This window comes from Lepidochelys kempii, chromosome 1, assembly GCF_965140285.1.
Source record: "Lepidochelys kempii isolate rLepKem1 chromosome 1, rLepKem1.hap1, whole genome shotgun sequence".
NCBI classification, from domain to species: Eukaryota; Metazoa; Chordata; order Testudines; family Cheloniidae; genus Lepidochelys; species Lepidochelys kempii.
The window spans coordinates 251100814-251309690 of record NC_136380.1 but is presented as its reverse complement, the minus strand read 5'-3'; the positions used below and the strand labels follow the sequence as shown (position 1 = coordinate 251309690).

Sequence of the window (208877 nt, the reverse complement as noted above, 5' to 3'; positions counted from 1 at the left end):
AGGCAATGGGGTGCCCACCCCCTCAGCGATAACTAAATTAGGGTGACCAGATGTCCCGATTTTACAGGGACAGTCCCAATATTTTGGGTTTTTTTTAATATGGGCTCCTATTACCCTACCCCCCCCCCACCCCCTGTCCCGATTTTTCACACTTTCTGTCTGGTTGCATCCGATGAAGTGAGCTGTAGCTCACGAAAGCTTATGCTCAAATAAATTGGTTAGTCTCTAAGGTGCCACAAGTCCTCCTTTTCTTTTTGTCTGGTCACCCTAAACTAGATGGAGACAGGTCACCTGTGATAATCAGATCAGGTGCTACACCTGTCACATCATCCCTTGCTAAGGCCTGGTCTCCACAGATCACGCTTTCCACTAGGGTGACAACTTGCCCTGTGTTTTAAGTGACATCCCTCTCTTCCGTGCTTAATATCCTGCAACCTATATATATGTTTAGGCACTACCACTTCTTAGCCCTTATGCTACCTAAGCACAGATCTGAAAGCACTTTACAAAGGAATGTAGGTATCATTATCCCCATTTTACAGATGGGGACTGAGGCACAAAGAGGTGAAGGGTCTTGTCAATAGTCATGCAGCAGTTAAGTGGCAGAACCAGGAACAGAACCAGGTCTCTTGACTCCAAGTCAAGTGCCCGACTGCATGAAAGAAACAGTTGATCAACTAACAGTGAAAAGGATCATACTGTGGTATAAAGGTATGATTCTGTGCTGTGTGAGATTTTTGTGTCTTGTCATGTTTTATCTGACTTGGAGGTTCTCAGACTATGGTATCTGAACAATTGATGGTCCATGAAGCAGTTGCTTGTTGTCTGCTGAGAGCTAGCTGTTCACAAAGTATAGGTTTCTTCTCCTTATTTCCAGTAACTAAATTGCATTAAGAGACAGATACAAATACATTCAGTATCTTCCTAATATTTTTTCATGTAAACAATTGCCTTGCTTGCCAGAGGGCTGTTATACAATTGCAAATAGGAGGAAGTTGTCTGTTTAATTGCAAATGGGAGGGGATTCGCATTGTCATGAATAAGAGGGGAGGAGTGTCACAAGATAACCGCTGTATTAAACTGTGGTACACTGTGAAAAAGTTTGAGGCTCCCTATATTGTAAGTTCCTCAGGGCAAAGGTCTACCTTTTTTATTTGAATTCACAGTGCCATTCAGAGGGACATTGTTGTATGAATAATAATATTGTTGGGTCACCAATGTATAGAAAGGATGTAGAGAAATCGGAAAGGATCCAGAGGTGAGCAACGAAGATGATCAAAGGAATGGAATGCAAGCCATATGAGCAAAGGCTGAAGGAACTGGGTATGTTTAGTTTGGAAAAGAGGAGATTATGATAGTGATTTTCAGATACTTGAAAGGCTGCCATAAAATAAGATTGAGAAAAGTTGTTCTCTTTTGCCACAGAGGCCAGGACAAGAAACAATGGGTTCAAATTACAGCATAGATAGCAGATTTAGATAAAATCTCAGGAAAAACTTCCTAACTGTAAGAACAGTAGGACAATGGAACAGATTGCCTTGGGAGGTTGTGGAAGCTTCTTCACTGGAGGTTTTCAAAAGGAGGCTGGATAGCCATCTGTCTTGGGTGGTTTTAGACACAACAAATCTTGCATCTTGGCAGGGGGTTAGACTAGTTTCTGAGTTTCTTTTAACCCTATGATTCTATGATATTGAAAGTAACCATGGGCCCCGTGTTGCAAAACTATGTAGGCTGTGCTTGAGTCACATTACTGTAGGTAATGTAGGTTGAATCCCTGCTGTAAATTATCCTGGTCATTTTCTCACAAACTTTATTTTATCTTAATATGATTTTCCTTGTGTACATTTCCTTCTGTATAATCCCTTTGAGAGCCATAGCTGAAGCCCAGGTGATTGGCTAAGTCACTGCTTACTATGCCGTGTCAAACTTTGAGCAAATATGAAATCACACAGTACGCATACAAGTGATGCTGACTATGAAGTGTCTGGAGGAAATAGTAGTTAAGTAATGGGTGTTTCTATTGGAAAATAGCCAAGATTATGGCATCATCAGATCCTCAGTGCAGTTGGTAAATAAGAATATTTTTCAGAGTGTCTGGACATATTTTCTTACTCAGAATGGAACTTGCATGGTGTGTCCTGTAATACTTCAAAATTTTAATTATTAGAGCTGTCAAGGGATTAAAAAAATTAATTGCAATTAATCACTTGATTGATCGCACTGTTAAACAATAATAGAATATCATTTATTTAAATATTTTTGGCTGCTTTCTACATTTTCAAATATATTGATTCAATTCCAACACAGAATACAAAGTGTACAGTGCTCACTTTTGATTACAAATATTTGCACTGTAAAAAAACAAAAGAAATAGTATTTTTCAATTCACCTAATACAAGTAATGTAGTGCAATCTCTTTATCATGAATATTGAACTGACAAATGTAGAATTATGTACAAAAAAACCCCTGCATTCAAAAATAAAACAATGTAAAACTTTAAAGCCTACAAGTCCGCTTAGTCCTACTACAGCCAATCACTCAGACAAACAAGTTTGGTTACAATTTGCAGGAGATAATGTTGCCCGCTTCTTGTTTACAGTGTCACCTGAAAGTGAGAACAGGCATTCACATGGCACTGTTGTAGCCAGCATTGCAAGATATTTATGCCAGATGTGCTAAAGATTCATATGTCCCTTCATGCTTCAACTACCATTCCAGAGGACGTGTGTCCATGCTGGTGACAGGTTCTGCTCAATAACAATCCAAAGTAGTGCGGGCTGACACATGTTCATTTTCATCATCTGAGTCAGATGCCACCAGCAGAAGGTTGATTTTCTTTTTTGGTGGTTCAGGTTCTATAATTTCCGCATCTGAGTGCTACTCTTTTAAGACTTCTGAAAGCAAGCTCCACACCTCGTCCCTCTCAGATTTTGGACGGCACTTCAGATTCTTAAACTTTGGGTCCAGTGCTGTAGCTATTTTTAGAACTCTCACATTGGTACCTTCTTTGCGTTTTCTCAGATCTGCAGGGAAAGTGTTCTTAAAATGACCAACATGTGTTGGGTCATCATTCAAGACTGCTATGACATGAAATATATGGCAGAATGCGGGTAAAACAGAACAGGAGACATACAATTCTCCCCCAAGGAGTTCAGTCACAAATTTAATTAACACATTTTTTTTAACAAGCATCATCAGTATGGAAGCATGTTCTCTGGAATGGTGGCCGAAGCAAGAAGGGGCATACGAATATTTAGTATATCTGGCACGTAAATACCTTGCAACGCCGGCTACAAAAGTGCCATGCGAACACCCATTCTCACTTTCAGGTGACATTGTAAGTAAGAAGCAGGCAGCAGTATCTCCCATAAATGTATACACACTTGTTTGTCTCAATGGTTGACTGAACAAGAACTAGGACTGAGTGGACTTGTAGACGCTAAAGTTTTACATTGGTTTTGTTTTTGAGTGCAGTTATGTCACAAAAAATCTACATTTGTAAGTTACAGTTTCACGATAAAGAGATTGCACTTCAGGACTTGTATGAGGTGAATTGAAAAATACTATTTCTTTTGTTTATCATTTTTACAGTGCAAATATTTATAATCAATAATAATATAAAGTGAGCACTGTACACTTTGTATTCTGTGTTGTAATAGAAATCAATATATTTGAAAATGTAGAAAAACATCCAGAAATATTTAATAAATTTCAATGGGTATTCTATTGTTTAACAGTGCAATTAATTGCAATTAATTTTTTTGAGTTTATCGTGTGAGTTAACTGCAATTAATCAACAGCCCTACTAATTATTAATATCTTTTAGCTCTCTAAACATTTAGAATCTGAGCTTTGAAATGTGTTGTCTTTACTGAAAAATAAAGAGAAAATATTTTTCCACTAACTTCTTTGTTATATTATTAATCTTTGGTGTTAGTTGTAACTACTGTAGGTACATTTTCAGACAAAAATGTGATTGTCAAGTTCACAGTTTTCTTTTAAATGAAGTAATTTGACTAAGATCACAGAATGGCAGTGTTGGGATACAACCCATCAGTGTGGCACTCTGACCAGAAGGCCATATTTCCACAGTGTGATATTTTGGGGATCACCCAGACCAGTATGGGGTCCTGTCCCCACCTGCCCCATACCCAGGGAGTGCTTTAAAGTTGTGCTGCTCTGGCTCAGATCTCTGCCCACAAACACAAAGTCTCGCCCTGTCTTCCACCAACCTAGTTACTCCTTTCAGGGTAACGCCAACAGCCACTCCGATCCCAAGTAACCCCAAATCCATCCTTCCTAAATTTTTAACTACCAGACATTCAAACATTTCCCCTCTGGTTCATCATCCCCCAATGATGTGAAACCAGCCTTTAGTTATCAGCCCACTTTGGCGCACACACTGAATGCAGTTTGCACAACAGAGACCTATTTAGGGTAAAAATAAACAAAATACTTATTTACTAGTAAAACCACACAGATTCAAAGATGACATAGAAAGGGAAAGCAAACATATACAAGTTACACAGGAAATAAAGATGAAGACATAGTTTCAGGCTTTACACTTCTATAGTAGATAAGATCTCTTTTCTAATATAAGTTACTCATTACCTTTGAAGAATTTCCCAGTGTATCACAGGCCATGGGGGATCTAACGTTCACAGACAGCTCCTGCCTTTGAGACTGTCCCTCAAGTTCTGAATGAAAACTTCAGATTCAAACCTCCTTTTTAAAAGGCTTTTTTTCCTACTTCTTGTTCAGCCAATCGCTAAGACATATACATTTGTTTACATTTACAGGAGATACTGCTGCCTGCTTCTTATTTACAATGTCACCTGAAAGTGAGAACAGGTGTTCGCATGGCACTTTTGTAGCCGGCACTGCAAGGTATTTACGTCCCAGGTATGCAAAACATTCATGTGCCCCTCCATGCTTTGGCCACCATTCCAAAGGACATGGTTCCATGCTGATGATGATCGTTAAAAAAATAATGCATTAATTAAAATTGAGACTGAACTCCTTGGGGGAGAACTGTATGTCTCCTGTTCTGTTTTACCCGCATTCTGCCATATATTTCATATTATAGCAGTCTTGAATGATGACCCAACACATGTTGTTCATTTTAAGAACACTTTCACAGCAGATTTGACAAAACGCAAAGAAGGTTCTAATGTGAGAGTTCTAAAAATAGCTACAGCACTGGACCCAAGGTTTAAGAATCTGAAGTGCCGTCCAAAATCTGAGAGGGACGAGGTGTGGAGCTTGGTTTCAGAAGTCTTAAAAGAGCAACACTTAGATGTGGAAACTACAGAATCCAAACCACCAAAAAAAGAAAATCAACCTTCTGCTCGTGGTATCTGACTCAGATATTGAAAATGAACATGGTTCAACCCATTCTGCTTTGGATCATTATCGAGCAGAACCCGTCATCAGCATGGACACATGTCCTCTGGAATGGTGGTTGAAGCATGAAGAGACATATGAATCTTTAGCATATCTGGCACGTAAATGTCTTGCGAAGCCAGCTACAACAGTGCCATGCAAACTCCTATTCTCACTTTCACCAACCTATGAGAAGCAGCGAGAAACTCTTCTGTTTCTTCAAAACTAATCTAGAATCATTGCTCTCATATCCTGAGCTGTATTCATATGGGCCTAGTTCCACCTCTTAATTAACAATCTCTTCCCTCATAGAATGAGGAGGAACTCATTCTATGAATGTCCGGGTCACCATTTTGGATTTCTTTCAGACATCGCTACCATTGCAGAGGGCACTCAGAAGCTGTTGAGTTTTTGATTTAAGAAAGAAAAGGAGTACTTGTGGCACCTTAGAGACTAACAAATTTATTTGAGCATAAGCATTCGTGAGCTACAGCTCACGGATGAAGTGAGCTGTAGCTCACGAAAGCTTATGCTCAAATAAATTTGTTAGTCTCTAAGGTGCCACAAGTACTCCTTTTTGCGAATACAGACTAACACGGCTGCTACTCTGAAACCTGATTAAAGAAAGAAATCAGAGAAAGAATAGGAGAGTGGTTTATTACTGGGACAAAGTAATGAATCATGTGTGGGGTTTGTTCGCTCTCACGTTTGGAAGGAAACAAAACATTTACTTTTTGGAGTTCAGTGGGATACTGGGCATTTCAGATTTGTTGCATGTTCTTCTCAGAATGTCCATTCCACCAAGTGCCCACAATTTAATGTAATACTTCATTCAGGTATGCATTAAATCAGTTTTGCCAACTCTTGTGGTTTTAGGTGTTTTTTTGTGAAGCCCGAGCTCTTGGAGTAATATGATTCTGTGAGAATCTCAACTTTCTAGGTTTTCTTTTAGAATTTATAGAATATCAGGGTTGGAAGGGACCTCAGGAGGTCATCTAGTCCAACCCCCTGCTCAAAGCAGGATCAATCCCCAATTTTTGCCCCCGATCCCTAAATGGCCCCCTCAAGGATTGAACTCACAACCCTGGGTTTAGCAGGCCAATGCTCAAACCACTGAGCTATCTCTCCCTGCCTCCCTGTTTTTTAAAGTAAATTTCTAGCCTTTATGGTTGTGAAGAAAGCTTGAAAACATGAATCCTGAAGGTTAAAAAAGCAGAAGGTAAATAAATAGAACCCTAAATTTATTATTATTTTTTAAAATCCTATTACCTTAAAGTCAGTTGTATTTGTTTGAGGCCTGGCTTACGGTTACCTAGGGTTGGCAAATCTGCCATATCCATAGAGATAGATACAGTTGCCTCTATGCTTCATAGTGCAATGTCCCTGTGGTGCGGTTTACAATTGCATTGGCTTTTTTCCCCCCTGCTGTATTGCATTACTCACTTGGTTCTGATTTGCTGTCCACTGTCACGTCTAGGTCTCTTTCAACTGTACTGCTTTTCCAGTCTTTCCGTTTGAATATCTGTTCTGGAATATTTCCATGCTAGATGTATTAGATTGCATTTTTTTCCAAGTTGGATCTCCTCCTGATTCTACTTTCCAAGTTTCTTTGTATAATTTCTTTGTCATCATTAGTATTTGCAGCTAGTATTAATTACAAATATCATTAGCATTCTGTTTACTCCCTGTTATAAAATCATTAATTAAGGCTGTTAAATTAGGCTGAGCTGAACACTAGTCCTTGCAGCATCTGACCAGATAACTGCTCCTAAATTAAAATGGTGGTGTTTATCTTTCATTACCCTTTGTTTGTGGTCCTCCAGCCAGTTTTTAATCCACTTGAAATTCCTTTCCTATCTAGTTCAATCTTATAATTCCTCTTCAAGTCAATTTCAATTAATTTTGAGACTAAAATATGAGGCCCCTGTATACATTCGCTATTCTATTACATATCTGCATAGGTAAGTACAATTAAATATAAAGCAGTAAATCTAAGCTTTTTTTCACTATTGCTGTTCCAATATTCTACTTTTCCCTTTTGAACTTTATGCACACCAGTATTCGCATTCACTTCAATGGGGTCTATTGTGTGTATAGTTAAGTACATGCTTAAGTCTTTGCAGGATCAGGGCTTGTATTGCCTGATCAATCCATGAAGGGCTGCCTATTTGGTATTGTCTACACTTGGGTTATTGGGAGTAAAAAATGTGTACTGGTCCTAACATCATGTTGGCTCTACTCCTGGTAAACAAGGCACCTGAGGCCTTCAGGTTTTTTTTGGTACCATGATGTTTATTAGATGTGCTTTGAGTATGGTCATGTTTTTATGACTGTTAATCTTCAGTGGTGCACTCTAAAATACTTGAGACGCTTCTCTGTGTTGTCTTGAGAGCCATGCTAATTTCTGTAGATGGAATCAAATGACTATTAGCTGTACGGAGTATGGAGTTCCTTTATAGGGAGAGTAGGAGTCACTGTCTCCATGGACACTGGGTGAAATTTCTCTTAGCAAGATTCCTTAATGTAAGAAGATGCATCTTGTATTTTTAACTTTATTTGAGAAAATGTTAACCAGCAGGGAGACTTGTGTGAGTTGGAGAAATAGGTTTAGTTAAACAGAAATGTGGTTTGGAGTAACAGATTTTTTAAAAGAAACTAACAATAACTTTGAAGCAGCATAGGTGTGGCTAGGTCATACAAATTAAACTAGGTGCTAATATGAGCCCCAGTCATAGAATCATAGAATCATAGAATGTCAGGGTTGGAAGGGACCTCAGGAGGTCATCTAGTCCAACCCCCTGCTCAAAGCAGGACCAGTCCCCAATTAAATCATCCCAGCCAGGGCTTTGTCAAGCCTGACCTTAAAAACTTCTAGGGAAGGAGATACTACCACCTCCTTAGGTAACGCATTCCAGTGTTTTACCACCCTCCTAGTGAAAAAGTTTTTCCTAATATCCAAACTAAATCTCCCCCACTGCAACTTGAGACCATTACTCCTTGCCCTGTCCTCTTCTACCACTGAGAATAGTCTAGAACCATCCTCTTTGGAACCACCTCTCAGGTAGTTGAAAGCAGCTATCAAATCCCCCCTCATTCTTCTCTTCTGCAGACTAAACAATCCCAGTTCCCTCAGCCCCTCCTCATAAGTCATGTGTTCCAGACCGCTAATAATTTTTTTTGTCCTTCGCTGGACTCTCTCCAATTTATCCACATTCTTTTTGTAGTGTGGGGCCCAAAACTGGACACAGTACTCCAGATGAGGCCTCACCAATGTTGAATAGAAGGGAATGATCACATCCCTCGATCTGCTGGCTATGCCCCTACTTATACAACCCAAAATGCCATTGGCTTTCTTGGCAACAAGGGCACACTGCTGACTCATATCCAGCTTCTCGTCCACTGTCACCCCTAGGTCCTTTTCCGCAGAACTGCTGCCTAGCCATTCGGTTCCTAGTCTGTAACGGTGCATTGGGTTCTTCCGTCCTAAGTGCAGGACCCTGCACTTATCCGTGTTGAACCTCATCAGATTTCTTTTGGCCCAATCCTCCAATTTGTCTAGGTCCCTCTGTATCCTATCCCTGCCCTCCAGCATATCTACCACTCCTCCTAGTTTAGTATCATCCGCAAATTTGCTGAGAGTGCAATCCATACCATCCTCCAGATCATTTATGAAAATATTGAACAAAACCGGCCCCAGGACTGACCCCTGGGGCACTCCACTTGATACCGGCCGCCAACTAGACATGGAGCCATTGATCACTACCCGTTGAGCCCGACAATCTAGCCAACTTTCAACCCACCTTATAGTGCATTCATCCAGCCCATACTTCTTTAACTTGCTGACAAGAATACTGTGGGAGACCGTGTCAAAAGCTTTGCTAAAGTCAAGAAACAATACATCCACTGCTTTCCCTTCATCCACAGAACCAGTAATCTCATCATAGAAGGCGATTAGATTAGTCAGGCATGACCTTCCCTTGGTGAATCCATGCTGACTGTTCCTGATCACTTTCCTCTCGTGTAAGTGCTTCAGAATTGATTCCTTGAGGACCTGCTCCATGATTTTTCCGGGGACTGAGGTGAGGCTGACTGGCCTGTAGTTCCCAGGATCCCCCTTCTTCCCTTTTTTAAAGACTGGCACTACATTAGCCTTTTTCCAGTCATCCAGGACTTCCCCCGTTCGCCACGAGTTTTCAAAGATAATGGCCAATGGCTCTGCAATCACAGCCGCCAATTCCTTTAGCACTCTCGGATGCAACGCGTCCGGCCCCATGGACTTGTGCACGTCCAGCTTTTCTAAATAGTCCCTAACCACCTCTTTCTCCACAGAGGGCTGGCCACCTACTCCCCATGCTGTGATGCCCAGCGCAGCAGTCTGGGAGCTGACCTTGTTCGTGAAGACAGAGGCAAAAAAAGCATTGAGTACATTAGCTTTTTCCACATCCTCTGTCACTAGGTTGCCTCCCTCATTCAGTAAGGGGCCCACACTTTCCTTGGCTTTCTTCTTGTTGCCAACATACCTGAAGAAACCCTTCTTGTTACTCTTAATATCTCTTGCTATCTGCAACTCCAGGTGTGATTTGGCCTTCCTGATTTCATTCCTACATGCCCGAGCAATAATATTATACTCTTCCCTGGTCAGTTGTCCTATCTTCCACTTCTTGTAAGCTTCTTTTTTATGTTTAAGATCCACAAGGATTTCACCGTTAAGCCAAGCTGGTCACCTGACATATTTACTATTCTTTCGACACATCGGGATGGTTCGTCCCTGTAACCTCAATAGGGATTCCTTGAAATACAACCAGCTCTCCTGGACTCCTTTCCCCTTCATGTTAATCCCCCAGGGGATCCTACCCATCAATTCCCTGAGGGAGTTGAAGTCTGCTTTCCTGAAGTCCAGGGTCCGTATCCTGCTGCTTACCTTTCTTCCCTTTGTCAGGATCCTGAACTCAACCAACTCATGGTCACTGCCTCCCAAATTCCCATCCACTTTTGCTTCCCCCACTAATTCTTCCCGGTTTGTGAGCAGCAGGCCAAGAAAAGCTCCCCCCCTAGTTGGTTCCTCTAGCACTTGCACCAGGAAATTGTCCCCTACATCATCCAAAAACTTCCTGGATTGTCTATGCACCGCTGTAGTGCTCTCCCAGCAGATATCAGGAAGATTAAAGTCGCCCATGAGAACCAGGGCATGCGATCTAGTAGCTTCTGCGAGTTGCCGGTAGAAAGCCTCATCCACCTCATCCCCCTGGTCCGGTGGTCTATAGCAGACTCCCACCACTACATCACTCTTGTTGCTCACACTTCTAAACTTAATCCAGAGACACTCAGCTTTTTCTGCAGTTTCATACTGGAGCTCTGAACTCCTGCAATGAGTGCCATGTGGGTGGACGCCTCTGCCCACATGGAGCCCAATGGCTTCAAAGAGGACCATTTATGACTGTACCTCATTGATACAAATGTCAAGATTACCCAATTTACCCCTTATTTTCCATTCTTATTTCCTCCCTTCTCTTTTGCACATCTTGGTCTGTCATTGTTATGTTCTCCACTTTATTTAGGCCCCAACCCTGCAATTTATAATGCATGGGCAGATTGCTACACCCATGTGGAGTCCCACTGAAGTCAATGGGGCTTGGGGTGATCACCCATCCCTTATTTTAAGGATTGTCCCTTGACCATTCTAGACATTAAATTGAAGCTTATGCTAATTGCATTGTATACTTAAGGGCAGGAGAAATGTACACTTGAGAGAAAAATACACGATGTGCTAAGGAACATGGTGTTTCCCTAAAATGTCCCTTAAAATACAGTACTGTCCCTTATTTTTCATGTGGTTTTCTCTTTTTTCCATCCAACAAAAGGGGTCTTCCTAGTGGGGCTCCTTGGTGGGTACATTATTCCGTCCACAAGTTGTCAATTGCTGGACTAGGGCCTTGGGTTGTAAGTTCCCCAGGCCAAGGTCTCACTTGTCTGTAAAGTGTCATGTACACCAGTGGCACACTATAAATTATCTGTTTAACTGGTTCAATTTGAGCTTTATATTTAACATACTCAAGTTGGCTGGGCCTAATTCGGGGCTTCAAAGAAAGTAAAAGGTGCATCTGCATTTATCAGAAGGAACAACTGTGGTAAGAGTCTGTGGGGCTGAAGCTCAGATTCCTGAAACATGAAGAAGCAGCTCTGTGCCTCTTTGGATCTGCAAAACTGCCCTCAAGCAAGTGGATCTAGTCACCAGAGGATCCTGGTACCGTACACATTGTGTGATGGTACACATTGGTGATGTAGAGCTGGTACCTGGTACCTGGTACACATTGTGTGATGTAGAGCTGATGTAGTAGCTCCGATGCTATCTCCACGCAGTTACCAATGCAAAGAGCATAACTGGGATTTCTTTACACCCCAGCAATTTCCAGCTGCTGGAATGACTCTTTGTTGACACTTGGCATAAACAAGAGCAGGCTTCAGGAGCAGAGGGCCTAAGGCACCTCAAATTTATGCTAGTCAGTAGATTGACAAATGCATGGTCCTAGAGAAAGCATAAAGTGGGCATAAAGCTGTGCACATAAACACATGCACATCACATAGGAGGCTATGCACACAAATTCTCCCCGCCACCGAAGAGCACTGAACACTTCTAGCCACAGCTCAGAGTCTGGTCCTAATAACCAATCTATTGTTGTGTATTATATAAATGAAGACAAAGTGCTTGGTGCTGCATTAGACACAAAGATCAAGAAAGCCCCTGCCTCAAAGGCCTTAGTCTAGAAGATATAGAAAGACAAGATTAATTGGGGGAATGCAGAGGAACGAGCTATCTTTAGTGTTTTATTCCATTTCCCCCTCATTTGAATTTGATATTTTACATGGTTTTATTTGTTGAGCTCCAAGCAGAGGTGGGTCTTTTAGTGAGATCTGAAATGCAAGGTTGGTGCCTGGAGCACTAGTAGTGGGAGTGCCTGTCATGCACAGAAAGCATGAAAACGGGGGGTGGGAGGAGAAGGAAATGAAAAGGGTATCAAGACTGGGAAGCTTAGCAGAGCAAAGGGCATGAGGATATTCAAGTTGCCACAGTGAAGGAGGAAGTGGTAACTAGATGCTTAAAAAGTAGTGCAGAAACACTAGCTCAGCAGTGACTTGCCAGTGACAATAAAAATGCCTGCGGCAAAGAATGTCTTAATTATAATAGCCCATTTAGTTTCATAATTTTTATCTAATGGTTATTTTCATGTTAATGCTTCTTTCAACATCAGACAGCTGCTGTGTTGCAATTTCTGTATGTTTTCTCTATTATTGCATCAACCAGTTATTCCAACTACATGATAAACCTTTGAACAAGACTGCACTTCATAACCTAGCCTATGTATGGCGTTGGAGTAACGATCGGTAAATAAATGACAGGACAGAACATAACTGAGAACCCAGCCAAATTATTTGTTACCCCATGTTTTGTGTGTTTCACAGAGTTCAATGGAGAGCTAAAGAAAAATACCACATTCATTAAATGCCACCACCTGCTTCTCTTGGAGGTTAATGTTCTTAGTACTAAGAAATTAGTGTAACTGTTTTACCTAATCTAAAAATTTCTATACAAGTCTTATCCTTAATTTTCATCTTTCATGATGAGGAAAGAAACTCAATAGCAGTACGGTTAAGAATTACACATCTGCTGTGGTGTGTATAACAGATCAGTGAATTAGGGACAGGTTGGTGAAAAGATAAGGAGAGTTGTCACTATTCCTAGTATAATTAAAAACACTGAAAATATAAAATAGTATACATGTTCCCCCACTTTTGTATGCCCCTTGTCCTAGACTGTAAGCTCTTTGGGTCAAAGATCATGTTTTCATATGTACTTGTGCGACACCTAGCACAATGGCATCCTGGTTACCACTGGCATGTCTGCAATGTGGAAATTAAATGCTAAAAGAAAGCAAAAGAAGCAGTGAGAGACAAAAAGGCATCCTTTAAAAAGTGGAAGTTAAATCTTAGTGAGGAAAATAGAAAGAAGCATAAACCCTGGCAAATGAAGTGTAAAAATATAATTAGGAAGGCCAAAAAAAGAATTTGAAGAACAGCCTAGCCAAAGACTCAAAAAGTAATAGCAAACATTTTTTTAAGTACATCAGAAGCAGGAAACCTGCTAAACAACCAGTGGGACCATTGGATGATAAAGCTGCTAAAGGACGCACTCAAGGACGATAAGGCCATTGAAGAGAAACTAAATTAATTCTTTGCAGTAGGCTTCACGGCTGAGGATGTGAGGGAGATTCCCAAACCTAAGCCATTCGTTTTAGGTGACAAATCTGAGGAACTGTCTCAGATTGAGGTGTCATTAGAGGAGGTTTTGGAACAAATGGATAAATTAAACAGTAATAAGTCACCAGGACCAGATGGTATTCACCCAAGAATTCTGAAGGAACTCAAATGTGAAATTGCAGACCTACTAACTGTAGTTTGTGACCTATCATTTAAATCCGCTCCTGTACCAAATGACTGGAGGATAGATAATGTGATGCCAATTTTTAAAAAGGGCTCCAGAGGTGACCCCGACAATTACAGGCCGGTAAACCTGACTTCAGTACTGGGCAAACTGGTTGAAACTATAGTAAAGAACAAAATTGTCAGACACATAGATGAACATAATTTGTTGGGGAAGAGTCAACATGTTTTTTTGTAAATGGAAATCAAGCCTCACCAATCTATTAGAATTCTTTGAGGGGGTAAACAAGCATGTGGACAAGGGGGATCCAGTGGATATAGTTTACTTAGATTTCCAGAAAGCCTTTGACAAGGTCCCTCACCAAAGGCTCTGAAGCAAAATAAGCAGTCATGGGGTAAGAGGGAAAGTCCTCTCATGGTTTGGTAACTGGTTAAAAGATAAGAAACAAAAGCTAGGAATAAATGCTCAGTTTTCAGAATGGAGAAAGGTAAGTAGTGGTGTCCCCCAGGGGTCTGTACTGGGACCAGTCCTATTCAACATATTCATAAATGATCTGGAAAAAGGGGTAAATAGCGAGGTGGCAAAATTTGCAGATGATACAAAACTACGCAAGATAGTTAAGTCCCAAGCAGACTGCGAAGAGCTACAAAAGGATCTCCCAAAACTGGGTGACTGAGCAACAAAATGGCAAATTAAATTTAATGTTGATAAATGCAAAGTAATGCACACTGGAAAACATAATCCCAATATACATATAAAATGATGGGTCTAAATTAGCTGTTACCACGCAAGAAAGAGATCTTGGAGTCATTGTGGATAGTTCTCTGAAAACATCCACTCAATGTACAGCGGGAGTCAAAAAAGCTAACAGAATGTTGGGAATCATTAAGAAAGGGATAGATAATATCATATTGCCTCTATATAAATCCAAGGTATGCCCATATCTTGAGTACTGTGTGCAGATGTGGTTGCCCCATCTCAAAAAAGATATATTGGAATTGGAAAAGGTTCAGAAAAGGGCAACAAAAATGATTAGGGGTATGGAACAGCTTCCATATGAGGAGAGATTAATAAGACTGGGACTTTTCAACTTGGAAAAGAGATGACTAAGGGGGGATATGATAGAGGTGTATAAAATCATGACTGGTGTGGAGAAAGTAAATAAGGAAGTGTTATTTACTCCTTCTCATAACATAAGAACTAGGTTTCAGAGTAGCAGCCGCATTATTCTGTATTCGCAAAAAGAAATGGAGGACTTGTGGCACCTTAGAGACTAACAAATTTATTTGAGCATAAGCTTTCGTGAGCTACAGCTCACTTCATCGAATGCATCCGATGAAGTGAGCTGTAGCTCACGAAAGCTTATGCTCAAATAAATTTGTTAGTCTCTAAGGTGCCACAAGTCCTCCTTTTCTTTATAAGAACTAGGGGTTACCAAATGAAATTAATAGGTGGCAGGTTTAAAACAAACAAAAGGAAGTATTTTTTCACACAGCACACAGTCAACCTGTGGAATTCTTTGCCAGAGGATGCTGTGAAGGCCAAGACTATAACAGGGTTCAAAAATGAACTAGATAAGTTCATGGAGGATAGATCCATCAATGGCTGTTGGCCAGGATGGGCAGGGATGGTGTCCCTAGCCTCTGTTTTCCAGAATCTGAGAATGGGTGACTTGATGATTACCTGTTCTGTTCATTCCCTCTGGGGCACCTGGCATTGGCCACTGTCAGAAGATAGGATACTGGGCAAGGTGGACCTTTGGTCTGACCCAGTATGGCTGTTCTTATGTTCTTAAATAATCACATGGTGAGATAATGTAAAATAACAATCAAACAGTATTTTGGTAGGTCTTAAACACTTCATGTTTATTGTACATTAAATAAAACACTTTAATTTCAGTTGAAAGAAACTTGATTTGTGGGTGAGTCATAAGAAATATAAATCTTCTAGATGAAGAAATATTCAACTGAAATGACCATTAAATGCACGTGTATTAAATAGTCAGTTTATAGCAAAACCGTATTCTTTTGAACTGCTGTTAGATTAATAAGATCCATTATCAAAAGAGGTATGTATGTCAAGGCCCTACTGGATTGCAACTGGTTGATCAGTCTACTTTCACTCTGACAAAAATATGCCTAACCCTACAAAGTACAAAGAAGAAGATTGTCTTCTCATGCTTATTACACAGCTTCTTCTTCTTTCTCATTAAAAAACAAACAAAACACATTATCAAACAGAAAACAATGCTGAACGTTACAAAATGTGTCTTGGCTTAAATTTCAACCCCAAAACAATCCATGCGTAACTTTTATTTTCAGCAGCAGGAAGGGGGGAAAAAAGCAGGGAGGCACACTGTTGTGATGCTATTGCAAGAATTAAAACGCTGGCTATCAGTTTCCAGTGCAGTGGCGGGAAAGCACTGTGGATGAGCTCTCACTTTCCCTCAGGGTTGCCTGCTTGCATTTCTTGCATATATGAATGAATGATATGTGGAGGCACCCCTTGCATTAAGAGTCTGAAGAATGAAAGTCCACCTATGGACAAGAAACAAGACAATCGAATGGTTAAAATTACCAAGAGAAGCAGATTTTTAAAAATATTTTTCTGGCTCTCTGTGAAAAATATTGACCCAGTTAAGTGACAGAGATCTAGTCAGTCCCTATGTTATATTTTCTCTTAACACACAGTGAAATTTACCCCTGTGCAACGGGCCAGCACAAAGGTTACTCATAATTTAAGTCCTATGTTGGCATTTTAAGTGGTGCATAGAACTTGTGCTGGCCCCTTGCAAAGGGGCGTATTTCACCTGTAATGGGCCAGAGTCGGTCATCAGTTGCACCCAGTGCAACCCCACCGATATACAATGCATAGCTTCATCCCAAACAACCCTGTTCATTTCAATGGAGTTGCACGAAGTGTATCTAAGAGTAGAATTTGACTAAGAAAGTCCAGTGCAGAGAACACTTGACAGGCAGAAAAAAGACAAGAAGTACAGATTCACATTATTAGTGCTGGATTTTATAATAAACATTTAGCAAAATATTTACTATACCTCTTGGAATTTGACTGAAGTATGTGTAACTTATTTATGTGTATGAAAGAATTGCACAAAAAGACCAGGATTCTCAAAAATAGATGCCTGAATTTAGGCTCTGAAGCCCATATTTAGGCTTGATAAGTAGCCTGATTTTCAAAAAGTTCTTTGAAAATTTGACCATAAATTCTCAAATAAATGAAGTAGAATTGGCATGAGTATTATTCCTGTTTCTATAGTAAAAAATCTCCTCTCCTAAGATTCAGCAGTGAGCTTTCATTTTAGTTTCAACACCTTCAAATGGCACTGGCCCTTATTATAGTTTGAGCACAGGAGTGGGGGCCAACAAGTCCTGAAAGAGACATCTTTTTCTGATACCGTGACCTTAAGGAAATCACTAAGGCCAGATGCTCCTCTTCTGCATTGTGTGGAGGGGAGTTAATGTGCGTGGAAAGACTGCAGGGCCAATATTTGGAGGGGAGCCATGGGTACACTGCATATGCTCCTTCCAAACTGGCAATAGGCACGCCACACAATGAATACTGTCAAATACTGCTGTCAGAGCTCATCTTTGAGAGCTGTGAAGCCTGAGGATGTGCTTCCCCCATTTCCTCACTTCCTTGATTCTGAGGAAAAACAGAATTGTCAAGACATATCTCGGTAGTTGTGGGTTGTTTTTTTAAGGTGATACATTTTGCTTTCTTGCAGAAGTTGTTCCTGACGTTATGTGGGAAGAAATTGAATATGCAGTTTGTAACATAAAGAAAGGGAGAAGTCCGGGAGTGGATGATGTTTGGCTGGGAATATCTCAAAGTAGGGGAAGATACCCTCTTCAAAGTGTTAGCGCAGCAGTTCACCATCTACATCAATAGCAAGCGTGTTCCAGATGCATGGAAAAAATCAAAAACAATACTATTGATGAAAAAACGTGATCCAGAAGAACTGAGCAACTACTGTCTGATCAAACTCCTCTCACAAGTGTATAAAGTCTTCATATGCGTCATACTCAATCAGATTAAGAAGGATCTTGAAATGCACAAAAACAAAGAACAAGCTGGTTTCTGCTTAGGGTATTTGACAATTGATCACATTCACTCAGTTCGGCAGCTCATCGAAAAATGCAAGGAATACAAAGAACCATTGTGTCTTGCATTTGTCCATGACAAAAAGGCATTCGACTCGGTAGAGGTCAATGCTGTACTCAACACACTTGGAATTGACCGGAAATACATTGACCTGCTGGAAGAAATTAACCGCAATTGCTCAACAGAGATAACATTATTCAATGTCCCCTGCATTATTACTATATGCAGAGGATTCAGACAAGGTGACACAATCTCACTGAAGCTGTTTGCAGCAGTACCGGAGTCGCTGTTCAAGAAACTGAACGGGGAAGAAGGAATCAGAATTGACGGAGAACAGTTAACGCATCTTCTCTTCGCTGATGACTGTGTAATACTGGCAAAGGACATGGCAAAACTGGAGAACAAATTGCAGAAACTGCAAACGCTTTCGCATGATATCGCATTGGAAGTGAACATGTCAAAGATGAAGTGGATATGGAACGAGCATTGTGCAGAAGAAATCGTCACTGTAAATGGGAAAGAAATCGAGGAGGTTGACAAATATATTTACCTGGGTCAGCAGCTGAGCAGAGACAACTCATTCGAAGGGGAATGCAGTAGGAGGCAAAAGGCAGGGTGGGCAAGTTTCAACAAAATAAAGACATGTCTAATGGATGATGAACTGCCCATAAAGAAAAGGAAAGAACTGTTTAACTCCACTGTTCTGCCAGCAATGATATACGGAATGGAAAGCTGGTCAATGATGAAAGCAGAGGAAGAAAAATTCGCTGTCACTCAGAGAGCAATGGAAAGGCAAATGTGTAAGATATCATTCCGTGATCACATACCGAATGAGAAAATCAGAAGGCGTACAGAGGTGACCGATGTAGTGCAAGCGATGTATGATGCAAAGCAAAGATGGGTGGGTCATGTAGTCTGCAGACAAGACAATAGGTGGACAATCCTCATCAGTGACTGGATCACCAGAGACCACAAGCGACCGCTGGCAGACCGAAAACGCGTTGGGCCAATCCCATGACAAAACTCTTTGGCCAGAAATGGAAAGAACGTGCTTGCAACAAAATAGAATGGTGTGGCATTGACTTGCATTCATGGAGGGATGGACGAGGACAAGCTGGACAAAGATGACAGGTCCCAATAAGAGCTGGGGGGGTCTCACCATGCTGTGTGTTGCTTTGTCCCTTCCAATCCTCTGGAAAGCTCTGTTTCTTGTCTCTGGGGAGTTGGGCTTGCTTTGGAACTTTGACAGGCCGTGGTGTCTACTAAATAAGCATCCTACAGCACAGTCAACAGCCACAGCCTCTCAGGCCTTCCAGGGTTTGGAAAGCATATTGCTTTGGATCTGGCACCATATGGGTAAAGAGATAGGGCCAAACCTGTTTTTAGTTACACTGGCACAATGTAAACCTGGGGCTATCATGAAGACAATGGAGTTATTCAGAATTTAGCCTGGTGTGAGGAAGGGCACAGGTCGGCCTGAGACCTTTAAAATAGATTTTAATATATTTAGAAACATGAGAAAATTTTACTTTTTTCACTGTGTGCAGGACAATACCAGGTCTGTTTTAGACCCAGCTTTGCATTTTATGATTTTGTTTTGTATTGTACCACTACTCTCTCTTGTTTTTAGTTAATTCTCCTTTTTTAAATAAACCAAATCTTGTTTTGTTGTAAGTGCTCACACATACTGCGTGATTTTACAGGAGCAGTGGTTTAAGGTAAAACTAGTCAACTGGGGTACACTGCTCCTCTAAGAGCAGAGGACCTGGGATTTCTGTGAGTAGCCAATGTCAGGAGCTGGATATCACAGGAGAATGATTCAAAGGGACTTGGGGACGAGGGTGCACCTAATGATAACCTACAAGATGATGACAGCACTGGATTAGCCCAGAGGAGAGTGCCTGAGTGGCTAACAGGCTGGTGATGTTAGAGAGCTAACACTGAACCACCAGAGACAAGGCTACCTCTCATTAGAGGCAGGGGGTAAAAAGGTGTATCTCAGTCTTGGGTACCCCATGAACCGGCAGAGAGGGACAGTGGGAAAATGGCAAATATTTTGCTAAAAATATTAAAGCTCACCCCTCCTCGATAGGGAAGGTAGGTATGTGTGATAAGGAAACTGCATTACTACTGTACCTTTTATAAGTCTGCATGGATGTTCACTTCTGCAAGATGCAAACACAACCAACCCCAATAACACTTACCTTCTGAGGCATTTCTGTAGCACACCAAAAGTTTTAAAGCAAAAGTACATTTTCAAGATGAACACATCATTCTCTTTACCCGAGCAAACTGTATATTTCAGCTAGATTAAACGGACTGATCCAATATGGATATAATTTTATTCTACTTACACAATTTAGAACAAGCCAATATATCCATTAACAACATTCTCCTACTAAAGAGACATTATTTAATTGTAACTCTAAGTAAGTGAGCTACATCATTTAACCTTTTCACTCTTTCGGAGTTGTGCTTTCCCAGTCTTAGGTAAATGTTTAATACAGACAAAAAATGGCATGCTTTATAGCATTCTTTAAAACTTGTGTAATGCAAATTTTCATAAGAATCATTCATTTTTAAATAAAATTAACTGATGTAAAAATGGTCTCATTTATTTAGAAGTCTATCCTTAGATGCAAATAATTGACTGGAGATGAAAAATGCTCTTATGTTACTTGTATTTTCTCTATGGTAAGTAATTAACCTAACTCATGCTCTGTTAAATTCAGTTGAAGCATTTTCACTAGCAGAAAGTAAGTGGATGTACCACTAAAGGGAGTTACTATAACAAGCAATTATTGGAAAGATTAAGAGTTAATTGTTAGTTTAAGGATAGTGTAATATAAATTCAAATGATTAAATTATTGATTTTAAAACATTTTCATTAAATGACATAATGAAAATCATGCCATACTTGGCAGGCTTTGTATGACGTGAAAACAGACATAAGCTTCATATGCAAGAATCATATGAAAGCTTACCTTAGATGGCAATATACATTCAAAAATCCTTACTGTGCAACTAAGGGAGAGAGAGAAAGAGAAGTAAGCACTTAATTGCTAACACCAAAGTAGAGAACTTGTTGGGTGAAATTATGTTCATAATGATGACAAGATGATGTTTTAATCCTTAGTCATGTAAAATATGTAAGAAATAGAAGCACATGGAAAGTAAATGGCAGGGATCCAGTACCACTTCAAAATTATAATTAATGTGTGATGTTAATATGCACAAACAAATATGACTGGCTTCTGTCATTAGTCTAGGGTACATAGTGGAGCTAGTCAAATTGTGCAATTGACTTTTAGAATAAAAGTTTCCAAACTTAGCTTCAGAAGAAGCTAAAACATATATATATATATTTGTGTTTTTCAACACAGGGAAAAACCCACCCACATAGCATTATATATATATACATATGTTGAAACTCTAAAAGGCAAAATTATCAAGTATAGACTAGTTACGCACCAGTGCCTTATTATGTTTTATTATGTATTATTACGCACCAGTGCCTTTACACAAATACCTATTGACATTAGCTAAGGCATGCCATTTACTCTATAGGAACCATTATTTTTAATAAAGTATTTTACGTATGTAGTGCTATGTCTGGGCACTAAACTGTAGCAGCCATTTAAAAAAAGTATTCAAAAATATCTAAAATGGTTGCAGTACATTCTAGCTTAATTGCATCACAAGAGTAAGTTTTTAAATTGCGCATCTGAAAGCCTCCAGTACTGGAAATATCAGTGTTTGGGAATTTCTGCAATTTAAAAATGGCCACCTTTATATTTTTGAATTTTGGTAATGTTAAAAACGTCATTTCTATTTAAAGGGGTAAATTCTCTGCTGGTGTAACTCAGCTGAAGCTGAATTTAAAGTCAACAGGGTTATGCTCATAGATAATTTATTTGGTTCTAAGGGTGAAATCCTGGCCCCACTGCGTGGGTATGTCTACACTGAAATTAAACAACTGCAGCTGGCCTGTGCCAGCTGACTTGGGCTTGCAGGACTGTTCAATTGCGGTGTAGACATTCGGACTTGGACTGGAGTCTGGGCTGTAGGACCCTGTGCGGTAGAAGGGTCCCAGAGCTCGAACTGCAGCTTGAGCCTGGGAGTCTACATGGCAATTAAACAGTCCCTTAGCCCAAGCCCTGCAAGCCCGAGTCAACTGCATGGGCCAGCTGTAGGTGTTTAATTGCATGTAGACATACCCACTGACATCAATGGAAAGGTCCCATTGACTTCAACAGAGTTAGTATTTCCCCCTTAGACTTTGCATGCCAAGTGTCAGCCTGTATTGAAGTTCTAAGTACCAATTCAGAATAGAAATCTAGTTTACAATAAGGTATACATTTTAAAATAAAATGGATAACACGGTGATACCTCTGTTCTTTCAATAAGTCTCCAGGTTATATCAAACTAACCTAAACCTGATCCTCTGAGATGCAGATCACCTCTTGAGAGGAATTGAGTCACCTTGACAAAGGGAGTTGCATACATTTAAGGTTTTATTTATTTATTTATTTATTTTACACATATATGCATGGTTTTATGTCTAATGAGAAAGTTTTAATTCTTGCCTCGACTTTGCATAACTCTGATGTTAGCTCCTACATTCTTGATTAATTTGGCCTTCTTTGCTCATGTGACATAGCCAATGTATGTCATGAGACACTAGCTAGTACAATCTAAAAGCAACTAAGGAATACACACTTTACATGCAAATACATTTTAATGTAAAAAGAGAGGAATGGAGTGGAAGGTAATGTCCAGTGGAATATGCTTTTTATAAACCTGTTTCTTCCCCGCCAAGAAGAATGGTTCTCCTGGGGTAATTATTCCATGATACAACACTGCAGAATTGGAATATTCGTACTGGTATTTATTCTTGTTTGAAATTGTTCCCAATTAATTTATTTAACAACTTATTTTTTTTAATATGATTAATACCAATTGCAACTTTTCTCAGAATGCATTACTATCATTGTGTTATTGAAGTGATAAGTAACCTTGGCTTCACTCTTAAGGCTGATCACTCTCTCCAAAGTAGTCAATTATTTCATGACAACAGGATTATGATTATAAAAACGTGTTGTGGACCATGAAATCTGGTCTCCCTCTGTGAAATCTGGCCTTTTGTGTGCTTTTACATTATACTATATAGATTTCACAGGGGAGACCAGCACTTGTTAAATTGGGAGTCCTGACCCAAAAGGGAGTTGCAGGGGGGGGGTCACAAGGTTATTTTAGGTGGGGGGGTCACAGTATTGCCACCCTTACTGCTGCGCTGCTGCCTTCAGAGCTGGGCAGCTGCTGACTGGGCCCAGCTCTGCAGGCAGGAGCACAAAAGTAAGGGTGGCAATACCACACCAGGCTATCCTTACTTCTGTGCTGCTGCTGGCAGTGGCTCTCTCTGCCTTCAGAGCTGGGCTCCCGGCCAGCAGCCCCCAATCTCCAGCTGCTCAGCTCTGAAGGCAGGCTGTTGCCAGCAGGTGACCTGTGGGGGAGAGGGTGAAGGGTCACATGACCCTCCCCAAACCACTGAGGGGGGCAACACCAGCAGGTGGGGAGATGAAGGGGCAGGGCCAGAGCCGGAAGGGAAAAGGCAGGGCCAGAGCCTCTCCTCTTCCGGCCTCCTCTTCTGGCCACGCTGCCTGGTGCAGCTCGCAGCTCTCTCAAGCAGGCTCCAGCAGGCAGCGTGGCCAGAGGCTGCCTGGGACAGTGCATTAGTGGCTCCACACATTCCAGGGGGACTGGAGCAGAGCCCTCACCCCCGGCCAGATAACGTGGGATGGGGAGGGGACGGGGAGAGCGCAGGGTCCCTAGGCTGGAGGCGGGGACGAGTCACATGGGGGGGTCATGTGGGGAGCAGGGCAGGGAGGAGTCGTGTGAGGGGGTCACGTTGGGGGTGGTGTCACATGCCTCCCTTTAGCTGGTGCCTCCTTTTTGTCCCTCCCACTAGTTACCAACCCCCCTCACAACTCCTCTATGGGGCAGGACCCCTAAAATTACAACACCGTGACATTTCAGATCTAAATAGCTGAAATAATGAAATTTACATTTTTAAAAAGTCTATGACTGTGAAATTGAACAAAATGGACCGTGAATTTGGTAGGGCCCTATTCATCATGAATTCTCTTAGGGCCTGATCCAAAGTCAACTGAAGTCAAAGGGAGTCTTTCTATTGATATCAATGGGTTTTGGAACAGGTTCTATCTACAAAACAAGACAATGTTTACGAATTCTTATGACAAACCAGCCACGATTAGGAATCTAGCCCAAGGAACTGTAAAAAATATTTTAAAATTTTTCTTTGGGGGAGCGGGTGTGTGAAAAATACAATAATAGTTTTAATGGCATTCTGTGTTTATATAGTTTGTCATCTTCCAAAACATAGTTCAGATAGAACTTTTTTTCTTAACTAAGATCTTTTACAAAGTGCAGCTTGAACTTTTTCAGCACCCTTGTAGACAAATAAACTTGTCATGCTATTGTAGTAAATAGCTCAACTGTTTGCCATTTTAAGTACATCTAATAGACCTGAAAAAGATTAAGCAAATGCTGTGGTTTATCAGAAATAAATAACATTTATGAACAGAAAACATTTCACTGATGGTAAAATGAAATACTTGTTATTCTATTTGTCTATTATAGTCAATAAAATGTTTAAAGAAATGAGGTAAAATTTGTAACTCCTGATAGTCTAGATTTGAAGCCTAAGGTGATATATGCAAAGTGATAAACGAATAAAATTGTAATGCACTACCGGTATACCGTGCTATTACCATAACTTTTCATTTATTTAGATACCATATAAAATATGAGTAGTACACTGTATCCATGATATTTTTGTGACATTCCTAGGAATAGGTCTACGTGTTAAAACAGAGATGACTAACAGCTCAGAAACAGATGAAAGAAATTCTGGACTATTTAGAAAGCCGAGAGTTAGTGCAACATATAGCCTAGTATAGTGTATATCTGTCTCACCTGATGTGCTACCCAGAAAGAAAAGTAGAGACACTACTGTAGCTGTTACACTCACCAACCATGTAACATCCCTTAAATTACAACTCTGACCCTGCAGTCCTTGCCCAGGGAAAATTCACTTTGAAATCAATAATGTTTTGCCTGAAAAATGACTGTAGACTCAGGCCCTAATGTTTTACTTCCTGGAGTAAAGCAGAAGTTACATTTTAAAAAAATATACACACGAAGGTCTGTTTCCATTGACTTAGAACGCCTTTCCTCCAGAGATCACTTTTCTTTGTGTGGTTGTGCTGCGCAAGCATCTGATGGCTCTTGCTGAGGTAGCAGACGGGCTGGGAAGGGTAACAGAGCGCACAACCATCATATAAGCGGATGGATGGGGGAACACTGGTAAAGTTACATTTTTACAGTCTGGCTATGTGTGATACCCACTGCGTTTGTCTCTCTTTCACATAGCAAACCCAGACTGTTTACTAATGCACAGATGCCAGAAGCTGGGACTGGACAACAAGGGATGATGGATCATTGAAAATATTGCACTGTCCTGTTCATTCCCTCTGAAGTATCCAGCCCTGGCCATGGTTGGAAGAGAGGATACTGGACTAGATGGGCCACTGGTCTGACCCAGTCTGGCCGTTCTTATGTTCAGTACAATTGCTGATTATGGGCTTGATCCTACTCCTGTTGAATGCCGTGGTTAAACTCTCCCTGACTTTAATAGCAGCAGACTGAAACCTCACAACAGATGTACTGTATTTGAGTCTAACAACATGCTTCTTTTGAAAGGTGATGAAATTAATGGCAAAATATGCTACCTGAAAGGAAGGAATATAAACAAGAGAGATGATTCGTGGTCCCTAATTGGGGATTAGGAAGGGGAAAAGGATTTGCATGCCTCATGAGTTGGGGAGGGGGGGTGCGCTGGACTGCCCAACGGTTAATATGAGTTTGGATTTAAAAACCATAACCATTTAAAACCATTTAAAAACCTGTCAATCAACAAGAGAGGTGTGACGTGGAATAACAAAAAGAGAGTGAGAACCTACAGCCCAGGATGGGACACTGACAAAACACACTATTTCTAGGACTCTTTCCAGATCTGATGCAGAAAATGGATACGTGCTTTGAACATTAAGACTTTCAGCTTTTGCATAGTCTCTAGGGTCTGTCAAGATCATTCACTTTACTTTTTTAAAGTAAATATTGAGTTCTTTAAGAAAAAAAGGAGGCATGGAAGCTATAAATAAGGATCCAACAATGATCATGCTTTAAAGCTCTTGAGGACAAAGGCAGGGGTGGGGGGGGGGAAGGTTTTGTTTAAAAGTGGGGAAGGATGGACTGAGGCACCACCATGGGGAGTGAGTTTCACACCCTTCTTCCCATCACAGCACATGCATGATTGTTTGCTAATCTAGGATGTGATACCATAGCAACTGAGGTCATTTGAGGCACTTGAGCTAGCTGTCCCCTGGCAGTATGAATAGGACAGGGCTGCTAGTTTGACATTCTTGCTGAATGATTCTTTGGCTTTGGAACTTGCTTCCTGAGTTGGTCTGCTGAAAACTTGATAGTGTGACCTTCAGGACGTGCTGCAAGACCTGCTTGTTTACTGAGGATTCTCCTTGGGATGGATGATTGGGGGATGAAGAGATCTAACTGAGGGGCTGGGGCATGGGCAATGTTAGGAGCTGAGTTGTGAAGAATTTTTTCCCTTTGATACAACAAGCTGTTGAAGTAGACAGTCATGGATGGGGGTAGGTCAGTGGCAGTATTTTGGATTGTTTGCAATTTTTTGTGCAATGTCCAGCGCACCGGACTAGAGTCTTATAAATTCATTTTTTAAAAAACTAGTAAGAGGTGGGTGGTGTCAGATCAAATTCCCATCAGGGAAAGGCTCAAAGAGGTCATCTCAAATGTAGCTGGTAATTACTTTTTGCATCATAGACATTAAACTTCTACCTAGCTACATTACTGAGCATAACAGACCCATTGAAAAATGATCTAAGCCTTTTTACACTTCAAACATCAGTTTGTAAATGCCAAATGTAAAGAAACGAAAAGTAACCTGTGGCTTAGATACCAGGGAAAGCCTGAATAAAGAGGTGGGTCTTGCATCATATACTAAAAGTGGCAAGACTATAATTCATCCTGATGTCCAGTAGCAAAGAATTCCAGAGTATAGGGTTTCACACTCAACAAAAGCACCATACTGGATCTTTTCCCTTGTACAGTTATTATCAACACTCTTGTTGGGTTTACTGAAGAATGCTACACAGTCTTCGGCAACAGTAACATCTATGGATGCTTAAGACTCCTAAATTTGACAAATATTAACCAACATTGTTTCTTCTGTTTGAACATGTTTGATATGATCTATTTTAATTTAATTAAAAGCTATTCTATAGGGAAAAAGTGCCCTGTTAAGTCATTGGACACACAGAGAGACAGAGAGATCTTACAGAGAGATCCGATGAAGTGAGCTGTAGCTCACAAAAGCTTATGCTCAAATAAATTGGTTAGTCTCTAAGGTGCCACAAGTCCTCCTTTTCTTTTTGCGAATACAGACTAACACGGCTGTTGCTCTGAAAAGAGATCTTACTGTGATCATAGAATTGTGTTATTTTGACCATTTTATTATGAGCAGAACATTAAAGATTCAAAAGTTGAAGGTAACTACTGGTAAGGTATTTAGGGTTTGGGGGCTTATGAGTTATAATGAAAGATTAGTCTAACTTGGCCTCTAGATTTTAGTGATCAATGGCTGTCTTTGTTAGGCCGTATAATCTTCTGCTGTGCTGTGAAACAGGGAGCCTTGCTTGGTATTAAGAAACAGACTGTATACATCTAGAATGGAGGACATCACTTTCACCTGCCAGAATATAGTAAAAAGGTAGCAGGACAGTCAAGAAATGTGGCTTTACTACCACTCTCATTAGATGAACACACCACTTTATGAACAGACCAGTTATGTCATTACTTCCTTGCTACCATATTGGAGCTGTGTGACAAGATATATCAGAAATGAGAGACAATGTTAATCATAATCCAAAAGAAACAGAAAGCAAACAATATAGAAAAGCTAAATATATTGGCTTTCACTGCATACAAAATAATGGCTACAGAGTAAGTCTTTTATGAACTGGTAATCCTATGAAAATATGCTTTTTAGACCATTTACTGCATGTCTGATCCAAATCCCATTGACTTCAGGTGTTGGATTGGGCCTTAGGACCATTCACAATACCTGCAGTCAATACTAAAACATCTTGAATTCATAAAATATATTCATTTAATGGATTTAAAGGGATATTCTCAAGGTTGCAGAAATCTGACCAACTTTTTCCCCTTCATATCTGTTTGCAAAATCAGTATGATTCTCTATATGTATTTTACCTAAAAACAAATACAATAATAAGATCTATAAGCCAGTGAAAGATTCTCCTTAGGAAACTAGTGGACGTGCCATTACATGAGGCATTTAAAAGTACATTGGGCAAAACACTAGGAAAATATACTGTAGGGAATAACCCTGCACTGGACAGTGGAAGAACTATCTAGATCAGTGGTGTAACAAAGCTTCAAAGTACCCTGGGGCAAGAATAGGTTAGGGATCCCTTTTCTGATTTTGAAATCTGCCCTTCTCCAGGTCCCCCACAGACCCAATCCAGCCCCCATCCCCTACCTCCTTTCCAGCCCTCCTGTCCCTCCAGACCACTAGCTCCCTCACAGCCCCAGTCGAGCCATCCCACCCCCCAGCTCCTGAAAGATTCCCTCCAGCTCCCTCGAGGCCCGCTACATGTCCTGAGTACCTGCCACAGTTCCCCCCCCCGCCTGCGCACCCTGCTCCATTTCTGATCTGGCCCCAGCCCAGCTCTTCCTCAACCATCCTCCAGAGTCCTTCAGTTCAGCCCCCAGCTCCCCCAGTCCCTATGCAGTCACCCCCGCAGGCTCTTTTAGTTCCCCTCCTGCCTCCTATTTTCCTGATCCCACTCCAGCCCCATTTCAGGCCTGTACAAGCCCTCCCCCAGCTCTGCTCCAACCCCCTGTAACCCCCATTCTCCCATCTGTGATCCACACCCTCTGAGCTCCACCCCAAGCCCCTTCCCCCACCTTCAACAGCTCTGATCCAGCCCCCCAGTTCTACCCAGTTCTGCTCCAACCTCCTCTTCCACCTCCTTTTATTTTCTTTTGTTTAAGGCTGACAAACTTTATTGCCGTATTTAGTTTGCCTCCTTTTGGCATCCTTTACAGATTCTCCTCCCATCCAAAACTGTTCCTTGCCTAATGCTTGTGACATGTGCTGTACATCGGAGAGTCGTGCTAAAGTTTGTCACATAAGCAGTACACCTGGTCCCTAAGGGTCATGTCCACTCACGAAACAACCCGTGAAGTCAATGGATATTTGAATAAAAATGGTGGTAGGATATACCCCCTGGCATTTGCTTACTGCACTCTTGACTCTAATATATACTGTATCTAAACAAAGAGTGGATTAGCTCTGATCTTCGAAACCTTACCTTTCACTTCCAGTTTGCATTCAACCGCTGCCTCGCCAAGCTCATTGACTGCTTTGCAGGTGTAAGTACCTCCGTCATAAGGGCTGGGTTTGCGGATCTCCAAGGTACAGACACCTTGGTTACCAAACATCCTGTATCTTGGGTCATTTAATATAGTCACTTTGTTTTTCATCCAGCTTATTTTGGGCTGTGATAAAAAGTGCACACAAATATAGGGAATTCAATGTTAATCTCTTTCTGTGGCCTTGTATCAAAGTTGAATGATAGATTAGTGGTATGCAATGAAAAAAATATTGACAAAAGGGAAGTTGTAGTCCATCCATAAAAATAAGTTTGGGCTATATCATGCCATTGTTTTTTTAAGCACAGCTCCCTGTGGCCCTTATAATTTAGCTGAATTCAATCAAGGTAATATTTTTGGGTGGGCAAAAATGTAGATCAGTTACATTACAAAGGGTGTACCGTATAATATTAAACGACTAATAATTTTCAAGATCTAAATATTCTAGGTTGGTCAATAAAGCTGTTTTTTTTTACTAGTAACCAATGCGTAGACCTTAATCAAAAACCTTGGAAGTGAATGGTGGATCAGAGAATGCTTTTAAATAAAAATTCTGAATTCTGGTTTTACTGGGTCAGTTCAATTTTCTACTCTGGAAAAATTCGTCAAAGAGAGAGATAAACTCAGTTGGACCATGTGTTTGTACAGTGCCTAGCACAATGTGACTCAGATCCTGACTGGGCCTTTGGGTGGTACTATAATATAAATATGAATATTTATAATTATAAAGAGTATTTTGTTTTAAACCAAAATCCTTATTGATGTATTGACCATGCAGCTCTTGTGAGTTACTGAAGTAGCAACCCTACATTTGCCTTATCAGTTTGGAAAAATCCACATTTTCATTAGGATAATCTGTGGATTTAGTAAATCTCATAATACTCACATTGTAGAGGGGTAAACTGAGACAGAAGGAGATGTGATTTGTCCATTGCGGTACAACAAATCAATGGCAGAACGGAGAAGAGTACTTAGGAATCCTGACTCTTGCTCTATTCTTTAGCCCACTGATTCTCCTTAGAGCATGTGTGTGAATTATAAGAACAGGAACAGTACTAGAAAATATCAGTGTCTGATTAAACTCTCCTTTCCCTTCACTGATGTTATTAAGTGGTATGCCATACCTTTGGATTTCCTCGAACACTGCAGTTCAAAGTAGCATTGTAACCAGCTACAGCATATGTGTTAATTAAAGGTTGAGTAAACATTGGTGCTTCGGTGAAATTAAAGTCTTCATAAATTGGATTTTTGTAGATTTTACCTGTGAAATAAATACAAGACGTTCAGAGCTGTTAGAACAAAGTTAAGCATTTCATACTGTTTTCAACAGTATTCAACTGTAAAGAGTGAGTCTGCTCTAGTTTGCACTGTTTTATATACCAATGTAACTCCATTTATTGCACTCATTCTCACTAGCAGCAGTGAGCAGATTTGAGCCTGGAAAGTTACTGTAGTCCAGGGGTGGGCAAACTTTTTGGCCCGAGGGCCACATTGGGGTTGCGAAACTGTATGGAGGGCCGGGTAGGAAAGGCTGTGCCTCCCCAAACAGCCTGGCCCCCACCCCCATCTGCCCACTCCCACTTCCCGCCCCCTGACAACCTCCTTCAGAACTCCCGACCCATCCAACGCCCCCTGCTCCTTGTCCCCTGACCGTCCCCTCCTGGGATCCCCCCGCCCCTAACCACACACCCCCGGGACCCCACCCCCTATCCAACGCCCCCTGCTCCCTGTCCCCTGACTGTCCCGACCCCATCCACATCCCAGCCCCCTGACAGCCCCCCCGGAATTCCCATGCCTATCCAACTACCCCCTGCTCCCTGTCCCCTGACTGCCCTGCCCCAGAAGCTCTGCCCCATCCAACCGCCCCCTGCTCCCTGTCCCCTGACTGCCCCCCGGGATCCTCCTGCCCCTTATCCAACCCCTCCCCCACTCCCTGCCCCCTTACCATGCTGCCTAGAGCAACAGGAGCTCGCAGCCCTGCCGCAGCCAGCCACGCTGCCCGTGCAGCCCGGCAGGAGCGGTGGGCTAGAGCGCTGGTGAAACGGCACACTGAGGCTGCGGTAGAGGGGGGACAACAGGGGAGGGGCTGGGGGCTAGCCTCCCCAGCCAGGAGCTTAAAGGCCAGGCAGAACGGTCCCGCAGGCTGGATGTGGCCCACGGGCCGTAGTTTACCCATCTCTGCTGTAGTCTCTGATCATACTGTACAGAGGATTTAAAATCTTCCCTTGTTGTATAAATACATGGTATATTAAGTATAATGTATATACTCTGTGTGCACGCCTGCAATTACACACACACACTTTGTACAACGATATGAATGCTGATTAGCGGGCTGGTAAGAATGATCAGAGCAGTGACTATAAAATGTCACTTAATGTTCCACATTTATTCTTGTCATTGATTTCTTTTCCTAATTTGTTCCATCTACAACTAGTATTTCCTAACTGCCAGTACAGTAAACTTGGGCTGGCCCAGTCTCTGAAAAGCCAGACGTAATTCTGCTTTATACTGCACAAGCACCATCAATAAAGACAGCAGAAAATGTGTTGATTCTGTATCAAACAAAATCTAGTCGAGCTGGCTTTCTCACTGATAATGTATCTGCCCTTGTGGTGCTGACAGTAGTAAATACATTATTTTTCTCTGTTAATTACGCTGATGCATAGAATGGACATATGGGGTGAAATTCACCCAGTACCAAGGGCCAGCACCAAGGGCTACGCACCACTTACACCTTACTTAGGCTCTCCAACAGGTGTTCATAGGTGCATCGGCCTTGTGCTGGCCCTTGGCACAGGGGTGAATTTTCAGTGACAAGAAACAATTTCTACAGCCCCCTCTTCTGACCACCACCACCCCACTTTTAAATAGAAAACTATTTCAGCTCTGAGCGATCTCACGGAGAAATGCCAGCTTTGTGAACTCACTGTTTTTAGTTTTCTTAGGCAGTCCCCATTTTTGATGGGCAGAATGGAGACGCTTTTCTTTCGAGTGAGAGAACAAAGTTCTGCGTTGCCAGCAGGAATGCCATTAGCACTGGCTCATACAGCAAGCGACTGTTGTCACTCATCTCTCTAAACTTAAGCCAACTGCCTTCACTGTACGTACTGTATGGAAGAGACTGAGCATTCCTGAACTCAGGTCATGCTCACTGCCATTCTACTTTATAACAGTTAATGTACAGATTACAACAACACCTTCGTTTCTACTTTAAACTGTTTGAAAGCTCAGATACATAATTCAGAATTGAGAGGGGAACTGATGTTACCCTTTAAAATCAAGCGTCATCCTCCCCTGGTTTGTTGCTTGTCCCATAATTTGTAGTTGTGCGCAGTGAATGCCATACACTACCAAACTGGAATGGCAGCAATTTACACTCACTTTGCACTGGTGTAAGTGGCTACACCAGGTACAAACAGTGGAGACTCAAATCTTTTTGTCTCTTACTCTCTTCCCCACTCTGAAACCCACCCTTCCCCCTTCAGAACATAATGGACAGCTAACCATCCTTTGCGATCACAGCACTCTCCGTGGTCATTGTCGCGTCCTCACTGAGGCCACACATGTTTTCAGCGAAGATCCGGAAGTAATACTCATTTCCTATGATGAGTTCAGTAATGGTGGCACTGGTTCGGTGGTAGTGCTCAATTACAGTGAACCATTCCTGCAAGACACAAACACAGACTGAGTTTGCCTGCAACACACTTCATTTATCAACAGCTAGGGTTTAGAATAGCCACGGTGCATATGAAAGCATGAGAACAAATTTTAAGGAATTTATATAACCAGTAAGGCATAACACAATAACTGAGTTAATGGCAATGAATTCTAAGCCAATCACTACAGAATAACTTGGTGATGATGGAAGAGTCACAAGCAATTCACCACTGTGCTATGAAGGGTGAATGGAAAGTGAACCCTATTAAATTGTCACATACTGATGGTTAGTCAGGTGGGATAATTATAGGAAGTGCAATATTACAAAGGTCCTATTGTGCAAGAGAAGAAAGGCAGGCTCTGCCACTCAGATTTCATATTGCTGACAGAGAAAGTACTGCTGCAGATAAGAAAGCAAGTGACTGCAAAACAACAACAAAACTAACAACTAGAAGTTCTAATGTGTCAACCTCCAAGAGCCCAGTACGTCCCAGTACGAATCTGCCTCCTCTGGCACTAGGCTAAATGAACAATATGATTATGGGAAGTATGATTCCATTCCGGTGATTTCTCGTGATTTAAGAAGAGTTGATAGGGTAGGAGGAGCAGTGCATACTGCCCAAACTACAGACACTCGATCAGCACGGTGACTGGATCTTAGAGGCTCTTTTCTTTAGCAGTAGCAACAGTACAGTCTAAGGAGAGCAGTGTGTAAAGCTCACCCAGCCAGACTCATGCGACTGGAAGAGGCCAGGTCTCCCATGGCAGTAGCCACGAGGTAATTTATTTGATAAAAATATGACTTCCTATTCATTCTTGATTTAATTTTGAGAAATCATGTGTAAATAAGGGACACTGACACAGTGCAACAAACAGCTAAAAAACCCTGTTTGTTAAATTAGTTTTTGAGGCAGTTCCTGGGACAAAGTTACAGGACAGAAATAAGCATTCAATGTATGGCATGTGGGTTGTTGTTTTTTCTGTAACAAAGTCCTGTGGATGTGATTTCATCAGCTCCGAATTCCTGTGATTTCTGGCACAACACTCATCTCTTGGGCAGTATTATATACTCCAGTGCATACTGCTTCAGGCATCTATCTGCATAGCTCTCAAGAGACCCATGTTTAGATGAAAGGCATCTCTTTAAATACCAAATTTAAATTTGATCTTGGTACACAATATCCACCTAGTGAGATCAGCAAGTCTAATGCTAAAAATATTATTCACGTACAGCAGAATCTGACCATGAAAATGCTCTCTCTTTTATTTATGCCACCCCTTCCAGATGTCTTCCTTTCTCACAGTATATATTTGTGTAAGTATCTTGTGCCAGAGTTTGTACTGATATGTATTAAACCTGCAGAGCCACATTATTTTAGACTTCCCAGTAATATAGCTCATAGCGCTCAGAAAGGGTCATCCACTTGAAAGAACTTGGGACTCCCTTTCTTCAGAGGCAACTGTTTTCAGAAAATATCCCTTTGGAAACAATCATTAACTAAAATCCCACTTGGTACTATTACAGGAAAATTCTTGTCACAGACAGCGTGGAGATAACATGGAATCACTGCCCTATGAGCAAAGAGTACACTTTGGACACTAGTTATTATTTTATTTTTTATTGCAGTAGCACCTAGAAGTCTGAACTAAGATGGGCCCCCATTGTGCTGGGCACTGTGTATGGATATAATCAGAGACAGGTCCTGGCCTGAACAGCTTATGATCTAAAGAAAGATGAAGGGTGGGAGGGGGAATAAAGTCACAGGGAGGTGAACTGACTGGTAAAAGGTCACACAGCAGGTCAGGATATTAGTATTCTTCTAATGCAAACTGGTTCATATCTCTTAGATTCACAATGTCCAAACTTGCAGTATCTATTAAATGTAGAAATCCAACCACTGTCTCTTACAGAGCTATAAAACAGGGGCTTGGTTGTGATATAATTACAATAATTAGCTCTCATATAGCACTTTTCATCTGTAAATCTTAAAGCACTTTACATATTGGGTAAGTATCAGTATCCCAATCTGTAAAATAGGGTTAATGATACTTACCTAATTTGTGAAGTGTAGTACAGAGAAGTGAAGGGATTTGCCCCAGGTCACCAAGCAGGCCAGTGACAGCTGGGAATAGAACTCAGATCTCCTAACCATCTAGTGGACTACCTGCGGGGCCACACTGCCTCCAAAATGAGCATTTGGGATTTTGATTCTCTATTTCCAGAGGGAACAAAACAGAATTATTATTTCTCTGAGCTCCCTGCAAACTCTGAGGGGTTTAGACAAATGAGATTCCGAGCTACTCCCACCCGTCCCCCTCACTTGCACCATCTCTAATCTGTGCTTTGCATAATGACAGGTTTCAGAGTAGCAGCTGTGTTAGTTTGTATTCGCAAAAAGAAAAGGAGGACTTGTGGCACCTTAGAGACTAACCAATTTATTTGAGCATAAGCTGCTGTAGCTCACAGAAGCTTATGCTCAAATAAATTTGTTAGTGCCTAAGGTGCCACAAGTCCTCCTTTTCTTATCTCTAATCTGAACACAGATTTGTAAATACACGTTTTCATTTATAAACTTCGAGTACTGTGGACACTGGGATTTTCTGATGAACTTTTGAGATTTTCTGAGTAGTGTTGTGGTTCTGTAATGATCCAATGCCTCAATCATTGACATTTGTCCATGTAAATAGGGCTTTCTATATTTAAAAGAAAGAACGTGGTGACTGTTGGATTTAAACTGAGTCAAGCATATTTTATAACTTACCATGCTCTTCTTGTCCGCTTTTTGAATCGTGTACCCAGTAATGGCAGCGTTACCATCATCCTTTGGTGGCTGCCAGGCTAAAGCAACATTCTCTCCCCAAACATCCTCAATCTTTACAACATGTGGTGGGCCAGGGCGATCTGTAATGATGATATGGCACGGTCATCTTTCCATTATGCCTGCTCTCTGTTTCTCTCTCTCTCAGATATGATATATCTCTATCTCTATCTATATCTAGATAGCTGTAGATATATATCTTACACATACAAAACAATGCTAAAAGAAGACTACAAAGTCAAGCACCCAAAATTTAGGAAATGCCAGAATTTAAGTTGCCTGTGCAACCTTTAATTTGACTCCACTGTGCACATGTGTTATGATACAGTTTTCAGTTACACAATCACCTACTATTTTTGCAAAGATATAAGCAAATGAAAACTTGATCTTATAATGGGAAGTCTCAGGCAAGCTTAAGTATAGACTGTGTTACCAGCTTCACCTAAAAGATATAGATAGATAGTGTATGAGATTTCCCAGGTGTCTCTCTTTTTTCCATCATAAGGCTTTTTTGGGGGGAGAGATAGCTCAGTGGTTTGAGCATTGGCCTGCTAAACCCAGGGTTGTGAGTTCAATCCTTGAGGGGGCCATTTAGGGATCTGGGGCAAAAATTGGGGATCAGTCCTGCTTTGAGCAGGAGGTTGGACTAGATGACCTCCTGAGGTCCCTTCCAACCCTGATATTCTATGATTCTAACACTGATGGTCTCTTCCAAGTCATGTTTGTGAGAAACTAACTCTTGCTGCAACAGAGCTGTATCAGATCTGACTGAGTGCCATCTTAACAGTAAAAAGCTTCAGTTTTTCTGACAAATATGGAACATAAAAATCCATTACAAACAGTGAAGTAGTGTAGGATTCTAGGGTGGGACTGGAATGTTCAGGCTGGTACGGACGTTTTGTACAGAGGTCCCCAATTACACTATCTGAGGACCTCATTCAGAATCTCTGGCCAAGTGAGCTGAAGTAGAGATGTACCATGGTACAGAGGAGGCTGTAACTGGAAATCTCATGTTTTCCAGCACACTGGTAACAAGTTTTTGGAGTCTGCTTTGCCAAAATACATTTTCTTATTTTTTTAAACATACCAACTACTTGAATATCTATTGTAGCTTTGTCCACCAGGTTTTCTACTTTCACTTTCAGGTCGTATTTTCCAGAGTGGCTCCTCTCTGCCTTTCGGATAAAGATGATGGTATCATTTTCACTGTTGCGGATGTTAATTTGATTCTTGTCTACGGAAGCGCCATTTTTCTTCCAAGATACCTTTGGCCTTGGTCTTCCCTGTAAAAAGCCATGGAACAACTGAAGTATGCTTCTGGGAGGAGAAAGAGGTGTTAGGCTGTCGCAAAGACAAAATAAAAGTCTTCTTGAACCAGAATGGTGGAAACTCTTTAAAGAAAAAGCAGATAACTCTAAACACAAGGCAATTCAGAGGCAGTCACATGTTCATATACTTGTTTTTTTCTGAACTTAATGGGCAATATTATTTTGTTTTCAGTGGTTCTCAGAAGCAGATGCCCTAAGAGAATCACAGTGTGATATCAATAGACACTAACTTGTTGATCATGCAATGTCACTACTGGGAGTTTGCTCTTCTAGAAACGAGAATTTCAGGAGTGCTGTCCAAATATGTTAACTTCAGTCCTTTCAGAGTATTTTGGCTGAGTGTATACACCACACAGTCGTACTTTTATTTACCAGGAGTAGCATTTCCTGTAGCATATATTGTGCCCGGCATCTGTCTATGTGCACAAAGGAAGGAGAAAGCATAAGGTCTGGACACAGTAGGGGTCCTTGCACTCAGCAGAACAAAGACTCTGCAGACAAGTGTTACTGGAACAGCTAGCCTCTGCAGAGGGTGTCAGATAAGGTCAGGCTATGGCCCTGCCTCCAGCCAGCAGAGCTAACCGGCTGGAGTAGAAAGTGCATGTTGCATCCTTGAAAGTTCTGGTTCAACAACTGTGCTTCCTAGGGGCTCTATGAGGCATTGTTGCACAAAGATTCTGCTGGGTTAGTGAAACTTCACATCACCCCCAAAGCAAGACAGAGAATAAATGTCACATTTCAGCTCTAGGCACCATATCTTATAATTGTCCGCCTATTGCAACTGCTCTGTGCTGTGCTAGTGATTATCTTGTGTGTAATGGCAGGTCTACATTGGAGATTATGGGTATTCTGTGGATAACAGACAACAGATCAGCACTGTTTGCTAGTTACAAAATTCAGTTTTCAGCTGAGCACAATCTGATTTCAGAAGGCACAGAAAGAGCCATCTGGCAGGTGTCCTGGCTGTCCAGGATTTAATTCTGCTTAAATTAGCTTCATGCCCCACCACAGTTGTATAACATGCAGTTCTAACAATCACAATATAAGAAAAATAAGCATTAATAACTGTGTCTTTGTTTCTTACCTGGAAAGGAACAACAAGATTCACAGCTTCTCCAACCCTTCGAATGTAGGTTTGTTTTAAGTGTCTTGGTAGACGAATCTTTGGAGGTTCTAAAAAAAAAAAAAAAAAAAGGCGTGTTTTTGTTTTTAACTGTGATATTGAATTTAACAATGTTGGTGAGCACCAACATTAGTAACATTAAAACCTATGGCCTACATTCCTCTGAAGTGAGATGTGAACTGGATGCCTCCACTTTTGGGTTCCCAACTTAAGACACCTTAAAGGGGCCCTATTTTTTAGAAAGTGCTGAGCGCACTGATAGGCTAATGGGTCGGTAGTGATGGACACCGTTAAAAATGATCAAACTATAAAAAAAGACGAAGGGCCAGACACAGCTCCTGCTAAAGCCCTTCTGTGCTACTCCAGTGGTTCAGAAGGTCTTTAAAACTGCACTACCTGGCCAGCTGAGGAGTCTCCCACCACAGGAAAGGGCCGTGGGAGTGTGTCAAATGTTCAGAGTGCTGCTACACTTTCATGATCCCTGCTTGATATATTGGCCCCATGCTAAACTGCTCTGATTTATGCTAAGACAAACCAGCCTCTGGCAGCCCCCTGGATTGGACACTTGCAAAGGCAATGTACAACTAACTACCTTTGGTCCCAGCTGGCTACAAAGATATTGGGGGGTAAATCACTTCACATGGTGCCAGGGCAGTTGTACAGATCCAATAGTGGACAACAAAGTGTGTATGAACGGACGGTCAAATTCAGCTTTATTAATAGCTCTCAAATTTCAAATCTTGCCCATGTGATCACTGGTCAGCAGCACAAGAAGGGAATGAGACTGAATGTAAGTGTAACCATGTCTTTCTGCATTACTGTTCTTTCCACTTTTTGAGGTGATGAAAAAGCAAATTGAAGTGATAGATGTGGCCTACTTTCACTACTGAGCCTGCAGCTTGTTCTATCCAGCATCAGTGTTGCCAATTCTTGCAATTTTATCAAGAGTCTCATCAGATTTGGTGTGCTATTTATTATTTTTTAAGCCCCAGCTCCTGGAGTCCTGTGAGTACATGAGAATCTCAACTTTCATTAAAAGAAAAAAGCAAACTTCTAGCCTTCTTGGCTGTAGAAAGAAGCTTAAAAACATGAAGCCTAAAGCTTCAAAAAAACGCAAACAAACCAGAAGGCAAAGAAAAACAACCCAAAATGTATTATTTCTAAGGCAATCTCATGATTTTTGAATGCTTGGAGTTTGCAGTATTGCATTGGCATGGTTTCAGCATGTGACTGTATGGCAGTGTTTCTGCAGTTTCCAACTGCAGGTGCTAGTCACAAGAAAGAGGAAGCATGAACGCTGAAAGTGTGTGTGTATTGGGGAGAGAAGAGAGAAACAGTGGTGTAGCTCACCTATCACTTCCTTGACTAGAATAGGTTGTGGGTGCAATCTAGGTTCACTGGGACCAGCAGCATTCACAGCTTTTACTCTCACGAAAATTCTGGAACCAGCTGGCAGGTCAGTGATGGTGTACCTTGTTTTGTCTGTCAGTTCGGGGTTAGCCACTAGCCATTCTTCCGCTGGGTTAGGAAAAAGAAAAAAGAGGGGGCAAAATTACAGAATTATACACATAATCACTTCTCCATCAAGAAAACTTATAGTATAGCCAAAAACTGCACAGAGACTGTTGCTGAGTAACGATTTTATTCTCTAATAATGCTATTATATGACATTGATTTGGATTAATACAGAGATAATAAGGAGGGAAATGTTTCTAAGGATACTCAGCATTATCTTTTTTAAAAAGTAAATACATGTGAACAGTAATTACAGGATGTAATTAAAGAAATCCATTAAAAGTCTGTTGATAAAAAACAAGGGCCTATAGAGTGTGGTTTTCAAAAGCACTCAGCATTGGCCTAACTCTGCTTCTGTTGAAGTCAATGAAGAATTTACCATTGACTTCAGTGGGAGCACAGTTAGACCAGCACTGAGTACTTTTTAAAATCACACCGGTCGTGTATAGAGGATAGTAGCACATAATTAGCTATTTATGAAATGTCAGTTTTCCTATGGCTATTGCTTCATTTGGGAGACAGCATGGTTCATGGACAGGGCCTAGGATTAGCAATCTGAGTTCTATCCCCCAGCTCTGCCACTGACTGGCCATAGGTAGGACACCAAAGCTCTCTGTACCTCAGTCGTCCCATTTGTAAGATGAAGTTAGTGATATTTACTTACAATTGTAGAGTGTTCTGAGGTCTAAGTATGGACAGAAATGTTTTATATGATCTAACTGCATTCTATTGTTCGCTCTAATGCTAATTAATGAAGTATTTGTTATTTAGCTGCTTTAGAATTTTAACAAATAGGGCTGCCATGAAAAACAGACTCTCTGCTTATCACTTTACGAAATAAGGACAAGACTGATCAGAGTTCTTCAAATGATTCCAGTGTTCTCAGTTTTTTCATCTTGCTGTAATACGGTCACATATAATTCGTGGATCCATTGCAAAATTACATATTTTTAGAAAAGCCCAGGTTACATATGACACAGTTTCCCTCATCCCTCCCCTCCTGCCCTCCAAATTTGGATCACTTTAAGATCCCTAGCATTTTGACTAACAAGTCAGGAGTTTAACTTTGCTTATAAAGAAAAAAACACACCACTGTGGTATTGGCCGTCAAGACAAGTAAGTGCACTATTATAAGCTTTAGTGCACTGGACAATAACTGAAGAATATTGGATACATTTTTATAAGGATGGGACCCGCTCTTAGGAAGAGATTAAACACAGTTCTGTTTAAAAGAATTTCTTCCAACTAAACACAAGAGGGTTGGAGTTAGGGATTCAGTTTCCTGATCCTTTCCCCATCATCTGAATGCTCCTAGATATTTCTGTTGGTAAGTAAAGCTGCAGGTTCTGGAGGTTCATGGCCCCCAAAGTCAGTTAGGCTCTCAGAAATCTGTCTTGGTATGCGTAAGAAAGTTTTATAACCTTCATTGAATACTGTACCTTCCAGGTCATGAGTTGCCTCCACCAATTCATCACACAGATCTGCCGATATACCTTGTGAGAGTCCATCATTAAAATTAATCAGACACCCACTTTCACACAGGAGTATTGTCAGTGGTTAGCATTCCCTGTTAGTAGTTATGCATAGAGCTGTACTGCTCCCTGAAGATTCAGAGGAGGAACCTGTAGGGTGATCAGGGAGTTTGCAGGCAAAGTGCATGTGGGGTGAGGGACAGTCACCAGAATAAAGCTTGTATAAGTAGTACTCTTCCAGGTAAGCAGAGTAGTTTAATTGGTTTTGTCCATGGTTTACTAAGGCCAAGGCTCAATCCATAATGTGAGGTTGAAGAAGAATGAACCACACCTGACCCAAATAGGATAACTCAAGGAAGTTTTCGTTGTACTATCTTCTCTCTGCATCAGGTCCCCATTCTTCTTCATACCACTGCTTTGCTGTCTTCAGCCCTATCCCCTGGCCTGGGTGCTTTGTGCCTGAATCTCTCAATGAACTGGGAAGTGCATCCAGGTATTTAAACCCATGAGCATCAGGGCATTTGCCTCACTCCATTTGAGCATCCCTACAGTAAAACCTCTAGTGGCTCCAGAATGCGTTTTGGTCCCAGTTTGTGCTCAGGTGGGAACAGAAATGAGGCCCAATCATATCTGGATAAACAACTTGTCCCTCAAACTACATGTGGCACAACAGGACCTCTTCTTTGGGCCAGTTTTAACTTTGAAGGTGCGTGGGAGCTACTATTCAGGGTGATTATGGCCCTAGAGATGGCTAATGGGGAAGAAGAGATGCTCTTGAGGTGAGACAGAAGCAATTTTTTTTTGGATTGATCAGTCATGAAAAGGGGAAAGGAAAGAGAAAAAAGGAGAGTTTGAGGAGAGAAATGCAGAAAAAAGAGAGAAGGAAATATAGTACAAAAGGAGGGAATGGCAAGAAAGAGTATTGAGAGAGGGAGGACAAAGAAAAAGGGAAGGAATGAAAAAGACGTTTGAGAGAGGACAAATTTAACTAATGGGAAGGAAAGAAAGAAGAATAGCAGAGTGCAGGAATAAAAGTTAATTTAAAGTAACCCCTAAGGTTACAGCTGTCATGGCCATAGAATCATGGGCTCTGTAATTTCCACAATTTTAAAAAATCCATTATTTTGGTTCTGGTGCATGCTGGTGGGTGGATGTGATGGCAAGAATCTGAGCCAATTCCACTGAAAACCTTGTAAGCTGCCAAATTGCTAGCTTTCAAAATAGACCCAGGTCTAAGTGGTTGTACAGGTCCTGGGCAGGCCCTTTGTACAGGGATGAATTTCACCTGTAGTCAGCAAAAGCTCATTAACTAACCCTGAGATGACACAAAGAACTAGGTCAGTCCCTATATTACTGAGGTTTAATTCCTCCAGGAATTCCTCCCCACCAAGGAATAAAGGGGGAAAAAAGACCTTCCACCCCCTTTTTAAAGAAGAATCAAGTTGGATATTAAAGACTGGCTCTGGGGTAGGATCTCCTGGATTGAAACGTATTCCCTGTTATCACAGTGCAAGCCCAGTTCTAGATATTCATCCCAATGCTCCAATTCTGCGATAGATGTGGATGCAACCTTACAGCTACATGGGACCCACTGAAGCCAGTGAGTCTCTGAATGGCTACAGAGATCCATCTGTGTGGATCCAATTGCAGGATCAGGCCCTACACTTGGGAAATAAAGGTTTCTAGGGTACAAACCAATGCCTGTGACACCTGACACTTGTAATCTATATATTTCTATGATTTTCCCCCTTCTCCCTATTACCACCCTATGATTTTTTGTAAAAAATTTGATGATTAAAAATACTCTAATAATCACACATTCAAGGGCAAGAAAGAGACAACATACTATTGAAGGGATAAAGAAGCGGGCTAGAAAGGCAGAATCAGACAGATGAAAGATACAGTCATAAAGGACCCTGACATTCAAAAGAATTATTAAACATTATAGAAAAATTAGTCCGAGGGACAACAGACGCTGGAAAAGACTGAAGAGAACAGTGTAAGAAAGAAAAAGGGATACACAGTAAGTTAAATATCTATTTATTTGTATTTTCTATAAAGCTTGCTTCCTAAATGTTATGATAAAATATATACATACATAATTTTGATTGTGTATATATAAATGTATATGTATATATGTGAGGCATATATAGATATATACAAACACACACAAAAATCTATGTAAAATACATTGTAATCATTGTATTTTATCTGAGGTGGGTAACACCAAAATGACAGATTCAACAGTCATTTTGTTGTATCTTCTTATGTTTTAAACCTATCTGAAAGAAAAAAAGTAAAGAATTTGCTCTGTTCGACAGGTATACAAGGATCTTTGGTCTCCTACCACTTTAAATGTATATTTGGAAAATCCCTCTCAATACTATCCCTGGTATTATCATAAATAGTATATTTAGCCTCTTATCTGATTAGAGAAAATTCCTCGTGCTGTTCTGCAATGAGCTACATAGTACTGAGACCTTATGGCCATATTATATCCCTGATTTTTCTCTTTTTGCCCAACACTTCTATTGACTTCAGTGGGAACTATGTGTGCAGAACAAGGGCATAATGTACGGCAGCTCTTAGATTCATTAAGTCGTCAGTTGCCTTCTTAGTACAGTGTTTTCTACAGGGTTTATTAATAACATCCATGCCTGTGCATTTGAAATATCATAGGAAAATATGAATGTATCATGTATGTGCTTCATTTGGATCTAGTACTTCATGTTTCCTCTTTCCAGACCTTCTCCCATCTCCCTCCCTCCATACATGAAGGAAAACCCTTCCTACCGTTCCAGTTGTGTTTACCTTTATGTCAACTGCTCAGTACCTCTGAGCTTCTTCAATTTTCTTTCCTGCTCCTTAAGGATTTTCAGCCCACTCCTACAAGGTGCTGAGGGCTTCCTCAGAGATGCTGACAACCCTTTGCTCCCATTGACTTGACTGAGATTTAAAGGCACTCAGTACCATGCAGGATCTGGCTGATTTTCTGCTCTATTTTTTCCACTGGGGTGTTTAAATCCCAAAAAGCTTTCCTGTTGTGGGTCATATGTTCTATCCTGTACAGCTCTTGCCTTCAGGCTGAATCCTACAGACTTTCCCCATGAAAAACTCCTGTTGATTTAAATGCACAAACTGGCGTTCATTTGTAGAGAATTGTGTAATATGGTTATACTAGTCCTTAGATGTACAGCATAGATAACATCGCAAGTGGTTAAAATGAACTAAACTGCACCACTGTTCATCAAAATTTGCATTTCTCTGGCAGACTCATTCCCCTGGATGCCCCAGAAATAGTCATCTTGGACGCCCACAATGACTGGAGTTTGCTTATTCCACTGTGTCAAGTTTTGCTTACCCATTCCAGATGTCACCAGCCTTCGTTGCTTTCTGCCCCCAGATTCCATTTCTATGTCCACTCAGAAGAAAGTTTCTGCTAAGTATGTAACTGGGAAACACTGAGGTTTTGCTATTTGATCACTTTACACAGTGAAACTGCCGGTTGTATGATATATATTGTTTGCACTTCTCTGTCTCCCTTTATTTTCCTCCGCTCATTTAATTTTCTCTCCCCCTTTTCCACCTTTACATTCCTCCTATCCTCCTATATGCCTCTAAATCGGAATGAAAAATCCTGTACGTGAACTCTCCCAAATACAAGGGGCATTCAAATCCAAATCTGAATTTTGTGGCTTGGACCACTTCTATTTGATATCATACCACAGCCACAGGGCTGTCTGTCCTCTGTATGTGAAACTGGTACTCGAGGAAGCCACTATTGATTCCAAACACAGAGAAAGCCTTTTGTTAGTATTTTGAACAGATTTAAGATACCAGATGTAGACTCTCCAAGCTCCTATGTGACTGGACTTTAATCCAAAACACGTCAAAATGTGGTTCTCCAGTTTTCTCCAACTGCCAATTAGGAAGTTCATTTGTCCTGCTTTTCCTTTTCCCCCATCCATCCAAATATTTAATCTCTCTGATATAGCCAGATTTCATGTCCTCAGGGAGCAAGCTGTGGAAGCCCCTGAACAATGAACTCTTGCACATCAGCACAGTGCACTGCCCCCCAAGTCACTAGACTAACCGGATGTTGTTTTGCAATGCCAGATCAAATGTAGGAACGGATAGGTGTGCAGTAGCTAGAAAGGAGCCTGGATGAAACCCCATAGCTTGAGAATTCTGGCTGGCTAACTTTTACCTCAAAGCAACAGTCAGCTCTCATGGAGAAAACGTGGGGCAAGTCTCACCTAGTTTAAGCACTAGGAGCATGCTATAGTTGTTGTCACTTACTTCCTTCAAAGCAGTACTCTATAACATAGCCGTCTAAACCTGCTGCTCCAATGTGATCTGGTGGCCGCCATTTCATTGTAACAGTGCTATCAGTTACTCCATCAACTGCCAGGAGAGTTGGTGGACTGGTGACAGCTAAAAATAAAGAAAACATTTGTATTAGCATTAAAGTGTGCACTTATGATATACAGCAAGCGGGAATCTTCTAATTGCTGCCCAAAGTGGCAAAACAGATTCTAGGGCATAGATACTGGAGAATTTAAGGCTTTATTTCTCACCTTTATGAAAGGTGTATGTTTTATTCTGTCCCATTAGAAATTAAGAAACACCTGCTCAGTAAATAAAATACTGGCCCTCCAGTAACTGCTCCCAGAACTTCCATTTACCAGGCTCTTCAGCACTGATGTATATTTGGATAGATGAGAAGATCCTCAGACCACAGTATTGTTACTCTCAGAAGAGGAGAGGTCACTCTTTCCCTATGCTCCCTAGGACTATGAGTGTCCTCTGTAAAAGGCAGCAAAACCCTACTGACTGAGGCGGATTAAGATTTATTGGGATCCTGGGCACAAAGAACATTTGGGCCCCCCACACCCTGGGGGCCTAGGGGTGCTGGAACTGGGGAAGGGGGTCAAGGCCTTCCACTTTTAACAGTGGGAGGGCTATGCCTGCCCACCTTTTAACATGGGCATAGTAGCATTGGGCAGGCACGAAGCAGTGCTGGAAGGGGCTGTGCTTCAAGGCAGGGGAGCTGATAAGTTGATAAGTGCTCCTGCTATGATGCGCAGACCCTTCTAGTGGAGCTAGACTCTTCCCAGTGCAAGGCTGAGGTGGGCCTTAGCCCCCCCCCCCTCCATAGGGCCTCCTCTTCCCCCTGGGCAGGGACAGGGACATGGACAGGGTCTGCTCTTGCCACGCTGGCCCTCACCCAGGGCAGGTGGAGGGTCTGAGGCTCCCCACTGTGTCCTGGCTCCCTGGGCAGTTCTTACCATGGCCCAGCTCTGGCTCTGGCCTGGCCAGGGGGTGGGCCCTTGGGGGGAAGTGAGGGAGCAGGGAGGAGCCACAGTTCCAGTGCCACTGGCCCCCCCATTTCTACAGAGGTTCCAGCATTCCTGCAAGGGCCCTCAAATTGGCTGGAGCCCCTGGGAATGGGCCCTGAGGGGGCCACCACTGCCTACTGACCTAGAGAATAAGGTACTGTGTGTACTACAGGGAAACTGTGTTTATCAGAATCATTTAAAAACATGTGTGTTTTCACAAAGGTGCCAGCATGGCTTTCTGGGACACTGTCCATCAGGTTTAACCAGGTTGGGGCTTACTAGGGTCGTGGTCCATGAATAGGGCTCTTAGGTGCTACAACATTACAGATAATACATAGTCGGGTATGCAAAACTATTTACAATGTGGTTAGTTTACCCTGGCTAAGAAAAGGTGTTGAAACCACGTTAGCTGTTCTGGGGAAAAGAAATGTGATTTCACTAACATGGTATGGTCAATGGAGCACAGGGCTGGAACCCAGGACCCCCTTAAGTCTGAATCCTAGCTCTGCTACCTAACTTACTGGATGATTTTGGCCAACTTAACTACTTTTCCCCAATTTTGCCATCTGTATAATGGAGTTGATACCAGTCAACTTACAATAGGTTGAGAGGATAATTTACTGTTTGCACAGGCTTTGGAAATGGCAAAGCACTACGCAAGTGCTAAGCATTATTACTAAAGGAGTAAGTGTGAAAGAAACTCAGATCTCCATATGGAGTTCATAGCACATGACACTGAGCCACTCAACGTGAAAATATTGACGTTTGATTTTTGGCCAATTTTAAAGATTAATTTCCAGGGCTTGGTTGCTTCCAGAATGGGAGATTCTTATAAGGAATACACAGAGGGACCAAGACTGTCACTGATCCTATTCTCTCATGAATTCTGTCTACTGTATGCCACTCGTGTGCTCTTCTGCGTAAAACATCCCCTTGCTTCACAAAAAGAAGACATTACAAGCAGAAAGTTAGGACTGTTGGATGTGGCTCTTTAAAATTTTATACACAAGCCAATGTTTTAAATGTGCAGATACTTCTATATTCTGGTTTACTCACCCAAGGGAACAAAAGCCTTTGAGGGCATACTTGGTTTGGAAATTCCTACTGCATTAACAGCAAATACACGGACCTCATAAGCAACACCTTCAATCATCTTCTTTGGTTCAAATGTTGTTTCTTTACACAGGTCAAAATTCAGTCTCATCCACCTGGAACTTTGTTTCTTTTTCCTTTCAATGAAATATCCTATTGAATAAACATAATTATGTAAACTTAAATAAAGGACCAGCATTTGTACAATCAGATACAAAGCCAAAATGAATGCCATCTTTTTGGCTGGCCAGTACCCTTTTCTGGCTACCACTCTACATTCCTTTCTGATCCTTGGGGTTTTGCTAACAGTTGCAAGTTAGGCTTTCTCCTCCAATTGCAACCATTTTTAAACGTAATATTATAACATCACAGTATTTAGCCCACGGTGATTAAGAGCCCAGGTCTACCAGCTTCTGAGCACCCCTGATGTCCATTTATTGTTGTATATTGGAAGCTGCTCAGCTAGACATGGATCTGTTCCCTAAGTCTGCTAACTCACAAAAAGAACAAAGTTTCAGAGTTTGGTGGTTTATGATAATACGCAAATTACTCACCCAACTCAGCCCTGTCAAAATAGTGATAATTTAATAACATTACAAGATGGTGAGGATAGTCTTCATGTCTCCAAGGATCTGTAACCCAGATATCCAAGAGAACACCTCTTATAGAGATTAACAGCCATATGATGCTTTTCCTGTGGATTTCCAAGAATTGAACTTTCCAGGACCAGAGGCTGAGCCATTTCAATTCAGGGTCCATTTCTTTGGAGTTCACTTCCCTTGACCGTACTCTGATATCACCAAACAAAAGAAAGGCACTTACCTAAAAGAGGAGACCCGCCATCAGAGGCTGGAGGTTCCCAGTTCATAAAACACCAGTCTTCACCCACCTCAGTCACGTTTGGTGCAAGAGGAGGGTCAGGAACATCTGTTGCAAACACAATAAACATATCTTAATTAGAAGAAAATGAACCTTAAAAAGTTTTTCTAAAATGAAGTAAAGGAGGACACAGAATACTGTAAAATAAACAAAATAAAAATAAAAATTCTTAAAGTGGAATCAGGCTTTTCCATGAGAGCGAGACTAAGAGCAGCTTTCAAAGACAGAATACATATGTCACAATAACCAAGTCTGGAGGTCAAGAAGGTGTAGTTACTGTGACTAGATACATGGCGGGAAGAAAACGTCAGAATATGCTGGAAATGAAATCCTGTCCTGAGCACTATAGGAATGTGGGCTTCAATGTTTAGCTCAGGCGGTCAAAAAGAGCTCCCACTTTGTGAACCCTTTTGACTAATTTGGAGCAAACCTCTTCATAGAGAGGAAGGATGATCTGGTGGCTAGGGTACTATGCTGTGGCTTCTGAGACCCCAGTTCAGTTCCCTCCTCTGCCACAGGCTTTGTGTGTGAACTTGGGTGAGTCACTTATTTCTCTGTGCCTCAGTTCCCTCTCTGTAAAATGGTGATAAAACCTCACAGGGGAGTTGTGAAGATAAATACAGCAAAGGTAGTGAGGTGTGTGCCAAAACGCTATGGAAATGGGAGCCACATAAGTACCTTAAACAGATCATGAGGGTAGACAGCCACTGGACATAAGGTACTTCAGATGTTTCTTTCACCCTACAGCTGATAAGTCTATCTATAAGGCTCCAAAAAGGGTCCCTCTAGAAGGATGGGATCTGGAATGCCAAACACTGGAGTGGGTCACAAAACAGAGGAGCCCTAGGGCACCATAAGAGATATGAAAAACTCATATGGGAAAAAGAAACTGATTCTAGGGGGGGATTTCTTTAACAAGTATTTATTGAAAGTGAAGTAGATATGATAAAATCTGCCAGTTTGGTGTTGTGGCCTAGTGCATGAGAATGACTTACCAACCACCTTGATGTTGATATTAGCTGTGTCTTCTCCAGCCTCATTCTTTAGCATTATTTTGTAGACACCTGAGTCATCCCTCTCAGCTATATCAATTACCAAACAGCTGCTATCCGGATAAGTTTCTGCCCGTATTCTGCCACCAGTCTCTGTGATCCACTAGGAATCAAAATAAGGGGAGGGGAAACGTAGCATTTTCTGACTTGAGAACCAGAATGAACAAAAATCAAAACTAAAGTACACTACAGTACATTTAAAGGAAAGAAATCTGCAAAACAACTACAGGAACCATCTTGAGCTTTAAATGTAAAGCTCAAAGTTTCAACCACTTACTATAAATAAAATGACAACACAAATAAGGGATGGGTCAATCATGACTGGATCCTTTCAGAGACTCTTAGCTTTGACAGTACCATTAAAATTTACTAAGGAATACATAAGGATTTGACCATGTGGTTCTTACAGAAGTCAATGAGAACCATAGGTCCCTACCTCTGCATGCTGCATTGAAAATATGGAGGTGATAAATTTGGCTTCTTGGAACTATGTGGCCAGAGACAGATCTATGTGAAGTTTTGCATTGCATCACCATAAGGAGTTTGCCTGGCTCGTTGTTTCACTACAAACTTGAAACTCCAATAGTTGTCAAGAGGGTCATTAACATTTGCAAACATGGGCTAAGTTATGGCTTTTTGTCAAAACCTTGCAGTTTTACATAAATTATGCAAAAACCAGGTAAAGCATTGGTGGTTTGGACTGTTATGTTTAAATTTTCCGACTGCGTGAACCCCTGTGAAGCGGATGGCTTGAATCTGTGAACCAAAACCCATCAAAATAGAAACTGAAAGCATCAGAAGAGTAGGTTAATAAGGCAACTCACTTTAGAAATGCAATTCAAGTGCTATTTAAAATGTACTGAGTAGCTGCAGTTCAGCTAGTTTACAGGAAGAACAATTTCCTCAACTGCAGGAATTTGTAGGCCTGTGTTATGCAAACTAGACAATCATAATGGTTCCTTTTAGCCTTTTCCAGGAATCTATGAGAAGAGCAGTCTACATTCCAATAATAGCACATCTGATATGTTTGGCTCAGTTCTCCAAAGGAGCATGGAGATTGGGTTTTTCTGTCCAACAGAAACATGCACTTCAGCAGAGGAGAGGATTGCGCAGGCTACTCTACGCTGTGTCCGATTCATCCCTGCCCTTTATATTGTATGTACAGCAAGACCATTTCATCCAGCTGCATGATTTTAGCTATCCAACCCTTGTTTCAAAATAACACCAAATGGAAAACAACAACAATCCATAAATATATATAAAGCTTACTCTTCTCCTTGGAATCAGAATTATGGAGATACAATGTAGTTGAGCAAGTGTCTCCTCATTATCTTTTGCCAGGGTAAGGGCCATACAACTATTAAAACAGATTGACTCACTATGCTGAAAACTATTTTTGGTGAAAAAGGCCCTTCCCCAGATTACAGAAATACGCATATAGTAGCACCAGCTGTTATACCTTATCCCCTTTACTCCACATAACTTTTGGAGTCGGCTCTCCAGAGATTGGGATCTCCAGTCGTAGTTTGTTTCCTGCTACTACTGTCACCGTGTTATTGTCACCAAGACCTTCCAGGTGGAGCCTAGGAGGATCTGAAAATTCAGACATTGCCAAATTCATTATAGTCCTGCCACATTGAGAAGCACATTTGGGTAAGTACAATGACCTGGGCATAATTGTGCAATATAATGCAGAGAAACGTGGTCCAAAACACTCTAAGTTGGGTGCTTCCCTGATATTTTTAATATAGTTGAACCATCTTTTTTTTTTGGGGGGGGGGAAGACAACCAATCCTATTACCTTTCTTACACCACCCACCTCCAAACATTCTCCAAAGGCCCACAGCAAAGCCATTGATAGGTCACTGCCATTCTCTGTTGTTCTTAGCCTGTCTCCTCTCTCTCTGATACCTGTATTTTGTTATATATGGCTCTTGTAACATAACATTATATTAAAGATGTACAGTTTGACAAAGCCACCCCTAATATTCAATGGTTACTATTAATATTAGGATTCATAACCCAGCTAATAGGGCATTATTGAGGGGACAGTCACTGTGATGTTTTACTTTTCTTTGAAAAATTGGGTTCATTAACAAACCACGTATTTAACTGATTTAACATATCTTGGTGAATAAAATTAACCATAGATTGCTTAATGCACTTGGTATGTGGGGCAAAGTGCACCTGTACCACTATTCCTGTATCAAATCAGTTGACAAAACGTGTCAGAATTCAAATGGGATTGAAAGTCAAAACTTTGAAGAACATAACGCTGCATTCTGCTGTTGTAACGCACGCTACCTAGAGGCCCAGCAGCTAGTGTTTGAAGAAAACTCTTAAAACTTGCTTATTTTTAGGCTTAGAAATTCAGCAGGGGAATCTTTCTTGTGGCTTCAATGGTCTTTGGATCAGGCCCTCAAATCATAACCAGATCATGATTTCTAACTATTTCCCTTGTATTTTGCCTAAGTAAAAACTCAGGTTTGCTAATGGGAGATTGCATTTGTGTTCTGAAGAATTTCTGACCAAAATCTTGGATCTCTCACACAGCACTCACTTTCCACAGGTCAAAGAAAACTTTATAAACTATAGATGCGTCATGCACTTACCTATGACATGTACTCTGCATGGTATGTTAATTTTATAGGCATCTGGTACAAACATGTAATCACCTTCATCATCAACAATGGAGCTTCCTATAACCAACCTGTGGATTCTGTGAAAAATTAAAAAAGAAACCCATTTAAGTTATATTTTGTAGACTTTATGCAGATAAAAGGAAGAATTATTGTTACATCTCAAGTTATAAGTTCACCAGGTCTGCTCATTTGTGTCAGATTGCTGACTCTAAAAAAATCTTTGCTACTGTATGCTAAATAGTGTTTTAGCTGATTAAACTGTTGGTGATTAGAATTTGATTTTCTTGAGAAGGGCATCAAGGAAAGTAGGAATAGTTAGGGCTCTTAATGTTTTCCGTTTGATCATGGAAATGGAAAACTACAGGGAGTGTAATCTGTTTTACTCAGGTGTGTTGAGCCACTGCCTATAGGTTGCAATTAGATCTCTATGAAAAAATTTGATGCCCCTTTCCCAGGAACTAGGCCTTATTTTTGTTGGTCCTTCCTTGTGACTCTACTGTTTCTGTCCCTGGAACAGAGTGGCAGGGGAGTAAGCAAGGCACGCTGCTCTCTATCCTATGCCTGGGTGAACTCTCCAGAAATACACAGATTTTTTTGGGCTCCTGTCTTCTGGTTCGGCTAAGCTATGCTCAGGGCAGGACCCAACTTGAGAGGTGCAGGAAAAGTGGCTTTATACCACCTTTATGGCTCCCGTACCCGAGCCCAGGGTGCCAGGGGCCACAGGTTAGAGCAACGGCAAGGCTATTCTACTGTATGCCAACATAAGGGTCTATTATGCAGCTGGGATTTGTCCCAAGGTGCTCCTTACATTGGGGTGGTGGAAGAATGAGTAGAGCCAACATGGTAGCATTATACCACCCAAGAATTCTCCTACACATGTGGAATTCCCAGATACCCGGTTTAGTATGTTGGTGCAGGGCAAAGGAAAAGTATTGTGGTCGAGGATCTGGCTCTTAGTTTTTTTTAAAATGGAGAAAATAGTAAATGAATTCCATTCTGAACATTTGACTAATTCTCCAGAGATTTTAAATGCAAAGGAACCTGATAAATGCACATAACTTGTATTGGCAGAGATGTGAATTCTGTGCGCAATACATGGAAATGGAATAGAAACAGACAGTAAAACAGAAATCTTAAAATGGAATTTCTCTATCATTTCTAATAATTGTTTTAATAATTGTTTTAATCTTGCTACTTAATGTCCCACAAGGAGTGCAATACAGAAACTTCAGGCAAAATGCATCCCTTGAATGTAGGTACATCATGAAATATTCCATTATGGCTAATCAACAGTCTGAGTAAACTGACTGAAACAGAGAAGCAGCAGTGAAGATGGTAGCTGACAAATATTGCTCTTATTGTGAGGTCAAATATCTCTGAGGGGGTTGAATGGGAGGGGTGGAAAAATATCAATGGGGCAATTCACACTCTGGCATCGCCTGAGGTCAGTCACTATTACAATTCATGTTTCAGGATGCCTACCTTCCTTTGTGATATAACTTTACATGGTCACTAGCTGAAAGAAGTTGCCCATTTTTGTACCACTTCCCTTCTATGTTCTCAGATATCTCACACTTCAGGGTGATTTCTTTCCCAAGCCTCACCGTCTGGTCTGCTAGTGGCTGCATTATCTTCAGTGGTCTCACTTCAGAAAAGAGAACCATGGAAATTAGTGCTGATATTGTATAACCATTCATGATTTTATTTGGGAGCTGCTACTAGCAGCCATAATCTGAAAATCAGATAAGCGCCCCTATGATTATTAACCAAAAAACCCTCTCATGGCTAAATACTAGTAATATATACAAATCCGATATGCATTCTTTACTTAAGCTGTGAAACATTTAGCTTTTGATTGTTTCATGTAACAGTGACTGAAGTTCTTTAATTGTGTGTATTCTTGAAAAGTGCCATATTGACTGGGTGACGGTACAAGAGACATAATTCCTTCTCTGGTCCACAAAACAGGCAAGGAATGGGCAAACACTGTGCATGCTTTCCTTAACAACGTGTCAATGAGGGACCACCTTCATAGGACAGATGGTACATCTCTTCCACTAGTAATTGTAGTGAGACCACAAATTTAAATTTATATATACCAGTGATCACTTATAAGATGGTAGTGGCTTTCTCTCACTTGCAACATGGACCAGATTCAGACTGGTGAACCAGAGATGAAAATTTGTGTATATTAATAATTTTCACAGCCAGCCATACTCCTGATAGCTATTATCTTGACCTATTGAAATAGATTAACCAAAAATGGGACATGTTCGCAAACATTGCAGGACTTAATAGGTCTAGAAGAAAGAGAATGAACTCTGCTAAATTATATTCTGTCATAAACACACACACACTTACAAAATGATTAAAAGTATGTTACAATAATTTCCAACACTTGCCCTAAAGTAAAAAAGCAGTAAACTGCAAATGTGCATATGCTTGGCTAGAAAACGTATATTCTAGCCACTTTTAAAGATATATTGCCAAAACTCCAGTGTGGGAGGTTAATTGCATGTATTTCTACGTCGTATTTTCAATATTGTTTCTATTCTTTTTTCTGATGACAAGTCTAAGGGTTGGGGATTAGGGAACTAGTTCCTAGTAGCACTACTCATACTTACAGAGCTAGTTGGAAAAGGTTTATTCTCCCCATGGAAAATGTTGACCCTTCATAAAAAAACGCTGGTTTTTTTTCTGGTTTTGGGTGAAAAAAATTGCCTTTTGGTTTTCTAATGAAAAAGTTAAAAATGTTGAGAAAAGCAGACACTTTCTGTGAAAAATTTAAGTTTGTCAAAAACCCAATTTTTCATCAAAAATGCTTTGACTGAAATTTTTCAACCAGCCCTACTTAATTGTCTGTTAACCCCCATAATAGCCAAAGGAAAAGAATGCAATGCACTGATCCTGGAGATTAGCACTAGAAAAATCACTATGAGAAAAATCAGTTGGAATCACTATCTATCATGATGAGCAATACTCATTGTATCGTTATGCTCCTCCTTGTGCCTGTTTTCAACTGTTGTCCGGTGTCTTATAATTAGATTGTAAGCACCTTGGGACAAGGACTGTCTTTTTGTTCGGTGTTTCTAAAACACACAGCACAATGGGGTCTTGGTCAAGGACTAGGACTCCTACGCACTACGGTAATACAAATAATAAATAAATAAATATGTTGGTCAGGTTTCCCAGTAGACTCGTAGAAATAGGCTAATTGCAATAGTGTACTAGTTCTGTTACAGGAGTAAAATTTCAAGCACAAATAGAAAGATGTACAGTACTTACAATCAACTGCAAGCTTAGCAGCTGACTGCCCTCCCGTTGTCATCACTGAATAGGTTGCATTGTCTGCTTTTGTAGCTTCATCTATGATCAGAATGTGTTTTTTACCATCAACCTTAAGTCGGTATCGAGATCTAGGTTCATTGGTCAGCTCCACACCATTCTTAAACCTGATAGAGGATAATAAATATTACTTCCTTAATGAAATTTACCATTGCTAATACTATATCAAGCAAGTTCTGCATGAATAAGTATCCTGAAGAGATTAAGAGAAGCTTTTGTAGAACATAGGGCAAGAGAAAAGATTTAAATGAACTAATTCATTAAAAAGAAAAGGAGTACTTGTGCACCTTAGAGACTAACAAATTTATTTGAGCATAAGCTTTCGTGGGTTACCGCCCACTTCATCGGATGCATGCAATGGAAAATACACTAGGATGATTTTATATACACAGAGAACATGAAACAGCAGATCGAGGGACGTGATCATTCCCCTCTATTCGACATTAGTGAGGCCTCATCTGGAGTACTGTGTCCAGTTTTGAGCCCCACACTACAAGAAGGATGTGGAAAAATTGGAGAGAGTCCAGCGAAGGGCAACAAAAATGATTAGGGGTCTGGAACACATGACTTATGAGGAGAGGCTGAGGGAACTGGGATTGTTTGTTCTACAGAAGAGAAGAATGAGGGGGGATTTGTTAGCTGCTTTTAACTACCTGAAAGGTGGATCCAAAGAGGATGGATCTAGACTATTCTCAGTGATAGCAGATGACAGGACAAGGAGTAATGGTCTCAAGTTGCAGTGGGGGAGATTTAGGTTGGATATTAGGAAAAACTTTTTCACTAGGAGGGTGGTGAAACACTGGAATGTGTTACCTAGGGAGGTGGTGGAATCCCCTTCCTTAGAAGTTTTTAAGGTCAGGCTTGACAAAGCCCTGGCTGGGATGATTTAGTTGGGGATTAGTCCTGCTCTGGGCAGGGGGTTGGACTAGATGACCTCCAGAGGTCCCTTCCAACCCTGATATTCTATGATTCTATGAAACAATGGGTGTTAGCATACATGCTATAATGAGAGTAATCAGTTAAGGTGAGCTATTACCAGCAGGAGAGAGGGGGAAAAAAACCCAAAAAACCTTTTGTAGTGATAATCAAGATGGGCCATTTCCAGCAGTTGATAAGAACGTGTCTTTGTTGGGCCTGTCCTGTAGTAGGTGACTTCTGGGTACTCTTCTGGCTCTGTCAATCTGTTTCTTCACTTCAGCAGGTGGGTATTGTAGTTGTAAGAATGCTTGACAGAGATCTTGTAGGTGTTTGTCTCTGTCTGAGGGGTTGGAGCAAATGCGGTTGTATCATAGAGCTTGGCTGTAGACAATGGATCGTGTGGTGTGGTCTGGATGAAAGCTGGAGGCATGTAGGTAAGTATAGCGGTCAGTAGGTTTCTGGTATAGGGTGGTGTTTATGTGACCATCACTTATTAGCACCATAGTGTCCAGGAAGTGGATCTCTTGTGTGGACTGGTCCAGGCTGAGGTTGATGGAGGGAGGGAAGTTGTTGAAATCATGGTGGAATTCCTCAATGGCTTCTTTTCCATGGGTCCAGATAATGAAGATGTCATCAGTGTAGCGCAAGTAGAGTAGGGGCATTAGGGGACGAGAGCTGAGGAAGCGTTGTTCTAAGTCAGTCATAAAAATGTTGGCATACTGTGGGGCCACGCGGGTACCCATAGCAGTGCCGCTGATTTGTCCCCAAATGTGAAATAGTTATGGGTGAGGAAAAAGTCACAAAGTTCAGCCACCAGGTTTGCCATGACATTATCGGGGATACTGTTCCTGACGGCTTGTAGTCCATCTTTGTGTGGAACGTTAGTGTAGAGGGCTTCTATATCCATAGTGGCTAGGATGGTGTTTTCAGGAAGATCACCGATGGACTGTAGTTTCCTCAGGATGTCAGTGGTGTCTAAAGATAGCGGGGAGTGCTGGTAGCGTAGGGCCTGAGGAGGGAGTCTACATAGCCAGACAATCCTGCTGTCAGGGTGCCAATGCCTGAGATGATGGGGCGTCCAGGATTTCCAGGTTTATGGATCTTGGGTAGCAGATAGAATACCCCTGTTTGGGGTTCTAGGGGTGTGTCTGTGTGGATTTGCTCTTGTGCTTTTTCAGGGAGTTTAATTCTTATTATTAGTTTAATTCATTAAGGAATTCATTAAACTAAAAACATACTATTGCTGTCACAGTATTTTTAAAAACAATATTTTCTGATCTTTTCTAGTCACATTTCACATTATATACACAGAAGATTAAATGGTCCTTAAGACACTGCACTTTCCATTCTTGGAGAAAACAGCATCTACTCTGAGGTGGATGAAAGTGGTTTACCATTTCACATTTGCATCCTCTTCAGATACTTCACAGGATAATTCTACTCTTTCACCAACATAGGTATTCAGGTCTTCCAGGGCCTTGGTCACCACCACTGGGGGCTCTATGATGAGAAAAAAATATGGTTTTATGTTTCGGAAACAGAACTAACCAAAATAGAAAAAATGTATTGTAACAGTACAGAAAATAATTATATTTTAAAAATTCTAATGTCAATCATCTTCTTAAGATATTGGCTAAGACTTCAGCTTTTTTCTACTTGAAATCAGTAAGAAGATGGCCCATGTACAAATAGCAGGTATAGTTATTGCAAGATCTGGAGTCAGTTAAAAGAAAAACCTACCTCTTAATCCATTTTACAAACAGTGTGTTAACCTAAATGGATTAAGTGCAGATCCACATTCCTACTTTCCTAGAAGACCTCCATCCCCCAGAGTACAATGTTCTCATCATACGCTGCGATGGAAATGGCATAGTATTGAATCTTCATAGGCTAGATGCATCCCTGCTTGTTAAAACTCAAGTCAACTTAATAAGCAAGAAAGAATACATCCCTTGTACTACATTAATTTAAAAGGACACAGACAACTATTTGATAGGGTTTTTAGTCACTATTGTTTTAAATAACTTTTTGATATATATGAAATGGCTTTTCTTTTCCTGTAATTTTTCTTCCTACAAACAGGAGTTTCCCTTCAATTTTCTAATGCAGCTTTAACCAAAAGGCTTGCCTTTTATTCAGTTCCCTGCTTGTGCACCATTAGCACCATCAGTGATTCCAATAAGAATTTTAACAGCACAAATGCAGGGAGACTTGGAGAGCCAGCCACCAATCCATGCTCTTGAGAGAAAGTAGAGTTTTCTCTGAAGGTCAGTGGCCTAAATCTACAGCTGGAAAGATTGGTTTGTGATGATTTTCAAAAGTTCAGTTGGCTTGAGTCTATTGAGTATCATCAAATCTCTGTGCTGCTAGGAAGGCTAACACTGTAGTCAGTGGATCCCCAAAATAGGTTGCAATCTACAGAGGATCACAGCTTCACAAAACTTCTATGCGCTGAAGTTACCACTAAAACACTAAGAGGTGGAGGAAAGAAGAATCAGTAAGGTTGTCAAAGAGATAGAGAGAGATCGTAGGGGATGGGGAGGATAGGACATACCGACACACCCTGGGCCAGAGCCTCACCTGATGTAAATCACCATTGTTCCAATAGATTGAGCCATGCTGATTTACAACAGTTAAGGATCTGGCCTGCTGTATTAAAACTAAAAAGCAAGATGATGTACGCTACCTCTTACAAACAGTTCTGTGGAGCATTTCTCATCACCAGTCGTCACATGATAGCGGGCGTCATCTGCCATTGTGCAGTTATTGATGAACAAAATTCGCTGGTTACCTTTGTGCTCAAAAATGTACCTGTTTGAATTTGCACAGAGCAACCCAGAGTTAGAAAAACTTGGTCTCTTTTGTTCTCCTTTTAACTACAAAACGTTCAAGGGATTATTGTGGGGGGAAAGCCTGTTTTGTGCATGGCTTTGGAGTGGGTGGCCTGACAGGTCTTCTCCAGCCTTAACAAGGATGGAGATGTGGTAGTAAATATCCAGTAGCAAGAAAAGCTATAGGTTTGTTTGGCACCTAACTCCTTTGGCTCATTTGAAAATCCCAGCCACAATTATTTGGAAAAATAATTGTAAACTGGCTCTTGAAGATAGCAGAACAAAGTGGGTATCTGAAGTCCTAGACCAGTAAAAGTAAAAATAACCAGTAACAGGAGCCTAGGCTTCATTCTGACACTCTTAACAGGTTTTTGAGGTACAATAACAGCTGAGGTGAAGAAGTTACCATTATCGGTAGGCCAGATGGCTCAGGGGAGTTGTAACAGGATATGGAGCATTTCACCTTTATGTCACTGGTTCAGATTTGCTTCACCTCAGTAATGACCAAAACTTATTAGCATTTGACAGAGGTTCTGCAGCCTGTGTGAAATGAGTTGGTGGTTTCAGTTCAGCATCTGCAGGATGGGTGTCCACAAATCAGCCTGTGGTGGAACCCTGAATTGGTCAAGGCAGATTAAGGGATTAAAGAAAAAACGCCTAGACTTTCTGCATGATGGCGGTCATTTAATACTGGGCCAAATCCTGCACCGGCTAATACTGAGAAGGGAAAGCTACTCACTGAGTCCTCTGTACAGGGGCCTTGCTGGTAAGGATGTTCTTGGCAGGCTAATGCAAGCAGTGTACTGGGATTTTGAGTGGAGTACATTTTGCTGTTCCTGGGAGCAGGGTCACCTTGACCTTATCCATTGATAGATAATAAGTGGTGCTGACCTTAGCATAAGCGATAATTGATTCAAGGAGCATTGGCCATACCTGCTCCCTCCCCTATCTTCCCAACCACCACTCCCCTAATTTATAGACTCCTCTCCACCCTCCCGGTGACATGACGCATGGTCTGGTATATAAAGCCAGCCATCTCTCCTTCAAGTCACGCTGCAGAACCGCTATAGAGTAATTCTGACCATACCATTTCCCAATCCCTTACAGATTAGAGGGCAGAGTATAGTTCAGTATGTTTTGTTGTGGGAATATATTTTACATTCCTCTCTATTCCTGGGGATGCAGAGAACACTCTATATTAATACTGAAGCATACTGTGGATTGTTCTTTGAACTGTAGTTCACTGGCACCTTTACAGCGTGCATATAACTTATATGTAGTTTGATTATGATAAACAGTCTGCAAAAGAAGTTGGTGTGAGCTTGGTCACCAAGAGGGGTAAATCTACACAAAACAAATCCAGCATTAAGGGAAGATGCAATGTGTTAGTTCAGCAAGAAAGTGTGTGGAATTTATTTAACGTGTTTAGTAAAAATCACTTACTTTGTACTTGGTCGTATTTCTTGGCCATTTTTATACCACTTGAGCTCTACCGTTGGATCTGCCAACTCCACCACAAACCTTACTTTACCTCCTTTATCCACCTGATATGCAGGATCCAGAATTTTGGAAAAAGCTGTTGCAGGGTGTATGAAAAGAAGAGGAGAAACAAATGAAAATTTGCATGTTATAAGGACATTGCATAATGCAAAACCCAACTGGGACTGATACAGTACATAACATGGAACCATTTATAATGAACTTAACTACAATGGAACTCTCTGTTGTTGTTGTTATTGCTACTTAGGCCAACCCTGAAGTCCTTACTTAGGTAAAATTCCCACTGAATTTCGTGTTGTCAGAGTGAGCACTTTGTGGTTTGCCTAAGAGTGAATGAAAGTCCCAAATTGTTTCAACGGATTGGAATATGCAAACTGCAGTTCCTTTTATAGTGGAACTGTGCAAAGCATTATAAAAATACCTGAAACCAGGCAAAAGTAGTCCAGTTTCAAATTTCATTACAAGCTCAAAACTCTAATGAGGTTTGCCAAAGGATTCATTCAGGTTTGCAAATCTGCTTAAGCAAAACCTGGTCTGAGTTATAATTTTGGGCCAATTTGTGGCTTTGTATAAAAATCATATAAAATGTATGGTTTCACTTCATTTAAACATAAGGCTAGGTAAAGCCTAGAGGTTTCAAGAGAATTTCACTTTGGGTTTTTATTTATATTCAGGCGCAGAAGTGAGACTCAGAGGAACATGTCCCCAGTGGATTGAAAGTGAAGAAAATGTTCCCACAGATAAATTGTTCATAACTAATTTCAGTGTAGTCAGTCTCGGTGTGACAGCAATTGCAACCTCATGCAGTATCTTTGGGGGGAGCAGATTGTATTAAATTTATGTATCACTGTGGGTCAGGGATTATATGTATGATTGTGTTTCTACTCCAGGAGGGAGGGTTACCACAGCTCCTTCAGGAACTAGAACTGTGTATGTATGCGGGAGGGGGTGAGTAAGGTAAATCACTCATGTTGTAAACACCTCCAGAAAGGTATCTTCCCTTGGGGAGGTTTACATATTCCAGTTCAAACTGAGTTTCTAGAGACTATGAAAACAAAGAAAACAAACATTTTGGCTTAAAAGCGGTGTGTTTAAGCTGACTCAGGACCTTCTTTTTAAGGGGGAAAGGGTGGCTTCTCCCTTGCAAAAGGATTGGAGAGACTTTGGCTTACTAGGGCCTCATAAAACTGATGGGTAACCTCTGATAAGCTTTTAGCATACGCATAGGAACTTCCATTGTTTTTTATGTTTTCTCTGTAATGCTTTTACCTTAAGAATAAATGTGCTTGCTTAGCAAGAGCTGTGTGGTAACTTGTAATTGTTTTCTATACATTGTTCATAGCCCACAGAGAGAAAAAACAATGCACAGGCACTGACTGTAAGGCAAACTGGCTTGCTGGGAATATCACAGAGTAAGGCAGGAAGTTGTGCAGCCTTAAAACCCCCTCTCAGAAGGGAGTGGCAGCAGGGTTCCTTCCCAGAGACAGGTGGCAGCTGAACACCTGAAACTTGACTGGGATCTCCTGGAGTGGACCATGGAGGTGGGGATACAGGTGCAGTTACCCTGAAACTGATACTCAGTTTATAGTGCAATTAGTGGGGGGTGAGAAGAAAGGTCTCTACAGATCTGCCAAAGCTAAAGATTTTCCCCAAGGTCTATAGGTTTTCAGACTCTCCTACAGGTCTGCAAGGAAAACCCCAGCAGCAGAAAAAACCTCATTGGTTAGGCAGCCTCTCCCCAGAGAGTGGGAGAATAGAAAAGGCAGCTAATCAGAGTTGCTGCAGGTGCTGAGGGACATCCTGGTCCTTCACCCCTTGGAGCAGTTTGTATTCCTTTCCCATTCTTCCTGCTAAAAGATTCAAATGTCCTTATGTGTAGCTGGGGTGAAGCTGTTCCTGCCAACTCTGCAGTTCCTGCTTTGATTCCCAGCACTGCTCCTGCACCAGGACTGGGAGGGGAGCTGAAGATTCTCCCTGCATGGCTCCCCCTGCCTCTCCCCCTTTAGATAGAGTTCCACCGAACAGAGGAACTGCCATAGTGGTACAGATCAAAGGCCCATTTAGTCCAATACTCTCTCCTTCAACACTGGCCAGTGCCAGATGCTTCATCAGATGAGAAACAGTACCCATAAAAGTCAATTGTGCAATAACATGGCTATGGTGATGGAGATGGGTAACTTCTCCCTGACCTCAGGAATTTGGTGGCTGACTTCTATCCAGAAGCAGAGATTTGATGTTGTATGTAAATTTTTGTGCCAGTTTAGAGCAAGTTTATTCAGACATATGCTTAATCCCTTTTTGAATCACACTAAGTTCATCACTTCAATAATATCTTTTGGCAATAAATTCTACAAATTAATTAAATGCTATTTTTAAAAAAATACCATAAGTATTTCTTTTTATTAACTGTAAATATGTTGCTCTTCATTTACATGGACTGTCCCCTTGTTTATGTTGTATGAAAAGGTAAATAGGAGTGAGAGAATGACCTTTTCTATTACATTCATTATGAGTTTGTATGTTAGAAGAGTTGAACCATATTATAGTACGAAGGGACAGTTTAAATCCAATTGCTTTTAACAGTCAAGGAAAAAAAATGGATCTCTGATTGTGTAAATGACAGTAGATAATTTTAAATTTCCAAGCAAGACTGAAGCAGCAGAACCATTTATTTTACTTCTGGTAGTACTCGACATAGTTAAATAAATGTACATTATTTCTGGATTTATTGGCCTAGAATATCTGGTGTGGCCAAACTGTGCTCAATGCAGAACCAGAGAGATTGAGCAAAGGTGGCCCTTATATCATCTTTATGGTCCCTCAATACTGTTACTGGCCAGGGGTTTCTCCAGTCTCTGGCATAAGTTAGAGCACTTTAAAGACTGCTCTAACTTACATCCATCTGCCAGTGGCCCCAGTGGACTGATCCAATAGATAGGGATCACTGGGATACAATAAGGCCTTGGCCATGCTCCCTTTTCTCTGGGAATGCTTCCTGACCTGTGTTCTGGGAGAGAGACATCTTTGACACAAGGGGAATTCTCTGAGGAACCAATGGAGCAACACAAGTATCTGGAATTAACCTGAGAAGTGCCCCGGTATACAAGCACCTGCCAGACAGTTACCTTGGACAGAATTGTGTGAATGTACATATGTTGCACTATTTGCATTACTAAGCATCTTGGGTGGGGAAGGACAGTCCTGAATCAGCCTACCCCTGCACCCAAAGGAATGTTTGCGCACTAGCCAGGATCTCAGTGAAGCTGAGCGAAGTTTCAAAATTAAGTACAAAAATAAATGACGAAGAGCAAATAAGATGTTTAGATTATTAAAGTTGAGGAATACTAAAGTGTTACTCCTAACATAGAGTCTAAATTACGCAGTCCTTAACCAAGCAAAACTCCCTTGCAAGTCAATGGGAGTTGTGCTCAATTAAGAACCGCAATTTGGCACACAGGACATTAGTGATAAATACCGAATGGTATGTGGCTTTTATGTTAAGCACTGTGAACCAAAACCTGCCTCTGGTTTACTCCCTGTACAACTTGAGTGGGGTTTCACTGTGTGTAAATCAGGTTAGAGCTTTGTCCCCATATATTTCACAGACTTTGCCTCACCCTCTCTCGCAAGAAGTCATACCTGCACTCTTCTTCTCTTCTCTGCGCATGCGTTTCAGACGTTTTAACATGCCTCTCAGATCAGTGATACCATACTGAAATGCAATCTTCTCATATTCATTGGGATTAGCATTCTTCAGGAGCTCCCACACATCTATATCTGGCTCTTCCTCTTGTTTAATCTCCCTAACAGTAGTAAAAAAATAATTTTTTTATGTAGTATAGTTAATGAGACTTCAGTGCACTAGAAAAGAAAGGGACAAGTGGGTATTAAATCTATGGTGAGATTAGAAAAGTTTTGGTTAAGATTTGAAGATTTAAATCAAAGTTTTGATTCACTTAAGGATGGACCGGAGCTGGGTTCTGGATTCAAACCTAACCTGAGGTTAGTTCTGGATTCAAACTTTTTCACAGAACATGAGGTAACTAAATCAAGGGTTCTGGTTTTGTCTCTTATAGACGGATGGCTAACTATGAAATTCAGATCCTGATCCAAACTTCTCCTGTATTTTGGAGAAGTTTGAATCCAAGGTTCTTTTTTGGGATGTCCAATATCATCAATCTGTGGGAAATTTTACATCCTAAGGAAAAAATATTTGAAAATACAGTAGTATAATAAGGCTTGATTCTGATCTCACATAAACCAGTTTCTCATACTGCTGTAACTTCATTGACTTCAGTGAAGTCACTTGTGATTTACACCTACATAACTGAGATCACAGTGTAGTGTATAAATTCTATAGTTATAAAAGAGGCCTTTATTCTTTGGATGTAGACCACAATTCTGCAATTGTTTCTGGTAGCAGGGACACACACAGAACCTCACTGAAGTCATCGGCATAAGGGCACACCTGTTGTCAGGAATTAGTGCTTGCAGCTGAGCCTGGGACAGACTAGCTTCACCTCCCTAGTGAGCAACAGAGGACTTGTAGCTGAATCACACTTGGCTTGCAAGAGAATTACCTGATTGGCCAGACTGCCTGAAGGAACCAACGGTGTGCTCTTAAACATAGGAGCAGCATTAGGCCAATGGCTGCTCAACGCATTCGCCCACAGCTGCATTAGTTCCTGCTCCTGGCTTGGCCCCAGCCCTGCTTCTGCCTTGCCTCAATTCAGGTAAGCCAGCTCTGGCCCTCAGCTCCAATTCCTGACTTTTGACTCTAGGTTCCTATTCCAGACTACTGACTCCAGGTCCTTCACTAGGCTGGACTCCTGCTCTAATTACTAGGTATGACCACCCACATTCTGGTCTCTGACAGTTTGCACAGCCCAAAACCAAAATTGGGGTAGCTTCCTCTTCCAGGATGGATGCCACAGAAACTAACATCCCTTTGTTGGTGTTGGTCGCTGCCTTGCAGAATTTACAAACCCAGATTAGCACTATGCAGGAGCAGACACTGCCTTTACATACTCAAGCCTGGCACAAGGACCTTAAAAAATTGAAGATTCATTTACCAGGCAAGTTTGATGGACACCATGGAAAGTTCTGTGACTTCCTGAACCATTGTCGGCTCCTGTTTCTATTATGCCTGCGAATTTACCCCATGGATTGGTCCAGAGTGGGGCTCATCATCAGTTTGCTGACCAGGGAGGTGCAGGTCTGGGCCTCTCCACTATGGGAAAAATACAGCCCTTTTTTGGGCCAATTCAAGAATTCTGTCTACGTCATGGAAATAATTTTGATGACTCAAATTGAACATTCATGGCACAAGCTATGCTCCAGACCCTGAGACTGGGATGCCAACCAATCAGCTACGGAGTTTCAGCACCTGGTGACGGACACCAAGTGGTACAAAGCTGCACAGTGCTACCATTTCTGGCTCCATCTGAACAACAAGATCAAAGGCAAGCTTGTGTGCGCGGAAGCTCCGACCAACTTGGATGCCTTTTTCGCATTAAGATAGACAACTGCCTGTGGGCATGCCAACAAGAAAAGAAGTGGCTCCTTGGCATCGGTCAGAAAACCTTCCATACCCACCCACAGCCTGAGTCCATGCAACTGGACACAGCCTGACTCCATCTCTCTGATGCAGAGAAAGATCAACATGGGACATCAGGGCTATGCCTCTACTGCAGAGGACCAAGACACTTTGCCTTGAGTTGTATGGCAAAGGGATGGTAGAGAAAATGCCAGGTTCCAGCACCAGTAGAGGGATCTGGGTGAGGCTAGCACTTCCCCTTTGCTCCCATTCATGGCTCCTACAGTGGTCCTCAGGCACCTTGATGGCATCTAATCAATGCTCAACACACCTTCAGCTCCTGCTCTGTCTATGACATCCCCAATGACAGAGCTCAGCCTGGAATCACTGGTGCCTCCAGGAATTTTATGGACCTAGAATTTTCCCTAAAACACAAGATTCTGACACTGCATAAGGCCATGACTGCATGGAGACCATCAACAGTTCTCCCCTACGTTTAGGCCCAGTCACACAGGAGGTCACCCTTGGAGGTCACCACCCATCAGGGTCATCATAAGTCCTTTCAGTTTGGTTTGGTACATTTCCCACACTTTCCAATCATTCTTAGCATCACATGGCTTGTGACACACAATCCCCACATCATTTGGGGATCAAGCATGGTGCATTTTAATTCCCTGTACTTCCAGCAGTCCTGCTTTCCTGAGCCCAGTTGTAGATTAGAGTTTCTCCCTCTGAGTGAGTCCAGCCCCACCCTAAAGACTTTGGAACAGGGGGACCCAGCTTGAAGGTGTCCCTGCTGGCCCCAACAGCAAGAAGGCTGATGTCCTGCCTTCTCGTTGGTGCTATGATTGTCCTATAAACCTTCAGCCCAGAGCCGAGGCTCCCTTTGGGTGTGTCTACTCTCTTGCTGAACCAGAACTACAGACACTCAGAGTCTATCTCTGAGGGAACCTGGAAAAGGGGATCATCTGTCCTTCTATGTCCCATCTTTTTTTTGTGGCCAAGAAAGATGACTCTCTGTGGTACTGTGCGGACAACTGGGAGTTGAATAAAATAACCATCCAGAATCAGTACTCCCTGTTGCTTATCAACAAATACTTTGAGCAACTTCGCTCTGCCAGGGTTTTTACCAAACTAGACCTCCATGGAGACTAAAACCTGGTTCTGGTTTTGGAAGGGGATGAGTGGAATGCTGCCTTTCACACCCAGTATGGACACTGGAATATCTGGTGATGCCCTTCATACTGTGCAATGCCCCAGTGACCTTCCAACATTTTATCAATGATATAAATATAGAGGTGCTGTATCAGTTTCTTGTTGTATAACTCAATGATAGCCTCATGTTTTCTGAAGACCAGACTCTTCATGATCAACATGCGTGCCACGTCATGGAGAGGCTTCATCTGAATCATCTCTATGAAAAATTAGAAAAGCGTGAATTTGATCAGAATATGATCGAGTTCCTAGGTAATATTATTTCCCATGGGGAACTAACCATGGCCCTGCAAGGTATCCACTATCTCTAACTGGACAGACCAAGGGACACATGGTGGGGTGCAGCAGTTCTGAGGCTTTGCCAGCCTTCACTAGAAGTACATTTGAAACTTTTCTGATAGCTCCACTGATGGCACTCTTCTGGAAAGGAGCTCAGTCCTTCTGGTCCCCAAAGGCTCAACTCATCTTTGACCACTTGAAGAGGGCTTTTACATCAGCACCCATCCTGGTCCACTCCAACTCCACCTGGTCCATTTATAGTAGAAACCAGCGCATCCAACTTTGCCATTGGAGACAAACTATCTGAGCAAAGGGGCATGTATAATCAACTTCATCCTCATGTTTTCTACTCCTGTAAACTAACCCCAGAAGAAAAGAACCACAATATCTGGGGTAGAGAACTACTAGCAATCAAGACAGCCTTTAAGGAATGGCACCATCTCCTGTAAGAAGCTGAGTTTCTGGTGTAGGTTCTTACAGACCACAAGAACTTGGAATTCCTCTGCCATGGCCAGGTGCCTTAACCAACACTAGATTTGCTGATTCCTATTCTTTTCCAGGTTCAACTTCATGGTGTTCTACTGCTCAAGGGTAAGAAATGGGAAGGTGTATGCCCTATCCTGCGAAGATGAATACCTCGTAACGGACTCAGAACCCCCTTCCATGGTCCTTAAATCATCTAATTTTATTAGTGGTATTGTGGACAGTAGCCTGATGTCCTCCATCCAATCTCTCTTGTCTCATGACCTGTTTGGCACCCACCTCTGTCAGATCTTAAATACCACTGTTTCCCCACCAACTCAGAATTTCAACTGAGGGACGGGACAGTCGGTTACAAGGAACAGGTCTATGTTCCAGAAGGACACTTTATCCTCTTAATTCTAAAATTATGTCACGATACACCACTCACCAGCTACTTTGACCAAGCTAAAACCCTGAACCTTATTTCATGAAGCTTCTTGTGGCCAGGCCTATGCATTGATGTCCAGAATTACATAAACTCCTGAACTCTTTACTCCTGGACCAAGAAGCCATGCTCCAAGCCACTCAAACTCTTCCAGCTCTTGCCCATTCTGCCACAACCCTGGTCCACTGTATCACTGAACTTTATACTAGAATTACTATGGGTGCAAGGTGATATTGGTTGTGGTTGATCTTCTAACCAAGATGGAGCATTTCATTCCTTCTCGCCCTAGCTTCTTCTTGGAAACTGTTTTCTGATTTCATGGTTTGCCCTCTGGTGTCGTGTAAGTCCAAGCTCCACAATTTTTTCCTGGTTTTCTTCAAGATCCTTGGTGTGGAGTCCCTTATATCACCCTCACCCCAATGGGCAGACAGAACATGTTAACCAGATCTTGGAAAAATGATTCCACTGATGCTTAAATTACCAACACTACGATTGTCTTCCCTTGTTACCATACACAGAGTTCGTTTATAACATTTCCACCCATGCCTCCACTCAGCAAAACCTGTTTTATGCTAGTTACAGATTCCATCCTCGCTTCCATGCCCACAGTCTCCCTGGTATCCACAGCAGTGGACCTGGTCACCCATCTGCATCAGATACAACAAGAGCTCCAAGAGCACCTAAGCACCTCTAAGGAAGCCTATAAATGCCATGCCAATGAGGGCCATCCAGACGTTCCCAACCTTGCAATAGGAGACAAGATCTGGGTGTCCATTCCAGAACCTTAAATCCATCCACCCCTCAGCTAAACTGGATCACTGATGCATAGGGCTCTTCATGATCATAGAACAGAACAACTTGGTCTCTTTCAAGCTACAGCTTACCAAGTCACTGGAAATTAATCCATGTTCCATACCTCCCTTCTCAAGCCACGCACAGAGAACCTGTTCCCTGCCTGTCCAATCCCCTGCCCACACCCATATCCATTAAGGGGCAAGATGAGTATGTAGTTCAAAAAATCCCTGACTCCAGGTGAGTTTGAGGGAAAGTCTAATACTTGGTTATTGGGAAGGTTATGGTCTGGAAGACCCATCCTGGGAACCAGAAGAGAATATCCATATGGTAGATATACTAGGAACTTTTCACTGGTCCCAGGCGAGCTGTCAGGAATTAGGGTTCGCAGCTGAACCTGGGACCAGCGAGCTACACCTCCCTACTGAGCAACAGAGGATTTGTAAATGAATCAGTTAGCTGAAGGAACCAACAGGTATGCTCTTAAGCACAGCAGCAGCATTTGTCCAATGGCTGCTCAAAGTATTTGCCCACAGCTGCATTAGCTCCTGTACCTGCTTGTTTTCAGCCCTGCTCCTGCCTTGGCCCCAGCCTTGCCCCTGCAATGCCTCACTCCAGGTCACCTGGCTCTGACCCTCTACTCCGATTCCTGACTTTGGCTCTGACCCTTGACTCTGGTTTTCTGGTCTCTGAGTCCAGCTCTGATCCTGGGCTCCTATTCCTGGCTACTGACTCCTGTTCTAACCACTAGGTTGACTCCTGCTCCAGCCAGTAGGCATGACCACCCATGTCCCCATCGCTGACATCTGTATTTATCAGACTGCAGGACTGGGGTTAAATTTGGTACAAGGCTGGTATTATGCGTCCACTGACATCTGTACTCATGACACAAATATGTTGACCTCTGTACCTACCGTGATTTTTAGTAATGGGAAGCATTTTCTTAGATCTCTAGAGTTAGTTCTGTTTGTTCAAGCTTATCAGATTTCATATTAAACAAGCTAGAGTATCATATTTATTGTAGTTAGCTTCAAAGTCTGTATTTGAGTCAACAGAGTCAGCTGATAAAAAAACTAGTTAACCATTTTGAAACTGGCAAGCATTAAATGCAGGAATAATGGGGCAGTCTGGATAAGATTATAATTTTGATGAGATCCACTGATTATCTCAGAAAAAGAAAGCTGCTAGTATAATTTAGGGGCATAGGAAAGAGAGAGCAAAGGTCTTGACCCTTCTTTTCCAGAAGCACATCCTGGCTGAGACCAATCCTGGCTGATAAAATTTGACAGGTTCTGGTGGAATCAGCACTTTTGGCAACAGAGCAAGAACACAAATGTATGGAAAAATAAAAGAAACTTCAGCTTTTATTGCCTTATGGTATAGAGAAATCATGGGATCTCTGAGAAGTCTAGCAGGGTTGGGCCAGTGACTAGGGAACAGTACTATACCGTTATATAATCCAGAAAGTTTACAAGCTTTTATAGGTTTCAGAGTAGCAGCCGTGTTAGTCTGTATTCGCAAAAAGAAAAGGAGTACTTGTGGCACCTTAGAGACTAACAAATTTATTTGAGCATAAGCTTTCGTGAGCTACAGCTCACTTCATCAGATGCATCCAATGAAGTGAGCTTTAGTTCACGAAAGCTTATGGTCAAATAAATTTGTTAGTTTCTAAAGCTTTTATAGTAGTTCAGTGGTATTTTTAAGAAATAACTAAAGATGGTTCAAAATGTTCATGGTGGGTAGTATTACTCATAAGATAATATAAAGACTGGCATTGCACGGTATTTTATATCTTAAATTTTAGTTTTGTGCTTATGATTTATGGAGGCTGACTACTTACTGAAAACAGTCGTGTTTCAATGAGATTCCTCCTGCATGAGGTCAGGTCAAACCCAGTTTGCAAACATATGTAAAAGCTGACACGCGCTAAGGGATAGAATTCTCATCTCATTGCGCTGGCCATTAGCTGTGCAACTCCTATCAATGCTAATGAGAGTTACACACACACATCCACATGAACTGAGATGATAATGTGCCCCGTTAAAATCAGGCAGTGGTTGACAATTAGGATGAGCATGTCCAGATTTTCAAATAATTAAACAATTATTCCAGCCTCTCTATTCATAACTAAGAACATAACTTGCATAACTAAGAACAAATTTTGACACTTTGAACAACCACACTCTGTTCTGAGACTATAATATTTGTACCTGTGGATAGTGGGCAAACAACATTTATTACTTTCCAGGCAGATCCATTGTAAATTATCTAGACCACAATCTCATCCAATTTCCCCCACCCGAGAGATGTGCATTTCGTTGAAAAATGTATTATAAAAAAGTATAAATGTTTGAATCTCTTTGAGATCTGGCACCTTTTGGAATTTCGTGGCATTATTGACCCATTGCTATGATGAGACATACCACCTCACACAGTATGTCAATAAGATGGCTTCCTGGTTTGACTTCCTATGAGAGTGTCACAAAATAATTTTTAAAAGCAGCATTAAGACTCTATGCATTTAGACTTTTGTTAAAATATATATTGAATTTCAGAAGCTTAAATGTGGAGGCAAAATACTGGTCTTATCAATATAAAATTTATTCTGTTTAAAAACAGGTTGGTTTGGTTTCCCCATTAACCACACAAGAGTTATACTGTTTCTATTAATATATATTTTTATCATATAAAACAATGAATTATTTATGTTAGTGACGTGATAGTCACAATTTCACATTACCACAAAAACAATGAAGCCTCCCCATATGCAATCCATATATTAGTACCCCAAGACAGTCAATCAGAATGGTCATGTTACGTGTTGTTTCAGTAGGATAGTTAAATGAACACACATCAAATTGAAGTTCCTAGTTAGGAATGAAGAGAGGATAAAAAATGGAGACCTGGTGGATATGAATCAATTCAAACAATTCTTCCACATCCTGCTTCTACTATACACTGAAAGTTGGTCCCATGGAAGCTCTGCCACTGGTTAAGCTGGAAACTGCTCTTGGTTTTATTGTGTATTTTTATTTTTCTTGTAGGACAAAGTTTAGCTATTCAGATATCTAAGTTATTTATATGGCCCCTGTTATCATACTATCTAAGACCGTCACAATCTTTAATGTATTTAATGGCATGTGTTTTTTTCTTAGTCAGAGGTGAGTGCTAGCAGAGATTAAAGAAAATTCTCCCTTCAATTATGCATGTGTAGGAAATTATGCATCCCACAGTGTAGGAAAGATGGGAAGTATGGCTTAACCAGGATATCTTCAATGATCTAAAAATCAAAAGAGTCCTACAAAAAGTGGAAACTAGGTCAAATTACAAAGGATGAATACAAACAAATAACACAAGTATGTAGGGACAAAATTAGAAAGGCCAAGGCACAAAACAAGGCACAAAACAACTAGCTAGGGAAATAAAGGGTAACAAGAAAACATTCTACAAATACATTAGATGCAAGAGGAAGACCAAGGACAGGGTAGGCCCATTACTCAATGTGGAGATGGGAATAATAACAGAAAATGTGGAAATGGCAGAGGTGCTTAATGACTTCTTTGTTTCAGTTTTCACCAAGAAGGTTGGTTGTGACTGGACATCTAATAGAGTGAATGTCAGTGAAAATGAGGTAGGATCAGAGACTGAAATAGGAAAAGAACAAGTTTAAAATGACTTAGACAAATTAGATGTCTTTAAGTCATCATAGGATGAAATGCATCCTATAATACTCAAGGAGCTGACTGAGGAGATATCTGAGCCATTAGTGATTATCTTTGAAAATTCATGGAAGATGGGAGAGATTCCAGAAGACTGGAAAAGGGCAAATATAGTGCCAATCTATAAAGAAGAAAATAAGGACAACCCAGGGAATTACAGATCAGTCAGCTTAACTTCTGTACCGGTAAAAATAATGGAGCAAATAATAAAGCAATCAATTTGCAAAGATCTAGAAGATAATAAGGTGATAAGTAACAGTCAGCATGGATTTGTCAAGAACAAATCATGTCAAACCAACCTGATAGCTTTCTTGGACAGGGTAACAAGTCTTGTGAGGAAGTGGTAGACGTGGTATATCTGGTCTTCAGTAAAGCTTTTGATACTGTCTTGCATGACCTTCTCATAAACAAACTAGGGAAATGCAACCTACATGGAGCTACTATAAGGTGGGTGCATAACTGGTTGGAAAACCGTTCCCAAAGAGTATTTATCAGTGGTTTACAGACATGCTGGAAGGGCATAATGAATGGGGTCCCGCAGGGATCAGTTCTGGGTCTGGTTCTGTTCAATATCTTCATCAATTATTTAGATAATGGTGTAGAGAGTACACTTATAAAGTTTGCGGATGATACCAAGTTGGGAGGGTTGCAAGTGCTTTGGAGGATAGGATTAAAATTCAAAATAATCTGGACAAACTGGAGAAATGGTCCGAGATAAATAGGATGAAATTCAATAAGGACAAATGCAAAGTACTCCATTTAGGAAGGAACAATCAGTTGCACACGTACAAAATGAGAAAGGAGTACTGTGGGAAGGGATCTGGGGTCATAGTGGATCACAAGCTAAATATGAGTCAACAGTGTAATGCTGTTGCAAAAAAAAAAAAGCAAACATAATTCTGGGATGTATTAGCAGGAGTGTTGTAAGCAAGACACAAGAAGTTATTCTTCCACTCTATTCTGTGCTGATTACACCTCAACTGGAGGTGTCCAGTTCTGGGCACCACATTTCGGAAAAGATGTGGACAAATTGGAGAAAGTCCACAGAAGAGCAACAAAAGATTATTAAAGGTCTAGAAAACATGACCTAAGAGCGAAGATTGAAAAAATTGATTTTGTTTAGTCTGGAGAAGAGAAGACTAAGAGGGACATAATGACAGTTTTCAAGTATGTAAATGTTACAAGGAGGAAGGAGATAAATTGTTCTTCTTAACCTCTGAGGATAGGACAAGAAGCAATGGGCTTAAATTGCAGCAAGGCAGTTTTAGGTTGGAAATTAGGAAAAACTTCCTATCTGTCAGGGTGGTTAAGCACTGGAATAAATTGCCTAGAGAGGTTGTGGAATCTCCATCATTGGAGATTTTAAGAGCAGGTTAGACAAACACCTGTCAGGGACGGTCTAGATAATACTTAGTCCTGCCATGAGTGCAAGGGACTGGACTAGATGACCTCTTGAGGTCCCTTCCAGTCCTATGATTCTATGCTCTCCTCTCATTTACATCTCTCATTGACATCAATGGAAGTTGCACTATACTATATCCAAGGGCAAAACTGGGTCCAAGGTCTAGAAACCTGGAGGGATGGGACTGTCCTATTAGCATCCAAACTTTAAATGGGGTCTTGAGGAGCAGATGCCTAATATTTTTAGCTGCCATCTCGTGAAGGAAAATCAAATTAACATTGAACACTTGTTGTTCATATACCTAAAGGTTTGGTGTGCATGTACGAACAGTTTGATGTTAGCTCCTTTTTGGGTATTAGAACTGCAAAGTCATGCTGCATATCATCTGAAAGCTAATTTTCCCTCATTTTTGTAAGAGGCTATCAAGTTTTCCTTAGGACCTCACTGTCTCAATAACATACCTGCCTGTTCTTTGAACAACCTGCTTGTTGCTCTTTGGTCAGATGATGAAAGAGCACATAATTCTGAATAAATAATAAGTTTACAGCATTCTCTAGCTGGGGCATGGAGAAGGAAAGAGCAGAAGAGTCAGTGATCATCTAAAAAAAAAATCCTTCTTCCCTGATTTGCACATCTTGAACTAGAAAACCCCTTGGAAATAACAGAAATGCCTACATTTTGAAAGTATTGTATGTAATTTCCAGTCTGAGGATATTTGCTAAAGTTAATTTAAAGTGTGCCCCAAAGGGCCAGCTTAACCCCTATAGTTTCTTACTTTCCCACCAGACTCAATTTTCCAACCTGCTCATCCCTGCATAGGAAAAAAACTCCATGCAAACACAAAGAAATAGCATGTAGACTTAATACTATTGATTTGTTCCATTAAGAAAGTGCACCACAACCTAAAATCTTTGACACCACTCATATCTGAGGCTTCTTTCCTGCCTACTATGTTTACATGATATGATTAGTTGAACTTTTGCATTTCAGACTCAAATAATAAAAGGTTAGGAATATCAGAAGAAAGTAAGATAATAAAATTCTTGAGAAATGATTAATGCTAAACCTGACTCTTTCTGTGTATGAACCTAATGGTTTCCAATCCACACCTGCTCACTTCATCACTTGGTTCTCACCTACGTTTCAGGAGACCACTAAAGTCAAGTTCTCCTGCATCCTCTTGTCCTTCACCGCTGTTGTTAATAAAAAAAAGATCAAATCTTTGTTTAATACAGAGGGACTTGGACAACACACATTGCAAACACTCTAGATGTCCTGTATATGCAATACTGTCTAGGCACACAAATAATGGTATAAAATCAACACAAACTTGTATTCGTTTCCACACAAGTTATGGTTCCATAACAAGCACTTGTGAAAAATAAACACAAAGGTTTGTATTGCTTGCTGTTATACTTTTAAGGCAAATTTTTGTAGATTGCATACATTAATTTGCTAAGATTTGTGTTATATTTTAGAACACAAATTCACTTAAGCCAATCAACACAAAGGGCTTTGTTTTTGGGTTTGAGTAATATGTATGTGTAAAAAACAAAGGGCTTGTGCTGATCTCTGTTATAAATATAAAACAAAGATTTGCATTGTTGAGTGTGCTGCATTTAACAATGCATAGCTGTGTCAGATACCAGCTAGCAAAGCATTACACTTAAGTTTAACCTCTGTGTGTCAGCAAAGGGAGAAGTCAGACAGAAAAAAAGAAAAAATACTTTGTACACTTTTAAAATGTGATTGTAGCCTTTTTAAAGATGCAGTCCCTTCTAGAAGGTCTTCTTAACACAAGAAAATTTTATTACAATATACAGTACATAGAAGAAAATGCTCTATTGTTGGGGTGATGACAGTAAACATTAGGGGCGAAATCCTGGCACTATTGAAGTCAATGGCAGTTAATTCAATGACACTTGGATTTCACCTTAGAATTTGCATACACTTTACCCTTAAAAGTTTTCAGAAGTATTTTTTTTTCTGTTCGCATTGTGGTTGCTGTTGAGTCATAGTACAATGTGCAAAAATGCACCCCTAGGAAAGAATTAACCTTGAAATTAATATCCTTCTGAGAGTGAATTTATCTCAATAGCGCATCATTTAATAAAAGTTACTACTTAAGCACAATTATAAAGGTTGTTTGCTTATTTCTTTAAGTTAACAAATGACACTGGTTTTCTGTCCACAGACTGTGTTCCCAATATTTTTATTTCTGTTCTGGTAAGAAAAATGTGTGCAGATTTAGAAAGTGTAAAGACTATATCATAACAGTGGTTTTAATGGCTAGTTTATCTCAAAATTCCAATAATCTGAGAGAAGGTTTAGGATATAATGCTGTATACTAAGACTTCTGGAATGCATATATTTCAATGTTATTATCAAGATAAATTTGGCATGCATTTTTCTTTTTATTAGAAAATAATCCTATCACATTGAAGTCAACTGGAATTTTGCCATTGATTTCAATGAGTGCAGGACTGGGGCCACAGTAACTTTCACATCATAGATGATTACTATCAGGGAGCATATAGTAGGATATTTTAATGAATCACAAAATAAAATTTTAAAAATTATTGTAAAGAAATAGATAATATTTAATGGCATCTTACAAATAAGATGGAAAATGTATTGGGAAACACACATAAAAGAGTTTAAAACACAAATTTTGTCTTATGAAGTAATGATCTTAAGTGTCAATATCAATTTTTAAAAGTTGGGATGTTTTCTGTCTCTGATGTTATCTATCCGCTGTCTGCTAAAACCTTCTTTTGCAATGTGCTGGCTAAATCCCACTTGTGTAATTATTTTCTGCCTATTTAAAGTTCCTGTCTATTTTTAAATGAATGAGAGAAACAAGGTGGGTGGGTAATACACATTTTTCATTTTCTGCCCTGAACTACTGTGTAGTGTTAGTATATGATGTTTAAAGGCACTGCTTGCAAAAAGACAGAGTCTTTGGAATCTTCACAAACTAATTGCTACATAAATGTTAGTAATTGGTGTGGTTATTTAACTCTAGAGTAGAGCTAGGTGAAATTTTCAGATGAATAGTTTATTCACCTAAAAATACCGTTCTGGTCAACCTGAAACAATTTGTGAATGTGACATGAATTCACTGAATAGTTTCAGCCAGAAAATTTTTTGGCTAGATTCACAAAATGGCTGAGGGTAGAGAAGATGATGTGGTACTCACCTGGGATGTGGGAGACACAAGTTCAAAGCCCTGCTCTACATCTGACAGAGGAGGAAACTGAATCCATGTCTCCCACATCCCAAGTACCTGTAAATCACTGGGCTAATTAGTAAAAGGGGCGCCTCCATCTCCTCCTCCTTCATCTGGTTATTATGTGACTCTAGCTCTTTTGAAATGCCTAGAAACAAAACATTTCAGGTTGAATGGCATATTTTGTTTGAACCAAAACAGACTTCTTTAATTCACCTAAATTTGGGGGAATGTTTTGATTTAGTTTGACCCGGACCAAAATTTTTTTTTCTTTTTGTTTTTAATCTGCCAGTGAACCAAAATCAATTATTTTCCCAGCTCTACTCTGGAGTTACTTAAAGGAAATGATATATAAGCTTTTATCTCTTAAAAATGGAATTTCATAAATGCAATCCTATAACTTTATTTAGCCTTTGCTGTGCTTGCTGTATGATTATCTGACTCCATCAACACTTCCCGTTATAGCAATTACACTCAACTCTCATTTTAAAGTCTATTATACTGTATATGCAGTTTCTGATGTAAGGCTACTTCATCCCACCCACTTTCAATTATCTTACATCCTACTTTTTTCATCCTTATTTGCAACACCACCTTTTTATAACACTTGATATGCTTGGCTAGGAGAGATGATATGAGGTGATTGTATGCTATATGTGTCCATTATTGAGTAACTTCACAGGATCACCAGTCAAAGTTACCTTCTTTTGAAAGCAGATCGGATGTCAATAGATGGAGCAGCCTGAGAAGATTCTATGAAAGAAAAAAAAGTTAAAGAAATATTTTTACCTTGGTGCTTTAAACTACTTCAGTTTCATTGCTAAGTGACCACCATGTATATGCCCTTCTGGCATCAAGATCTGCCAAGTGCAAGTCTCATCAGTGCAGAGGTAATCTTTCTTAGTACATTTCTCTAAACTACATTATACATTTCTGTATACAAGATTAAACGGTGTGATGTTTCTCTCACATTCCCTCCTGACCCCACACATCCTGCGTCTCTCTCACTTTTTTTCTCTCTCACGGACATCTTCCAGTTTTCAAAGTAAATTCCCTCCTGCCCAACACTTTACAGGAAAAAAGAAGTCCTGCATAATCTTATTGGGGGCCCAAATCATCATCAGTTGTTTTTTGCCACCCAGAATAGACTTTGTCTTTCTCCCGCTGTGTGGTCAGCAAGAAAGATACAAGAGCTTGGTCTGATGGAGAGTGGAAGATTCTGGGGGAAATTCATCCCTGTATCAAGGGCCAGCACAGGATCTCTGCACCACATAAACCCTATTTGGAGAGTATATGTGCGATATAACTGATGGATAGACCTCTGTACTGGGCCTTGGCACAAGGATGAATTTCCCCCTGCATGAATTAGACATCTGAATAGATGAAACAACTCTGTCCTATAGAAAGTTTATAGATGCGGATAGATGAGTCCTTCACCTAGCAGCCTAATGAATACATACAGATTCCTAGCAATCCCTGGCTGATGACCAAGCTGATGACCTTGGTAATTTGGTAGGCTTGTTTTGCTAGGATGAACAAATACTCGACTAGGCTGCTTGGAATGTTGCTGCCCTCTGGGTATTTGGAAAGCTAGACTGGATCTGCCTACCAGCTGAAATTACAGAATCAGGTGAACGTTTGCAGGTTTTAAGATTTGAACAGTAGCCTTTATGCAGCAGACAAGATTGTTCGCTCTTGTTTGCTCATTGCTTCCTATCTCTCTTTAGCTCTGCAAATATGCATGTGCTAAACTTTGTTCATGTGAGAAGTCCCATGAGTAAAGTTAAGCATGTGTGTAAGAGGGTCTTTATCATGCATAAGTTGACAAATAATTTGGCCCTGAGTCTCCACTACATTATGCAGTCATTTATACCTGGGCAAAGTAGATGTATAATGCTATCACTGACTGGGTACCATTTTACACTCTCTCTGCACAGTTGGGGATTCAGAAGCATTCCATATCAGAACCTCTCTTGGATGTAACTGCATACATAATCTCTCTCATGTGGTATCTCTTGACAGATTTATGACAGGCATTCTTTTTGTTTAGGAGAGGCCTGATCTAAATTCAATAGAAGTCTTTCTATTGACCTCCGTGGGCTCTGGCTCAAACCCATGCTTGCCAGCCACCCCCCTCTATCATATATTTCATTCCAAAAAGAAATCACAGTTGCTCAGGAGGCATTGTGTTCAAAAAGTTAACATTAAAACTTCCTTCACTGTGGCCTTGAGAATACAGTTATACCATATTTGTTGTAAAGGGGGGAAAATCTATAAATGGACTTTATTTATAAATTTATAAATCTATAAAAGGCAAATCTTACCGTGGACTTCAAGATCGAAAGAACAGCTATCGAACTTATCCTTATATGTTACTTCACAGCGGTAGTTCCCTCCGTAGTTTTCCTTAGCTTTAATGATTTGCATCTCAAATGTATAAACCTGAAATTCAAATGCAAAGTATAATAATTTTAATTTAGGATACATTTGTACAAAGAGGAAGTTAAAAGCTATGGCCTAGATGGAGAGTTTACTCTCTCCGCCTGTGTCAGGAGTGATGCAGAGCTGTGCTGCCCAGGAGAAACTCTGGACAGGAACTGTGACTCGGAGACCCCCTTTCAAAGTTATTACTCATAGGAGCTCCTGTTTTATGCCAGTGGACATGATGCATCAGATCCTTACCAGACACAACATCCTAGGGAAATGTGTGGTGCAGCCAGAAATTGAACCCAGTTCTCCTGAGTCTCTATCCAATGCCTGAACCACAATGCCCTCCATCCTTAGATGAATGACTGGTTAAGAATGGTTTTTAAGGCTTCAAGTTTTGTCTCTTTAAAAAAGAAAAATATAAGTGTACCTTGCTATGACGCTCAAATGTCTCCTTCAGCTGAAGGTGTTTGCCTGCTTTACTGGCCAGGTCCATCCATTTACCTTTGAACCACTTTACAGTTGGCTTTCGAAGAAGATCTTTGGCTTCTACTTTGGCTATAAATGTAATATTTCCTCCTTTAAAAAAGAAAAAAAATTCAGTCATTACTGAAAATGTGGTTGCCTGTCACATTTATACAAGTTTCTTTTATAGAAAGATTTGTGTGGATGGTAGAGGGGTTTGGACTCAAATCTGAGTCTGAACCGAGGTTTACAATGCAGTGTAGCTATGCTGTTAGAAGGAGACTTGACAGGGAGGTTGTATAGCAACCCCAAATGGCTGTCTGAAAGAGCAGTATTGATGGGCTTCAGAGAGGGACATGTCTAGTTCCTATTTCTCCAGTCCGTAAGTTTTGTTTATGCTCTACAGACTCCCACAAAATCCTTTCTTCTAGTTAAATACTGAGAAAGTGTAAGAGCATACGAACAACAATCTCTGAAACTCTCCCACTGTGTCAGCTGTTGTACGGCTAACAGCAGTACAGGCAATCACCTGTCCTATCCAAGTGACCAGCTTTCACCCTGACTAAATTATTAGATCTAAATTTGGTCTTGATATTAACCAGTTGAATAGTCTCTTCACAGACAGGCCAAATTCGTTCTTCAAAGAGGAGTGTGTGATTCCCATTGAAGTTAATGGGAGTTGCATGTGCCTGAGGGCAGAATTTAAATCTTATGTGAAATGCACCTCTTGTCAGACTTGATCTGTATCGTATGACCCCTCATACTTAATGTGTTTCTAGCCACTTACCAACATTCACTGAACCACCCTGTGGTTTTTCAATAAATAAAGTGGATCGCTGGGAATTGTCAAGCTTCTCTGGTTCTTCTGGCGCTCCATCTCCAAGAGACCATACTAATATGCAGAGAGAGGGAGAAATATCATTTGTCTGAGCATGGTTCACTCCCACCAAAGTTCACTTACCTGAGTTCGTTAATTTCGCTAACCCATTAGGCATCGTCAGTGGTATGCAAGTCTTCTGTTCCCTTACTCCCAGTGACACCCACTGTCAGGGATGGGGCTGTCACATGCTCTACAGTTCCTATTGAAATATCATCTTTGTGATGATGGAAAACGGAACTACTCAGGAAAGGAATTTGGGCAGATGGACGGTATAAGTGTCTTTTGTAACTTGGACTGCAATAATGTTCAGCCATGAGTGCTTTATAGGTATAGTCCATGAAAGTGCTTTGTAGAAACAGAAACCACAGATCAAAGGTCCAAAGGCACAGCCAGTCTTAGGCACAAGCAAGATAAGTGTGACCACTTGGTGCATGATTTTTGTGGATCTACCTCAATCCTGCACTCGCTCAGCAACTTATACAAACTAATCTTTCCCCTTTGCCAGTGAGACAATGATGGGAAGAGGTTCACTGTTCAATCCCAATCTCTCCCTTCCATGATAGAACCAGTGAGATAGCAACTTGCAGCCTGATTTCCAACCCCCGCCACCACTGCCACCAGCCTCTCCCTACATGTACCCTCTTGAGAGTTTGGGTCCAGCAAATCCCCAGGCCAGCCCTGTGCATAGATTGATGTTTATAGGTGAATAACTAGCCAGACACAAATGATTAAGTCACACACTCAGGTACAGATACTTCTCCTGTTGAAGTCAATGGGCATTCTGAGCCAAAAGTGGGCCGCAATGGTGAGAAAGGATGTATATACTGAGTCTCCAGACTATCTGCTCTCTGACAACTCCTTCAGAGCCCTGGCAGGAATCAAAGTTGACTCCCAGTGGAAAACCCCATGGAGAGCAATAAAGAAAACATTTGTGGGCCACAGCCTCTCCTCCTACAGACACGGTACAACGTGTCCCATATTCTGAGTTAGAATGTGTGCAGTAAAAATGATATATACTTTTCTTTAGACTGAGGAGTGTGGACTAGCACAGAGTGGGGGAAATGAATGTAGCTAGTAAACTAGGGCCACCCAGCAATATATGTCAGAAAGTACAATCTGTTCAGAAGAACATGAATACTGGTCTATCCCCACAAAAGGCCATTTCTTTGCTCTCTTTGGGTCAGAAATGCCTCCTTATTGTTCTTGAATGGAAAAAAACCATGACACTGTGATTTGGATCAGTGTGTTCAAAGGCTGTCGGTCTCTGATCTTACGATTAACAAACAGGCAAAACAAATTGCAATATAATTGATATCTTGTTATGCCTCGTTGCTAATATAAAAAGGTTCTTTTCATGTACAGTACCTGTTTTATTATTCAGTAACAGGTTTATTACAGAATGAAGACTTTTCAAATAATATGATTTAAGTTAGGGGTTTCTGCTTCCTATCTCATTAACCTAATAGAGACATAGACCCTTTTGGAACTGTTGTAAAAGTTCACACCAGATGTCAGCAGGGTTTTTACACTGTATAAAGGATTATTACAGAAGGAATCATGCTGGCTGGTGAAAGTTAACATTGCACAGATATGTAATATTAACTACATTGGCCACCGCTCATTAGCCAACTGTGGAAAAAGGTAACCAAATGTTTTTGTTTTATTAAAGGCTATAACACATTTCAGGAGGTACAGAAATACTAAATAACTCCACTTCTAGGATGGTTAAAAGAACTAGGCTTTTAGCCTTGTCTCTTAATGCACTCCATGTATGCAGTATCCAGTTCTACTGCACATGTAATTGTGTTATTGCTCACATGTAAACACACATATACACATGCACATAGCCACACAAATGTATAGGGAGAGATGTATCTATCAATATGCTGTATATATAGTATACTGGTACACATACAAAAACACAACATAAATACAAGTGGGAAAGGGTCACTAGTGAAAATTCTTCAAATGGCAGTGTCTGGTACTGGAATTTTTAGTGTGAAACCAGCTACAATCCTAATAAACCACAACGTGATCCTGAAAAAAAGTTATAAAAAATTTCTTTATGCAAGAAGATCACATAAAGTCATCATGTGTTTGGTTTTTATTAAAAAGATTCACAGATTTCGGCTATTCCAGGTAACTAACTGGGGTTGAAGTCCCATCTGCACATTTCATTTAAGAGAGATGTCTATTTCTAAATTTCCAAGTAGATTTTCCCAAGTAACCCCTTTTCTTTTACATTTAAAACCAACTGAAAAGTTAAGATTTAATGGCATATGAATGACTGTAATATAAAATAAAGGTAAATTAGAGCCAAGAAATAATTAATTAATAATAATTGCACTATGTTAGAGTTGGAATGTTTCTATTTTTTTTTCAGGAGGTCTCACCTGAATCTTTTCTCTCCACTGACCGAGTACTCCCATCTGAAAGGAAAGAGTAACCTGGATGATCCCAGTTTAGAGATCACAGGGTAATTGACCTTAGAGTTTACTGGTTTTTTAAAAAAATTGACTGTACACAAGTAGAAGAGGTAGAACAGAAAGTTAGGAGCATAATCATGTGGAGATATCTCAATACAGGAATATGAAGAGTGTATAACTGAGTCTAAACTTCAATTGTCTTTCTTCTGTTTCTGTGTTTAACACAGGAAGACGCATCTCTGTGCAAGGCTTCCTTTCCAAAGGCTCACGTTTTAGCAGGACGCCACAAGGCCAATACTTCCCTCAAAATTCAGGGTAGTTCAAGATAACAGAAGACATTTCAGTCCATTATTCATCCCAAAGGACCGTATCTCCAAGTTTAACAATATAATGACTCAGATTGAAAAAAAAATCCAGAGAAATAATGGAAAAGAAATTTTGAGGGTTCTTTTTAGAAGTGGTTAAAATAATAGTTTTCTTTTTAGAATTAAGGGCCAGATCCTCAGCTGGTACAAATCAGTGTAACTCCACTGATTTCAGCTGAGGATCTGGCCCCCGTAATATTTCATTTTCAGGGGGTTTGTGTAAGAGTTGATAATTTCTTAAGGGAATTAAAATAATTCACAGCATTTCTTACTTTAACAAGTTGACGTGCATCATTAGGCATTCCATTATTGTGTTTCATTAAGGGTTTGCACGCCTTTTAAAACAAATTAACATAAAACATGGTTGGAAAGCATGTGTGTGGGCAGGATGAGGTTTCAGCAACACCCCAAAGTTGGTGGCACTAGGACCTTATGCAGCATCTGTTACTGCTGCTTTTCATTCAGTGGTTGTGGTTTGAAGGCCTTTTATTTGTCAGCTGACTGGTGGTCAGCACTGAAAAATTCAAGCCACCTAACTTCTGATTGACTGGTAGAGCAGTGGCATCAGTAAACAGCCCAAGTAAGGTGACATCCAACCAGGTGGAGATAATTAGTTTTAAATCATAAGGATTTAGTTTAATTATAATTCTGAAATTTGGGTTCAGCTTTAACCTTAAAAATGCAGTCTGTATTCATCCAGATGAATGCATACAGAGCCTGACTTTCAGAGCAGCTGAGCATTTCACCTGCTCTGAAATAGTGACATCTCACTTAAGTCCTTAAAAGAAGATACAAGTGGGATTTCAGTGCTGTAAAAGCCTTGTACTGGCCCACTGCATGGGGAGGTGAATTTTACCTAAAGTATCTAAAGAAGTTTCTGTGTTGATGGAAATTATGCTTAAGTGCAAACTGCAGAATCAGGACCTACTTTTTTCTAGTCTAGCTTTTTCTAAGAAGGAAGAGGAAAAGCACTGTAATAATCCTAACCTGCTTGTGAAGTATTAACTGAAGCGGTGTCATCTTCATCTGTAAAAAGAAATATGAATAAAAAAAACATACAAGGAAAAAGAGTGCACTGTAGATTATCCTTTTTAGTACAAACAAACGAAAATGTGAAACCTGCAAAAAAAAAAGGGGGGAGGGGAGAGGGAAATCATGATAGTTGGAAACACTCGTAATGGAAACTTCAAACTGATGAATAAAGCGTTGAGTAATTCAGTAGCTGAAATGGTAAACCTTAATGCTCCAGGCAAGTAAAATAAATAAATAAATAAAATAATGGGATGTGAACTGTGATCTATTATTAAAATATGGATTTATATGAGAGTTTTTTAAGTGGTTCTGTTTGTTAGAGATGTAATCCACAGTGAATACAAAAGAACAAAAAATGAAATCAAGGTCAACCACATATCTGACCTTCTGAAGAGGATGTCGATTCGCTGACGTTCATGTCTGCAAGTAAAATGCGTACCACATATACATTCAACATAACTAAACCATTTCAGACACGCAAGACATACCACAGTTTAATAAACCACCACTATACACACACTCCTGCATTAGAAGATTAATCCAAAATGAAGGGATTAAGCAACTCAGGTTTTTTCCATATACAGGTAACACTTCAAGTACTGAATCATTATCAGTTCACTTGGTTTTCATTTGATAAACCCTAAATAACGGCCCCACTCTTTGGTATTAATACTTCATTTCCTAAGAATTATAATCTATTTTAGCAATTGCACTGTTATTTTAAAATGTTAATTTATATACTATGCCATGAATAAATAAATAATAATAATAAAACCTGGAAAAGTATGAAAGTGCCATTAAAATATTGATATTAAGGGCTAGTGACAATATTCATGATTGTGAGGAGACCCTAGTGGCAAGATAAAAGGCACTTTCTACAACAGTACAGTATTTTTCGTTAGCTAATAACTGTATTTGAATTTTAGTTGTTGAATAGAAGACACACAGAGCTCAGTCTCTGGTGAAAATAGACCATACGTATTAGTGTTTTAAATGGGTTTTAGTAGAAAAATATAATTTTTACCTGTGTACTTGTTGAGAGGCTATAACAAACTAGATATAATTATGGCTTCAAGATATACAGACATACAGTAGACCCTCAGAGTTATAAGCACCAGAGTTACGAACTGACCAGTCAACCACACACCTCATTTGGAACTGTAAGTACACAATCAGGCAGCAGGAGAGACCAAAAAAAAAAGACAAATACAGTACAGTACTATTTTAAATAAACTACTAAAAAAAAGAAAGCAGCATTTTTCATCTGTACAGTAAAGTTTCAAAGCTGTATTAAGTCAATATTCATTTGTAAACTTTTGAAAGAACCACTATAATGTTTTGTTCAGAGTTAACGAACATTTGAGAGTTACAAACAACCTCCATTCCCGAAGGGTTTATAACTGAGGTTCTACTGTACCCTATACATGTTAAATAAAATGTGCATCTTTAACTTTATAAAATTTTATTTAACTTTATAAAGTTAAATACAATTTGCATCTTTTTCTAAATTGGCCCAAAATAACAACCTGTTTCCTCCTCTTCAGGAACTATTATAAATGGTTTTATGGTAACTAACAGCTCATTTAACTATATAGCATGGCACTTTAATGAAGGTAGATAGATGTGACTTCTCTGTTATCGGGAAATATTGAAACTGGCTCATTTGATTTTGTAAAGAAATTCACTAAGCTAACAGAGCTACAGAAAGCAAATGATGCAATATATTTCCCAATAAAACACTAATAACTTGGATGAAAGGTTGCTGAAGTCATTAATATAATTCTTCCACAAAACAGATAATACAGGATCAACAGCAGAACAACTTCAAACATTACAAAGTGGGGGAATGAACATGAAAGGTAATAAATATTGCCTTCAGATTCAGTTTCTGACAGTATTCACATGTGAAAATGTGACCACCTTAACTTTGGCCTACAAGTCATATTCATGCATACATACTCTTTCAATGGTACACATACATTAGCAATGCCTATTTAAATATATAATCCTTGATCTTCTACAGCTAGACTGTACCTTTATGCAGAGTCCTGTGTAATGAGGTGGTCTGTAGGTGTGCAGCTCCCGGAGGAGCCCCAGAGGGCTTAGAATTGGTTCTGGGGTAAATAATTTGTTACAAGATGCATGGAGGTTGCTCAGAGGTGGGTGGATGTGGTCTTACTCTTTCCTCCTTACATCCTGTGCACACAAGAGAGGGTCTTCCACAATCTGCCCCTTAATTCTTAAGGTTTTTTTTAAAATGGTAACATTGCAGTTCTGTATTTTACTGAAAAATTATAATTATTACTTTAGCAACCTTAATGTTAAGTTAATAAAGGTTTCTGTGTTGGTATTTTCTTCTTTTTTAAAAGAAGAAATACCACATAGGGAGCTCTGAAAGTTTTAGAATTGGATAGGCACGGATAATTTTATGTGCCATATGTATTACATTTTCTATGATGCTGGGTTCCACATGGCTTCCACAGTATGCCGATGGGATAGCAGAAAAGCTGTGCAGCTCCCAAGATGTACAGGAGGGGAGTCTCATTACAGATCTCAGAACCCCCATTCTGTACACCTTAGGAGGTGTGCTTCTGGAGAAGGTGTATCCACTGAGCTATATTGGAGCACCTACCCTGCTTCTGCGGCACCTGGACCTCTACTAGGGAGCCACATCCTCTCTAACAACCTACTTTCACCTGTGCCTATCTGAAACTAGGAGTGTTTTCTTGTGTAAAATTTGTACATTAGCTCTTGACATCTAATCTTTTCTATATTAATTTTCATGACAAATAAATATATATCTCATAAAGTAGACCTATATTATTTAGAGATAAAGATAGCTATTAGCCGATTTGAGATTTTGTTTCGATCTACATCTCTAGAAAGTTTGAACTGTTACAATTTAATAATTTCTAAACAAGAATGCTTCACAAAAACAACTCTAAACTGATTTTTTAAAAGTCATTCAGTCTCCTAACTACTGAAGGAATTCATATCAGACTTCCTCCAAAATTCAACCTACACATATAGTGATTTTAGTTCTGTTCAATATAGTCTCATGTCTAACAAACAAATGTACGCTCTACTTTAACTGAAAACTGAACGCTATTTTAAATCTGGAGTCACTATTGTCACTTTTGTAAAACAGCAGAAAAGGTTAATTGAATAGAGAGCAGATACAAAACAGCACAGTTAAAATACATGATACTTTTGTTAATTGTGGGCATGGAAACATTTGACTTCTGAGTTGTGCAGGAAGTTTGGTAATGTAAGCAAATGATTTGGATATTTGCTGCTACAGATTAAGCAAGCGAAGAATAGGAATTGGAATTTGAGAAAGCTAAAGACCCATACACACAGCAGGCCTAATTTTCCTCTCAGTCATACCCATGCAACCTCAGGTACTTTTGCTTAGGTTAATGGAGAGCTATATTTTACCCAGTCTGTGATATGGAAGAAACTTTTTGACCTTACCATGATTTAAGAATAATAATATGAACAGAACTATATTTAAAGATGCTAGCTTTTACAAAAAGGGAGGGAGTAAAGCAAGATGAAATAGATGAGAATGTGCATTCTTATACTAACACAATACATGAAAATCATAAAGCATTTGGTCAATTATATATATATATATATATATATATATATATTGTATGTACTGATTATCTGTAACATTTAGTGGGGATAAAATAAATTATAGATCTATTCATAAATTAGAGATTATGAGGGAGTTGAGGCTATCCTTACAATTTTAGGTATCCAAATTAATGTACATAAATTAACATAAATTTACTATAAAGTCACAATGAAACTGGGCTAAATTCTCTTCTCACTTTGACCAGGATAAACCTAGAGTAACTCCAATTAAACTCACTGAATCAATCTAGATTTACACTGCTATAACTGAAAGCACAATTTAGTCCTAACAATGACCAAGGTTTTCAAAATTCTGTACCTAAAATTAAGCTTATTAAATAGATTGTTTAGCTTTTCAAAGTGCTGAGAACTCAGCAGCTCCCATTAAACTGTACAGGAACTGTTGGCTGCTCAGCACCGTGAGTACCTAAGTGAAAGAACTGAAGTTTTAGTAGACAGATGAAAGGCTTAGTGAAACCTAAAGAAAATACAGAGATGAAACATGCAGACATTTTAGTAGATGGCTGGATAGAGCCTAGAGAAAGCACATCAGTGAAATACGCAGAAGTTTATTAGTAGACACCTGAATGGCTGGATGGTACCTAAAGAAAGGTGGTACCTAAAGAAAGGAATAAGCAAACTGTTTTTAGATTGAGAAAACCGTGATAACAATACTTTGTATACAAGATGATGCTAAATTTAAAAAGAAAAAAAATGGAAAATGGGATCAGTATAAGATGACATGGCTATAAAATTGGTGGAACTTCTGCTGATTCACTTCTTGTTCTGCAAATAAAATGAATACTTAGTAGCTATATCTGAGTTCTGAATTTTCCAGTTACACAACTCAGATGTCTATGAAAGTGGCAAAATTACACAGAAGCAGGCAAATTTTCTTTTCACGGCCCTGAACTAATCATTTCCAGTGAAAAACCTAGAAAGAGAACAAAGAATTTTTCACATACTGTGACCCATTTTCTCAACTCTACTAGGCCTACTAATAACATAATAGGTAGACAAATGTTTTACCATGGACAGACAGTAACTACTAACAAGTAACAGAATAGTAGAGCAGACACACAGCTGGGTATACGTCTTCTGCCTAACTGCTGGCTCTGTGCCACAAAAATCATCTGGAATTTGTGAAGAACATGGCCTAGGTTTTCTTGCACGGCTGTAGGATTCATGCATAACCTGACCTCTCAGCAGACAGACAACTTCCTATGTACCCAGGTGGGTGGCTCATATGAATTATCATAGATATCTTAGAATTTGTTTGATCTGTCAAGCACCCATTCATTATGCTATCTAGATGTGAAACCCTTCATCATCCCACATAATTCAGAGAAGACCCAAAAACTGGCACCTGCAAAGTTATGGATGCAGTTTTTAGCTCCATACTGAACTAAGTAGTACAAAAGCCAGTTGTTGGCTGGATCCGTCCTTGTTGGTAAACAACCCTTTAAAATATATTTTTTCTAATATAACATGACTTTCAGCAAATGGGGAAGAGAGAGGCCTTTTCTTCTGATATTCAGAAACTATGCTCGTTATTATAAAGAATACCATATACAAAATTCTTCGTAACAGATGAGCATAAGAGTCTTAAAGACTCTCTTCCCTTATGCACAATGGACTCCTAGCCCTGGACTGGGGTTCACAGGAGCTGGGGTTCAGACTGCAATGTAAATAATAATAAATTTAATTAATAATATCAGCTAACTCATTCCGCATGCTCAGAGTCTTACTGACAATGATGTCTGTGCTGCTATGTAAAGGAACAGATCCACTAGACCATGAAGAATGAAAAGAGAATCTTTTCTACTTATCAGTACCACAATCCTTCTGACATTTCACTATTCAGTTTCTTATTGGAATTCTTACTTCAGCAGTCATTGCCAGTTGAAATATGATTAAAAATGGAAACAATTCAACTTTTACTTTGTGTAGTAGGATCTCAAACAGTTTTTTAAAATTTAAAAACCATTCCAAGCACTAGAAGTAAATGGCTCTTTATTCTTTATCCGCAAATCTCTTTATTCTTTGCTAGTGTGAAGCTTCAAAAACCACAAGACAGATTGTATATAAAAAAAAGAACAGTAGTGTTTGATGAGATACTTACCAAGGTGTCTTTTTAATTCAGCAAAATGTCAGCTTGTAGAGTTAGAGGGAAAGATATTATAGATGTTCAATTCAGGAGCAAAATGTTTTTCCCAGATCAAAATTCAAGCAGTCATAACAAACAACTGCTAGACTATTATGAGGCAAAAATCTTCACTTCTGTTTCTACCGATTTGGAGTGCAAAATGCTCCTGAATAGAACTGTTGCCAAGAATGACAGATTTAAGTCCTTCCCAAAATATTTTTGTGACAAAAGAGAAGCACTATTGGAAGACAGTTAGCATCATGCACTGACACTAAGTTCAGCATGTTTATTCTGCCAGTGAAGTTTGGTTCATTCATTCTCAATATTGGCATTCTGATTTTCTTGACACAAATGGCCACCCACTGCTCCATATCTTTTTCAAATTAAACTGTAAACAAGTCTTAGATGCCACATCATATCTATTCTTTAAAAAAGGCAAATCTATAAACTCCCAGCTAGGTGAGATCAAAGTCAGAGTAGATATTCAAGGCCTATTCCAAATAATGAAAAAATGTTGGATTAACTATAAACAGGTCTTAGTCTGATTGTGATTCTTTTTTTATCAGAATCAGAAACCTCATACTTGAATCAATAAACTATTCAAAGTGAACTCATGAGCTGTTCTAATTCTACTCAGGTAGAGAGTACAGAATAATGCGCAGTATGTGCCATATTTGATCTTTCTTTTCATACAAAAGGGTAGAATTTGACCCAATCCCACCAAATGTGTGTTCCTAAATGGAAGAATTGCCAGTTGAGGGCCAGATTCTAATTTCAGCTAAGTAGCAGGAATAGCTATGTATCTTGAAAATGTAGCTGTTTGTTGGATGCATATATAATATGTGTATGTTTGTGTGTGTTCACAGCAGATGATTTTTCCAGTAAGGCAGTAACACAGAACATGTATTGAGGTTTACCATTGGGCCCAAAATGAAGAAAAATTAATGAAGTGAGAAGATTCCTTTACAGAAGAACATGTGGAAGTTAGATGTCTTGGTTGATCAGATGTCTGCTGAAAATGTAAAATGTGAAATACCAAGCTTCTGAGGTAGAATAGAAACAGCCTTGGATGATAAAATGAGATTGCCCACCTCATGCAAGAGCTACTGGTATTAGGGTGACCAGACAGCAACTGTGAAAAATTGGGACAGGGAGGGTGGGGTAATAGGAGGCTATATAAGACAAAGCCCCAAATATCTGGACTGTCCCTATAAAATTGGGATATTTGGTCATGTAAGTGGCGTGCACTGATCTGAGTTTCGTTGAATTCTCTCAATGTTACCATTCATGCTCATTTGAAGAAGGCTGTTTGCTCATGCAAATAATTTGAAATCTGATCCAGGAAGATGGACCATTTTATCTAACTAATCATGGTTACTACACAGTATAGCTCAACAAAGGCTAGTGAGCTTCATACTTGTTTTATGGAACTTTTGAAGGAAACACAAACAGCATAATTTCCTTCTGCTCAATGAGTCATGCAAAAAAAAAAAAATCCAGGAAGCTTCAAACCACATTACTGTAATATAATGCACCAAAATTCTGAAAAAAGCTCAAACAATCTAGCATCAGTACAACATTTATGGATGCTCTGCCTGCTTCCAGCTTCTGGGATATGACTGTCCACTCACCTTTAGCTTGTTCGGTTCCATCCTCTTTTGGTTTCTTTTGTTCTGTGTAGGAAGTAAAAGTGCATTTTTGAGAGAATCTTAAAGTAAAAAGAAAAACTTACACAGCATTATAAAGAATATAACAAAGCTTTAGGTCATGTAAATATGTAAACCCCACTCCACCCCCGCAAAAAGGCTATTTCTTATTGGTAATTGTATAATGTGTAGCTATAATTCACCACACCAAATGTTACATATTAGAATAATATACATGCATTTTGTGTTTGATATGTTACCGGATTATGTACTATTGAAGAGGATTGTTGCGGCTTCCCTCACAGGAAGCAAAGTGACACCTTCTTTGAAAGCAACAATTGTTAGACCCTTGTTCTCTTGGGAACTGTTCTGAAGCCCATTGTAGCCAATTGAAAGACTCCAATTGATGTCAATGGGCTTTGGATCAGACATTTGATCCTGTCATATTCTGATAGTACTTAAATGCCTCAGATCTCCTGGGCTCCAGTCAATTTGTTTTTAGGTCTGTGTACAGTACAGACAGATTGTGCTGGAGATATGGTCTGACATCTCTTCCTGGGGAGGGTTTAAGATCCAATAGCCTAAAAGAATCAGTATGGCTATCTGCTTTCATTACTGTTGGCAATGAGGTTCTATTGTAGATCATAGCAGGCATAGATAGGGTCACTCCTGAGTGACTCATCTTTTCTGTCTGAGACAACCCAGAGGTTAGTTTTTGTAAATTCTTAATTGCCAAAAGGGTTCTCTATTCCAGGGTTTTACTGGATTCTATTTTGTTAACTATCTTGCTCAATTTGTTTATAGAGCCATTTGGAGGTGTTGCAAGGATGTATGGATTGTAGTGTCTTCAATAGACAGAGGACACAACTCTATTTCCCATCAAATCTGACCTCCTCACTGTGGTTGAATGATTTACGTAGTGCCCAACAGGGTATGGTGGTTGGATGAGAGTTAACTAGCTGAAGTGCAGTCCAAGATGGGACTAGAAACTAGAATTGATCCAATAATAAACCAAACAAATATATGGGGTATATAGTTATACCACTGTATGAGTGTTAATGTAGATCAGGTGAGCATGCAGATCAAACTATAAGGGCTTGGGCTTCTACGTTTCACTTTCTCACAAGAGAAAAGGGGCCAGCTATGTTCAAAGCTTCATATTTACCTGAAGCCTTATTCACTAAGGGTTTGATTCTGACAACTTTATCCACACTGAGTAGTACCTTCAATGGAAATGAATGGGACGGTTTGTTTAGAAACAATGTGAATGTGGGCAACATAATCAAGTCTCCAATTTTACTATGACTGTGTCCAGAAAGATATTTTCAGTGTCATATTTACCAGCTCTCTTCTAAACAACACCAAGCTTGAGAAATTAGCAATTCTTAGGCAAACCTATATGAATGGTAAGTGAAGACAGCACCTTACTAAATCAAGCTCACTTCCTGTTGTTCAGCAGCTGTTTATTTACAGTCAGACAATAAAAATAGACACCACAGTATTGTAGCACAGTCCAGACTCACGCAATTCTGTTCATGCTACAGACCAAATCAGGAAATGAAGGCAATTCCTTTACTAACCTGCAGGGGGCGTGGTTCCTGCAGGTGGCAAAATTTCTGCTTCAGTTTCATTCTCTGAAAATAAAGAAAGAAAAAAGATGAATTTGAAGTAAAAAAAAACCTTATTTTTCATACATTTAATTGTACAATTGTTGAAACCAGAAACATTCAGGGTTAGTTTAAGGCTTCAAACCAAACCTCAAAAATCAGCTTATATTTTGATACATAGAGCAAAACATCTTTCCTATTCCCTATGTCATTCATAATTTCTCTATACTGTGTCTTCATAATGACACCAGTTATTCTAGAGAGACTTATATTTAAATGGGTTTTATTTTTTCCAAAAAGGACAGAAATTATAACAGGGCCCATTTGCTACTACACAGAATCTCATTAGCAGTTCTATACACTTTTTCTACAACTAATACCACCAGCAGCCTTAAGAACATAAGAATGATCATGCTGGGTCAAACCAATGGTCCATCTAGCGCTGTATCCTGTCTTGTGACAATGGCCAACGTCAGGTGCTTCAGACCGAATGAACAGAACAGGCAATCACGGAGTGATCCATTGCCTGTCATCCACTTCCAGCTTCTGGCAGTCAGAGGCTAGGAACACTCAGAGCATGGGGTTACATCCCTGGCCATTTTAGCTAAAAGCCATTGATGGACCTATCTTTCATGAACTTACCTAATTCTGATAGTTTTGGCCTTCAGAACATTGCCTGGCAAAGAGTTCCACAGATTGACTGTGAGTTGTGTGAAATACTTCCCTTTGTTTTACACCTGCTGCCTATTAATTTCATTGGGTGACCCCTGGCTCTTGTGCTATGTGAAGGAGTAAATAACATTTCTTTATTCACTTTCTCTACACCATTCATAATTTTAATAGACCTCTATCATATCCTCCCATAGTTGCCTCTTTTCCAAGCTGGAAACTCCTTGTCTTTTTAATCTCTCCTTATACAGAAGCTGTTCCATACCCCTAATCATTTTTGTTGCCCTTCTCTGTACCTTTCCAATTCCAATATATCTTTTTTGAGATGTGGTGACCAGAACTGCACCCAGTAATCAAGGTGTGGGCATACCATAGTGGCATTATGAAACTTTCTGTCTTATTATTAAGGCTGCGAGTCTTTCATGGAGGTCATGGAAGTCACGGATTCTGTGACTTTCTGGGACCTCCGTGACTTCTGCAGCTGCAGCAACTGGTGCGGCTGACCCCAGGGCTGCCCAAGAAGCTGGGATGGCCTTGGGGTCAGCAGTGGTCCAGGAGCAGCAGCGGCACCCCAGGCTGCCCCTGCCTGGAGTGGAGGCGGCGGGGCCCCGGGCTTCCCCCTCCCCAGCACCTAAGATTTAGTTAAGGGTATTTATTTTTAGTAAAAGTCACAGACAAGTCACTGGCCATGATTTTTTGGTTATTGCCCATGACCTGTCTGTGACTTTTACCAAAAATACTCATGACTAAATCATAGCCTTACTGATTAACTATCCCTTTCCTAATGGTACCTAACATTCTGTTAGCTTTTTTGACTGCCTCTGCACATAGAGTGGATATTTTCAAAGAACAAGCCACAATGACTCCAAGATCTCTTTCTTGAGTGGTAACAGCTAATTTAGATCCCATAATTTTGTATATATAGCTGGGATTATGTTTTCCAATGTGCATTACTTTGCATTTATCAGCATTGAATTTCATCTGCCATTTTTTTGCTCAGTCATCTAGTTTAGTGAGATCCCTTTGTAACTCTTCACAGTCTGCTTTGGACTTAACAATCTTGAGTAATTTTGTATCGTCTGCCACCTCACTGTTTACCCCTTTTTCCAGATCATTTATGAATATGTCGAATGGCATTGGTCCCACTACAGATCCCTGGGGGATACCACTATTTACTTCTCTTCATTCTGAAAACTGACCATTTATTCTTTGTTTCCTGTCTTTTAACCAGCTACTGATCCATGAGAGGACTTTCCCTCTTATCCCATGACAGCTTACTTTGCTTAAGAACCTTTAGTGAGGGACCTCTTCAAAGGCTTTCTGAAAGTCCAGACACACTATATCCACTGGATCACCCTTGTCCACATGTTTGTTGACCTTCTCAAAGAATTCTAGTAGATTGGTGAGGCATGATTTCCCTTTACAAAAACCATATTGACTCTTCCTCCACAAATCATGTCAATCTATGTGTCTGATAATTCTGTCCTTTACTAGCCTTAAATAAATAGATTTGACCTACCGCTTTTTTAAATTCTGGATCAAAGTACACTAGTTTTTGTGGTTCGACTTCCTATCTGCATAACTCAGCATGGTAAATAAATGGTTACCACGTGCTATACTAATATTTATAACCCATTTTTTTTCAAACTAGATTTTAACTGCTTTGGGACAGGGATCATACCTACTTGTGTGTTTGTATAACACCTTGTCCAGTGGGACCCTGACTGAGGAATTTGGGCAGTACTGCAATAGAAGGGCCTTATTCAGGAAAGCAAGCCATTTCAGAACAGCAATTAAGCATGCCCCCTAGATGTCCCACTGAAGTAAAAATGCATTCTGAGGTTTGGTGTGAGTTCTTCAAGTCAATGGGACTTAAGCACACACAGTCCTGAATATGGATGCTTTCCTGAATCAGGGCCTAAACCACCACCTTCATCATGATGCTTTTGTCAGGTGCTTCCCCCCTTTTTTAATATAGCAAAGATATCTCATGTTCCAGCAAAATTTCCTTCAACTGGAGGAATACGGAGTATGAGCTTTGATAGTGAGCTGCGATCAGTATGCTAGCTGAAATACCAGAAGCACTTTAAACTGACTTAGTGGAGGAACACTCCTGGCAGCACTAGTGCCACAGTTAGTGTTATTGTTTTAGGGTGAAATTCTTCTCTCAGAGCCATGTAGTGGATCTTGATTCTGTTATGCCGTTCTCCCAACACGATCAGATTTTCCATTAGTGCTTGTGGAAGTTCTGTGCAAGTAGAACGCACAAAATATCAGAATAAAGATCCACCATCTGGATCTTAGGGGAGAAATTTGCCCTTATTCCTTTCCTGCATTGCCTAAAATAATTTTATCTTAAAGTATCCCTGTCACATATGCTGAAAACACACCTATTTCCCAACACCTTTCTGTGCCATGTGCCCACTTTGTTACACTGTTGGATGTAATGTAAGACTGCTAACTAGGCTTGACAGAATTTGACATTTAAAAAAAATAATTTTGACAGATAATATAGATGTTCATTTTAAAGCATTTTTTAAATTTATCGATTTAAACTTTCACCATTGTGGGAAATTAAGGGAGGGGGTCAGACAACAGCAGAGGTCAGACAATAATTATTTAATGACAGTAGATGTTGAGATTCAAAAAGTTAAAGCTTTATAACTATTAAAAGACAAATTATACAAACTTCACATACAAAATATACAAAGGGGAATATCCTTAAATAAAAGGCTAATAAGCTTCCAGGCATCTTTTCTTTTTCTCTTTTTAACTTTGCTTGTCTGTACATTTCTATTGTCAATGGAAATATTTTTTGTTCGTTTGTGTGTAAAAACACAAATCTAATCCTTCTACGCCTACCTATAAAATAGCTCATGTTGAGCACACAGGTGATGCTATCCCTGGTTCTTTTCCATAGTGTCTCTCCCACTACAACTCTTTCGGGTTAAAAACTGAGAGATCATTTCTACATTTTCTCCATGTTATTTAATGTTAAATCTACAGAATAAATTTTGCCCTTACCATATTTATGAGATAGCATCAAATTTTCTAACTCAATTAAGACCTATTTCGGGGATCATATATTGTCCAACCTGAACGTATTATGATGAAAGAACTTCAGGTTTGGGGTACTTTTTATTTGTTCCCTTGTCATTAGAAAACCTTTAAAGAGCTTATTATTAAAGCAGAATAAGATAACTTGTTTCCAGGCTATAATGATATTAGGATTGTATACTGGATCAAAAAGCAAAAATACTTATTGTACCTATTGTATCAAATTCTAGTTTGAATCTTTTTAACAAGAGTAAATTTAAAAGGCTGAACTCTTCTAACTGTAAAAGTAGACACTGAAGTCAATGGATATTGACCCCTGTCATGTGACAGGATATTAACCTATTAACCTTTGGAACCATGACCCTGGTGGTATCCAGGGAATAAAGTTTCAGTTTCTGACATATAGGAATGCTAGTAAGACTACTCCCCTGCCCTTAGATATAAATATAACTAGATTCATACTTACCATTCTTAATAAATTCATTTAATGTTTAAAAGAGAAAAATACTTTTAGTACACAGAAGATTTGGGATGATTCAGGAATTTTCAATCACAGAAGTGGTTTGAAGTCAGATATTAAGCTACACACTACAGTGAATCAGTGTAATGAATACATACAGATATTATGGCCACTAGTTATAGGGACAGAGTCCAGGATCATAAGCTCCCAAGTCACAGACCTCTACCATCTAACATGTCAGTACATATGCAGTATGATTACCATGATGCATGGGTTCATATCAACCTTTTTATCTGGACTTGGGTCTCACTACTTGGCTTTGCTTTGAGTTTTGGCTTTAAAAATATCCCTCAGCTGAAAGCAAAGCTTCCAAATTTTCCTGCATTTGGGTTCAAAACCACACAGTGTCGGATGGTTTTTACCTAAAGCTGTAAACTTGCCTGGGTCAGGGTTTCTCAAATATTTTCATAATGTGGATCACATCTTAATAGAGAAATTATCTCCTGGAACATCTCCCTTCCCATTCATGCAGATTCTCTCCCCTATCACTGACAATCAAATAACATCTCGGTGACAATTACAACCACAGCAATTCCTTACCCAGAAAAGTAGCATTAGGAAATTATTAAATGTATGTTTAACAGTTTAAAATATGATTTAGCAACTGGAAACAAGGAAGAGTGCCAGCTCTATGTGACCAGTCAGCTCTCCATGGGTCTTTACCAAGAACCAAACACTGATAAGCTATGGACCACAATTTGTATGTCTAGGCTAATCTTTCTAAACTCAGTCCAGGCTCAGCTGAAAGGCTCACCTTTCAATGAGCTCTGGGGTTTGCGTTTTGGATTTTGTTTGGAAAGTTCTGAATGGCTCTACCGATTAGGTGCACCTCATATTGGACTGTATTGGTTAACTGATTTTTACTCCCATTGTTTCACTTCTTGAATGTTAATGTAAAATACTTCATATTTGTGCTATTACTAATTATTAGCAAATAACTTTTTTAACCATGGCCTCTTTCAGTACAAACCCTGGAATATCTCAGGTCCTTGTTAGTGCAGAAATGGTACTGTGTCATCAGAAAAGGCCTGATGTAGAAGGCCATTACACTGAAAAATAAGTTGCAAATCCACCAGAGAAAGTTTATATGCATTATCTCACTATGGTTGAATTTTACATAAGAACGGCCAGACTGGTTCAGACCAAAGATCCATCTAGCCCAGAATCCTGTCTTCTGACAGTGGCTAATGCCAGGTGCCCCAGAGGGAATGAACAGAACAGGAAATCATCAAGTGATCCATCCCGTCACCCATTCCCAGCTTCTGGCAAAAATTTCCCCCCACCCCTTAAAGAAGGCTCTTGTCTGAAGTACAGCTCTTGTCTCCTATATAACTGTCACTCAAGGGTAATGGGCCAATGGCCTATATTCATATGGGAAACAGTTTTGATTAGTATTAATGGTTTCTTAAATGCCAGCAGTCTGCCTGATGCTGTGTAGATCTCAGAAGCAGACATAGTCCCTGCCTCAAGAAGCTTATATTATAAATAAGACATTGTCAGTCCAAACAAAATCTCCTACATTCAAATATACAAGAGATGCTGGTTGACGCCTGAATCTCTATTCAGTCAGTTTTGGTTTTTTTTTTCTTAAATACTTGTTCAAAGCTCCAAAGGTTGTTGCTGAGAGAAGTTCACAGAACTGTTCACAGAAGAAGTGAGCTTGATTAAATTAAATATAGGAGGGATTAAATATATAGAGAGGAAGGAATAGGGAGAAAGGAAGCTCCAGGCATAAGTGGTGGCAAAGAAGATGCGATTTTAAGAAAATATTTTGGCTATGTGTGACAACTTGGGAACCTATCTGTATTAATTCTGGTGATATTATGAAGTTGTTATGAAATGTTACTACGAAAACTGCTGTATCATGAATGCCTCTCTGTATATATTTTTATAAAGCTGCAAGCTCCATTTTGAATGTATGGCCATACAGTCTCTATTATTGTTTTGCTTCCATATTGGGCTAAAATTCCAAAGACTGGTGAAAAAAGAGTAACAAAAATGAGTTGTTGATGATAAGTGCTCTTCCATGAAAAGGTAGGAGCTCTAAACAACAGATTGGCTCCCATGCAGGAGAACTGATTTAGCAGGGGAGAGGTCGCCTTGGCAACGAAGTCACGTGGCAGAGGTTTCTGGTCACCTAGGGGAGGCCAAGTGGGATGTCACCTGACGAAGGGGGTGAAAAGTTACAAAAAGGGAGGAGCTGATCTATCTGGGGTCTTTGCCCATTTTGCCTCCAACTCAGAAGGAGAAAGAAGCATCCCAGCAGGGAGGGGCCCTGCCCTGCCTCCCTCCCTAAACCCAGATGGCCCTCCAAGGACTCCCACGGGAAGGGTGAGCTCATAAAGGCAATTGCGGTTAGGATATTTGTTATGTTTTATATCTTCTGTACTCTCTTGTGCTTTATAGGATTAAGTAAATGAGCAAATGTGTTAGACTTCTATGCAAAGTGTCTCTGTGTAGTATCTGCTTCACAATTACCACATGCCTCCTGGGAGCGTTCAACCATTAACGAGAAGGCTCAGTGTCTTTCGGTGGGATTTTGGGATAGGGCGTGTTTAAGTACAGAGGAGTCTGAAGGGTCAGCACTGTTCTCAGGAGAGCTAGGCAACTGGACTGATGGTTCCAATTGTCAGGATGGGATGCTCAAAGTGTCTGTGTCTCCTGCATGGGCCTAGGGACCCCAAGACTGGGGCAGTGATGAACTCTGTTCAGGCTATAGAAGCTTAAAACCCTCTGTGGGTCCAGGGACCTAAAGGCTTGGATTCCCCTCACAGCAGTCTGGTGGGTGGCCTGAAATGGGCATCTACCTGGATCTGCGACTCCATGTGTGGCCCCTTTAATGATCATACTTGACTGACAGCTTCATTCCTGAGGCCAGCCAGGAAAAAAACCATTAACAGGAGGACTCAGTAGCTTCCACTTCTCTTTCCCGGCTGATCTCAGAAACGGACTTGTTAGCTAGGAAAGAACCCAGCAAATTCAGCCAACAGCTACCATTGTGTTCTTTTCTTCATGTTCACTGGAATCCCCAAATGCCATTCTTAAGAGCCCAATTGACTTATACATCCCTCTAGGCAGGTGTTGTCAGAGACTTTACTATGGAGAAAGTGTTGGTACCAAAATGCCCAATGAGGCATTCTACAGCTACTGGAGAGAAGAAATTTTCCATTGAATCATCATGAACCTCCTGGGCTGCAGAGCACAGAAGACTGGTGAAGCTTCAGCTGAGCAGGAGTGAAGAAAGCTAATTCCAGCTGGATGGCTATGCTAAGATTTTAGTAGAAAAATACTTAATAGTAAATAAAATAATAGAAAGGTCTGTCCTGTACTTAATATAATGCCAATAAATTGCAATATAATATAATGCCAATACTTAATATAATGCCAATTAAACTACTTAATATAATGCCAATAAATTGCAATGGAGTTGTACGATGGCTACAATAGATTTGACAATCTGTCTCCTGCTAGGGCAGCTAAAGTGAGTTTTGCCTTGCTGGAGTATATGGGGCAAAACTAATGCACTGAAACTGAGAATTGAATCCCCTTTTCTGAAGCTATTTCAGCAAAGCAATTCTTACGCATCTGTAGCAGCACAGTACATGGTTGATGCGTTTCATTTGTTAATTTTGTGCTCCATAAAGAGCCTACTTTATCAGATGTGAAACACCAAGAGAAGTTGGTCCAATAAAAGATATTACCTCACCAAACTTGTCTCTCTAGTGAAACTTCTAAGACAGCTGATTGTAAATAACTATACAGGAAGAAATGGAATTAACCTAGCATTGGCTTACATAAGGCTACAAGGAAAGGATAGTATGTCAAGAAGTATAATTAGCAAATACAGTGAAAGCACAACTGTCACTTAGGCCTGGTCTACAGTACGCGGTTATTTTGGAATTAGCCAAGTTACTTCTAAAACTGATTCCGTCCACACGACCAAACCAGTTTTTTCAATTTAAAGGGCTCTTTAATCAGATTTCTGTACTCCACCTCGGCAAGTGGAATAGCGCTAAAATTGAGATTGCAGTTCCGGGTTACAGGTCCTGTGGATGCAATTCAACATTTTTGGCCTCCGGGAGCTATCCCAGAATGCTCCCTTGTGACCGCTCTGGACAACACTCTCAACTCCGATGCACTAGCCAGGTAGGCAGTAAAAGCCCCGGGAACTTTTGAATTTCCTGTTTGGTCACCATCAGCACAGGTGACCATCAGCACAGTCCACCATCACAGGCGACCATGCAGAGTCCACCATCACAAGAGACCATGCAGTCCCGGATTCGCAGATGAGCTCCAGCCTGGTCTGAATGGAAAGTACTGGATCTCATTGCATGTTGAGGAGACAAATCTGTTATGGCAGAACTACGTTCCAAAAAAAGAAATGCAAATACATACGCTAAAGTCTCCAGGGCCATGATGGAAAGAGGCTATTCTAGGGACACAGAGCAGTGTTGTACAAAAATCAAGGAGCTCAGGCAAGCATACCAAAAAGCCAGGGAGGCAAACGGGCACTCTGGGTCACAGCCCCACACATGCCGCTTCTACCGTGAGCTGCATGAAATTATGGGGGGTGATGCCACGACTACCCCACCACTGTCCGTGGACACCTGCAAGGGGGTAGTAGCACTGTCATAAATATAAAGGGAAGGGTAAACACCTTTAAATCCCTCCTGGCCAGAGGAAAAACCCTTTCACCTGTAAAGGGTTAAGAAGCTAAGATAACCTCGCTGGCACCTGACCCAAATGACCAATGAGGAGACAAGATACTTTCAAAGCTGGAGGGGGGGAGGGGAGAAACAAAGGATCCTCTCTGTCTGTGTGATGCTTTTGCCAGAACCAGAGCAGGAATGCAGGTCAGAACTCCTGTAAAGGGTTAATAAGCAATTGAGTTAGATATGCGTTAGATTCGGTTTTGTTTAAATGGCTGACAAAATAAGCTGTGCTGAATGGAATGTATATTCCTGTTTTTGTGTCTTTTTGTAACTTAAGGTTTTGCCTAGAGGGATTCTCTATGTTTTGAATCTGAATACCCTGTAAGGTATTTACCATCCTGATTTTACAGAGGTGATTCTTTTACTTTTTCTTTAATTAAAATTCTTCTTTTAAGAACCTAATTGCTTTTTCATTGTTCTTAAGATCCAAGGGTTTGGGTCTGTGTTCAGCTATGCAAATTGGTGAGGATTTTTATCAAGCCTTCCCCAGGAAAGGGGGTGTAGTGCTTGGGGGGATATTTGGGGGGGGGGGGAAGACGTTTCCAAGTGGGCACTTCCTCTGTTATTTTTGTTAGACACTTTGGTGGTGGCAGCATAAAGGTTCAAGGACAAAAGGTAAAAGTTTGTACCTTGGGGAAGTTTTAACCTAAGCTGGTAAGAATAAGCTTAGGGGGTCTTTCATGCAGGTCCCCACCTCTGTACCCTAGAGTTCAGAGTGGGGAAGGAACCTCGACAAGCACGGAGCGAGGAGGATGAGTTTTTGGAGGACGAAGAGGAGAAGGAGGAGGAGGACTGTGCAAAGGCGGAAAGTGAGGAATCCGTTTTCCCCCTAGCCAGGAACTATTCTTAACGCTAGAGCCAATAGCCTCCCCACACTCCCAAGGCATGCTCCCGGACCATGACCCTGGAGAAGGCACTTCTGGTGAGTGAGAGCTTGATCAGAGTTATGCGGTGGGGTGTGGGAGGAAAACCCAGCTGCGCTGGGCTGTTCATGTTTAGTTTAAAGGGCTCATCCCTGCTCAGAGCCTCATCAGAGCCACGTGTTGGGGGGGGGAGGGTGTTGTGTGAAGTGATCATCCCAGAGAGCCCGCAGGCCCTCCTTTTATATGGCAAACCCACCAGGCATTGCTTGCTATAGAAAAGGGGGCCCGGCAGTTTGAAAGCATTGAAATGAATGCAGAAGAAGCAGAACCCCGCGTGCCCCTGGGGCTTACCATGGCTGCCTGCAAGCTGAATGCTGTTGCCCGGCCGCACGTGATGGCTTACTCACACCAAAACGGCAGGCACTTCAGTATAAGGTATTTGTGATAAGATTATGACTGTCAACAGATGGCTTAGGCAGTGGTGCTATAAGGAGGGCTTTGGGATGTATGGCCACTGGGAGGCATTCATGGACAGAGGACAGTTCTCTCGGGATGGACTTCATCTGAGTAGGGAAGGAAATAGACTTCTAGGATAGAGGCTGACACAACTGATTAAGAGAGCTTTACACTAGGAATTTGGGGGAGATGGTTGGGAGATGTCCAGGTAATCTCCACGCCGGATTTTAGCATTGAGAGGAAAGAAAACAAAGTAAGAGAGAATACAGCTATGGGTAGGAGGAAGGGCAGTGTAGATACCAGTCTAATAGGTCATACTGGCTGTAGAATGACCGCGCCTAATAGGGTACAGAATGTGAGTGAGGCCAAACAGCAAAAATTAAGATGTTTGTACACCAATGCGAGGAGCCTAGGTAACAAAATGGAGGAACTAGAGCTACTGGTGCAGGAAGTGAAACCAGATATTATAGGGATAACAGAAACATGGTGGAATAGTAGTCATGACTGGACTACAGGTATTGAAGGGTATGTGCTGTTTAGGAAAGACCGAAATAAAGGTAAAGGTGGTGGAGTAGCACTGTATATCAATGATGAGGTAGAATGTAAAGAAATAAGAAGCGATGGAATGGAGAAGACAGAGTCTGTCTGGGTAAAAATTACATTGGGGAAGAAAACTACTAGAGCCTCCCCTGGGATAGTGCTTGGGGTGAGCTATAGACCGCCGGGATCCAATTTGGATATGGATAGAGCCCTCTTTAATGTTTTTAATGAAGTAAATACTAATGGAAATTGCGTGATCATGGGAGACTTTAACTTCCCAGATATACACTGGAGGACGAGTGCTAGTAATAATAATAGGGCTCAGATTTTCCTAGATGCGATAGCTGATGGATTCCTTCATCAAGTAGTTGCTGAACCAACTAGAGGGGATGCCATTTTAGATTTGGTTTTGGTGAGTAGTGAGGATCTCATAGAATAAATGGTTGTAGGGGACAATCTTGGTTCAAGTGATCATGAGCTAATTCAGTTCAAACTGAACGGAAGGATTAACAAAAATAAATCTGCGACTAGGGTTTTTGATTTCAAAAGAGCTGACTTTCAAAAATTAAGGAAATTAGTTAGGGAAGTGGATTGGACTGAAGAATTTATGGATCTAAAGGCAGAGGAGGCCTGGGATTACTTTAAATCAAAGCTGCAGAAGCTATTGGAAACCTGCATCCCAAGAAAGGGGGAAAAATTCATAGGCAGGAGTTGTAGACCAAGCTGGATGAGCAAGCATCTCAGAGAGGTGATTAAGAAAAAGCAGAAAGCATACAGGGAGTGGAAGAAGGGAGGGATCAGCAAGGAAAGCTACCTTATTGAGGTCAGAACATGTAGGGACAAAGTGAGACAGGCTAAAAGTCAAGTAGAGTTGGACCTTGCAAAGGGAATTAAAACCAATAGCAAAAAGGTTCGATAGCCATATAAATAAGAAGAAAACAAAGAAAGAAGAAGTGGGACCACTAAACACTGAGAATGGAGTGGAGGTCAAGGATAATCTAGGCATGGCCCAATATCTAAACAAATACTTTACCTCAGTCTTTAATAATGCTAAAGAGGATCTTAGGGATAATGGTAGCATGACCAACGGGAATGAGGATACGGAAGTAGATATTACCATATCTGAGGTAGAAGCGAAACTCGAACAGCTTAATGGGACTAAATCGGGGGGCCCAAATAATCTTCATCCAAGAATATTAAAGAAATTGGCACATGAAATTGCAAGCCCATTAGCAAGAATTTTTAGTGAATCTGTAAACTCAGGGGTTGTACCGTATGATTGGAGAATTGCTAACATAGTTCCTATTTTTAAGAAAGGGAAAAAAAGTGATCCAGGTAACTATAGGCCTGTTAGTTTGACATCTGTAGTATGCAAGGACTTGGAAAAAATTTTGAAGGAGAAAGTAGTTAAGGACATTGAGGTCAGTGGTAAATGGGACAAAATACAACATGGTTTTACAAAAGGTAGATCGTGCCAAACCAACCTGATCTCCTTCTTTGAGAAAGTAACAGATTTTTTAGACAAAGGAAATGCAGTGGATCTAATTTACCTAGATTTCAGTAAGGCGTTTGATACTGTGCCACATAGGGAATTATTAGTTAAATTGGAAAAGATGGGAATCAGTATGAAAATTGAAAGGTGGATAAAGAATTGGTTAACAGAGAGACTACAGTGGGTCCTACTGAAAGGTGAATTGTCAGGCTGGAGGGAGGTTACCAGTGGAGTTCCTCAGGGATCAGTTTTAGGACCAATCTTATTTAATCTTTTTATTACTGACCTCGGCACAAAATGTGGGAGTGTGCGGATGATAAAAAGCTGGGAGGTATTGCCAATTTAGAGAAGGACCGGGAAATCATACAGGAAGATTTGGATGACCTTGTAAACTGGAGTAATAGTAATAGGATGAAATTTAATAGTAGGAAGTGTAAGGTTATGCATTTAGGGATTAATAACAAGAATTTTAGTTATAAGCTGGGGATGCATCAATTAGAAGTAACGGAGGAGGAGAAGGACCTTGGAGTATTGGTTGATCATAGGATGACTATGAGCCGCCAATGTGATATGGCTGTGAAAAAAGCTAATGCGGTCTTGGGATGCATCAGGCGAGGTATTTCCTGTAGAGATAAGGAGGTGTTAGTACCGTTATACAAGGCACTGGTGAGACCTCACCTGGAATACTGTGTGCAGTTATGGTCTCCCATGTTTAAGAAGGATGAATTCAAACTGGAACAGGTATAGAGAAGGGCTACTAGGATGATCTGAGAAATGGAAAACCTGTCTTATGAAAGGAGACTCAAGTTGTTTAGCCTAACTAAAAGAAGGTTGAGGGGAGATATGATTGCTCTCTATAAAAATATATCAGAGGGATAAATACCGGAGAGGGAGAGGAATTATTTAAAGCTCAGTACCAATGTGGACACAAGAACAAATGAATATAAACTGGTCATTGGGAAGTTTAGACTTGAAATTAGATGAAGATTTCTAACCATCAGAGGAGTGAAGTTCTGGAATAGCCTTCCAAGGGAAGCAGTGGGGGCAAAAGACCTATCTGGCTTTAAGATTAAACTCGATAAGTTTATGGAGGAGATAGTATGATGGAATAACATGATTTTGGTAATTAATTGATCTTTAAGTATTCATGGTAAATAGGCCCAATGGCCGTGATGGAATGTTAGATGGGGTGGGATCTGAGTTAGTACAGAGAATTCTTTCCTGGGTATCTGGCTGGTGAATCTTGCCCATAAGCTCAGGATTTAGCTGATCGCCATATTTGGGGTCAGGAAGGAATTTTCCTCCAGGGCAGATTGGAAGAGACCCTGGAGGTTTTTCGCCTTCCTCTGTAACATGGGGCACGGGTCACTTGCTGGAGGATTCTCTGTTCCTTGAAGTCTTTAAACCACGATTTGAGGACTTCAATAGCTCAGACATAGGTGAGAGGTTTCTCGCAGGAGTGGGTGGGTGAGATTCAGTGGCCTGCATTGTGCAGGAGGTCAGACTAGATGATCATAATGGTCCCTTCTGACCTTAGTATCTATAAGAGGCAAAATGCGACCTTGTACAGAAAGAACATGTGCTGTGTACTATGAATTGCCTGTTTCACTGAGAAAGAGTGTCCTCTTTGTTCTCTAAAATGTATCTTTTAAAATACTACCCTCCCTTTTTCTCCTCCCGCAGGTGCAAATGTTTCAATGTGGCCCCTATCTACTCTCTCCCAGAGGCTGGTCCAGATTAGAAGGTGGAAAAAACGAACTCGGGACAACATGTTTGCCGACCTCCTCCCGCACTGATATGGCCCAGCTGAATGCGTGGAGGCAAACAATTGCGGAGTCGCATAAAGTGTTACATGAATACGAAGAGAGGAGGGACGCACGCGATGAGAGCAGGCAGGATGCTATGGTCAAGCTCATGGGGGAGCAAACTGACATTCTCCACTGTATGGTGGATCTAATGCAGGAAAGGCAGCAAGACCACAGACTGCCACTGCAGTCCCTGTATAACCGCCCTCCCTCCTCCCCAAGTTCCATAGCCTCCTCACCCAGACGCCCAAGAACATGGGGGGAGAGGCTATGGGGACCCACACAGTCAACCCCAGAGGATTGTACAAGCTGCAGAAAGCTGGCATATCTGAAATTTTGATTTGGTTTCTGGACTTGTCCTTCCCTCCTCCTCCACCCCTCTAACCCAATACCCACCCCCTCCCCCCCATCTAGCTTCTGATTTCTCTCATTGTTTTGTGCAACAAATAATAAAGAACAGTTTTTAAACAATTGTGACTTTATTTCCTTTCATATATATATCTAATCTATATCTATATCTATATATATCTCTAGGGGGTGGGTAACTTTAAGAGAAACAAACACAACAATCACACCATACCCTGGCCAGTCATGAAACTGGCTTTCAAAGATTCTCTGATGTGTAGCGCCCCCTGCTGCGCTCTTCTAATCGCCCTGTTGTCTGGCTGTATGAAACTGGCTGCAAGGCGAGTTGCCTCAACCTCCCACCCTGCCATAAACGTCTTCACACTTACTCTCACAGATATTGTGGAGCACACAACAAGCAGCAATTACAATTGGAATATTGCTTGTTCTGAGATCTAATCAAGTCAGTAAACTGCACCAGCATGCTTTCAAACGTCCAAAAGTACATTCTACCACCATTCTGCATTTGCTCAGCCTATAGTTGAACTGCTCCTTACTTCTGTCCAGGGTGCCTGTGTACAGCTTCATGAGCCATGCCATTAAGGGGTAGGCTGGGTCCCCGAGGATAACTATATGCATTTCAACATCCCCAACAGTAATTTTCTGGTCTGGGAAATAAGTCCCTTCCTGCAGCTATTCAAACAGATCAGAGTTCCTGAAGGTGCAAGTATCATGCACCTTTCCTGGCCATCCCACGTGATGTCAATGAAATGTTCCTTGTGATCCACCAGTGCTTGCAGCACCATGGAAAAGTATCTCTTGCGGTTTATGTACTGGCCGCCCCGGTGTTCCAGGGCCAAGATAGGGATATGCGTTCTGTCTATCATCCCGCCGCAGTTAGGGAACCCCAGTGCATTAAAGCCATCCACAATGGTCTGCACATTTCCCAAAGTCACTACCCTTGAGAGCAGCTGGTCAATGATTGCGTTGGCTACTTGCAGCACAGCAGCCCCCACAGTAGATGTGCCCACTCCAAATTGATTCCCGACTGACCGGTAGCTGTCTGGCGTTGCAAGCTTCCACAGGGCTATGGCTGCTCGCTTCTCAACTGTGAGGGCTGCTCTCATTTTGGTGTCTTTGCGCTTCAGGGCAGGGGAAAGCAAATCACAAAGTTCCATTAAAGTGGACCTACGCATACGAAAGTTTCGCAGCCACTGGGAATCATCCCAGACCTGCAACACTATGCGGTCCCACCAGTCTGTGCTTGTTTCCCGGGCCCAGAATCGGCGTTCCACAGCATGAACCTGGCCCAACACCACCATGATCTCCCAATCGCCACATGCCGTGCTTCTAGGAACATCTGTGTCCATGTCCTCATCAGTATACTAATCGTGCTGTCATCACTTCCTCGGCTGGTTTTGCAGGTACTGCACATACTGCTGGATAATGCGCGAGGTATTTACAATGGTCAAAACTGCAGCGGAGATCTGAGCGGGCTCCATGGCTATGGCGCCTGCACGGGTAATCCTGGAAAAAGGGCGCGAAACGTAGGAGAGCAGAGTGGCAGCAGAAGAGGTGCTCTTTGGTTCACGATAGCTGAAAAAAGGTGGGAAATGGTTGTCTTCTGTAGCTTTCACAGAGGTGGGAGCCCAGGACAGACAACATGGAGAAGCTTGGTAGCGTGGCAAGAGCGGGAGAGCAGAGTTGGCTGTGGAAGCTGTGCTGCTCGGTTCACGATGGCCGAGCAGAGTTGGCAGTGGAAGCGTTCGATGAGGACGAGAAACAATAGATACTAGAGATTACATAGGAAGACGAGAGGAAATGCGAGGTGGATTCATAGTAGCAGGAGAGCAGCGGTGCACCGTCTGCTGAAAGCAGTATTGTCTGCCGTAGCTTTCACGAAGGGAGGAGCAACTGACGACACACGCCCAGAAACACCTGTGAGAATGTTTTTGCCCCATCATGCACTGGGAGCTTAACCCAGAATTCCAGTGGGTGGCGGGGACTGCAGGAACTGTGGGATAGCTACCCACAGTGCACCACTCTATATTCAATGCTAACCTCGGTACTGTGGACGCACTCTGCTGAATTCACGCGCATTAGTGGGGACACAGAAGACCGAATGTAAAAAATCGCTTCCGAAAATTCGAATAGAATAATTTTGAAATAATTTCGTACTGTAGACGTACCCTTAGATATCATCTCCGCAAATGCTTTTCATGTCTCAGTCATGTCATGAGGAGGATTACGGATCCAGTTTGGTACAAAGGCTAAGTACTGAGAGCCAAGACATTTTGATTTTCTGATTTATAATTATACACACACACCCAGCCTTGTAAAAACAGCAGGCATTGCCATTTGATTCATCACCAATGATTTTTCAATCAGCTAGCCATAATTTTTCAGTTAAAATGGGATTTTAAATCCCTTGCTCTGCATGTGATAAGTTGAAATAAATCCTATGATACTGCTCATGCTAAAGTTAGGGATGTGCTTAATAACCTTGCTAAATCCAGGCCTTCATAATTTAAAATTTCAATTTCACCTTAGGCCCTGTCTGCACTGGGATCAGAAGTGCATTATTTACAACCACTTTAAGCACTGTTGTGGCCAGAGGCTTAAATATGGTGACCAGGATTTTAAACAACGGATGCCTACAATTTGGCTCCTAAGTACATACAAAAGTACTACATAAGTGGCCTTATTTTCAAAAGGTCTTACATACATACATACAGCTTCCACTGATATCAACACCAGAGGCAGGTATAGAAGGCCCCCACAACAGTCTCATATACTTTATCCTATAATTTATATTTCATATCCCTTACCAGACTCCACAGGAGTGTACAGTAAATGTAATGAGATGTACTAGCCCCTTTAAAACAGGCCTCTGGTCCTGAACTACCCTGATCTTGGCAGCAAAGCATCCTGAGACTTGCAGTTTAAATGGATGCTTGGGAGTTGTTGGCCACCACAAGGCATGAGGGGAAAGAGGACTTGCCATGATTAATTTTTCTCTTGCTGATTCCATAGAGAGATTAGTACTTCAGGGTAGGTCTCTCCTGGCCAAAACCCCCTAAAAGGAGACTACAGGTGTCTTTAAAAGTATGGTTTTGTTTACAAAGTGTCCCCCCCCCCATTGATGAAGGAAGTGACCTTGTACATTGAAACAGAACTTGCACAAAGGCATTTTCATGCTTTCAGGGATCTAGAGTTGCAATATTGAGTAGAAGGAGGAGGAGGAAAATCCCTTACACTCATTTCTCACTGCCATTAGGTGGGAGTTTGCTGGACCAGCTGGTCAAGAATTGAGCCATGTTTTGGACTTGTTACTCCAAAAGGAGATGAACTCAATTTGTTGAGAGCATTAAGCCACCTTTATCCAAAAGGGAAACCAAGGCAGTGGCTGCATCAGCACGGAATCAGGTAAGAGATGTTTGGGATGTAGCAACATATTAAAGTGAATTAATTACACATGTTAAAGAAGAAGGGAGAGGATAATGACCCTATACGCTTCCATTATTCAGTCCTGCCAAGCTGCCTCAACCTTGAAAGAATGAATTAAGCTTGTGTTTATAGCCTCTATAGGTCAGACAAATATAACTATCACATAGGCATTCCTAAAATGTTAACTTCATTAGTGAGATGAAAATAAATAATTCATTCAGGGAGAGACTGTGGCTCCTCAAACCTTATGTGGCTGTGCTGTGTAAGAATCCTCCACCCACCCCCAGAAAGAATACATTGCTCATACAAGAGGTCAGAATTGCAGCCTCTTCCCTCAAGGATGTGCAAGGTCTACTCTTGGGAGTAGCTCAACGGAGAAGGAAAAAAGGAGGAGCCAGGGCTCCACAAGCCCCTTCCACTGGCCAGCTTCAGAGGAAAGGAGTATGCTGCGTGACCTCTTTAAAGAGGTGTTGCATACTTCCCCTTGCTCCCAAGCACCCAGGAAGCATTCTAAATGCCTCCAGTGTTTCCCTTGGGACAGTGCAGGGCCATAACAGACAATGCAGTCCAGCCCTTCGCAAGCCATCAACCATAGTTTGCTTAACAGAACCATAAAGGTTACCGGAGTATACTGGACAGAAGTCACAACTGGTTTTAAATTAAATGAACTCAGAGACAGGGCTTGATCCAGAGTCCTTTGCAGTCAATAGAAACACAATCATTACCTTCAATGGGACTTAATATACAAGTTAAACGTGTTTAAGTGTTTTGCGGAATTCTGCTTCCATGTCTCAGATTTAACTTGAGTAAACTGCCAAAGCATTCAGGGTTTCCTTCCTGATGATTCTCATCTCACAGCTGTGGAGAGAAGTTGTGTTTTTTTTTTTAAATGAAAGTACAGCTCTTGTATGTAATGTCAGCAATACACTCTTGCTCCAACAACCAGCCACATAATTACCCCAATTAATTTTTTTATGTAGGTGCATAGGAATTAGAGATTAAAAAATATGAGATCAAATCACCAGGTATACCACATATATATGGTCCCCTGACTTCAGAAGCATCAGATATTAAACCAATACTGCAAATGATCTTGGCCAAAACTCCACAATTAGTGACTTCTGTGCAGTATGGACCAAAGAAACCGGACATACATTTCCATTTCCACTAAGTTTACTTCATTATCCTGGGACACTCGCTTGTTTTCTTCTCCAGTCTCACTTACTCTATTCCATAGAGGATTCCCACAGTGCCTCCTGTTCATTAGTCTTACTTCCAGCAACCTGTTGTCTCAGCTGTGAGCAATGTATCAATTAACTGCAGGTTTCCATGGGGTCCCCAGCAGTTTCCTCTTTTCTCATAAGTATTGGGCTTCCTTCTGGGAGTTAATAATCAACATATTTACTTTGATCATCAAAGATAACCTACTCAGCCCACAAAGTACCAGAATGAGTTAACTAAATTCCTCTTTCCTTCCCTTCCCCCACCCACTTTTTTTTTTTTAAAAAAAATTAGTCCATAAAGAGAGATCAGCTTGTGGGCATCAGTACTACCAGGAGAAAAAGTTATGTTCACTTTTGAACCTAGCAGATTAGAGTGGAAGTAGAGTTCTATTTGAAGTCTATAGCTGGTTGAAATTTTTCCACTGAAATCTTCCCACTGGGGGGTCTTTTATACTTTCTCCTTCCAAACTGGCTCCAGCTGGGACAAAAATAGGAGAGAGAGGGGTGGAAAACCCCGAAGTGGGAAAATGAATATTTTTGGTTTCCAAAACCAAACACAAAGTAAAAATTAAAAAATTGTTTTGAGATTTTGAAACAAAAAACTTCCGTTTTCAAACATCATTACAAAACAACTGTTTAAAATTTCCTGTGCAAAATTTGAGATTTCAATGGAAAAAGTTCAAAAGGGTATTTTTCCTACAAAATGTTCTGTAGGGAAAAATATGGGTTTTCCACCTGCTCTAGCTTCAGCTGACTGGGAACAGTAGTACAGGGAATATTGCTCTAAGACTGAGGCTTTCAAACATTTCTCTATTATGAGTCCCTCTTCACTGGCCATATACTTATGACCTGTTCTCGCATTTAATTGTAACTATAAACTACAGTGTAAATTCTTGTGTTCCCCACCTACCCATTCCCATCTCCCTGTGCTCTGAGTGGTTCTAACGAAACGCTAAGAGCTTTCGGCTACTGTTAAAACAAAACATGTGATTGGGAGAAGAGATGGGTCATGGTTAGGTAAATCCAATGATCTAGCCTTTTGCTCATCTTCCAGGCCATAAGAGTGTCTATGTTCAACTAGGTGCTCTGTTTCTATATTGTAAAAATAGAAGGTGTCCCTTAATTTTAATCTGAATTTCTAAACCCTTACCAACCCACCACAAACCACACTTTATTTTCCTTCTTAAAGGACATGATTCCTAATATAGACTTTGTCTGACACTATGAAAAAAGAATCCTCAAGATGCCTAATCTATTTGTGGTGGTTGCTCCATAAAAATCACCTGCTATATAACAGCACAGGTATGCGATCAGTGACACAGCTGCATGGCATGTAAGTGAAATGGATGGAATTCTAGCTGATGCACTCCCTGGAGCTGTAAAATAGATGATACTGTACATGATCTTCCAAGTGCAAAAGTCTAAAGACAGAACCTTCACTTAGGTTCTGTGGTTCTGTGTCAGATACACATGGATCTCTCTTGCTGTTTTCACGGGGCAAAGCTATCAAAACAAAATCCACAAACTTTCTGTAGGGAGTTACCCATATGCAGGTTTATTTTTTAAGGATTATCACAGGACTGTATCAATTCTTTTCCCTACTCCATTCTAGTCTTTTTTTTCTCCAGTGCACTAAAGTAGTGAAATTAATGAAGTCAATCATGTCTATGCTTTATGATGACTACTTTCTTCAGAGCTAGTCAATTGCTTTTAACCAGCGACAGGGAGAATTCCCACTTAAAGCTCTGCTATACTTTCTTAATGAAATTTACAATCTGTTCAACATGTTTAGGTACAAACTTCGGATAGAATTTTTTTTTGCTAAAAGGATGAGATCCAGAGCATGTTTTGAGTGAACCTGGTTCAATTTATGTTTTCAAGGAGAACTATATAAAATATCAATGGTTTGGCCGACTTACACTTTTGAGTTTGAGTTCAAACCTGCAATCCAAAGGGATTGTGAACCACATGTAAAGGTTTGCATGAACCCCAGGAAGCAAAACTGCTGAAATTCACACAGCATTGGTCCTACCCTGCTCCTTCACACAAATTAAACCTACCTCAACCTGATTCCCTTTTCTGAGCAGGTACAAACTTAATATAACTTGGATGCATAAGAATCTTATTGTAACATGAATTGCACCTACAAATAATTTCAGGTAAAATCCTGCTCAAACAGTAACTTTCACCCTCAATCTGCAGATACCAAAAGGAAGTCAAGTTTTTTAAGTTCTGGATAAATGTGTTTTTTCTTCAGCTATTCTAGCCAAGGAAGCAGGATGCCAGGACCACTGTTAGCTGGTTTCTAGTCTAGCCCAATCAAATACTATTTTAAAATAAAATGGACCTAATTCGTCTCTGGTGTTCATCTACTAATATTAATGGAGGTACCCATGACAAAAATGTGACCCACTGTCAAATGGTCGGCATGTAATGTATTTTGATCTCAGTTTACTACCTTTCCATACTATTAGCTAGTCTGTTAGAGAAATAATTTCTCTCCAAGTAAATATTTTCTTTTCAAAATTAATGGCTATTTATTGAGAAATTCATTGGAGCTGAGTGATAGCAGAAGACAGCATGTTGTACTTGTCATGTATATTGCTATATAACTTATGAAATACAAAATAAAGTAAACTTGTCCAAAAGCTGTTGGAAAGAAATCATTAGCAAGTAAAGTACTGATGTTCGGGAGCTACAGAAATTTCTTCCCCTTTCTCATATTTAACCATATATTTTCCCTTAAAACATCTTTAGTACTGATTATAAGATAAAAGAACTGCAATAAAAGTTGAACAGTTATTTATTTTAGAAAACTCTAACCAGTGAATGGACTTATCCAAACTATCACACTGGTATATCAATGCTACATGGGTATGCCCTAGTGTAGTGGTTCCCAGACTTTACTGATCCATGCATCACCTTCTTTAAAAACTGATGTTTGAAGTGCTACATGCAAATGTCTCCTTTTCCTGCACATTTATTTTACGCTTAACGTAAGTATTTCTGGACTCTATAGTAAAATAAATGCCTAAAATGTTCACTTATAGCATCCTATTAAAATATCTGATTTTTAGACAATGCATCAAAGAAGAACACTGTGAAGCAGCCATTATTATGCTATCTTTTGTGTTACTATAATGGCAAGAAGCAGATAGAGCACAGCTGAACTGCATTCAGATTTGACTTTAACTTGTCTTTTAAGTTGGAAGCTCAACAATGATCTGGATATGAACTAGCAGGAACTTCCAACTTAAAAGACAAGTTAAAGTCAAATCTGAATGCAGTTCAGCTGTGCTCAGTCTGCTTTTTGCCACTGCTAGGGGTTCTCTGCTTGGTGTCCCCCAATGGATCCCTGATTCTTCACCTCTGACCTCATCCCCGCTTCTGTTTTTTTCATTTGTTGCCTCAAGAAATCAACTGAAGCCTGGACTTAGTGGTTCCTCCCTGTGGCAGGGCAGGGGTAAACCCCTTTAAGGCCCTGCCAAAATGCTGGCTGCAGCCTGTTCTCTGGCAAAGGATAGAGACACAGGTATTCAGCAGGGAGCCCAGCTGCAAGTCCTAATGAGGGTTGGCTCAGAGGAACATGCTGAGCTAAGTGCTGACAGCTGGGCAGAGGCATGAGAGGGCGATAAAAGCCCTGGGCAAACCTCAGTTGGGAGGCTAGCCTGGGAGGAGATAGAAGGTGGTATTGCTGTCTCCTTACCAAAGAAGGAAGCCTCAAGAGCTAGGAGACTCTGGGGAGAGTCTGTGGGGTACTAGCTGTTGGGGGATCTGGGAACTACATGAACACTGTAAATAAAGACACTTGGGTGATCCAGCAAAAGAAGGTGTGGGAGAGTCTTTATTATACTAGCCTAAACACAGGGTGCAGGCTCAAGAGGGAGAATGTCACAGGGTCTCTGCAGGCTCTCCCCCTTAGCTGAGGGGAAGGGCCTTTAGTTTTGGGCAGGCCTAGACCTGTCTGTACCAGTACTTCAAATAGTATAGCTGAGCAGCCATGCCAGGAAGGGAGTGGGGCATCATGTGGGGAGGGCCAAGCTTGTGTGTGGGTTTCCTGGCAGAGGGAGCTAGATTCCTCAGTTTCAGCATAGGGTGCTGGCACTTGGCTCTGAGCAGCACCTTCTGTGAAGGCTGAAGTTAGAAAAAGGCTGGTTGTAAGAGGCTCTGCCAGGCAGGAAGGCTTGAGAACCACAACTGGGGAAGAGGAGCTGTGGCACCCAGCAGGTGAGCGGCAGAGGTGTATCCAAGTGTGGATCTTGGGGGTTCCCAAGAGGAGGAGATGCGGATGGCATGGAATAGAGAGTAGAGACCCTGCACTGGGGATCTGGATGAGGCTCGCTGGGACAGGGTGAGAGGACCAGGGGACTCCAGAAAGGATTGGGGGGGAAGGATTGTCCAGGGAAAGGGGAGGGGGGAATCCTGAGGCCCTATGTCTCGTGGTACCAGGGCCTGGAAGAAGACAAGGTGGGGTGTTGCAGGGGAGAGCCTCACCTGCATGTGGACATGTGCCTCTAGTTGGCTCATCTGAATCTGGGAGCAGGGAGAGCGAACCAGCTGGAGCAGGGAGCCAGCGCAGGAGCCACTGGTGCAGGGGGGTCAGGCTCCCTTGCTCCCCAAAAGAAGTATTTGCACCACCCGCCTGTGCCAAAAGCTAATTTTTGTCCACTGAACCTGACTACCACCCACACTTGGCAACTTCTCTGAGGAGACCAGAGGGAGTTCCCCAGGCCTCCTGCCTCTGCAGTGACCAGGCTACACCCTCTGCAGGGAAAGGAGTGCAGAGAGAGCACCTGGTCTGCAGCAGCTTCCTGTGGCATGGGGCCCTTTGATTTTGGGGCCTCCTGCAGCTGCAGATTTTGCAGCTACCCTGAACCTGCACTGTATGCATATGTCTTTTCAGACAAGAGGAGCTCTGGCAGTGTGATATGGAACGTCACAAATTCACTCCAGTAGCCTGAGCTCTGCAGCTCAGCACAAGCTGAAAGCTGGGCCTAGTAGAAAGCCAGCCAGCTATGCGCCAGATGAGGACAGCACCCATCTGCTCCGCCATAGTACGCTATGCACCATTAAATAAAACTGATACCCCTGCAAAGTTGGTGACTATTACTCATTGTTATGGCTGAAAGTGGCCAGATGATTGCAGCCAGTCCTAATTGTGGATTTTCATCAAGTTTATAAAGTTCATTTGGGCAAATGCTCTCCACTATTCAAATGTAGCTCATTTTTCTGTCTCTTCCCAAGACCAAAAGGCAGGTTTCAGTCAGCAATAGACGACTCCTTTATAGATTGAAGCAAGAATGTCGGTGAGCTGTGAAACTTAAAATCTGGCCTCTTGCGAGTAGCAGCACTCCAACAAATTCAGAACAAAGGTAATTTGGAGGAGAAGGAATTGTTCTATAATTCATTTCAGAGACATGACTTACCACTGGGAAAACTGCAGAGATTATTGTCCTAGATGGACAGCCATGTTGCTTCTACTAACTGTTGTAACTGATGCACAGCTCACTGACATTCTTGCTTCAGCCCCAAATATTCAAAAATCAGGAGACTGCCTTATATCATGAGACTTTTTTTTAAAAAAAATACATTTTGGGTTCTCCGTCCTCTGGGTTCCTTGTGTCACATATTCAAGCTTTTTCTCTGCAGTCAGGAGGGTTAGAAACTTGCTAATTATGAGAATCTCAGCCTTTTAAAAAATGTAAAGTTAATTTAAAAGAATCACTTGTGATTTTCTTTAAAGCCCATCATGAGACTTGCGATAAAATTGTAAGAGCAGGCAAAACTGAGTGAGTAAAGTGATATGTGCATTAGAAATGTATATTCTGGATACTCATAGGCTTGCCAGGGAAAGGTATTTGAAAAGCTTTTGCAAATCACAATATTAGCTAAATTTACCTGCTGTTCAGCTGAAAATAATTTGTCAGATGAGTGAAATTCTCTTTGCAAGATATGGAAATGGAAAACAAGGGCAAAGGAGAAAGGACAGAGGTCAGATTTCCTCTTTAAAAATAGGGCAAAGGAAAGCTTAGACAGAAGCTTAGTAAGACTGGAGGGAATGCCATGGAAAAAATGTCATCAGGCATCCCTGGAGTCTGCACCTGTGCAGGAATAGCAGCCACAGCCCCTATTAGTGTTCAGATTCTTGTTTGGGTCTAGTCTTGTACATTTTTTTTCCCCTGCATGCTAGGTTCTTAGAAAAATAGGGGAAAGACGCCGTAAGCCAGGTGTGCTACAGTGAGTATGTGTGTATATATAAATTACACAGAAGCCATCAATCAACAGACACCTTCTATTTACATACCACTCCTTATGTGACTATCCCTAGATCTTCCTGGTTCTAGGCATTTCCCACATCTGCAGAGCAAAACTGGATTCTGGAGTTTCCACTAGAAACAGTGAATCTTCAGTTCTAGTGGAAACATTACTGGAACTCTTGAACGAAAAACAGAAGTATGGTGCTGTATCTATTCAGTAAATGCAAAGATCTGGACTGATTCGTTCCATGTGAGGAAAAAGGTTAAAAGTTTCACCACTTTGGCACAGCCACCTCAGAAATTGCTTGTAATGACTAATGTTGGTATGGGAGCACTGATAAAACTTGTGCGGAACAGTTGGAATTGTTAGTGGGAGCTGTAATATAGTCATTCTTTCTGGGATAGAAAAATCTCCTGGGAAAAGGAGATGATGAGAACTAACCTGGAAATGTTAAATACTGATACAGGTGTAGATGACTGTAAGGTCAGAGCTCATAATGTGGGGCTCTGTGGGGCTGCCCTGAGAGTATTCCAGGGAAGGAATTGTAGCCTCTCCCAGCCTGCCCTTGCCCAAGGGCATAATAATTTAGAACTTTCTTTTGGCGTAGGCCAACAGTAAATGACTAACACTCCCTTCCAACAGCACAAACTAAGGCTTTGTCTGTGCCCCACCTATCTGGTCAAGGAGCAGGGGGTAGAGTAAGTAAGCGCCTGTGCAATATCCTTTATGTCTGTGACCACAGACCCATGTTCCAGGTAGCTGACAGAAGGGCATAAGTGTGGAGGAAGAGAGAGGAGAATCTTTCTTCCCCTTACGCCCCTGCAAGAGAGCACAGCTTGAGCTACAATCTAATCCTCGTCACTCCTGGTTTAAATGGGGAACATTTTCTGGATTCTGCCAGTGTCCTGAAGGGGTTGTGTTTTTTACAACAGCACCTCTTCCGAATGCATCATAACATTATTGAATGGCCAGACCTCCTAAAGGGATACTTTCCACCTCCATGAATTACATTAGAACAAATACAGCTTTTTGTAGCAATCACGTGATCATAACTTTTACAATTATGTGTCACACATGAGGGGGACAGCAGCTTCAATTGACCACAGACTATCCTCTACTACACAGTGCAGACAGAAGGTAGCAAACTGCACAGGACACATCTCCAAACCCACAGTGAGGATAGAGCAGTGGTTCTTTTACAGACTCCCCGAGACACTGCAGGAGATCCTCGGTGTTGCAGGTGCTCCATAATTCTGAGAAGGCAGAGTTGAGGCAGACAGGGAGAGGAGCCAGGAAGCAGCCACTCTATGCAGCATGCTGGGCTCCTCGGGTCCAGGCAGGCCTCTGAGCAGAAATCCATCTGGAAGTTACTATAACTGGAATTAACAGTAACACCTCTTCCATGTCCGCAACATGGGGAGTGGACAGGTGTGTGTGGGGGGTCTGTTTCATTGCAGCCCTTGAGAGAACTGCTTGCTCGAATGGCTTCCTTGGGCGCTATGCTGCTAAATGTGGGTTTCTGCTAGAGAAAACCTCAGAGAAGAGAGCACGGATCAAAAGAAATCTGGGGTACAGTGGAGGCCTGGGCAGAGATGTAGTTTATTCAGTCAGGTGCCCAGAGATGAGGAAAGGATTTTAAAATGGCAAAAGGAAGTGAAGCTACACTAGGGATGAATTTGGACCACTATGTGTTAAATGTTCACAGGCTGCAAGAGGGTGATCAGTTGCAGATTGACACTGAATGAAAACTAAAACCACCAGCTCAGTGTCTGGTAAGCAAATGGAATACATCATTATAGAACTAATCAAACAGCATCATAATGGTACTCTTCCAAAAGTTAAATGGGCCAAATTCATCACTGGTGGAATTCCACTGACTTTACAGAAATTTAGAACTGAGCAAAATTTTTTGATTAATTGGTTTTTAATTGAAAAATGCATTTTAAAGGCCCCAAACTATTCACTGAATTCAGGTTGAATATGATGAATAGTTTTGCTTTGAATTTTTTTCCAAAAGCGTAAAAACATTTTGTTTCAACTTTTTTGTTTAGAAATGCTTTATTTCAACTTTTCAATTCAAAAGGGCCTTTCAATTTCAACTTTGGTCAATTAAAAACGAAACAAAACACAAAAAAAGTGAAAATACCCAAAATGACCAAATAGAAATGAAAAATGTAAAAAAAAAAATTATTTTCCAGGCAATTAAAAATGTTTTGGTTTGACACAAAACAAATTGAAAATCTGGGGGAAACCCCCCCCCCCCATGTTTTGCATCAATTTGAAATGTTCCAGTTGATTTAAAATGGCAATTTTTTTATTTGATGAAAAATTAAAAATCTTTTAAAATATTTCATTTTAGTTTGAAGATTTTTGTTTAATGGTGTGGCCCCCCCACATTGAAAATCACGTTATTTGGTCAGCTCAGTTAGAATTACTCCAGGCATAAATTGAGCCTGATAAGACCACTCATCATTTTGGAGACCACATTACTGGAGACTAATTGTTAAAGAACTGGTACAGAAAGTGGGTAACAATGTTGATATGGAAAAGTTGGGTGGGGAAAATGGATTTTATATTGATTAGAAAAGAAGTGAGTAAGATGGGACATAATGGAAGGGCATGGGAAGGAAAGTAGGTATATCCCAAAGCTTGGTTAAGAAGATCAAAAATAAGAGAGCACAAATTCAAGCAAAGAAAGGAACCAGCAGAAAAGATGCTGAGGAGGAAGGGAGGAGGCAGTCACACTATGGAGCTGAAACTATGCAATATTAAAAAAAACTGGAGGTGCCTAGTAGGGAAGTAAAACCGAGAATAATGCTGCTATACAGGATGGACAGGGTTATGGTACATGGACTGCAAGATGAATGATCTTCTTTCGCAGAGTTACTACACCGCCACAGTTTGCTCAGAAACTAATAGTGCAGTCACTGTAATATTCCTGTGGTTGCTAACCTGACAGAATTAATAGTGAACAAACATGGGAATTCCCATCCTTTCTTCCCCTACGCTTCAATTGAAAGAGTTGCTTAAAAAATGAGAGCTTTTGCAAAACCAATAAGAACTTCTTGGATTTAACATTAAAGTGCAACATGTTCCTATTATGATGCAGAAATAATTATTAATAACAGAAAATTAGCCTTGACTGTTACCATCTGTGGTTGCCTAACAGCAGTAACCACCCCTCTGCCCAAGAAAGCCCCTTTTCTGGACCTCTAGATGTTGATACTTCAGTGGTGCCTTGGAGTAAGGGTTGGGGTGGGAGGAGAACAATGAAAATGCTGCACGTTTCTCAGGAGCTCAACTCAATACCTTCAAGAGACTGAGGAAGTGGAGAAGTCATATAATAGGAGTTGGTGCTGCCGAAACTGGGAAAACTTTCAGATCACAGCAAAAATGGATAATCTTTCCCTCTTGCTCCTCCGCTCCATCGAACGTTCATAGGTGCAATGTAAATGCTTAGTGGTGTATAATAAATAATGCCTCTTAAGAATGCTACATAAATGTCATAGCATCGCTGACGACAGGTGAAGAGGCAGGTCTATTACTGTTCGCAGCATGGTTGAGAAACACTCTTCTGCCATCACTAAATTGTTCATTCATTTTACATTGGGATCACTACTAGGCTGGTGAAATCTGTGGAAGTTTTTCCTGAGTGAGGACCTCAAGATTTGGCCTATTCTGAGGGTACTTTCTCCATGCTCAGAATAGCTCTCTGTTCCAAGCTATATTTTGTTCTTTCAGTTCAAACAGTACTCTGGATGCCTCTCATACAACGGAATCCTTTGCATTGTACCATACACAGTTCTCTGTGGACCACTAGTTTATGCAGGGTGACTGCTACCAGTGCCTTACCAGATAGCTGTGCCATCTTGTTGCTGTTTGACCTAAGCCCCTGCCCTTCTTGTTAGGCTGGAGGCTTGAAAATAAAGGCAGTTACTTCATCCAGTTTGCTAGGGAAAGGGAGAAGGATAGTGTAGCATGTTTTTAAAAAGCTTTCTTTATGTGATATATTTAGGACTTATGAGGGGAAGGAATTGGACTGTCCTTTATTTATCTTCACAACAGGTGCAGCATGGAGAGGCATAAAGGCAGCATTTTGCAAATGACAATTCTGCCAAGTACAAAGCACCCTCTAGTGCACCAAAAAGAGAATTCCCTTTCATATGTTCCTTTCAGTTTTAGGGTTTGTTTGTTTGTTTATTTAGTGTACACCTGGTAAACGTGTCCTGTACATTGTTTTATGAGTAAGGCAGGTTGACTTTTGGACTGAAATAAGAACAGTGTCAGCCAAGGCTGATTTTGCTGTGTCAATTTATTGTTGTATCAATCGAGTTTAAAAAAAAGTATTGACTGAAAATTAAAAATTGACAAATTTCAGCTTTTCAGTGGAGAGGCAACAGCTTGTGCAACTTCTCCAGTTTTCACCATAATCAAGTTTGATGTGTTTTTGTTTTCTTGCCAATGAAAACTGCTTTTCAAACAGGTTAAGGAGATTAAGATTATAAAAGCAAACATCAGAGAGATGGAGGCTGAAGGTCAAAATATAAATTCAAGAGACAGACGGATATCTTGCGAGGAAGTGTGGGAGCAACACTTGGAAATAAATTATGAGGTGGCAAAGACAGCTCAAGAGTAATTCACGCCCCAGCCTGCAACTGAATCTATGCGGGCGGACCCCTGCTCAACAGAGCTCAGCAAGGGCACAGGGGCCCACCCATGAGGCTCCAGTTACACGTTCGAGGCCTTGCTTGGAAGCCTTCCCTTTACAAAATTGTACTTAGAAGTGATGAAAAAAGAACTTATGAAGAATTGACAGGGAAAGTAAAATAGGGTTCCCCCCTTCATTCCCCACATCCATACTGTAAAGATGCAGAAAATGCTAATGCCAGTGAAAATGTGCTAGCAAAGTTCATGTATCTACAGTGTTATTTGAGTATTTGTGAATGACCTGTATGCGACTAGATTTTACATGAATCTTGCCATCGGGACTGGTACTCAAACAAATAGAACTAAAAGGTGTGCGGGGCAGAGGGAGAGACAAGTGTTAATGCCAAGTACTGCAGAAGCAAAATGGTGATGGCAGCAGCAAAATATTTGCATGTTTGCCCCATGCTTTACTGGAGCATGTGTCTACACAGAAAGAACAGCAGCAGCTGCACCTCCCATTTGGGGGCTATATTAGGATGAGTGCCCAGGCTCAGCCTTAGGGTTTGAAGAGGGACTGAAACTGAGGTCTGCTTATTAGTAAAAGTATAACTGACGAAACAGTGAAGCATCATTCTTCAGAGGCAAGACTCTGCAGTAGTTTCCCGAAGGACTAGATCTGAGTGAAATGAAAAGTAGCAGTGGTAGTAAATGATACTTGGACTCTATATTGGGTAGAGATGGTCAACATTTTTCAAATTACGATTTTTCTAATAAATTTTCTTGTCAAAAACTTGAATTTCAACCAAGCAACCCTGAACATTTGAGTAAAATGTTCATTTATTTTTGTTTTGATGTTTGAAAAATTAGGAATTGAAGAATATTCATAATTTTTAGTGTTCTTTCAATCATCTCCAATATCGAAACTAAGGTTCAAGATACTACTGAGAAGTGCAATAAGAAATCTTACAAAAGGGATTCTTAAATCTGGCTAAAATGTTGCAAAGAGTTTTTAAATGGTTTATTTGACTGTATCTGTTATCAGAACAATTCTCAGTCTGGATGTAACTAAATCTGTGTTACTAAATAATTTGACCATTCTAACTAGTGTCAAGACTTTTGAAATAGCTCATTTGATTTTACTTTTAACTATAAAACGATCAAGTGAAGAAGTAAAATCACAGGTGGGGAAACACCAACAACAGAGGAACACTCCGTTCGGACTGGGCTGAGAACCAGATCTTCACTTCTCCAAAGAAGCCTGCTGTGCAGCTCCTTTTTCCCTTCTCTCTTCCGGCAGCCGTGGTTTGCATACTGCTTTCTCCAAACATGTACATTCCTGTGCTGCTTACAGTAGCTAAATGGGGTCAGTAAAAAGCCACATAAGGCAAAACATTCTGCTTCTGTAGAGTATTTCCATTCCTTGCCAGTATGGAGGAAAAATGGAAATATTCTACATGGCCAGACCTCTGATGGTCTTTGGAGAATCTTAGAAAATAAAGCTGGCAGACAACTGACAAATGCTTTTGATTGGGACTGCGAATGATCATCTACACCAACGTTTCCCAACCTTTTTGATACCAGAGACCCGCTTGCTGCTTTCCTAACCTGTGCCAGGGTGATCCCAGGGACAAATGCTGGTCCATGGACCGGTCATTGAGAAACACTGATCTATGCCGTGACCATGGCTTATTTCTTAGATTAGGAAGAATAAACAAACACAAGTTTATGGAGCTCTTTGCCACATACTTGTTGCACCTGTCCCATAGAATGGTGTCCATAGATAGTTTGAAATAGTCTGAGAGTTGGCAGTTTTACAAAAGCATGGCCAAGTATTTGTCCATGACAGTTTTTAAGAGGGTAGCTAATTAATGACCAGACGTGTCTAACATTGGTAAAAGGAAGTCATGATGGAAAGGCAAAGGTGGGGCAGAGTGAATGTTTGTTATATTTTCTTCAGATTTATTACATGAGTTAGACTTATTTTTGTTAGGGCAGGTCTACACTACCTGTTAAGTCGACCTAACTTATGTCGCTCAGGGGTAAGAAGCTTTTCCACCGACATAGCTCACACGTCTCGCTGACGTAATTATGCCGGTGGGAGAGTGCTCTCGCATCAGCACAGCGCCTCTTCACCCGATGAGGTACAGTGGCGTTGCTGCACCAATGCAGCTGCACCACTGTAGTGCGTCTGGTGAAGATGCAGCACTGTAGTGTAGACTTGCCGTTAGTCACCAGGAAAAGTGTAAAGGACCCTAAAATCAACTGTATCACTAAAAAGTTCTTTGGGATTGCCAATCCTAATAAGATCACCTCTTGACATAAATTGGCAGGATACCCACTGATGTTCTTCTCTTGTTAATCTAATGGGTGTGAAATTTTAAACAGGCCAAAACAACTAAATTAAAATAACAGCAATAGGTCTGATCCTGCAGACCTTACTCAGGTGAAACTATAGTTGTTGTAGGGTCTGATCCAACTCCCACTGAAGTCTATGAGATTCTTTTTCTTGATTTCATCAGAGCTGGATAAAGGCCTTAATTAATTAGTTAACTATGACTTCTCTGTGCCAGAAGCCTGTCTGTACTGTGACAGATTCCACTAAATGGGTATGCTCCTACAACCTTTATTCTATCAAGTAGTCATATAAATCAGTGGGACTATTTATAGAAGTATGTACTGCAGGATTGGGCCCTAAGAAAGATCTAGTCAGGAAACTTCCCACTTTAGGGAACTAGTGACCTCAATATGGTGTATTTTAGTGGGAGTTTTCTCTACATACGATCTGGGAACCACTGCAGAACTGCCTTAAAAAAAAACAACCTAACTATACTTACAAATGATGCCTTTGAGCTGTTTATATCAATGGTATCAAAAATTCACTGCTCAGATCTTTGTAATAAGATATAGATTAAAATGTTAAATTAGTTTCTGATTCCACAAATCCTTATACATGTGAGTACTCTCATTGGCTTCACTGGGACTACTCATGTGAATAAGGAGGTGCACGATCAGCATCATCCTAGACTGATTCTTTTGGAAATATCAGGGGAAACCTATTGTTGAGATGCTACTGTGATTGCTCTCCTATTGGCCAAACGCAATGCAAAGTCCTGTGCCTGAAGCCTCTCTTTGTTCTTCCTTTTTCACTGTATTCAGCCCATTAGTTCCCGAAAGCAGAGTGTTTCCTTTCCTGAATGTGTCCTTTCAGAGGTGCCTGACAGTGTGTAGTGAGTCTTGCTAGAACAAGGGCAATCATAATTAATGAATTAATTTCAGTCGTTCACACTCTGAAAATTCCTTTGAGAACAGACATTTGCTGAACACATGGAGATCTAGAAGTACAGCTGAAGCTCTTGACCTACCAAGAAGCTTGAAGAATCAACCAAAGTCTCTTAAGGACTATGAGCTCCTTGAGGTAGATGAGTTGGGTGAGCTGATGATGTACACGATGTATGCATATTTTTTTCCAGAATTAAATAAACTCTGAACTAGAGTTCCACTTTCTTTCAAGATCCAAAAGTTCTATATTATTGCTGTCTTATGTCCCGGAACATAGGCTCATCCAAAATGCCTTGTTTGTTCCATCTCCATTACATTTTTTGTTCAAAGTCTACTGAAATTATTTTGCAGTATAACCACAGAATTCTGTTAAATTGTCTGTGCTCTAGCTTTTTCATTTAACCTGATTTAGTCTTAAAAAAAGAACACCCTCTCCACAAAAAACAAAACAAAACACCATACTCCACTCAAATGTTTTTGCCTAAACATTACATAAATGTTTCCAGTTCTGTTTCTGTCAGTAGTCTCAGAATGCATTTTGATTAAGCTGTGTTATATCTAGTCAAAAAGGACACTTAATACACACATAAATCATTCACATTACATGTAAGATACTTTAGAAGGGGCTTGGCTCTTATAAAGGATTAGGCTCTCGTATCAGTGCATGCATTTGGTGTAGCTATTTTCAGTGGGATACTTCAGCCATTATTGTCCATGGGCTCTAAGGAAAGCCAGCAAGTAAACTGATCATCACAGCCTGTCAACACTACTTGTTTAGAGGTCAATCCTGCAGAGTGCATAGCTTCACCTGTGAGGTGCTGAAACCCTTAAATCTCACAGAAAGTTGTTCAGCTCCTTGCTCTTAATGACACCAGAAAAAAAATTCAGAAAGGCTATCAAAATAATATAATTTGTACTGATATGTCAGTGTTAAAACAAACGTATAAATGGGGTTTTTCTGAGATTATTAAAGATTGATGCTAAATTCAGTTTTGTTCATATGGATGGGTGTTATAAGCAAGTGAAAAATAAAATGAAGTTCCAGTCCTGTAAGGTGCTGAGCACTTCCTACAAAGCACTGAGTGCCCATAACTCATTGGAAGTCATTGAGAATTGAAGGCTCTGGCCCTTAGGAAAAGGAAGTACATTGGGGACAAAATTCTGATCTCAGTTAAACCATTGTAAGATAAGGACTTCATCTGGGTACTCTTGGTTTACACTGATATAACTGAAATCAGAATCTAACTCTACATGTATAAAGACTTCCCTTGATTAGGTAGGCTCCATTATGAATATTACAGCTTCTGAAATTATTAGTGATTGAAAAACTATTCACCCCACATTGGGTGAGATAAACTCAGGGTCTGATCCTGCAAACCCTTACTCATGTGAGTAAGGACTCATATGAGTAAGGCTTGTAGGGTAAGCCCCTAAACTTCGCAAGAAAAGTTTTGTGTTTCATTCAGTTAATCTGAAAACTTTCTGTGGCTTACATATTGTTAGTAATTTGTCTTCAGAATCTTTCTTAATCACTGCCCAAAGAGTTTACAATCTATCTTTATTTTTGTCTCATACAACACTAAGTACACTGTCAATGCTAAGCAAATAATAAGAATAAGAATGAAAACTGTTACCTAAGAACCCCCCATTCTTCTATCCATAATTTTTTTTTAATTATGAAAGATAAGTGACGATGATGGAGTCTCACATCACTGTTGAAGTGCAAGGATTCAGCAAACACTATATAAGCAATGTACATCTGATATATGTAATACACTAGTTTTGGTTTTACTCATTGAAAGAGTTCCAAAACAGTAATAGATGCATTTTTAACAAAATCATAAGACAATAGTTATTAAACTTCTTAATCCATTCCAAAACCTCTCTCACATACAAATATGTATCTGGTTAACAAGCTATGTAACTAGGGACTTCAATGTGAGTTTTGCCTCTGAAGGGACTGCAGGAAAAATGGCATCGTTTTTCTGTCCTAAACTGTCCTCCTGAAACCAACCATAATAATGTCTCCAGTCCCGGAAAATATAATATCCTAGTTCAATTTTTATAGAATGTATTTTCTTAAGCATCACACATTCAGAATACATGTGTATCAAATTATTTAAACTGATTTATGATCATATCCTTTAACAGTCTAATATAGACCTGAGCTTTATTTTCAAGAAATGAACTCTTAAAAATCATAGCTATATACTGAATTTTGAAAACACAAATAAATCCTCATGTCCTGTTTTTCTGGTTCAAGATAATTTTATTGCCAGAAATAAATAAATCAGAAATTACACTTCAAAAATCTTACATACTTTTAAAGGAGAATGCAATACTTGCTCCACTGAGTAGCTCCTTAATGCTCTCTGATAAACTGTTTTTTTAAAATAGTTGTAGGTCAATTCAATTTTGTACTGGAGTCCTACTTTAATGTAGTCCTATTGCTTAAGTTGATATAACTATGCAATAATGTAATGCTGGTATATTGGTTAGGGCTGCTCTCAGATGTCATTAATTATTCCAATGCAAGATGGTTTAAAGGGTATCTTTTTGTGATTTGTTAAGATACATTATTTTTTTTAAAAAGGCTCTGGGGTTATGCTTACCAGCTTTCTGGGTGGGTTCCGGCATTGTTACACTGTTTATTCCCAATGAGTTTCAGTCCTTCAGATTCAACAACTAGTAGCCCCAAGTCCAGTTGAGAATATGCAGATCAGTATGACAAGCAGAGGGGGAGAAGAATTCCTCTGCTTTATATAGTGCATTGAAATATCAATCAAAATAGCACCTCCTCTCTTTTCAATGCAAACACTTTGAAAATTGGCTGTTATGGGAGCCCCTCTTACATCTGTTGTCTGCAGCCTCTGCTCTCTTGGCTTTTGGAAGGAATCTCTGTTGCATTTCATGTGGCTGATGAGAACATCTATAACTTTCTATATTCAGCACCACCACACACACACTCTCTCTCACACACACAGTCCCACACACAGAGGAATAAAAAGGCATTGCCAGGCTATCAAAGGGCTCTCCAGCATGCAGAACTGATATGAACTGTTTGTATACAATTACCTTTTTTCCATGGCATAAGAGGATCACAAATAGATACATGACTATATGCACACGGTAATCTTTAACTTTAACTTTTTTTAACTCCTCCTTTGTAAGGAAATTTGCTCAAAGTCAAGACAAAAGAACTGTGAGTTGAATACTTTGTGTTCCTATTATCTAAGGGAAGAGGATTCTTCTGTGTTCCTGTTGGAGCTATGAAACTTCATTCCCCCTCTCCCTTTTTTGGTATCTGCTACACCTGTGTGGATCTTTTCATTGCAGCCACAATCATTTTAGCATAGGTGTACAGTTTAGGGTTCCTTTCAGCACTGCTCCTTTGTCAATCAGAGAGGTCATTGCTGAGAGATGTGGTGCTTTCCCTTGCTCCCAGAGGTGAATGTGCGGCTTCTGCAGCACTCCTAGCTTCTTCCAGCCCAGGAAGCAAGACAGCAAGAATGGAAAGCCAATGCATATCATTTGTAATGACAATTCTTAGTTCTACCGCTAAACGAAGCCACTGGGCTGCCCCTTTTGTATAACTTCTACATAAAATAGGACCATTTTCTTATACAGTATAACATAACAAAAATGTTCCTCCTGTTATATTAGCTTCACTGTTTTATTTGCTACTTGGCTTTCTGAGATTTAAAGACAAATTTGCAGTAATTAGCAGAATAACTATAGGCCTGTAAGGGTTTTATATAATTAACCCTTAGGCATCTAGCTAATCAATGGCTGCCAGCTGGGAACTTGCAAATTTCCTAATGACGTGGACTTCCACCTGGCGATGCTGTGCCAAGTAGGAGGGAGGATTTCTGGCCGCTGGGAAGTGGAGCCAGGTAGGAACTCTTGCCTGGAGTTATTCTCAACTGGCTTTGCCATAACCATGCATTCTTTCTATCCTCACAATATAACATCTTTCCCCTTGCTACCAGGTCCTGATAATTTTCTTGGTCTAGGCACTGGAAGGGAAGGTGGATCATATCCATCAGACGGTCCAGATACAAGGAAAAACTGGTGCAGAACCAACACTGGGACCTGCAGGGAGGTGATACCAGCAACGCTGGTAGAGAGGTGGGAAGTGTGATGGAGCTGTGGTCTTGGCAGCGCTCAGTGGGGAGTTGTGAAAGTGGAACGTGTGATGGAATGCTAAACTGTATTCTACTGTTCAGCCATGAGGTGGCACTGTGTGTAAAATACCTTATTTAAATGAACCTCAACCATACCTAGCAGAGCATTAAAGAATTTTATGATGAACACAGCTGGTGTGTATAAGCAAGCTCTGTGACCAGTCCATATCTGACACAGAAGAACATGACATGGTATCAGGATTAAACAAAGAACAGAAACAGAAGGAATAAAGCAACAAAGATTGCAAATAGAAGAAACAGTAACAGAGGTTGCAGGAACTCATCAACATGCCACTCTTCAGTGCCCCAGAGAACTTCAGCATTGACAAAACTTCACAATGGACAGACTGGAAGCAGTATTTGAACTCAATGGAATATTTGGTGATATTGGACTCTTGAAAGTAGATTCCATACAAATAACCTTAAGAGACAATGCAGAACCATATAGTGTACATACACCTCACTGGATTCCTATCCAATTACTTCATAAAGTAAAAATTGAGTTAAAGAGAAAGGAGAAGACTGATATAATTGAGAAATTTCTGAGCTAACAGCCTGGTGTGCCCCAATCATACCAGTTATGGGGGATTCAATCATTAGAAACATAGATAGCTGGGTTTGCAATGGCCAGGAGAACTACATGGTGACTTGCCTGCCTGGTGCGAAGGTTGCAGATTTCTTGAGACAACTAGATAGACTTATGTGTAATGCTGGGGAAGAACTGGTGGTCGTGGTACATGTAGGTACCAATGGCATAGGCAAGGATAGGAGAGAGGTCCTGGAGACCAAATTTAGGCTGCTAGGTAAGAGATTGAAGTCCAGGACCTCTATGGTAGCATTCTCTGAAATTCTTCCAGTTCCATGCACAGGGTCAGTTAGACAGGCAGAACTGCAGGGTATCAATCCGTGGATGAGATGATGGTGTAGGGAGGAGGGGTTTAAATTTATGAGGAACTGGGGAAACTTTTTGGAAAGAGGGAGCCTATACAGGAAGGATGGGCTCCACTTAAACCAAAATGGAATTAGATTGCTGGCACTTAAAATTAAAAAGGTCAGAGAGCAGTTTTTAAACTAAGGGCTGGGGGAAGCCGACACGTGTGGAGGAGCACATGGGTTGGACAGAGACAACCCTTAGGGGAGGATCTATTAATGGAGATTCTCTATGTCCTAGTAAGGAGGTGAGGATGGAAGACGATAAAATACAAGTAGGATCTGATGAGAAACAGTCAAATAAAAAAGCCCATTCAATTACATCATGTAATGGCAGACAGGTAAAAAGTGACAATTTTTAAGTGCTTATATACAAATGCTAAAAGTCTAAATAATAAGATTGATGAACTAGAGTGCCTTGCATTAAATGAGGATATTGATATAACAGCCGTCACAGAAACTTGGTGGAATGAGGATAATTAAGGCTATGATTTAGTCACAGAGGTCAAGGCAGTCATGGATTCTGTGACTTTACTGGATCTCCATGACTTCTAGGACTTCAGGAGAGGAGGAGGACTGTGTGCCCCTGCCCTGCAACTGGGACTCGCTGGAACTGGGACCCTGCAGCCCCAAACCTGCGGCTTCCTCCGGGGGCTACAGCCAGGACCGTGCACCCCTGCCTGGCGGCATCCCATCCCTTCTGATATCTAAATTGATCCTCCTTCCCTAATTGAGCTTGTGACCTTGTATTTTACCTTTCTATAACAGGTTCATACCCACATTCTCCCCTATCCCCTTTAGGTTCCTCTATACCATCATAAAATCCATTCCTAGCCACCTCATTGACTAAACATGTTAAGATCCCTAAGTCTTTCCTCATCTATCCCCAAACCAATTAATCTCATTGCCCTCTTCTGGCCTCTTTCCAAAACATGGGGTATCCTTTTATAACTGTATATGGTGCCTTTGGCAATAAAGCACAATGTTTCCAGATGGGGACTAACCAGGGCTTTAGATAGTTAAATAATGATTTCATTTGCTTTTTAATTAATTCCCATGCATATATATTTGCTCTTGCAGCTGCTATGCCTGAATCCACGTCCATCATATTCACTGCTGTTCCTAGGACAGCACTCACTGGTTTACCTCATGCTCCATTCTATTAAGCTGGTGTCTAAATTTGTTACTGGAGAGAAATCCTTATCTTATCATCCAGCCAGAGAGACTGGACTCAGCTCTGGGGTTGCCTACAAAGGAATCCTCATCCCTTGAGTAGCCTCCACACACATCTACCCTTGGGAAGTCAAAAGACGGTGAGTATAAAACGTGGTGGATCCACTGCTTCCACCTTCTCCTGCCAGAAAGAACCAATGAACATGCCTGGGTAGGGAGACTGCGGAGCTAGACTCTCTGGTGCACTAGTCTCCACCCCGCACCCACAACAAGGCACATTTCTCTTACTCCCCTGCACAGAGACATGAAATCCTGTCCTCTCCTACCATGCAGCAGACCCACAGTAGTATCACTGTCTTCATGTGAGAGTACTGCCTTTGCCATTTGGGGTACATCTACACTTCGAGCTGGAGGTATAATTTCCAGTTTGAGGAGACATTTCCGCATGAGCCATGATCGATCTAGCATGCTAAAAATAGAATGTAGCCACAGTGACTCGAGCAGAGGGAGGGGCTAGCTGCCCTGACTATGTGTCTCATGTCTCAGACAGGATTGTACTTGGGGTGGCTAGCTCCTCCCACCACTCACAACTACTAATTTTAATGCCTTAGCTCAATCAGAGCTAGCACAGAGATGTCTCCTTGAGCAGGAAATTACACTCCCAGCTCAAAGTGTGGACACACCTTAATGTCCCTGTGTCAAAAAAAAAAAAAAAGACCATCAACACTTCTAAAGGTTGAATTTCTGAAATGAGCATTTTTTCAGACTTACCAATAACAAGAATAAATCTCTTGTCTAGGATACTGGTTGTCATAGTCCCTGAATAGGCTGCCCCTTCCGATTCCCCTTTTCGAATTCCCTGACTGTACCCCTTTCAAGTGACAGACTTATGCCTTTACTTCTCTTTGGGATGGGGCCCTGAGGCCCAACCACCCCCTGCCTGGGTCTCCAGATTTTACCTTCCTGGTAGGTGATGCCTAACGTGCCCTATAGACTTGGCACCTGCAAGAGTTCTCCTTTGAGAGCTTGTGGACAGTGCTAGTACGCAGTGACACAAAAACAGCTTTTCCACAACACAGTATGATATATTGTGTCCCAAAGGTACAGAGCATTTAGAGAAGCTGATTTAAAGTAACAAAGAGCACAAGCACATTGTTTTACCTACACTTGGTATTCCCTGAAGCCCCCAGGTAGATGTGACTTTGTCTTGGTGTCACGCATTCTCTTGGGGACCAAGTTGCTGCCTGCTTGCTGCAGATCCTGGTTCTCAGTGTCTGAGTAAGCCTGCAGCATGCTTTCTCTTTGTCTCTCTGGGTTAGTCTCATGCTATGCTGACACTTCCCTCGTCCCTTTCTGCCAGGGGCACCTTTAACAGATCTGTGTTTTTTGACCTCCAGATTTTCAGCCTTGGCTAACAGCTCTGTTGCCAGAGTTGGGGCTGAGGAATCCCTCTTCATGGCTATAAATGTGGCTATTGTTTGAGGAGATGGCCTTATCTGACTAGGCCATAGTTTTTCCTTTTCTGCTTGGTTCCTTGAACAACCCCTTTTGATCTAACCGTGCATTCAGGTGAGGAACATGCAGATGCACTGAGGAACATATGTTATTTATAAAAAATAATACAAGTATTTCCCAGTTCTCCTCATTGGCCAATGATAGACTAAAGTGCATTACTGAAAATCCATATATTTCTTATTTTTTGCAAGAAAGCAATCACGACACCTGACCATGGGAAAATGCTATATCACAAGATCTTGTCTATCTTTAGGTCTTGATCCTGCAATCTGATCTGTATAGACCAGTGGTCCCTAAACTGTGGGGCATGCCCCCCCAGGGGGGCACAGAGGAATGTTTGGGGGGGGCATGCGCCAGGGCCCAGTCCAGCCCCCATGGGGGGTGGGAAGGTAGTGCCACCTAGCCCAGCTCTGGCCCCAGCTGCAGCTCCACTCTGCCCCCAGCCCAGCTCTACCCTTATTCCCTCTCTGGCACCAAGCCCAGCTCCGCCTCTATCCCCAGGTTCTCCCCCATTCTCACTTCCGCCCTCAGCTCCACCTTCAGCCCAAGCTCCCCTGCTGAGCCAACTGTGCAGTAATGGAGGGGAGGCCTAGACAGATTCCATCACTGGCAAGGGGGGTGCAGCAGGAAAAGTTTGGGCACCAGTGATATAGACAGACCTTTATGCCTTACACCTGTGCTGAGTTTTATTGAAGTCAGTGGGGTGCATGAGTCTACCTGCACAGATCAGATTGCAGGATCAGAACCTTAAACTGTAAACTCCTCAGAGCAAAGGTTGTCTTTACATGTTACATCTGTCTTGTACAATACTGAGCACATTATTGAACACAGGCCCTGATGCAGCAACGCACTTAGGTGCTTTGCTGGATCAGGGCCTTAATGAATAATAGGTAATAACAGTATTTATGGTGCAGCGTCCAGGACATTTTCATTTGAAATATATTCAGCAGTTTGTATTAAGCACAAATATGTTAATGATTAGTGATGCATAAATTTTCCAAGATGTGTAGTTTCGGTTGTGAGGAACAGCCCAAACTGGATCCTTTCGGTGTCTAAAACTGTGCTGCAATACCACTGAATCAGGATCTCTCACTGTATTTCTCATACATTTTGCTTCCAGCCCCGGCCAGACCAGCAAGGACCGAAGTGCAAGAAAATGAAAAATAACGGATGAGAAAAAACAGTTACTTGAATTTTTCCAAGCCTCAAAAAAGTACTGGGACCAGATTAGCAACTTGCGTAACTCACCATACCTCATTTAAGTCACATTTGTACCAGCTGGAGATATGATCCTTGGTTTGAAAGCCAGGCAAAGGTTCAGGTCCATTCTTATTTTATCACAACCAATTTGGATAGAACGCAGTGTAACATTGGTTATGTGAGTGGTATGAGGGTGTGAAAGAAATTCTGGATTTGGGTACGTGGGGAAGTTTGTAATGTACATGAGATGTGACATTGGATAAGAGGGTTTTCTTCAAGATGAGGCCAGGTTAAACTTCGGAAGCCAGGTTGATTTTTGTTTTGTTTATTCCCCCAAGATAAATAAGCTTGGAGGCACTTCAAGGCATCTGGCTGATAGATAAACACCACTCAGCAGCTTCACCTTCTGCCTGACAGTGACACAAAGAATGACGTTACTGTATAAGCAACACATGTCCTGGAGTGTTATAGCAGTCACAGTGTTGCATTTCCAACAGTAAATTCCTGCGCTGTGAAGCGTTCAGCAGCGGTTAACAGACAGGCGTGCTACAAAGAGCACCAGGCAAAAAATAATAGGAGAAATAAACAGTGCAGTTCTCTTCTTTTTGACTGTTTTGTTAAATTAGCCATAAAAGATGAGAACAGAGATCCTGAGAAGGGAAAGGCCGAGGGAAGAGTTGGAGTGAAATCCTGGCCCCACTGAAGTCAATGGAAGTTTTGCCATTGACTTCAGTGGAGCCAGTATTTCACTCTTTATTTTTATTATGTAAGTTAGCTCAATGAAAGTTGAAAAGAGAAAGGGGAATAGTCAACTGGGAGAGGAAGAAAGAAAAATAAAAGGTTTGATTTTTGCTGTCAGGTACACCGGTGTCCATTAGGAGCAACTCCATTGGAATCAACTGAGTTATACCAGTGTAAAAGAAATCAGAATTGAGTTCATGTTTCATTACATTATAAAAGGTTGAATTTCAAATGTGCAACATAAATATAACAATAAATAAGAAGTGTTTCTTTGGCCATAATTTGATTTGCTCATAAAGCATTTGCTATTTAGTTTTACAGCTTTGCTGCATCAGATCATGCTATGGGTCCATGTAGCCTGGTATACTGACTCCAGCATGGCCAAAGATGCTTTAGATGAGGAAAACACTCCTACCACCCTTAACGCACTAAGCCAAATGTGCAACACTATGATACATCAGAAGAAATTCCTTTCTTATCCTAATAGGCGATCACTTTACATGAGCATGAGATTTATCACATGGTCATTAGATTATTGCTTTTTAAATGGAGTATCTCCGCTCCCATTATCCTTTAGATAAACATCCTGTGACCATCTCATTGCATTAAGAGAAAAAGGAACTTTAAGTAAAATTGCTACTCTTCCCACTCAATACACTTAAACGGTGAGTGAGTTTCAGAGGCTGTGATAATATAAGGTGGAATTAAAAGATCAGCCCTCTGTCTGAATGGGAAAAGTTGCAGACAACTGTTTTATCTTGTCATCACAACATAGTTTTCTCATAAACAATCATGTCTCCTAGTATCACTCGAATACATTAAAAACATTCACTTTAGTCAATTTTCTGCATTAGTCACTTTCCAAATTTCATTGTCTTTGTGAAAAATAAGATAAATTTCTGATTTTTATAGTAAACTGTGAATTCAAAACTGGCCAAATGGACTTAAAAACAAACACCCTCCAAATTTTTAAAAAATATTTATATTACTTTGTTATGTAATCATAAGTACCAACTGTGACATTCTATACCTTGGGGGAACGTACAGTAATCCCCATATTCCTCATTTTCATATAATCGTGATCTAACATATAAAGCATGCCTTGTAAGGTATCAGGGGAAAGATTATGATCTGTTGAAAGTCATTTCTCTATCCACATATGTGTATCATTAATGCATATGAAGTTATGAGAATTGTGTTGTATTGTGGTCACTAAAACATGCTATAAGTTGGGGAATCAGCCAGATATTAACTGCCCAGAGGCAACAGCAAGGAAAGTAACCAACGTCTGGGCGGGGTGTCAAACAACCATCAACAGCCCTTGTCCAGCAAGGGAACTATAATGCAATGACTCACCTGCATGAGGCCACACCAGGGGAATTGCTCAACCTTGCTTGGCTAGACTCAGCAATGCCCTCCAGACATGCCTGGACTTGTGCTCCCCAAGTACATGTACTGAGGGTATAAAACAGACAGAATGGACACATACTGGGCCCTTCTCCTGTCCCCATCTTCGCTGCGAGCAACTAAGACACTGACAAGAAGACAACAGAGGAGATTGGCCCAGGTTTAAGGAACAAGCCTGTATATTAAGGACTGCAGTATCTAGTGGGGTGAGAAAAACTGCTTAATCTAGTTGCTGCCTAGTTTAATAGGGTTGAGAGTTTAGACTGCGTACTTATATTTTATTTCTTTTGGTAACTAACTCCTGTTGTGCTTTCACTTATAATCTTATATCTTTGTAGTTAATAAATCTGTTTGTTTATTCTACCTGAAGCAGTGTGTTTGGTTTGAAGTGTGTCAGAGACTCCCCTTGGGATAACAAGCCTGGTACATATCAAGTTCCTTGTTAAACTGATGAACTCATATAAGCTTGCAGAGTCCAGCGGGCATAACTGGACACTGCAAGATGGAGGTTCCTAGTGTTGTGTCTGGGACCGGAGATATTGGCTATTGTCATTCGGTTGCACAATCCAAGGAGAAGCTTACATGCTAGAGACTGTGCGTGAACAGCCCAGGAGTGGGGGTTCTCACAGCAGAGCAGGGTAAGGCTGGCTCCCAGACTCAAGGATTGGAGTGACCTAAAAGATCACCAGTCCGGATAACACCAGGGGAATATCACACCAACATATTAAATATGTGGGAAAGTACATATTTAATATGTTGTTACTTATGATTACAGGGGGGCATGGTGGGGCCTGGGCCAGCCTGCACCAGGGGAGAGTGGGGAGGGAGCACCATCCAGCCCCACTCCGCTCCCAGCTCCTGCCACCTCTCCCCCAGCTTCCAGCCCCTGACCGTGACCCAGCTGAGGCTCTGCATCTGGCCCCAACCCCAGCCCCAGCCTTGGCCCCTGGCCACGGCCCTGCTCCCAGACCCGCTCCCGCCCCCAGACCCGCCCCCAGCTGTGGTCCCAGCTTTGACCCCCTTATTCCTGTCCGCATTCTCCCCCACCCCAAGCCACGGTCCTGCTCCTGGCCCCAGCTCCAGGGAAGCGGGGAGGTGTGGACAGGAGTAAGGGGAGCACAACCCTGAAAAGTTTGGGGACCACTCCTTTAAATCAAGATTGGATGGCTTTCTAAAAGATATACTCTAGCTCAACCAAAAGTTATGGCTTGTGTGATGCAGGAGGTCAGACTAAACCAGGGATCTCGAAGTCCCGGCCCGCGGGCCATCTGCGGCCCAAGAACCTCCCCACTGCGGCCCGCAGAGGAGAGATGCAGGTAGACACGCTGCCGGCAATGTCTGCTGGAGGCGCCGCCCCCCACAGCTCCCATTGGCTGGGGGAGGGGGACAGAGATACCATCACTGGTCACCAGGCAGAGTCAGCCATGGAGGCAACATCACTTTTTTCCACAGTGAATATAAACAAGTCAAAATACCAAACACAACTATCTGATGCCCACCTTGCTGCAATCCTGAAGGTTTCAACTGCTCAGTCACTGAGGCCAAACATCAACAAGCTGACAGAACTGAAGTGTTGCCAGGTAACTGGCAAACATTAAAAACTCTCTGGCAGGTGAAGAATAGTACAAAGTTTTATGACAGTTTTATTATTTCTAAGAAATTCCAAATAAAAAATACAATATAAACATTTTCTTTTCTGAACGCCATCTTCAGTGACATTATTGGCCCGCTGGGAGGATTTGAGGACTGGCCCTGGCCCTAAGGTAAATTGAGTTTGTGACCCCTGGACACTATGGTCCTTTCTGATCTTAAAATCTATGAATCTATAATACAAAATGACCTGCTGATATTAACTAAGCCACACAAACAACTCTGTGAAGGTAGACAATTATGATCATTTTACAGATAGGTCAAATGATTTGCCCGGTTCCACATAATAGATCAACTATAAGAAGAGAACTCAGGCGACCTGGCTCCTAGTGCTGCTCTTTGACTACCAGACCATACTTCAACTTCTCTGTGACTCCATGAACTCTGGATGAGAAATCCCACCCGAGTATGATTTTTTTCTCTTGGCTTTCAGATGCAAAACACAAAATAGACCATCCTATCCATGTATTCTGAGCTATTATGTTTGTCGGAGAGATTTATCTTTATACGCTTGTAAACATATTTGACTGGAAGTCTTTCAATCTTGTATCACCACACCTCCCAGATATACCATTTCCAGTCTATAGGTCTTAATACATGGGCTTCAAGGGCTTGATTCCAGAAAGCTTTCTTTCTCAACAGGACAGCGCTGTGCTATGCTGAGTCTTGTTAGTTTAGTCTGAGCTTTAGTGAACAGTATATCTGTTTTTAAATAAGAAAAAAATAGGCTTTTGTTGGAATCACGAGCACTATGGGAAAGATTCTTCTTCCAAAAATAAACCCTTCCTGCTCAAGTTAGAGCCTGGGGCTTAAGGTATTAGCAGTCTGGAACCATAACAATACAAATATATGATAAGCCCAAATGAGGCTGAGCAGCATTTGTGCATGATGTGGTCACTGCTTTGTTATTACAAAGTTTAACAGCCCACTTGGGATTGTGTCTGTAGGATTATTTTGAGTATTAGCTGGACAGAGAGACTGTGTGCCATCTGCTGGCAACTAAACAAGTATGTAGGACTTTTTTGAAATTTATCCACTAAACGTTCTTTAAAAATATTTCCTGGCTTGTTCCCACAAAACAAGCATTCCTGGGATTGAAAGAATCATTCATGTGATCTAAAATACCCTTTCACAGAAAACAGTTAGGGCAGACTGTGGCTGGCCCTGTGTGGGTAGACAAGGTGGGGAGAAGAGACAAGGGGCCTTCTCCCATCTTGCACTCCCCTGCAGGGACCAGCCACAATCCCAGTCATAAAGTTTCCTCCTTTCACACCAGTCAGTGAAGCACTCCTGGAAGCATTTTGGCTGAGTCAGTCAGACCGCAGCCAGCAACACCCGCCACTATTGAGCCCTCCATGCCTTCAGGGATTCTCCCTGCTACCAGCCCCCTCCACACACATCCATATGTGCTCTGACTTAACAGCCAAGACATAGCCCTTCATTGCTAAACAGACTCATTTCTGTGGTTACCATTTAGGGCCTACTTCAGTTTACATTTTTAAAAAAACATGCTTAATTTTCAGTGTCTTCAGGTATGTCTACACAGCCCAGGGCAGCGAGCCTCCCAGTTGACAGACTTGGCTAGCCGGGCTCTTGCTAGCACTCTAAAAATAGCTGTGTAGACAACGCTTTGCAGTTGTGGTTCAGGCTGGAGCTCAGATTCTGAAGCCTGGGGTGGGGAATAGGTTTTATTGTGGGGATTCTCTGAGGATGTTTGAACCTTTTTTGTTATGAAGGACTCTGCGAATTATTTGAATCTTTTCTGTTTTCAAACCAGCCCTGGATGCCGGTGCTGTTAGCCACAAGACTGAGTGTGTGGCATTCTTGAGGGGCTCGCAAGAGGGGGTTAATGAGGGGAGGGTGCCTGCAAAGCAACCCCTGGCCACAAAGGGGTGCTCAGTAAGCAGCCATTCCATGACAATGTCCTAGGCTAAGGTTATTGTGTGGTGTGTGCTTTTGCCAAGACTAGTTCAAAGAACTACAGAAATAGAATGACACACACACACAAAATATCCAAAGGAACACTCAGTAAGTTCTGTGTGTCACTATCACTTTTCCTCGTTACTAACTTGACATTTAAATATTACAAAGTATGAAGAATAATTTTTGCAAATGTCACAAGATTGGCCAAGATTTTAAAAATAGGAACCTAAAATAAGGCTCCTAAAACCATAGTTAGGCACCTGCCTCATTTTCAAAAGTGCACCTAATAGCTCCCACTGACACTTGATTGCATAGAACTTTTGAAAACAGGCATAATTGTTGCCTAAATGTAGAACTTTAGCTCTTTTATTTAAAATACGACAACTTCAGCGCCAACATTTAGGCAGGCAGTGGGAGCAGGAGACTGAGAGTCACAAATTCCAATCCCACTGCTTCCACTAGCACATGGGGCTTAAGCAAGCCACTGTGTTTCAGCCTTCCTACCTATCAAATGGGAATATTATATTATGCAGGTTCCTAGGTGTTGCTCTGAAGACTGCAGCCACCATCTGGCACTTCACTGGAACCTGTGGAGAAGAGGGCTAGTGAAGCTCCGATCCACAAAGCTCCTGACTGTGGGAGACATCCAGCCCCACCGATTGGCTGGGACACACTACTTAAGCCAGAAAGAAAAACACCAAGTTGTCTCCCAAGCTGTGTGATTGGCATGTGGTACAATGATAACAACACCAGTGTGCATGCTGCAAATAGCCACTTGAGAAGCATCTATAAATCTAAGGATGAAACTATTAGATCTAACCTTTTGAGTAAAGGTAAAAGGGAATCATGAAAATAGAAATACACAACAGATTTATGAGCATTGCTGGGAGCTTAGTAACCAAAATGATATGGATTGCCTCAGACTTCCACATACTATCAGGGTTAAAAAATGGGTAAAAGAAGAAATGTAAAAAAGAAAAATATAGAGAACTAACAATTTTTAGTCATGGGAAGTCAAATCACAGCTCGACAGTTTTTCCCCCATTTGTGGATTTTGGAATTGCATGAAAAAAAAGAAGGAAAGAAAAAAAAATTTGTAACCAATGAAATTTCTGAATTTATTTATGAAAAACAGGGCCAGCTTTGCCAAGGCTATACAGATAGCTCAAACGGTGACAGCACAGGTAGAGTGGGAACAGCCTTCTGTGTTCGTACTCTTGGAATCCAGATAACTAAAAGGCTATTGAATTATATGACTGTTGTGATGGCTGGACTAATGGGAATAATGTCGGCACTAACCTGGATAGGAGGTGTGCGACTGGCTGCAGCTGTAATTTTATCTGACTCCTTGTCAGGAATAATGACAATCAGAACAGGGACTTTGGAAAGCAAAAATGACATGAGTGAAATAATATTCAGAAATAATGCAAGCATGTATCTGTATGACAATAGCATGTATTTGTATAACAATAGCATAGATTCTGGTGCATATCAGTATACCTGGAAGTGAGATGGCTGAAAATGCAGCAAAACATGCTCAAAGAAATGAGGTGGATATTAAGAGACCCTTAAGTAGACAAGAATTCAAAAGTGTGGTCACATAGGAACTTGCGAAGGAATAGCAAGAAATATGGACTAAGGAAACAAAACGATGAAGGTTTTATGACGTATGCTCAAAAATATAAGATAATACTATAATCTGCAGTCATGATGGAAAATGTGAAGTAGTCATTTTTAGAGTGTTAACAGGTCATTGTGCCTTAACTGATGTTAAACTTATTAAAAAGAAATAAAGACGTGTGCAAAACCAAAGAAATTGTTAATCATGTTCTGTGGAATTGTGGGCAATATTCTATGGAATGAAGGTTTCTTTATGAAAAATTGAGTTATCTTGGAATTAAAGGTTTTGCCTAAAGAGACTAGTGAGACTATCAGGGAAATTGAATAAACAACAAGGTCATAGCCTTGTATGATGAGGCTGCTGCACCAAAAACAAAGACAAAGGAAGTTGTCTGAGCAACTAGATCAGAGGTTTTCAAACTGTGGGGTGCGCCCCCCAGGAATATTTGCGGAGCTGAGTGGTGACGCTTGATTTACTTCATCAGATCCCCTAGGTGAGTCAGGAGGTGGAGATAGTGCTCCCTCCCCAAGACCCGCTGTGCGGAACTGGCTTGAGCTGCCTGGCACCACCGCTTGCCCCCCCAAATGTTGCTCTGTGTCCCCCTAGGCGGGGTGCACCCCAGAGTTTGAAAACTGTTGCTAAATGGAAGGCAGAATTCCGGGGGCGGCACATGACCCCATGTGCCCCCCACCCCATCCCATGTGTTGCCTCTGCCTATCTCAGATGCTGGTATGCAGCCTAAAAGGTTTGAAAACCTCTGAAATAGGAGAATTTCTGGCTGTCTTTACTATGGACTCTGCCTACTTGCCTGACTCCTGAGCAATGTTCCCTCTAATTTTTCCCACGCATGTGCAGAATGAATTTTGTTATGGGCACCAATATGGAGATGATGTGTGACAGGTGCCCATAACAAAATTCATGTGGTGGGGGTGGGACTGAGGGGTTCAGAGTGTGGGAGCGGGGCTCAGGGCTGGGGCAGAGGATTGGGGTGCTGTATAAATCACAGATAGAGACAGTCTCTGTCCTTGTGGCCTTGCACTCTGAAGAGAGACATGTATAAGACCACATGCAATGGGGGAGGGTTCTGGGGTGGGGGGTACTGGGGCTGAGGGACTCAGGGCTGGGGCAGAGGGTTGAGGTGTGGGAGGGTGAGGGCTCCAGCTGGGGGAGCGGGCTCTGGGGTGGGGCCGGGAATGAGGGGTTTGGGGTGCAGGCTGCCTGGGGCCTATGGCAGGGAGAGAGGACTCCCCCCAGCTCTCTCTCCCTGCAGCAGTACCTGGGCTGAGGGGGGGAGAGGCATCTCTCCCTGGGCCACGGCAGGTCCATGCAGGAGCTGGGTTGGGGCCGGCGGGGAGAGGCACCTCTCCCTGCTGCAGCCCTCAGCCCCTGCACGGAGCTTAATAGGCAGCTGTGCGGCCACTCAGCCTATAGGAAACTTAGCTCCTGAGCCATGCCTTCCTGTCTGCTCCTGGTTCCTGCTTTTCTGCCTTGCTCTGAGTCCCTGCTCCTCTGCCCTGCCCATGCCCCTGATTCCAGCTTTGTCTCCTGACTCTGGCTTCAGCCCTGACACATGGCATGGCACCTGGCTCTGTCTTCAGCTCCAAACATTGGCTTGGCACCTGACTCTGACCCCAGCTCCAGTTCCAGGCTCCTGACTCCAACCCTTAGGCCTGACCACCCACATCCTGCTCCTTACAAAAGGAATGAAGGGTGTGGGTAGCTGTGGTCTCCATGGCAGCCCATATGTGGAATACTGAAGTGTAATTTACCCCTTCACATAACAAAAGAACTAGGAGTCACCCCATTAAATTAATAGGCAGCATGTTTAAAACAAACATAGGGAAGTAGTTCTGCACAAAACACAAAGTCAATATGTGGAACTTGTTGCCATAGGATGTTGTGAAGGGCAAAAGTATAACTGCGTTCAAAAAAATATTAGATAAATTCATCGAGGATAGGTCCATCATTGGCTATTATCTAAGATAATCAGAGACACAACCCTTTGCTCCTGTTGTTCCTAAATCTCCAACTGCCAGAAGCTGGGACTGGATCACAGGCAATGGATCACTCAAACCTGACCTCGTCTGTTCATTCCCTCTGAAGCCCTCTGGCACTGCCCACTGGAAGAGACAGAATATTGGGCTAGATGGACCATTGGTCTGACCCAGTATGGCCATTCTTTTGTTCTTAAAAAGAGAGGGAGTACTTGTGGCACCTTAGAGACTAACCAATTTATTTGAGCATAAGCTTTCGTGAGCTACAGCTCACTTAATGGCAGAAACACAGCCTGCTTGAAGCTGGGTGGATTTCACCCCACCACAATCATCTACAGCACGTCCTACACGCCACCCAATTAAGAGACTGTGTAGGAGGTGAGGAGTGTTTTATCTGAAATATTTGAGGAACACTTTGAAGTTGTAAAGTAGTGTGCATAGGTACTAAGTATTAACACAGGAAGAGCAATATGGCTTTATTCAGTTAAAAGGGCAACAAAGCTGATTAGAGGGATTTGTGGAGAGATTAACAATATTGTTTCAGTGCAGATTGTGTGTGTTTGAAGCTGTATAAATCACAGATAGAGACAGTCTCTGTCCTTGTGGCCTTGCACTCTGAAGAGAGACATGTATAAGACCACATGCAATGGGGTGTGGTATGGAGGTAGAATATTACCATTTTTTACCACAGTTCATGTGGCCAAGAAACCTAGAGGAAGAATTTCAATGAGAAGGTGAAAGTCTGATGCAGTGGGATTAGGAGGTAATTTTAAGCATGGGGGCGAAGGGAGTTAATGGGAGAAGATACAAAACTGGGAGTCAGAAAAGTAAATGGTGGGTGGTATCATTGGCAGAGTGATGGAAAACACATGAGAAGCAAGATTTGATAAGTAGATTAGGGCAGAGCTGTGTATGGCTGTGAAGGCATGAATAAGAAGTATACTTTGATATATAGTAGGCTAGGAGAAACCAGTGGAGGAATTAGAAATGAATTGACATGGTCAAAGAGAGGAGTGACCGTCAAAGATAATGTTAGCCACTGAATTTGGGTGGCTCTATCAGACTGAGGTGGGGATCAGGCAACCAAAATACTTAGTTTGGAGAGGAGATAAATAACTGACCCATGGAATAACTCTGGTCTGAGTAACACTGATGCAATGCAATGTCTTTGCATTAGCTATGCTGTTTCATGTAGTTTTCATAGATTTCACAACTCTATTTGCACAGTAGCTCTGCCCTTTGGGTATCTATCCCATAGTTCTCAGCACAGCTCCCCGAAGTAATGGCTTGTGGAAAATTTTGAAGGGACTTGTGGGAGATTGGGAACTGTGAGAGGAAAAGACAAAATCCCACAATTCCCTGGGGAAACTCCTTTAAGCCCCCAGATACCATTGCCATTTCCTAATTCTCTCAAAATGGCGACTAGGATGAATGCCCAGCTCTTAATCTTGCTCAGTAAGAAAGGTTTGTGTTGGAACAAATTCAGCTGGCCCTAGATCTCCCCACTTTACGAGATGTACACTAGTGCCTGAGCAGTCTCCTTATGCCTAAAGAAAGCTGCTTCCTGTGGCACCCTAGCCGCTGAAATAGAACGACGTCAATAAGGAAGTTGATCCCTGGGTCAAATAGCATGGAACTCCGCTCCACAGCATGTGCAGTGGCTTCAGGCAAACTTAAAATCTGCATAGTGGAGGACAGAAAACAGAGGGGAAGGATCACTTAAGTAGTTATCAGTGTATTGTGGGATAGCAGTGAGAAAACTATTAGTAACACTGGGGCAATAACAGTAGCAGTCTCAAGCCACATTGACACGATAGTAGTGAGACTGGTGTGGTGGTTATTAGCTTTTCTTGAAGCAAGTCGAATCCAAATGGTGCCGTGCTGCACCACTAGGAGCCTTTTTTGTGTGGACCTGTGCTACAGGTACGCTAGGGGAACGAAAAAGGGGCTAGCATGAGAAATGCCTATTGTGTTGACAAGATCTAAAAGTTGAGAAAATAGATGTCTATAAAAATGAATGAGCTAGAGTAGATCAGTTAGCCAAGTCTATGCACTTCCTTGCAATACAAAAAGAAAGGGGCCAGGAAATCAAATGGCAACAAATTTGGCATTTGATTAAAAAAATTATACAACACAGAATTTATTGTTGCAAGATAACATGCAGACAGTTTAGCAGTTTGTACACATTTTTTTTATTTCCTAGGGTCAGGAAGAAATTGTCTCCAACTGTCCATTATGAGGGTTATACACCTTCATCTGAAGCATCTCAGACTAGCAGGGTACCAAACTAAATAGACCATTGGGCTGATCTGCTATGGCAGTTTCTATGTTCCTTTAAAAAGTGTTTCTATTCCTTCCCCAGATGTATCTCCTCTTCATGCTTATGTTTTGCATGGAAAAGCTGACTGGTGGATCACCTAGTATGTTTGCTGACCTATAAATGTCAGTTGTAAATAATACTCGGTGATTTTGTTGCTCTTTATTAAACAGTGCTACTAAAAGTCAGCCCTCTAACGGTGTTATGCAATTCTTGTAGCTCAGCAATTGAGGGGAAGCAGAGAGTTTGTCTACAGTCCACTACATTTTGATACCCACTGCTGGCCCGTGCCAACTGACTCAGGCTCAAGGGCTTGGGCTCTGGGGCTGTTTAATTGTGGTGCAGAGATGTTCAGGCTCCGGCTGCAGTCTGAGGTCTGGGACCTTCCCACTCTCAGGGTCCTAGAGGCTGGGCTGCAGGCTGAGCTCAGTCATCTACACTGCAGTTAAACAGCCCTTTAGCATGAGCCCCGCGAGCCCGAGTCTGCTGGCACAGGCCAGCCACAGGGTTTTAACTGCAGTGTAGCCATACCCAGATTGTGCATGGTGGAAGTGCTACTCTTTGAGTTTAGTTTCCAAATTTTCATGGCTCTCTCTCTGGTAATATTACAGTGTGTGCTTCTGGAACAGTTATATAAATAATCTCAGATTACCACATCTATGTAGTAGGCTGTTAAGAGCTATTTATGAGTTACTAAAAGCTTACACTGTTGATAGCTAGCCAATGACTTTTCAGAAGCTAACCATTTTCTAATAAGCTCTAGCTAGCTAATGTTTTAACTTCTAGTTTTTGCTCCTTACATGCAGTTTTATTATAGTTTGAACCCATAATTTCTCCTTTCTTCATCTCCTTCCCTCTCTTTTTTCTTCATTTAAAACATTTCTTCACATTTTAATCATAATGCAGCCTTGTATTTGACCTACTACTTCAACAACCTTCATTTGTTTCTCTTTTTAGTTCATTCACAATTGTTTTTTAAAAAAGGTAATAGATACTGGGATGAAAATGCTGGAAGACACCTCTAGAGGTTGAGAAAGTGCTCCAGGCTCCCTGCACATGTAAATCTTGGCTGATACTGACAACAAAGGTGTAGAGTCAGGGCACTTTTCCAGGATGGGATTCAGGTACCTTTCTTAACATATATGTTTCCATAATAATCATTGACGAGAAACAGGTGATAGTGTTAGGGCCTAACATATGCACTGTGCCTATTAACAGGAGTTGTTCAGTGAAAGACTACTGAGATCCTGCTGGTTATAGCCACAGATAAAAAGGTTTAACTCTAGTAACTTCTCTCTAGAGCTCTAGCTCCCTTCTTGCAAGCTGGCTCTGGGGCAGATTTGGGCTCAACCTTTATGGGTACTTCCTCTTCACTCACATTTGACTTCCTCAGTGGAGGTATCACAGAGGTTATAATGTACTATCAGCATCCTCTGGCACAAAATGAGTCAGAGTCATTGCCTCGTTTCATTACAAGGCCTGCAACAGCTGCAGCTGTTGTATATTTGTGAGCTACTCTGAAATGTTATGATAAAGATATTCCTATTACTTTAATTAAAGTGCATCCTATATCCTACCAAAATACCTACAAAATTAATTTATCTAATGATATATTAAGGCCTTGATCCTGCAAAGGGTATGCACATACTTAACCTTTACTATTCTGAGTAGTCCCATAGTAGTCAATGCATTACTCACAGTGGTAAAGGTTAAATACATGTGTGTTAGCAGGATCAGGGCCTAAACAAGGAAGACAGATATAGAAATTACTACTGTACAAATGTGCAATGTAGCCCAGTTTACAACCTTAGCTTTCGCTATTTCCTGATTTAATATTATTTTAACTATGTGACCTGAATGTTGTATGAGTATAGTATTTTTGCCTTTACTTATTTCTTTCTTTTAAAGAGAATACGCAAACAAAAAAAATCATCCCCTGTGCACACTAGGAGGCACTTGTATGTTTCTTGTAAGTACCATGGGCAACATGTTCAAATGTGCCGATGTTCAATTGTCTTTCAATGAAAATTAGGCTCCTAAGTCACTTTTGCCCCATACCTGTGCCTCGAAGAAGTGCATAATCCATTCACTGCACCATTAATTAGCATTCACTTAATAGTGGGATCACTGCTGTGGTGCTGGAACAATTTTTATAGTGGGAGTGCTGAGGGCAGAAACCCTGTATTTGCGTTGTTATTACTGCTTCAAGCCAGGGGGTGTGGCAATACCCCCAGCATCTCTAGCTCCAGCACCCATGGATCACTGTGATGAAGTGAGCTGTAGCTCACGAAAGCTCATGCTCAAATAAACTGGTTAGTCTCTAAGGTGCCACAAGTACTCCTTTTCTTTTTGTGAATACAGACTAACACAGCTGTTACTCTGAAACGAAAACAAAGTGTCCCATTCTGCAAACACATACACATGTGAGTAATTCTGCTCATATGAACAGTTCCATTGCCTTAAATGGAACAACTTACATATGTGTTTGCTGGGCCAAGGTTTAAACAACTGCCTCTGAAAAGACTTGGAAAAAGGGTGCTAGGATTTGTTTCTGACTCCACACCCAGGAATAAAAAACAAAGGGAAGGGTCTTCATTCAGAGAAAGGCTTTGTCTGCTTGAAAATCCATTTGGAAAAGTGGACACTCCCAGACCTGCACACACATGCACTGTGTCTCTTCCAAAGTGCACTCCTTCAGACTAATAAGATTATCTGCTATGCTTGCTCATGCAGTTTTCAAACTAAAATAAATTCCTGGATCATGCCCGCTTTTTCCCAAAGCCAACTCAGATTTTTCCCAAAACAATCAAAACAATCAAATTCACTATTCCTCATTGAGGAATAGTAACCAGCATATACAAAGTTTCAAATTTAATTTCAGGCACTTTTACATAACCCAGTCAAAATCGTGGTCTGGTTTTTTGAAAATAGGAATTTTTTCATCATTCTTTCATAACTCAAATCTGGATTTATTTTCGTCAAACTCCACCCCCACAACCTCCCAAATCCACCTCTGGAAAGAGAACTAGCATGGAAATTTTCATTCCCAAAGTGAAGTTTTAAGAAATTTATTGGCATGTGAAGATGGGGGTTAAAATAGAAAATGGCTTACAACAGAACTGGTTGGAAAATTCACTCCCTATAAAATGTTGACAAAAATAAAAAAGCGATTTATTGAAATTTTTAAAGGAAAATTTTGACTTTGTCAAAATACCAGAACCAAAAGTTTTCAGGTAAGAAATGCATTGGTTGAAAATTTCAAGGAAAGCAGACACTTCAGTGAAAATTTCAGTTTTTTCAAAAACTCCATTTTCTGTCAAAATATTTTGGATGGAAAATATTTGACAAGCTCCACTTACAAACTTATCCTACCCTATCTTATGACCTTATTCCTACCTTAATGACTTACCTAAAACTGAAATCAGCTAGAATTCTTGCCATTTGAATTTTGGCATTCTTTCCAAAGACAGCAGGATTGTGCCTGTATAATATCTGCTACTAAGTAAACATTATATTATAGCTTTGACTTTTTATCTGAAATTTCATTAGATGTAGTCTCAGAATTCAAGAATTTGTATTGATTTTACAATTATTTAATTATCATTTTTATCTTTTTGTATTTTGTAAATGGAAACAGGTTTTTTATTTTTCAAAGACTTAAATGTTCCATACAGTGTTTACAACCCAAATTTTACAACACTGTGTTATGCATGAAGACCTGGAAGTGAAACTGACTGGAAACAGAAAAGGAGACTGACTAGACTACTTTCATTGTCCTAGCAGTGAAATGCCAATGGTAAACAAATAGCATAAATAATTAAAAGTAAATTAGATTTTAACAGTTCTTTCAGTTCTAATACCCAAAGGTGGTATTAGTGACACCAGTAAATAAATTTAATTTTTTTAATATATGAATTTTAACCTGAAAGTGTTTCCTTCCACCAATATTGTTTTATTTCTGTGGGATATGTGCAGCCAGCCAGCTGACATTTACGTTGTGTCAAAGTAGTACATCATGAAGAAAAATGAGCATTTGTTCTTCTTGCTGATCTAAAGGTGATTGCATGATGAAATTCCTCAGACCAGCTCCAGGATCACAAGACAGGAGACTACTCACTGTCTAACAATCCTGCGTAAGGACAGCACCAAAAATAGTAACCATCGTGTTCATGCTTAAGGGTAAAGGGTGGATGGGCCAGTTCAGATAAAATGACTTGTACTGTTGCCTAAAACAAACAATATCTCTAGGGTTTTAGTAAGTTCATGTAAATGTTTGGGGTTTTTTAACTGTATTTCTTGTTCACACATCTCTGTGCTCCCCAGTTGTGACCACTGTTGGAATATTGTGGGAAGGGGTGGCCTTTGCTATTTTTCAGTCCAACTAGCAGCAAGATAGATCAGCAATCTTGTGAGAGATCTCACAAGATTTCCAGTCCAGTTTTGCAGCCTCAAGAGGCTCTGATAAGATTTGAATAAGTTTTAAAACATTGGGTACTTATTTGAACTGGACACTTTGAGATTCATTCATCATTACTTGCACTGGCTAGACTGACTCAGACTAATGTCCATGCAAGGGAGAGTACGAAACCCCTTACATCCCTATGTGGGCTGTCTGAACTGTGGATCCAGACAGATAGGAGTAAGTGGGGCCGTCTCAGAGCAAGGTGGCAGGGAGTGGAAAGGAGGCTCTCCCTCCTTCCCCAGCCACTATTTGCTGGCCAGAGTAGCTGAGCTAGCATGAGGGAGGAAAATAGTAACTTACTGTGGGTATGGGCCTGTCAAGGTTCCTCCCCCACTCTGAACTCTAGGGTACAGATGTGGGGACCTGCATGAAAAACCTCCTAAGCTTATCTTTACCAGCTTAGGTCAAAACTTCCCCAAGGTACAAAATATTACACCTTGGACAGGCCGCTACCACCACCAAACTAATACTGGTTACTGGGGAAGAGCTGTTTGGACGCGTCCTTCCCCCCAAAATACTTCCCAAAACCTTGCACCCCACTTCCTGGACAAGGTTTGGTAAAAAGCCTCACCAATTTGCATAGGTGACCACAAACCCAAACCCTTGGATCTGAGAACAATGAAAAAGCATTCAGTGTTTTACAAGAAGACTTTTAATAAAAAATAGAAGTAAATAGAAATAAAGAAATCCCCCCTGTAAAATCAGGATGGTATATATCTTACAGGGTAATTAGATTCAAAAACATAGAGAACCCCTCTAGGCAAAACCTTAAGTTACAAAAAAGATACACAGACAGAAATAGTTATTCTATTCAGCACAATTCTTTTCTCAGCCATTTAAAGAAATCATAATCTAACACATACCTAGCTAGATTACTTACTAAAAGTTCTAAGACTCCATTCCTGTTCTGTCCCCGGCCAAGACGACTACAGACAGACACACAAACCCTTTGTTTCTCTCCCTCCTCCCAGCTTTTGAAAGTATCTTGTCTCCTCATTGGTCATTTTGGTCAGGTGCCAGCGAGGTTACCTTTAGCTTCTTAACCCTTTACAGGTGAGAGGAGCTTTCCCCTGGCCAGGAGGGATTTCAAAGGGGTTTACCCTTCCCTTTATATTTATGACACGCCCCCCAAATCTCAGCTAGGGTGAAACACTGGCTGGGATTTCTTCCTGGAGCTCTAGGAAAACAGAGTTAATAAGACACATGCATCTCTAAATATACTACCAAGTACATAAAGACTAACAATATTTTCCACATCTCAAGGACGATTTTAACCAGTTGATTCTGGGAAACTTTCACGGGAGAGTGCATCAGCCACTTTGTTAGAAGCTCCTGAGATGTGTTGGATGTCGAAATCAAAATCTTGGAGAGCTAAACTCCACCGAAGAAGTTTTCTGTTAGTTTCTTTGACGGTGTGAAGCCACTTTAGTGCAGCATGGTCGGTTTGCAGGTGGAAACGCCGTCCCCAAACATATGGGCGTAGCTTTTCCAGAGCGTAGACAATGGCATAACATTCTTTTTCAGTGACTGACCAGTTGCTTTCCCTCTCAGACAGTTTTTTGCTGAGAAACACTACAGGGTGGAATTCTTGATCAGGTCCTTTCTGCATTAAAACTGCTCCCACACCACGCTCGGATGCATCTGTGGTTACTAGGAACGGTTTGTCAAAGTCTGGGGCCCTTAGTACAGGGTCAGACATGAGTGTCGCTTTAAGCTTGTTAAAGGCCTTCTGACACCTTCCGGTCCACTGAACAGCATTTGGCTGTTTCTTTTTGGTTAGGTCTGTCAGTGGGGCAGCGATTTGGCTGTAGTGCGGTACAAATCGTCTGTAATAACCGGCCAAGCCTAAGAAGGATTGAACCTGTTTCTTTGACTTTGGGACAGGCCACTTTTGGATAGCATCCACTTTGGCCTGTAGGGGGCTGATAGTTCCTTGACCCACCTGGTGTCCAAGGTAAGTCACTCTGTTTAGGCCTATTTGACACTTCTTAGCCTTAACAGTTAGTCCTGCCTCCCTTATGCGCTCAAGGACTTTTTGTAGATGTTCCAGGTGGTCTGCCCAGGAATCCGAAAATATGGCCACATCGTCAAGGTAGGCGACTGCATATTCTCCTAATCCCGCTAGGAGACCATCTACAAGTCTTTGGAAAGTGGCGGGTGCATTTCGCAGCCCGAAAGGGAGTACATTAAATTCATACAGCCCGAGATGTGTGATGAAGGCTGACCTTTCCTTGGCAGATTCATCTAGCGGTACCTGCCAGTACCCCTTGGTTAAGTCCAAGGTAGAGATGAACTGGGCCCTTCCCAGTTTCTCTAATAGTTCATCTGTGCGTGGCATGGGATAGTTGTCTGGGCGAGTTACAGCATTTAGCTTACGGTAGTCCACGCAAAAACGTATTTCCCCATCTGGTTTGGGAACTAGAACCACTGGAGATGCCCATGCACTTTCAGAGGGGCGGATTACACCCATCTGTAACATATCCTGGATCTCCCGTTCTATAGCAGTTTTAGCTTGAGGAGACACCCGGTAAGGTTGGACCCTAATTGGGTGAGCATTACCTGTGTCAATGGAGTGGTATGCCCGTTCAGTCAGTCCTGGGGTGGCTGAGAACGTTGGCGCGTAGCTAGTGCACAGCTCCTGGATCTGCTGTCGCTGCATACGCCCAAGGGTCATGGAGAGGTTCACCTCTTCCACACCACCAGCACATTTCCCTTCATAATAGACACCTTCAGGCCACTCAGCGTCGTCTCCTCCCTGGGCTGTAAACTGACAAACCTTTAATTCTCTGGAATAAAAGGGCTTTAGAGAATTAATATGATACACCTTAGGCTTTCGGTTGGAGGTGGGGAATGCTATGAGATAATTAACAGCTCCCAGGCGCTCCTGGACCACGAATGGCCCTTCCCACGATGCTTCCATTTTATGGGCCTGGAGCGCCTTTAAGACCATGACCTGGTCTCCTACTTTGAAGGAACGCTCTCTGGCATGTTTATCATACCAGGCTTTTTGCTCTTTTTGAGCATCCTGTAAGTTTTCTCTAGCAAGGGCTAAAGAGGTTCGGAGGGTGTTTTGTAGGTTGGTTACAAAGTCCAGAATGTTAGTTCCTGGAGAAGGTGTAAATCCCTCCCATTGCTGCTTCACCAACTGCAATGGCCCCTTAACCTCACGGCCATATACAAGTTCAAATGGGGAAAACCCTAAACTGGGATGTGGTACAGCTCTGTAGGCAAAGAGCAACTGCTGCAATACTAGGTCCCAATCATTGGAGTGCTCATTTACGAATTTACGTATCATGGCCCCCAAAGTTCCATTAAACTTCTCCACCATGCCATTTGTTTGATGATGGTAAGGAGTGGCAACCAAGTGATTTACCCCATGAGCTTCCCAAAGGTTTTTCATAGTTCCTGCCAGGAAATTAGTCCCTGCATCTGTGAGGATGTCGGAGGGCCAACCTACCCTGGCAAAAATGTCTGCTAGTGCCTGGCACACCCTTTTAGCCCTGGTGTTGCTTAGAGCTACTGCTTCCGGCCATCGGGTGGCAAAATCCATGAAAGTCAGTATGTACTGCTTTCCTCTGGGTGTCTTTTTCGGAAAAGGACCCAGAATATCCACAGCTACTCGCTGAAATGGAACTTCAATGATGGGGAGTGGCTGGAGAGGAGCTTTGACCTGGTCTTGGGGTTTTCCCACTCTTTGGCACACCTCACAAGACTGGACATAGGTAGAAACATCCTTGCCCATTCCCTCCCAGTGGAATGACCCCCCCAAACGGTCTTTGGTCCTGTTCACCCCAGCATGGCCACTAGGGTGATCATGGGCTAAGCTCAAGAGCTTGGCCCGGTATTTAGTTGGAACTACCAACTGTCTCTGAGGATGCCAGTCTTCCTGGTGTCCCCCAGAAAGAGTTTCCTTGTATAAAAGTCCTCTTTCTACAACAAACCTGGATCGATTAGAAGAGCTGAGAGGCGGTGGGTTGCTCCGTGCCGCCGTCCAAGCTCTCTGGAGGCTTTCATCTGCTTCTTGTTCGGTCTGGAACTGTTCCCTTGATGCTGGAGACATCAGTTCCTCATGGGATTGTGGACCTAGGCTTGGTCCCTCTGGAAGCGATATAGGGGATGGAGCTGTTTCTGTTGACTGTGAACCGCTCTCCGCTGGTGTACTATGTTGGGATTCAGGCTCCGGCTGAGCCTCTTGTGTAGGGTTATCGGCTGCTGCCAGTTCAGGTTCGGTGGGGCCCTCTGGTGTTGAGGTTGCAAGTACTGGATTCAGTGCTGACACGGGGTCTGGTGTTGGTTGTTCGGCTGGTTCCGGTTCTGGGACTGGTTCCGTCTGGGTTTCTGGGACTGGATCCACTACTGCTGTTGCAGACATTGGCCTGGGGTCCAGGTCCATCACCTCTGACTGGGTCCTGATAGAAGTTTCCGGAACAGAGCTAGGCCTCACGGCTTGTTTAGCCTGGTTGCGGGTGACCATTCCCACCCTCTTGGCCTGCTTCACATGATTGGCCAAGTCTTCCCCCAACAGCATGGGGATGGGATAATCATCATAGACTGCAAAAGTCCACATTCCTGACCAGCCCTTGTACTGGACAGGCAACTTGGCTGTAGGCAAATTGAAAGAGTTGGACTTGAAGGGTTGAATCGTCACTTGGATCTCTGGGTTGATTAAATTGGGGTCCACTAAGGAAGCATGGATAGCTGACACTTGTGCTCCGGTGTCCCTCCACGCGGTGACCTTCTTCCCGCCCACACTCACAGTTTCCCTCCGCTCCAAGGGTATCTGGGAGGTATCTGGGCCTGTGGACCTCTGGTGTGATTCCGGTGCAATGAACTGTAATCTGTTGGGGTTCTTGGGGCAGTTGGCCTTTACATGCCCCAGCTCGTTACACTTAAAACATCGTCCAGCTGACGGGTCACTGGGACGAGGAGGGTTGCTGGAGAACGGGGTGGTGGGACGATAAGGGGTCTGGAGGGTTCTTTGGGAGGTAGGTGGGGCTTTGGGCGGCCCCCGGTAATAGGGTGTGGTCTGGGGTGGTCCCTTCTGGTCTCCGCTCCAACTGCGACCAGTTTTCTTCTTCTCTGCCACCTCCACCCATCTGGCTCCAATCTCTCCTGCCTCAATTACAGTTTTGGGTTTCCCATCTAGGATGTATCTTTCTATTTCCTCAGGAACACCCTCTAAGAATTGTTCCATTTGCATTAGGAAGGGCAAATTTACTGGAGATTCAACACTTGCTCCTGATATCCAGGCATCCCAATGTTTTACAATGTGGTAGGCATGTCGGGTAAATGACATGTCTGGTTTCCACCTTAGGGCTCTGAACCTCCGACGAGACTGCTCGGGTGTTATCCCCATTCTGACTCTCGCCTTGGATTTAAACAGTTCATACTTGTTCATGTGTTCTTTAGGCATTTCAGCTGCCACCTCAGCTAAGGGTCCACTGAGCTGCGGCCTCAGCTCTACCATGTATTGGTCAGTAGAGATGTTGTACCCAAGGCAGGCCCTTTCGAAGTTTTCTAAGAAGGCCTCAGTATCATCACCTGCCTTGTAGGTGGGGAACTTTCTGGGATGGGAAGTGGTACCTGGAGAAGGATTGCTAGGGTTTGTTGGTATATTCTGCTGGGCCTTTATCCTCTCCATCTCCTCCACATGCTTCCTTGCCTCCATTTCCCTCTTGTGGGCAGCCTCCTGTACCTCCTTCTCCAGCCGCATGAGTTCTATCTGTCTTTCATGTTCCCTTTGTTTTTCCTCAGCCTGAAATTTGGCTAATTCCAGCTGTAGTCGAGCTGAGGATTTGGTCATTCTAACCTCTCTGTTTTTAACTAACTTTACACCTGAGGTTTAGAAATAAACAAACAAAACTTGGCTGTAAAATTTTGCTGTGCTGGAATAGAATACCTATTCTCTGATAGTGATTGTCAGCCTACAGAAAAAGACAATTCCCTTGTCTCTGCTCTGGGCCCAAATTAAAGCAAAAAACCTCCAACTACTTGGAAACCTGCTTACCCAGCCCAACGAAGAAAAAAAAAAAATTTCTTTTCAAACCTGTGCTCCTTGTAAAACAAAAAAAAAAAATCAAAATCCTAAAAAAAACCCTGCCACTTTTGTCTCCAGGCAAATGGGTAGAGCACACACCCCCTATTTACTTTTAGGAAGAAAAAAAAAAAAAAACAAACCTCTGGGTTGGAAGACTGTGAATTTCCCTGCAGGAGTTAAGTACCCTGCCTCCAGGCAAATGAAACCTGCAATTCACAAGAGAATCCCCTTTTGTCTCTGCTTGGCCACAAAGCAGAGAGAAACCAAGCTGCTTTCAGTTTCAAAGCTGCCTTCTGGACTTCCTAAAAATTCCTTTTTAAAATCTGTATTTCTAGTTCAAAAAATCTCAACTGGATCTCAAAATGATTTCAGGTTAATCCCACCACTGTGCCACCATGTCAAGGTTCCTCCCCCACTCTGAACTCTAGGGTACAGATGTGGGGACCTGCATGAAAAACCTCCTAAGCTTATCTTTACCAGCTTAGGTCAAAACTTCCCCAAGGTACAAAATATTACACCTTGGACAGGCCACTACCACCACCAAACTAATACTGGTTACTGGGGAAGAGCTGTTTGGACGCGTCCTTCCCCCCAAAATACTTCCCAAAACCTTGCACCCCACTTCCTGGACAAGGTTTGGTAAAAAGCCTCACCAATTTGCATAGGTGACCACAAACCCAAACCCTTGGATCTGAGAACAATGAAAAAGCATTCAGTGTTTTACAAGAAGACTTTTAATAAAAAATAGAAGTAAATAGAAATAAAGAAATCCCCCCTGTAAAATCAGGATGGTATATATCTTACAGGGTAATTAGATTCAAAAACATAGAGAACCCCTCTAGGCAAAACCTTAAGTTACAAAAAAGATACACAGACAGAAATAGTTATTCTATTCAGCACAATTCTTTTCTCAGCCATTTAAAGAAATCATAATCTAACACATACCTAGCTAGATTACTTACTAAAAGTTCTAAGACTCCATTCCTGTTCTGTCCCCGGCCAAGACGACTACAGACAGACACACAAACCCTTTGTTTCTCTCCCTCCTCCCAGCTTTTGAAAGTATCTTGTCTCCTCATTGGTCATTTTGGTCAGGTGCCAGCGAGGTTACCTTTAGCTTCTTAACCCTTTACAGGTGAGAGGAGCTTTCCCCTGGCCAGGAGGGATTTCAAAGGGGTTTACCCTTCCCTTTATATTTATGACAGGGCCAACAACAAATTACTATCCTCTGGGAGCAAGACTGATGCAAGTAGGAACTGTGGCTCAGAGGTGTCTCTCTGACTCTGAGTCACAATGCCCTCCAAGATTACTCCAGAATTAATACAGTTTATGCACCATTCCTTCCTCAGGGCTCTACCCCAAAATCACAGTCTATCTCAGTTGGAGTAGAAAAATGGGAGGAGAAGTGATTAAATCATGTTAACTTAAAGTAGGGCTGGGAAATAGGAAAAGTTTTATGCCTATATCCAGGGCAATACAGCAAAAACAAGATAGGACAGCTGCTAAAAAGGAAACAATAATAGAGAGTTAGGAATTTCTTAACAACTAATCCTCCTAGGTATACAATAAGGATAATAAAGGCAAAAATGGTACCTAAGTCAATAAACAATTAGGGAAATAAAAAACTACTACCAATTAAACAGGTTGTAATAAATAATTATTTAAGCACACTTGACACATCTAAATCTACAGGCCTAGACCCAATGCACCTTGGAGTTCTGTGAACATTAATTCTCGGAAAATAGATGAGGCACCCCAGAACTGAAGGAAAGAATAATGAAGTTGTGATCTTTACAAAGAACCAGAAGGCATAACCTGGAAAATTCTAGCCCTGGGAGCCTAACTTCAATTCCAAGTAAAATATTAGAAAACCTAATAAGAGAATCTATTTTTAGACATATAGAGCAGAGGAACCTATTGACTTAAAGCCAAGAGAGATTTGTGAAACCGAGACAGTGCCAAAGTAATCTGAGAACTTTTTTTAATATTGTATCTGAGGGGTAGATAAGGGAAGTGCAATAGATATAAATCATCTAGATTTTAAATAAGATCTTTGCCACATGGAATTATTGAATTTTTACCCAGACATTCCTGAAGCTAAAGTGGCCAGCCAACTCTCTGCATACAAACTTTTGATTAACAGAGGATGTGAAATCATTTTGGACTGTTGAGGTTGTACCATAGTTAAGAATGGTGTGTGCATATGTTAAGTGGTCTCCCAGAGGGATAGAGTTAGAGTAAAATATTATTCATTATAGGCTTGAGCCTACTCCCATTGAAGTCAATAGTAAGGCTCCCCTTGGCTTCAGTGGAGCATGATAACCACCTGGGGGAGAATGTAAATTATAAATTGATCAAAATTTCTGATGAGGCAAAGCCAAAAAGGTAATTAGATTCATAGAAATGACCCAAAGCCAAGACAGAATAAGACCATAGTCATTACACTCTGTACAGGATGGAATTTGCTGGGAAATTTGACATGACTCTTTGTCAGAACTGAGCATTAGAACTTTTTTGTGAGTGGGAAGGGAGTGTTTACATGGACACAGTTCTTGGTTTCCTTTTCCTTATGTATAGGCTTATAATTCAAGATGAGAACCAGACATGATCCTTCTTGTGTTAGATCAGAGGATACGTGTGTTTGATTCTGTAAGCTTTATAATCCAGTAGAATGGCATGGTAGCTCTCCATCTTCTTTTTCCTTGGAAGATATTAAACCATTTTGATTTTTCTTCAGATTCTCTGAGGAGACTGTTATAAGGTGCACTATGCCAGGAAAACTAAATCTAAACAGGAAGGCTCTATCGCCAGCTGCCATCATAGTTCATCCATTGGACTGAAAATTCCTTTCCCGCTCATCAAGTGTAGCCTTAATTATTATTTGCTAAGGAATGACTTAACAACTGGTGCACAAAACAATGCAGATGCAGAGAGATCAGCAGAAGTTTATATAGCTATGACGTTTTTAAAAATACTTCTAATTCTAGATGAGTTCTCACTGGCAGAGGAAATGAAAGCAAGCTGTTTTTAAGGTAGGATTTGATTTGTATAAAGTATAGGAGGTAATTCCAGGCAGGAGAAAGCACAGACAAGTGAGGGAAGGATAATAGGAGTGGTGAGGTAAGAAGCATTCGTTCATTAGACTGTCCGGTGAATTCAGGCAATGTTAGGGTAGATAGAAGGATAGAGTGATAGTTGGATGCAACTTATGGGCCCAGGCTGGGGTGAGGGTTTGGAGCCAGGTGCAGGGAAGGTCGCAGAGCAGGAAATTGAAATGACCATTCTGTGGGAAATTCCAAAATTAAAAAAAAATCTCATTCTGAAAAGAAATGGAAAATTTGAAATTTCCCACAAAATGGAAACTTTAACTTTTTTGGGGGAAAAAGTTGAAACAGCATTTTAATTTAAATGTTTATGAAACATTTCGAAGGCTCTCCAGGCTGCCCAGAGCCTGCCAAGAGGAGACCTAAGCAGCTCGGATTGCTTGGGGTCTGGGGCTCCCAGGGCTTCCAAGCAGCTGAGGAGATGGGAGCCTGAAAGTCCTGGGAGCCCCAGCTCCAGGGAAATCTGCCTGGCAGGACTGCCCTGGAACCTGGGAGTCTGTGCTACCAAGCACTTGGGAGCCTGGAAGCCCAAGATGCCAAAGAATCAGGCAGGTGAGCAGGCAGAAAACCAGTCAGGTTTCCAGCTGCTCCAACCCTTGCCTGCTAGTGGTCAACTGGAAACCAATTTAATCAAAATTGACACATTCCCATGGAACATTTTGATTTTGTGGAATCAACATTTTCGATTGAAAAACCTTCTGTTGGAAAACATCCAACCAGTTCTAGAGGGTAGGTTGAAGTTAGGTCAGAGAAGTAGATGGGTGGAGTGGTGTAGGGTGTTGAAGGTTAAGAAGAATTATTAAGGTTCCAGGAACTCCACCTAAAATCTAGCATATAAAAGAGATATTCCTTATATTCAGCATTAACTGTGTTTCCTTATAACTGCTATGGAAAGGTTACTGGAACTGTTAGAAAATCCTAGAAGAAAATCCAACTGCTGCTGATTATTTTGTTTGTTTATAATTAGGTAATTTTATAAATATTGGCCAACCCTTTCAGTCTCTTCCACTGCCCAATATTATAATCCTCTTTGTTAAAAAAATATTAAGAATACATTTTTCAAAGGAAAAAGATATGGGTCCAAACCTGCTGCCCTTGGACAAAACTCCCAGTGATGGCAGTGTGAGTTTTGGCACCTTAAGGACGGCAAGATTAAGTCCAATATCTTCTGACACTTCTGCATTAAGTTTTAGGCTGAGTTTCAGAATGAATTATCTGGGAATGTTTTACATTTAGCGCCCTGTGTTCCAGTTCCTTCTGCATGGATACTTATTCCTTGTGCAGAATCTCATTAACATCAGTTGACTCTGCGTGGAATAAGCATGATGGCCGGAGTAATTGACGTAATTGTTTGTGGGATGATGCTCTTTAATGCAGAACAACAGGTGTGACAGGCTGTCACAGGGCTAGGGTGAAATGATATGAGAGGGAAAGTTCTCGCTAGAGGCTCTGGTGTTAACACACAATCATCCTCTCCAGGCAGGGGCTTTATTGCAGGGGGTTTGCAGTAAATTCAAATTGACACCAATCTGGCAAAAGACTCTGGCTTCTTTCCTTCCAGGCACTCTTATAAGCAGTAGACTAAAAAAATGCAAACCACACAGGTATGTGTCGTTCCCCCTGCTGAGATCTCTGTCATGGTTTCTGGTCAGCAATACTCCACACAAGTACTGAATTAGCTCCCAGCTGACAGTGCCTCCTTAAAATGCCACTGAATCCCAGCTGGGGAATCAATCCCTCCCCTCAAAACCAGGCCCTTGTCTGATTTAGCAGAGCCTCATCTTAGAGGCCCCACCCAGGTGAGGGAAGCAGGGTTTTGGTGTCCTCTAAAGGCAGCACCAATAATATCTGTACATTCGTCACACAAACCTATGATCCAAGGGCCAAATTGTTCCTTCAGTTGTACCCATTCAACCTCCCTAAAGTCCTATTTATATATTCACACAATATACCAGACCTTATATCCAACCCAAATAACTATATATATCAATAAGAAAAGGAGGACTTGTGGCACCTTAGAGACTAACCAATTTTTAGTCTCTAAGGTGCCACAAGTCCTCCTTTTCTTTTTGCGAATACAGACTAACACGGCTGCTACTCTGAAACCTATATATATCAATGAGATTGTTCAGAGGTCAGTGAGAGCAGAACTTGGCCCCTAATGTTATCCTCAGATCTTTCATTTCACTTCCCTTGGGCTGTTTTGCCACTATTGCTCCCCTCCCTACAAAAGCCAGCATTTACCTACAGCTACCACCCTGTTGGCAGCTGGGGTACCCTTTTGATTCTTGATACAGTACTCAGAATAGGAAACACTAGAGGATCTCAGTGGTGGTAGTTACTGACTTTTCAATAGCAAACATGATAACGCCAAGGAAAACATGCGGGGAAATATGAGGAAAAATAACATTCAACGTGATTTTACTTTTTCTCAATCTTTTTATGGGATGCCTTTTTTTACACAAGCAGTTTTTTTGTTTTTGTTCATGGGAGAAACTAGCTCAAAGGTTTCATAGAGGTTTAGTTTCTTTAAAGTTAATAATGGCATTGCAGATAGGTAATGATGAGTTTGGAAAAACCTTAATGAGACATGACACATAAGGAAAGCAAAAAGAACCTCCATAGTTCTTAAGTATGAGCCATGATTTGTTTTATTCATATGGAATTTTCAGCAGGGATTGTTATTACAAGGGAGACCTTGGCATGCCTAATAACAGCAAACGTTATTTTGGGCATCCATTTCACATAATACTTTAGAATGGAAGAACTGTGGCAAGTCACCATTGGGATGTGATTTGATATGAGTTACTTATCAGGCACTGACTTCAGTGCTTCTATTTTTATTACTAAAAATTGCAACACAAAGCTGTAAAAAATTCATCTTTAGCAAAAGGAAACAGATGATGTAAACATGTGGTAAAATTACTGGAAAAAGGAGCAAAATGCTATACTACAAAACACAGAACTGCACTGCTATGCTGGACAATGTTACTATACTGACCATTTATTTGTCCTGGGCAAGTGGTATGACTCATCTTTGTCTAGTCCAGTGTCTAGCATAATCTATGACCATGGAAGACTGGGAGTCAGTCAGACTGAGACCATCTGGGAGAAATACTAGAGAGGGGTTGGGCAAGCATTGGAGAAAAGGAGCTATGAAAGCACTGGAAAAGGGCAGACCACTGGAGATGATCAGAGTGTTTCAGAGAGAGGGAGAGCTGTCAAGTGTAACATTACTGATACACTGAAGACAGGGGCGGGGCGGGAAGTCTGTGGTTCCATCTACAGTACAAGTATAACTGAGTCAGGAGACCCAGTTATAACACAGTTGTCCTCTGACCCGGTTACAACACAGCACCAATTTACAGTGATGACAAGACCTTTACCATATGCATGGTTTAGAATCTCTAAACTAAGGCTTTCACCAGGCTTGAGAGCACTGTTAGTGTCCTTTCTGCCTAAAAACTGGAAGCATGTTTTTCATCAGGTCACAGGGAAACTGTATTGTAATTGAGTCCTCTGAATCAGTTGTAATTGTAGTGTAGATGGGGGGGGAGGGGTGTCTACAACTCTTTTCCTAAACAGAAAAGCAGAACAAATCTGGTATCTGGTTTAGTAAGACAATCCTTTAAAATGGTTGCTAAAGGTTGCACATAAAATATATCAGAGAAAAGCTATTGATTTCAACTTGCTCCAATCCTCAGATGTTTGTTAACCTTTCAAAAATGAAGCTTCAGCAAAAAGGATTGAAAGGGGTTTAGTGTGGAGACCTAATCGTAGCGAACTCGCCAAAATGTAATCTGAGGTCATACATTTTTTGTTCCCATCCTCAGCATGCAGAAGTTTGGATCATAAAAGTAACACATCAGTGTTGGCTGTGGGTCAAGAACAACTAAAGTCATCTGTATGTAGAGTGGTGAAGGTGACATTAGTGCTAATACCTGGCTCAGGAAAAAGTAAAAGTCTCCACAATCAGGCTGAAGAATTTAGCTTTATACGTTTCTGACGAAGACCCTGTGACTCAGACTTTATACTTTTGGCATGTGGAAATTCTCTTATATACCCATAATAAGCAATTGCTAGAGATGAATGTGTATACATTCAACACTGAGAACTGATACATACAGTGCTGTGCTCTTTGATCTCATGACTGACATTGGCAAGAGTCTGCATTGTTTCTCTCTTACCTAGTGGATATATTTGTGAGGTACTGGTATCATTACAGCACGTGGCAGTACAGGGCAAGGGAGAAAAAGACCAAACAGCAACAAAAGTCAGGAAAAATGAATTTTCAGAAATAGGCCCAAAACAAAATTCCAGATCTGAATACTCCCAAAACTTTGGGGAGGAGGGAGCTGGGAATTCAAGCGTGGTGTTTGATTCAAATTACACAGCGTGCTCCTTTCTCTACTACCAGATTTGAGCAACCTTGAGCTTTCAACATTTGAAATGGGGATCTGGATTTTGTGTCCCATGCCTTAAACTGGTAATAGCAATGGGACTAATTAAGGATATTTTGCTCTTAAATATATGGCATTTGACATGATCAAAGCACTGCATAAAGGACCTGAATGTATCCACTGAATGGCCCCAGGCTCTCACTAATGAGGGCCAGGAAGAAACTCTCACTATAGGCGGGTTATCCCCATAATTGACCATTGCAGGATTTCTTACACCTTTCTCTGAAACAGCTGGTTTTGGTCACTGTTGGAATCAAGAGACTGGATTAGATGGACCACTGGTCTAATCCAGTGTTGCAATTCCTATGTTTCTATGACCTCCATCATAAGTGCTTGTTGCAAGGCTGCATAGGAAAAAATGAATGCATACCAGTATTAATAACTCTGGGCTATGTGGCATTAATAAATAATGTACACTAAAACATACTGTAATGCCACTGAGTTCCCCTATTTATGGCACAACTCCCGAGTATTCTAGTTTTCATGTTTCAGCATGTATACATATAGCACTTATAAAAGGAAGCTACAAACATAACTAATTATGTTTTTTATGATTCCTGACATCATGCAAGACAGTTGACAGTACATGTATACTAGTAAACGGTAGTAGTTCCCAGCCAATGGGAGCTGCAGAGCCGGCGCTCGTGGCAGAGGCAGCATACAGAGTACCCCTGGCCGTCCCTGTGCCTAGGAGCCAGAGGGAGTTGTCGCTGCTTCCAGGGAGTTGCGCTGAGCGAGGCAGGGAGCCTGCCAGCCCTGCACCAACCAGATGCCTGACAACCCTACAATATCAGCACAAATGGCGTCCCGATTGTACATCGGTCAGGATATGGGACAAAGTGTTAAATATCAGGACAACCCCGATTTTATCAGGAAATCTGGTCATCCTAGTACTAGCATACTTGTTCCAAGGGTCAAAGCTTAGTGGTAAAGTGGATCCCTTGTCTTCAGTCATCTAGCTTAATATATAGACACCACAGTGTCTAGTTCCTCTGTAAAAGAACAGGTCAGGAGTGGATGTTCTTACAGCAAAGCAGTGTAAGAAGCATCACAGGTTGGAGAACTATTTAGCAGTCCAGATTGTGCCCTAGGTAATGTCACACCCTTCTCAAATCTACCAACTAAGTGCCAAGCTGCACTTGTGTTTGTCACAGCATACCTCCTCAGCCAACTTCTGACCCCATGCCGACCTCTGGAGCTGCCTCAGCCAACTTCTGTCCCCATTGTGACCCCTGGAGATTCCTCAGCCAACTTCTGTCCTCATAGTGACGCCTGGAGCGGATCATCTTTATGTAGCTCCATGTGCAATATTTGTCAATGGAGGGGAAAAGTCACTGATTTCCCCTCAGGATCCCCCAATCTGCAGGAGCTGGTGTAGGGAAGGTGGGGACCTATTCCCTGATCTGAGAGGACTAGGAGGGAACCAGGGGCAGCTGGGAAATCAGTGGTTGTTAGCATAGATGACTCATGCCTCCTGATACTGTGGGGAGAGGGGCACAATGTAAAATGGAGAACCCGTGATTGCCCCACATGTCTCCACTGGGAGATACTTCCAGCCCCACCTCCCTGGGCCAGGGCAGCCAGTCCTGCTGGCTCCTGCGGGGGCTGGGGCCACAGGAGTGGGGAGCAGATGCCTCTGGGCCCAGGCTCCTGGCGCATTCCACAGCAACCCCCACCCTGCACCCAGCCTGGGACTGCTGCGTTCTCCCCACCCCACCAGAGTTTTACCTGTGGGGGGAGCCTCTGTCCTTCTGCTCCACCTCCCCCCAGCACGTTCAGCCCCATCCCTGGCAGCTGGGCCCAGGTGTGGAGTGGGACAGACCCACTTCTCACGTGACTGAAGGTGGCTGCTCAGGGTTGCTGCTCTGTGCAGCAGGGTAACTTCCTGAGAGAACCTGGCTGGGGAGGTGGTGGCAGTGGCCCACCCTCTCCGCTTCCCACCCGGGCCTGCCTGCCAGGAACAGGGGACAAGCGTGCTGCAGGTAAGTGCAGCGGGAGAAGGACAAAGCCCCTCTCCCTCTTCCCCCAGCAGGCCAAGAAGAAATCTGGGGGGCACTTGACCCCGCATGGCCCCCCCACGATCCCCTATGGTTGTTGGGGAGGTGTTGGTGTGGGAGTGTCTAGAAGAGGGATTGTTGGTGTGAGGCAGTGGGAAGAACTTGGGTAGGGGGTTTCCAGGAGTCTGGGACCTGTAGTCTTGGGGAGCACTCTTCCTCTTGCATCCCTTCTTCTGACCCATCCTCCCATGCCACTGATCTTTTTACCTTCCTACCAGCTGCTGCTGCTGCCTCCTTCCCTTCCTTGCTGGGCCTACGCTGGCCTTCAGCCAGCAGGGGGGCAGAGAGGGAGTATGCACAGACATACCATCTGGTTTCTTGCAGCCAGACTCTGCAGAGGTCCCCAGGGGACAATGGAGCTACTGCCACTGCCGACTCCCAGCCCAAATGTGATACCAAATTGCATCTCAGGAGTGCTGTTTCAGATTGTGGGAAGGGGGTGTGTGTGTGTAATTTATAGTGTGGGCCCAGGGTCCTAAGTGGCCCCTGGACTCTCTTACATCTTATCCTTCAAAAACTCCAAAAGTCAATCTATTCCAGGAGCATTTGTTGTGATTATTTTCTATATTTTTAATATTAATTCATATACATTTACTACAACAAAATTACCAACACAAGACAAATAGGCAACTTCTAAAGTTAAGCAACCTGCACCTGTGACATGCAGAGCCAGAATCAAATAACACCTAATTTTCAAGCTTATAAAAAACAGAGCTCAGAACCCATGGGAGACAAATACAGTAAAATATTATTGATCTCCCAGCTTTGATGTATCAGTCTTTTATCCTTTACATAGGGTAGCAGTGCAGTCATACAGTATGATACATTGCTACTATTTTTAGTAGAGAAAAATCAAATAATTTACTTTTAAAAAAATCTATTGATACCCATATATGTAGCCCCCCGTTATCATGCCTGAAGGACATTTACTGCATCTGTTGTGGTCCCTATTGTTTCAAATACAAAAAATAATTCCAGCTGGTTTTCTGGTTTTCCTCATTCTAATGTAAAACATGAACTACTGATATGGTCCCACTAAATTGTTTATAAATGGAAGTTTTAGCAGCTAGTTACTCATGTTGCAAATTGAGGAGGGGGAGACTGAAACAATTCATTTATCACAGGCATAAGATTAAGATGGACAAGCTGAGAAGCTGAGGTATTTATTTTAGATGTTGGGGCTGGAACATTTTGACACAGGAAACAACTAAGTTGAAACATTTTTTGAAGTGAGGGAGCTCATGGAAGCAAAAGCTATTAGATATCAGCTATCATTAGATATCAGCTATTAGAGTGGATAACATCTTGGTCTTTCATCTTAGCAAAATAATCAATGGCCTTGTTGGCATGCAGGTGTTTTGCAGCTTTGCACTCAGAGGCTAAAGCAGCAATTTTTGTGATGCAATGTGCACCTTGGCAGCTTCAATTTCTTTACAAGACTGTGAAAATGGGTGCCTTTTGATACCTAATGAGCTGCTATTATCTTTAGCTTGTTATAATGGTAACCCATGCCTGTTTAGTGTGGCACTCTGTCCCTCTGTAGGGGCAGCTAGACCAGCTAGCTGAGCCTGCCACAAGCCTTGGGTAAAAAAACATGTATCTTGCAGTTCATGTATTTAGTTCCAGAGGTCCCAAGTTTGGTCCTGGCCACTGCCTGGGGTCGGTCAGTGGTACATAATTAAGAAAATTGTCACTCTTTGGATTATAAGCATTTAGTGCAGAAAGTGAGTTAGAGGTGATTCATCTGTCAAGCTCAGCAATAATTCTATACAGCACAGGATGGTAGAAATCAGTTTTTATATATTCTTGACCTGTCTTGGGAACATCATGTGTGGATGGCTGACCCAGAGTGCCAGAAACAAAGAACTGTGGCAGCTTGGAGGAAATTTTGTTTGCTGTTCGTGATCTTGTTGTTTTTGCATTATTGAGGTCAACTACTGGCTGACTGGGAATGGCAATCTCAAGTTCCTTGGTCATGTTTTCAGCTTCATCACAGAGCTCCTTCCATTTGCTTTCAGATGATCTCATTTGCTGAAGAGCAGCAATATTGCTTGCTGCTAATTCTAGGGCACTACATAAATTTAGGTTTTCATTTTGCAGTTCTTCTGAAGAATTGTTCAAATTCTTGAATATTTTTTTCCAAACTAAGATCCTCAGCATAAAGAAGGTCTCTCCAACAGGCCCGTTTCAGTGCTAGCTAATATTCCACCAGCTGGCTGAACTGAAATAGCTTCCAGTGTTTCCACTACAGTGCCATATCTTGCATGAAGTTCTTAGATAGAATCATATTGCCAAGACCGAGTTTCACATTACTCACCAAGCTCAAGGACTTTCAGGCCTAGCACTTGTTGAATTTTAAGAAACAGCTTATGGTGATTGTAACTACTGTTGAGGAACATGTAGAGCTTCCTGGCACTGGATGATGCTAAAACATGTCTGCAATAACGAGATTAACCCTGTGAGAATGACAGTAATTGATATCAAGCTTCAAAGCTATAGCTCTTGAATAGATCAGGTTAGAAAACAATTCAGCATTTAGGTTTTCCATGTGGAATTACCCTAGAGCTCTTTCCTGAATGATTACTTTTCAATGATAGTTCACTAGGAGACACAACTGTTCTTTTTTTGATACATCTTTAGTTTCATCAACGACAGAAAAATACTTGGCTTGTCTTCTTCAACTCTTCAACAGTGCTTTCTCCTAGGAGTTATGCAGCAAAATATATACTATATTACATATATATAATATATTATATATATTATATTTATTTATTCATTCTGGTACTGGTGAGATGTATAACATCCACACAAGCTTGCTAGTCAATTGTAAAGGGAGGGTTGAACCCAGAGTTCAGCGGTGCATCTGCAGAGTTCACCTCCCACCCTGGGTGGAGCGGGGGTAAAGAGGCACTTTACTCGCTCTGCTGCTCTGGCACTTGCTTGCAACCACTCTCTGCAGGTCTCTGCTCTGGCCCTTTCCGCCAGCCCTTCTGGCTGCTTGCCGCACCTCTCCACCAGCTACCCTGCTGGCCACTCACTGCGCCTCTCCAACCACTCATTTGCCAGCTGACTGTCCGTCACCTTCTGCTGCCACCTACCTCTCTGCTCTGATCTCTTCATATCAGTCTCATAGGGCTTGTATACACTGGCATTTTACAGTGCTGCAACTTTCTCTCTCAGGGGTGTGAAAAAACACTCCCCTGAGCACAGCAAGTTTCAGCGCTGTAAAGTGCCAGTGTAGACAGTCACCAGCACTGGGAGCTGCACCCCTTGTGGAGTTGCTTTTTTAGAGCGCTGGGAGAGCTGTCTCCCAGCACTCTGCCGTGACTACATAAGCCATGTTAAAGCACTGCCATGGCAGCACTTTAACATTGCCAGTGTAGACTAATTTTCAGCTCTTTGCAGGCTGGGCAGAAACACTGCCCCATCTCAAGTGATTTCAGCTTTTACCGATTTTTAGCTCTTAGCAGGCAGGGCAGAAATACAGTCCTACCGTAACTGATTTCAGCTCTGATTGAGCATTTAAAATAACAAAGAGACTCCTGATGAAGCCTATCTAGCTCTTTCTTTGAACCGGGGAGAGGGGAACAGGTTAAACCAGTCCAGGACCCTTGGTGGAGAGGCCACACCTACTGGCTAGGATACCTGTCCCCACCCCTGTTACTTTTACAGGCTTCTGGCATTCGAGCCCCTGGCTTAACAAGGTCCTTTCAGCTGAGGGTGATCCCCCCATTTGGGACAGGTGAAGCACAGCCCTGCCTCCCTGCACCCACACAACAAAGCCCACAACATCGGCAACAGCACCCCACCACCCCTGCACTCAGCACCAAAGTGACTTGTAATCCAACACCAGCCAAAGTTGATTATTTTGAGCAGTCCTGCTCTATCTGCTGGATATCTAAGAAGAGTTGGTGTGTTCATGTAAATCAGTTTGCTCCGGAAGTCTCTCCCTCTCCTAGCTAGATGTCAGGGGAGAATTCATTCAGTTCATTTAGATCCTTACAGAAGAAAGTAATTTCTATGTGTTTCCTGTCCCCAAAAAGCAGTAGCCTGTCTTGTACAGAGGATGGATATCTTTAAATATTACCTCACCCACCTTGTCTATCTAATATCCTGGCTACAACTATACAGCATTTCAACATTCTGTAAATTTTCAGTTTTGGTAACATGACAACTGGCCATGAACATGTCTGCAACACATACTGAATTATTAGTTTCAATTTTCTCATGCTCTTGCCACTGATGCCTGGAACTGACTGCATGCTGTTTTAACACACACTGAAAACCTTTCCATTTCTTAAAGCCACACTCAGTGAATGGTCTGTTGCCAAACTATTTTCCTGGTTTAACTGTGCTTTGAGTAGCTAAGTGACAGCATGGAAAACAAAAAACCAGAATCCATTACAGCTGAGTATTCAGTGAACGGGTACATTGAAAACCAACTGTAGTTGTAACATTGACCATTAGTAAAAGGATATTAATTCTGTTTAGATTGCACAATGAAACATCTACAACTGGGAAGGTGCTATCGTTAGTCCCAGTGTGAACAGGTAACAAACTCTGCTTGCTACAACCTTTTGCTCCTGATATCAGGGCATACAGGGCTTCCTAAGGTATGCAGGTGTTGACCATTGATGTATCATCCTGTATATTTTTCCCTGTTGATGGCAGGATACGGCTACCTGCAGAAGCATTTCCACAATTCTTTTTCAAGGATGTCTCTTCACTTCCACAAATTTTCATTTTCAGAGTCCTTTTGTTTAAGAAAATGATAAAATATTTGAACCTGCAATGGCAATAAGAAGCTTTGGTGGGTGGAGAGTAACGTATCAGCCATCTTGGGGACAAATGCAGATTTCTAGCTATAGTCCCTCTAATCTCATTCTGAACCAGCTGCAATGCCAGTGCTGCCCTTTAGCCTGTACTAGGGCTATGCCACAGGACATAGTGCAAGCTATGCAACCAGACCCCACTCCACCCAAACTTTGTTTTAATAGAAGGGTTGCTCCTCCACTCCCAAAATAAATACAATATTGAATACAAAACCATCATTATTGTCTACCCACTCAATAAATTGTAGACTAAGGGCTTGTCTACACAGGAAAGTTATATTGGTGTAAGCTAAAGTGTGAATTAAAACAGATATAGTTATACTGATATAATTCCCCATGTGAACACTCTTATTCTCGTATGAGTGCCTTTTTTTTCTCTTCAGTTTACCTTACTCTTCTTGGGAAGATGGTTAAGCTAAACAGAAAAAAAATCCACCCCTACAACTGAACATGTACATAAGGGGTTAAACAGATATAACTAGTATGTTGCATATTCATTACTGCTGATGAATATACAACATATATCTTGGGGCAGAGACTGTCTTTTTATCCTGGGTTCATATGGCACCTAGCACAATGAGGTCCTGATCCATGACTGTATCTACAATACACATTATTATTATTTATTTATTATCCCAATGAGCCATTGATATTCATGGATATTCCATTAAGAATATCTGCAGAATCAGGGATGGAGGTTCAATATTGTAGAGATGTGTATTTGAATATAAATATTGCAGCCAAAGCTCCAAGTGAACATCATTTGGAACACCATGCTACTGTAGTTCTCAGTGAGGGTGAAATTGATCCTTGTGCACCTATGTTTCACTTAAGGCCCACTTAGGCTTTGTCTACACTGGCAAGTGAACGACAAAACTTTTGTCATTCAGAGGTGTTAAAAAAGCACACACACCCCCACCCCTCGAAAGATAAAAGTTTTGTTGAGGAAAAGCACTGGTGTGAACAGTGCTGCCAACAAAACTACCGCCACTCCTGGAGGGGTGGAAGATTTTGTCGTTGGCAGGAGAGCTCTCTCCTGCTGACAGACAGTGGCTACACTGCACGCCTTTTAGCACCACGGTGATAGCGGAACAGTCATGTTGCTGAAAGCTGCGTAGTGTAGACATAGCCTTAATCCCTGTTTTGAGGGTTGAAGCGGTGCATTGGCTTTCTGTAAGCTTCTTTATGAGGTGAATTTTGCCTTGCAGAATAGGATACTTCACAGTCAAGTGCCTGAAACAGAGTAACTTCCACCAGGTAGAAATCTGAGCAATTGTATAATGTAATACTGTCTCTTGAGTTTTAGTCAGGTTGCCTTGTGAATTATAGTAATTAATCCTGCATACTTTGTGCTGAAAATTTATCCCACATGCTCAACGTTATTTATAGGGACTAGCCAGAAGACAGGAATGAGCAATCTGCCAGCATACTCTAAGGTGCTACATATCAATGTACAAATTGGAATGATCTGGTTAGTAAAGTGACAAGAAATACCTCCATTCCTTATTTTTCAAAGACATATATACTTAAAACAGATTGTCTCTGTCTCTCTCAACTGGAAAGGATCCAGCAATGTGTGAGGTTGTTTGTAGTCAGAGTGAACTCTCTGAATTGTTCTTTCTTCACCTGGAGATTTAATGCTCTGAGTCAGGTTACATTGGTGTTTGATTTCTAGCACTGCCCTAGGTGGCAAAATCTTAATCTCAGCTAAATGGGAGATTGATGTGGTTTCCTATGAATCAGAAACATCTGCTAAAGCTATTAATGGTTTGGTGTCCTATCCCGCTCCCGCAGAAGTCAATATGAACTCTGCTATTGACTTCAATGGAAACTGGATCAGGCCTTCAATGACCAGGATTAACAGGAGGAAGTCTGCCATTGATGTTTCTATGTTTTGCACAACTTGTAGTAGTTCAGTGCATGTTTGCTTCCGCAGAAGTGCACATCCTGAAGCACTTACACATACAAAACTCTCATATGCCTTCGAGCTTGTCTAAATGGGAAAGTTTTACCAATTGTACAGGTTATCCTTATACTGTTATAACCCCATGTACGGCCATTCGTATTCCTGTAAGTTTAGTTTAAACCCCTTCCCAAGTGCCATAAGGTAAACTGAAAAAAGGTGTTTCTATTCTGGAATAAGTGTGTGTCCACATGGGGAGTTATACTGGCGTAACTATATTGGTTTAAACTCACACCTCATGTTATAGTGAAATAAACTTTCCCAGGCAGACAAAGCTTCAGTAAGAGCTGCAGTATTTGCCCATGAACCACAGTGGGAGTTATATGCCTATTAAATGCAAAGCAACAGCGGTAAGATGAGACGTGTCCAAGTTATAGTTGAACATGCCACCTTAACTCTTCTGTCTCATGTGTATGCATTATGATTCAGGGCTATATTGTGACATTTATGCAAGGAGTGGTGTGGAGTTCATCATAAGAAGAACACCAGACAGATTGTTCCTCTGGCAGGAGGAACAGTCTCTAGCAGACTTAGTCAGTGTGCACAGGGGTGGGGAGCTACGCTTTGTGATAATCTATAAGGCTGTAGGGGACCAGAACCCAAGCCTGCAGAGCCTTAGACAGCTGACATCCCACATTGCCACCAGGAGGGCAGGCTAAGCTATAGCCTATTAATACTGTGGACAGTGGAGGATTAGGCTTTGGGCCAATGGGGCCCATGCCCGGTGGCCCCAGAAAAATGGGTGCCCCCGCGCCTCGACCCACTCAGCCCGCCCGGCGCTCCTGCTGGGAGAGTGGAGTCGGGGCGCTGGGGCTTGCCCCGCTTTGCCTGCCCAGCGCTGCTGCTGGGGAGCAGAGTTGGGGTGCTGGGGCTTGTTTCGCTCCACCCACCCGGCGCTCCTGCCAGGGAGTGGAGTTGGGGCATGGGGGCTTGTCCCACTCTGCCAGCCGCTCCTGCACCTGGACCCCACTCCCCCCCGGCAGAAGTGCTGGGTGGGCCATGGAGGAGGGGACTGCAGGCGGAAGGGGTAGGAAGGGGCCCCACATGCTGTGGCCCAGGGGCCCACAAAACTGTAATCCACCTCTGATTGTGGAGAGTACAGGCCACAGGAAGTACTGGCCAAAATGTCCAGAGTGACAAAATCTGCAGCCCTCTGATTGGCCATGCACACTATTTAACCCTGGAAGGTTGCCCCAGGAAGTTGTCTGGGCAACCATATAGACTTCCGGCCTCCTGTGACACTCGAACACATCTTGATTTCTGATCTTCAGTCTCCAACCCCAGCCTCTCTGATCTCTGACCCTGGCCTAAATTGGACCCTGACTCTTGCTTATCAATTATGGTTCTAGTGATTACTCCAGTCCCTGCTCACTGAGTACTACTTCCTGGCTCTCCTTGACTTATGGGCACAAGCCCCAGCCATGACTGCTAGGGAAGACTGCTGTGCCCTGGTCCCTTACACCACCATTTGGCTGGTGCAGGTTGCTCCCATACAGTGTCCTGCTTTGATCCTTCTACCATTGTGGTGCGGGAGTGGAGTTTGCACTATGGTCCAACATCTTCCCTCTCCATGTTTGGGGAAATTACTGTCTGAGGGGGGAGAGAGCAAGTGGTCTCTGCACTCTACTACTAGTACTGTAGGAGGTCTTTGTTTTGCCATTCAAGTTAGGGAGGCTTCTTGGATAGCCCCATCACCCTGGAGCCATGCAAGGGCCATGCCAGTTTTTCCCGCTGTCTCCGAATGCTTTTTCTCAAGTAATACAGTATAAGGTCAGACAACTTTTTTTTTCTACAGCTTGCCCTGAATGATTGTTTCATTTATTCTTTAGAACTGCAAGTCATAAATTCTGCCTCTGAACTCTTTTTAACCAGCACATTTTCTGTTCCTAGCAAGCTCTTTACCTAAGATTGGATGGCATCAGGCAGCTGACTGGTCAGCACTCCAGTCTTTCTGCCGGGCTTTTAAAACAGGTCTTGCTATTATTTTTAAGACTCTTGAGCCTGATCCTCAGCTGGTGTAAATAACAAACTCCATTTAGTCCACTAGCCGAGGGTCAGGACTTTTGTTTCTTCAGATGATGGCTTCACTGGTCAGGCTGAGGATACCTAGCATCTTGCAGGTACCCCTTATAAGTTTGTCTAAGTGACAAAATGTTGCCATTTGAACATGACTGTGAAGAATCAGATTTAGCTGACAAGATGCTGACTGCAACTCATTGTTGACTATGGTTAGTGTTGCCAATATGCCCGATTTTACTGCAAGTCACACCATGATGTTTGAATCCTTGGGGCTGGCAGTACTGCTAGGCCACATTCATATCAGCTAATTGGGATTAAATCCTGATCCCGCAGGGGAGAATTGCTGGCCAAATCCTTATTGGGTGTAAACTGGTATAGTACAGATTACTAGTATTCCAATAGGGTTTGTTGTGTTTTCATTTCACATGCAGGGAAAAATGTTGGCATGGTTAGATTTCCGACTGGAGATATTACAGTACAAGTATTTATTAGTTATATTCAGCTGTTAAGCGCTCATTAATATTACTGTAATTAAATTGGTTCCTGTAATACTGGAAAAAGGCATTATGACTAGCTGCCAGTTGTCTTTTCTCTTATTCCATCATTATTCTTGAGCCCGTGGCTCAGGTTATGTGACTCTGGAATGTCAAGTAAAGGATTTATTTTTCCATCCGTCAGCTTATACTCTGTGTGCACTTGGATGGCATTCTGCTCATATAGCCTGGTTGCACAGTAATTCACCTTATAATCCATTTTATCAACATAGACTGTCCAATGTCCAAGCTCGTAGTAAGATGGCTGATACTTTATGTAGTGTACTGTCCTGAAAGCACACTCTTCTAAAATGCCGCCCTAGGGGCCAAGCTCTCTGGACTCAGAGCTCCTTACAATTTCAACAAGGTATTTTGCAATATCTTCTCGACCTTGAGAGAGGGAAAAAATATTCAGAAACAGTGCCTACTGCCCTCTAGCCTGCCCATATGTTCCCGAAATGCAGCACTGAGGCATGTTGCCGGGCAGAGTGAAAAAGTTTGTATTGTCTCTGCTTGTACAGGAGGATTGCATTCTCCTGAGCACCTTCAACAAACGCACTAGAATGTTTATTTATTTTGTGAAGGTGATGCACATGGAAGGGAGACTGTAGCGGAGTGGTTACCCTGCTCCGGCCCTGAAGGGGTTAAAGCAGTCCTGGAGAGGGCTGCAGCTGGGAAAAAAAGCTAGGCTGATTGGGGGATGCAGCCACAGCTGGGGCCATGCCCCAATCAGGCCACAGCTGGCCCTATAAGAGGGCTGAGGGCCAGAAGCTGGAGGAGTCTCTCTCTGGCAGTGGAGAGAGAAGGACCTGGCTGCCTGAGAGAGAAGGGTACCTGGAGTGGAACAGGGCTGGGGAAGGGCTAGAGGAGCTGGGGAGCTCCACCCTGGAAAATCCCCAGGCTGCAGGCCTTGCTAAAGGCCAGGAAAGGTACTGGGGCTACAGAGGTGTAGCCTGGGAATAGGCAGAGGCAGCTGGTCCAACCCTCTTGCTGATGATGAATGGTTTACAGACTGCAGTCTGCCCCAGTGAGCGGGGGCTAGATGCTGCCTGGCAGTAGCTACTGAGGCAAAAGCCACTGGGGATAGAGGGTTGGGGGGTTCCCCTGGGTGGGGAGATGCAGATTGTGGGCTACTGCTGGGGGCAGAACCCTGATGTAGAGAGCTACCGGGGGTCCAGGAAGGAAGAGCTAATTCCCAAGACAACCAGCAGGAGACACCGCACCGGTGAGTCGTCGCTTCGCTACAGAGACCAAGCATGTTTCTTATGCAAGGCAGTATGGCCTGGCAGATAGAGCACTGGACTGGAACTCAGGAAGCCTCTATACTATTCCCAGCTTGACCACTGGCTTGCTGGGTAATGTTGGGCAACTCACCTTACTTCCCTTTGCCCTAGTTTTCCCCTGGTATATAGTGGGGAGAATAACATCTCCTTTATAAAGCACTCCAAGCTCTACCGACTGAAAAGTGATAAGACTTATATTATAAGATTATTTATATACCTCTGCCAAATCATCTCATGGGTGACCTCCTATACTCCATTATTACAGGTATCGACCTGTCCTGAATAAACCTACCAATCCTGGGCTTGAATCATGTAGCATGAAATTCACCCTTGCACAGAGAGCCAGCACAAGCCTAAGCAGCTCTAAGGCTGTAGGTGCACAGGCCTTCTGCCCTGGGGAGTGACTGTATCTTCACCAGTCCTTAGTCAGCTACATGCCAATGGGGAATTTTGCCAGAAGAAAGATTGTTATGAGCTGCATGTAAAGAGTTTGACACAAGAAGCTATTTGTAGTGCACAAGTTTTATTGGTCCTACAAAACTCAGGAATAATGCTGCATATTCTTGAGCACCATCTACTGGTAATTTATGCATTACCCAGTTATTTACATATATACAGACAATTCTGTTTGATAGAGAACTCCTCAATAAGGATTTCTTGATTTGAGCTATGTTGAATAGGCCTAAATCATATGGCTGTCTTTACTATATGGACAACTGTCCAACTGTGGATAAGACTGAGCTCCTGTACATTTAATTTAAGTAGGGTCACCATATTTCCCTATGCTGAATATGGGACACCTGGTAAAATTACTCGTACTCAAGTGAGTTCAATGGCAATCAGTCAGAACTATGCAGTACAAACGTTCAAATTAACATCAAGTTGACTGAGCTCCTGTTAAAAAGAAATACCGTGTAGTTGGATTCTTTTTATTTACCTTCTTATCTTTAAGGCTTCAGGGTTCACACAGGGAGGGGTGACACACACACCCCTACACCCACCCACAGGGAGAGGTGAGACATACACACACTCCCGTACACACCTCTCACACAGTAGGGGTGACTGACCGACCTGACTCTCCCTGACCAGTGCTCGCCACCCTCCATGCCTGGCTGGGCCCCCGGGACGGACCTGCCTCTCCTGGTACCCGGCACCATGTCTTCCTGAGGCAACATGTGTGCGGGGAACACTCAGGGTCACGTTCCCTCCGTCCCAGATTTCTGCCAGGGTTCACACCAGAATGTGGCCAGCAGCAGCCTTTTGGCACTGTGCAGAAGGAAAGGGACAGGAGCTGCTTCCAGCCGCAGGGGAGGAGGAGAGGGGGAAGGGATGACCTGGTCCATGCATTTGCAGAGCTCATCTCGTCTTCTCCCCCCCCCCCCCCCTGCGCCCCCACCATGGATGGAAGCAGCTTGTTCCTTCCTGCCCACACAGTGTCGAAAGGCAGCTAACACCTCCAGGCTGCTGCTGGCCATAACCCAGCCACCTCCTGTCCCGTCCTCCACCCCCTGGCTACAGCACAGGCAGGAAGGAGTTAAGCCCAAAGGATGCATTGTGCACCAAGGCCCAGGGAATCTGACTGCAGGGGCTTCAGCGAACCCAGCCAGAGAGGTAGCTCAGCAGGGGAGGATGCCTAGGGGATGGAGCAGCCTTGCAGGGCGGGGAAGGGTGTGGGGATGAAGATGGTTCTAAGCTCCTGCCCCAGGGGCTGCTGTGGAGCCTCCAGGTTTGGGGTGTGAACAGGCTGGAAATCACTCCAGGCTGGAATTCCCTCCCTCTGCCGCCCCAAGAGCTTAGCTGAGGGGCAAGAGGCTTCTCTGTGCCCATGGTGTGTGGGGCTTTGGCACATGCGGGACTCAGCTCCTCCTGCCAATGCCCGGGGCTGGAGGGTCTTGGGCTTTCCCGGGGTGCCGGCCCAGCCAGGGGCAGTGGGGAAAGGAAGGAGCCTGACAGCCAGGCTGTAGGTGAGCGGAGTGCTTCGACCAGGGGCTGGTTCTCCGCACAGCACTGGGAGAGGGATGCACCCCACCGTGGGGATATGGAGGAGCAGTGGGGCTCGGGGGCTGAAGGGGCAAAGCAGGGAGAGAACAGCGAGAGGGGGTACACGTAAAGGGCCGATGGGTGGGTAGCAGAGGTGACATGTAACTGGCTGCTGCCTGGCACCTGCCCGCACTCACTGTCTGCCACAACTCACAGCCAGTGCCACCCGGAAACCGGACAGGGGGCGGGGCCCTGCTGGCCAAGAGCCAGGATGCAGGGTGGGCTGCGCTGACGGGCCAGCAGGAGGAGCGGCCGTCCCTGTGTGCTGCAGCTTTGCCCCGCCACCAGCCTTTCACACCCACCTGCATCGTCAGCCACTGGACCCCACCACTCACCACCTGGCAAGCAGGGATCCAGCCAGCAACAGGACTCGCCAGTACCGATGGGGAGGAGACAGAAAATATGGGACAATTTGCCCATTTTTAAGAAAAAGTTGGGAAACCTGCAGGAGGGCTTAAATATGGGACTGTCCCTTTCAAAACGGAGAATCTGGTCACTCTAAATTTAAGGCAGATTTGAACTCCAGTCTCCAGTGATGAAAGGCTAATATATTAACTCATTGTATCACTTACTCACTCAAGCCTCAATCCTGCAACTGGATCCATGCATGCAGACCACTGCACTCTGCAAGAGCCTTCAGTGGGGCTCTGTATGGATGGAAGGGTCTTGCAAATCCTGTTGCAGGATTGGGGTCAAGAACTTTTTTGTCCCCTTCAAAAGCAAGTTTGTATACCAGGAACTTCCAAGCACTGACCAAACCTTGTCTTGAAACAAGCTGCCTTCAGTTCTGTGAAGATCCCAATAAATACAGGACTGAATGTACCACTGAGGCAGAGTGCTGAACTGACAATTGGTCACTCCTGTGACAATTGGTTATTTAGCTGTGGTTGTCCAGATGTTGCCAAGACTGCAGATGAAGTGCTGATTAACCCCCAATCAGTTGATACCCAGGACATATATAGGAAATGATCCAAATTTTATGGGTGGCAAGGGAGAGTGTGTGAAACTTACACTATGCAGCTAAATGTAGGGTTTTTTTGTGTATAATTATACTGGGGTGGAGACATTCCTCAGCTGCTCTAATTCACAGCAGTGATGCCAAAGCCAGGAGTTACAACAGTTTTAGGATGTTCCATAGTTGAAGCTGCTCTGATAGCAACTTCAAGAGAAGATGCTGTGGGTTCAGTCGCGGCTGCAGTCTTAAGAGTGAAGGAGAAGTTAAGTGAAAAACGAAGAGGTGCAAAAAGCAACGCTCCAAAACAATTCAGATCCATGCTCAATCAAACTGAAATACACGGTTAGATTGCCATCTAGTGGTTCCTGGAGATAGCACAACTCAAAGAAGAAGGAGGACTTGTGGCACCTCAGAGACTAACCAATTTATTTGAGCATAAGCTTTCGTGGGCTACAGCTCACTTCATCGGATGCATTCAGTGGAAAATACCACTGAATGCATCTGATGAAGTGAGCTGTAGCCCACGAAAGCTTATGCTTAAATAAATTGGTTAGTCGCTAAGGTGCCACAAGTACGCCTGTTCTTTTTGCGAGTACAGACTAACACATCTGCTACTCTGAAACAACTCAAAAGAGTTACGGTTCTCAGAACCGCAGCATAACCTTGCAGATCGCTACCAGTTTATTCTCTCTGTAATATATTACACCCTTAAATTTACAGACATAATATTTTTGGCTGAAACAGGCTCAGATGAGAATGTTTTTCACTATTGCTATCGTCCTCTTGCTACTGCTCAGTTTATTAACTAGTGGAGACACTGGCTAGGGCACAGTGACATGACCTTGTAACATACGATAAGCAAGCCTCACTACCCAAGAACTCTCATGCAGCAGCATTATTAATCAGAATATTTTACCCTCTTTTTTCAGATATTTAAACTTATTCCACACACAGTACACTATTTGGGGTACATTTCCTTACTCTTCTGATGCTTTTAGGCCCTTCAACATACTGTAGAGCACATAAATTGGGTGTGGGGGGCCAAGGAGAGAAGGGAGCTGGGACAAAAGCAAATATTTAAAACACACCTAGGGACACTTAGATTTGTCTCCAGTGATCTGAATAAAAAATATGTTTTAAAGAGAATGTGAGGTATAGACAGTAACATTGCGACCATTCTCTGTTACACTTACCCAGCAGGGTTTCTGTAGTTCCTACTAGATTGCTAATACTTTAATTTTCCTGATATCTGCTGGGAGAGCAATACAGCGGTGCATAGACAATCCAGGAAGTTTTTGGATAATGTAGGGGACAATTTCCTGGTGCAAGTGCTAGAGGAGCCAACTAGGGGGGGGGGAGCTTTTCTTGACCTGCTGCTCACAAACCGGGAAGAATTAGTACGGGAAGCAAAAGTGGATGGGAATCTGGGAGGCAGTGACCATGAGTTGGTTGAGTTCAGGATCCTGACACAGGGAAGAAAGGTAAGCAGCAGGATACGGACCCTGGACTTCAGGAAAGCAGACTTCGACTCCCTCAGGGAACGGATGGGTAGGATCCCCTGGGGGACTAACATGAAGGGGAAAGGAGTCCAGGAGAGCTGGCTGTATTTTAAGGAATCCCTGTTGAGGTTACAGGGACAAACCATCCCGATGTGTCGAAAGAATAGTAAATATGGCAGGCGACCAGCTTGGCTTAACGGTGAAATCCTAGCAGATCTTAAACATAAAAAAGAAACTTACAAGAAGTAGAAGGTTGGACATATGACCAGGGAAGAGTATAAAAATATTGCTCGGGCATGTAGGAATGAAATCAGGAGGGCCAAATCACACCTGGAGCTGCAGCTAGCGAGAGATGTCAAGAAAAACAAGAAGGGCTTCTTCAGGTATGTTGGCAACAAGAAGAAAGCCAAGGAAAGTGTGGGCCCCTTACTGAATGAGGGAGGCAACCTAGTGACAGAGGATGTGGAAAAAGCTAATGTACTCAATACTTTTTTTGCCTTTGTCTTCACGAACAAGGTCAGCTCCCAGACTGCTGCGCTGGGCATCACAACATGGGGAATAGATGGCCAGCCCTCTGTGGAGAAAGAGGAGGTTAGGCACTATTTAGAAAAGCTGGACGTGCACAAATCCATGGGGCTGGACGAGTTGCATCCGAGAGTGTTAAAGGAATTGGCGGCTGTGATTGCAGAGCCATTGGCCATTATCTTTGAAAACTCGTGGCGAACGGGGGAAGTCCCGGATGACTGGAAAAAGGCTAATGTAGTGCCAATCTTTAAAAAAGGGAAGAAGGAGGATCCTGGGAATTACAGGCCAGTCAGCCTCACCTCAGTCCATGGAAAAATCATGGAGCAGGTCCTCAAAGAATCAATCCTGAAGCACTTACACGAGAGGAAAGTGATCAGGAACAGTCAGCATGGATTCACCAAGGGAAGGTCATGCCTGACTAATCTAATCGCCTTCTATGATGAGATTACTGGTTCTGTGGATGAAGGGAAAGCAGTGGATGTATTGTTTCTTGACTTTAGCAAAGCTTTTGACACGGTCTCCCACAGTATTCTTGTCAGCAAGTTAAAGAAGTATGGGCTGGATGGATGCACTATAAGGTGGGTAGAAAGTTGGCTAGATTGTTGGGCTCAACGGGTAGTGATCAATGGCTCCATGTTTAGTTGGCAGCCGGTGTCAAGCGGAGTGTCCCAGGGGTCGGTCCTGGGGCCGGTTTTGTTCAATATCTTCATAAATGATCTGGAGGATGGTGTGGTTTGCACTCTCAGCAAATGATTTTGCGGATGATACTAAACTGGGAGGAGTGGTAGATACGCTGGAGGGCAGGGATAGGATACAGAGGGACCTAGACAAATTGGAGGATTGGGCCAAAAGAAATCTGATGAGGTTCAATAAGGATAAGTGCAGGGTCCTGCACTTAGGACGGAAGAACCCAATGCACAGCTACAGACTAGGGACCGAATGGCTAGGCAGCAGTTCTGCGGAAAAGGACCTAGGGGTGACAGTGGACGAGAAGCTGGATATGAGTCAGCAGTGTGCCCTTGTTGCCAAGAAGGCCAATGGCATTTTGGGATGTATAAGTAGGGGCATAGGAAGCAGATCAAGGGACGTGATCGTCCCCCTCTATTCGACGTTGGTGAGGCCTCATCTGGAGTACTGTGTCCAGTTTTGGGCCCCACACTACAAGAAGGGTGTGGATAAATTGGAGAGAGTCCAGTGAAGGGCAACAAAAATGATTAGGGGTCTGGAACACAGGATTTATGAGGAGAGGCTGAGGGAACTGGGATTGTTTAGTCTGCAGAAGAGAAGAATGAGGGGGGATTTGATAGCTGCTTTCAACTACCTGAGAGGTGGTTCCAGAGAGGATGGTTCTAGACTATTCTCAGTGATAGAAGAGGACAGGACAAGGAGTAATGGTCTCAAGTTGCAGTGGGGGAGGTTTAGGTTGGATATTAGGAAAAACTTTTTCACTAGGAGGGTGGTGAAACACTGGAATGTGTTACCTAGGGAGGTGGTAGAAGCTCCTTCCTTAGAAGTTTTTAAGGTCAAGCTTGACAAAGCCCTGGCTGGAATGATTTAATTGGGGATTGGTCCTGCTTTGAGCAGGGGATTAGACTAGATGACTTCCTGAGGTCCCTTCCAACCCTGATATTCTATGATTCTATGATTCTACTGGTTGTGAGGGTCATATTATATAATCAGAGAGTAACTGAAGCTACACATAGCATTGTATTGGTTACATATGACTACTTAATTCTGTGCAAATCTTTTGTCGCAGCCCTGCAGCTCTTCTCATGTACTTCCATGATACAATCATATAGATTAATAAATGTTAAGACCAGAAGGGACTATTACAATAGTCTAATTTGTTCTGTATAACACAAGCTGTAGAATTACACACAGCAATTTCTGCATCAAGCCACAACTTTTGGTTGAGCTACAACATATATTATAGGGAGTTATTCAGTTTTAACTTAAAGACTTCAAGTGTTCGAGAATCTACCATCCTTTGGTAAATTGATCCTCATTCTTAAAAATTTGCACCTTATTTCTAGTTTGAATTTGTCTAGCTTCATCTTCCAGCCATTGGATCTTTTTATGCTTCTTTTCTGCTAAAGTAAAAGACATCTATAGTCAGAAACCTTTTCAGCATACATGTACAACCTAGGGTCATCATACATATTTAGGGACACTAAATATGTAGCTACATAAATATAGTAAAAGTATCTGTTCCTAAAATCTATCCAGCTCCCTCTAGTTGTTTTGGAAGTGTTAACAGCTTTTAAAGTGACCTCTTATTCCTCTTTATCAATGTTAATTGATCCATGTAAGTACATTTGTAGTTGTAATCCAGTCATCCTTTTAAATTCACACACAATATACCCTGGCCTCACTCCATTGCCTGATCCAGTCATGAATATCCCCCGTTCCCCACCCACCCATATTCTCCCACTGAAAAAAATGAGATCTTAACTTTCTAATTGTTTGCCCTTCTTTCTAGTTCTCCTGACCTCCCTCCCCAGTCCCCACTAATTCTTCTTAAGAGCATGTGCTCTTCCCCCTTTGCCTCTACAAATTCTCTTTACACCCTCATTTCTTCTCGGTCTGAATTCCCTCCAATTCTTCTACCCCTCATAAAGTGCTTTTCTAGCAGTTCCCTACAATTCTCCTTCATCCCCATTTCTCTCCATCTACAGATATATACTCTCACCAATTAGACTAGGGCCAGTTAGACAGGCAGAACTGCAGGGTCACAATGCATGGATGAGATGATGGTATTTGGAGGAAGGATTTAGGTTTATTAGGAACTGGGGAACCTTTTGGAAAAGTAGGAGCCTATACAGGAAGGATAGGCTCCACCTAAACCAAAACAGAACCAGGCTGCTGGCATATTAAATTAGAAAGGAGGAGTTTTTAAACTAAGGGCTGTGGGAAAGCTGACAGGTGCAGAGGAGCACATGGTTTGGACAGAGACACCCCTTTGGGAAGGATTTATTAAAGAGGATACTCTATATCTTAGTAAAGAGGAGAATACAAGTTGATAAAGTACAGGTAGGAACTGAAGAGAAACAATCAAATGAAAAAGAGTCCCTGTCAATTACATCACATGAAAGCAGACAACTAAATATTGACAGATTTTATAGGTGTTTATATACAAATGCTAGAAGTCTAAATAATAAGGTGGGGGAACTTGAGCGCTTGGTATTAAATGAGGATATGATTATAACAGGCAAATTGGTTGAAACTATAGTAAAGAATAGAATTATCAGACACATGGGTGAATATGATATGTTGGAGAAGAGCCAACATGGCTTTTGTAAAGGGAAATCATGCCTCACCAATCTATTATAATTCTTTGAGGGTGTCAACAAGCTTGTGGGCAAGGGAAATCCAATGGCTATAGTGTACTTGGACTTTCAGAAAGCCTATGACAAGGTCCATCACCAAAGGGTCTTAAGCAAAGTAAGCAGTCATGGGGTAAGAGGGAAGGTCCTCTCATGGATCAGTAACTGATTAAAAGCTAGGAAACAAAGGGTATGAATAAATAGTCAGTTTTCACAGTGGAGAAAGGTCCCTCAAGGATCTGTACTGGGATCAGTGCTTTCAACATATTCATAAATGTTCTCGAAAAAGGGGTAAACAGTGAAGTGGCAAAGTTTTCAGATGGTACAAAATGACACAAGATAGTTAAGTCCAAAGCTGGCTGCAAAGAGTTACAAAGGGATCTCACTAAACTGGGTTACTGGGCAAGAAAATGGCAGATGAAATTCCGAGGTTGATAAATGCAAAGTAATGCACGTTAGAAAACATAATCCCAACTATGCATACAAAATGATGGGGTCTAATTTAGCTGTTACCATTCAAGAAAGAGATCCTGGAATCATCATGGATAGTTCTCTGATAACATCTGCTCAGTGTGCAGCAGCAGTCAAAAAAGCCAACAGAATGTTAGGAACCATTAGGAAAGGGATAGAAAATACCATAGTACCTCTCTACAAATCTATTGGATGCCCACGCTTTGAATAGTGTGTGCAGTTCTGGGTGCCCCATCTCAAAAAAGATATATTAGAATTGGAAAAGATACAGAGAAGGGCAACAAAAATGATTAGGGATATGGAACAGTTTCCATATGAGACAAGATTAAAAAGATGGGGACTGTTCATTTTAGAAAAGAGGTGACTAGGGAGGGAAGGGTGGAATATGACTGAGGTCTATAAAATCATGAATGGCGTGGAAAAAGGGCATAAGGAAGTGTTATTTACTCCCTTCACATAACACAAGAACCAGAGGTCACCCAATGAAATTAATGGGCAGCAGGTTTATAACAAACATAAGGAAGTACTCCTGCATACAATGCACAGTCAACTCATTGCCACAGGATGTTGTGAAGGTCAAAAGTATAAGTGGGTTCACAGAAGAATTTCATAAGTTCATTGACGATAGGTCCATCAATGGCTATTAGCCCACATGGTCAGGGACACAACCCCATGCTCTGGGTGTCCCCAAATCTCTGTTTGCCAGAAGCTGGGACTGAATGACAGGGGATTGGTTACTCATCAATTACCCTGTTCTGTTCTTTCCCTTTGAAGCATGGGGGCACTGGTCACTGTTGGAAGACAGGATACTGGGCTAGATGGCCCATGGGTCTGGCCCAGTATGGCTGTTCTTATGTTCACCACTGCTGTTAACTCTCCATGCTTTGTTCAGAAGATTATCAAACCAACATGCCAAAGCCTAATGTTTATATCAAAATTTTAAAAAAATAATTGTATCAATCTCAATAAGTATTTATTTTCTTGGCAAACAGCTGAGGTCAAAAGAGGCAAATCTGAACATACAATGACTGAACTAATCATGTTAGACAAAGTAGACATTTAATATGATACATGCTGTTGTAAGATTCAAGCGAATATAAAAAAAAAAGCGTGGAAGGGGAGACATAGACATAATAACTAAACTCACTCAGCTTCCTAAATAGTTTGCACACATTCAGAAAGTTCAAGTTAGTTACATTTTGTACTTGCATGTTTATTTACACAGAGAAGGAATGACAAATTAAAGAGCTTCATCTCACACTCTAACCTCGGGTAATGTTCCTGGTATGGTAGGATTGGACCCAAATGTGTAGTACCAGAGACAGTCTGCTGTCTTTTCTATTATATTAAAGTCTGTATGTTACAAGAAATGTCAACAAAAACAAAACACTGATAAACTGAATCCTGCACCCCTTAGCCAGGCAAACTCCCACTGACTTCAATAATTGGACCCATTATTGGTATAATGTTATGGCTTCACTCAAGTTTCTTGTAATACAACCTTTCTATCATTAAAAATTAACTTCAGTTAGAGTTTTGCTTGCTAGGGAATGTAGTATTGGAGCCACTATCAAAAGTGATAGCCTTACCACCCCCAATATTACTAAACAATATATAGGGCCTGATTTTGATCTTATCTACATTGGTGTAAATCAGGATTAACTATCAAAGTCAATTGATTTACTCTGGGGTAAAAATCAGTGTGAGATCAGAATCAAGCCTGTTCTTTTCATGGCCATCTAGATTATTCTAGCCTGGAGCTACTTCCTCATGATTTCATGTTAATGTCAGACAGGTCAGGTCAACATTGTTAATGCCCTTTACAAACCAGTTTTTTCTCCATACATATTTGTGTTTATAGTTACCAGGGGCAAATCAAGGCCTTGTGGGACTGGGTACAGATCCCATGGATCTGTCTGGGACAAAACCTGCAGTGACATAAATGATGGTGTAAGTTGGTCAGTGAACAGGTGTAAATGATAAAGCAATGCGACTTGCATTAACTTTGTACTGAGTGCACGTATTCTGTATCTAAATTTAATTTCCTCTACACTAATAAAGCGTGAGGCTGCTGAGTGGAGACAGAGAGTGGTATTTTAAACATGTAAATTATAACTACTTAAGAGAACGTAAAAAATACATTTGTTATTTACAACTGAATATGAAATTGCTGCCCCTTTAAAAATGCAGCTTCTAGACTTATGAGGAAAAGAACTGTAAATAAATTTTAAAAAGTTTAATCCCTGATGAACCCCTTCCTGGTATGGTAGCTCTCCCAGTGAGTGTCACTGCCAGCAATGAAATGGGTACCTGAAAATCCTGACTCTGTATATCAAGGAGTTAATTTAAATGCTTAAGGATTAGTACCTTCACTAGCATTCACAGGTCCCAGCTTCCATGTCATGTGGGCGTACAAATCCAGTATGATATTTACTTATAAAATATCACTAATGAGAAGTATTGGTTAATAAAACTAGCTCTAGCGGCAGGCGGTTGAACACCCTCCAACTTGTATTTCATGTACATCCATCTGAAAGCAAGTCTGAGTAGTGGAGTATAGGTACATATGAGCTCTGTGATTTGAAAACTCAGAGCCAAACCCTTCCATTTTTCCATGCACAGACATGCCAGTGAAGTCAATGAGAGTCACACGAGGATCAATGCCAGGATATGGCCTGTGATGTCAAACAAGCAACAGGCCAGATTCTGATCTTGGTTACAGAGGTGTGAATCTGAAGTAACTCCTGTAATTGATATAATGGAGATCAGAATCTGACCTAACAATTGCTGCTTGTACGGTCAATGAAAGTTTCTCATTCACCACAATGGGCACAAAATTAGGCCAGCACTGAACCTCTCTTTTCTGATAATCACACCCTTGGGGTGTGTGTGTGTGTATGTGTGTGTGTATTACATTTGAAAAGAAAAATATATATTGAGAGAAGAGTTGTGAGCTTTAAGATATTTCTAACTATTAAAAAGACAAATTAATGTGATACATGTCTAGCCGTTAGCATGCTGCAGCTCAGGGTCATTGTTATACATGTAATTATTATAAGTGATCCAGTCATCGGAACACTGGTATTCTTGATTGTACTGAAGATACTGACAATAAACTGTTTCTTTTCCCAGGAAGTAACATGGGGAGAGTCTTTGTAAAACAGCTGCACTGAACTGATATGTCAGCTTCCTTCGGATTTTAATGATTTCCCCTGTTCTTCCATAGTTCCTCAATGCTCTGGCCATTTTCTGGTATGTCATGACCTTGCGGTTTCCCTTTCTTTCCCCCCACAGCTCTGCAAGTTTCTCCTTATTTTTGGAAACAAACTGGAAGACACCATGGGGTTTATCCACCCACTGGATGCAGTTTGCCATATCTGGGTCACACAGAGACTCATGAAGATATTCAAACAGGCGAAGCTTTTTTCTCCCTATCAAAAAATAAAATGCAAATGGTCAGAGCATAACTCAGATCCATTTTGAAAGGTGGGCAGCTGCCCTTTCCCTGGAAGGAGACTTAAAGGTAAAGTCTAGGTCAAGGTAGTACCCAGTCACATATTAAAAGGCCAGTATAACTGGAGCAGTAGAAGACCAGCAACAGATTTAATGGGGCTATGGTTGTGAGATATAGACAGACTGTGGCAATAGGGATTTGATCATTACTAGATTGATAGTGGGGTATATGGTGACTATAAGAAACATTTGGCACTTTGGTAGCTGGCCTCAAAAGTGGCAAATCTAACAAGATATTTAGACAGTCTTCTAATGAATGCTTGGGGGAGCCCATAGTCAAGGTAATATTGGAACCAATGCCATGGAGCAATGCAGGAAAGAGGTTCTGAATGGAACCGGTCAGAATATTAGGCAAAAGGGGTTGTTGTTGTTGTTGAAATATGGTGTTTTGTCAAAGCCAAAACAATTTGGATTCAACAAATCGATTCTGACCAACTGGGAAAGTTTCTGAGGTCCAGGGTGGACTTGCTGGTCAATTCGAGAGAAAGATCTGATTCAAAACCCTGACCTTTTTGATCACAAAATGGGCATTTGACACAATTCCATTTCACAAAAATGTTTGAAAGCTTTTGTTTTCATTCCAAGGTGGAACTAAAACAAATTTTAATGCCTCAAAAGTTGTCATGAAACAGAATTGTCATCCTCCAGCCACCTCTAGTTCTGGAGACTTACGGTAGATTACTAGGAAACAGGCATAAATCCAGGGCTTTAAAGTTGCTTTTCTCTGAAGTGTTTCTAGTTCCATGCTCAGAGTCAGCTAGACAGGGGATGAGAAGCCAGTGTAAAGAAGTGGGACTTAGGGCAGGTCTACAATAAAAGCGCTACGTTGATTCAGCTGTAGCGCGTCTGGTGAAGATGCTCTCTGCTGACGGGGGAGTGCTCTCCTTCAGAGGCAGGAGCTATGTTGTTGGGAGAGTGTCTACAGCCAACATAGCACCAGCGTGGACAGCACTTAGGTTGCTGTCACTTGAGTCGCTCGGGGGTGGTGGTGTCTTTTTCACACCCCTGAGCGACATATCGACTAAAGTGGTAATGTAGATCTGGCCTTAATTTTATTGAACGCAGGGGAACAATCTGGGGAAGGGAGAGTCCTTGCAGAAGTTCCACTTTAACCAAAGTGGAAGCAGACTGCTGGCACCTAAAGCTAATATGATTTAGGGGGATTGTTTTAAACTAGGAGGGGGGAAGCTGACAATTGCCCAGAAGCACTTATTCCAGACCAAGACATCTGCTAGGGATGACAGTAACCCTGCATCTGGTAAAAAAGAATAGGACAGCTGAACTGGAGGAGGAACCACTTGAGCTCAGAGGTACTTTCCAGAAAAGTAACAGGATGTCAGACTAAGGAGTTAAATAAAAATAGGCATACAGCTATGTAGCCTATAGGACCCATATTATCTAAACAATATTATTAACCTCCCTAAAATCAGGCCACAGTGAGAAATAAATACTCTGCTACTATGATGAAAAGTTTAAAAGCAAAAATAAGTGAACTAGAATGCCTGGCAATGGAAGAGGGCCCGGGACATAATAGGCATTTCTGAAACTTGGTAGAATGACAAAAGTCAAGGGGCCCCGGCTAGAAATTATACAGGAAGTTGTAGCAGTAGCACTATAATTAACAGATTCCATATAATAAAGTTAAAAGTTCGGAGTGGAAAATCTGTATGGCTACAAATCCCAAGTCAGAAGAATACAAATATACTAGTAGGGTGTATAGTTCTGGACTCTTGAACAGCAGAAGGCCATTGAGTTCACAGGGTTGAAAGAGATCAAACAGGCAACTAAGTCTAATAAAAGAATAATAACTAAATGTATCTTCAACTAACAACATGTAAAATGGTCAAGTATTGCATTAGGATAAGTTTTAGAGAGGCAATATTTTCATATTTTTAATGTTTGCTTCTTGGAATAGTGAGCTCTAGTGCACGCAGGAGGGGAGAGGCTATTATTGACTTAGTCCCAAAGAGTTTATTCAAGAAGTAACTATAGTTGAACCCCTAGTCATAGTGACCAACGTATAATCAAGTTTAACATCAGTCAGCAAGGGAGTATAACAAAAGCTAGCACTCTGAGACTAAATATTAGAAAGGGAGATTTCAAACACAACAGAAAAGGGAAACTACTCAAGAAGACCCTCAAGTCAAAAAATGAGCATTTCATCTCAGCATGAAGGCTGCTTAAGTCTACCATAACAGAGTCACAGAAGGCATGCTTACCCCGAAACAAAAACAAGCAGAAAGGCAAGTAAAACAGAGTGGTTAAATTGCAAGATGCATGAGGTAATTCGAGCCAAACCAGATGTCCTTCAGAAAATGGAAATCCAACTCTAGTAAAGTCAATAGAATAGAATAGAAGCATAAACTATGGTAGGTAAAATTCACAATGGAATTTAGGAAAGCTAAAAGGGAATTTGAAGAGCAAAGAGACAAAGACACAAAATAAATTAAAATTTTATTTAGGTATATCAAAAGCTTACCAGGGAATTGATGAGTCTGCTGGACCACAGGGAATAAAAGAAGCAAAGAAAGCAGATAAGTGGACATTTGCAGAGAGCTAAATGATTTCTTTGCACTGGTCTTCACCACAGATGATTTACCTTTTTTCAGGTAAGGAGGGGATATTATCAGAGACTGAGACATCAAAAGATGTATCTATTCTTGGAAAATGACAATATTCTGGTGGAGTAACATTTTGATGTAGAGCATTCTATAAATCACTCAGATGGCTAGATTATTCCAGTCTTTTTGCTATCTGTCTGCAGACCTCAGATCAGAATTAAGCCCTCTGGGAGTTGTATTCCAGTAAATATTACATCAAAAGATTAATTACATTTCTCCTGATAATCGTATAGGAAAGAACTGAGGAAATAATAAAAGAAGCATGATTCACCACTTCTAAAAGAAGGATTTGGATATAACACAATGTTCACAGATAGCAGAGTTCTTTCTACACACCTTTCCCTCCTTTTTGCTGGCTAGCAGTAGTATGCATCACTTGGTTTTCTGGAATATTCGACAGACTGTGGTAAACAGTTCCTTCAGAATATAAATCTGTTGCACTATTCTTCAAGAAATTAAGACAACAAAGCGTTACTACCAGAAAACACCATGTGAGAAAAAGAAAACTTGAAAAGAACTGGCTCACTGGATAGCCTAAGGAATCCTACCATTCATCACATGACACACAGGAGATTTCCGCCCACCACTACTGTGTGTAGTACATAGTGTTAATAAAGAGAACTGTCAAACTAGGGGTTGATTACCATCCCATGGGGAAACAAGGTAAGTGAGGTAATATATTTTATTGGACCAACTTCTGTTGGTGAGAGAGACAAGCTTTCAAACCACACAGAGCTCTTTTTCAAGTCCAGGAAAGATATTCCTAGCATCATGTCTAAATAACATATTTTTATAGCAAAAGTAGTTAGCACATATTCTAAGGGACATTGAAGCTAGAGTGATCTGTTAACACCCTCTGCAGTCATAGGACAAAAAGGGTAGTTAGTGGGTTACAGATTGTTGTAATAAGCCATAAATCCAGTGTCTCTGTTCAGTCCATGATTTTTAGGCTATGTCTACACTACAGGTTATATCGGTGTAACTTACGTCACTCAGGGGGATGAATAAATCACTCCCACCCCCCACTGCACCTCATAAATTACACCAACATAGGAACTGGTGTGGGCAGCGCTAAGTCCCGCGGGCTGGAGTAGTTAAGCCAACAGGAGAGCTTAGAGTGGCTACATTAGAGAGATTTAATTACCTCTTACTGCACTGATGCAGCTGCGCTGCTGTAAACTCTCTTGTGTAGCCATGCCCTTAGTGTCTAGCAAAGTTATGAATTTAAGCTCCCAGGCTCATCGTTTGAAAGTGTTGGACAGGTTCCCTTTGAGGATGAGCTACACGTGACTCTCACCAGGGCTTCCCACTGTGGAGGGGACTTTGTGGGGAAGGCAATGCAGCCTAGGGCCTAGCAGCATGCTAAGAAGCAGACCATGGAGTAAGGGAGATGTTTTCTCTCAGTACTTGGAAGACCACTCATTAAAAAAATGGAGAATGGGTAGAGTTGTACCAAGAGCCCCCACCCTGCCCTCTGCCACCTTCCCCACTCTAAAATTAGGCTGGTGGTGAGGCAACCACATGCACAGTACTTGGCAATCTTGCTTTCCTTCTTACAAGTCAAGTCAAGAGTATAAGTCAGTCACAAGAATCATTTAAAAACATCCTAAAATGGGGAGAGACTGGACACTGGAGTTTGTTCTTCTCAGCCTGCTGTCCAAATACTATAAAGGTGACCTGTCTCCACCTTACTGGTAGTTTTGTCTGTTAGTTTGCAGAGCTCCAGTGATTCACATTAATCGATGAACCACTGTGCAAAAGACTAAGAATTACATCTCCATCAGTACCCTTTGATCTCCTCTAGCCAATGGTGTCAAATAGTTAATCTTGGTGCTAAAGTGAAACACACTGTGCAAAGATTTTCCCATGCAGCTTAATCTGAATTACTCCTGACCAGGCAGGCGCAGAGTTTCTAATCTGCCAGGGGGGTTTCCCCCAGCTCTGCCCAGGGCCCATCCTCACTCCACCCCTTCCCCCAATGCCCCATCCTCACCCTGCTTCTTCCCACCCCTACTCCGCCCCCTCCTCGCCTCTTCCCTGCCTCTTCACGCCCCTGCCTTGCCTCTTCCCGCCCAGTTCCATCCCCTCCCCCAAGCGTGCTGCGCCCTCACTCCTCCCCCGCCCTCCCAGAGCCTCCTGACACCGCGAAACATCTGATCCGTGGCAGGCAGTAGGTGCTGGAAGGGAGGGGGAGGTGCTGATTGGTGGGGCCCTCCGACAGACTGGAGGAGCTGGGGGGAGGGAGAGGCATTAATAGGAGGGATGCCGATGGGTGCTAAGCACCCACCATTTTTTTCCTGTGGGTGCTCCAGGGCTGGAGCACCCATGGAATCGGCGCCTCTGAGGCTGGATTTTTGGCAGAATGTGAAATATGAACAGCCAGCTTTCATTCTTATGGCTGCTTGCTACACTATGTGATTTACTTACTATTACATTTCTCCAATTGTATACTGGTTCCTCTGTAGGTGGTGCTGCAGAGTAGTTTGGACTTGCTCGGAGATGAGGATGGTGGTTGATTAGCGCCAGGCAATTTTTATAATCTACTTGAAAATTTGGAAAAAAGAATGAGTGATAAAAGGGAAGAAAAGGAAATAATTTTTTTTTAAATCACCTAAATCTTCCTTCCGGGTCTACCATTTTACCTTGTCCTTCTTTGTCTGCCTTCTAGGTTATAAATTCTCCAGAGCAGGGACTCTCTTCATATGGGTGGCTTATCCAGCACCAAGCATATAGTACTCATATACTAACATTAATAATAATAATAATTAATAATAATAATGTCACTAGGTTGTCGGGTTATTTAGTTTGATGGAAAACAGAATTCATGAAAAGAGGCTCATTGATCAATATAAAATAGTTTGGATAATAAAGAAAAGGCCCATGCTCACCAAATATAATGATGAAAGCAGGGAACATCATAGAAAACTAAAACAAATATTAGAATTGTTAGAAAGGAAAAGAATACTTTGTACACTTTCTATGCAGATGTCCATCAGTACAAGCAAGTGGAATGAAATAATAAATAGAATTCTGTAAGCATGATTTTAGGCAGTTCCATCCTGTTGATCTGAAAATCTTCATAATGAGGGACCTACAGAATGTTACGAATCTAAATGAAATACAGGGAAAATATTCCTGTGGTGTGAGCACCTGCAATGCCAAAAAGAATTTACACTGAAATAACTCAATTTCTCAGGATGTTTAAAGATAGCATAAGGCGGGGTGGCCAACCTGAGCCTGAGAAGGAGCCAGAATTTACCAATGTCATTGCCAGATAGCCACTGTAATATGTCAGCAGCCCCGCATTAGCTCCCCCTGCCCACCGGCCTCCTGCCCACCGGCAGCCCTGTCGATTAGCGCCTCCCCCTCCTTCCCCGCACCTCCCTATCAGCTGTTTCATGGTGTGCAGGAGGCTCTGGGATGGAGGGGGGAGGAGCGAGGGCTTGGCAGGCTCAGAGGAGGGGGCGGGAAGGGGTGGAGTGGAGTGGGGGCGGGCCTGTGGCAGAGCCAGGGGTTGAGCAGTGAGCACCCCCTGGCCAATTGGAAAGTTGGAGCCCGTAGCTAGAAACTATTGTCCAAACAAAGCAGTTTCAGATTTTTTGTGTGTAAAAAATTAAAAATGATTAAGTATAATGGAAAATAATTCTTTTTACCTGGTGAATACTGAATCTCACCATCAGAATGTTGCTGTAACACCTCCAAGGCATCTTCAAAGGCTTGACCCAATATGTCTTGGTCAGAATAATTCTGTAAGAACAATAGGTATTTTCTGCTTGAAATCAACAAAGAACAGCTTTGATCCTTCAAATTCCAGTTACTTGGAAAATCCCAAATAAATAGAACAACAGAATAGATTTTGCATAGAATAAACCATCCTGGAAGAATATACATTTTGCAGATACTGACAGCCTGATCCTGTAACCCTTATACATATGACTAGTTTCTGGTCCTTTGAGAAGTTTCTTTGAGATCAATAGGACTATTAATGTGAGTATAAAATTACTCATGAGTGCAAATGTTTCCAGTGTCTTTAATTTGCAGCAAAAGTTTACAAAATTGTTGGATTGTTTTATAGTCTTTAATAGGAAGATTTATATATGTAATATAATATGACTTATTAAAACTAAAGTTATGAAACAATAACATAGATGTGGCTTAACATGTGACACACAAGTTAGGAACTGCAGTCTACAATATTGTAAAGAAGCATATAGGAAACCACACTGTGGAATTTTACAAAACCACTTTTTGCCATTGTATGGCAGTTCGGTATTTTATTCAAAGTAGGGATAACAATAATTTTGCAAACTATGCAAACTCCTAAGTGTTTTCTATTTGTAAATTGGAAGCTGTTCTTAAATGAAAAATAAGAATAAAGGGACTGCTGACTTACCATTATTTCGATACCAAAGTTGCAATCCTGTTTAAAAGGAAACAATATTATTTTCAGGTATTTCAACATCACTAAAATTACTTCAGTAGAATTACTCCAGATTATTAACAGTGCAACTCAGAACAGAATGTGGTTAAATATTTATGTAATTTACATCATTATTGATAAAAACCTATCTATATTTAGAAAGTGCACTTTGATTGAAATTTTTAATATAATTAATATTAAATTAGTTACAACATTGATTTTAGAGATTTGTCTTGGATTTTGTATTAAAAATTCCACACAATTTCTCAATATTAAGATTTCATGGAAGCACCACGTTACTTTCATTAAAACTATTAGTTCTGACATTATTACCTCACATATCGAACCTCTATATATGAACATTTTAGAGAAATTTTAAAGTGAATATATATTGCTATTGGCATTAAATCTTGATTACCTTAACCGCTTAATTTCCCAAAGATTATTGCCCTGACTCAACTGCAGGTATTTAAGTCTTTCTGGTTTTCAGACGTCACTGAAAACAAGAATAGTTCCCCCCCCTCCATAATTTATCATATAAATATGTATGCATATACATAGCCCTCCAGAGTAATTGTCAGTCCCTCAAGCAAATTAGGTTGTTTTATAAACAGTGGTGATAGATTAATTTTTAATCAGCCGAACACAGAATATATGTGATGTGCAGTATTATGTACAGATGGTTCCTTAGCATTTCTTTTGGCACATATATGCAGTTTTATATAATTAGTTTTTGCTACCTCTCTGAAATATGCCCTGTAATTTTTTTCAGTTTTAAGTGTAATATTAAAATTATCTTAAAAATTTAATCAAGCTATATTTTACCTCATTAAAGGTTTGATCCTGCACCATTGAAAACAGTGGAAGTTTTGGCACTGACTTCAATGGAAGTAGAATTAAGCTCGATAAGAGAATCTGGATGAGGTATTTAAATATAAACAAGAAACAAATACTTTGTTCCTAACTGACCATAAAGATTTGACATGTTAAATACACTCCTGTAAACAAGTAGCAGTATATTTTAAAATATATATCAAGGTACTATCTAATTTTATAAATGTCTTTTAAACCCTTCCTGACTAAATTGTTTGTTACCATACATGTGGTTCTGAAAGTCTAAACAAAAAGAGTGAAATCCCAGCCCAACAACGTCAATGGTTGTTTTGCCATTGACTTCAGTGAGATCAGGATTTCTCCTCAATGTAACAGACACAGGACTGACCAAGTTGCTCTTTGGTATAAAGCTATTGATTTTGATTTCAGAGGTAACTGAAGACAGATTTTGGCCCAGGTATTTGTTGCATTCTGAGCTTTAGAATTTCATTTAAAGGCTTGATTCTGCATTGCTGAAATCCATCGGAGTTCATATTTAAAACCAGCATTCCTGGCATTTCAATTAACATACATTTCTTAAAATGGAGCTGTTTTATCCCACCAGAACTCCAGACTAGTAAGTGGTAAAGTTGATTACACAGCTACAGTAATTGATGGCTTACATAGCCTAACAAGGTAAAATATTGGTAACCACTGAAAGACTGTACCATTTGCAGAGCTGAAAACAGAGAAAGAGAGAAAAATAATCTGAACACTTACCTAGGATAGAAACTTCACGTACAACACAAAGAACCAGTTTATAAATAATGAAGGACTGAATTATTACAGCAATAGGCTGGCAGAAAGGTTCCATTAAATAGCTGAATTTGGGGAAGTGCTTCAACTAGGGGTTTTTGTTTTGTTTTTGAGCAAAGGTGCAGCACAGTGCCATCATAGTTTATAATTTTGTGTAGGTCAGTAGATAGAATGACTATGTGCTGCATAATGTTTTTTCCAAAATAGTAGCAATTTATTCTGGAATAAAGTGTTTAAACTATTGCTTAAAATATGCAAAATTATAAGCAAATAAAATTGATTCTGTGTGACTGTGGAACAGCCTGTAAAATTGTCATGAAAATTTCAGAGTAACAGTCGTGTTAGTCTGTATTCGCAAAAAGAAAAGGAGTACTTGTGGCACCTTAGAGACTAACCAATTTATTAGAGCATAAGCTTTCGTGAGCTACAGCCCACTTCATCAGATGCATATCGTGGAAACTGCAGCAGACTTTATAATTTATTAGAGCATAAGCTTTCGTGAGCTACAGCCCACTTCATCAGATGCATATCGTGGAAACTGCAGCAGGCTTTATATATGTATGTATATATAAAGTCTGCTGCAGTTTCCACGATATGCATCTGATGAAGTGGGCTGTAGCTCACAAAAGCTTATGCTCTAATAAATTGGTTAGTCTCTAAGGTGCCACAAGTACTCCTTTTCTTGTCATGAAAATGTTACAGCCCAAATACAAAATTTGCTTACCTTCCTTTTGCCATGATGATTGGGGTGGGGTGTTGGAGTGGAGAGAGAAGTGAATAGTGTCCCAGCCATACTGGAAGAAAGACAGGAGGCAATGGATGTGGTTTAATTAGCCCACAACCTTATTCACTTAAAATACCTGATAATAAATTATACAGCGCTGGTCATAATTTCCTTAATTGGTTCCCCCAATTTGGGATGGCTGCTCTCAGACCTCCCCCTTCCCAACCTGGTCCCAGCCAGCCCGTTGCTGGGACCTTGCTGCCATCCCCTTGTATGAGGTTTGAGGGGTCTGGAAAAGGAGGGGGGGTTGGCTCCCTGTTGTACCAGATGTTAAGAGAACTGAACCCCCTTTCCCCAGCTTCCTTAAGGGAGGCTTTTCTCTAAATCCTCATCCAATCTATTTTGTCTGATAACCTTCCGTAACTTGTACCTGTACTCGACACCTGTCACAGCAATATGCCAACAATTAGCTTGGCTGTCTCCCCCACTGTCCACCAGATTCACCAATATTTATAGATTCCTTCCCTACTATCAGACAAAAATACATCTGCTCCCCAGTCAGATGGGTTTATCCCCATCCATCCTGAATAACTGGTGCCCAAAAAGATATGTGCAAATGAGTAATTACGAGTTCCTTTGGATCACACATGAATTTATACATCTCCCAATTTATGTGCCTCCTGGCCTTATCATGAAGGCTTTGTGGCTCCATGCCATACCCTCCTCTGCCACATTTCAGACCAAATAACTGTCATAATAACCCAGAAAAAAATCCTGGATCTGCCCTGAATCCCTCTTAACTTTGATTATCAAATCAACCTGCTGACATGCTCCTAAATCATTTGTGAGGTGAAATATAATCATGCCTGGGCCCAGATCCACAAAGGTATTTAGGCTCCTAACTTCCACGGATTTCAATGGAAGTTAGGAGCCTAAATACATTTGTGGATCTAGGCCCTGGTGTCTGCAGTCATGGTAACACATTTTACTCATCCATCAATCTTCCCTGAGAGGGTGACCTTCTAGGATTTTGCTAGTAGAATTTTGGAAGGCTGTTATAGAATCAATAAACCACAGTTAATACAGGCTTCTAATATATTCTTGATTTTTCTTATTTCAGAGTACATTCATATCTAACAATTGTGCCCAACTACCTTTCCCCAACAATGGGCCAGATCCTCAGCTGGTATACATCATCATAGTTACATTGCTTTCAATGCAGTTATGCCAATTTACACCAGCTGATGATCTGGCCCAATGTATAAATTAGGAAGAAGCTTCTAAGATATAGAAAGAGCTAAATCAAAATTCTTGCTCTGTACAGTCCAGAGCTCCTTATTTTGGGGAAAGTTCCTCTTCTCACCAGGATCTAGGTAACTAACTTTTCAAAAGCAGCCCCATCTATTTTGGCATGTTTTCCAAAATGACCTCAATTGCATGCCATGCAGTGCTGTAAAATAGTATTCACACAGATGAGCCAAGCACCATCTTTAACAAGTTCAATATAAAGCTCACATAAATAGAATGACTGTCAATTAGTAATACTACACATGACTCTGAACTGTGAGTATAACTGATTTGCGGACAAAAGTACCTGTGGCTGCCAAATACAAGGGCAATTTTGCAAAACTAGGCCCTAAACCTTCAGGATATCTGACATTTTTTCCTAGAAAAATACAGTACAGTAAAAGTTCAGTGTTGGTGTTTTAAACCTAGAGTTTCATTTTACAAATGATTCTGATCTGACATGTATTTTCAAAGGAAAATGAACTGCAAGAAATGTTTGTAAAATTGTGAATCATAACTCAGGGTGTGATGCGGGACTAAAGCTGATTAAGCAACTAGTTTCCTGTTCATCTGCTCAACTTTACGAAGTAGTTACACTTACAGTTTTGCTCTGTAATGTGAGACTAAAAAAGTTCTATAGTTTACCCCTTTCTTGCAACAGAGACATAGTGACAAATCTTTTCAATTGTATCAGATTTTTAAAATAAGAATGGGCTCCAAAATATGGAGAAGAAATTTGCCATGTTTGTACGTGTTTATATAGCATTAATCCAAAATACTACAAGCAGATTCTGACCTCAGTTATAGCAGAGTAAACTCAGAAAAAATGTTTAAGTTAATGAGATTAGACTGGTGTAACTGACGTCAGAATCTGGCCCCGTGGGTGCTGGAACAATTTGTATAGTGGGGGTGCTGAGAGCCATTGAATCAAACTGTAAACCCTGGATATGATGGAAACCACTTCAAATGGGGGGGGGGGGTGCGGCAGAACCCCCAGCACCTCTAGTTCCAGCACTGATGCCCCAAGTTCTTGCTGTGTTCTTATCAGCTAGAAGTGCTTGTTGACAGATAGGTGATGCATTATTGCCCGAAATATCATGGCCTGCACTTGTGTCTAAGTCTGCATTCAGGTTGCCACCGGCTAGGTGGCAGGACATTGCACACAAGGACATGACCAAGCTGGGCTTAATAGAGGAACAAGCTATGGACAGGAATGAAAGGCGATGCTGTAGTGCTCTCTATATCTGTAAAGATGCTTTGGGATGAACAGATTATTGACAAAGAGCCAGCATTTCTGTGCTTCTATAACTGTCATTGTATTAGGTATAAATGCTCATGTGAATATGGTAATTGTTGTTATCCTATAATATATCTATATCTCCATTTTACATGTGCCTTCACATAGAACTTGCCTGGAGTGCACATCAGATAACTGAATGTGCTTTCAATCTTTGCAAGTCTAAGATAAGACCCTTTGAAAACAAAAACTTCTAAAATACAGGACTGGTGGGAAAATTGTAAATTCGAAGGATGACTTCTTTCTTTTGCATCACTGAGAAAATGATACTAGAACAGCCTTAGGTTTTCTAAAGTCTCTTGTTCTATGGAGGTAAATATTTAAGGCCATTATTTCAAATATAAGTGCTCAAGTTGCACTTGAAAAATATGCTTGTGTGAATACTGAGAGGTGACTAGGTGTGCAAAATATATAGTTGCACATGGAAAACAGGTACTTGCATGCACAAGATGGGAATTGCCTGCACAATGTCCTGAGTGGCAATTGAAGCGGCATATTTTGCGTGTGAAATTATCTGTTTGCACCCAGGCACGTACCCATTGTATAAACAACTTAGATGCCTATTTTTTGAAAATTAGGCCCTTAAAGCTCTCCTCAGGTTTGCTAATAACAATTAATAATAATGCTTAGCACTTGCCTAGTGCTTTTTATTACTATATCTCAATATGGTTTACAAAGGTGGGTAAATAACATTATTCCCATTTTACAGATGAGGTAAATGAGTTATATAGAGAGAAAATTAACTGCCCAAGGAAGAGCTGGGCACAGCATTCAATTATCCTGACTTCCAGTTCTAGATCCTGTCTACTGGATCACAGTGCCTCACTCTGTGCCAAATTCTCTCTCCCCTTGGTTTCTGATGGTAAAACTATCACACTGGTTATACACTGCAAAAAAAATCCATGTCAGCAAGTCTCAGAGCCTGGATCAACTGACTCAGGCTTGGGGGGCTTGCGCTACATGGTTAAAAATAGCAGTGAAGATGTTTCCACTCTGGTTGGGCTCTGAGACCTACCCCCCTCGCAGGGTTTCAGAACCTGGGCTCCAGCCTGAGCAGGAACATCTACACTGTTATGTTTAACCCTGTAGCATGAGCCCTGCAAGCCTGAGTCAGTTGATCCTGGCTTTGAGACTCGATACCACAGAGTTTCTTTGTAGACGTACCCTTTGTCTCCTAATGTTGATGGAGTTCTCCTCAGAGTGAATTGAGGGGATATGTGCAGAACTAGCTGTCTTTGTGGAGAAACAAGTATTGTTCTTTTTAGAGTTGGGATCTTGTTGTCCCCACCTCTGGCTGAGGAGATCTGGCTACCATCAGCCTCCCCAACAAATCTCTGCTATGGCTGAACCTGGCAGTACATGTCAACCACCTCGTGTATTTTGTGTACAAAGGAACTGAATGTGTCAGTTACGGTTTTTGCATCAGATGGGAAGAGTGGATTCCACTAATGAGTCTGAAAATGAGAACATGCTATTCAAATCTTAGTGTCTCAAATGACTTATGAGCCTGATATATTGCTTCAAAATTTGAATGTCAATTAGAAATAGAGACACCATAAACCTCTAGTCTTCTATTTCCTCTTTATTTTAAAAACATACTTCCAACAATAGATTCATTGTTTAGGTTTCTGAAGCCACTGTAGCCTTTGCTTGGCTGTAAAACTTAATTCATACAGGTAGTGTATAAAAAGTGTTCTTCCCCGCAATCTTTCCAAATGCTGCCTCTAACATACGTTAAATATATTATTAAATTTTTTTTGTATGACGATAGCTCTTAGAAGCTCCAGTGGAAAGGGGGCCTGACTGTGGAAATTGTTCTGTCATGGGGTGGTGGTTTGCCCCCTGTGGAATGCCCACAAACCTAGTGGCTCTTCAGGGACCTTTGAGTGGCTGAGGCCACTCACACAGAGGCCCTGTGTCTCTATCCCTGCTCTGGCCCTCAGCAGGCTCCACTATGCCAGTTTCCTGGCCATGTAGCTCCACTGAAGCTTTGCTACCAGAAATCCCATTGGTTGTAGCTGCCCTCAGGGCTCCACAGTAAAGGCAATACAATGCCTGCCTCTAGGCGGGTGAGGGATGATATGCATTTAATCTTCCTGGCCTGTTCCCAGCTTTCCAGTCTCCACCTGCTTCCACTGTGTAGAATAGATCCTGTTGCACCCTTTTCCAGGTCCAGAAGGGGCTGAGGACTTTGGAACAAGGTGTCAAATCCCTTCTCTCTATGCAAGAGGAGGGATATACACATACCCTCCTCTATATGAAGAATAGGGAATGATCTGGGCATGATTACTTAATACCAAATCAGTTTGTTATTCGAACTTTAAATTAGCAAACCCAGGAGCTCTCTCCTGTTGTCATAGTGCGGCTACACAGGAGACCTTACAGGGACACAGCTGCACCAGAACAGCTGTTCCACTGTAAAGTCTCGAGTGTAGACGGAGCCTAAAAAATGTCCAGCCTCATTGTAATCAATAAAAAAAAATAGGACCAGATTCTGAGCTGGTGTAAATAGCTTCATTGAAGCCAGTGAAGCTCTGCTGTTTTACACCAGTTGAAGTTCTGGCCCATATAATTTATGATCTAACATTACTTACAATGGGGCAAGGGAAAAAATTGCTGTACTGGCATACATTTTTGCAGATTCTTTCTTGACTTCCTGGCTTGTGTTTCTTTGGCTATACTAGAAAATATTAAAATTTTGTGATCATGGTAAAAGGTATTTTTGGTTTTAATCCTTCTCAGAACTCTATCCCAATTACTTATAGGTCAAATATTTGTTTTAAAAGGTCAGACAAACCATTTTGTTTAAATAAGGGAAAGTGAAAAGTATTTTCCATTGTTAAAGAAGGTTCAAATTTCACATCGAAATCTCTTCTAATAAGGTACATAGAGGATTAGCTCCATCAGACTCCTCATTTAAACCTTGTATATGAAAGATGGAGGCCCCAGATTTATTTTCTAGACCAGACCTTCCAATATATAGCAATGTTATTTTGGATTATAGTTCTGGAGAGGGTCCTATAAATCTGCACATTAGTTTTCATTTTTATATTGCTCTTTAAAGACAGTTAGCAATCCTTCTCTGTTTGCTTTACAAATTCTTGTAATTTCTAAATCTAAGGTAAAATGTCATCGACTTTTTGATCCATTGTTTTGATCAAGTTATGCAGTTTATTTGTATCCTGCCAAGATGTACGTAACTTTAATTGACTCATGTGTTTGAAGTTATGCATATGCTTTAGTGCTTTCATGGTTTGTGGTTTTAGAGCCCAATCCTGCAAAGATTTAACCACTTGCTTAATTTTACACGTATGAATAGTCCTATTGAAATCAATAGAACTAATCACATGCATAAAGTTAAGCATGTGCCTAAATCCTTGCAAGATATAGCCCTTAATCTGTAATTACTTCTCCTACAGAACTCATTAAACTACATCTAGCAGGTGAGGAAGAGGATAAGATCTTAGAGGGGGAACCTACATTGACTTTCTCTCCAATTCCCCTCATTGAGGTCGAACAAACTGGTCTAGTTGCCCGTGCTAGTGGGCCTTCTTGGGAGGCTTCTCCCTTGGCCCCATATAACCCAAGGGAGTGTCTTCTACTGGGAAGTCCCCACAAACCGGAAAAACAGAAACCACAGCAACAGCACAAGGAACAGCTTTAATCAAGGCAAGTGTATAGAAAAAAAATTGAGTTACACATTTTCTTTTTCTTAAAAAATGCTGACTACATGGATTAATAAATAGATTTAATAAGTGCCAGTTCTTCAAATCAACATGGGATTAGTAAATCAATTAATTAATATCTCAATTAAAAATACACCTCCCTACACAAATTTTCTCAATTCCTAAAGGGATCATGATTGACCTCTACACGAGGTGAAATTTACCTTTGTGCAGAAGACTAGCATAAGGCCTAGGCACAATTTATGTTTGACTTGAACTCTCAGAAGAGGGTTGAAGTGGTGCAGAGAGTTGCGGCTGGCCCTCTGCACATGGGTGAATTTCACCCGTATGAAGAACAAAAGGGAAATAGAACAAAGTGAATTCTGTACTTATGGGCTACTGCTAGTTAAAAATTTTCCATTGAAAAAAAATGTAATGGAAAATTGGGTTGTTCACTAACTTAAAATTTACATGAAAAGTGTACTTGAAAATTTGTCATCACAAAACCAGAAAATCAAAAATGTTTAGCCAACGCCCCAAAATATTTAGGTTTTGGCCAATTTTCTTTCCAATTTTTGGTGGCTAAAAATCAAAATAATTTTAGTTTTTAAGCTTTCAAAACAGAGCTGAAATGTTCCACAGGGAGAAATTTTCCAAATGGCTTAGTATAAGCCCGATGTTGATCAAGGCTTGGTTCCCTGTAGACTAGGGAAAGGTTACTACAGGTCAATTGGAGCACCTGCAGTCAATTAAGGCCCAGTCAGACAAGGGAAAAAGGAGAGATGACTAGAATTTGGAGAAGTATTGCTGTGAACTGAAATTTCCAGCTGGCTCTGTTAAAGAGATTTAAGTCTTAAGTAAGTAAAAAAGTACCACCATAAACGCTATGGCTCTAATCCTGCAATTTACAGTATTCAGGCAGACTGCTGTTCCCAGTGAAGTCCAGTTGAAATGAAGACTTCCTAGCTTTTCTGAATGAGTTTTCAACACAGGGACAGATTCTGATATCCTTGCTCAAGTTGCTTAATTCCTTAGTCCAGTGGTTTTCAAACTGCAGGTCGCGACCCAGTACTGTGTCTCAGAATGTAAGGCACTGGGTCGCAGCGGCTTTGGTCAGCACCGCTGACCAGGCCATTAAAAGCCCCATTGGTAGTGCTGCCTGGTTAAGGCAGACTAGTCCTTACCTGTTCGGACATCGTGCTGTGTCCCAGAAGCAGCCAGCAGGCAGGTCCGGCTCCTAGGCGGGGGGGCCATGGGGCTCTGCATGCTGCCCCCGCCCCGAGCACCAGCTCCGCACTCCCATTGGTCACGGACTGGCAGAGCCGCTTGTGCACCTCCGTGTAGGAGCCAGATCTGCTGCTGGCCACTTCCAGGGCGCAGCTTGGTCCGTGGTGCCAGGACAGGCAGGAAGCCTGCCTTAGCACCCCCGCTGCGCCACTGACCAGGA

General features: G+C 41.6%; 1 protein-coding gene across 1 annotated transcript; it reads right to left on the bottom strand.

The window, feature by feature from the left end:
• Positions 1-16259: 16259 nt before the first annotated feature.
• MYBPC1 (myosin binding protein C1) lies at positions 16260-208626 on the bottom strand. Its single transcript, XM_073335999.1, has 32 exons — positions 208615-208626; positions 198802-198828; positions 198062-198155; positions 94717-94770; positions 93122-93163; positions 85661-85699; positions 84276-84311; positions 81790-81894; positions 80968-81116; positions 80435-80552; positions 78812-78863; positions 76018-76074; positions 64671-64834; positions 60975-61107; positions 59387-59511; positions 58095-58200; positions 55723-55889; positions 53920-54082; positions 52408-52514; positions 51255-51388; positions 49739-49898; positions 48687-48791; positions 47829-48017; positions 45733-45867; positions 39797-39964; positions 38408-38496; positions 37083-37278; positions 35939-36078; positions 33024-33183; positions 30644-30780; positions 29459-29645; positions 16260-16360 (listed from the first exon to the last, which is right to left on the bottom strand). The coding sequence occupies exons 1-32, from the start codon at positions 208624-208626 to the stop codon at positions 16260-16262; spliced, it is 3651 nt and encodes a 1216-aa protein (XP_073192100.1).
• Positions 208627-208877: the final 251 nt, after the last annotated feature.

What these genes read in the sequence shown, in the direction of transcription:
- MYBPC1 (XM_073335999.1), bottom strand. An exon ending in TGTGGAGTAAAGGGGATAAG is followed by an intron (nt 49,899 to 51,254) that starts GTATAACAGCTG and finishes TTTGATTCCTAG; the next exon opens with TGGATCACAGAGACTGGTGG. An exon ending in TGGCGGGTCTCCTCTTTTAG is followed by an intron (nt 48,018 to 48,686) that starts GTAAGTGCCTTT and finishes TTTATTCAATAG; the next exon opens with GATATTTCATTGAAAGGAAA.